At 38.3% G+C, this 277,387-nt stretch overlaps 5 protein-coding genes and 1 long non-coding RNA gene across 9 annotated transcripts; 5 read left to right on the forward strand and 1 right to left on the reverse strand.

Annotated features, from left to right (window-relative positions):
* The first annotated feature begins 214 nt into the window (after window positions 1-214).
* GAR1 (GAR1 ribonucleoprotein) lies at window positions 215-12,089 on the forward strand. Of its 3 annotated transcripts, none has more exons than XM_058193253.1 (8): window positions 215-284; window positions 1,523-1,618; window positions 2,425-2,605; window positions 2,687-2,841; window positions 5,180-5,239; window positions 6,772-6,892; window positions 8,762-8,878; window positions 10,202-12,089. In XM_058193253.1, exons 3-8 carry the CDS (start codon window positions 2,434-2,436, stop codon window positions 10,213-10,215), a joined length of 639 nt encoding a protein of 212 aa, XP_058049236.1. In that variant the 5' UTR covers window positions 215-284; window positions 1,523-1,618; window positions 2,425-2,433; the 3' UTR covers window positions 10,216-12,089. The 3 variants fall into 3 exon arrangements, with proteins under 3 accessions (XP_058049236.1, XP_058049237.1, XP_058049239.1); XM_058193254.1 differs by lacking the exon at window positions 215-284 and adding an exon at window positions 293-447; XM_058193256.1 differs by lacking the exon at window positions 215-284 and adding an exon at window positions 366-389.
* Window positions 12,090-12,222: 133 nt separating this feature from the next.
* RRH (retinal pigment epithelium-derived rhodopsin homolog) lies at window positions 12,223-28,854 on the forward strand. The gene is made up of 8 exons (XM_058193252.1): window positions 12,223-12,729; window positions 15,340-15,488; window positions 18,006-18,196; window positions 20,582-20,681; window positions 22,566-22,719; window positions 23,848-24,016; window positions 27,165-27,343; window positions 28,722-28,854. The coding sequence occupies exons 2-8, from the start codon at window positions 15,404-15,406 to the stop codon at window positions 28,819-28,821; spliced, it is 978 nt and encodes a 325-aa protein (XP_058049235.1). The 5' UTR covers window positions 12,223-12,729; window positions 15,340-15,403; the 3' UTR covers window positions 28,822-28,854.
* Window positions 28,855-30,062: 1,208 nt separating this feature from the next.
* Window positions 30,063-41,392, forward strand: LRIT3 (leucine rich repeat, Ig-like and transmembrane domains 3). Of its 2 annotated transcripts, XM_058193246.1 has the most exons (4): window positions 30,063-30,193; window positions 31,704-32,179; window positions 33,618-33,923; window positions 37,601-41,392. In XM_058193246.1, exons 1-4 carry the CDS (start codon window positions 30,078-30,080, stop codon window positions 38,653-38,655), a joined length of 1,953 nt encoding a protein of 650 aa, XP_058049229.1. In that variant the 5' UTR covers window positions 30,063-30,077; the 3' UTR covers window positions 38,656-41,392. The 2 variants fall into 2 exon arrangements, with proteins under 2 accessions (XP_058049229.1, XP_058049230.1); XM_058193247.1 differs by lacking the exon at window positions 33,618-33,923.
* Window positions 41,393-44,390: 2,998 nt separating this feature from the next.
* Window positions 44,391-100,091, forward strand: EGF (epidermal growth factor). Its single transcript, XM_058193647.1, has 20 exons — window positions 44,391-45,211; window positions 50,658-50,789; window positions 53,949-54,148; window positions 55,365-55,543; window positions 55,932-56,162; window positions 56,623-56,825; window positions 61,353-61,475; window positions 67,367-67,489; window positions 69,207-69,332; window positions 70,405-70,541; window positions 72,846-72,994; window positions 74,745-74,849; window positions 76,595-76,818; window positions 80,296-80,463; window positions 81,003-81,158; window positions 82,302-82,418; window positions 83,318-83,443; window positions 87,791-87,932; window positions 90,605-90,769; window positions 97,974-100,091. The coding sequence occupies exons 1-20, from the start codon at window positions 45,085-45,087 to the stop codon at window positions 98,104-98,106; spliced, it is 3,066 nt and encodes a 1,021-aa protein (XP_058049630.1). The 5' UTR covers window positions 44,391-45,084; the 3' UTR covers window positions 98,107-100,091.
* Window positions 100,092-113,829: 13,738 nt separating this feature from the next.
* ELOVL6 (ELOVL fatty acid elongase 6) lies at window positions 113,830-198,145 on the reverse strand. The gene is made up of 4 exons (XM_058192933.1): window positions 197,813-198,145; window positions 135,897-136,028; window positions 124,693-124,844; window positions 113,830-121,206 (listed from the first exon to the last, which is right to left on the reverse strand). Exons 1-4 carry the CDS (start codon window positions 197,899-197,901, stop codon window positions 120,782-120,784), a joined length of 798 nt encoding a protein of 265 aa, XP_058048916.1. The 5' UTR covers window positions 197,902-198,145; the 3' UTR covers window positions 113,830-120,781.
* A 13,324-nt stretch (window positions 198,146-211,469) lies between these two features.
* Window positions 211,470-220,066, forward strand: LOC131203060 (uncharacterized). The gene is made up of 5 exons (XR_009156293.1): window positions 211,470-211,701; window positions 212,827-212,871; window positions 218,124-218,332; window positions 219,362-219,452; window positions 219,893-220,066. It is a non-coding gene; the product is annotated as an uncharacterized LOC131203060 (long non-coding RNA).
* The last annotated feature ends 57,321 nt before the right edge of the window (window positions 220,067-277,387 follow it).

Below are 277,387 nucleotides of genomic sequence, written 5' to 3' on the forward strand. Positions count from 1 at the left end.
AGGTAGATTCAACTACCCATGAGAGATACTAGAGGGGTAGTAGTTGGGGCTGTGAGTTTCCTCGAGGACGAACCAAGCCTTAAAGCTGGCTGCAAATTGCACACTACACACTGAAAAAAAAATAATTGTTGTGAAGCGGAAACATGATCGCCGCTGGGCGGTGTCTTTTTACAGAAGGACTGGGATTGGTCAAGCGTTTGGCGCAGTTTGTTGAGATCATCAAAGTGGTGGCGTCGCCTTTGAGAATGAGTGGCGGCCACGTGGGGAAGGGGGACAAGTTTCGGGTAGGTGGGAGCCGTTGCGGGTTGAGAGGGAAGTTCTGTCCGGGAACGGGAGCTGCTTCTCGGTTGCGATCTCCCGAAACCCCCTTGGTGCCTTCGTAGATGAAAGTGTGTGTGTGTGTGTGTTTGACTGTGATATACACACGCGCACGCATAAGATTCCTGTGTATGTGTGTTTTTGTTGTTGTTGGGAATGTAACATCACTTTTGGGAGATGTAAATTATTGAATGGAAAGAGGATCGATCCTCTCTATAGCCAGAGTGGTACTTTTAAAAATATTGTGTTTTTGCGTTTTGACTTCCAGAGTAAGGGGCGTGCATAAGAGCACCAGCCTGCCTACCGTTCCTGTCCTAATGTTCCCTTTGATTGTATCCAATTTGTATGGTTATTTCATGCTTATATATACTGTTGTGTTTGACAAATAAAAAATTAAAAAATTTTTTAAAAAAAGAGTGGGGTTCTTCTTCACGAGTGACTTAGAGGCTTTTAGTCCCAAATTTGAGTTGAGCCCAGGGCTGCATATTTATTGAGCTTCATTGGCGTTTTGAAAAATGGTTAAGAAAGGTAGCACAAAACAGGGCTCCGAGTTTCAGGACATAGTTGTTCTATTTGGCATTATCTCAGCTGTTCGTTCCACACATTTTTTCCATTGGTTAGAGTATAAAATAACGTTGGAAGAATAACACAACTGACTTTGAAAGCAAGGTCTACCCAAAAGTTCACACCTCTTAGAGAATAGAATAGAATAGAATAGAATAGAATAGAATAGAATAGAATAGAATAGAATAGAATAGAATAACAGAGTTGGAAGGGACCTTAGAGGTCTTCTAGTCCAATCCCCTGCTTAGGCAGGAAACCCTACGTCACTTCAGACAAATGGTTATCCAATCTCTTTTTTAAAACTTCCAGTGTTGGAGCTCCCACAACTTTTGAAGTCAAGGCATTCCACTGATTAATTGTTCTCACTGTCAGGAAATTTCTCCTTAAGAAATTTCTCCTGGTTGGTTCTCTGATAAGTTGATATCTATTACTTCTTGTTTTCCTCTCAGGTGCTTTGGAGAATAGGTTGTCCCATTCTTCTTTGTGACAGCCTTAAAATATTGGAAGACTGTCATCATGTCACCTAGCTGTTCATCTCTTCATTAGATTAGACATGCCCAGTTCCTTGCAACCATTCATCATATGTTTCAGCTTCTAGCCTCCTAGTCATCTCTGTTGTACTTCTCTGCACTCTTTCCAGAGTCTCAACATCTTTTTTGTATCTTGGTGACCACACACTAGAAGAGACAAGCCTCACTGCAGTCATTTAAAATAGCATTTCAGCCCACCAAAAGAGGTGAGTGGACATTTTAAATATTAGTTCTTGCTGACTTATAAAAAGAAGAGGATTTAAAAAAATATATTGCCAACAGTATTATGGATAAAAATATTGCCAACAATATTGTATTTTGTGCTTTTTATTTGCATATTGAAACAATATTACAAAACCCCATTTGGTAACTTTTAGGTGTACAAGAGTATAATTCATAAGAAAGAAGATATTTTGAAAGAGTGTTTAGGCTTTGAGAGGTGGATCAGGTGTACTACTTTTTCTTGCAATAAATAATTCCCTCCAGATGTTGGAAACAAAATCAAAACATTTATTATGGTCATTGATCAGAAATAGAAGCAAGATATGATGTCTTACTTTTACATATTAAGATTATCTTTTAGTTTTAACATAACAATAAAGTTATATTGTACTGGTGAAATCTGGCAAAAGGAAAAGTTAAATTTGATTTTGACTACCAATAAAATTTTACTTTTAACCCTGTGAAGTTATCAGGCCTGACAAAACTGCTATTTCATACCAATATATTACATATGCTAATCCATTGAAAATACATTGGTGTCACCTGATGACTTTATCCTATTCTGTCCTAAAATGGTCAGCACATGGAGGATTTTATAGCGGCGTAAAATGCATAATTTCTATGATTGCCGTAAACCTGAAGTATTACTTATAGCTAAATTATTTCTTGCTTTGAAATGATTGTATTATCTACCAGCTGCCTAAGCAGTATTACGGAGTTGATAATACTGGTTAATACATATAACTGGAAGTTCAGTTGATCTTTTACGCTTCTTATGCGTATTGAACAGAAAGAAGACATGTCATTTCGAGGGAGAGGTGGAAATAATCGTGGTGGATTCAGCCGTGGTGGCGGTGGCGGTTTCAACAGAGGAGGAAGAGGTGGTGGAAGAGGTGGATTTGGACGTGGAGGAGGACGTGGTGGCTTTAATAGAGGCGGTTATGACCAAGGACCTCCAGAAAGTGTAGTTAGTAAGTATATTAAATATTAGAGAAAATGGAAGACATAAGAGAAATGAGCTAACTCGATTTCTTAATTATTCTTCTTTGCAGTTCTTGGACAGTTTATGCATCCTTGTGAAGATGATATTGTTTGTAAATGTGTCACTGAAGAAAACAAAGTACCTTATTTCAATGCACCAGTTTATTTAGAAAATAAACAACAGATTGGTAAAGTAGATGAAATATTTGGGCAACTTAGAGACTTTGTATCCTTTGATTGTGTACTTTTGAATGTATCTAAATTCAAAGTAAACAAAATAGTTAATTTGTTCATTTATATACAAGAAAAGATAAAGGTTCTAAAAGTTACATTCAGTTTCAGCTGTCTGTACTAGTATATTCTGTCTACTAAGAGAAGGTTAGCTATTTTACATTTGGACATTTTGGTTTCACCAAACTTCTAGGTTAGTAAAAAAAGTAAAATAAAGATAAAGTCTTCAGGTTGATCTCAATTCCTGAAGACTTTATGGGAATAGAAGACAAGAGAAAAGAAGAGAGAATAGAATAGAGAATAGAATATAGAATTGGAAGGGACCTTGGTGGTCTTCTTGCCCAACCTCCCTGCTTAGGCAGAAAACCCTACACCACTTCAGACAAATGGTTATCCAACATCTTCTTAAAAATTTCCAGTGTTGGAGCATTCACAACTTCTGGAGGCAAGTTGTTCCACTGATTAATTGTTCTGTCGAGAAATTTCTCCTTAGTTCTAAGTTGCTTCTCTCCTTAATTAGTTTCCACCCATTGTTTCTTGTTCTACCCTCAGGTGCTTTGGAGAATAGCTTGATTCCCTCTTCTTTGTGGCAGCCCTGAGATATTGGAACATTACTATCATGTCTCCCCTAGTCCTTCTTTTCATTAAGCTAAACATACCCAGTTCCTGTAATCATTCTTGATATGTTTTAGCCTCCAGTCCCTTAATCATCTTTATTGCTTTTCTCTGCACTCTTTATAGTGTCTTCACATCTTTTTGCGTTGTGGCGACCAATACTGGATACCAATACTGGATGCAGTATTTCAAGTGTGGCCTTACCAAGGCATTATAAAGTGATATTAACACTTCACATGATCTTGATTCTATCCCTCTGTTTATGCAGGGTAGAACTGTTGGCTTTTTTGGCAGCTGTTGCACACTGCTGGCTCATATTTAAATGGTTGTCCGCTACGACTCCAAGATCCCTCTCACAGTTACTAATATTAGCAAGGTACCACATATACTGTACCTGTACATTTTGTTTTTCTTGCCTAAATGTAGAACCTTACTTTTTGCACCATTGAATTTTATTTTGTTGGATAGCGCCCAGTGTTCAAGTCTGTCAAGATCTTTCTGTATCTTAAACCTATCTTCTGGAGTTTTGGCTATTCCTGCAAGCTTGGTATCACCTGCAAATTTGATGAATTCCCTATCTCTCCCCTCGTCCAAATCATTGATGAAGATGTTGAAGAGTACTGGGCCTAAAACAGAGCCTTGGGTACTCATATAGTTATTTATATTTCTAGATAACAATTAAATTAAAATTCTTAGTTGCCTTCTATCCAACCTGTGATTTGGACTGAATTACCTGATCCAGATCAGCCAAGGTGTTGGATGCGACCTTTGCATTAACAAAGGGAAAATATATTTAGTTTGCCACTTTGTATTTAATATTGACATAGCTTTTCAGTTGCTATGTAGTAACTATTTTGTTGGCTGTTTAGATTCTATATTTTTTTCTACTTATATCTTGCAAGTTTGATATATCAAACTGCAATGTTTTCTTAAGAATCGTAACTATTTAGCAGTGTAATTGAATCCTTTAGTCTTATGTTCAGTTTTATTACTAGTTTTGTGTGTATTTGTTTGTGTGTGAAAGAGAGAGAGATGGGAGCATGTTTTTTATTTTATTTTGGGACTGGTAAATCCTTTTTGAATCCATTTAATTCTCGGAAGTCTGTCCTGCATTTGGAATCTAATGCAAAAACTTAGCCTCATCTGGTCATTTTATATTATAAGAAATTACTTGCAGGCTAATGAACTTCTTGAAGAAAGTTAGGCTCTCTACCTTTGAGGATCTCCTTAGGTTTCTTTGAGGGACATGAGAAATGGAGGACTTCTCCCCTAAGCTTGTGCTCTTGTGCTTTCATTTTAATACAAAAATGTAAGGAGTGCCGTAATTCCAGCCTGTCTTATTGAACTCTAATGTCTATGATAGTTGAGAGATTTTAAAACGTGCATCTTCAATATATTTAGAAGGCATCAGGTTGGTTGTTAGTTTGCTGCTCCTGTATTTCATAATATTTATTTTAATGATCACTCCAAGGAGGTGACTTGTCATGAATGGGTTAATAGAATAGAATAGAATAGAATTTATTGGTCAAGTGTGATTGGACACACAAGGAATTTGTTTTGGTACATATGCTCTCAGTGTACATAAAAGAAAAAGAAAAAAAAGTCTTTTGTAGATTTCTACCTATTGGATCATCATAACAATTGAGGATTTACTTTTAAATTGATAAAAAGACGCGTGACGAATTTTGATAAGAGTTTTCCTTAAGACACTTTGAAAGTACTTTTCAGTTAAACTGTCAGAAAACATGAAAGCTTCATCTTTCAAAAAACTACAAAAGGTAAGTCCTGCTTATGTTCCCTTTATGTGAGATGTAATCTTGCTTCCCATTAAATATTCATAAATATCTGTCTAAATTCTAAATGTGTATGAAACTTACATCCTACTTGCTAGTGTTATCATATTGATATATTATTCTTGTGGTGTTCATTTGTCATTGTGTATTTTATTGTTCTGTCGTTTTATTTTTGTTTATACTCCATTCACTTTTGTTCATTTTTATTATTGTAAGACACCTAGAGTAGCCCCATAGTGAGATAGGAGGGAAATAAATTTAACAAATAATAAAAAATTGTAGTGGTTTGTTAACTGCTGGTTGACTGAATATCTGTCACTGAACTAGGCAACAGAGTAGAATGCAAGAGACTGTGAATTATGGTCCCATTTTAGGCACAAAGAAACTGGGCCAATCATTCTCTCAGCCCTAGGAAGGAGGCAATGGCAAACCACTTCCAAAACCTTGCCAAGAAAACTGCAGAGACTGGTCCAGGCAGGCGCTAGGAGTCAACACTGATTCAAAGGCACACCGAGAGACACACAGGGAAAAAGTAACTTACTACATTAATGGCTATTGTGACTACTAAACATTGGCATTCTCTCATGCTCAGTGGTGCATTTTGGTGCTTGCTCTGATTCACTTTGTCATTTTTGCATATCCCTGGGGCTAACTTCTGAGGGTTAGCTCTGCAGTACTTCCAATCAGTAATCTCATTTTAAAAATTTTCATTAGGGTAATAATAGCAGCCCCTTGTTTTGCAGTAATATTTTTAAAAGAAACAAAATCCTCTTCTAAAAGGGAGAGAAAAGTTACAAATTGTGCAAAAAGGTGGAATGTTGAAAATGTTTTTAGTGTCCCACTTGTCTCCCAGTGTTAGTTCCCCCCCCCAAAAAAAGCAAAACCAAAGGATTGCATCCTATTTATTGTACTGTATTGTATTATTTAATTTGTCTTTAATTAAGCGTACTTGAAGTGCAGTCCAGTGCTCTTGAAAGAAGTATGGGTTGATTTACTTGTGGATAATTTATTGCATTTATCTCAGTTGAAGTCCTGATTACAGGTAGTCCTTGACTTACAACAGTTCATTTAGTGACCGTTCAAAGTTACAACGGCACTGAAAAAAGTGGCTTAAGACCATTTTTCACACTTATGACCATTGCAGCATCCCCATGTCACATGATCAAAATTCGGATGCTTGGCAACTGGTTCATGTTTATGACAGTTGTAGCGTCCCAGGATCTTATGATCACCTTTTGGGACTTCTGACAAGCAAAGTGAATGAGGAAGCCAATTTCACTTAACGACCATGTTACTAACTTTAACAAATGCGGTGATTCACTTAACATCCGAGGCAAGAAAAGTTGTAAAATGGGGCAAACTCCCTTAACAAATGTTTCACTTAACAGCATACATTTTGGCCTCAATTGTGGTCGTAACTTGAGGACTTCCTGTATTTTTAATTGATTCAAGAAAACGGCAACATTTAAGCCAAAAGCAAAAGCTTGGCAAAGTCTAACGCTCGTCTCCTCCTTCAGTTTTATATCGATCCAGCAAAATTGCTTCCTCTGCAGAGGTTTTTGCCAAGGCCTCCTGGTGAGAAAGGAGCCGCAAGAGGTGGGCGAGGTGGAAGAGGAGGGCGAGGCGGGCGAGGCGGAGGTAGGTAGACTTCTTTCTTACAGTGGGAACAAGTATATGCAATAATGGAAAAATAGTTTTTAGAAGATTGCAAACAATGTAGTCCTGACAGCAGCTAGGGCTGCTCATTGGATTTGGGCAAAACTTCAAATATGAAGGAGAATGGAGTAATTTGGAAGGAGGCTGTAATTTATTCAGGGCTGAACAGAAGAGTCTGAATTTACTATATTTTTCTGTCTATAAGATATCCCCATGTACAGTATAGGATGCCCCATGTTTCATGTAGCGTACGTAAGCACGCTACAAGTCATCACTGTGCAGAAGCCATATTATTGGAGAGTAATACAAGAACAGGTAATGCATCACAGGAACAATAGAGATGAAAACTAGACGGGCAATGTGATACAGGAAACAACTACAATAGAGAGGAATGATAGAGCTGCATATAAGGTAGAGGCTCGTCTGGAAGAGCTGTAGGATGGGGAATGGCCACACCTTCTCCCCTCGGCCTCCTGTGTATAAGATGCCCCTCCATTTTCAAGTAAATATTTTAAAGAAAAAATAGTGTCTTATACACAGAAAAATACGGTACTGCATGCCGAATTTCATTCTCCATAAAATTAACCTCTACTTAGTTTTAGGATGCTGAAAATAGTGGTAATGCAGCAGCCATAGCAAAAAGGAATAACCCCCATGTATCGGTTGTGTAAAATGCCATAGTGGGAAGGGAAGTGCCGATTTCAGTTTCCTTCACATAAGATAGATCCCTGGTTAAGTTGTCTGTTAATCCCAGTTCATCATCCAAGTCACATTATTTGGATAGCTGGCGGGATAGTAAATGAAAAGGAGTGCCTTCCCTGCAGTGCTAAACTGGCCCATCCTACGAACAGCTTAGTTCTTTTATAAAGAAAAAAAGGCAGCTGCATGCTTTAAAAGACTGGTACTATCTCTGACAATGAACTCCATTATCTAGAAGCAAGAATCTTATTACAATTTCTTATGAATGGTTTCTGCATACTTGTTTAACGGATGAATTTATGGATCTGTTTGTTGTGTCTCGTCCAATCTCACCTCAGCCAGGGTCTTCTTATCTGCTTCCGAACACGGAGGAATGTTCTAGTATGCCTCCCGGCCCCTGGGCTGAAGAGGAAGAAATACCTCCAGCCCCCAGCTCTGGCTCCATGCCCAGGCAAACGGAGCAACTAGACCCCTCCCCCTCCTCCACAGCATGTGAGCCTGAGGGAGGTCTATTACCAATAGCTGCCGACTGGAGTGACCCTCGCGTCAGAAGACTTGATAGGCAGAGGCAACAGAAGGAAGGGAGGGGCAGGCCTGGATAAGTGCTGAGTCATGGAGCCACACCTCATGGCCTATATAAAGGATCTGCTTTCTGGCATTCTCTGAGTCAGGCAAAGTCTAAACATATCTTGCTGAAGTCACTTTCTGGTCTCCTGCCTGCCCTGAGGACTTTGCTAGGACTTTGGCAGAGCTGCAGAGGCACACCTGATTCGGATTTCCCTGACCCGGCCGTCAGCGGAGGAGTGGGACACGACACTGTTTCATTTAGGCTTCTGTTTTCTATGTGCTATTGTCACTCACTGGATCAGGGGTCAGCAACCCATGGCTCTGGAGCCGCATGTGGCTCTTTCATCCCTCTGCTGCGGCTCCCTGTTGCTGGTCGGCTACACAATTGATAGGGCTTTCGGTTAGGACAGGTAGAGGAAAAAAGATGCTGCCCTAGGAGGAGACTCTATGGTGGGGGACCGGACTTCCGGTTGGCTCTAGATTTGAACGGGGATCTTTGTGGCTCTTTGAGTGTTTAAGGTTGCCGACCCCTGCACAGCATACTGTAATTATCATTTGACCCCCTCTATTTTTATTTGTTTGTAGGAGGTAGAGGTTTTGGAGGTGGCCGAGGTTTTGGAGGTGGTCGAGGTTTTGGAGGTGGCAGAGGTGGTGGAGGCTTCAGAGGAGGACGAGGTAGAGGTGGTGGCCGAGGATTTAGGGGTAAGTGTATTCATAACCTAATAATATTTCATATTTAGAATAATTATCTATCTTGCTATTTGTTGTGGGCATATCCTGTATTATCTGTGCGATGTTTAGGCTTTTTTGCTTCTCAGATAATTAGCAACCTTCAGACTTTAGAAGAAAATGTAGTACTTTTTTTTATTTTTTTATTTTTTATTTATTTACATTTATATCCCGCCCTTTTCCGAAGACTCAGGGCGGCTTACAGTGTATAAGGCAATAGTCTCATTCTATTTGTATATTTACAAAGTCAACTTATTGCCCCCCCAACAATCTGGGTCCTCATTTTACCTACCTTATAAAGGATGGAAGGCTGAGTCAACCTTGGGCCAGGCTTGAACCTGCAGTAATTGCAGGCTACTGTGTTCTAATAACAGGCTCCTTACAGCCTGAGCTATCCACGGCCCAAATTGCAAAGTAATCGACCCTGATTGCAAAATAATCAGAGTTTACTTACCAATCATAGATGATTAGTTTCCTAAATTGGAAATGTGAACACCAATACCAATGGCAAAATATGAGATAAGACACACATTAGTTTTAGAGGAGGAAAACAAGAAAAAAAAATCTGCCTCTGCCTCCCGTTTGCTGCGGCCTGTTTGCCAGGGCCGGGGCCCGTTCACCGCAGCCCACTTGCTGCCGATCACCACAAACAGAGAGCTAGAACAGCTAATTGGCGCTGCACCAACCCCCCGGTCCCCCGCCGCTATATTCGCTGTATAAGATGCACAGACATTTCCATCCACTTATAGTCTGAAAAATAAGGTATGTACAGTTATATGAACAATCATAATGCTTACAGAACCTGCCTGGCTAATTGGGAATGAATATGTGTCTTAATACACTCCAATATACTACAAAACAATGTTATGATAAATGAAGGACATTAAGACAGTATAGAAATGGGGTTGTAGAAGATTTAAAAATCCAGAATCAGAAATTCCCAGCATTTTGACGCAGATCCAGTACTTCAACAAGACCCAGTGATGCTGGACTTGGCAATATTTCCCTTATCCAGTTTTTAACAGTGATGTGCAGTTAGGAAACTAATCATTTTATATACTGTTGTTTAGTAAGCTTCGTGTGGTGGGATAGGGGACATTCAGTGAGGGGACTATTGGCTGCCACTTTCGTGGAAAAAAAATGTCACTCTGGAAAGGTTACAGCTGAATTTTACTAAAGAAATATCAAAATTAATCCAAGCAATTCTGAGGTAAAGACAATGCCACATCCAAGGTTTATATTTTTTTAAGACTAAATATGGAAGATCTAATTTTTCTTGTTTTGTTTTCATATTAGGAAGAGGATACTGAGTGGAGCTGCTGGAAACAGGAAATTTATGGCTTCATTAGTGAAATGTAAAGAGAGAAGACTTCTTATGAACTTGAATGCTACAAAATGGAAACAATTTTAAGCATACAGTTAGCCCCTAAGGAGTAAAGTGTTACCATGCCAAAAGTTAATAGGTTTCTTTTAATATGCAACAATTTTAAGAAGAACTACAAATATCTGACTTGCAATCTATGTCATTATTTTGAGACATTAAGTGGAAGGTTATTAAACTTTTTTAAAGGGACTGTTTTTAATGTCAAGAATTCATCCCCTTATCAGTGAAATTAAATAACAGCTTTTTTATCAAATAAAAATATTTTGGATTTCTGGTAGTTGATTTTAAAATAATAATTTATTGATCCACTCTGAATGTATCAAAAAACCTTAATTAGTTCCAATAGAAAAGATATATTTAGCTCAGGGTTGAACTGTGGAGTCCTTGGTGCTCTTTGAGTTGCTTGTTTGCTTGCAGATTTTTCATTACCTAGCTCCGTAACATTATCAGGGCACTGTATGTTATGTAGTTAGTATTCTGGCCCAGCCTTAGCAAGTAATGATAAGCTGCTTACTCACGAATAAACACAAACTCCTTTTCAAACAGAACAGGAACAGTCTTTTATTCATGTGGATAAACAAAAAACCAACATGATTAGGTGTGCTTCTGGCCTAAAAATCCAAATTGCTTGCTGTATCCTAAAAACAAACAGTTGTCTGAGACGACCGACCACTCCCAAACCCCTACTATTTATTTCCCAGCCAGGGAGAGACTGGCTAGTGTCCACGTCTGCTTTTCCCTGAGAGCCGGCTTATTGTTTTCCTTTGCTCTCCTCTCCTCTCTGCGCATACATGCATCTGGGATGGGCCCCATCTGTTCCTCCCCCTCACTCAGGTCCGCTCCCGAAGATGGTTGCCTCTCCACCTGGGGGAGGATGGAAGGCCCCGGTTTTGTCTCTGCCTCTGATGCTGTTTCCTTATCAGAGCCTTCCAAAGGCGAAGCTGGCCCAGGCTCTCCCTCCACCTCATCTGACTCTGCACCTAGCTCTGCTGGCAGCCGACGGGCCACAGCACTTGAGTAATGCAATGTCTCAGGCAAACAATCAAACTCGGAGGGTACCAAGAATTCCAAATCTTAGTTTTTTAGTTTTTAGTTTATTGTTATTGTACCCCGTACAACAAAATTAAATGCCATCTTCAGTTGGGATTTCAACTAGGATTTGAAATATAATATTTTAGCATTTCTAGTTGCAGTGGCCAATAAAGTTTTACAGAATAATGCTCAAAGGTCTTAACTTCCATTTGTTTGATGCTGAATGTGAGATGAAGATGAATGTATCTTGTATTTAGCTCTCTGGTTCAAATGTCAAAATGTCAAAACATAAAAAAGTATCATCAGTATATGTGATGTCTGATTATCTACCTAGAAAAGTTTATATAACAGGCTTTTAAGACAAACAGAAAATCAATTCACAACTTGATTGGCTGAACAAATTCTTCAGAGACCCTTTTATGAACTGATTAAAACATGCCTCCAAGTTTTTTTATTAATTAAATTAATAAATTAAAGCAGCTGGGTTTCTGAAAGGCTTAGTCAATGCTATTCTTGTTTCAAGGTACGTAAGATACTTTTGAGAGACATTGCAAGTATTATCTGTAGTTTCCTGAAAAAAGAATTTTCCAGTCTACTTTTATTTTTCTATTCAAGATCTGCCATGCAAAATGTTCCTTGTTCTGTAACATCAGGAAATGTATAGTGTGCTATCTGTATATATGAGTGGATCTCTGTGCGCATAAGGTATCCCATGTGCATTTTATACTTACAGATCTTCTGAATTTTGAAAATAAATTATTTGTAAGAGTTCTGTATCATGAATGAATTCTGCTGAATGAAGCAACAGATGTCCTTTCTGTGAAAGGAGGAAAAATAATGCATATGCATTAATTGTCCCTAGTTTGATAGCTTTCAATTGTGCTACCCTATGAATAGTAATTATTGTAGGGATAGTCTTACAAATTGATTTATTGGAGTAGTAATTTAAAGAAAGTTGTACATATTTACTCAATAACTCCCACAATGTTCAGCAAGGGTTCATTAGGATCTAGCAGAATGCTTTGAAATATAGTCTTACCATCTTTTTCCCCCAGTAAAAATGTCAACAATTACCGTAATCTTTTTACAGTGCATTGGTCAGACTGCAGCTTGGACTTGCCCAAAGCCAAGACCTCTAAAAGCTGCTTAAAATATTTTCTCTTACAATTTCCATGTCTTGTTCATTGACACACAAACATGTTTTACGCTGGCCTCGCTACAAAAGAAGAAAAATATAGGCATATGAAACAGGACAAAAAGACAAATTGCCCTGGCATGGATTTTATAAGAAGAATGCTTCTGAACTGAGTTTCTATAATATTCTGTATGAGACAGAAGAGTAAAAGGGGTGAAGAAGAAAAAAAAGAGAGAGACTCAAACATAGGAAGCCGCAAAGAGGAAAACAGTGGTATGGTATAGGTTAAGTGTTGTTAGTTCCATCATTGGTTAGTAGAAGAATGCAAGCATTTTTTCCAAAAAGCAACTGGACTGTCTTGTGTTTTTTTTTTTCTTGGAAGACATTTTGTTTCTCATCCAAAAGGCTTGGATTAATAAGCAAAACGTTTTTAAAGAAAAAAAAAACCCAAGAAAGCTTTTTTGAAAAAGCATCACCTGGATGACAGAATCTCCATAGACAATGCAGGCACTTCCTCTACAACTTAATGTTCAACACAAGAAATGACAGGATAATAGTGTATTTGAATTTGGGGTATGCAGTTTTGGAAGAAATATCCATCTGGCTCAGTTCAAAGCCTGGAGAAAGGCACTGGAAACATGGAGGCTGATTGGAAAGATGGTTTAATGATGAAGCAGAACCACATGGGTTCTGGGCAGCTGACCACACAGAGTTGAGACTAAGGGGTTTTTATACCTTCTCTTGGGCTTTGAACTTGAGCTTCCTATTCCTGCGCGAGAATATGTATTCTGTTGGCTGTTGCCAGACTCCCATGGAGCCCAGGTGTCAGTTTGTCTAAGCTACGTTTGGTTGAAGTTTGGGCTGCTGTGAGATGATGCAATGAAGAGGCTTGTGTTCTGAAAGGGTGTTGGGCAATTCCTATTATGTCTTAATGGCTTTCCTCCTGTTTTGGATCTTGAGTGAGGTCTAATCCTGCCTTCGTTCAGACCTTTGAACGCTAAAGATCCTGCAATATGATGGGGATAACACAAAGACCAAAAGAAATGTTATTGGGTAGGAAGTATTTTATCTTATGATTTTTGATTCAACTCCCAGGAGTTCCTCAGCCAGTTTTGCTGGCTGAGGGACTCTGGGAGTTGAAGTCCAAAAGTCTTAAAGGGACCAAGTTTGGACACCCCTGTCATAGAGGAAAGTCCATCAAACCCTACAGGTTATGATGGAATGTTGGTTTAGTCATAGAGATAAGGAGTTATATACCATATTTTTCAGAGTATAAGATGAACCAGAGTGTAAGATGCATCTTAGTTTTTGGGGAGGAAAATAAGAAAAAGGCTGATTGGTGGGTGGATTGGTCTCCCAGAATACTCCCAATCAGCTGTTCCCAGAGGTGAATTTTAGCAACAGGTTCCTTGGTTGTGAGCTCTGTGCCTTGCTTTTTTTGTGTATGTGTGCTTTTTTTTTCTGCCTCTGAAATTTCTGGAACTCTGCTTCAGAAAAAAACCTTTTTCCCTGCCTCTGCAAGCCTCCGGAACAGCTTCAGAAAAAAAGCCTCTGAAGCTCTGTTTGGGGGCTTCTTTTCTGAAGCTTTGTTTCTGATGTTTTTTTCAGCCTCTAAAACTTCTGTTTGAGAAGCTGGGTGGGGCTACATTCGGAGTATAAGATGCACCCAGATTTTCACCCTCTTTTTTGGGGGGAAAAGGTGCGTCTTATACACTGAAAAATACAGTAGTTTTCATTTCCTGCTTGTTGGAAACAAAACAGATGGCTGTGTACTATGGCAAGGCTGCTCTTAACCCTTCCTTCCTTCCTTCCTTCCTTCCTTCCTTCCTTCCTTCCTTCCTTCCTTCCTTCCTTCCTTCCTTCCTTCCTTCCTTCCTTCCTTCCTTCTCCCTCCCTTCCTTTCTTTTTTCTGCTCCTCTCACAAATAAGGTGATTATGGATAGCTTGCAGATAGTAAAAAATAAATATAGGAACAACTACAATTTTAGATATATAAACATTTGAACGGACAGCATTGCACAAGGCCTTCATTCTTAAAGCAGCTTCAGAGAATGCTCTTCAATTATCTCTACAGCTTCTGAAAACTGCCTGAAAGCACAAATTGGTTTTTGTATTACTTCCAGAGACCTCTTGAGAGCGTATCATTTTCACACGACCTTGGCAACTTCCAAAAATCATGCGAAAAGGGTGTGCTTTTGAGAATAGCTGTTGGGTATTGGTGAATGCTGCTTTGTCACCTACATGTCATGTCACCCTTGAAATGCTTTTCATAGTTTCGCCATCACTGGCTTAGCATGTTGCATAAGTACAAAGTCAATAATAACATCTGCTATCAACTGGCTTGATTCATAATCCAAATGTCTGATTCACGATCCAAATTTATGTATGCCAGTTTACAGCAGATGTGTTAGAAATATTTCAAGGTAGACTTCCAGTTTGCAGTGTGCATCTGCAATCAGTTCCTTGCAAACAGACTAATAATAATAATAATAATAACAATAACAATAATAATAATGACAACAACAACAATACATTTTTGACAGAAACTGAGTTTATTTTGCTTCATGACTTGCTGAAAGAAAAGTGCTGAAAGAATTACGTTAATAAAACCCTGAAGACTGAAGTTCAAAATCTGGGTTCTCTGAAAATAGTAAATCTCTTGCCACAAGACACAAAAATCTTACTGAAAATAAAAGCAGCTCTATATTGTTCTTTGTTTGACCTAACAAGCTTTTTCCTTCCAAAGGAAGGAAAGGCTAGGAATGTAAGCCCCTTAATCAGAATCCTGTTAGGAGCCTTTGAAGCGAGCAGGACATTTGTAAGAAATTTTAGAAGATAACAATTCATCTTAAAAGGACTGCATAAGTTTCTTCTTTCTTTCAGAGTTTAGCTCTTGACGTTTCTTCCTAGTTTTCTTTGCTGTGCCACATTTTGGAATTACCCTATTATGACTGTGGAAAGTAGCAGTGAGCTTCCATCAGCCTTTTCCCAGAAGGAACACAACATTATCGCAGCATACTTGATTGCAGCAGGTATGGACAGTGAATGTATTTGATTAATAAAGTATTGAGGCACCTTAATAAAATCACTTCATTTTTTTTCAGCTTTAATTAAACTTAAGCAAAGAAATGTGAAGTGTTGAAAATGGATTGCTATTTTTTGGAATTGAAGGCAAAAGGTACTTCAGAATACCCAGGGATATGCAAATAGCCTCTATGTGCAGCTTTTTAAAGCAAGTATTTTTTTTTCATGATAGAATTGCTTTAAGGCAGCAGTCCTCAACCTTTTGGGCACTAGGAATTGGTTCTGCAGAGAACAGTTTTTCTGCAGACTGGAGGGGGTGAGGCATGGTTTCACGTATTGCCTGCACCCTGCGGATGGGTCTTTGCTTGTTTGCACAGCCTGGTTGCTGGCATGCCACGAACTGAGGGTTGGGGACAGGTGGGCTCCTTGGGGTTCGGCAGGATTCAGGTGTTCCTCTAGCCAAGGATCACCGGGGTTCAGCAAACCCCCAAATGCCACCCCTGGTTGGTCCCTCCTACCCCACTCCTCCTCTCCCAGGAGTCTTCACGCGGCCCATTCATCTTTCCAGGTAAGTGCAGGGGCCACATGGACAGTCTGGGAGGACAAAAAATGGGCCTCCTGCAGGCCCGGAAATGGGCCTGTTTCCAGCCTCCAGAGGGGCTCCGGAGCCTGAGGGAAGCAGTTTTTGCCCTCCCAGAGGCTCAAGGAAAGCCTCTGGCACCTGGGGACTTGGCCACGCCCACCATGGCTACACCCACCCAGCAACAGGGCAGCAAACCCATTGCTAAAGGATCTGAAGCCCACCCCTGGTTGGGGAACCCTGCTTTAAGGCATTCCAGACAAATTCTACTTTTGCTCCCTAATACAGTCTGAAGACCTGTTTTTGCTTTCAAATTAAAATTTCTTCACACTCTAATCTTTATAAGTCTTCTATAGTCACTTGGAATCTGGGCAGGGTAGTACTTCAGTGATGGAAAAACCTGTTTTGCATGCAAAAGAACTAAGCTTGTATTCATGGCAGCTCTGAACAAGGGGCTGGAATTCCCCTGCTTATGTTATTACCTGCAAGTAAGATAATATTCGACACTTTGTAAAGTAACTTCCTGACTTCTAATTTAAATCCATTTAGCTAGATGTTGGCATAGTTGAGTTCACTAGAACTTGCTTTGATGTAGACAAACCTAATATTCCACTAAATGAAATATATCAAGTAAGGTCAATATGTAAAAGAAGAAAATGCTGCATATGTTTGAGATTAATAAAATGTTGAGGATGGGAGCTTTTTCCCCTCAGAGAAACAAATTCAAAGAATAAATAGTAAGATTGTTGGCTTTCAGTCTTAGGTATCTAATTCCCTTCTTCCTGTCAAAATGCATCTTATTCATTAGCCACATTTGCAGAACTGATTGTTTTGTAGACTATCATATTTTAAGCTAATAAATTGTGCAAACCTAATTCTTGTAGTTAGTTTATGATGCACTTAGTGTGAACCCATAAAATTGGGATGACTAAATTAATGCTGTAAACACAACCTGTCTGATTTGTATTGTATTCTCCCATATTGTGGTTTTGTGGTGTGATGGTGGTAGAAATAAAATTCTACTCTGTTTTTTGAGATGATATCAATAAAATTTGTATTAAGCAACTAGTGAGTAGTAACATTGTATTTGTTAACAATAGCTTGCTTTTTTATTTTCATGATGGGATCACAGAATATAAAGGGGTATTATATTGTCTAGTCTAGTGGTTCTCAACTTGAGCATTTTTAAGATATGTGGATTTCAACTTCTAGAATTCCCCAGCAAATGTGTAATGGATTTCTGCCCATAAATTATGTTCAGTATTTTTTATTGATTTTTACCATCTAAAAGGGGCTGGTGATGAAATACCTAATTAACTCCGTACCTGCTTTACTTAAGCTCAAGCATGATGTAATATAAACTCTAATTGGATTGGTTCACATATCAATGTAATTGATATAACATCCATTACAATTAAAAATCATAATTGTTGGGTTCATGAAACATCGCCAAGTCAAAGCCAAATAAATTGCCCTATGGATGCATTATGAGTTTAGTATTGTGTGTGAATTTAGCCTGTTTTTAATTATTGGTAACTTTGAGACAGTTTTGACTCTAGGTGACTACCTGGATTAGTCCCTGCAGTTTTCTTGGCAAGGTTTTTCAGAAATGGTTTGTCATTGCTTTTTTCCTAAGGTTGAAATGAGGTCACTCAGCTGGCTTTATGCCTAAGAAAGGACTAAAACTCACAGTGTCATTCTGTAGAACTGCTTAGAGAGGGCTATGAAGCACTGTGAAGCAGTATATAAGTCTCAGCGCTATTGCTATTATGCCAACCTGGCACAAAACTAATATTTAATTAAGTTTTTTAAAAGGATGATGATGATATGATGATGATGATGATGATTTTAGTCTCTTTGTAAATACTGTAGTATGAAATTCAGATTGGGTCTACTAAGGCTAAAATTTCCAAAATTTACTCCCTGTTTTTTTATCTTTTGACAGGAGTCATAAGTCTTCTCAGTAATATTGTTGTTTTAAGCATCTTCATTAAATTTAAGGAACTTCGAACACCAAGCAATACTATTATTATTCACCTGGCTTTTACGGATATTGGAGTGAGTAGTATTGGCTATCCCATGTCTGCGGCTTCAGATCTGCATGGAAGCTGGAAATTTGGCTACCTGGGTTGCCAGGTACTTGAGTATTAAAACAAAGGATTATATTACACATATTGTATGTAGCCCTGTTCAAATCAGTGTTCAGAAACAAACAAAACAGACTGTGTTAAATGTTTCTACAAGTTCTTTTTAGCATGAAGAGTTGAATCACACATCTCTTTCCACTAGTGCATTTGTGGCAAAAACACATTTCTGTGAATTACTATTAAATATCTGTGTGCTTTGGTGCTAGAAAGAAATCATTACCAAAAGACAAGCAAATCCAAAGAAAAGATTAAATTGTTGAAAATGTATTTCTTGGTTCATAAAGTAAATAGACAAAATCTTTTCATAAAAAGAATTATTTAGGTGAACTTACAAATTATATTATTAATTAGAACTTATATTAATTTACTTGAGTGGTTGGTTTTTTTTTTTGAAAGAGAGATACATACAGAAGCAGATAGTATTTCATCTTCTGGGAAGAGAGAATTGTCTGTTAATATAACACAACAAGCACCTTGCATACCACCTGACTGTTGAGTTCTTGGCATCTTCTCTTAAAAGAACTGACTAATGGGAAATATCAAATCAAAAAAACAAAACTAGATGGAATAACTATCTAACTTGAATCACAATTGTCTCCTGCTTTAGAAGAATCAATTAATATACTGGATCCCAACAAATATGTGTCGACATTCCACTTTGATTAAAATTTAAAAAGTCTTGAACTAGGAATATAGAATTATTATTTTTTTTAAAATAGCATTGTTATTAGTTCTATTTCTACAATACTTTATCCCAGAGATATTGCTGGTTGGGAACTCTTGAAGTTACAGTCTCAACACATTCACCAAGTTTCAGGAAGTGATCTTATTTTTTCATATGTTATAAACTTGTTACTATTTCGCTTTCAAAAGTCTACCCAAACTTCTTTTCTAGTAGCTGAAAATGAGTGTGCAAAGTAGAATATAAAATGTATCACATTTGCCACTAGATGGCTGTGTTGAGTAGCACAATAAAAAGTCTTGTTTACTAGGGAGTTGATTGTGACAACCTCATGGAGAAACAGCATGATTTAAAGGCAGAATATATGATTTGTATTCCAATGGTCATGAATGCAAACCCAGTAGCTGCTGTTAAAAGGATGTGGGCTTAGATTATAGGAAAGGCCTCTTCTGAACTATTGTTGACAATAAGAACTGGGAAAGCTGAGGTCTACATGATCTCTTAGGCTACCCAATGAACAAGAAGTCCTGTCTCATTGTCTGGAGACTGCATGGATCTGGATAGAGAAACAGACTCATGATTCTATCCTGCCAAACAGTTGTGGACTTTTGCCTCCCCTCTCCCAATCTTTTGCCAATCTATCTTTAGTCTAAGATGGGATTGTAGTCTTTACTTCAAAACTGGTACACAATTTGTGCATCACCTTGGGCTTCCAGATCATGCTTGAAGAGTGGGTGGCAGCTTTGGCTAACAAGATCTTTGCCCAGTTACATCTGGTGCATCAATTCTGCTCATTTGTAGATTGTGAGGTCCTTCTAATGCTTGAACTATTGCAATGTGTTATTACAATCCTGCGAGTCCCTTGGACTGCAAGGTGATCAAACCGGTTAGTCCTAGAGGAGATCAACCCTGACTGCTCTTTAGAAAGCCAGATCCTGAAGATGAAACTCAAATACTTCGGTCACCTAAAGAGAAGGAAGGACTCACTGGAGAAGAGCCTAATGCTGGGAAAGATTGAGGGCAAAAGAAGAAGGGGACGACATAGAATGAGGTGGCTGGATGGAGTCACTGAAGCAGTAGGTGTGTGAGCTTAAATGGACTCCAGAGGGTGGTAGAGGACAGGAAGGCCTGGAGGAAGGTTGTCCATAGAGTTACGATGGATCGGACACGACTTTGCAACTAACAACAACAACAACAAATGTGTTGTACATAGACAACCCATGAAGACCATTTGGAAGCTACATCAGATCCTAAATCCAGCAACCACAGCAATTTTGGGCATGCTTTAGTATGCCAACATGACACCAGTTCTATAAAGATTACACTGGCTGCCAGTGAGCTCCTGTTTGCAATTCCAGATGCTGATTATTATCATCTATACTATAGAGTCCTTCATAGCATAGGGTCAGGTTGCCTGAGGGACTGCCTATCTCCCATGTTTTTTGTCTATCCAGTAAGATCAGACAAAGTTATGTATTTTGGGTCCAATTGATTAAGCAGTGCTATCTATCAGAATCCAGAAAGCGTGCCTTCTTTGTTGACTCTGTAAACTGCTTAGAGAGGGCTGTAAAGCACTGTAAAGCGCTAAGTGCTATTGCTATTGCTAATAATAAAAGAAAAGCCTAAGACCTTTGAAAGCAAACAATATTATTTTAAAACATTTTAAACCATGTATTCTTTCTTAAATTCTAGATTTATGCTGCCTTAAATATCTTCTTTGGAATGGCAAGCATTGGTTTGCTTACTGTTGTTGCCATAGATCGTTACTTGACCATCTGCAAGCCTCAAATAGGTATGATGCTCAGAATTCTGCAATAAAGGCATACCATTTTTCAGAATAGATTTTTTTTGTTTTGTTTGTGATTTGTTTTGTGGGAAATCCCACATTTTGTACTCTATGTTATTTGAATTTTGCATACAGAGTTGTTCAGTTTTTTCGTAAAGTATAAATCTCCTTCATATTGAGTTTGACTCTTGCTGAATTTCATATCAATTTTTTTGACAATACTATTGAAATGGTTTCCCAGTACTTTTTTCAGAATGTTTTTTTGTCTGCTTATGTTTACTTGCATTATCTGTTGCTTGTAGATAACAGAAGCATTTGTGGAAACAAAACCTGTTAAAAAACCTGCCCTTTTAAAAGTATACTTGGTTAATTTGGCTCTTGTATTTTGGAGGATTACATATCAAAACCTACCTCTGTTTTCAATTGAAAGATAATAAGGTTACTTTTTTAAATTTATATTTCCTATTTCTTAACCACCCACACTCTTAATTGTGTAAATGACTGAAGATAGAGCAAGAAGGTTAGAGTGTATATCAGATTGGAAGTGTCAGCAGATAAACAAGTATGGAATTGAGATCTCATCTCTAGTTTTATAGAGTAAGAACTGACTAGGGAATCTGGTTCTGTAAATACCAAAGTGCCTGAAAATATCTCAATACTGAATTGCCAAGATGCCTGAAGCACATGACCTAAATTCTTTTATCAATGGGAAGCTCTGATAATATGCTTCACACCATTAAGAAGCCAAGCACTGTAATCTTTGTGGCATTTTGAAAGATTAAAATGATGCATGAGGGCAGCCAGCTGATACGTTTGGAAGCAGGCTCACCTTTTCAGCAAGAAATAAAGGTTGAAGAAGACATGTCCTGCACAGGCAGAGATTAGCTGGGAATATATTTATCCGTTTAACTTTTCATAAATATAGGTTTTGTAAATGCTAAGCAAAGTGTAACCGTTGCAATCATATTGTGAGAGTGCCTATTATGAATGGGTCAAATCAGGGGTGGTATTCACTTACCTTAGTTACCAGTTCGCAAATGTGAGCGCACGCACATGCGCAGAGCATCAAAAACGGGACATGATGACGTCCGGGTGGGTGGATGGAACCTCCCATCGCTACCGGTTCATGCAAACCGGATAGAACCGACTAAATACCACCACTGAGTCAAATGCATCAAAAAAAATTGGGCATCTGTAGTTTATGAATGACTGGAATCAGACTGTAAAGCTTAAGGGGTCTGAGTTGTACGATTGTTTTGTTCTGATGTCCCCTTTTTAGTTTAGGCATATGATGAAGCAATTTTTGCTAGTTACATCCTAGTCTAGTCAATGTTTAGTTGGAAGACTATCCAGCAATTCTTTATTAAGTATAGCATAATGAAAATACATTAATTTTAATATTGAAGGCACAGTTATGGGTTAGGAAAGCTTTTGTTTATTTTGTTATCCCTAGACATGATGGGCTGCAACTACTCTAACATCAAGTTAACAAATGGATATGACTATTATTATTTTTTAATTTAAACTATCTGGAAGGCACCAAGTTGAAAAAAGATTCAGGTTATAGTTAAGGAAATGTTCTCAGCAACTTTCTCATTTTTTAAATTAATGTTTGTAAATGTGTGCATATGAACATATATATCGTATATCCTATCATATCATCTTTATGTACACAAAGAATATGTAATTTTCAATGAGGGAAGTTGGCTGCTTACTGTATATCCATTGTATGGATATGAACATGAATTTAATATTGATATGAATAATCATTACATTTGAGTTGTGGATTTATAAAATTTTGATTGTAACTTTTGTATTCTTTGGTTTCGAATAGAAAGGTACAAATGATAGGAAAGAATAAATAGTGGTGATGTTTTGGTTTGCCAACAGGTAACAGATTAACCACTCACAACTATATTGCCCTGATTTTTGCTGCCTGGACCAATGCAGTCTTTTGGGCCTCCATGCCCGTGATAGGATGGGCAAGCTATGCTCCAGATCCAACTGGAGCTACCTGTACCATAAACTGGAGAGAAAATGACACGTATGTTATTTTTATGGTAAAGTAGAACGTTCACGATGATAATTTTGCGCTATTAGAATCTCACCGATGCCTTAAAACTTTAAAAATTTGAACAAGCATCAAACAATTTGGAAGGGAACAACCGTCTTGTAAATCACTAAGAAAGAAAATTTTGTCTACCATGTTTAAATCTGATACATCCAGGACACCATTCAATCTGGCTCCATTTATTGTTTTCTGATGAATAATTAATGACATTGTTGTACTTATTTTAGTATTAACCTTTTCATTTATGTCTTGAAAAGAATATTTACATAGGCTGGAAACAAAGGCCAACATAATACGCCTAAGTCTTGTCAAGACTCAATGGAAAGGGTTAGGGTTAGGGTTAGAGTTAGGGTTGGATAAGCAGAAGCAATTAAAAAAACCATAGGGTTCTCTCAGAGGCTGCCACAAAGAAGAGGGAGTTAAGCTATTCTCCAAAGCACCTGAGGGCAGGACAAGAAGCAAAGGGCGGAAATTAATCAAGGAGAGAAACAACTTAGAACTAAGGAGAAATTTCCTGACAGAACAATTAATCAGTGGAACAACTTGCCTCCAGAAGTTGTGAATGCTCCAACACTGGAAGTTTTTAAGAAGAGATTGGACAACCATTTGTCTGTAGTGTTTCCTGCCAGAGCAGGGGGTTGGACTAGAAGACCTCTAAGGTCCCTTCCAACTCTGTTATTCTATTCTATTCTAACAGGTGTGAACTTTTGGGTAGACCTTGCTTTCAAAGACAGTTGTGTTAGACATGGATGTAGGCTTAGCAGGGGCAAATATAGCAGTGTCAAATGATATAAGATAGAGCTTGCATTGTGATCTCACAATGCATGCTTCATTAATTTGGAGTAATTGTGGCTAGGAACGGACACTTCTGAATCTTGCATATATTTACCTGGGAGCAAGCTGAAAAATAGAATTTCTATAGAATGAGTACTGGATTATTACCTAAACCACTCCAACAAATAGCTAGGTTTAGAATAATAACTATCAACCAATTCAGCTATTTAAGTTCCATGTAATTTTACAATACCCTCAAGTAATTGTGGTAATACTATCAATAAAGAAAGGTTTTTCAGTTATCTGTTTGATCTTTTTCACTTTCAGATCCTTTGTTTCTTACACTATGTCAGTAATTGCTGTTAATTTTGTCGTCCCCTTATCCATCATGTTTTACTGTTACTACAATATTTCTCAAACTTTAAAGCGATATGCCAGGAACACTTATATAGAAAGCATCGAAGTAGATTGGTCAGATCAAGTTGATGTTACAAAGGTAAGGTGACAATACGTGAGAATACCTTTTTCTTCTTTCAAAATTATCCTACGTATGATACCAAGAAAAATAAGCAGTACAGCTTAGATCAGTGATGGCTAACCTTTTTGCCATCGTGTGCCGGGGGGGCGGGCAGGGAGGGTCACACATGCACGTGGCCATACTCATAATTCTATGCTCCCTGCATGACCCCCCCCACTCCCCTTGCTCCTGGCACGCGATGGCCTGGTAGGCTCGTTTTTCTCTCTCACCAACGGGTGGAGAAGGACGAAAACGGCCTTTTCCACCCCCTGGAGGCCCTCCGGAGGCCAGAAACTGCCCATTTGCCAACTTCCAGTGGAACCTCTGGGGGTATGGGGAAGGCCGTTTTTGTCCTCCCCAGACTCCTAGAGAGGCTCTGGAGGCTGGGGACAGCAAAAACGGTCTTCCAGTCCCACTGGAATTTGGCAAACGGGCCGTTTCTGGCCTCCAGAGGGGTTGGGGAAGGTCGTTTTCACCCTCCCCAGACTCCTACAGAGACTCTGGAGGCTGGGGACAGCAAAAAATGGGCCTTTCCCACCACCCCTCGAGGCCCTCCAGAGGCAGGAAACAGCTTGTTTCCCTACTTCTGGTGACCTCAGCTCCGGCCAGCTGAGCTAGCGTGCCCACTGATATGGCTATGCATGCCACCTGTGGCATGTGTGCCATAGGTTCGCCAACACGGGCTTAGAATACTTCATGTTCTTTCTTTTTCTCTCTCTCCCTCTCTCCCTCCCTCTCTTTCTCTCCCTAACCCTCCCTCTCCCTCTCTGTCTCTCTTCCTCTTTCAAGGGAAATCAGACAAAAAAAAGTTAATACTGCTTTAGGTAAGAAATATAAACATTATCCATGGAGATCATTTGCTCTTGATTCTCATGCTTTTCTATCTCATACTGTACCTTCTTTGTATTATAAATTCTTCTCATTACCCTATTTTTCCTTTATTGCCTGTGATGTGGCTTACATGAGACGTACAACATTTATATGTAACACTGTTACGTTCACACCAAACATGTATGCGTATATGTATGTATTAAGGAGAGGAAACCAGGTTTTAGATAAGAAAGATAGCCTGAGTCTACTATACTTAGCATATCCAATAACTGAAAACTTTATGAACAGTATTTTAGGTCTATTATTTATTTGTTAAATTTATTTGCCACCTATCTCTCCATGGGGCTACTCTAGGCAGCTTACAACAATAAAATGGAAGAAATGAAAACGAGTGTAAACTGAACAGAAATAAAATAATAGAACAATTAAACAATGAAAAAGAATACAACATCAGTATGATAACAAAAAGATGGACAAGTAGAGAGCAAAGCAGGGGAGGTGGAATATGCCATCAGTGTGGCAGCTCCCACTAGTGTGGAATCACCCCATCTGGTCCCTAGCCCAACCAGAGAGCCAGGTCTTCAGGCTGTTGTGGAAGGACAGGAAGATGGGGCAGATGTTACTTTAGAGCAGGGGTGTCAAACTCAAGGCCCGCGGGCCAGGACTTGCCCTCAAGGTGCTTAGATTTGACCAGCAGGGCTGCCCTGGAAACAGCAAATGACCAGCCCATGGTTCTTCTGCCAGCGAAAATGCAGCTCGGGAGGGCTGCACATAGCCTCCCAGGCTCTGTTTTTGGCCATAATGATCTCTTGCAGCTCTCTGCCAGTGAAAACAGAACCCGGGGGGGCTGCATGCAGCCCCCTCTGTTTTTGCTGGCAGAGGGCTGCAGCAGACTGATGTGGCTGAAAACGGGGCTCAGGAGCCCGTTTTCATTGGCAGAGCACTTGGGACACCCCTGCTCCCCAAACACAACCCTGATGCATAAGATATTGCAAAGAGCGGATGCTGCTAAATAGATACTAAATATGCTCTGGTTCAGGTGAACCAGTAGTAAAAAAAAATCTACCAGTTCAGGTGAACTGGTAGTTAAAAAAAGCTACTAGTTCCTCTGAACCAGTATTTCCAACAATCAGCTGTGCCATGTGGTTTAGCTGTACGAGAAAGCAGGATTTCCTGATTTCTAGCAAAGCTAAATCGTGCACCACAGCTGATCCCTCCTCGCTGTTCTACTTACCTTCCCAAGCCTCCATTTGGTGTGCAGTGTGTATGTGCGGCCAGTAAATCGGTAGCAAACCGATTCGGACTTCACCACTGGGTGAAATTTCACTTCATGCAAGTGAAAAGAAAAAAATTCCAAAGATATTGAGGCAATACCAATTTGCAGAGCCACTTGTGCTTCAGTTTGTTGAGTTTTGGTTTACAATTTATTGCAAAACCAGCATATAATACAGCCACCCAGAGTTATTTTGGATAGTGAGAGGGGTGGCTAAATCAATCAGTCAGTCAATCAGTCATCAATCAATCAATCACAAAAGCCAGTGAAGGGGAACAGGCTTAAACAAATTGGCATTTAATTTAAAGTCTCAGATAAGAAACGTCAAGCAATACCATTTAAGCATAAAACATAGGCTTCAGAGCAGGGCATTTAGAAAGTTTTATGTATAGATTGCAAGGAATTAAAATTGTAGAATTTAATACTAAATTCTATACTTAAAAAGACATTTGCTTGGGCAGAGGAAAAACTGGAAAAAGGGATTGAAAGTTTATTTTTCCCACACTTGCATGAAGAAACAGTTCAGGGCCAGACAGAACATTTCTGAGCAGCTGTCCAGGTATGATACTTGGGAAGAAAAAAAGAATGGATTTGGCTACAGGATTGAGTAGCAATAAGACCAAAGCAGCTAGAGAGAATGAAAGAGAGGGAGGGAGAGAAAGAGGGAGGGAGGGAGGGAGAGAATCTTGTGGGCAATGATTTGTATGATTTTATAGCAGAACTAGCTCCTCCCTGTCCACCCGCATTGTTCCACTGAGAAATGATGGCTGCAATTTTTGTGTGTCCTAGGATAACATTGGAATTACTTAAGTCAAAGCTTGTGTAACCCGAGGTTGCCTGCAGATTGAGATATGAGCCATATGGCAATTTTCTACAACGTACATTCTTAATCAGCACAGATTATCTGGAAGATGTAGGGAAAAAAATGACTAGGCACAACACAGGTTTGAGGAAGAAACCAAATAGATGCTTAAGACAGACTTAACAAAAATATTAAGGAGTTGCAACATTTTTTTTTAACAGATGTCTGTTGTTATGATTTTGATGTTTTTGTTGGCTTGGTCTCCATATTCTATTGTGTGTTTATGGTCTGCATTTGGAAACCCAGAAAAAATTCCCCCCACGATGGCAATCATTGCCCCACTGTTTGCAAAGTCATCTACCTTCTATAATCCCTGCATTTATGTGATCGCAAACAAAAAGTAAGTGGCTCTATTGCAGGATGGGGTGGGCATGGATGGAGGAGGGAGACATCAGTTTTATGTAGTCCTGAAGAATGCAATATTTTTAAAGATAAGGAAGCCACTGTGGTTAGAAAGTTTGAACTGGAGTAGGACTTCTTTGTAACTATTTGGTATTAAAATGGAATTTTATCATTGCTACAATTTTATTGTGTATTGATTATAATTTTGCATTTATCTCACAACTTAAAATCCCATTTCCTACAGCACCATACACTATGTACACTGCAGGGGTCAAATGCTACTGGTTCAGACCGGTTCACCTGAACCTGTAGTAATAAAAGCTATCAGTTCGGGCGAACCAGTAGTAAAAAAATGCTACCAGTTCGGATGAACCAGTATTTCTGACAATCGGCTGTGCCGTGTGATTTAAATTTGCTAGTAAGTAGGAAATCCATCTTTCTAGAGAATCTAAATTGCACGGCACAGCTGTTCCCCCCCTCGCGCATGCGCATGCAGCAAACCGGTAGCAGACTTCGTACCATTTCACCACTGGTACACTGAGCTTGTGATTAATATAACATTTCATGCAAATCATTAAAATGTGTTAATAAAAAGCTTATCAGCAGATTAGTTAACTATGAAAATCACACATTTTAAGTGTTCTTTGTTGATGGTGAGGATTACACATTTATAAGAGAGTTCCAAGAATTGCCATTGTTGTTGTCCATCTGCCAAGCCAGTGGCCTACTTCTGCTCTCCTTTTTTTGCCCTGCCACTTTCACACAAACTATCTCTGGTAAAAAGCAAGGGAAGAAAGTACTGGCCCACTGCTCTAGAAGTTAGTATAGATTAGAGAAAGAAGCATGAGAATAAGCAGCAACAAAGGTACAGGTATCATATTTGTAGCACAGATCTTGACAATGATCCTATGGTAGTAAAGAATTAGAGATTAGTAAAGAAAATATTGGTTTGCGCGGAAATGGATAAATTGATACTAGAATTAAAAAATAAAAGAGAGACAGAATATAATGATATATGGAATAGATTTTACCAATGGTTGGAAATGAAAAGTGGGAGTTGGAACAGGAAATAACCAGGATTTGTAGAACCAAGAATGTGATGTAATATAGGTAAATATAAATGAGTATATTGGGTAGAATAATTATATATAATTAGTAATGTATGAAGAGGATATATGTTATTTGTTTCATATTTTAGTTGTATGGTGGAGATAACGCCAGGATGGTCACATTGTGTCCAATATTTTAACAAGAAAGGAATAAAAATTATTTTAAAAAAAGAATTAGAGATTAGGCAAAAGATTTCTTCTTATGTTACCTGGATCTTCTGCTGATCTTTTTTTACCACACACTTAAAACATTTTTCCCTCTTGTAGGTTTCGAAGGGCCATCCTTGCACTAATCCAATGTCAAGTACGACAGGAGGTAACAATCAACATCTTGCCAATGCATTTATCTCAAAGTTCAATTGCATAAAGATACAGCTTTAAAGCCTATCCAACTCATCATGTTTTTTGCCTTCAAAGAAAGTTAAAACTACTTCACATGTAACTATGTATTGATGTATAATAACTTTGTCCTCTACTGATTCTATTTGACTTTTGGTTACTATATGATACTAGAATGATGCATACCCCATGTCTTTTGTTTCATATGAAACACAAGCTTCCTGGGTATCCAATTCTCTGCTTTGCTGTATATGGATAATGGTTCTATGGATTATACTATAAATAAATATATATATATATTAAATCAATTCAACATTAAGGTGATAAGAATAGTTGAACAAATAATACGTGAGTATTTTCCCCCACAGTCATTATTCAATTTTGAAATTTAAATAAAACTGTAAACTGCTTCAGTAAGAAATCCATTAAAAAGTGTAATGAAATTTTCTCTTTCTATTGCTAAAAAAAATTCAATGATCCTAGGAGAAAAAAGCATTTATTATAACTTCTATTACTGATTTGGGTTTTTTGCAAAGTTACTATTGCTAAACATATTAACCTCTATTAAAAAAATGCTTCAATTGTTGGAGAGCTAAGCAAATATTTGCTTTAGAAATAAATAAACAGTTGAAGTTTCTGTCAATAATTTACTCAAATTTTGTTAAGTTGATCATTTGTACCATCGGCTATTTTTTAAAAAATTACTTTTCTGTGCATTATTACCAATATCTTTAAATTACAGATCTACAGTTGTTGTTTAAAAAGTAATAATGTAATTTTGAAACAACATATGGTAAATAATAAAGCATTTTGGAGATCCAAAGACTTCCACTTCAAGCCTCCACTTCCATTTCAAGATGGCCTCCTGGGCTGACACCTTTCCTGCATTATAGTGATCTTAGCATAGTGTAGTAGTTATTCAAACAACAGAACTGCATTTTTAGAGGAATAATTATACTCACTATGTCGGTGTTAATTTCAAATTACACTTGCACTTTTAAAAAAAATTAGTTTCTAGCTCCTTTTTAGTAGCAGTCTTGCTTTCAAGATGGATATAATTTTACTACTAATGCTTTCCTCCTTTGACACAATAAAGAACTAGTGATGTCAAATGAGCATTTGCAGAGTACCTTTGAAGGTTAAGTAATTGCAGCTCTCAGATAATCCAGGGTAATCAGCTCTGACTGAATGGAAGCTACATGTACAAGTTTGGCATCCAGGATGATTGTCTAGGAATACAAGATCTTCGATTTTGGATTTACCTTATTGTCTTGGAAAGAAACCATGCATCTGTTTGCTGCTGTTTGTGTCATTATTAGCATTTTGGAAGAAGTGGATAGTTTCTGCCCTTCTCAGTGCAGCTGCATTTATCACGGCATGAGTGATGGAACCAGAACAAGGTATTTTTTCCCCTTGACTTTTCAAGTTGGTGTTATACTTGTAAGATTCCTATCCATATCAAATAACAACAAAAAATGTTAATGAAACTTTAAGGAAAGATTTGTATTTTTGGAAGACTGTTTTAAAATCTGGTGTAATCATGGGTTATGTATCCCATCAAATTGGACGATAAGCAGAAACTAGTCGGCTAGAGGTACAAATACACATATGCATGCACACACACACCCCAGAGTGGGGGGGGATTGAAATTTTAACCAAATTTGGCATATTACTTACTCCTTACTTAGCATCTACTTATGGCAATGTACCCAGTTCATTAAAAGTGAGATTCCTTATCTTATCTAGTCTATACATTTAATGTTATAATGGAACTGTGTTACCTAGATGTAAAAAAACCACCCTTCCATTACACTATATGTAAAAATATTGTGTAAAAGGATACAGTTTTCTGTTCTATCTTATGAAAAATTGCTTTATTTTCTTTTGTAGAGAGAAGTAAGCACACTGGCTACCCAATGTGATCCAATCAAGGGGAAGGTTTCAATGCTATATCTGCATTATGTGGAAATTGAACCTTTTCTTGATTAAAGAAAAAATAGCAGGATAATAAACAAAATGATTCAAAGTGAATAGGGCAATAAGCTTATAAACCTTATTAATTCCTTCACTTGCCCAATATGAGAGATAATAAGCAAATTTCTCCATAGTACTGGTGTTATATGCTCATCTAATTTAAAATGAAAATAAGTTTTAACATATGCTACATTTTAAAGTAATATAATGAAGGAATCTCCTTTATAAAACAACAACAAAAGTATTTTACAAAAATGTTTTCTATTTGACAGAAGAGATCGTCTCAGATTAGGAGTGAGGAGATAATTCCTTTGATGACCTAGAGATAATCATATCTATCGATTTCATCTGTTTACAGGGTTGTAATGATAAAATGTGCAGGAGAGGGAAAGATATCTGAATGCCATCCTGAGTTCTTTGAAGGAATAATTAAATGTAATAATATCTGTGTGAAGGGGTATTTTAAGCCCACTTTAATTTGGGGATTGTCCTTTATTCTGTCACTTCTATGTTCAGGCTGTCATATCTTATTTCACTATGCTTAATCCTGAAGTGGTACAATTCTTACATGTGCATTTATTTTCTTAATAACTTAAGGCCCCAGTTATTAACCATACATTTCAGATAAATTATATACGGATGCATGAAAGGTGTTTGATGCGGGTGCTACTTTATTCCTGCTACTGAAAAGAAGCAATACTTTTAAAACTATTGTGTTACAGAACAAAATTCAGTAGACAAATCAATCGCTTTCCATGACTATATGTAACTTCTTTGAACATACTTTCCCACCGTTCCTCATTCTTTGAAAGATTTATCCAAAAGAGCCATAGTGGACACAGCTGGATTGATTTGTCAGTAAGACCTCAGTTTATTTTTTAAAATACATTGTGAAAACCTATATGACCTTAGCAGCTTCTCTTTGTTTTTTATTAGATCTGTGCTTTGTAATGATCCTGATATGTTTGAAATCCCTCTCAATATTCCTGTGGACTCTGTAAAACTCCGGGTAGAAAAGACAGTCATAAGAAAAGTTCCAGCAGATGCTTTTTATTACCTGGTGGACCTCAAATATCTATGGCTTACTTACAATTCTATCACCAACATTGATAGCAGAAGCTTTTATAACTTAAAGCAGCTACATGAATTGCGTCTGGATGGCAACTTGTTGTTGCGTTTCCCTTGGGAGTCACTGACTGAGATGCCCAATCTACGAACTCTGGATTTACACAATAACAAAATGACCAGTATTCCAGTCGAGGCTGGCAAATATCTGAGAAATCTCACTTATTTAGATATATCTAGTAACAAACTAACGACCTTGCCCTCAGACCTCATGGATATCTGGCTTCCTTTTTCTGAAACGAAAGTACCCAGAAATACAGATTCCCTGGTGCTCAGGGTCATATTAGGTAAGCATGAACAATTTGATTTCTTTCTTTGAATTGTGTCTTCTGAGAGAATCCAGAATTAGTCCATAGTATGAACTCAAATACTGTGATCAAACAGCTTCAGCTATTGTTCTCATACTGAAAAAATGTTCTGTTGATGGCCTGGATGTGCAATTGTTACAACTGAGTTTGGCATTTCATTGTTCTATAGACATTCAGTAACAAAATTAGTTAACCCATTTTGATCAGCACATTGGTTTGTTAAAAGCTTCAGCAAGTTAAGTGGAGTCTGCCATATTTCCCAGTGGTGCAGAATTTAACATGCTGAATTGGTATATTCAAGACTGGACTAGTCTTCTCAGTAGACATGTGCAATAGGATATGTTATCCTTAACAACGGGTAAGGAATTACTGCTTAATTCAGCTAGGGTAGGAGGAACATTTATTCCATCATAGACTGAATAAAATTTTTAATTTTTAAAATTAAAAATTAATTTGAAACACAGTAATTGACAACACCTCCTAATATAAAATTTCCATTTTCATGCCTGCTGTCAATACAGCAATGCATTATTCCATTTTCACAATTTTTGCTTGTAGTAGAGCACCTCTATAAGATTACTTTTGTAATTGTAGAAGCATGTTTTTCTACCCTGTTTCCTCCAAAATAAGACATCCCCTGATAATAAGCCCAGTTGGGCTTTTGAGTGCATGGCAATAAGGGTTCAAAAAAATATAAGACAGGGTCTTATTTTCAAGGAAACACTGTAGGTTTTTTTTTTAAAAAAAACAGCTGAATATCATAATTTTAATTTTTTTGCTTATCACTCGTGTGTGTGTGTGTGTGTGTGTGTGTGTGTGTGTGTGTGTGTGTATCTGTCTGTCTGTCTGTCTATCTATCTATCTATCTATCTATCTTCTATACTCACACACACACATTTTGGGAAAGACTTTCACAGGCATCATAAGTAACAAAAAAAAATATTTCAGAAAAGGGTACTGTTTATGTTGAAAAAATAATAAGCTAGAATGTTTTTTCTTAGCTCCTCAAAATGTTTCAACAATCACAATAGAAAAGGCTGGCTGCTTGCAATTTAAGTGACATAAATCTTGAATAAATATTCTGACATTAGCTTTATCAGAGCGAAATAGATGTAATGGGGATTTTGCAGTAACCTTCCCCTGGAGTGGGGTGGGAATGGAGAATTTACAGTATCCTTCCCCTATCATGCTCACCAAGTCACTCCCACTCCCACCAAGCCATGGCATGCCATGCCACGTCCACCAAGCTATGCCCACAGAACCGGTAGTAAAAAAATTTGAATCCCACCACTGGTACTACTTTGGTCCTATAGTTTGCCAAATCATTTACTTTAAGCTGGAAACTGAGAAGGGAAATCCAACTCTCTTATACTATGCTAATCTAAGTGTACGTTTGCTGACATTTTTCCCTGTTAAGGTCTGCAGGACAATCCATGGTATTGTGATTGTCGTATTTCCAAGCTGATTGAATTTTCCAAAACTGGGGATAGTGTTCTTATACTCCTGGACCCTTTTGTGGCTTGCAATGGACCTGAAAGCTTGTCTGGGATCTTGTTTCAAAGAGCAGAGTTGGAACAATGTTTGAAGCCATCAGTAATGACTTCAGCTACAAAGATTACATCACCTCTAGGAAGCAACGTGCTTTTACGCTGCGATGCAACTGGATATCCCACGCCACAACTCACCTGGCTTAGATCAAACAATAGACCCGTGAACTATACAGGTACAGTATGTTTAAAAATCCACCTGCTAAAGATGTGCTAAAGTGATTCTTTAGTGTTGAGAGGAGCAAGTTCAGTTTTCTGCTTATAAAGTGAAATGAAGAAAGACTGCTGCTTTAAATTTACTCATAGAAATAAAAATATATATTTAATCAATATACCGTACTGAGTTTTAGAAATCGAAAAACCCTCAGAAAACAGTTTATTTTCACTTGAGTCAAAAATATTTGAAAAGAAGTCTCTCTGATATTCTGATGAAAATCTAGAAGCCAAGTGGGAATGTATTTTCAAACCCACATAATTTTCTATATGAAATTTTGTCAAGGATATAATTTTAAAAAATTAGAATAGTAGCATTGAATGTCCTGCAGCACAAATAAAAATAGAAATGTATATAATTTATCAGAATGTACAGCCACCCATGAACCTGAGTTGCAGTATGGCCAATTTGCCAGACTTTCCATCATCATAACTTTGATTGAATTGGACCTTATAGGTTTGAATTGGTTTGTGAGATTGTGTTCAGCCTTGAGTTAAATAGGAGTTAGGTCTTATTTGCCTAGAAATTGGAAAGTGTAAATGTTCTCTATTGATCCTAACATTTTTCAGTCAATGCAAATTATATGGATTTAGTTTATTGATTATCCCATAAGCCATATAAAAGTGCAGAGTTCCAAGCACAAATTATTACTAAAATCTGATAAAAACAATTTAAAATGAGATTGGAATAAAATACAATAATTTAATATATAGATAAATAAAATAAAATAAAATTACATTTCAGTATCACCCCTATAATCTACCCCAATCAGTCCCACATATGCCGATCTTAACTGAACCATTTTGCTCAAGTATTGGAACTCTTCACTTTGATATGGCCTTTGGGCTAATCGATAAACTAAACCCAATAAACTAAACCCAGTCAATGCAGCAAGAATGAATTGAACGTTTGTGACAAGGATTTTGATCATTCCTAAAATCAGAGAGCTGGGAGAGAGCATAGAAATAATGTAGTCGAACTCCAGCTCAATGAAGAATCCACTGGAGTATCTCTGATAGACCTTTGAAGCAGTGGTGAAATCCAATTTTTTTTTACTACCGGTTTTGTGGGTGTGGCTTAGTGGGCGTGGTATGGCTTGGTGGGCATGACTTGGTGTGCTTGGCAGGGGAAGGATACTGCAAAATCTCCATTCCCACCCCACTCTGGGGCCAGCCAGAGGTGGAATTTGCCAGTTCTCTCCGAACTACTCAAACTATCCGCTGCCAGTTCTCCAAACTGCTCAAAATTTCCACTACCGGTTCTCCAGAACCTGTCAGAACCTGCTGGATTTCACCCCTGCTTTGAAGACTTCTAGTTGAAGTACTCATTGTATCGTGTGGCAGTCCTTGCTTCTTCTTAACAATAAGTTCCTAAAGATTGGATGTTATTCTCTTAGACGTCTTCTCATGGGCTCTATCAGGATTTTGATTTTTGATCTCTTCCTTTTTATATTTTCAAAATTCAATTATGTAGTACCATCTGCATCGCTGAATTGCAGCTCTATCAATTTGCTTCATAAAACTGATTTTTGGCAAGAAATGTTTTCTACTTCTAGAGAAATAAAAGAACACCCCCTTCTCTCTTTATATATATAGAGAGATTAAGATAGAGACATACAAAGATCTTATCAAGTACCATGGCATGGTGGGAAAATGAAATCTGTCATGGCGTAGATGGGTATGTCATTCAAACTCCCTGCCATGAAACATTTGTCTTCTTAAAAATATGCAAATATCTGTCTATATTTGTGGAAATTACATTCTCAAATGTATACATGTAGAGAAGATCCTATATAGGATCTTGTCCTGTACATGCTAAGGACAACTATTGAAGTTGCTTGTATTTTTTAAGAAATAATTTATAGGAATGCTGGACTGGATCCGAACTGATACACATCCCTAAATATATAGTGTTATTATCTTTTCTTCTAGCTTAATCTTACAATATAACATCACATTTCACAAAGAATTCTAAAATTGGTTTTCATGTTCAAAGAGAACTATAATAGCCTTATTTTGGCTTTATCTCCAACCAGTTCTTGGAAAGACAGAAAAAAGTAACTTCTCATTTTACTGTGGTCTTTTCCAAATGAAGTATGAACTTAATGCATGGCATGCTAGATATGAAAATGATGATTTGAATGAATGGGAGGGAAACCTATTTTTATGAGCAACCTAAAAGAAATAAATCAAACAAAAGAAAGAAAGAGAAGGCCCTATAATTCACTGCCCTCTAGTTGATTACTTGGGAGTTCTATACCAGGTGTCTCCAACCTTGGCAACTTTAAGACTTGTGGACTTCAACTCTCAGAATTCCTCAGCAGCATTCTGGGAGTTGAAGTCCACAAGTCTTAAAGTTGCCAAGGTTGGAGACACCTGTTCTATACAACCTTGGGCTTTGATTCTGAGGTGCACTGCCAGGTGCAGGACAGGGGATGCATCTGGATGCACTGATAGAGCTGTGCATTTTTGGTAAAAACTGGGAAAAAGTTTTGACTTGCTAACAGTGGGTACGAATGGAATAATTATTCACTATCCATCTCCATCAATTATATTTTATAAAGTATGATTTTATAAATTATCAAAACATCTGATAACCAGAAGATACATTTTTAATACAAGGATCTAACTTCAGTTTTAGTACCTAAACGAATTCCTGAATTTTTTATTTCCAAGTGGGTATCTTCTTTGCTCTGAATTCTAATAAAAAAAAAACAATATATCATTTGTTCCTTTCTGTTGTATGTTCTAGACTTCCTTTAGGCATAAAAGCCAATTAGGTGACCTTGGACTAATTATTGTCCCGATCCCTATCCACCTCACAGATTCTTCTTGTTGTGGGGAAAGCAGTTAAATAGGAGAAATAGATATGACTGCTGCCTTGAATTATATTTTTAAAAGGCGAGATTAGAAATAAATCTTGAAAACTCAGCAATATCAGAGAAGAAGCACTACTATCTTTGAGAGAAAATGAGAGGTGCTTTTTCTAAAACCTGCCAATTTAATTGTGCCAGATAAATGTAAGACTGTTTAAAATGGTATATTTAACAGATTGTGTGCCTAACTGTTGTCAAATTAAAAATAATGCTTCTCATTTGAAATCTTTGTCCCCTAGCCTCCTAATGCTGTAGCTCTGTAATGGCAAACCTATGGCATGTGTACCACAGGTGGCATGCAGAGCCATGTCTGTGGGCACGCAAGCATTGCCCTAGCTCAGCTCCAGCGTGCATGCGTGCGCTGGCCAGCTGATTTTCAGGCCCACCGGAAGTCGGGAAATGGGCTGTTTGTGGCCTCGGGATGGGTGGGTGGGGAAGGCCGTTTTCGCCCTCCCCAGGCTCCAAGAAAGCCTCTGGAGCCTGGGGAGAGAAAAAACTGGGCCTACTGGGCTGACCGGTAACCTTTTTGCCATCGCGTGCCAAAAGCATGGGGAGTGTGAGGGTGGTCACATGCGGGGGGCGGGGGGCATTAAATTATGGGTGTGGGCACGCACCCACACAACCCTCCTGCACTCCCCCCACTTTTGGCACAGGATGGCAAAAAGGTTAGCCATCACTCCTGTAGCTTCTTTGTATTCAGATCCATTCATTCATAAATAATATATATTTGACTGCCATTTATATTGTATTTCTTTCTTTCCCAGTTATTCAAGAAAGTCCAGGAGAAGGTGAAAGATGGTCCATTATTAGTCTGACAGGCATTTCCTACAAAGATGCAGGAGACTACAGATGCAAGGCCAAAAATTTCGCTGGAATGTCAGAAGCTTTTGTTACTCTAACTGTTATTGGTGTTGTTACCACAACGGAACCTTCCCCAAAGTATGGCAAGAAGACAGGAACAGAGCAAGCAAATAGTACCCAAGAAGATGTCAAACCAGAATTTTTCAATGTGACGCTTTTTTCTTCTACAATTGCGTCCACAACCACCACTCCATCTACCATTACGGCCACCACTGAAACATTCACAACTAAAAGCGAAACTGACACAAAACAACCCGAGCTCATGGCTGAATACAAAAAGAACGGGAACACAATTGTTAATGGAAGGAAAAAGCAATTGGATACATCACTCAGTGTGGAGTCAGCAGATGAACAAAATGTTACTCTGAAAAACCTAAGAGTAATTCCTGAAAGCAGTGAAAGAGTGACCTTAATGTGGAAAAATATTGACGTCTCTAATAGCTCTGCTTTGACTGTGCTGTATTCCAAGTATGGAGAAAAAGAGATGGTGTCCCTAAATCCAGATCCCACAAAAAACAAAGTGACAATAGATGGTTTGGAGCCTAGCACAAAGTATATGGCCTGTGTCTGCCCCAAAGAGATGCTTCCCACCAAAGACCAATGCATCATTTTCTCCACGGACGGAATTAATATGGAAGACAAATCTCCTATTTCCATTTTGCTAGTAGCTAGTGGAGTAGCCTGTGCAATAGTGATACCACTCATTTTTTTCTTACTGTATAAAGTTGTAAGGCTTCACAGGAAACCAAAACTGATCAAGGAAGAGGAACTTGCAAAAGAGACTTATATCAAATTTGAAACTCTTTCTTTTAGACCACATTCCATGGGGGCAAATGTGGAGATCTGGACTCACCGAAACACTGATGAGTCTGAAAGACAACTACTTTGTTCTAGGTCAAGTATGGATTCGCAGATGACCTTCAAAAGTGAAGGTTCTAGGTCAGAGTACTTCTGCTAACTCTGGGTTCTGTAGATTAGATAATCTACAGAACCCAAAGTCAGCAAAAGTGCTCTGACCTAAGACTTTCAATTTAGATACAAGCAAAAGAAGCTGAGACCCAGTACTGGATCAATGCCAATCACAAATAATGGATGACAAACACTGTAAATGATAGAAATTAAACTCTAATGGGGTGAGGAAGGGAAAATGCTTCTTCAAAAACATTTAATGACACTTGATTATTCCTGAAGCACTTATCAATGTATAGTTTCTCCTTGATTAATACTTTGTTGTTTAAAAAAAGATTTATGTAAAATACTTATTTTTCCTTCCATATTACTCTCCACGTTTCTTTCAATTATATGCTGCTGCAGTTCAGTGCAAAGTAATGATCAATATTTTATTTAATTAAACTCAAACTCCTGAGTTATGCATGCGTGGAAAGACACAATGGGGCACAACCCAGAATAAGCCATTTCAATTAGGTTGATGAATTAGTTTCATTTTGTATTTTGGTCAAGAGGTTGTATGATTAAAAATATGATATTAAATTTGGGAAATGCACATAAATATTTATAATGTCAAGGTGTAATGCAGTTAATCAGCACATATACATGTGCTGATTAACTGTACGTATATGCAGTATATGTATATGCAGCTAACCAAAGTAAGTCAGAAACTACATCTGGAATAAGTCACACCTAAATTCCACTCAGATCCCTTATTTGATAACTTGGACCTGCTTTGTAATTTCATATGATAGATATTTTCAGAAGGATCATATGAGGAATGCATTTCATCAACCCATGTTATGAGTTTAAGCTAATGATGAATATGCATAAGTAAGTAAGAGTTGCAACAAAAGACCTAAACTTGTTATATACTAAAATGGAATAGGGCAGGAGTGTCAAATTCACAGCCTATGGGCTGGATGTATCACACGCTGGCCATGCCGATGCTCAGTTTAGCGAAGGGGGAAAAAGTTGTGATACATCATGTGACGATGCTGTGATAATGCAAGTTTGACACCCCTGGTATAGGGTTTCTTGCCTAAGCAGGGAGTTGGACTAGACCTCCAAGGTCCCTTGCAACTCTGTAATTCTATTCTATTCTGAATTGTATAGGTAAGCTAGAGGAACATATTTTGGACTTATCCATTAAGATTAGAAGAAAATATTAAGAATGATTAAAGGAGAGTTTGAAAGATTAAAGCAAGTAGTTTTGGTTTTCAAAGAATCTAGGCCACAGTACAATGATTCTCCCCCAGTATTTGGCCTTAGTATCTTACTTGCTATTCAATGATCTATTGCTGTTGATTTTAATATTTTCCTTTTAGCCATTCAAAATAATAGTGGTTAATGCATCAGTTCTTGAGGAATGTGAATGAACTGATCCATCCTTTCTTAAATAATTGGTAACATTATCAGCCTTTATTATGGTTAAGAGGCTGAGGTGCCTCAGCAGTTAACTCAGTTGAACTTGTCATCTGGAAAACTGACAGTCCGATTCAAGACCTGAGTGCCGCATGTTGCAATGAGCTCTCGTTATTTGTCCCAGCTCCTGCACAGCTATCAGTTTGAAAGCATGCAAATGCAAGTAGATAAACAGGTACCACTTTGCTGTGAAGATAACAGTGTTCCATGTGCATTGACTTATGGTCATGCTGGCTATGTGACCATAGAAATGTCTCTGGACAACACTGGCTTCCTCAGCTTAAAATAATGGAGATAACTACTGCCTCCTAGAGTGGGAAAGACTGGATGGGAAACCTTTATGTTTACCTTATTATGATCAATGGCCAAATTTATACATGTTTACATTAGGAAGATTACAGATCTGGAATTTCAGAAAGTAATGAAAACTGAAATAACATAGGGTGAAAGAAGTAGAATACCAATGAAAAATTCAAACACATAAAACAGAGCTAAAATTACAGAAACACCATATTTTGGTTTCTCCTAAGAGTGCATTAAGTTGCTTGTCTTTTAATAAGAAAAATATTAAGTTAGCTTTCTGGAGCTCAGTAGAAGACTTAATACCTTTTATTTATGATGTACTCAGAGTATATCACCTTTGGAACAGTTTCTCCCATTGGATCTGGATGGCCCTGAGTAGTGGTGGGATTCAAATAATTTAACAAATAATTCTCTGCCCTAATGACCAGCTGGGTAAGTGTGGCTTGGTGGTCCTGTGACCTTGTGGATGTGGCCAACTCAATGCCGCTCACGTCGATGGGCACTTTGCCTTAGCTGTTACAATGTAATAAGGGTTAAACCAGAGAGGCAGTTTCTGTAAGCAGGCCAATAAAGATTAGGCTAGAAACAACACCAGAATGTTGCCTTCCTTAAAGGATTAGCCCTGTAAAGTGGAAAAAAACAAAATAAGATTTCTTCCAACTACCAGTTCTCCGAACTGCTTAGAAAGTTAACAACCGGTTCTCCCAAATAGGTGTGAACTGGCTGAATCCCACCACTGGCCCTGAATCTCTTGGCCTTGAGGAATGTGTTAAAAGCTTCATTCTTTTCCCTTACCCCACCCCAGGCACCAGGCAAGTATGGTGGATAAGCTTGTTTTTTGAGAGATGGTTTGTACAATTGGTGACCTCCAGCTGTTTGGTGTTTATGCTCTGTTTTGATGGTTGATGTGTAGGTATTTACTTACCATGTTGTTTTGGGGTTTTGATATATTGATGTACGCCACCTTCAAAAAGTTGGACAGCTATGTAAAGCATAGACAGAATATCAATAAATTTCAAAATCACCCCAATATTTCTAATTTTTGAAAACATGTTTTTATTTTAATATTTTGGTTCCCTTCCCAGTTGTGCAGTTTCTTATCTGTAGCCAGCAAGAGAAACAACAGCTGTAGATGTTTTTTGGACGCTGTAAAAATAAGAATGCCAACTTTGGGGTTATGGTTTTCATGTTGTAATTTGGTTCTCTGGGGTATGGCATGACTGTCTCAAGAGGTTTTGTTGGGTCAAACTATCTTGACATTTACTGTATTTATTCACTGCATATTATATCTTGATAGCATGGAGATCTATTTACTGTTTTATAGTCAACAATAGGTTTCTAATAAGCCAAACAGCCTATGATAATGTTTCGTCCATTGTATTTAAGGGCAGATGGCAAATTGATGGAGTACAAGGCAACTGATATGGTACATACAGCAGCTCATGTAGTGACTGTTCGAAGTTACAATGGCACTAAAAAAAGTGACAAGACATTTTTCACACTTACGACTGTTGAAGCATCCCCATGGTCATGTGATTTACATTGGATACTTGACAATTGACTCACCTTTATGATGGTTGACGTGTCCCAGAGTCATGTAATTCCCTTTTGCAACCTTCTGACAAGCAAAGTCAATTGGAAAAGCAGATTTACTCAACAACCATGTTACTGATTTAAGAACTGCAGTGATTCAATTAACAAATGTAAGAAAAGTTGTAAAATGAGGCAAAACTCAACAAATTTCTCACTTAGCAACATAAATTTTGGGTTCAGTTGTGGTCTACCTATACAGATGTGCCTCCGCTGTAGATGTTGTGACCAAGGCCCAAGTAGTGATTACTAAACACGATACAGTCCTCAACAAACTTATTTTATTAAAACAGCTGTGAATTAATTCATTCTCAGCTTAGTCCAAAACAAAATTCTTAATAAGCAGTCCGTTGGCCTTATCACCAACCTTTGATGTCTTTGGCAACCTGCCAAAGGCTTTTCTTGGCAAAAACCCCACAAAGTTCAAGAGACACTGATAAGAAGTATGGAAATCAACGTTGCTTTTCTACAAAGAACCCAATGGCTCGTTGCTGCTCTTTTAAGCCTTATGGAAGTGGTCAATCATATTCTGGTCTTACTCCCAAGTTATCCTTTTTTCTTCAGCTGCTCTTGCCTTCTGGCAGCTCTTTGCATGCGTGCACTAGGAACAGACTCCTCCTATTCTTCTGCCACTCTGCTGTCAACTTCTGGAGGCTCCGGAGTCCGCGCATCACTCTCAGATGGCCCTGGCCCCATCTCTGCCCCTGACCCAGAGCCCTCGTCTGGGCTTTCCTCTGACTCCAGGACTGGGCCATTGTCCTCCCCAGCCTCCTCACTCTTTGAATCCGTTGCCAGGTCTGCGGGCTGTTGGCGGACCACAACAGTAGGGACGGTGCCAGGGAAGGCTGTTCCTATTGTCCTCATCATGTAAGACAGGGCTGTCAAACTCCCGGCCAATGGGGCTGGATGCGTCACATGCTGGCCATGTCCACACCCAGTTTAGCAAAGGGGAAAAAAGTCCCAATACATTTTGTGACAATGCTGTGACGATGTGAGTTTGACACCCCGGCGTAAGAGAATCCACCTCATTCTACGTAATAATGGGGATAAATATAATTGCATAAAATAATAAGACAGTAGAAATCCATATTTACATAAATATACCTCTGAATAATTTTAGCAAGGCAAAAATATTCCATTACAGAGAATTTTGAGCATACATCTAGATTTGTATAAAAAGCTAAGAAGTTCCCAAGCACAGTTCAAATAAGGAAAGTGAGAAATTACCTTCTCAGATATAAGGCAATTAGATTCCCTTATCAACTTTATAGCAACGGATGGAACACATAAAGTAAATAAGACGTTGCTATGTAGAGATGCATCAACATGAAAACACATTTTTCATGCTCTTGTTTTTTGGATGGGAGAGAATGATGCAACCACTAATGAGTATTTCATGCTATTTTTTTTCCAACATGCAAGGGTATAAACTCTTGGTAATTTGGGCCAAAAAAGTCAACATTCCCAGGAATGGTTTCATATACAGCTGTGGTGTCTTCTTGATAATGCCAGGATGACCAGCTGCTGTGGCCTGCCATTCCAGCAGAAACGATAGTCAACTTGACATTTCCCAAGGATATGTGTGAAGTTTCCCACTTAAGCAGTTGATTGAGTCCCCAGTTTCACTAGGAATAAATCAAGCCAGTGATGATGTTAAAGTTATATGTAACCTATAAAGCTAAGCTCTCCTATTAGACAGAGGTCAATAGATTTCAGAGAGTGGTAGAAGAGAATTATTTTCATGTCACACAGACTCTCCTGGATTTAAATAAAATGGAGGCACCAAATATATTCAGCTTCTATTTGATCATTTTTTATTCCTGAAATGCGGTAGATGATATTCAGTACTTTGCTGGATTATTTGCAGATGTTAAGTGATTTTTGCTTCATTTTACAACCTTTTTTACCACAGTTGTTAAGTGAATCATTGTGGAAGTTAAGTTGGTTGTTGTGTGAATATGGCTCCCCCATTGATTTTGCATGTTAGAAGGTTGCAAAAAGTGATCATGTGACCCTTTGACCCTGCAATCATCATAAATATGAGTCAGTTGCCGAGCATCTGAATTTTGACCACATCACCATGGGGATGCTGCAATAGTCGTAAATGTGGAAAATGGTCATAAGTCACTTTTTTCAGTGCCTTTGTAACTTTGAATGGTCACTAAATGAACTGCTCTAAGTGGAGAACCACCTGTAATTTTTATATTTTCAATGGTTCCAACACTTTTTCTTTCTCAACTACTGGCTTCAATTAGAGGGGGATATAGAAGAATTAGAAGACAAATAACTATAAATGTAAATTTAAACAACACTGCAACATAAAGTAAAACATCTTACTTTAAATACTTTAAGTTTTTAAAATCTGATTAAAATCAAACCCTAACACACAGCCATCCTAATCAGGCATTTACCGCAAGAAGGGTCTCAGTCGGTTGCTGAGAGGGTGGATGGTTCCACTTCAGCAAGTTGTTGGCTTCATTTCTATTTGCAAACACAAGCTTCACTCAAGTGGCACTAAAAAGAAAAGAAAAGGCGGTTGGGGAACAAGCCGTATAAAGAGGAGAGTCATTTTACCATCAGGGTAAAACAGAGATTTGTTTCTGGAGGATTCTAACATTTCAGCTGAGCTGATAGAAAGGAATTATTTTGAAAGGTTCCTAGAAATTGACTTTTTTCATTTTACTTAACATCTTTAAAGACCTCGACAGATCGTTCATTTGTTGCTTTGTTTCAGCCCTGGAATTTGGACATGTTCTTTGGTTTTAAGCCGCATTAAATTTGTAGCAAGTGGGTCAGGCATTTCATACTTGGTTTCCAAAAGAAAAAAAAGACGAAGAAGAAAGAACTCCCCCACCATTACATAAAAAGGATGTGGAAGCACAGGCACTGAAGAGCTCACCCTGGAATTTCTTCTAAGTTCAGAGCTATTGATAAGGCTGCACCTCAGTTTTCAAATGAGGCGGGAATGAATAATCAAGCTGGAACAAGATTTCTTTGGTTATTACAGACAAGTGCGCCTTGAAGAATTGTTACACCTGCTATTTTTTTTGTGCCAGGGTATGACAAAAGTTAAAATAAGCTGTGTACTACTGCAGAGGTTTTTTTAAAGAAACTTTTAAAAATGATGTTTCTCTTTTCCACACTTTTGACTGTTGTTTTTAAAATGAGTATTATCGATCTGTCAATTCAGGAGATCAGAATCTGCCCCAGAGGATACCAAGTGGGGAAGGAAAATTCCTCTTGCTTTGGTGAGTGAAATTAGAATTTCAGACACCCTCAGAGACTTATTGCATTTTTATTAATATTTCTATTTCTTTTATTTAATTGTGTCTGTTTTGATTTGGTAAATGCACCACATGTGTTACAATAATCTAACTGATTGATAGCAGGTCTTTAGTCTTTTTCTCAAAGTCTTGTCAACAAAATAAAAGTGTCCATGAGAAACATTTTAATAAATGTAACTGTTGATCTGGAAAAATCAGGATTACTTCTTGAAGAAACTGGACCTATACTGAACTCTAATTCTTTCTTGTTTTCTGGTGGTAGTCTAGATTTTTGCACTCCAGATCTGATAAAATCTCAGATGCTAGAAACTAAGTATTTGGTACTGATAAGACTTGAAGTACCTGAATATTTTTATATTGTGATTGTTCAAAAATCCAAAGCTTAATCTACACTATAACACACTTCGTTTTTTGTTTATATTATTTTAGGAGTAGTTGGTTCTGTCAAACTATCTGACCTGAGAAATATAAACCAGTGAAATGACTCGATTCTTACATGGTTTAGTGTTTGGGAATTTCCTTGGGAAGATGGCATAGCTGTTAAACTAGCAACTTGCCTAGTAGCTATTCTACTTGATATAACTCTTATAACCCCTTCAGCCTGATTATTGGCCAGACTACTTAAGTATTATGCTTGAGGATTATAGACGCAATAGTCACACACCTCAATAAAACAAGAGGCTTCTATGCATCTAATGTGTATTAACTTCAATGTTATGCACATTAAATTGGAAATAAATCCCATGAACCCTGGGGGACTTGTTCCTTAGATTGCTTCAGCGGAAAGTGTCCTAAAATCAATACATTTTTATCAAATGAATTATTATTGGTAAAATGGTTTCACTATGTTTTATTTGTCACTGTTATTGGGTCTTTTTTTCAGAGCCAGTGTCCATCAGTCCATCAGGTTTTTCTGACTAAAGTTGGATTTCCATGACTATTTTGTTTATTATTCATTGAAATTCCTGAGCTTTAAGGCCCTGTCAGCACCAGTCATGGAAACAATTCATCATTTACTCCTATCCTACACACTGAATGCTACATAGTAGTGACATTAGATCAACGATTCAGATGTTATAGACCTGGCGTGCAATCAGATATAAAAGATAAACAAAAAAGTAAGATTAAAGAAAGAAAAAGTGTGTGTTGAGAAATTAAGAAATTTGGTTAAAAAATACAAATAGAAAAAAATTTGAAAATGTACCGTATATAAGGAAGCAACTCCCAATTTTCTTTGCAGCAGTTACAAACAATCCTATCTCATTCCTAATTTCACTTAATAATAATAATAATAATAATAATAATAATAATAATAATAATAATAACAACAACAACAACAACAACAACAACAACAACAACAACAACAACAATAATAATAATAATAATAATAATAATAATAATAATAATAATAATAATAATAATTTAATTTTTATACCGCCCTTCTCCCGAAGGACTCAGGGCGGTGAACAGGCAAATAAAATAATACAATATATTACAGTAAAACACATTTTAAAAAACTTATTCAAAATACCATACAAAATATAAAAAAAATAAACCCCAATAAAATCCATATTTAAAAACCCTATTTAAGCCAGTCCTGCTCGAAAGAATAGATATGTCTTCAGCTCGCGGCGAAAGGTCCGGAGGTCAGGAAGTTGACGAAGTCCTGGGGGAAGCTCGTTCCAGAGGGTAGGTGCGCCCACAGAGAAGGCTCTCCCCCGGGGGTCGCCAGCCTACACTGTTTGGCTGACGGCACCCTGAGAAGACCCTCTCTATGGGAGCGTACCAGCCGGTGGGAGGCATGTGGTGGCAGAAGGCGGTCCCGAAGATATCCCGGTCCTATGCCATGGAGCGCTTTAAAGGTGGTAACCAACACCTTGAAGTGCACTCGGAAAACCACAGGTAGCCAGTGCAGCCTGCGCAGGATCGGTGTTATATGGGAGCCACGAGTGGCTCCCTCTATCACCCGCGCGGCCGCGTGGACTAGGTTTTTTAGATTTTTAAATTTTTGAAATTTTAAATTTTTATATTGATTTTAATTGGTTTTGGTAATCAGGCTGGTTAGAATAAGTTTTTTATTTGTGTTTTAATCTGTATTTATATGTCCTTTTTATATGCCTGTTAACCGCCCTGAGTCCCTCGGGAGATAGGGCGGTATACAAATGTGATCAATAAATAAATAAATAAATATTCTGAACCAACTGTAGTCTCCGGGTGCACCTCAAGGGGAGCCCCATGTAGAGAGCATTGCAGTAATCCAGGCGAGAAGTGACGAGGGCGTGACTTGTACCATAATTAACTTCTTTTTGTGTGCAACTGTTTAAAATAGCAAATCCATTAATCACCAATTCATTTTTTCAATTTTCAGCAAAAAAATTCCTTAATAGATTTCCAATGTTTAATAACTTGTGTACTTTCTTTGTTATTGCTAAATGTCTGTGGAGATTCTCAGTCATCCAGGTCATGGTTGTCTCAAAGTTTCAGCTCTGAAGAAGCTTCTTGGATAAGAAGCGAAACATCTTCAAAGAAAAACCAGAAAGTCTAGTGGCCTCTTAAAAAAAAGCACCTTTGGGACTTCCTTTGTTATTATTGCCAAATATTTTATGGTATTATTTGTTGCTGAAAATGAGAAGTCAGTGCATTCGTTACATTTTAAAGTTATACAAATGACTGGAGACATTGGGTTATTGCTTAGGGTTAGTACTGTTATTATTTCTAGTTCTGCTTAGTTTCTGGAGTTTCACTCTCACATAGATTTATTGTAGATATTTTTTTTTGCTCACATAAATTATATTGATTATATAAATTGAGAGACCCTGATAACTACAGAAATCATTAAAGGCAAATTAAACAAACAAACAAACAAACAAAAACAAATGACAGGATGTGCCAACCTCTTTCCCCAAAAATCCTAGAAATTCTGATTTTTCAAAAGTATATTTCAAAGTTGCACCAAACTTTGCTCATGTTGAAGTTCTGTATTTATGAAAGAGGACTGTGGTTTGCTTTGCAGTCCCCTAGTGAGTCTCTCTGCCTTCATACCATGCATACTAATGTTTCACTTTCCGTAACTGGAACTTTGCTTTTATTCTTGGTAAATGTAGTTCCTTGTGTCTACGGATTTTGAATTTTACTGCCAGCTTTGCAAAGACGTGATTCATTATTTAGATTCATTCTCTCAGACTGTCTCTGCTGAGATGGCATAAAGAGGCTTTTGAGTACACAGAGCAGAGACCGGGGCTTTCATTCACTACTGCCTGTCAAGTTTTTTTGTAGATAGGCTTTTTGGGCAGCTGCAGCTGCTTCACTTCAAGAATAAAAGAGAAGCAGGTGATGACTGCAAATATACGTGTCCCAGGATAATGTTACAGGATCTACGGTAATCTAGGTTGGTCAGCGGAACCAGACGTTTTGTCTTCTGAGCTTTTGGGCTCATGCTGGAACCCATCTTCTTCAAGGAACTTCTCTCTAACACACACTGCTGGAGAGAAGTTCTGTTGTGTCTGCGGGCCCCGAGCTGGGCTTCCTGGCAGAGAGTGAGGGGGAAGAGCCGACAGGGCTTCCCTCTGCAGAAACTTCATCTCTGGCTCCGCTCCAGATTCCAGAGGCAGGCCAGGTGGAGGAGGAGGAGCTGACATGGCCTCTTTCCCCTGACCCCTCCTTCCCCCTGGCGACGCCCTAAGAGCCAGCTGAGGAGAATCAATCGTGGCTAGATGCAAGGCAGTGATACCGAGTGAAGCGTGCGCACCAAAAGGAAGGAAGGGGCTGGCCCAGGGAGTGCTGAGTCACGGAGCCACACCTCACAGGGTATAAAAGTGGGTGGAGCTGCCTTTGGGCTCCGTGACAGACAAAAGCTGACTTTTGGAAACTTCGGCTGCTTTATTGCGAGACTCAGGAATTGGCTTTTTGGACTTCTGTTTACTTTTGAACTCTGGGTTGCTCCAGCAACAGACCGCAGTAGCATTGCAGAGATAAGGAGAACTTGGCAGGCAATTGCAGGTTCGTTGCCAGAGCTGATATCTGTAGCAAGAATAAATTGCTGGCAAATATAGTCAGCTTGTGTGTCTTCTGGGGGGTGGTTAAGGGGGGCAGAACAAGTTCCCTGAAGATGGGCTCCAGCACGAGTCTGAAAAGTTTAAAGACAAAACCTCTGGTCCAGGTGACTTACCTAGATTGGATCCTGCACAAGCAGGTGATGTTGGGTTAACATTTCATGATTTGGCTACTAAGAAACATAGCTGCCCAACTCTGAAATAAGAAACAAATTTTCTAATAAGAAAAGATGAGAAAACCATCTTTTCTCATTAGCTGAAGTTTATGTTTCCAGGTGTGTCAGAAGAGATGACGGTGGAGTTTGGGTATTTTCATCTGCAGAATGATTTGGAACCACTTCCTTCTGGAAAATGATTAGATCTGATCTCTGCATTAGTTCAGAAAATCCCCTACTGTTAGATAGAATGAAGCTGTCGTGTTGGGGAATGGATTGGGATAGGTGGGGAAACAGGTCAAGTACCCATGCAGTAACCCTTCTGATCAGCCTGATCATACAATAGGCATCACCATGAAATGATATTTTTTAAAAAATAGATGCTTTATGAAGTATTGGAATAAATATCTCAAATGCATAGGCATTTACGTAAGCAATGTTCAAAATAAGTACTCTGCACTTTGGTTCACTGGAAACTATTAAATGATAGATGCAAAGCAATATAAATAGAACACCTGCTCCATTATAATTATGGTCAAACCCATCTTGTTGGATCAGGGCACTTGCATAAAAAGATGGATTTTGCTCTGGAAAAACATCTGAGCATTATTTAGACTTATACAGTCATCAGTGCTGTTTTAACTACTTATAGACCTGTTAAACTGATAGCCCATGGGCTGGATGCGTCATGGGCAGGCCACGCCCATCAGAGGTGGGTTTCAGCAGGTTCTGACCAGTTCTGGAGAACCGGTAGCGGAAATTCTGAGTAGTCCGGAGAACTGGTAGTAAAAATTCTGACTGGCCCCGCCCGCCCCCATCTATTCTCTGCCTCCCAAGTACCAACTGATCAGGAGGAAATGGGGATTTTGCAGTAACCTTCCCCTAGATTGGGGTGGGAATGGAGATTTTACAGTATCCTTACTCTGACACGCCCACCAAGCTACACCCACCAAGCCACACCCACAGAACTGGTAGTAAAATTTTTTGAAACCCCCTATTGACGCCCACCCCGGGTCCACAAAGGCAAAAAACATCACGATAGGTCACAATACATCACGTAACAGGGCAGAGTTTGACACCCGTGAACTAGAGGAATTGAAATGCATAGTCACTAATCAAGGCATGACATCATTAGCTGATACGTAGGAAAACATTTGTAAACTTCCTATTTCTGCTCTGATCATATACATTACTATTTTTCAGATATAGATGAATGTCTGGAAGGTAGGATTCAGATTTGTAGCCAAAATTGCCTCAATGTCCCTGGATCCTTTATCTGCTCCTGTATGCCAGGCTATTGTTTGGCAGATGACAAGAGGTCTTGTTATGCAAGCGGTAAGGTTAGTTTGTTGTTTTTGAATTTTGGTGAAAGGAAACACTGACCCCCTCCCTCCCCAGGTTTTCACCCTTCATCTGAAATATGAAGATGGTGATATTTTGTACATCTTTTGCACATCAGCCCCCAAACAATGGAAATACTTTCCCAGGGAAATCTGACTAATCTTATTTGGCTAGTTACAATGAATTCACTGTCTAAATATATTACTGATTCCCAGCTTTATTGTATGATTTCTGCCCCCCCGTCTGTTTTTGCTTTTTGTTCTTTGTATATTGTCCTTTTTTAAAAACATATTTAAACAGCATCTTCTGTGGAAGAGAGGGTGAAGATCGGTGGTGGGTTGCTATCAGTTTGCCCTGGATCGGGTGAACCGCTAGCAGCAGCGATGGGAGGCTCCACCCATCCACCTGGATGTTTCTGCGCATGCGCAGAAGTATTGCATGTGCACGCAAGCACGTGCGTGCACACAAGCGAACCAGTAGCAAACTAAATTGAAACCCACTACTGGTGAAGATACCTTTTCAAATGGAAATTAGACATCTCGACATGAATGTGTCTGTCCAGGATACATATTGGCACCCATGAATATGCAGAGCTGCTCCACTCTCAGCATTCTTTGACCGTGTGAAACTTTGCATATAAATGACTCAATTGTATCTTGCATTTAGCCAAAGACCATTTCAAATCTTGGATTCACTTTTACTTGTATAATATACCGTAACTTAGGATGATTTGCCTAGCAGATTTTAAAATTCATGGGTATGGAACAGTTAGTTGCAGAACCTTTGGTGTTAGCAAAAACTAGTTTGCTGTAGGTAGAAGAAATAAGAACCCACGCATATAGAAGCCTAAAAAGCTTTTTCTTCCCTGGGGTGGAGAAGCAAAGGAAGGGCATTTGCAACACACACACACACACACACACACACACCCAGCACTGTGTCTCACTGGGACTTCACTCTGTATAGCTGCAAAGGAGATTATTAAACATAGGCATGTGGGCATGCTTGTGTATCAGTGGTGGGTTGCCCCCAGTTTGGACCGATTCACAAGAATAGGTAGTAAAACCGGTGGGAGGCTTTGCCCACCGACTTGGACATCATCAGGAAGCTTCTGTGCATGCCGTTGCAAACTGGTATTAAAGATAAGTAGAACCCACTCCTGATGTGTGTGTGTGTGTGTGTGTGTGTGTCCATGTATATTTAGTAATTTCCTTCCTTCCTTCCTTCCTTCCTTCCTTCCTTCCTTCCTTCCTTCCTTCCTTCCTTCCTTCCTTCCTTCCTTAGTTTATTCAATCTCTATAACTCAACAAAATCACTCTGGGCAGCTTACAATTCTAAAACTATAAAAAAAATTGAAAACATCAAAAAATAAAAACTTTCACAAAAATAAATAAGTACAAACAGCAGCCATGATGCTTAATCAACTGATAGCAAAGCCAATAAATTAGGCCCTTAACACATTGCAAGATGCAGGCCCTGGTACACAGGCAAATTTTTAAAACCTTGTGAAAGGTCAACAGTTGGGTCCATTGAATTCTAAACTCCGAGGGGAGAATATTCCAGAAGCCAGGGGCTACAGCAGAAAAAGCCTATCTTCTAGTTCGACACTCTTTGGCTGACAGCATCTGTAGAATGCCCCATCTGTTGTATTGATTTGGACAGAAAGAAACTCTTGGAAAATGACAGTTCCTCTCCACTTTCCCATGATTAACACACTGTCAGATGATTTCAAGCTCCATATCTAAAAAAACCAACACAACTTCACATTGATTCATTTCATGCACATACTGGACCAATAATCCATTGAAATATAGTCCCTTGAGCATAATTAAAAACACCATAATTAGTGATTCCTGCCTTAGATAGCAGATGTGGGAGTGTATAAGTAGTCATCAATTTACAATCACATTGGGATTGGAACTTTTGTAACTAAGTGGTAAGGCTATTAAGTGAGTCACTCCTGATTTTATGATTTATTTATTTTTTTGATAGTTGTTAAGCAAATCTGCTTCCCCATTGATTTTGAGTTTCCAAAGCCTCCTTGGAAAGTTGCAAATGGCGATCACATGACCCAAAGATGCTGCAACTGTCGTGAATTCATGCTGGTTGCCAAGCACTCAAAATTGATCATGTGACTGCAAAGGTGCTTAGACAATCATAGACAATCATAAATGCGAAGACTAGTCATAAGATAGATAGATGATGATAGATAGACAGACAGACAGACAGACAGACAGACAGACAGACAGATCAACATTACCTTCCATGATACAGGACTGAACCCTTTACATCAAGGGGTCCAACCTTGGCAACTTTAATATTTGTTGACTTCAACTCCAGAATACCTCATGCTGATTGTGGGATTCTGGGATTTAAAGACTATGTTTTAAAGTTGCAAAGACTGGACACTTCTGCTTTACACATTACCCCTAGACAAAAGCCCCTGGCGCCTGAGAATTTAGACCCCCAAGAAATGTATGTAAAATTATAACAAAACTTTTAAATAAAGGTTTTTTTAAACAAAGTCATGAGTTATGGGTAATAAATATAAAATGCTTAGTTTTAATGATGTCCATTTTCTTCTGTAATACATATATTTGTATCTTTTTAATAGATTGTCATCCTGCCTTTTTAATATACAACTTAAGGTGGCAAACAATATTCCTCCATTCTCTTTCACCGCCCCCACCAAAGCTCTGTGAGGTGGGATGGGCTGAGAAAGAGTGACTACCCTTAAAGCCACCCAATTGGTTCTTCATGCCTAAGAAGGGACTAGAACTTACCCTCTCCTGGTTTCTGTCAATAGTTAAGTAATTAAGTAAAGTAACCCTAACCCTATCCCAAACTTTTGAATGGGATTGTTTCAGAGGTGGGTTTCAGCAGGTTCTGACCAGTTCTGGAGAACCGGTAGCAGAAGTTCTGAGTAGTTCGGAGAACTGGTAGTAAAAATTCTGACAAGCCACACCCACCAAGCCACACTCAGAGAACTGGTAGTAAAAAAACCACCACCGGATTGTTTGCTACATTGCATATTTTTGAAGGATACATTAGATATTGAACTTGAAGGAATATATAATGCAGAAAAATATAAAATAAAACCATTTGCTTTGGAGCCTGGCATTTTTTTTTTCACTTTTCACATTTTTTTCTCTTTAGATCCTGTACCATTCCTAGTTTTCAGCCAAGGAAATGCGATCTATAGAATAGATGTAGAAGGAACCAATCACCAAAGACTGGTAGCTGATGTTGGCTTATCAGCATTAATTGATTACCATTATGAAGCAAAATATCTTTATTGGGTGGACAAAGAAAAATGTCTTCTCCAGCGCGTACATTTGGATGGTTCAGATCAAGAGGTAATGAAATAATAATTTTCAAAATTCTTCCTGATTTTAAATAACAAGGGGCATTTTTATCAAAAGAGTATCTCTGTTTCTTCTTGAAAAGGAAGTGATACCACATGCTATAGTTTATCTTGGGGGCTGATGAAGTTAATGCTATTTAGATGGCAGACCTTTCTCATCATTTCTCCTTATTATATTTGAGGACAGACGAAGGAAACCAGTGTCTCGCTGTGGGCTGCTGCCCTTGTAAGGGGCCAAACTGGTTGTTTGGTCGGAACCGAAAATGTGAGCGTGCTTTGCTCGCATGCACACCTTCTATGCATGTGCGCAGCATCAAAAAACCGGCAATTATATAGGACTTTGATGATAAACCTATGGCACATGTGAGTGTTGCCCTAGTTCAACTCCAGCCTCCGGAGGGCCTCCAAGGGGTGGAGAAGGCAGTTTTCACCCTCCCCAGGCTCCTAGAAAGGCTCTGGAGCCTGGGGAGGGCAAAAAGTGGGCCTTCTGGGCCCACCAGAAGCCAGCAAATGGGCTGTTTCCAGCCTCTGGAGGGCCTCAGAATGGTGGTGGGGAAGGCTGTTTTCATGGATGGTGTCCCAAGACCCCAGTCAGATAAAGGAGAAAGAGAAATAGATCCATGGACAAATGTAGCTCATCTTTCCAAGTCTTGTGGTGGGCATGGACATTTCCAACAGTGGTCATTTCAATCATAGCAATGACAAAACTATACATTCTAGAGATGTTTAGTATCTGAATCAAGGTAGTTTTGTATTCACCTGATTCTGTGCTCTTGGGCTCTCCCAATAGATTCCCAATAGATATTCCCAATAGATATTGGCAGGAAATTTGGGCCAATGGGAGAGAAGGACTGAAGAAACATGAAACATGAAAAATGAAGTGTGCTCTTGAATTTTTCTTATCCTACCACCAAGGGCCTGTCTGCCCAAAGCATGAAAAGATTTATGAAAGTACAGAAAAAAACCTCAAGATTTGTGATTCAGGAGTAATAATTTATGTAGATTTAGACTGATTTTTCTTTTTTTTCTGAATTTAATAATAAATGCCTAAAGGCATTTCCTTAAATGCTAATTTAATTTAATTAATGATGATAGTATCCTTCATAATGAACATATAGTTGTAGTTCATGAATTCCAATGCCTTAATAGTAATTGAAAAAGGGTTGGTGGCATTTTAGTGTAACCATAAGACTGTGCTTATGTAATAGACCATCTGCTCCATAAAAAAGGATGTCACTGGATTTGCAATAGATTGGATAAATCGAGGCATTTATTTGGCTCACTTCCAAGGAGCTATTGAAGTAATCAGCTTGGATGGAAACAATTCTCGAATACTTATAAAGAACAATCACAATCCTACAAGTATAGCAGTTGACCCAAGTCAAAGGTATTTCCATGTTTAGTTACCACAGAAGCAAAAATCAAAGTTAAATGGTATGCAGTAACGGATTGGAGAGAATGTAACAGGGAAATTAACCAATATTTCCTATCTTTCCTTATATGTTCAATTTAGTAAGTAAATGCCCAGTTTAATCAAATGACAATTTGTTTTTCTTTCTGTTTCTGCATATACACATTTCTGCATATTGCAGGTGTTGTAAACAACTTGTATGTTGATAATAAGAAATGATGCGTATTTTTAATAATTAAGCACTGGATGAAAACAAAATAAAGAATTACTAGATAACAAATCAGAGAATAAAATAATCTATAATCTTTACAACTGCTTTGATAATTTCTGAAATAATGATAATGATAACCATTCTTATTGACAGGTTTTTATTTTGGTCTACTGAAGGCAGTTTTGATAGCATCTATCGAGCAGATCTGGTTGGAAATAAAATACGGAGAGTTCTAAGGAGCACAGAAAAAATCAAAACCATTTCCTTGGACTTTATCAATGTGAAGCTGTTCTGGATACAGCATGACACCATTAATGAAATTTCATATTTTGGAACCTGTGACTACAATGGGCATTTTATCAAGCTATACAGACAAATGGGACGGTATGTTTGTGGATATAAAATGGCATTTTAAAACAAAATTGCACCCATTAGCTATAGCTCCTCTATCTCTGGGTGCAGACGTCTACTGAGGTGCTGTTCAAATGGAAAAGTAATTGTTTGATTGCTTATGTGACACGTTTATTGTATGTCCTCCAAAGAGGGCCAAATTAAAGCATTATGTAAAATCAGAAGGAGAAAAAAAAAGTTCTTTGCCAAAAGTGCAATTTATCTGAAGTTAACTAAAGGATCCTATTTCTAAATAGGAGAAACTTAGCTTCATTTTTGCTATTTTGAATTAAATAGAAAAGGTTACTTGTAAAATCCCACTGATTCCAATTAAATATTATACAAATATTTCTAAGATGCTAAACTACTTTGCTATACTGATAATTTATTTTACTTATCTTGAGCATGAGCAACTTGATAAACTGATGCCACTACTTGTTTTATTTCACTACAGAAGTAAAGCTTATGACTTATTTATCTTTGGTGACCATATATACTATTCTGACACAAGGACCGGAACTATTCGGAGAGCCAATAAATACACCGGAAAGGATATTGTTGTACTTAACTTGAAACAACCATTTCCTCAACCTACTGAGATATTGGTGATGCACCCATTAAAACAGATTGGCAAAAGGATGGATTCTAAAGGACTTGGTAACTTTACTTATCCCAATACGAAAAACGTTTGCTCAACAATGCAGCCTAAAAAAGCTTCTTATAAAAAACATAATTATTACTTATTTTTTCAATTTCAAAACAATTGAAATTTCAAAATTTCAAAAAAAATTCAAAATTTCAAAACAAGAAGAATATACAGTGGTACCTCGGTACTTTGCCTCAAAACTTGTTGAATTTGGTTCTCAATGCATTTTGATGTGAAAATGTTGCCCCAGTACTTGGCCTTTGTTTAGTACTCAACATGCTGCCATAGGAAGAGGAGGATGGCTATGGGGAACAGACAGGAAGTCAGCTATGCTGGGAAGGTTGTTGAAATAGGAAAAAAGACAGACAGAAAGTTCTTCTCAGCCGAAACAAAGGGTTGCATGGTAATTCACATGGTTTGCTTGGAACTTTCCAGAACCTGTCATACCTCCAGAACAAATTAATGCTGACTACCAAGATATTAAACATTAGAAATAACATTAGTAAAACATTAGAAAGACATTTATATTGAATAGTAGGTTAATAAATATGAAAATAAAAAGAAATGGGGGGGGTGAAGTGCTAATGTATGTCCACTCAGGGAGTAATGCTGGAGGAGATGGCCCTGCTATCACACAAAGGACTCTCCTGCTGTGGTGAAATCAGTGATGGGATTCAAAAAACTTTTAGTGCCAGTTCTGTGGGCCTGGCTTGGTAGGCATGGCCTGGATTGGTGGGTGTGGCTTGGTGGCTGTGGCAGGGGAAGGTTACTGCAAAATCCTCATTTTCTCCCAATCAGCTGGGACTTAAGAGGCAGAGAATAGATGGGGTGGGGGTGAGGTGGTATTTACCGGTTCTCCAAACTGCTAAAAATTTCTGCTACCGGTTCTCCAGAACTGGTCAGAACCTGCTGAAACCCACCTCTGGGTGAAATGTTTGTAAGACGTGGGTCTCCAGGATGGGAAGGGGCACATTCCAGAGAAATAAGGGGCAATTTAGCCCAGATATCATGTGTGAGGAACAGAGGGTGAAACAGCCCCTTGCTAATAGTTCACAAAGTATATTGCAGATGCAGATAGCAAAGTGCTCAATGGATATAATGAAGAATTTCTCCATATCATTCTTGGTTTCGGGCTTCACATCAACTTGATAGGTTTATAAGCTGCGAAGCCATCATTTAAATCATCTGACCTTTATATTTATTTATTTATTTATTTATTTATTTATTTATTTATTCATATTTTTATATCGCCCTTCTCCGAAGACTCAGGGCGGTGTACAGCCAATAAAACAACACGAGTCCTAACAAATTAAAATACTATATCAAGGTTAAAAAACTGATTCAATAGCTGTATACTTAAAATATTAGCTAAAATTTATCAAAACTAAAACCTAGTAAAACCCTATTAAAACCCACTAAAACCCCCCATACTAAAATCAATCAGGCCAGCCCCGCTTGGTGAAAAAAGAAAGTCTTGAGCTCGCGTTTAAAGGTCCGGAGATCAGGGAGGAGATGGAGTCCCACCGGCAGCTCATTCCATAGAGCCGGGGCCCCCACAGAGAACGCTCTTCCCCTGGGGGCCGCCAGCTGACATTGACTAGCCGACGGCACCCTAAGAAGACCCTCCCTGTGGACGCGCACTGGACGTACCGGACAATGGGAGGTAACTTTATAGAGTTAAACCTGGGTATTAAGAATATACATTTTGCCCAGTATTGGCAATGGAGGGTTTTTACCACTGGCATTAGATGGCCTCCTTATTTTGGACCTTTTAAACTCAAATTGCTTACTTTACACCAACTGCAATTTCTGATGAATTTTCAAGGGTAGTAGAACCTATTTCAATAGATAACTTAACCTGGCATCCAATGCTATGGCATATAGAAGATCTATACATGGGAAAATCACAGGGTTTGTTTAGACCAGAGGTCTTTAAGCTTGGCAGCTTTAAAACTTTTGGACTTCAACCCCCAGAATTCTCCAGCCAGCATAGCTGGAGTTAGTCCACAAGTCTTAAAGCTGCCAAGTTTGAAGACCTCTGATTTAGACAAATGCAAAGACATTTAAGATATTGTGGGTAGCCTTGTTTAATCTTTACTTGTAAGTAACGAGTAGATTTTTATTTCTTTTTTAGAGTTATATCCCACATTTTCTCCAGGAGTTTAAAGGCAGAATCTACAGGGTTCCCTCAGCTTTTTTCAAAACACAGCTTGTCAGATGGGATGGGCTGAAAAATGCTCACTATGGGTAGATATAAAGAAGAGCCCTGGCATTGGGTGATGAGTTAATCTGTTCTGGAGGCTAATGCAAGCCATGATTTAAACTTAGAAGTCAAGTAACTGGCAGCTTAATCTTACTTCAGCTGGGGCTTGTTAATAAAAAGAAGTATTTCAATGTACATTTCCTATGTGTGGGCCAGGAGTAGACAACTGCTACTGAAATAATACAAAAGCAAGCAGTGAAGAGGCAGGGCGCCTGAATAAGTAATACTGTATGTACATTGCTCTGACTAAAAGCTGTATAAATGTTATTTCCCTGATATGTCCACATGCTTGCTTTGACATTTTCTCTTTATATGCTAATAGAAATTTAAGACTCAGGTTTATAAAATCTAAACCAGATTAGTTCTAGTATCTCAATTTGTCCCTCAAATTTTGTTTCTTTCACTTTCTTTCTCTTTCCTTCTTTCTTTCTCCTTCCTTCCTTCCTTCCTTCCTTCCTTCCTTCCTTCCTTCCTTCCTTCCTTCCTTCCCTCCCTCCCTCCCTCCCTCCATTCCTTCCCACTATCTCTCCAAAGGCAACTCTCTGCAGCTTTACAGACATTCAATTAAAAAAATAAAAAAGCTCATAAATCTAAAATTCAATTAAAATAAGAATTGAATAAAATAGTAACTAACCAGGATGGAGAGAGAGGGAGCAAATGCATACAGGAAGAAAGTGGGTGTTATCTATTCCATTAACTATGTCCAAAGGGCCACATCCGCAATTGGGATCCCCATTTCCATGTTAGTGCCCAGTTATTTCCCAATTGCCAATTTTCCCCTAACTGTAACTCAGGTGACCTATCTGTTTTCCAAATGCTTTTCTTGAATTCCACATATATTGTACAATGCATATAACGATGAAATGTAATCATTTTCTGTGAGTGTTTTTTTCCTTGATAATGCTTTAGCTTTTAAAGCATACTGTTTGTTGACTGCAATCCATTCATTCTCTTTCCAGCAAAAATGACTGAAAAAGAGAAATATGAAGGTCAGGTTGTCCTGGTCTCAAGCTTCTTTTGTTTTCTTCTTTTCTCTCCTTCTAAATGCCTCTTTATAAAGCAGCTTCATAAGGAGCTTAAGTTTCCCTGTCCAGATGAACTCTTTAGTCTTTGCATCTGCCTTATTCAGTTTATCCAACCAGACTAATTAACCGTCCAAATTAGATTTACGATGAGGCCTTACAGCAAGGGAAATTTCAGGATAAAATCATGTAAACTCTATGCTCTGTGGAGGCAAAACCATGATGTGCTAGAAATAAAAATGCACCATGAACATGCTCTTGACAAGGAAATTACAGTAGTTTTCACTTACAGCACAGAAGTAGTTTTAATGGTTAAATGTTTGCCTGATCCAGATTTGGCTTAATAGCTGCAAGCTTTAATGCAGGGTGCAATAAAATGGATTACCATTCATTTGCAGAATGAACAGCCCTGTGAGTACGCTGTGATCCTATCCTGATGACCGAAGGTTATTATAGCATAAAGTAGCATAGTCTGGAGTTCTTAGGGTTCTCTGAGCTTGACTGTTTGCTTTCAGACATTTCATAACCTGACTCGGTAACGTCAGCAGTATGAGTGAATGTTTGCAGACCCCTGGTCTAGGAGGCTCATAATTTCCCTATTGGAATTACGGTTGAGTCTCTCTACGTGTGTGAGATTAAGGAGTGTTTATCGAATTTTCAAGGACACAGTTCAACTCTGACTTATGTATACTCTTTTTTCCCTTGGAGTAGCATGACTGTTTATCCAAAAATAAGTGCACGCTACAAGCAATGTAATATGTAACAATATTGTCTCCTGTAATTACTCTGGATTGGGATAGCTTTTAATAGTTTCAGTCATTTGATATTTTTTTGATTATTTGGAATCAAGACAGAGTAATTGAAAACATACAAGTCTGTATTTGAAATCTCTTTGACACAAATCTGATTATTAACTAAGCCTTACCTTGTTTTGCCAATGGGCATGAATAATCAAAAACCAGAAACTAAAATACAGCCCAGTACTTTACTTAGAAAAGCATTTCCATTCTGAATTGCTGTCATTGAACTTTCCAGGATATTAGCATTATATGATGTCAATAACTAAACTGAATTTCCTTCAATCTATCCAAATAGATTGAAACCCCTTCAAATATTGAAGAATATTTCTGTAACATAGTTTCACAAAATATCTAAATTACATTATTGCTTTAATTATTGTTATAACAGCTTACTGCTATTAAGAACTCACAAACATATGTAACCTAATTGTTTATGTATTTTAAATTTATCAGATGTCAATGAATGTGCATTATGGAATCATGGCTGTACCTTGGGCTGCGTGAATATCCCTGGATCCTATTATTGCACATGTCCAAAAGGTTTTATTCTCTTGTCTGATAAGAAAACATGCTATGGTAGGTAGCATCCTACAATTTTTCCCCCAAAGTTTTCCAAATAATTTCTCTTATACTCCCCATGTGATATTTGACAATTAAGTTACTGATCCCAGGAAATAAGAAACTTCCCTTTTATCTGCATTACACTACAATACCATGTTCAACTTCAAGCATCATATTTTAAAACAGACTGACAAACGAGTGCATCAAGAGAAAAGCAATCAAGATAGAACAATTAACCTATGGAACAATTTGTCTCCAGAAGTTGTGAATTCTCCAACGCTGAAAGTTTTTTAAAGAAGAGATTGGACAATCATTTGTCTGAAATGGTATAGGGTTTCCTGCCTGAGCAGGGGGTTGGACTAGAAGACCTCCAAGGTCCCTCCCAACTCTGCTATTCTATTCTATTCTATTCTATTCTATTCTATTCTATTCTATTCTATTCTATTCTGAACAGCAAAGAAAGCTGGAATAAAAAGTTTAAGGGGAGACATAATAGCAGACCAATATCTGAAATGCTATCATGCAGAAGACACGAGCTATTTGCTATTGCTTTGGAGGAGGAACTAGAATGGAAATTGTGTAAAAGCAGATTTTCATAAAATACTGAGAGACATTTTGTAATGGTAAGAACTATTAATTTGTAGACAGACTGCATTGCAAAGGGAGACTGCATCTGATGGAATTCCTTAAACCAGGGATGAACAGTTGATAACAACACACCTTTTTTTGCAGTCTACAAACACTGGAAGTACAATTTCCTGGTAAGGTAAAGGTAAAGGTTCCCCTTGCACGTATGTGCTAGTCGTTTCTGACTCTAGGGGGCAGTGCTCATTTCTGTTTCAAAGCCGAAGAGCCAGCGCTGTCCAAAGAAGTCTCTGTGGTCATGTGGCCGGCATGACTAAATGCCAAAGGCACACGGAATGCTGTTTCGAACCACTGAACTGCTGACCTTTCGATTGACAAGCTCAGCATCTTAGGTACCGAGCCACCTTTTAGAATTTCCTGGTAAAAATCTCAAGCCAGCCCACAGTTAGTTTTAGCACAAGTAAAATTGCAAAAATGTTTATATATTACTCTGGCCAGCTTGTTTCATTCTGTAACATCATTACTTTTCTCCTTTGAAAAATTGGCCCATGCGACTTATGATTTAAGGAGAATAATCTTAGCGTCCTATAGCACTGCAAATGTTATGCTGTGCAGTTTCTCTATATGATTTTATACATTTTAATTCTATTAAAGCATATACTTTTCCATGGTTTCCTGTCAAAGATAGAAATTCTCTTTTTTCCCCAATTTATAGATGTCAAAATAATTATTTGGTACATCTAATTACCGTGTTTGAGAGAAATATGGTACTTCCCACCTCTAATTTTTAGGAATGAAGATGAAATTACAGTCTGTATAAATCAAACTTGGGTGGGATACTTTTGGCTGTCCATCCTAAGTGAATTACTGCTCTTATCTAGTAAGGCCAAAGCTGCAATATTCTAAAATTGCAAACCTGCAACAAAGGAGATAGATAATAGTAAACATAGATAAACAGTTCAAAATAGGTTTCTTATAGGTTCTCCTTTTTAACTAGATACTGTATTACAGTAAAGATATACCATATAGCTGCCAGTGGTGCTATTTTATTTCTTCAATTCCTAAAGCTTTACGTTAGTATGAATATTGAAGAGGAGTGACTGAAGGAGAGATTAAATTTGATTTTAATTGTAGCCTGTTTGACCACCTGTGAGAAAACAAAACAGATAAACCACTGTGACTTGCATCTTGAAGACTTATAAATCAATCCTTCAACAATCTGGTCCTTTCTTATAATCAGTATCTAAACCTCTCAGCATCTTAAATAAAATTAAGAGAATATAGTTGGTCTTAATACAAATTTGTAAGTGATCTTTCTGTTGAGTGTTTTATGAATGGAAATAAGACAATGAATAACACAAGAATGATTTTGCTTGCTCCAGTACTTGAATTTATTAGTTCTAAGACATTAATACTCTAAAACCAAGTCTGTGACTTAATCAGAATTATGTAGTATACCTTTAAGATGATTTTTATTATTTTCTGTTAAAATGAATGACTATATACCCTGGATCCTAGAAAACAGCTGTAGGGAACCTTAATTTGTTCCAGTTTTAGAGTCTATGCCTGCAGATGTATCCATATGGTGCCTTGAGTCCTGGCAAAAAGCAAATAAATGATGGTAAGGAGATGTTATCCGTTCAGTCATGTCTGACTCTTGGCGATTCTATCGGCAAGGTCTCTGCATAGCTTCCAATTTTGCACTACATCTTTGAGTTGTACTATATTCTGGCTAATGTCAGCTTTAATGGTGTCCTTTGTGACCTGCTTTTCTTTTACCACTACCTCACATAATCGCTTTCACCACTGAATCCCCCACATAACCTGACCAAAATAAGTTAGACACAGTTTTGTGATTTTGTCTTCCAGTGGCATATCTGGTATATCAGTTCTAGTACTTGCTTGTTACTTCACTGTAGGTGGGTATCTAAGGTTATTCTTTAAGCTGACTCATGCTAGGTAGAAATAGTTGATTTCATACCGACTATGTGGGATAAGAAATACAAAACAAATTTGGTAAACATTTTTGCTACTGAAGATTGGTCAAGATAAGATTGGGCAAACTTGTTTAGGATTATGGAATTTCTCCATTACAGCCTGATGATAAATTCTGCATCTCTAAAAATCAAGATTAAAAGACATGAAGTTGTGGTTGGCTTATTCACAAAAGGATGCTTATCCTCAAAAATATTGCCGCTGCATTGTAGTTTCTGTTTACTGTTCCCAGATATTTTCACCATACCCTAAATTGTGATTCTGTTGTTCCACAGGATTCTAATATAAGATTGTATCACTACTAAGATATGTTGTGAAATAGTTTGGTAGAGGATTATCTAGGGATATAGTGAGATGGACAAAAGCTGAGTTTTCTGAATCTTTTCATTATCAGTACAAATAATAGAGGGGCATTTCCCTTGGGCAAGCTGTTGGATGAACAAGGGCATTAATCTTTTTTTCATGTAGTACAGAGGCGTGGAATTTAAGCCTCCAGGCCTCATGACCTCCCCAGAGTGTATACAAAAATTACTGCCAAACTGTGATGTTTGATACAGCAGCAATGGAACATTATCCCTATTGATTATTCTTAATCAAAAATTAAATGGGAAGTTAACATGGTGAAAAGCAGAAGACCAGCTTTTAAGCACAGTGTTTCTAAGAATACTTTTTGACCATACACGATAGCAGCATGCATAGCATTTGAAAGGGTGGTGTTGTGGCCTGCTGCCGGCCAGCAGAGCTGGCAGCAGAGTTGGACAGTGAGGAGGTTGGGAAGGAACTTGGGCCAGTCCTGGGGGCTGAGGAAAGCTCAGACAAGGGCTCTACATTGGAGGCAGAGAGGAAACTAGACAGCAGCAAGACAGAGGAACTGCTGGAGCCTGTTCCCAGTGCGCGCATGCACAGAGCTGCCAGAAGACAAGAACAACTCAGAAAGCAGGGTTGAAAAGCCACACCTTGGAGGTGATTGGCCCCTCCCATATGAAACAAAAGTGGAGCGAACAGGGAGTGGGCTTTTGCAGGAAACAATTCGTTCATTCTGTGATTCTGAGAGACTCTGTGCCAAGTTTTGCCTTGTACTACATTTGGAAACAATTTATGAGGCAGCTTGCCAAGCAAGATAAGATGTGTTGATAAATATTCCTCTGAAAGACTTGCTGACTGTGAATGAAAGTAATTCACAATCGTGTAAACAAAAGAGGTTTTGCCAGGACCAAGACTCTACTTCCTGCTTTTTAAGTGAGCCTAGGTCAGAACAGGTGGTTTTGCACAATATGTTAGTGTGAACAAGACATCTCTTCAAAAAATTTAAAACAGCCCTGTCCTTTACAACAAGGGTCCCCAACCCCCTTGTTAGGACCTGGGCTGCACAAGTGAGAGAAGCTTTATCTGTGCATGTGCAGGATCTAGGTAGCATGCGAAACCACGAGACCCCATGTAAAAAAATTTTCCTACAGAACTGGTCCCTGGTGCTCAAAAGTTTGGGGATCGCTGCTTTACAAGGTTTGTTTATCACCTTTGAAAATTGTCCTCTCCAACTGCATTTGTTTCACTGAAAATCGGAGGGGGAGTCCAAAGAAGAAGCAACAACCAGAGGTACTAACTCTATTCTAAGGTTACACAATAGAATCTTGCAAGACTCTATTGTATTTCTCTCTTCCTTTCTTTTACTCTCTGGAAAACTACATTGTGTACCTTTGAAACTTTCTCATGCTCTCTCTTCTTTGTGGACTATGATAACAATAGCACTTAGACTTATATACTGCTTCACAGTGCTTTACAGCCTTCTCTAAGTGGTTTACAGAGTTAGCATATTGCCCCCAACAATTTGGGTCCTCATTTTACTGACCTCAGAAGTATGGAAGACTGAGTCAACTCTGAACTCGTCAGGATCGAAGGAATCGAACTCCTGGCAGTGTGAGCAAAATTAGCCTGCAATACTGCATTCTAACCACTGCGCCACCATTATGTCTTTTATAAGCTGACAGTTCAACTTGTCCCTCATGTCTCTAACATCATTCCCATATAACACGACACAGTCCCAGTGGAAATGTTGTTTCTGTACATATACACATAGACAAACAAGGAGACTACAGAAGTCCAGGATTCTGTTCAAAAGTATGTCTTTTTTTATAAAAAAGAAGACCATGGAAATCATCCTGGGAAAATAGAGGATAATGTGAGAAACAACACCTTAATTTGCTTCTGATAAATGTGTCTTTTGTAACCATATATATCAATTGTAGTGGTCTTTTGGTAGTAGTGTCTATAAAATAATCTCAAAATTCAAAATATGCCCCCTAACACTAAATTGGGGCTCCTGCCCCAAGACTTCTAATTCAAATAAGTTGGGTTCTCCTTTTTTTAAAAAATGAGGTGTTGATGTTTAAAGATACCATATTTTTCAGCATATAAGACACAATTTTCCCCTCCAAAAACATGGGTGGAAATGTCTGTGCATTTTATACTCTGAATATTGTGGTGGTGGTGAGGTGTTTGGTGTGGCGCTGATCAACTGTTCTAAGAACGAGCTGCAGCGGCAGCAAACATGCCACAGTGGTGGCGAAGGTGTGGTGGTGAAGGGGACGTGGCAAATGGGGCATGGTGAAAGGTGGTGGCAAAGGGGCTGTGGTGAATAGGCAGCACTGAATGAGTGGCGGCAAACGGGCCATGTCGAATGCGCTGTGGCAAATGGGCCGCACCAAATGGGCCGTGGCAGTGGCGAATGGGCGGCAACAAACAGGCCAGATGAATATCAGATAGATGCTGGGAGGCAGAGACAGATTTTTTCCCCTTGTTTTTCTCCCCAAAAGCTAGGTGCGCCCTTACAGTCCAAAAAATATGGGTACTTTAAAATTCTTCAAATTTTAAAAGAAAGTTACATCAGTGGTTAATGAACAAGGAAACAAATAAAAGGGAAGGGGAGAATACAATGAGAAGAAGCTTTCCCATGATGTTTTTACTCATGCTTTATTAGTTGTTCTTTTTTACATATTTATTCTGGAAAAATCAAATATTTACCTTTTGTCATTTTTTTTCTGTCACATATACACACCTTCTCTAGAGAAGCCTTTACCTAACTAGCTTGCTCTGAAATTGGAAACTAGCTTGCTTTAGAAATTGGAAATATATTCTCTTTTTAAAAAATACCTATCAAGTTAGTCTGGAAGCAATTCTTGGCCTATATGACATAAGTACTGGGAAGGAGTGGATGAAAATAATATCAGCTATATAACACATGGCAAGTAGTTTGTATTTAACTCTTGCTTGAATTCCTCCAATTTATTTCTATCAATTTTTAAATACATGTTCTTTATGCATCGTAGAACTGATTTCCTGTTCAAGCAATTATATCCACTGCAGTTATGATTGTGAACAGACACCCAAAGGGCCTATTTGCTTTTGTCCTGAAGGATCAGTTCTCCAAGCTGACGGAAAAACATGTTCAGGTAAACAAATATAATTATTTTTCAATGCTTATTCTGAAAACGTTGTTGTAGATGATAAATGCTAGATATTGAAACAGGATAATTTATAATTAACAGTGTTTAGCATTAGAATTATACTTCAGCTTTCTCTAGCCTGGTGTTGAACCAACCTGGCACTGGAAATATTTGACCAATTCCTATAATCCTGTATTAAACTGGATGTACTGGACAAGAGTTGTAGAAGCACAATAGACCTAGAAGAATCCAAGCCTCGCAAAACAATAGTATTTAAACCAGTGGTGAAATCCTATGAGGTTTGCCACCGGTTTGTTGCGTGCACATGCACAGTGGATGCCAAACGCACGCTGCGTGCGGAAAAAGGAGGCTTAAGAAGGTAAGTAGAACAGTGGGGGGGGACACAGCTGTGCCGCAAGATTTAGAAATCCTGCTTTCTAGCAAATATAAATCACGCGGCACAGCTGATCATTGGAAATACTGCTTTGGATGAACCGCTAGCATTTTTTCACTATCGATTCACCCGAACTGGTATCTTTTATTGCTACCAGTTCACCCGAATTGGTGGGAACCGAAAGCATTTCACCCCTGGTTTAAACCGTTTCCTTTATCTTATTTCAGTAAAAAAGCAGTTGGAATCTAGCTGCCTGGGGATGGGGGAATCAAAGGTATAATATCTTTATTAGGCCAAGTGACAATTAGGTCAATTAAAACTTTGCAAGCTTTAAAGAACTTTTGAATAAATAAGATGGTTAGAAGGTATAAAAAGAAGAAAGGAATGAAAAAGTTGGCTGATATTCATGCCATGTTTACTGTATGTCACAATTGGTTTTTAGGTAGAAAAATTGAGACCTTGAGATTTACAGGTAAAGCGTATGTGTTGCCAGTTTCTAGGTGGAGCATTCTAGGTGGAGGAAGCAAACATTTTTGAAAGCTACCCATTTTTTGAAATATAAATGCTACCATTGGATATTTTATCATATATTTATTATACAGTAATAAATTGTAATAAATTTTTATTTATTTGAAATATAAAATTGAGCTTTTAAAGTCCAAACTATTTAAATCCTTTGTGAGATATCCAGAGTTATGATTGGTGAGAAGTAGAAGAGATATCACGTATGTTGTTGTAATATTAACAAGAGATAATTTAAGCTTTCATATTAGGGAGCAAAAAGAAAGTTCCATGCTGAGTGAGAAATTTGGGAGTTGTGGTCAACTGAATTTAAAGGACACCAGGGTCCTTCAAATACTGATTTGTGGACATTTTCGCAGGGTAAATGTTTGAAATCCTTTAATACTGCCCTATTATCCATTATTGACCCATATCAATTACTGCCCAAGACAGACAATTTAGGAAGCCGAATTCATTTGGAAGATTCTTTTGTTAATGACATCCTGATGGAACACAGTGAGTTTAGTCTTGTTTTAATTTATATATTGCGCTTTTTATTTGGCTGTACACCGCCCTGAGTCCTTCGGGCGAAGGGCGGTATAAAAATCGAATAAAATAAATAAAAAAATAATAATATACCCATCTCCATTCATCCTGGGAATCCCTAAATTAATAACTACCAGCCATAGTTCAACTAGAGAGCATCTGTAAAAGATGTTTACTATAATACTTACTGAAGCTCAGCAGAATGAAACATGCTATTTCACGTCAATCTAAGTGCAGTGACTTTAGATGAATATCCATTTTTAAAAAGTGAATCTGTTTTAGGTTGTACATCGCCTGATAATGGTGGTTGTAGCCAAATTTGTACATCTTTGACTCCAACAACCTGGGATTGTGGTTGCTTTCCTGGCTTTGATCTCCAGGAGGACAAAAGACATTGTGCTGCTTTAAGTAAGTATTGTGATTTTTGGACTCATCCTCATATTCTTCTGAGACATGAAAATTCACCCATAAATTGCTTTTAAAAGACATGTGGTGATATCATATAGGATTTTCCCTCTTCGCTTAATTCACACAATTTTTGCAATTTTGGACACAATATATGAATCATCCTCGAAGATATAGTAAATGACATTGTGATGATCTTTCTGCCTCCAATTTAGGCCAATTTAGGCTGATGCAGGCATAACCCTTCTATTAGTAATAGGATACTGATTTATGGACATTTTCGCATGGGTTGTGAGAGGGATTGGATTGGACATGTGCTTTTTGCAGGTGCATCTCTCCATGTAATGCCAGACTGGTGTATCTGGTTGTTCTGAAGTAAACTGCTCCAGCACATGGTACATTTTGCTAAAATGTATAGCTAAATATAAGCTTAGATGGATCTTAAAGAGATCTAGGAAGTTTTTCTTTATTTGCTCTTCCATTAATACAAATGGGGGCTGATATTTCACCTTTTTAAAAAAACCATATCCTGTAGATATCCATGATAGGACAGAATTGAAAGCTTAGCTAAGCAAAATAGTCCAGCTTAATATGGGAAACATTGTTGAGTCACAAATTGGTGTTTAATAAAAGTCTGAAATTGATAGGGTATTGTCTTTTGGAGGGGGCTGGTTAAGGAGACATTTACACTTATATTTATGTTCTACTTAAATTTATTATGAAATTTTCTTTTAGCCAAGTACTACTGGCCTATCTTCAGAGCAAGGTATCTCTAATGCAGGTAATTCCTCTCCTGAGGAAAAAAATGGAAGTATGTAACAATATTCAACTACCTGTTTTGAAAGATATAAGCAGCTGTCACATTTAGCATATGTTAAATTTATTGGCAGGTTATCACCTTGGGTTTTTTTTAAATAATCATTTTGTAATTAATGTAATCTGTGATTAGTGCTATGTAAGGATTGTAAATGAGAAAAAAGAGAGAAAGCCCATGCTACAATTTGCTTCTTTCCATTTTTATCTGCAGAGTGTTGAAGTAGAAGACTTAACATGTTACTACATTTATTACAAACAGGACCAAAGCCATTTCTGTTGTTTGCGAACAGTCAAGATATCCGTAGCATTGCTTTTGATGGGACGGAATACTCAAGAGTCCTTGGCTGGCAGAGGGGAATAGTCTTAGGTCTGGACTGGGATCCGATGGAAAATAAGGTGAGGCTTTTTTCTTTTTTAGAAAGGGGGATTTCAAAATATTGCAAGAGCATCAATGCTCTTACTGCATTGTATTTTAACTGTTCAGTTCATAATGCTCCATGATATATAGAAAGAAGTACTTATTACTATATGCCTTGGGCCAAATGACTTGGGCTTCCTAAAACAATGAGCACTTATCAGCACTGATATGTTCACATGACATATTTGTTCACATAATTTAACAACTGGTTTGCCTGAGTACTGAAAATGTGAGCGTGCACAGCTAAATAGGATGGCGTAGTGCTGGGGCAGGAGGGCAGGCCTAACCGCAGGCCACAACTATCGGTTCACGCAAACCAGTAGGAACCGGCTGAATCCCACCCCTGTATATGTCATGCTTAAACTTGCCACATTTTAAACATACTAACTAAATGATTCTATTAGCAATAGCAATAGCATTTGCATTTACTGTATATACCGCTTCACAGTGCTTTACAGCCCTCTCTAAGTGGTTTACAGAGCCAGCATATTGCTCCCAACAATCTAGGTCCTCATTTTGCCAACCTCGGAAGGATGGAAAGCTGAGTCAACCTTGAGCTGATGAGGATCAAACTGCTGTTGGCAGAATTAGCCTGCAATACTGCATTCTAACCACTGCGCCACCATGATATTTACACATCGTTTCCATTCAGCACCTTGATTAAACACTGTATCAATAAGCTAGGGAGAAACACAATCTCAACTTTGTAAATAATGTAACTTTATTTATTTTTTTGCTCAAATAGATGTCATTAATGTGAAAAGTTGTGAGAGAAGAAATCCTATCCCCAACTAAAAAGTATAATACGGGTGGTAGTGAACTTACAGCCATTCAGTTACAAAATAACTGAAAAAGTGACTTATGACTGGTTCTCACATTTACAATCCTTGCAGCATCCCCACAGTCATGTGATCAAAAATCGGGTGCTTGGCAACCAGCATGTATTTCCAATTATTGCAGCATCCTGCAACAGCCTTCCCAGTCAGCATCTGATAAGCATAGCCAATGAGAGGAAGCTGGCTTAGCTAGCTAAACAACCACTTGATTCAGGGATGTCAAACTCAAGGCCTGTGGGCCATCCAGGACTGTTGTGACTTCGTCAGAGTGGGGGTGGGAAACGACAAGGACCATCCTGGAAAATGGAAGGGGCCAGCCCATGTTGCTTCAGCCTGGTCTACCCACATTGCTTCAGCCCAGTCTATCCGCGTTGCTTCAGCCCAGCCTATCCAATGTGGCTTGGGGCCCAGTCTCTCCAATGCAAAGCGGAAACATGCCAGCAGTTTATTTATTTATTTATTTATTTATTAATTAAACTTTTATACCGCCCTTCTCCCGAAGGACTCAGGGCGGTGTACAGCCAAGATAAAAAACAATAAATATACAAAGTTAAAAATCAAATTAAAATACCTATTCCATAATGGCCGAATTAAAACCGTCAAATTGACCAACCTAAAATACCCCATATAAAATTACAGAAGATTTAAAAATTTAAAATTTAGAAATTTAAAAAATCTAAAAAATCAGTCCAGTCTCGCTTGAATGAATAAATGAGTTTTTAATTCCCGACGAAAGGTCCGAAGGTCAGAGATTTGGCGCAAACCGGGTGGAAGGTCGTTCCAGAGAGTAGGTGCTCCAACAGAGAAGGCCCTTCCCCTGGGGGCCGCCAGCCGGCATTGCTTGGCGGACGGCACCCTGAGAAGACCCTCTCTGTGAGAGCGTACGGGTCGATGGGAGGCATAAGGTAACAGCAGGCGGTCCCGTAAGTACCCGGGCCCTAAGCCATGGAGCGCTTTAAAGGTGGTAACCAGAACCTTGAAGCGCACCCGAAAGACCACAGGTAGCCAGTGCAGACTGCGCAGGAGTGGTGTTACCCGGGAGCAACGTGGTGCTCCCTCAATCACCCGCGCAGCTGCGTTCTGCACTAGCTGAAGTCTCCGGGTGCACCTCAGGGGTAGCCCCATGTAGAGAATTTGGGGAGTGGCATCAAGTTGGCCATGCCCACCCACCCAGACACACTCACCCACCCGGCCATGCCCATCCAGCCCCCTGAGGTCCACCACAGCCCTGATGCAGCCCTCAATGAAATTGAGTTTGACACCCCTGACTTGATTTATTTAACAACACGCAATGATTTGTTTAACAATCGTAGCAAAAAAGATTGCAAGGCTGTAAAATTGAGCACAACTCACTTAACAACTCACTTGCTTAGCAACAGAAATTCTGCGGTTATAGGTTGAGGACAACCTATAATCATCTATAAACCTTCCGTTTTCTTCTTACAGATTTATTTTACCCATACAGACCTGAACTGTATAGAGAGATCTGATCTGGATGGCACCAGTCGTGAAAAAGTTGTATGTGACGCAAGTGAGAGATTAGAAAGACTAGCCTTGGATTGGATTAATCGCAAATTGTACTGGACTGACCCCGGGTATGCTTTTTACATAAATATTGTAGGACACCTACTGAAAGTGAAAAATATGGTGATAACTAATCAAGTGGCAAAAAAAAAAAAAGAGAGAGAGAGAGTAACTGAAATGTTTCTGAAATGGTAGCATGCATTTGTGTACTTAAGATTAGTCATAATAGAAAGACTTAGAGATTAAAAAAAAAGACTCAAAGAGACCCTTTGCTGAATAATATTCTAACCAGAAGCATTCATGTAACACAATTTCTTTATTGAACCGTGAATGTATCTCCCTCCGGAAAAACAGGAAACCAAGGAACATTGTAAGGAGAAAAAAAACACATTCCAGTCAATTGTATCCGAGATGTTATTTTTAATTCACTTCACATATCTCCCTTCCAGGAATTCCACATACGAAGGGAACCCTTTTGATTATATCAGCAAAGCCATTAAAAATACTGTCTTCTTAAGAAACAGGTTAGCAATTGCCGTATTTGCCTATAGTAACAATTGGTTTTGAAGAAATGGAAGTAGTGGCAGATTTTATTTTCTTGGCTTCAATATCACCGCAGATGGGGACTGTGGCCAAGAAATTAAAAGACCCTTGCTCCTAGGAAGGAAAGCTATGTCAAATCTAGACAGCATACTAAAAAGCAGAGACATCCAGTGATGGGATTCAAGTAATTTAACAACCGGTTCTCTGCCCTAATGATTTCTTCCAACAACCAGTTTGCTAAACTGCTCAGAAAGTTAACAACCGGTTCTCCTGAAGTGGTGCAAACTGGCTGAATCCCACCACTGGAGACATCACCCTGCCAACAAAAGTGCGTATAGTCAAGCTATGGTTTTCCCAGTTGCAATGTATGGTTGTGAAAGTTGGACCATCAGAAAGGCTGAGTTCCAAAGAACTGAGGCCTTTGAACTATGGTGCTGGAGAAAACTCCTGCGAGTCCCTTGGACTGCAAAGTGATCAAATGGTCAGTCCTAGAGGAAATCAACCCTGACTGCTCTTTAGAAGGCCAGATCCTGAAGATGAAACTCAAATACTTTGGCCAACTATTGAGAAGGAAGGATTCACTGGAGAAGAGCCTAATGCTGGGAATGACTGGGGGGAAAAGAAGAATGGGACAACAGAGAATGAGGTGGCTGGATGGAGTCACAGAAGCAGTCGGCTTAAATAGACTCCAGAGGATCGTAGAGGACAGGAAGGCCTGGAGGAACATTGTCCATGGGGTTGTGAGGGGTAAGACACAATTTTGCAACTAATAATAACAACAACAACAACAACAACAACTGGTTTTCAAACCCAGTTTGGTCTAAAGATTAAGGCACCAAGGTAGAAACCAGGATAGCCTGAGTTCTACCCCTGCCTTAGGCATAAAACTAGTGGGATGATTTTGGACCAGTCATTATCTTTCAGCCCTGAGAACAAAGCAATAGCAAACAATTTCTGAAAAATCTTGTCCAAGAAAACCACAGGGATTAGTTCAGGCAGTCACCAGGAATCAAAAATTGAAGACGTACACATAATAATAGATGCTTTTCATGAAGTTACTAATTTAATATATGGCTTCTGGTTGCTTCTACTCCTAGTCTTATTCAGTTCTTATTCAGTTTACAACTTCTGTTAACAGGAGAAGATGGAACTGAGGAGAAATGTTTAAAATGTTTAATTAATATCGTGGTATAAGAGAATCAATTGGAAGGAGGCAAATAAAGTGACAGACTAAAGTTATTGCAGTAAGAAACCCCATTCTGTATGTCTACTTTGTAGGAAATGTAGCATTGAAAGTAGTAATCTAAATGGAATGCAGAGAAAAATAATCATCCAGGAGAAGGTGTTCCATCCTCAAGGAATTGCTGTTCATCCGTTTACCAGGTAAAATATCAAGTCAAATTTGTTTTCAAACTGTTATTGGGTGATAAAGGCACCCAAGAATAAAGTCTGTGAAACCATTGCTTCTATTGCAACTATTTTATCTGTGCAGAGATTTTGCAGGTATAGTTATTGAAGGTGCAGATTGAGTGGTGGCGTGGCCTAGAGGTGGAGCTCTTGCTTCACAATCAGGAGGCTGTGAGTTTGATCCTAGGTAGAGGCAGTTATTTCTATCTCTGGGCACAATGAGAATAAAGCTGCTGAGAACTCTGCATTGGCGACAGGATGGGCATCTGGCCAGTAAACACTCAGCTCCATTCAGTTGCCCTGACTCAACCCCGATGCAAGAGATTACGGGTTCATTAAAAGACAAAAAAAAAGTTATTGAAGGTGCAGATCCAATGGCTTCTAATTCTTTAGCACCTCATGAGCTAGTGACCACAAAGCAAAAGTAGAATATAGATAAACAGTTATTTATTCTGTGTTCATAAATACAAAAACCAGGCTAGTTAGAGCAATAGTCTTCCCTATAATGATATATGAGTGAGTGTGAGTGATGGACACTAAGAATGATTGCTTGAGGAAGAATTGATACTTTTGTAGTGCGATACTGGTGTAAATTACTGCATATACCATGGACAGCCAGAGTAACTAACTGAGAGGTGTTAAATCGTACAAAACCAGACACATCACTAGAAGCTAAAATATAAGACTACCTCTGATCTACTTCGGCCATGTTATGCATGCAAATTCATTGGAAAAGTCAGCGATGCTAGAAATGATTAGTGGAACAAGAAGAAGGGGCGGGCAAAGAACATGCTGATTTGATAACATCAAATCTAGTACAAAATTCAATGGTAGAATTCAAATAATTTAACAACTGGTTCATCCAGGGTCATCAGGTTGGCTGTCATGGGAAGCGTGGCCCAATCTGACCCTGGGCAAACCGGTTGTTAAATTAGTCCCCCCCACCCCAACTATCAAAGTGGATCCTGTGCGAGGTGCTGCAATAGAGAAACAGGCAACAGAGCAGCCGGCATGAGGGAAGGAGGAGGAGCAGGAAGAAGAAAGAGGGAAAGCAGTCTTCTCCTTCCCTTATGCCGGCCGCTCTGTTGCCTGCAGCGCAGCATCCAGGATCTACTTTGAAAGCAGGGGGGAGAGATTTAATTTAACAACCGCTTCGCCCGGACTAGTGCAAATCGGCTGAATCCCAAAAAATTGAACATCCAACAACTGAAAGAAGTTGTTTTTGAAGGGTATTATGGAGAGCAGTAAGTATGCTAGTAGAGTCACCAAGAATTAGACACAACTAAATGGTTAAACACAACAATTTTTATGTTCTGTCTGTTCATCACTCTGCCTGCTCTTTGTTTACGAGATTGGTAACCGGAGGTCACTTTCTTCTGCCTTTCTTCTCAGACAGCCATGCACAGAGCACATGCTCTTTGACTCTTCTCCAGATAGTTAGCTAGATGTTTGACTTTCTCTTATCCCCATGAGGCATTTCCTCTAAATAAATTTCATTTTCTGTTCCAGTCATAAATCTGGTAATTGTCCAATGACTTTTGCCTCCTATATTTTAATCATGGTTGAGGGATCAAACATGGATTTTAAAACACAAAATTATTACCTCTGAATATTGTTTATATTTCACTCTGACAGATATAGATTTTTATGTGTTCTTTGTTGCGCAACGTGAAAGGATTTTTAAAAAATGCAATGACTTACTTTGTTTTTCTTCAATAAAGGGAATTGTTTTGGACAAACTTCGGGATCAATCCACATATTGGAAAATCTACTTTACAAGGCTCAGAGCGTGTCATTATAGCAAATTCAGACTTACTTTGGCCCAGTGGAATAACTATTGACTACGCTGAGGACAAGCTGTACTGGTGTGATGCCAAAATGTCTGTTATTGAAACTGCGAACTTGGATGGTTCTAACCGCCAAATACTTACACAGAATGATGTAGGTGAGGCTTTGGGATGCTAGCTTTCTATCCAATAATGCACATATCAAAATGTCAATGGAAGAATTACCTCAGTAGAGTGACCTCCATTTTTTTGTACCACTTATCCGTCAATTCTGTTCCAGACTAGGGGTCTCCAATCTTGGCAACTTTAAGACTTGTGGACTTCAACTCCCAGAGTTCCTCAGCCAGCAAAGCAAAGCTGGCTGAGGAATTCTGGGAGTTGAAGTCCACAAGACTTAAAGTTGCCAAGGTTGGAGATCCCTGTAAATCCAGACAATTGATTAGGGTCCCAGTGATAAAAGCAGCAAGTTCCTGCAAATATTAATGATAGTCAGCTGGTTGTTTGTTTGTTGGTCACCCATCCATACTGCATTATTTCTCTGGTTTGATTCCATCTGCCCCAAGATGAGGTTCAGGCAGCCCTGTGGAAAATGAAGAAGAAAAATAGGGGTTTTTTTAGAATGGGAACAGGAAAGTGTTAAAGGAATTATATCTAGACTCTATTTTGGAGAGCAAATAGCGATAGGACTCACCTGGTCCACATTCCAATGTATGTTTGCTTTGATAAATCATCAGGGCTAGTTAAGGGAGTGACCTTAACAAAGGGACTGGTATGTGTGTCTCCCCCCCCTTCCTCCCGATTTTTTGAACTTTTGTGCAAAGAAATGTGAATAAAAATTGAAAATTGAAGTACTGTGTGCCCACAAAGGGAAGAAAATAGAATACATACTCCCCCCACCCACTTTAGCCTGGCTATTAAAAGGTTAATATTACTGTAGTTGTTCTTATTGCAGCACTACTGCCATCTAGTGCCCATTCCTGTAATTTAAGGTACTGAAAAGATGCTTTTGTGGAGGAGACAGATTTTTTAAAATTTTTATTTATTTATTTATTTCGTCAAGCATGTATTTTATGACAGATACAAGTGTAAGCATGATTATAAATATATGTAAAGGATACGAATAAAAGAAAACATTCAGACAGGGACGGTAGGCACGCTGGTGCTCTTATGCACACCCCTTACAGACCTCTTAGGAATGGGGTGAGGTCTACAGTAGACAGTTTAAGGTTAAAGTTTTGGGGATTTGGGGAAGAAACCACAGAGTCAGGTAGTGCATTCCAGGCGCTGAGAACTCCGTTACTGAAGTCGTATTTTCTGCAGTCTAGTTTGGCTCAGTTTACCTTACATTTATATTTATTGTGTGCTCTTGCATTGTTTTGGTTGAAGCTGAAATATTCATTGGCTGGTAGGACATTGTAGCAGATGATTGAGATTCAGACTGAGTTGGTGGTAATATGCTTCCAACTACCAGTTGCAGGGGAAGAAGAGCAGAGGAGACTTGCGCAGTGGTGAAATCCAAATTTTTTTTTACTACTGGTTCTGTGGGCGTGGCAGGGCTTGGTGGGCATGGCAGGGGAAGGATACTGCAAAATCTCCATTCCCACCCCACTCCAGGGGAAGGATACTGCAAAATCCCCATTCCCTGCCCACTCCTGGGGGAAGGGTATTGCAAAATCTCAATTCCCACCTCACTCTGGGGCCAGCCAGGGATGGTATTTGCCAGTTCTCTGAACTGCTCAAAATTTCCACCACCTGTTCTCCAGAACCTGCTGGATTTCACCGCTGGACCTATGCCTCTACCTCTGCTTGTGAGTGTCATACATGCAAATCTATCTGACAACTAGCAAGAAGGTTTTGGCCTAATCCAGCATGGTTACTTTTTATGTTCTTAGATAAGGTATTATGTTTATATGAGAACAGAAGAAACATTTGTGTATGCATTCTAAGACGTCCAGTGATTTTTGTGCATTCTCTGGTTGTTGGTTGGTGCAAGGGCCAGGCTTTTAGGTGAAGATGGTCAGTCTGGCTTGGCTGCACAAAAAGAAGGACAAAAAAAAATGACGAGTGAGGATATGCCATATATGCAGATATGGCCAAGATTACCAATATTCTCTCTGTTTGGGGTGGGGAAGTGTTGAAGTTTTTCTGTCTATACTTTTTTGTGTGCTTCCTGTCATAAAATGGCAAGAAGTGTGACTGATTTTTAAAAATTGTGCCATTTTGCTCCAGGTGTGCAATTAAAAAAAAGATCACCAGTTGCAAAGAAATGAAGGTGGGAATATTTATGTCCCTAAAGCTACAGATTACAACCTATTGTGTTAATAGAGCAAAGATAAAGACAATGCTTATAATTGATGTTACTACAAGTAGTCCTTGCTTTGTGATCACAGTTGGGACCTGCAACTCAGTTGTTAAGCAAATGGACATTAACCAGGCGTATGATTTTAGTTCAGCTTTCTTTTGCCTTACAGAGTTGTGAAGATTATAAATGTGTAGATTGGTCACAAAGTTACTTTTTCATCACCCTGCAAATGTTCGTTGACTGAAAACTACCTGTGCTATAACTGCAATCTGGAGTTTGCACTCGTAGGCCTCAAAGTCATCAGAAGTCATAATGGAACTTTTTAGATACAGTTAAATAAATGACTGAAGACTGGCAATACAAAAATATTTTGGATTACAAATAGTAATTTGTAGTATTTAAAGTCAATTAAACATCGGTTAGAACCATTTCTCTAGTGGAACAAGCTACAAGTGAACTGACATCTCATTGCTTTAATGCTTGGACAGATTATTCCCATCTGATGTTCCTGATAGAAAGTCACTCGGTGATATAAAGTCTGCATATATTGTTTGAACTGCTTTTCTTGCTTTTATCCATCAATATTGTGGTAGCAGTGATGACATCTGGAGTCCAATGCCATATGGAAGGACACATGTTTTTCCTTCTGCATCTATTACAGATTGATGAATGTGCTTTAGGCAAGAGTCTGGCCTAGGAATTTATTTATTTATTTATTTATTTATTTTTTTCATATTTATATACCGCCCTATCTCCCTAGGGACTCAGGGCGGTTCACAGGCAATTAAAAATACATATAAATACAAACTAAAATGACAATTAAAAAACTTATTCTATAGCCAAATTATTAAAAAACAGTATAAATAATAAAAACCCATTTAAATCCAGTAAATTTAAAATCTAATCCAGTCCCGCGCAGATGAATAAGTGTGTTTTAAGCTCGCGACGAAAGAGTCTGCCTCACTCTGACCCTAATCTTTGATTTACAACAAGGAGGGGCAGTTCTAATACAGTGTAGGGTATATAACTAAAGCTGCAGTCCCAAAGTGGATGGGGCTAGGAGTCTTTTAAGGATTGTTCAGGGGTTTTAAGGGATTGAGGGATGCCTCCTCCCAAAACAAACAGATTTTAGTTTTATCTATTCTGGAGCAGGGTTGGGGAGGGGGGCAATCTTCAAATTGCAGAAGAGATTAGGGCACAATCCATGCAATCTCTGGAGCCCAGATCTTGATCTGCAATGTTCAGAACTGAAATATATCGGATGCATGTTAATTGGTATGTTTACTCAGTGCATGTATATAGTGGAACTGCCAATCTTTTATCTGCATTCTAGGCCATCCCTATGGCATAACAGTTTTTGAGAATCATGTTTGGCTATCTGACTGGACTAGGCCTTCCTTACTGAGAATAGACAAGAAAAATGGCCTCATGAAGGTACGCCTTGGAGGAAACATGCTGAGACCCTCTTCGCTGCTTGTACTTCACCCTTTAGCCAAACCAGGTATACTGTATGTCAAGTGTACTTCAGTCTTTTTCTGATTAGCTCTGTATCAGGACTTATTAGGGCAGAAGTCTTCAAACTTGGCAGCTTTAAAACTTGTGGACTTTAATTCCCAGAATTCTCCTAAAATTCTGGGAGTTGAAGTCCACAAGTCTTAAAGCTGCCAAGTTTGAAGACCTCTGTATTAGGGGTTCTAAAATGTTAGACGCTTGCTGGCAAACTACCATTTGGCAAGTGCTGCGAACAGTGATAATAAAACAGCATTGTAATACATTTTATAACATAGTAAAACCTGCTCAATAATCAATTTAAAAATAATCAATTTAAAAAGAAAAATATGCTATTGTCATTTTAATTACACCTATACGGAAGCAATGTGACTCTATTACTGGTCTATTTTGACAGTTACAATATGGTTCCTTTTTTGCTTTAATTTAGCAGTTGAATACATTAGAAGGATATTTCTCCACTAGTAAATAACAATTTTGAAATGACACAATGCAGTGGTGTAAATCACCTACTTATTTTTACTCTTTCAGGCCGTATCTCTACATACAAGGAAGATGCATTAGGAAAGAAAATGTTTGCCGGAGAAATATCATCCCAGCATCTTCTGATTAACAGCAAATATGGTGATAGCCGTGGGGATGACCGGGAGAAGCAACAGACACTGACTGCTGAAATTGTGGTGTCTAGTAAAGATTGCCTTTTCTTATTTCCTAAGGGCAGAAGGAGACATATGTTCTCAGTGTTTATGCCAATGGCTGTTGTGATCATGTGCAATTGGAGCATAAAAAAATCTGCCTTATGCTAACTTAGATCATTGGTCTGTCGACTCTGCAGTGGCAGCTTAAACTGTGCCAGCAACTAGCTTCACGAGAAATATTACTTATTTATTTATTTTGCAACATTTATAGCCCCTTCAATCCAAACGGTCCCTGATTATGGTACAAAATAAAGAAAAAAGTACAAAGTTCTAGCTAGCAATATTTAAATTAATCCAAGGGGTGAATGAGAGCCAGCTTGCTGTAGTGATTAAGGCAGAAGTGGGGAACGATGGCCCCTTTATAACTTACGGACTTCAACTCCCAGAATTCCTGAGCCAGAGGTTCACAGGTCATAAAAGGCCTATTGTTTCCAACCCTTGGATTATGGCATCAGGCTAGAAGCTGGGGGTCTGGGAATTCTAGTCCCACCTTAGGCACAAAGCCAGCTGATTGACTTTTGACCAGTCACTTCCTCTCAACCCCAGGAAGGACACTAACTAACTGAGTAAAAAAAGTGGAATGCCCACTGGATCAATAATATTTTGATCAGTTGCAAAATGCAAATAGGGAAGAAGGTACAGATATCTTGGAAAGAGAATATTCCATAAAATAGGGTCTGCTACTAAGAAGGTTTGTCATCCTCTCCATAACCCACGTGCCTTGTAAAGAGGGGGCAGATCAGGGGCGAAATCCAGCAGGTTCTGACAGGTTCTGGAGAACTGGTAGCAGAAATTTTGAGCAGTTTGGAAAACCAGTAGCAGAAATTTTGAGTAGTTTGAAGAACCGGCAAATACCACCTCTGGCTGGCCCAAGAATGGGGTGGGAATGGAGATTTTGCAATATCCTTCTCCTGCCAGGCCTACCAAGCCACATCCACCAAGCAGCATCACACCCACCAAGCCTACCACAGAACGGGTAGTAAAAAAAATTGGATTTCACCACTGGGGCAGATGGATAAAATTTAAAAGGTTAGCTCTAGTGAGTTTGTTCATAACAATTTACTACTGTGAACACATAAACTACAGACAATTGTGGAGTGATAAATTTTCTTATCCTTATTTTGTGCCACAGATCAGGACAACTGTACACTGTTGGGTTGTGACCTCAATTCTCAATGCATTGCACATCAAAATGGTGCCAAGTGTGAGTGCCAGACAGGGTTCATTATGGAAGATCAACTGTGCCATGGTAAGTTTACATGACAGATTACAGAGTAATATTAATATTGTATATTTTTGCATGGATTTCATCTTGGGTCGTCATTTTGAGATTAGGAATATACCCCTTGCACTAGGCCAGTGCCTTCAAAAAGCATACAAGCTATGATTAATAAGGAATACAGCAAGTATAAATTCAGGTTTGAAGTTAGAGCATTTTAAACTTTGTAATATGCCTTGACATTAGGATTAGCCTTCAGTTTAGAATAGATTATCCCGGACAGTCAGGATGGTCAGTGATCGCTAAACAAATTCATTCCTATATGAGTGAGGTTCATCTACAGCAGATTTGATTCGTTGTTTTTATATCCTGCCTTCTCAGCAGGAATTTAAGGCAACATACATTATTCTCCCCAGTTTTCTTTTATCCTCCCAACTCCTCTGTGAGAAAGAATTTAATTAATTCTTTCATATATGGCAGTGGTAGTCAACCTGGTCCCTACCGCCCACTAGTGGGCGTTCCAGCTTTCATGGTGGGTGGTAGGGGTTTTGTCCAATACTGAAGCATTTTCCTTTTTTTTTAATTTAATTGACTTTTTAAAAAATTATCATAGCATTATTTAAAAACATTTTCATTATGTTTTCATAAATTTCCCCGTGACAATTTAAATTTCTGAAAATATACTATTTGTATCCCCCGCGTATAAGTTTAGTTCATGTTAGGTAAGTGAAACTAAATGGCACTATAGTGCAACTGCAAACAAAAGAGCCTTGTCCCAGAATAGCTCGCGCATCTCCCCCCGAACCGATGGGCGGTTAGAAAATTTTACTACTAACAGAGATACAAAAGTGGGCGGTAGGTATAAAAAGGTTGACTACCCCTGATATATTGTCTCCCAGCTATAAATACTTTTTTTTTAAATCTTGTAGATGTTGATGAATGCCTTCTTAACAAAGAACAGTGCAATCAGAGCTGGTCCAGATGTATCAACACTGAAGGAAGCTACTTCTGTGAGTGCCTTTTGGGTTACGCTAAAGATGGTCTTCATTGTTCTGGTGAGTTATTAGGATAAAGGATGTACCTCTGGGCATTCTGAATAATTTTTCCATCCTACTTAGAGGGTTTTTTTATGACAAGTTTCTAGATGTTCTTATTTATCACATTGATTTAGCATATTTATATGCTGCCCATCTCACAGAAACGTGGGTCTGGGTAGCACACAATCAAACTATAAGACCATGGTTATAAAAATATTGTAAGATTAAAACATACATATTATTATGTATTTTTAGAAACCAAAAATCATATATCATAGATGCTATACACCAGGGGTAGTCAACCTTTTTATATCTACCGCCCACTTTTGTATCTCTGTTAGTAGTAAAATTTTCTAACTGCCCACCAGTTCCACAGTAATGCGCCGTGTCTGCGCATGCCTCTCACACATCATGGATTGGGTTGGGGGGGGGGCGCCGGCTACCAGCTCTGCTTGTCTGTTACAGCTGATGGTGTGTAGGGAGATGCGCGAGCTATTCTGGGACAAGGCTCTTTTGTTTGCGGTCGCACTATAGCGCCATTTAGTTTCACTTACGTAACGTGAACTAAACTTATGTGCGGGTGATACAAATAGTATACTTTCAGAAATTTAAATTGGGGAAATTTTATGAAAACGTAATGAAAATGTTTTTAAATAATGCTATGAATTTTTTTAAAAAGTCAATTAAATTAAAAAAAAGGAAAGTGCTTCAGTATCAGACAAAACCCCTACCGCCCACCATGAAAGCTGGAACGCGCACTAGTGGGCAATAGGGACCAGGTTGACTACCACTGCTATACACAATGGGAGATCATAGATTCTATACGCAATGTAAATACCTCATTAAATCAGAGGTGGGTTTCTGCAGGTTCTGACCAGTTCTGGAGAACTGGTAATGGAAATTTTGAGTAGTTCGGAGAACCGGTAGTAAAAATTCTGACTGGCCCCGCCCCTATCTATTCTCTGCCTCCAAATTCCCAGATGATTAGGAGGAAATGGGGATTTTGCAGTATCCTTCCCCTGGAGTGGGGAGGGAATGGAGATTTTATAGTATCCTTTCCCTGCCACACCCACCAAGCCATGCCACATCCACAAAATCGGTAGTAAAATTTTTTGAAACCCACCACTGCATTAAATCCCCATTTCCATGAGGCCCCAAGCTTGTTGATAAAACTCAGTATAAGGGACTTTTGAATAGATATCAAGAAGGAGCTATGTTCAGTTCGATAGGTAGGGGTGGGGAGAGGATGGTATTCCAAACAGAGGTAGTATTCACTTACGTTTGCTACCGATTCACAAATGTGAGCGCGCACATGCGCAGAGCGTCAAAAATGGGATGTGATGACATCCGGACTGCTGGGCAGAGCCTCCTGCAGCTACCACTACCGGTTCTCCCGAACCAGATAGAACTGGCTGAATACTATCACTGGTATTCACATCATTTATTTTCCTTCAGTTTAGGAAAGCACTTTCGCACTGTGAGTATGGGGGATAGTAGCAGAATAACTAATTTTCATTTTGATTTTAATATTGATATGATAGATGGGTGCCCAGGAGGGAGGGGATTCATTCCAGAGAAGTAACAGGCAACTCAGCCCAGATCTTATGTATGAGAGAAAGAGAGTGAAGACAGCCACTCCCTAAGAGTTCACAGAGTTTATTGCAGTTGCAGGTAGTAGAGTGTCCAGTCGGGCAAGATTTTGTCTACAGATGTAAACCATTAAAGAACAGTTTGAAAGAATTGACAGGTGTCATTCTTGGTTTGGTATCTGACAATGGTTAAATATGAAGACTCAATGAATTGCCTTAATGAGTTCATATAGTAATTTATATCCAAAGTAGCTGGAAAATGAAATGTAACCTGCAGGCCATGGACTGCATATGCTCCCCTACAGAATGTCAAATTATAGTAAAACAAACAAAAATATGTTTCATAGATATGACAGTAAAGAGATATTAAGCCTCTAATGGACCTGGTAGCCTTATTTTATGTTTTAAAATGGGGTCAAATTTCCAGATAGTTCCAGAGATACTACATCAAGGCAATCATCACAGCTGACCTGAGTTTGTAACACCCCCACCTACACACACAAAAAGCAGTTCTTGGCGCTGAAAAGACTATATATTCCCTTGTTAAAAGTTTTAAGTACTTGCTGACGCTAGATTTCCAAACTCTGTAAGGTTGCTGGCATTATTTATCCCTTCTTCCAGGCTTTCTGCATTCTAGGTGATGTTTAACATCATCAGTTCATCAATATGCAAAGCCTCTAGATGTCAGGAGATGTTTTCTTCTTCTGTTATTTGGCAGCGTTAATGGAATGAATGACCCAATAGAGATTTATTGGAAATCATTACCCTGCCTATAAATGAAAGTGCGTATTGAGTCAGTCATAATACTCATCAAATAATTTTATGTTCGTTAATAGTCATGAGATTCGAGTTGCTGACATTTCCAATCAGGGTTCATTGAAAACTATGTTCATAATCAGATTCCCTGATCCGCATAGCTAGAATGCAAAGGCTGACATTAAATCATAAGTTTACTGTCTAAGAGAACTGCTTGGAGATACGAAGGCAGCAATTTTTAGCAATTTGTCAGCTTATCCCAAACTGGGCCAATTCTGATGCAGGTACATGTTTTTGCAAATTGACAAGTAGACTTTACAAATGTACATTCCTTTCTCTGACATCTCCATTTAAATTCTCCCTTTCTTACTCTTGCTTACTGCATCAATATATCCCGATCTGTTGTTTTGCTGAAATAACCACTCAGGAGGAAAACTTTGGTTCATGGCTATTAGTTTGATAGTTACAAGCAGTGGTGGGATTCAGCCAGTTCGCACCTATTCGGGAGAACCGGTTGTTAACTTTCTAAGCAGTTTGGAGAACCGGTTGTTGGAAGAAATCTCCTTTTGTTTTTTTTCTACTTTACAGGGCTAATCCTGTAAGGAAGGCAGGAAGGAAACATTCTGGTACTGCTTACAGAAACTGCCTCTCTGGTTAACCCTTATTACATTGTAACAGCTAAGGGAAAGTGCCCATCGATGTGAGTGACGTAGAGTTGGCCATGACCACATGATCACATGACCACCGAGCCACGTCTACCCAGCTGGTCATTAGGGCAGAGAACCAGTTGTTAAATTATTTGAATCCCACTGCTGGTTACAAGTATCATATCTTTTGGGAGATCGGTTGATCTCCTTGCGCAGTTGGTTATCCATTATGAAATTTTATCCATCTGCTGGACTAAATGGAACAGGAGTCCAATTTAGCAGGACAGTACTTATGTCCTTATGTTTTCCTAATTAAAATGCTAGCTACACAGTGGAAGAAAAACATAGTATTATATATGAACTGGAATGTTCTGTCATAGTAAGGGGAGAAAAGGACCCTAATTTACATGTCATGCTTAGTAACAATCTTCTTTAACTCCTCCTCAACTGCTATGGACCAAGTTTCTCTGTCTCTCCTTCCCTCCTTCCCTCCCTCCCCTCCTGCTTTTCTTTGAGAATAGAATAGAATAGAATAGAATAGAATAGAATAGAATAGAATAGAATAGAATAGAATAGAATAGAATAGAATTTTTTATTGGCCAAGTGAGATTGGACACACAAGGAATTTGTCTTGGTGCATATGCTTTCAGTGTACATAAAAAGACAAGATACCTTCATCAAGAATCATAAGGTACAACACTTAATTATAGTCATAGGGTACAAATAAGCAATCAGGAAACAATATCAATATAAATTGTAAGGATACAAGCAACAAAGCTACAGTCATACAGTCATAAGTGGAAGGAGATGGGTGATGGGAACGATGAGAAGATTAATAGTAGTGCAGAGTTAGTCAATAGTTTGACAGTGTTGAGGGAATTATTTGTTTAGCAGAGTGATGGCGTTCGGGAAGAAATTGTTCATGTATCTAGTTGTTCTGGTGTGCAGTGCTCTGTAACGTCTTTTTGAGGGTAGGAGTTGAAACAGTTTATGTCCAGGATGTGAGGGATGTAATAGGTTTGTAATGAATAACCATTCCAAAAGCACTCTGTTTTTAAGTGAAGACTTGCATTTACCTTGCTAAATGCAGCATCTCAGACACTGCATCACATTGGTTCTCAAATAGCTATTATTAAGAAAGTGATATTCTGCAGTGACTTTAAGTAACATAAAGTCATAGAGAAATTCATATTTCGTATCCCAGTTCTGTTGCATTGAGACCAGCAAAGTAGACATTTTACTGTGTTTGCCTTTATTTCTTCCAGCATCTGTTATTTACTGTTTTAAAAGTGGGAAAACCTACTCACAAATCAAGTCATTCAAATTTGGCCCCAAGACTCAAACACACTAATCCCCCTTCTAAATTGTTTCAGAATCTGTCATCGCTCCTTCTATTGTAACCAGGGATGACTCTGCACTATCTGAAAAAGAAGGTCCTACGGACTGCTCACCATCATATTGTTTCCATGAGGGAGTTTGCATTTATTTTTCAGATCTGCAGACTTTTGCATGCAAGTAAGTACTGAACTCCAATGTATTTCTATGGTTATTAACAGGTATTCCAGTGAAATAACAGGTTGGTTAAATTGTGTTGCTAGAAAGGGTATGCGGTGGCTCAGGGGCGAGGACGTTGAGCTTGTCGATCGAAATCGGCAGCTCAGCGGTTCGAATCCCTAGTGCTGCTGTGTAATGGGATGAGCTCCCGTTACTTGTCCCAGCTTCTGCCAACCTAGCAGTTTCGAAAGCACGTAAAAAAGCAAGTAGAAAAAATAGGGACCACCTTGGTGGGAAGGTAACAGCGTTCCGTGTGCCTTTGGCGTTGAGTCATGCCGGCCACATGACCACGGAGACGTCTTCGGACAGCGCTGGCTCTTCAGCTTTGAAACGGAGATGAGCACCACCCCCTAGAGTCGGCAACGACTAGCATGTATGTGTGAGGGGAATCTTTACCTTTACCTTTAGACATGTGAAATACATGTATTTTATTTATATCCCATACATGCTTAAGGCATGCATAATCTCTTGTTTCACAATGATAATCTTGTAAGGTAATTTGGGATTAGAGAAAATGTCTGATCCTAACTTACCCAGTGAGCTCTGTCATCAAGAAAGCAGCTTAGTTTTCACTAACCTAGTTTTCAGCATTTGCCCAAGTCACTTACAAATCTAAAACATACGAGGATATAATGTTTGGGTGAGGCATAGAACTATTTATTTCCCTTTACCTCACAAGAGCCTTGTGTGTATCCCTTATACTTAGTTTTGTCAATATTGGTATTTTTACACTGAAAATGGGGCTTTGTAGGTCTGGTTAAAAAAATCAAGATGGCAGCCACAATTCTGTGATCTAAACTCTGTCTGGTTTTTATGCCTGTTACATAAACATAAAATCAAGGTGGAACTTCAGTTATACCATTGTGGCTGCTATCTTAGCTTTCTTGACATTATCCCCTTCAGATACTTCTGACTGAGCAGGAAGGTATGAGAGGGCTGCAGAACTCTCCTGCAATCTTCATGTACATATACTCATTCCATTTGAGAATATCCAAAGATGGACCTTTGTAAAAGACATTCCATATCTTGTTCTTAGGTGCCACATATCTATGACAACCTGAGTTTGATTTCAAACATTATTTTATACTTATTTTTCTTGTGTACAGTTTTACAAGTACATTAGGTGGCAGTGTTCCATCATTCATTAACACACAGGTTTCATTCCATTACCAAATTTGGAAAAAACATTTTTGTTCCCATTTTCAAGACATATCAAAAGGGTTTATAGCTTCCCTTAAAAATAAACATGCTTGTTATGCTAAGGTTGTAGCATAGCACATGGTTTCACACTATTATAGTTCAAAATGTATTATTATTTATTTAACAGTCTAGATCTCTTTTTGGCAGATCTCTGAGTGAGATGGGTCTGTAGAATTCAGTAAAAGTAAGAATTGCCTTTTTATTCATCATGGGATCTCTACACAGTGCAATTCAAAATAAAGTTGGGTTTAGTGAATGCCCTACAGAGGAGAAAGAAAAATATTACTTTCAATCATTTACTATTTGTCTTTTAGTTCCCAAGTAAGCTAAGATAACCCTGTAAAATGTAGACCTGTTGATCAGAGTCAAAATAAAGCAAACATTAAAGTGCTCATTCATTTAAATATTTTAAAAGTTATGTCCTTGCACTTGTCAGTTTGGTGCCTTCTTTATGACATGGGCCACAACTCCCATCATTCCCATTTTTACTAACTGGAAGGTGGAAATTGTAATCCAAATACAGTATGTCTGGGGATAGCAGATTAAGGAAAAAAGTAGTATATCCATCCTTAATCTGGGCATCTGCAAATATGCGGATCACAGTTCTCAGAATTCCTACAGTGGCTATTGTGAAAATTCTGCAATTGGAGTCCAAGTTAAGGAAAGTAATAGAAGATGTCTGCAGGGTCATGCTAGTGGCTCATTTAATCTATCATTCTATACTGTGTAATGGTTGGTCAGGTGCATAGAGAAAAGCTATAAAGTTGGAAACAAAGGTGATAGCATCCTCCATTGTTATTTTCCAAGCAGATGGCATTTTAAAGTATTGTTGCTTAGGATTTTGATGATAGCAACTGGCCTTTAAAACTAGCAGCCACGGTAGCTTGATCTTTTTTGAATTTGTCCCAGGCATTTTAAAACAAAACATGATGGCAGAAAAAAAATATCACAGTTTAATTTTCCAAGAAGTTTTCTCAGTCCTGAATGTTTACTTTTAACAAATGCCCCATTCTATTCTTGCAATGCTATGTATTTCCATCAAGTTTTGTTTGGCCTTCATAGCAAGTTCAGTAGCCTTCTAAACCAGTGATCACCAACCGGTGGTCCACTGGTGGTCCTTGAGAAAATTTTGATGGGCCGCAGAAAAATTATTTGCATTTTTTATATTGCACTAAATACTACTTATCTTTTTTTAAAAAGTCACATTAGTGGTCTGCGGGATTTAAAATTATGAATTTAGTGGTCCCTGAGGTCTGAAAGGTTGATGACCCCTGTTCTAAACAACTTGGTTGTCCTTTCTGCGTATTTTCACTGCTGCTTTTTCTCATGTGATGGGTAGAAATCACAATTTTCTAGAAAGACTACTTTGTTGAGTGAAATCAGCCATTTCTGATAATTGGCATTGCCTTCTTTGTTGGTTTGCCCATCAACAGCTGTGCGAAAGGCTACCTGGGAGACCGCTGCCAGTTTAGTGACTTGGAGTGGTGGGAACAGCAACGTGAGATGCAGATTAAGAAGCAAAACATCGCAACTGCTGCAGTCTTGGCTGCGCTGTTCTTGGTCCTGCTCCTTGGAGTGGCTGCCTTCTACTTCTATAGGTAGAATTTATTTCCTGTTTATGATAATCTATTGCTATGTTGTTTGTAATCTTTATAAATTCAACTTAAACCCAAGATTTTGATTTGTTTGCTCATTAATTTAATATTCGTGTACATTATTGGTTCTAATATACATTTACAGTAATAAGGATGAGGAGTGTATTTTAATTTGCAACTGGATATCCTACCATGCTTTCCCATTTCTAGCAATACACTTGAGGAATTTAAATGAGCAACTTTTGAAGGATGAATTTCAATGGTTATATAATGTTTGCAGACATGTGGCCCTAAAGTATTTTGGCTGAGACATATGTGAAGATAAATGATGAGAGCAGCATTACACTATCCAAAACAAACTCTGCGTCTTTGGCACATGTGTCATGATGTCATATGCATATATGAAAAGGGCAGAGCTTGTGCCACAATCTTACAATCCTGTTTCTGTTATTTTGATGAAAGTAGTAGATCCTACCCATTGGACATCTGAGACTCCAACCAATTAATTTTTAAATAATAGGATGTTTGTAGAGAATTATGAAAAACCAGTATGCTTATAGTGGCTGTTGGGTTAGCTTGGTGAGAGGAGACGGGAGATTGTGGTTTCCCCTTGAAACATAGTAATTAGGGGAAATTAAGAAAAAGTCCGAAACTGTTTAAAAAAAACCCATATCAAAAGTTGCTAAAACCTCCATATGAAAGACAGAAAAGAAAACTCAAGTGTAAGATGATTTCCTTGGAATTTCCACAAAGCTGATTGTGCAATAAATCTTTTGGTGACTACACTCCATCTAAAATGCCTTTTTATTTTATTCCCTAATTGTTGTAACTGTCTTAAAAGTGTAACAACAGGATGGATTTATTTTGACAATTAAATAGCATATAATGAGTGTGTATTATCTGCATTGGGATCAGTACAACTTCTAAAGAAGCAAATTATTTTCCCAATATTTCTAATTCATGTCAGAAAGTTGGCGAATATGTCATGCTTTTAAGAAACAAATATAGAAAAAGGATGAGCTAGAATGAAACTGAAATCAGGCCTTCACTTGGCTAGGTTTATATGTTAATGGTGTATATAAATCTTCTCTGCCTATATGCAGTTCTCAAAATATGAAATAAGCGTCTCTTCCTAGAAACAAGTAGAATTCCATCATGTCATTTACATATTTATTTATTAAATATTTATATCTATTATTAACATTATTTGACCCCATTAGTCAGGCTAACAATTTTATTTTTTTATTTTTTTATTTGTTTGTCAAACATGTACAAGGTAGCAAGTATAAATATGAACATAAACATGAACAAAGGAAGTAAATACAGATAAATGGGGACAGTAAGACAGGGACGGTAGACACGATGGTGCGCTTATGCATGCCCCCTTTATGGATCTCTTAGGAATGGGGTGGGGCCCAGTAGACAGTTTAAGGTTGAAGCTGTGAGGATTTGAGGATATAACAATGGAGTTGGGTACAGCATTCCAGGCGTTGGCCACTCTGTTGTTGAAGTTGTATTTTCTGCAGTTGAGTTTGGAGCAGTTTACCTTGACTTTGTATCGATTGTTTGCACATGTATTATTGAGGTTGAAGCTGAAGTAATCATTGACAGATAAGACACTGTAGCAGACAATTTGGTGTACTATGCTTAGATCAGACTGCAGGCGACGCAGTTCCAGATTGTCCAAGCCTAACATTTCAAGCCTGGTGGCGTAAAGGGTTCTATTGTGAGTGGAGGAATGGAGTACTCTTCTCGTGAAATATCTCTGGACCTTTTCCAGAAATATTTTCCTGACAATCTATAAGCAATGTTGTAAATAAAACAGTAAATTTTGGGACCCTTCCTGAAATAGATGGTAATAAGTCTCCCTTTGGACGTGAACAGGGAAAAATGCCTGCCATTGTCCTCTCTCTTCTCCAGTCTTCCTTCCAGCTGTTCAGCTGGCAATAATGGTGGGAAATGGGGTGAGGGGCTATCCAGCTGAGCAGAACTTAGTGGTCTTTCTTCCTGGGTTTCCTCGGTCTCTTAATCAATAAGCTGAGGGGAATACAAGGGAAAAATACTTCAGTTGAGAAAAGAATCATTTTTAAAAAAGAAAGGCAGAGTTCATTGCGAAGAAGGCAACGGCATCTTTTTCCTTAAGTCAATTTATATGAAGTAAGAATGCATTAAAGGTAGAGAATCACTGTGCACTTGTTCTTACCTGCTGAAAAAATAAGCTCTGAGGTCTGCAGATCTAATTTCTCACAAGGAATAGCATCAAAAGCTTTGGCTCAGGGCTCTTAATTGTTAATTAACAAGGCCAAATTTTAATCCCCTGCTTTACGTGCCCTGCTTATTCAGCAGTACAATCCCTAGCTACCTCTGTATTTAGTCTCTCTGCCTTCTTGGACTTGCACAGCGCATCTTTGTATGCTGGGAAAAATTAATTTCAATCAAACTGATATCTACCAAATTCCATGCTGAACGGAATAAAATACTTGGGGGTGGGATCAATTTTTTTTTTCCTTGAGAACTTGTGAATTTTTTTCCTAATTCTGTGTGTTCATGTGCCTTGTAGTTGGTGGCAGGCAAATAACAGTTGGCTGGCTTTTAATATATTGTTGCCTCTATATTAGAATAGAATAAACATGCTCAGGGTAAATTGAGCATTGATTGTGGTTTATTGGTACCATTTGTAGGTCTTGCTACAGGTGGTAGATGGTAAAGCTGGTAATCTTGTCTACGCCCTCTATTATTAAAAAGCATTATGTAAAAATCTCATTTGATCCACAGTTAGTGCAGAAAGTGAATCTCTATAGGCCCATCTGTTTGGTAAAATATGGAAGATTATGTTTTACAATCCATATTTTTTTAATGTTTATCCCACATGTTGCAAGATTTACTTATCTTTGCACTGGGCTCACTTAGTTCTTACAGTGAAACTATCAGTACATGGTGTGACAAGGGATTTATTTATCAGCTGGCTTGTTACAGAGTGTAACACTGATTATAGTTGAGAGGGTTTGAGTGCCCAAAATAATCCAGCTGGATTCTGCTCTCAAGGATTACTAGATTCTGGATCTCCCTGTTCTTTGTTCAGTACTTTATCCACTACAGAATGCTCACTGCCACAATAACATGGCTGGTTTGATTATGATGAATGATTGAGAAAGTTAGTGAAAAATATCAGATATAATTAATTGAAATGGATAATTATTTGATAATGTCAAAATCAGATCTTGGAAAAATGAATGGGGGAAAAAAAGGAAAAGTGAAAGAAATTGAATAATAATCAAAAGATTGCAGGGGGAAAAAGCATCAAAACATTTATGAAAATACATTGGAGAGATTAATCCTGCAACATTGTGAATAGAAAGAGGACGTAGAAGCTGCATGCAGCATAGTGAAAGAAAAAAATTAGAGAGTGCCACAGTAATCTATGGAGTTGCTTTAAAATTGAATTGAAAGAAGATGCCAATAAAAATGCATTATCATATCTAACTACAGTTGGGATAAAAGTAAGACTTGGTATTATGTATAGGAAGAAAAGTAGAGCGAGGGCTAATTTATATAGAGAGCTGAATAATATATAGAGATGTGTGTATAGAGAAAAAGACAGTTTTAATCAAAGACAGCAAGGAACGATCAAGATTAAAAGAGGCAGAGACAATGCAGACAACTTTTTAAGGAAATAAAAGTTGCTCTGATAATGGATGAAGGATAAAGAAGGAATCTCTAAAAGAGAAAATGTAATCAAAAATAAAATGAATGTTTGAAAGAAAGTATGTTGTGTGTTGATTTAGAGAAAGCACACAATAAGATGAATAGGTGTGAAGATTTCAGAGGGGTGAGTTCAAATAAGCCAAGAGTTTAGCAGGAAAGAGCTATTGAAGTTAAGATCCTCAAAATGCAGTATATAAAATGGTGTGTATAGACCTGGTGAAAACAATGATGGGTTTGGAAGGACAGAAATATGTGGAATGAATGGGGTTCGGAAAAACTACCTTAAACTATATTTCCTTATCTTGTTTCTTCAGTTTCTTTGGTTTATACTTCTCATGCTTTTTCTTCTGCTTGGTATAATGTTGCTTAGCCTTGAAAGGGAATAGCCCAGTGGTGAAATCCAATTTTTTTTACTACCGGTTCTATGGGCATGGCTTGGTGGATGTGGCAGGGGAAGGATACTGCAAAATCTCCATTCCCTTCCCACTCCTGGGGGACGGATATTGCAAATTTCCATTCCCACCCCTCTTTGGGGCCAGCCAGAGGTGGCATTTGCCGGTTCTCCAAACTACTCAAAATTTCCGCTACTGGTTCTCCAGAACCTGTCAGAACCTGCTGGATTTCACCCCTGGAATAGCCTAATGAATGTTATGTACAATATTACATATTTTTAGGCAAATGTTTTCTCAAAACTGTTTTACCACATAAAATCTGACATTCCTAACTATAATAGTCTTTTAGTTTTATGTTTTTTAATTGAGTTGTTTATATCGATTCTTTGTATGACAAACTGCATTCCCTGATTTTCTGATATACTTGCATGTTGATATACTTGCATGTTGACACATGCTGGATTTTACATGTTTATACTGAGGACTACTAAACCAACCTTGGCCGAGCTCTCATCTATCCCGAATCACCTCACCTCAGGTGCAAGATGGTCTGAGAACCATCATGTCTAGAACATGCTCAATGTATATATTGTTCGTTTGAAAGCAGTATTGTTTTAATTCACCTTCAGCTGGTGTCAGAATGCTACATTAAATGTTAATTGCTGTTTGTTGAGTCCTCAATTCGGCTGAATGGTCCATATGGATCATATATTTGAAATATAGAGCCATCCAAAATGATGAAATTGCATTAAAATTATCATCACCACCATTATAAAAATACCCTGAACATTTGAAATTTAGAAACTGATTAATTCCTATATTCCTATGTGTCCACTTCCTTAAAAAAATCCTATTATTATTTTTGTTTTGTCACCCAAATGTTTAGACTGTACTATTCTATTATTATTCCATCACTCTGTTGTTGTTGTTGTTGTTGTTGTTGTTGTTATTTATTATTCCTTGATCCATTTCTCTCTTTTACCAAATTGTTTTGGACAATGTAACTGTTTATCTTGAAAGCAAGTTTTCAATTACATGCTCGGCTGGTTTATATTACCACTATCAGTAGGCTAACTAGATCAAAATGGAATCACTGATCTAAATCCCCCTTTAACTGGAGTCCAGAAGCCAATATTTGAATTGGGATTGCTATTTCATTTTTACTCATACTCTGCTGTATTTTAAGACGTATTGATTGTGTTTTGGAAGCAGGTCAGTAAGAGGCCTTCGCTTCATCCATAAAACATGAAGTCATATTGCTGTTTAAGAAGCTTGCAGATCTAACAAAATACACTTGCAAAAATAAAAAAAATAACGTGGCCTGCAGGCATAAGGCTTATAAAATACAAACAATATCTTCATGTTGCTGTTATAGTCATTTACCAAAAAGTCTTACTAATGGAATCTACAGATAAACAAATAAAGAAAATGATGTTTTTTCTTCAGGGTGCTGGTCAGAGAGCCATACTGCAGCATGTATAATGCCATTCACTTTCTTGAAATACAGTATCCCTATTCTATACCTTGGGAAGGTTGTATTGGAGGGGTACTTCAGCAAAACCTGGGGTCTACTTACACCTGTATATAGATGGTGTCTTTGGTTCCATACTACCCAATTATGTACACTGTGTATGATATTTGGGACTATGGGATGCCCGCTTGGATAGTGAGTTCACTATCAGAAAAATGTTAACTTTTGAATGGTGAGATTATTCTTGAGTGTAATCAGTAGTTATATGTAAAAAGTAACACAATTAATACAATCTACTGTTAGCATCCTAAATGCTTTACTTATTATTTAAGCAATTTTATGACAATAATGTAAATGGGCTGCTCACATACAATACTTCTCATATCTGATTAGTAATAGATTAGCAATAGCAATAACAAAAGGGATTTTTCCAACTTAAATTAAGCTGAAATGATGAAAGCTTAGTAGAGGGAAGAGTGGACTTGAATGTGAAAGATTGTGAGCTTGGTTTAGTTTTGGAATTTAATAAACTTTGCTCAATAGCATTCTTGTCTTAAGATCTAAAGAGATTGTTTGTACTTGAGGGTCTAGTAAAAGTTAAAACGTATCTGGTTTGAAGTCTGTTCATTTTTATTGTGGAAGTCAATATTGATTATCCTGAAAAGTTGAAGCTTTGGGAAAGTGATTTACGTAAAGTTAATCAAACGGCTTTCATTGCAGAGAAAACTATTAAGTATCCAAAGAAGTTGGGACTCAATTGTGGGTGAAGCAATGTGCACATTTTTAGGCTAAGGATTGCACCTTTGAGTGACATGTTATAGGCTTGCATATCCATTACATGTATAAAGTGGGAGTGAACATAGCAAAAGTAATTTTTGAGTTTCCAATTTGAGTTTAAGTTTAAATACAGTTAATGTGAATAGTGTCATGCTTTTAAAACTTGAAAAAAACAGATTAGGAATATATTGGAGAGATGGGAAAATCTATGTGGTGGGTAGGAGTTGAAAATAACTTGATAGCATATGATCAATCAATCATTTAATATTTTTCAGCTTCTGGTCTATTAGTTAAAATTAAGTGCAACAATCAGGGACCACATACATTCCAAGGATGTAGCAAAGTACACCTGGACGAGCATTTTCAGATAGATTAATTGAAATGTAAACAGTTTCTGTTGGGTAAGAGCCCTTGATCATTCATCCTTTCTCTACCCTTTGGGAAATAAACAAGTTTTAATTTTGACATCTTTGTAAGCAAAATGGATGTTAAAATGTTTCTGAGAATTGTAGGCAAGGGAAGACTGAACTCAATCTCTCCATCTCTCAGGTTCCGTGTCAATCTCCTTATCCCTAGTTATGATCAATAGCATAGCCTCCTCCTCCTCCTTCAGCAGGTATGTTGCCGAGTCATTGATCTATAATTCCAATAATTGCCATCTAGAAGACGAGGCCACCTTATAATTTGAGGAATACTGCAATAATAGTTTCAGCCTCAACTGTTAAAGGTTAGTGTTACTCTGCAGGGTAGGGATGTATTGGAATTCACTAACAAAACAAATGGATGCTTGAACTACATTTTATAACCATAAAATGTATGTCCACAGAGAATTTTATTCCTTGATAATTTTTTTCTTTTTCAGAAGACAACGGATATTTTCCAAGAGAGAACCCTATGCAGAAGACAGAATAGCTGCTGACATGAGCTGCACTCCTACTAGTCCTAAAAATGAAGACATAAAGCTGCCAACTATTAAGCCCTCGGTAATTCTATAGTAACACAGAGTAATGCAAAACAAAGGAGAGATCAAAGGATATCGGGGATCCACTTGAGATTATCCATCAAATACTTCATTTATTAAATATATTAAATAACCACTGGCAGGGCTATCGTGTATTTTTCTACGGACCCAAATTTCTTCTTAGCTCATTGTTATGTGATCCTTCAAAGTTCACAGCTGCCTGAATGCATTGCAAGCAAGTGACAGTGTTATTGTTAGCTGTGCACAAACAGTTGGAGGGATGTTCTAAATTAAAGAATGCCAACATGATGACATGGCCGATTCACATTGCAGAGATGAAAATGAACTTTGTTTCTTAGAGACCATTGCTGGCTGGATCTTCTTTCCGTGTTGAGGGGCCTAGCAATGCTTAATCCCATCTCCCACCATTATTACCAGCTGAACAGTTGGAAGGAAAGTGAAGAATCCCAGTCCAAGATTTTGCAAGATACTTACGACATTTGGCCTGGAGGGGAAATGCTTTCGGATGTATTTGGGCAACTGAACAGTGAAAGAAAGAACGAGAAACTGGATCTCATGATCTCATTCATTGTACTTCACACAGACAACCATTTTATTTCATTGAAAATAATAAATGGAACAATACAGAATTAATCAGCTAACAGACTTGTGTTTCCTATTTGCATTTCCCCCCTGTTTACTACAAATTTAAGTGAAAAAAACTAGCATGTAAACTTCTAAACTAAAACAAGAAAGGTGCATTAAAACCACAGCTATCCTATTTCAGACCGCTCTAAATAAAGATGTCCTTAGGAGCAGTTGTTGCTACAATTAATCCCAGCATCTAATGTCATTTTCATTGAGTTTTAATGTTTATTAGATAAATAAATATTGGAACTGAGTTGATTAAATCAAATCTTATTTAATCTTCAGTAACATACTTTTCATTGTTTTTTTTCTCGTCTCGTGTAAGGATCAGCTTTGTGAAGTTATACGTAACAATCAGTAGAATCCAAATTTATTTATTTGGTTTATTTCTTGTCATTCTGTTTTGCTGAAGTAGCTAACGAAATGGAAGTAAAGTAAATATTAAAACTACAATCAAATAAATGCAAAATCATCTTAAAAATTAAAACCTGGTGAAAGAAATACATCTGTGGAGTTCTTGGGGGCTTTTTGAGTTTGGGTGTTTGCTTTAAGATATTTTATTACCCAAGTTGGTAACAGCATCACTGCAAATGAGGATGGGATTTGCTACCTGTTTATGTTTGCTAGTAGTAGTAGAGATGTGGTTTCCTGCTTGATGATTCCTTGATTAAAGTATTGTTTTATACATAATGGTTTGCCTGATATTGATCCTTGCTTATCTGATTGTGCACTGCTGGAGGGTATGTGTTCTTTTTGTTTCCTTCCTGGGTTCTTTTTGTGTCTCTTGCGTATGATGTATAGATGTGGTTTATCTCTGTGTGCCTCTTGGTGCCTGATTTGTCTGACTGCCAAACTTCCAAGAATTCCTAGCATTTTGGATCTGCATTCATTCATTCATTTTATCTGGCCATCAACTCACATGCCAACTGTAAGTCACAATCATTAAAATGAAAATAAAAAACTAGGTCAGAAAAAAGCAGCAAAATACATTGAACTCAAAATACAGGTAATCCTCAACTTACAACAGTTTATTTAGTGATGGTTCAAAGTTACAACGGTACTGAAAAAAAGTGACTTATAACCATTTCTCACACTTATGACTGTTGCGGCATCCCCATGGTCACATGATCAAAATTTGGCAACTGGCATGTATTTATGACAGTTGCAGTGTGGTGGGATCATGTGATCCCCTTTTGCAATCTCCTGACTAGCAAAGTCAATGGGGAAGCCAGATTAATTAATAATTGCGTTACTAACTTAACAACTGCAGTGATTCACTTAACAACTATAGCAAAAAAGGTCTTAAAATGGAGTAAAACTCGCTTAAAAACTATCTCGTTCAGCAATGGTAACTTTGGGTTCAATTGTGTTAGTTAAAACTACCTGTACAGTGTAAGTGTAAAACTACCAATGTAAAACTCTTTTCCAATCTATGGGAGAAGAACCAGTATCCCATGAAAAGCCAACAGGAGTAGGACGTCCTAATCTCAAGGGATATGTTTTTTTTCCTACAGGGAAGTTATTGTGACAGAGAAAATATCCTTCCTGCATCCCATAAGATGACACTGTTTAATTGAGGGGCAACAGAATATGCCCACCCTTTCTCTTCTAAGAAGTTCTCACTTCCACATCATATCAGTCCCTATTTTATCCACATTTTTTGGTTAACTTTCAGTATTCAATGTTTTAATATTTAAATGTTTTAAGACATGGGTGTCAAACTCGCGGTGTCGCATTGCCATCATGTGATGTATCGTGACTTTTACCCCCTTCACGGAGCTGGGGTGGGTGTGGCCTGCTGTTCTGACCTGGGCCTCCTGAGTCAGTAAAACATGTGTCGTCCCAAAAATCTGTTTTATTTTAACAGCTGTGAATTCTGTTTATTCACAGATGAGTCCCAAATAGTTGTAAAGAGCCCTTCAGGATAAGGCTGATCATCACCCACCTTCTTGACACGCTGCCAAAGACCTAATTGGCAAAGCCATATGGAGTCCAGAATCAAACAGAGCTTCAGACTTCAAACTGCACAAAATTAACAACTTTGCTTCCTGCAAAGGCCCATGTGCCTTTGTTCCTCTTTTAAGTCTTATGGGAGGGGCCAATCATTTCCAAGCCCTACTCCTGAGTCGTCCCTTTTGTTTTAACTGTTCTTGCCTTCTGGCAGCTCTGCGCATGTGTGCACTGGGAACAGGCTCCCCCTGTTCCTCTGCCTTGCTGAGGTCTGATTCTGGAAGCTCCGGAGGCAGTACATACCTCCCAGATGGCCCTTTCTCAGCCCTTGTCTGAGCCTTCCCTAGACTCCAGGACTGGCCCATGTTCCTCCCCAGCCTTGTCACTGTCCGACTGCTGCCAACTCCGCAGGCTGCTGGCGGACGACAACACCTGCATGTGACGCATATGGCCTGCAGGTTGCCAGTTTGACACCCCTGTTTTAAGACGAGATAAAAGACAAGAAGGGGGTCAAGTGACATCATGCATGTCATGATGTTATCACATATTATTGCCTGCTTTCAAACTTCTAGGAGCTGGGAGCAAGTAACAGGAGCTTACCACATTGCGCAGCATTCAGGTCTCAAACCCACGCTGTCAGCTTTCTAGCTGACAAGCTCAGCATCTGCAACCCACTGAGCCATCATGCACCCATGTGGTTCGTGGCACAATTATCATGGGTTTTATATTGGATTATTTCTTTGGTGCAATGTATTTACTGCCATTGTTTTTGTAGCTCTTTGGTTAGTTTGATGTATGTTTTTTAATCCTTTTATTAGAGAAGGTTTGATAAGCCAGAATGGCATGTAAGTCACAGTACGTAAATAAACCCAGTAATCAAAATTGTGTAATGTACATAAATTGTGTGATGACATGTTGTGCCGAATGTCATAAATGTCCTAATGGCTTCCACTGGATGTCTGTGAATGCTATTTTTCTCTGCATTATTAAACCTTTTAACTCATAATATTTATTCAGAACGTTTTAATGCCTCCATTTGAGGTAAAGCAATTTCTGTAAATGGATATAACTCAAACCACAATAGCATTACAGAAGAGTTATACATAAAAACAGTTTAAAATGACAGTTAAAATTGGACTGGTCACTATGATATACAAAGATGTGAAAGAGGCAAAATTCATGATTTTTATAGATATTAGAATAAAACAGGAATGATGAGAAATACACACTGTGAGAAATTTTGTTTGATTTTTATTACATGCCCATAAAGCAGTTGTTGAGAAGTTCTTGGTTGTGAATGTTAAGATAAGCAAATTGAAGGCCACTCCTTTCTTGTCTTAATAATTTGAGAATTTAAAAGGCGGTCAGGTGTTTCTTGATGTGTATTAGGTCAGGTTATATAGGGTTTGTGTGTATTGTAAATATTTTGAAATCCAGGAGATTAAAAGTGGTTTGACTGTTGTTAGTTGTTATCTTTTCTGCCTTCCCCACGTTGGCACATAGGCACAGAGGGTGATCTAACCGTCCTAGTTTCAGAATTATTTTCTAGGGCAGTGTTTTTGCAAATAGCAATTGTTGAGGCGTATCACAAGTCACAAGTATTAATGAATATTAAAAGTAATCTCCTTGCCCACTTTAAATCAAATAATACACCAATGGGAAAGGCAATTATTACCTCATAGGCAAGGCTTAATTTGATATACTTAAACTAAAAAGGAATAAGATGGCCTGCCAAAGGTGACATTTTATTTGAAGGTGCCTCCTATTGAAATGGATTGTAGTTCAAATCTGATTTAAGATGAAAGTCTGTAAATTAAGGAGAACAGGGAAAGTTGTCCAGTAGCATATGGTCAGCAAATTAAGCAGCTATGCTCATCACAGATGGAATTAAACTCTTACTGAATTTTGTAATATATTTTCAATTATTGTAAGGCTGAACTCTATATAATCACCACTGATCATCATGACCAGCTCACATTTTTAGTGATATGGGAAATAAATAAATATTTCTCCGGGCTTTCTTCTACTGAATGGAAACGATATTTAAACTCAGACTGGGAGAATGAAAATTTTGCCAATTTAGCTGAACTAAACAGAGATCTCAGGCCTATTAATATATAGGAAGGTTTAAAACTAATAATTACGTTCATTTTTGGCTTCCCAGATGTTTTGCTTACACTAATGGAGATATAAAAGAACAGCTTACCAAACTGGTGCTTTAGCATTTATAGATTAGTTTAGTATTTATAGCGAAACCTGTTTTAACAGATTAGGTAGGATGTGGTCATGTCCATTAACCATCCATTAAACAAAAAATTACATGTGCAGCAATTTATATTATTTGTGGAATGACATTATTATTCATTCCTTACATATTTGGATTCATACATCACACTGGGTGAATACTGCATATTGGTTATTCTGTAAACTTCTGTAAACTGTAGAGGTATTAACTACCGGTTGGTATGGCTGTAATAGCCTGCACTGAATATCTGTTCTATTCAAGCTGTTTTATGACTGCTATTTCAGAACTGCACGTTATTTACATTTCTTGCAAAATGATGAAAATTGCCACAGAAATTTGGTTTGTTGCATGACTAGTTGATTATATCAGTCTACTAAATGTGTTGAAACATTCAGAATGTTTTTCTCTTTAGAAAAATCTGAAGCAATACATCAGAACCGATGTATAAAAGTCAGGTCACTCTTTTTGTATGCTTTTCAGGGACAAAAAGCACGGCTGCTTTGCTGATCTATTTCTCGAGGTCGTACAAATTAAATGTAAATATTCTTACAAACCTTTTGTCCTGCTGCATCTCTCTTGGAGCATGCCTATCATTGAATAATTTCCATTTGGTTTTCCCACTTACAGCTGACAAAAATTGTATGTTCTTATTTCATTGTTTTTCATAATTTTGCTGTTTGAGATACCCAACCCCTTAATAACCCCATTTTAGCTTTACATTTACTGTTTGAGGTGAAACACTTCAGCTTAATTATGTGGCAAAAGCTTTTAAACTTAAATAGAATTTCCTTTTTATGGGAACAGAGGAAGGCACTAAACATTCCTAATCCAAAGAGTTTGACAAGAAAACTTTTTGCGTTGCTATCATTTAGAATAGAATAGAATTTTATTGGCCAAGTGTGATTGGATACTCAAGGAATTTGTCTTGGTGCATATGCTCTCAGTATATGTAAAAGAAAAGATACCTTCACATTCATGCTTCTGAGTGCCAGTTAAGATGTTATGTGGAAAGAAAGAGCTTTCTGCTAAAAATGTTAATAATTTTAACATAAGGGTTACATTTTTTAAAAAAGTCTTCAAAGAAATCAGAACTCTTTCCTCCTTTTCTGTGTTTTAATACCACCAGAGGGCACACACTCTTAAAATATGTCCATATGGATCTAAGGTTAGTTTTATACTAACAGTAGTCAAAGAAAATAAAGAGTTTAGTGATGCTGTAATTATTCTGGCATCTCATGGTGTTTATGGCATGATGTAGCAGGCTAACATCAAGGAGACAGGCACATAAATTCACAATTCTAGTCATCCCTATACTGCCAATGCTTTATTCTTCTTTATCATGCAAAAAAAGAGAACAAAGACAAATTGAAGACTGATACTTTAAATACTTAGGATTGCTAACTTTCCTTTCATTTATCAGATGAGTCTGTAGAATAAGGTTTGGCCATCTTATTCCTTTTGTAGATCACCTGTATTTTCGAAGTTATGGGGCAGGAGGAAATGAAAGATCAAAAAGGTCCATATATAACTTTAAGCAGTAGTGGGTTTCAAATCCCAGGGCTACCGGTTTGCTATTGGTAGCATGCGGGTGCGGGCAGGCTCATTTTGTGTGCACGTGGCGCTTCTGCGCACATGCAGGATATTTTTGATGATGTGGGTGGGCGGAGCCTCCTGCCACCGCCACTACTGGTTCGCCCGAACTGGAGCAAACCAGGAGCAACCTACCACTGACTTTAAGCCACAGTTTATGTTAAATGTGGTTGGTTGAACAAGTCATCACAGCTGGTTCATAATAAATTGTATCGTAAACCACTGTTTAAAATTGTAAGGCTTAAGTTTACAAATTGAACTAAAGCAAAACATATGTTAGGTTTTGGTTTAGTGCGTTATGTGAATCCAAAGATATAGTTCTTCCCATCTGTCAGCAGGTTGTTCCCCTAAAACTCCATTTTAGCTGTGAAAAGAAAGATCCATTCCTTCTAAGGTAGTTAGAATCCAAGCCATTAAGTTCAAGTTTTTCCCAGTCATTCTAAATTGACTATAAAATTATCAATAAAATTCCATTCATTGGCTTTCAAAAACCTTACTGGTTCACTTCCCTAACTCTTTCCATCATATTACCCTTTATATTTTGCAGTGAAACAGTTTTCTTTCCATCAAACTGGTAATTCCTCCATTTTATTTTCCAGTATATTCTATGCAACAGTTTCTGGCTTGCTTACTCTGGCTGCCTCATATAGTAGTTAAGTTCATCATTCCTTACGTATTTGGATCCATTCCTCACACTGGATGACTAATGCATATTGTTTATTCTGTAAACTGTAGAATATCGTCTCGCAACCCCTGGGGGTGCGAGACAATATTTCAGGGGGTGCAAAAACTTGGTTTTAGAAGTTTCAAAATTATAGTGTATATGTCTAATTATACGCATATAATTATTTATTTTTTAAAGGTGTGCAAGAATATATCAGAAGTGTTCTAGGGGTATAAAAAAAATGTTGGGAACCGCTGCTGTAGAGGTATTAACTACTGGTTAGTATGTTGCATTAGGCTGCATTGAATATCATAAGCTATTCTATGACTGCTATTTCAGAACTGCATATACTGTAAATGGGGCATAGTATCATCCTCTCAGTGTGACTGCATGGTTCCATGCCAAACTATAGATCACATTTTGTCCAGCTGTAAGCTGAGGGCATATATTAGTCCAGTATTTGATTTTTTAAAATATAAATGATGCAGGGCTTAATGGTTAGACGGCCTAGAGATTGATACTTGAACATAGATTTTTTTAACGTTTATATTTTATTGGAATCTACTATTCTGGTTGAAATATTAATAGATATTGCTAATGCATGTATGATATGCCATACTCTAAATAAATAAATAATTAATAAGGTATCTATCCACATAAAAAGCATGTGAAATTTTCTCCTACAACTTGGAAAGTTTACACAGTAGAACTTCAGGTCATGAACGCTTCTGACCACGACCAAATAGGGTTCCGACCAAAAAATTTACAATTTTTTTTCCACGGCCGATTTCCCCTTCCACGCCATTTTTTTTGTAAGCGGCAAATTTCCAAAATTAGGTTCGGGTCACAACCAAATCGGGTTGGGACCAAAGTTATGGAACAAATTATGGTCGTGACCAGAGGTTCTACTGTATTACGGATTTCTATTAATCTCTTACAGTGATGTTAATTTTAGAAACCTAACATAGTAGAAAGTAAGGAAGGTTTTTGGTGAAGATTATACCCAAACTTTGGAATTCTTGCCAAGAAGATCAAACTAGGTATATCCATATTGTTCTTCCAGCAGAATGTAAAGTATTTTTCTTCCTGCCAATATTTTGCATTTTAAATGCCTCTCTTGGAATGTGAGGCATCCACAGTTTACTTACATGAGGCATTAAACATCTTTTCAAGACATAGAGATGATTTTATTCGCCCCATCATGGTGTTTTGTGTAATTCCAATTTCTCCTTTAGCACATCCAGTAACCACAAGGCACTTCTTATTTAATTGATGGTTGTTGGTTTTTTTCCATTTCCTTTCCTATATTTAAGTTTGGAGTTAAATTATGTTTTAATTTGGTTTTTAGCCAATATGGTCTTTTAAATTGTAATTGTGTTTTTAATCTTTAATTTTGTTACTGTTATTTGCCTGGAGCACCAATTTGGGAAGGATATGAATTAAATAATTGAAATGCACCATGTCACGTTACTATGAATGACAAAATAAAGAGAGCAGGCATGTAATATGAAGTAGCTCTCTTGAAAATGAAAATATGGGCATGTAATTAAAATCTCTGAAGAGCAGAAAAGACTTTCCAACAATCCCCAGGATAGTTTAAAAATTCTTAGAGCCTAAAACAAAGGCTATTTTTCACCTCATCATTTCTCCCAAGATGTACTGCAGGGAAAAACATACTCATTGTACACTACAAAAATGACTTGTTTTCTAAGAATTTTCAGCAAACATACCTTATTCAAACTAGTTACTAAGTCTGCATTATTATTAATCTTCTCATTGTTCCCATCACCCATCTCCTTCAACTTATGACTGTATGACTGTAACCTTATTGCTGGTACCTTTAAGATTTATATTGACTGTTTCCTAATATGATTTATTTCTTATTTGTTCCCTATGACTTTAAGTGTTGTACTTTATGATTCTTAATGAATGTATCTTTTCTTTTATGTACACCGAGAGCATACACACCAAGGCAAATTCCTTGTGTGTCCAATCACACTTGGCCAATAAAAAATTCTATTCTATTCTCCATGAGTTAGTAATTTTTGTTTGTATACCATTCCCCTGGAAGTCAATTCAGAATATGATGCAGGGACTTATTTGCTAATTCAGTTTTCAAAACTTTTTTTTGTCAGGGATGATCCTTGGGATCACAAATGGAGAGAGCCCTTCTTGCCATTCTGAGGTGGGACACACATCAAAACCGTAATGTAAATCCTACAAAAAAGTCAATCAATCAATGGCTTGATCTTTCTCCAAAGAAAAACACAGGGAGAAGGCAGAGAGGGAGGAACCAAAAATCCTTCTCTGACTGCATTCAAGACACGATTCATCCCTTTTACCCTACTTTTACTGTTACTACCCCCAAAATATTAAGGCTAGTTATTGACTGGCGTAAGTTTACTAGGTTTCTTAAAGGAGCATATACAAATGATATGGTAAATTTTCTTTGTGATTCATATTTGATTATTATATATAGACCAGCGGTGTCAAACTCAATTTCATTGAGGACCTCATCAGGGTTTGACCTTGGGAGCCTGGTTGGGCGCGGCCATGTGTGCATGGCCATGGTGGGCATGGCCAGTTGGACGTCACTTGTGTTGGGGGCAACTGTGGTGGCCTGGGCAGGCCTGGGAAGATCCACTTTTGCTAGTAGTTTGTTTTACTAGCACCTGTGGCCACCCTGGCTCCATTTTCAGCTGTGATGACCTCCTGCAGCCCTCTGCCAGTGAAAAGGACCACTGCCTGCAGCCCTCCTGAGCTCCGTTTTCGCTGCCAGAGGCACCGCAGGCCGGTTCTTTGCTGTTCCAGGGCAGCCCTGCGGGCCAGATCTAATCAGCTCACAGACTGGATGCAGTTCATGGGCCTTGAGTTTGACCCCCATGATATAGACTAAAGATGAAAAATGATTTTATAAAGTCAAACTTTGGGTGATGAAGCCTCAGAAAATGAAGCTTAGATAGGAACAAGCATAGTTTGGTTAATAAATTAGTGGAGCTTAGCCCACAAGACCTTTGATTATGAAAGATCAAAAAAACGATAATCACTTGCTTTTGGGGAAATTATCCTTGCACAATCATAAATATGCACCAAGACAAATTTCTTGTGTGTCCAATCATACTTGACCAATTCTATTTTCTATTCTATTCTATTCTATTCTGTTCTGTTCTGTTCTGTTCTGTTCTGTTCTGTTCTGTTCTGTTCTGTTCTGTTCCTTTCCGTTCCGTTCCATTCTGTTCTGTTCTATTAATGGCTCCTGCACATGTAAAAATGTGTAAATCCATGTGGGAGAGACCCTAAATTAGGGGTCTCCAACCTTGGCAACTTTAAGACTTGTGGACTTCAACTCTCAGAGTTCCTCAGCCAGGGACTCTGGGAGTTGAAGTCCACAAGTCTTAAAGTTGCCAAGATTGGAGACCCCTGCCCTAAATAAATGCTTCGGTTAGTGGTTGAACAAATGATTGTTCAGTCAGTTAGCCAACAAGTCTTTAATAGTAAGTGGCTGATAGATAAATCTTCCTGCAATTTTTTTTCAACCAGTTTTCATTCAATATAATAAAAAAATAGTTTGCTTGAAAGATGTTTGCAATGGAAATAAAACTTAGGTGAAATTTACAGAAGTTGAATGTGAATGTTCTTGGTTTTTTTTTTTGGTAGAATCATCTCTTCATGGTTTTGGCTCCCTCCTCTTCCATTAGACTAGGGATCTTCAAACTTGGCAGCTTTAAGACTTGTGGACTTCAACTCCCAGAATTCTCCAGCCAACTATGCTATGCTGGCTGGAGAATTCTGGGAGTTGAAGTCCACAAGTCTTAAAGCTGCCAAGTTTGAAGACCTCTGCTTTAGACTCTTAGATTTAAAGAAAATCTAGAAAGCTGCAATTTATAGCTTGTATTTCTACTTTCTACTTTCTTTTTAATGGTGGAGAGCCGTTCCAGGTCATCTTTCTGTAGTGCTTTTTAATGTACTTTTCCTCCAGACTGAACAGTACAATGGAATAGTAAAACAGTTGCAATGGAAGCATTTTGAAGCTTGCATGCTGACCCCAGAATAAAAGCTGCAAAGCACTTGGGAAAGCTTTGCAACCATGAAAAGCCCATGGCAGAGAGCATTCAGAGACCATTTGAACATTGTACTTCAACTGCATTTTTTAAGTTACATTAAATGTTCTCTGTTACTTATAGTAGAAGGGCAAATGGAAAAGCACCATGTTTGGAAAAGACCAACTCATTGTTTTTAAAATTACTAAACTGTTCTGAATATTTCCATCTCTATAATTGAATTTTTTTTTGTTCTTTGGTTTTATTTCTATCTTAAGACTTCTAAGGGTGCCAGGGCACATATCACTGTCTGCTGTTATGAGTTTGCAAATAATCAGACATGATTTAGGGTGATAAATGCCTAATTAAATTTAGATTGTTAATATACTGATTTGTTTGATCTAAGACTCTTATGAGCTGCAGTGGCACAGTGGTTAGAGTGCAGTACTGCAGGCTAATTCGGCTGCAGTTTGGCAGATCGAATCTCACCAGGTTTAAGGTTGACTCAGCCTTCCATCCTTCCGAGGTTGATAAAATGAGGGCCCAGATTGTTGGGGGCAATATGCTGACTATGTAAACCACTTAGAGAGGGCTGTAAAGCACTGTGAAGCGGTATATAAGTCTAAGTGCTATTGCTATTAAAACTGGATGAAGAAAAAAAAATGTTCATACTAGGCCGCAAATTTAAGGGTTTTGGGTTTTTTTTGGCAATGCCAGTAAATCCTAAATTCTCAGTGGCGTGAGTTTCTCCAGTTTACTCTCCCAATGGACATGTGTGCAAAATCTATCAGGTTAGCAAGCTGATTGTGCAGAGGATGGGACTAAGAGGAGACATTAAGAGGGAGTCCTTTTGCTGCACCATGCAAGTAAGTTCCCATTTCACTCCATACCACACCAGCAAATTACTGAGCTGTTTTTGGAAATATGACTGACGATCTCCAAAAAAACAAAATGGGCAGCTTTGTGTTCTGAAATAAACTAAATGGCAGTGGAAGATGTCTGTCACAACATTTCTTTTAGTGGAGCAACTTGAAAACTAATGAAAATGTGGTTAATATCCCATCCTTGGTAGCTGCCCAACATTGCCTGAATGTATTAAGGAAAAGGAACTGGTAGTGGGTTTTTTTCATGCTGGTTAGCTATTGGATGGATGAAGGGAAAATAAAGCTAGGTGAATCTGCCAATTTCTGTCCTTAAATAATCATGTAATAAAGCTTCACAATAGGACCATTCATATGTCTTGTTACATAGCAAAATAGAGTTTAGCTATTGAGAGAATGAAAATTATGCCTGTGTACTTTTCTGACTACTCAGAGACTAGAGGAATGCACATTAATGAGGCTCTTGGGGAGATATATTCGTTTCTAGCTGTTTGATAATCCTAGTTGCCTGTTTTTGAATCCTTATTAAGGGGTGGCATCCAAAACAGCTTATAAGTTGAAGCTGGATCTAAATAGCACAGGGAAAAAAATGGAACAATCATTTCCTGGGATATGGAATTTAGTTATTTGCAGACTTTTGTATGCTATTCATTCTAGGTGGATTCTAAAAGCATAAATCTAATGGTCAGTAAAGCCACTACATCTGACTACTGCAATCTCCTAAATAGAATTTTCCACTCCAAAAGCCCCGTGGAAGAGTGTTTTCTTTACAGGGATGGGGGAAGGGGTCATCCTGATCTCTGAGAACAAATGTTTTGAAGTTGGGGGCTACTCTGGACTCTTGGTCCCCAATCTCCTGAAGTCTATCATCATTCATTTAGTCCATTTTTCTGGAATTCAGTCAGTTGTCCAGCAAGTTCATGGAGATCAGGGTGGTTTAGCCTGAATCTGGCCTGCGGGGCTGGCCAGATCCAATATCAAAGGACCGGCCTGAGATGCCTCTGCCAGCCAAAACCGGCCATGTGGAGGTCCTACATGGCTCCTGTGCGGCCTGTTTTCAGCCTCACCGGCCTCAAGCAGCACTATGTTGGCCAAAAATAGCAGTGACCATGGCCACACCCGCCCCTGGCCACACATCACCCCCCACCCTCCGAGGTCAAACACAACTCTGATGCGGCCCTCAATGAAATCAAGTTTGACACCTCTGATGTAGATGATAAACAATGGAGAAAAAGACAGTGTCCTGAGGCATCTCACCCAAATGCTCAATCTTTACTCCACAACTTAGAAAGCAGTGGAACCATTGTGACACTGTGGTCTCAATCCACCCCACTGGTAACACTCCCTGAAAGATACACCCACCAACTCCATGTTAGCATGTTTTCTTACCATAATATCAGGACAGATTTCATATAATTGTTTGTAAGGAATATCTTTTTGGAAGCAGAGAAATGGGAATTTTGCCTCTCATTTTTTATGCTTTTGTAGAATTCTTGTGGCTTAATTACAACTCTTAATTTTTTAAGAATGCGATCATTTATTTTTACTTCTTTCAAAGTTAACTTTTGAACTATGACTAAAACATGACATAGCTAAATTTGGTGTGGTAGATAATGGGATTTGACAGAAAATAATAATTGAGATAACATATTTGAATGTGTTCTCATGTAATGAAATATCTAATTAGAGCAAATGTTGATATACATTGTTGCTGCCTTTTTCGGAACAATGACTGTACTAAAGCTAGCATTATGATTTTGGATTTAATTTCAACGTTTTTCAAGAAGGCAATCAAATCTGAATGTTTTTCAAAGAATTGGGTTCCGTAATGTGGTAGCAGATGGTCATCTTGCTGGAAGTATTGCATGAAATTTGATAAGAATATAAGATTATTTAGAGAATTACTATGAGTGGTTCTACCATGGATATTGCAATATTGATATATTAATTTTGATATGATTATTGTTAACTATTTGTTATTTTTTGTAGACCTTTGATGCTCTATTTACATTGCTACAACAACACTTTGTTTTGTTTGTGTCATGAATCTTTGTAGTTGGGATGGCAAATAAAACAAATGCTTGGAACATCAGGTTTACTGTATTATTGTCTGTCAAGATCCTATTGCTTTCATTTTCAAACAATTCCATGATCATGATAGAAAACTACTTTCTTGGTATGATGTTAGGGATCTCCCTATATTCTACTGTAGTATATAGTCTAGGGCAAGGGTGCTGAACTCGATTTCATTGAGGGCCGCATTAGGGTTGTGTTTGACCTTGGGGTGGCCGGGGCGTGGCTGGCCAGGGAGGCGTGGCCAGTTTGACATCACTTATGTCAGGGGCGCCTGTGGGGGCCCGAGTGCTCTGCCAGCGAAAATGGGCTCACAAGCCATTTTTGACTGAGACAGCCTCCCGCAATCCTTTGCCAGTGAAAATGGAGTTCGGGAGCGCCACAGGCAGCCCTCACGAGCTCTGTTTTTGCTGGCAGAGGCACCACAAGCCAGTCCTTTGCTGTTTCCAGAGCGGCCCCGTGAGCCAGATCTAAGTACCCCGTGGGCCAGATTTGGCCCACGGGCCTTGAGTTTGACACCCCTGGTCTAGGGTCAATCAACATATCTTTCTGTTTTGTTATACTAACTTGTTCCTGGTTTTATTCACTGCTTTCTTCCAGACAGGTAGACTGTAACCCAAATGCACATCAAGCTTTCATAGCAGTGGACAAAGGCATAAAAAAAAGCAACTATTAGTTAGGAAGCTAGATTCAAGTAGACTCCGCAGAAAAAAAGAAAATACTTGGCACAGAGATGATTTCAAGTAATTACAAAATTGATCCTATTTTCAGTATGGAAATGGAGTGCTAACATGGCCTTTCATTGCACATGTGTGTGGGATTTTTTGCATCTAAAAGCAAAATGGAAATGAATAAGATACGATAGTGAAGTGGGGTGCTGTGTTTCTATAGACGACTTCAACTTTTAATGTGCTAGGTTATGGCTCATAACACTGATAAACAAAAACAGGGTCTATGCAGTAGTGGGATTCAAATAAATTAACAACCGGTTCTCTGCCATAATGACCGGCTGGGTGGGCGTGGCCATGGTGGGCGTGGCCAGGGAGTGTGACAGGCAGCACTCGGCCTCTTGCCCCCCCCAAGCAAAAATGGGCCGCAGGGGTGGGCACTGCCCCCCCATGGTCCATTTTGGGCCTAGTAAGCCTCCCTGTAGCTTCCTGGGAGCAAAAATGGGACACATGCAGACTTCTGGAAGGGGTGGGGAGCAGAGGGGTGGTGCCAGCCAGCAATTTAACAACTGGTTTGGCCGAAGTGGTACAAACCAGTTGAATCCCACCACTGGGTCTATGGTTAAAATGATGTCCAGGAAGAGTTTGATAACAATATGGTTGATTTTTGGAGATTGGGTTTACATGAAAGTATTTTTGTGTCTTCTACCATAAATAGAGTGCAAAACTAGCAATGCAGAAGCTAATTAAATTTGCTTAGTGTTAAACCATGATAGGTCTCACAATTCTACGTTAATTCTCAGGAAACAGTTTTATAATCATTTTTTGGGATGCTGATTAGAAATGGTTCATCAGGCTTTTTGAAGACAATAAAGTAGTATATTTTTCTTTCTCTCAGAATGTTTTACGTAAATTACAACCAGCTACGTACTAATACATTTTTTTAAAGACAAAACAAAATATATTGTGCATAATAAGACAGACAAATGTTATTTTAAACCAAAAAAATCACATTTTATTTAGAATATCGATATACCAAAATAAAATTAAAATTAAAAACTCTCCCTTTATGGAATGAAACATCCATATTTGAAAATGGCAAAATAAAGCTATTCCTAATCATTATAGATACTTTACAGACAACTTTAATCTGAACATACATCTGATTCAAGCTTTAAGACACTGAAGAGCGAAATAGCTCTGGAGAATGAAGACAGGTGAGAAGCCTGTAATCCCATGCTGGGAACCAGTAGGGCACTAGAAGAATGATATGGTGTAAAAACGGTCTCATTTTGGCTAGACAGTGAGACTCTAGAAGAAACAAAATGCTTGGCAAGTTACTTAAACTGCTGTTGACACACAGAGGTGAGTAATTCTCTTGAAAAAATGACAGTGAGGGCTCACCCAAGCTCGGGTGTTGGCATGCATTTTGCTGGTATCCTATTAAGCAGATGAGATGATCAAATCACACGACTTTCTTGAGCAAGGTCCCGGAAGCCATGGAAGTGATTGGCATCAGGGGAAGAGATGGCAACATCTCCCATTGCCCAAGAAAAAAACCTGCTAGCTGCTTTGGTTCAAAATAAAGAGTGTTTATGGTGCAATAACCGCAGTGGATGGAAAGGACTGGTAAGAATCCTTCTCCCTTTTGACAAAGCCGATATATACTTTAACTGAGATTATGTAACCCAGTTGCAGTTGCTGTAAAAGTAAAAAGTACTATACTTTTCACAGGGCAGTTCACTTCAGTTCATCTGCAGCTATAAAGCATTGGAAAAGTGGGACGGGCAGTTTATAAAATCCATTCCTGGTTTTGCACAATATGCTGAGCCCCAAATCTCCTTTGTTGGGCTATGGCTCATTATATAGCCTCAATCAGCCATTGTGGATGGTGGATTTGCATGTTGTGTGATCCCAGCCAATTGTGGTCTATTTTAAAAAAAAATAACCATGGTTAAGCAAATCATAGTGTGATTCCTCCACAGCTAGGGGAGGGGGAAAGGTTCTAGGCCAGGGCTGTCAAACTCACGGCCTGCGGGCCAGACGCCTCACGTGCAGGCCATGCCCAGGCCTGGTTTAGTGAAGGGGAAAAAAGTCCTATGACACCGCTGTGAAGCTGTGAGTTTCACACCACTGTTCTAGGCATTAGAGACCCCTGCTTGCTTATGAATGACTTATGGCTCTGTGAAAAAATAAGACCTCATCCCTGCCTACTATATCTTTTCTTTCCGAGGGGTACTAGTTACAACTATGATCCTCATCAGCATTTAATGATATCCTCCTCGATCATGACCTATCTACATATATAAAAATAGAAAACAGAGTGCCTATATTTATTGTGCAAGAAACAATTAAAAGGTGGATAGTAAAAATTCAGAGTATAGATTCATTTTTCATTTTTGTTTACTAACACACTCTTTTTACAGGCTTACTCAAAACTAGCAATGATTATTTCTGGGCCATTTTAACCAAACTGGGTTGGTTTTTTTCTTCAAAAGGGAAATCGTTGTTTTCATAAAAATAAAAACAATCATACTGAAAACTCGGATGAATGTTTTTCAAAATCTTTTCACGGGGAATAGAATAACAGCAGGAAGAAATTAAATTGTCAATGTTTAACAGATGCGGTAAATTAGTAATAAATTTCCAAATGAATGCTTCAGTAGGATTTAATCAGGAGTTGCTGAATTAGGGAAACCAAGGGTGGGGAAAATAATTTGTTCCTCAATGTCAAGGAATTCTGAATGATAACAATTTCTTACAACTGTATTCTCCTGTAGAGGAGGATTCTCTGAAGTGCCCTTTGGCATCCTTATGATGGATCTACAGTATGCTGTACATCTCAAAAATCCCAGCAAATATAATGTTTAGGAATTTCACCTGGTGAATATCTAAATATCAGATGAAATGCCCTTCAGGATAAGTGTCATGTGTTATAGAAAATTATTAAATTAATTACATTTATTATGGGAAATTGAGTTTTTAGTGGTCAAACACATGCTTTTCTCTTAAGACGGTTATATTAAATATTCTTCTTTGAAAGAAACTGGACCTAAGCAAGAAGAAAAGCTCCCGGACAGTTTACGATGAGGGAGAGAAACGGTCAAGATTTCCAATTGCTGGCAAACAGAGCAAGAAAACTGCTAATTGTGGCTTTGAAACACTTTTCCTCTCTATTTGGCTCGTCAACCCTCACCGCTGATCCGGATATTTTTTGGGATCATTAAGATGCAGACCTTAATGTTATTTCAACATAATGGCATTGTATGTACTGTGTTACATACCATTTAGTTTAAAAATCTATTTCATCACTTATTTTTCAGCTATAACTTCTATTTCTGAATAGATGCAAATAAGCTAAGCTTTCATTAAAAAAAAAAGGGGGGGGAGTAAAATTACTTTTTAAGATGGGTAAGTGGCTGGTATGCAAACTGACCATCGGGATAAATAATTGAGACAAATTTTAGCAGGCCTGAGAATGTGTGGACATGTATGGACAATTTATTGGGAAATAAACCACCCCTTGAACTAAGATGATCTTGGTTTTGCATAAACACAATATGACTGCATGGTTAGCCTTGCAAACTATTCACTTCTCCATTCTCCAGAAATACAAAATCTTAAGATCTATTTCTGCATGGGAGATTCTTCCCATGCAAGGCAATGCAGAGCAGTCATGTTCACACAGTCACTGATCCCCTTTTAGAGGTCTTCTTTTTATCTGCTCTACTCTCTATATATTTGTAAGTCTCCTATTTCTATATCAGCTCAGCCAAGACAGACAAATCCACTGATATTAGCATGCTTAAGCATGATTCAAATCTTTCTAGATTTAGGCCATATAAGGTGAGTGCTTACCCTGAGACCGAATGAATGAATTCACTTGCTCAACAAGAAAAGTTTACCATGACAATGCAAAACTTGCCTCAATATAATTTATGGTTTAAAATGGGATCATCAGCACTGGATTGGGTATATTCTAGATGAGCTAGCTGGCACATGTTTGGGTGATTTGCAGAATCTGTAGCTTCTTTAGGTCTAAAGAATAGATCATGCAAGTATATTTAACTTATTCACTATATTTTGGTGACCTAAATGGTTAAAGCGAGATTCTGTGGATGGGCAACTATTAAGAACATTACAAATGACTCAGCAAACATTATAATCTGTTTATGGAACTTCAGGAATCAAGGTTTCCAATTAGCTTTCCAATAAGGAAAAAATATTTTGCAGATTTTGCAATAATTTAACCCAGTTACTAAACAGTAACTTAGCTGAATTTATTCTTATAAGAATATCTAAGTGACAAATATTAGGCCATTACGCACTGCAGTATATTTGCAAAAATATGCAAAATGCTCATTTATAAATACAGAAAAAAAAAGGCGGGGGTACTAGCTAGCTATCGCCTCACACATTTTCAGAGCCAGTTATTTGAATGGGAGAGTTGGGATATAAATATTTTGGTTCTGGACAGAATACACCTATTCTGGACAAAAGACGCCTGTTTTTCTTCTGGTTCATTTTATAACAATTTTCATCTTATAACTACTATTATTATTATAATTATTACAATTATTACAGTGCAATATCCATTTTTCTCATTTTTCTTTCTAATAACAATAAACAAACTTCCCCTTTGAAAAATAAACCACAACTGCTTTAATGGAAGAGGAATAAGGCTGGAATGCTGTTCGAGTTCTGTGACATTGTGCATTTGAACAACTATCTCAGAACTGCCCTGTCAAAGCATTCTCACAAGTGATATATTGAAGAAAGAATTTAAATGGTTGCTTATCACTCTTATTAATACTAGAGTAAAACAGGAAAAAAACTTTTAAATCAATGATCTTCACTGATGTAGTCCATTCCTTTGGTTACGGGGAGCAAAAATAATAAAATTCTCAGCATCCCTTGTGAAATACCATCTTTTAAAAAGTAAATTTTCCATGAATGAGTAGTAGATCAGCTTATAATGAAAACGATTAAGAGAGACATGAAAGATGCATATGGTAAGGGCACAGCTGCAAACTACCAACTACTTCTTCCCACAACTTTTCCACACTTTAGTTTTGCTTCAAATATTAGTTGTGGGAGCAGAAAGCAAAGGAAGGCTTACTGTGGAATATAATTCTTGCCCTCCCAACTTCAAATAACATTGTCTACATTTTAATTTAATGCCCATGTACCCTATAAGCTCTATAATTTACTATTATATCTTTATGTTCTACTTAATATAATATTTTGTTATTCTTGTAGTGTGTAACAATGTCAGAACAGCAATAATTTAAATGACACAGCTACAAACTTTTTTTTCCAATTTTTCACAGTTATGATTAAGCCCTAGAGAACTTCTCAATCCCACATCCATTCCCACCCCCCAAATACACTTCACATACAGTCATAGCATGTAGCAGTTTTCCTGGACACCATGGAACATTGAAAGCCCTTTATGTCTAACAGGGTTATTACATTGAGTCCTGAATGACAGACAGCATAGTTGAAACTAAATCAAGGTGAAATTACTATGTACGGTATTACTATGTAGTCTGAGGTTAAAGTAAGAAAGTTGACAACATTTTCCATTAGAAAAAAAAAGTTATTCTGCCTGGCCCCATTTTTTTTGGGACAAGTCATGTAAGGATTATATATGTAGTTACATGTACGTTTGATTCCATACGTAAAACAGCAGCTTTTCATTGTTTCTCTAGTTCTTCTAATTGTTAAAAAGAATCAAACATAGAAATGAGAAAACATTATGCTAATACACTTGCAACATTAAATTTACATACTTGTTTCTCTGAAGTATTAGGAATGTTATATATTTTATTTGGCTTTGTAAGGACTGAAATCTTACAGGTAATACAATCTACTTTTTCTTTGCAGAAAATATGGCTCTTTTCAGCTATTTCTCTGAGGTTCAGAGTGGCATCTTTTTATCTGCAGCTGACTGAAGAACCAGATGTCTTTTTAAGCAATCAAGGATGCTACAGTATAGTTTTCCTATGGATTTTTTTTTTTTAAAAAGTGAGCATGAAGTTTGTCTATACATTAATTTGTTGCAGCACAACCATTCCATTCAGGATTTGCCCTCTTCAAAGCTTGCAGTATGATTGCATGGTCTGCCTTCTAGAGTAGTATCTCTAAGTGGCCACAGGAGGGCACTTTAAACATCTTTGCATTGCTTGTGAAGCAAATACAGAAGCACAGTGTTAGCTAAAGTCACATACAGTCTGTAAAATATTATTTAAAGTTGTAGATATCTATTCTTTGAAGTCCATAAAAATATAAAATACGTACCATACCACAGTATCTGTTTCCTGATCTCTCTAATACTAATATATCTCCAAAGCTAATTTTTGCTTGTCTTTGTACCTTTCATTCCAATTGCACTTAATGATGTATCTTCGGGCTCTATCATCTTAGGATAGCTTCTATTTTTTTCTCCCTATGATGGTCCCACCTCAGTTTTGGAGCCTTAGACTTGTTTGGTAGGAGCAGCAATTTGCATACAACAATGAAAACTGTACCTCTGTTTATGATCTATGGTAAAGAAATTACAAGTTCTCTTAACAATGACTTGTGGTCATGAGCTGTGAGCCATCGCTGGAATCAACAGGAAGAAAGAGAAGATATTGGAAGCAGGAAACGTTGTTCAAAAACCAGCCTTACTGCAACATTTGCATTCCCTTATTTTGAACAATTCTGGCTAATAGAAATAACTTTGGATAAAGTGATTCAGATGACATACACCAACTAAATGAAGAGCGAACAATTGTATCTCAAACAGTAGGATAGCATTACAGCACAGCAGCTGAAAAGATCTCTGCAAATTGATTTATTGTGAAGGGCCATTTTTCTATCTCTCTTTTCTCTCTCTCCTTCTCCTGCTCTCCATTATCAATAGTTCCAGCAAATGGAAATAATTGACTCAATATTACAACTATTCTCGGCCATGTTTTAGACTCAAAATACACTTGAATCAATGCTTTTTAATGCATTTCTCAAGAAAGCATTCAATCTTCAAGATTTTTTGAATTCTAAATCTTAAATTTAACTGACATACCAGAGCCTCTGACAGCATAATACAGAATATATATGAACACAGGCACCCATGCTGCTCTTGTGCACCCATAGTTACAATTTTTTTCATGTAGTGCTTCGGTGGATTTTAAATGGCTGCCCTAATAAGAGCTTTGATAGGAACCTTTAATTTTTTTTTATAATTTGGCTTCCTAGAGTACGACCTTTTCAAGAAGGAGCTTTTTCCCACTTTACAGAAATACTGGCATTGTATAGGAAGGATCCTTAATTGGAGAGCAAATACTTTGCCTGCAGAAATGCCCAAGGTTTAATCCTTGGATTCATGTGTGTGTGTGTGTGTGTGTGTGTGTGTGTATAAAACCAGGCTCGCAGGGCATTTCCCAAGGTTAGTGAAACTGCTGCTGGTCAGAATAGAGAAGTTGGAACTCAAAAGAACCATGCTCTGACAGCATAAGGCAGTTTTGTATATTTCATAGGATACAGAATACTTGTTTCCTCTTCTTAAATTTTGTTCAAGTTTTATATCTTTAAAAACAAAAGTTAGAAAGAATATAATAAATTTCATTTAAAATAAAGGTTATCTATGATCGGGGAAATCATATATTTTATTATTTTATTTTGTAAAATTCTGATCTTCTCCTTTTATTTTCTAAATGCAAGATTGCTTCTTTTAAGAGATGCAAAAAAGAAGATGTCTTATAGCAGCCTGCTAAGATGTAAGATCATTTCTTGAGTCCTTACCATAACATGATCATAAATTTATTGGTTTGAACAAACCTATTGGTCCACAGCTGCTGAGTTTTACTTGCACCACATATAAATGGTTTTTGTTGTGCCATTTTTGTTTTACTTTGTGTTTGTGGTTTGGTCGATGAGCTGAGCGGTGGTTTAGCAGTATTCCTAGCATTACTCAGCCTTCCTTGCTTTCCTTGTTTTGCCAATATATGCCTCAAAGAAGAAATGACAGAAGAGCACAAAGTAGCTGAGGTACATGAGGGAACACCAAACAACGTTGTAAACATGTGAGTGGCATTGGCCTTGTTGCATCCAGGCGAAGACCAGGTAGTTGATTATGCAGCCAACAAACATCTGTGTGATCTGTGACAAGGTGATAAACATGGCAAATTTGCGTGATACTCTGAAGCCCGCGGCCCGCAAGGCATAATATGTGTACATGACTGCATGTACTCCATAGTTCATGGTCATAAACCAGCCACCACCGGCCACCATGTCCTTGTAAGAGTACCAAGAATAAAGTAGTACTGTAATATGGTGATACCAATGAAGGAAGATGAGCTTCTGTTTCCTAAGAATAATAAATATTGTATCTCCTGCAGGGAGAGAAAAAAAAAGAGAATAGAATAAATATGCATATTGTACAACATGGTTTGGGGGGGGGGAGACACTAAAAAAACTCTTTAAAATACTCTGAAACATTACATCAGCTTAAAAATGTATGTGTTCTTTAATCACAGAAATAAGGATTTTCTACAGAAATATTTTGAATGCAATATCATCTTAAAATTGGCTTTAGAATCTTTAATTGTGACCATTCGTATTTGTTTGTATAATGACATCATAATAAAAAACTCTGCCAGGCCCTAACTTTGATTCAATTTTTATTTCTTAATAAGGAAAGGTATGCAAGAAATAATTGACAATCTCCATAAATTATTAAATATCAGTTCAATACATCTTTATGATAATTTTATACTTCTAGAATAAATAATAATTATCCTTGTAATTAGCATAATCAAAAGAACATACAGCAATGAAAAAAATACTTATGTTCTAAATTACAATATGCTTTCTGAGCATGTTAATGTGCTTCAAGCCGGATTAACCTTGTTTATTCTCTTCAGATCTTTAGAATGAAAAATAACTTTTTATAGAAAGCAAATACCCAAATCAGTAAGAGAAAAATAATTGTAGTTACAAAACATTAGTGTATCTCAAGGCAGTATTAATATGAACTGTAAGGAAACTTTAAATCTATGACACAGTTGATTCAGCTCTCTCTTTGGATTAAACATCTCATATTTCTAGATGAATTGTGAAGACAGTGCAAGGGGAAAAATATTCCACCCTAGAAAAATTGAAAGTTGCTAAGATCTACACAAATGTGCTTTTCCTATTGTAAGTTGTAACTCAGACCTGATTTTAGTGTGAAGGATATTTTAAAGGGGGTGATACTGAAAAATATAGTTCAGTGAATTGCAATGTTTTAGTCCTGAGTGTACAATACTGCTTCAGAGGATACATGCTGGAATTTTTAAACATTGTTGACTGTTTCATAAACAGTATATATACTACCTCTCTTTTCTCCCAAAACTCAATTCTACAATCTAAATTCAATATAATTAAAAAAAAATGTCATATTTTTCAGGCTCTCAAAAATGCAAATATATGCATGTTCAACAGATTCAAAAGTTCCAGAAAACTGGCTCAAGAGCTATCGTAGCATTTTTTAGAGAAAAACCAAGAGGTTTGTTTAACTCCTAGATATGGCTTTCAATATTTCATTGTATTTTGGTTTGTGGCAACAAGTAAAATAAAGCTGTAAGCCAAGTAGCAAAATCAAGATTTGTTTCCGGGGTCTGAGTAAATGTGATTTTCCCCCCTTCTCCTAGTTGGTGACTGGCAACTCTTACTTATTTTGCTAACGATTTTTTAAAAAATTTTTATGCTTTCCTCTTTATTTCAATTGTTTCTTTTAACTTTTAAAATTGCATTTTTACTACTGTATATTTCTCTGAGAGTTACCTTTGAGACACAGAACATATATACTTATATGCAGGCAAGTGCTTCAAAACTCAAATAAAGAATGATAGCAAAAGATGCTGTATTTTCATCAGTAATATTCCAATCTTAAAACGCTTTCAAGTGCAACTACTACAGAAGTTCACTAGCAAATATGGAATTTGGAACTGGAACTATTCTAATGAGTCTAAAGATAAACAAAGATTTTGGGGCAGATCAAAACAGAAATAAGCAAATATTTCTACAAATGGTTGATAAAGAGAATTGTGTAACGGTTTGCTGTAAGGAATGATAACCTCCATTCTGGCCTACAGCTTTTTGATATGTATTTGAAAAAAGAACACTTATAACTAGTGAATATGCTGTGAAGCAATTATTTTTATTTTAAATATCTCTTTCCACTACTATTTTGTTGTAGAATATGCGAAAATAAATTTATAAACAAAAATATCATACAGTTTATGATAAACTAACATTTGACTTGTTGGCTATCTTTGAAAAGTGTTCTCAAATATTAGTTCCAATTATTTTATTTATTTTTTATTTTATTTATTTATTTTGTCACAACATCATACAAAAAGATTATATAGTATATAAACATATATATGAGTAAATATTAGGAGGTATAAGCATATATATAGGAAGAAGAAAAGAAAAACAATAGGACAGGAACGGTAGGCACGTTTGTGCGCTTATGCACGCCCCTTATGGTCCTCTTAGGAATGGGGTGAGGTCAATAGTAGAAAGTTTTTGGTTAAAGCTTTTAGGATTATGGGAAGAGACCACAGAGTCAGGTAAAGTGTTCCAAGCACTGATGATTCTGTTACAGAAGTCATATTTTCTGCAATCTAGATTAAAGCGGTTGACATTAAGTTTAAATCTATTGGTTGCTCTTGTATTATTGCAATTAAAGCTGAAGTAGTCTTTAACAGGAAGGACATTACAATAGATGATTCTATGAGTTAAACTTAGGTCTTGTCGAAGGCAACGGAGTTCTATTTTATTCTATCCTGCTCTCAGTGGTTTCTAGACTGCTGGAATTAAAATCATGGATCAGACAAATTTAAGTACAAAGAAACAAAAGTTGAAAGAAACTAGCATTATCAAGTCAGTTTTCATTTTAAGATGAATTTAAAAATACTATAAAGAATTCTCTTTGTCATACATGAAAATGTGTGTTCTGTGCACTGATAAGTGAGCAATAATATTCATGTAGCAAAATATAAGAGTAACTTAATTATAATAATAAAAAAACTAAAAATACATTGCAGAAAAAGGGTGAAAACAATCCCATTCTTTATTCTTATGCTCTGTTAAACAGACAGGACTTTGTTATTCTACCAATGACAGGAACATGGAGCACTATAGATTTCAGGATGGGGAGTATTCTAAAGACATAAGGGGCTGCTTCTGTCTCTGCCTTAGAGAAATGGGATAGACCTTCTCTGAGACATGAGATGGCTGAAATTTCAAGGATATGTTGCACATCCATTTTTTTTGGTGCTGCCACAATTTTGAATGTTCACTGAACAAATGGACGTAAACTAAGGACTACCTGTACTGTGCTTGCAATGAGCTTAGTTATAGGATTGGGGAAGTGCTTGGAATTTTTTTTCTAGTCTATAAAATTTTAACCAATTAACAAATTGACCCTTCCACCTGGCACTTTCCATAGCATTAAGACATTATGAATTTGTGGCTGCGTTAATCATTCTCTGGGCTAGTGAAGAATTTATTGTATGGAGGAAGTGCTACTTTCTAGTGCAAAGGTAGAGCTGGAGTGTAGAGTAAAGAACAGAATTCAGAAATTTTATAATTCAAACCGAAACTGCATGGATTAAGAATTTCCTCAACTTTTTTGGTGTGCTATTCATTTTACAATTTAACTCAGGAGAAAAAGTGATTTTCAAACTTACAAATATGAAAGTCATAGGGATGCAGAGCAATGTTTTAAAACCACTTAAAACACCAAGGCAAATTCTTTCGCAGCTTTGCTTTTTTTCTTTCATTATGTCCCATAAAGTTTTTTTTTTATTTTTATTTTTAAATCCACTCACCTAATTCTGGTGCTTTACTTAGCACAAATGCATATGCCCAGAATTTGCTGACTGGTCCATTGTAAAAACTCTGGTCGCAAACTGATTGTTTCAGTCCTTTGGTCATCAATATATATACCATATAAGCACCCGTTCGAACAGCACCAAATATACTTTGTGACCATAAAGAGAAAAACAAACAATAGTCATTAACTGTAAGAAGCAATGGAGGCAAAATTTACAGACACTATTAGCGTGCAGAGTTGGTCATGTTTTTTCTTTTAAAAAATTTCACTATATGAAAGAATGAGGAACAAACAGAACACTTAAACATTACCTATATAAAAGTAACACCAACTGAATCACTAATTGAGGAAGCAAGCAAGAATAGAGGAAAATAACATGAACTGTTCTTCTCCCCCCCCCCAAATACAATTGTATAATACAAATACAAATATTTGTATTTGTATTATACAAATATTAGTTCTATGTTAGTTCTACGAGATAAACAATTCCCTCAATTTCTTTGTTGCTGGATATTTTGGATTCACAAATATAGCCTTTCCTGAGACTATTACTCTATATCCAGGCTAATTCAGATGACTTTTAGTTGGCAGCAAAGTGATAATGAAAACCTGTAGTGGCTGTCCTGATTTTTGCAGTCCAGATATGGTACCCTCTCTGAATCTCCAGGGACAATGATGAATTAAGGAAAATCCCCAACCAAAACATGGGGGAAGGGGGATCCAAAGTTGCTGAGGAAATTTAGAAACTTAGACCTAAATATATGTACCCATAAATCATCAACAATAGTTTTTTTAATCTGGTCAGGATTAGGTGCAAAATCAGTGTGCAAAGAATCAGGACCATTTGTAAGGTTGCAGCATAGAAGATTTATTCAAGTCTAAGAATCTGGTCAAGTAAAGTTCAACACTAAATTGGTGCCAGATAAGGGTCAAAGCAATTCAGAAGGGGTTGGACTTGGAGTGCTTGTGAGAATACAACAACTCTAAACTGATGATGCACTTAACTCTCCCGCCATAGGTCTGGCTACTCTTTTCTCACAAGTAAGGCCTCACCAACGTTATTATATTTATATAAGAATCAACACCCTGATTAAACAACCTTAGATAAAAGAAAGAATTCTTATCAATGGCAGACTAGTAATAATATTCCAAGCAATTTTACTGCATACATTGAGATGTGAAAGAGCAAAGGAAATGCAGTACATATACCATTTCTGTACAATTTCAATGCCCTTATGTCTCTTAATCTTATTATAGTAATCATAAAAAAGAATCAATGACTTTACACTCCCCTCTTTTTCTTTTTTAATAAGAACTATCCATCATCCAAGGCTATTTCAATGATAATCTGAGCCCTGCAGCAAGATTGGAAAAATCCAGACTATTCATTTCATCCAAGATTGCAGGGCATGGTGAATAATTTGCAGATAATTTACAATTTGGTAATCATTGATTAAATTTCAAAATTTCATAGTGTATATGTGGTTCTACATGAATTCTCTGGAGACTACATTGCATATATGTAAGCATATTTTAAATAGGTCAATAATTCAAATTTATATTGCTCATGGACCTACATAGAAACAATAATGTAACAATTACACTAAAATAGAAATAAAAAGTCACATTGGTAAAATAAAATCAGGTAAAGATAAAATTATTAATTTAAAATTAGTGTATAGGAATTAAAAGGGAAAAGACTCTTATAAAGCTACAATTAATTTTACAATGAATAATCTAAATGCTATAAATAGATAGGATAGGTAAGTATAAAAAGGACAAAAGTAATTATTATTTATGAAACAATACATGACTGTAAAGCTATGCTAAATTATAATAAGTCTAATACTTGCTGAACCCTTTCTAGTTTTAATGGGATTATAGTCCAACCAATGAAAACAAGGAAATAGCAAAATAAAACATATAATAGTATGTGTATATTTAAAAGCAGAAGAGAAAAAAGGGGTCAGGGGATAAGGAATCGGGGATAAAAAGAAAAATATATTGAATTATAGAAATCTACTTAAGTTTCAGCATTATTTCACTTGGAGGATGTGTTTATGATCAATTCTATCTCTGACACAGAACCAGGTTACATTATCTGACATGCAGACTACCTGGTCAGTTAGCAAGAAACTAAGGTAATTAGCTTCTGGATTCCATCAACAGACACATTGACCTAGAACCAGTCTACAAACACCTCAGAATCCAAATCAACCACACAGCCAACCAGAGACGGCACTGACCTTCAGCCACCTCATGCAATTCCCCCCACCCGTCCATACACACCAGTTCACCTCCAAAGGACTCTGACTTGAGGAAATATTCTTATCACAAGACCCATCACAAGACTCAAAGATGACTCATCGCAAGACCTGTCACAAGTCCCTTCACCCACATCTAAACCCATATAAACAGAATACTGATATCCCCTAAACTCCACTGAAGATGTTACCTAACCTGGTAATAAAACATTCGGAAACCAACCCACAAGCTCAGAGAACGAACTTTTACTGTCAGCTTCGGGACTCTTAATTGTTAGGTTACATATGGGTAGATATATGTAGTTCTAGGCTGCATTAACAGAGGGATAGTCCCTTCAAACTCTATATTTTCATTTGAATTGAATACAAATGTTTAAATGGATCATATCTCTTCCCTGTGGTAAAAACACATCTTTATATGGTCATACTTTTTGTGGGACAAAAAATGTTTGAGAAGATGATATAAACATATATTAGTAAAATTTCTATTCCATTAACAAAAGCTTAAAAGAGAAAATAAATTTATCTACAATATTTTTTTTATAAAACACTGCATTGTGGGTTTAAAAGCATCATCATGCGTATTGTCCCTATATCGAACTTGCTCTCCAGATACTCACTTGATATTTAGTTTACTCAGATGCTGTGTACCTATAGAAGACAGATCTGTCTGCACATAGAAATATAAGTAGTCCTGGTGACAATAGCATTTTTTATTATCAAAGATCAGACTAATTCTAGCACCATGCTCTCAAATATAACTCAGCCTCAGTTATACGTGCCATGATAATCTTCACCTTATAATGTAGAAGATGTGAAATATGAATTGTTTTATAATATAACTTGAAAATTTCACATCCTTCCAGTTTCTTATGAGGACAATTTAAAGTCCGGGCAGCTTACTTAAAATCTAAAGTAGCTGCTAACTGTTACCACATAGCACGTGATATGTGACCACATGAATATAGGGCATTTTAGCATGCTTATAAAGCTTTATAGACATTAAAACATGGAAACTGAAAGGACCTCATTTTTTAATTACCTGTCAATATAACTAATGAAGAAACAAAAAGACCAGAGCATGTCCTCTCCAGAAGCCTACACCCAGATAAGCAGGGATTAACACCAGGCAAACAATCAGGTAGAGCACAATGTCCTAATCAAAGAACTACCAGGGAGAAAACTACACATCCACCAATACTTGCAGAACAAGCTACTGTATTTAAACAGAGAGCAAATACCACTCTCACTAGTACTGATGATGTTACCCAGTTGAGTAACAAAATGTCTGCAAGCAAACTACCAAGGTCAGAAAATACCAAGAACTCCACAATAAGTGAAGAATTGCTACACTCTAAATACACCAATACACCAAATGCACCAATTATATGGTGCATTTAAGGTAAACCTGAAGCTCATATAATACTGGTTTCATATTTTAAAAAGGTAAAGGTTCCCCTCGCACATATGTGCTAGTCTTTCCCAACTCTAGGGGACAGTGCTTAACTCCGTTTCAAAGCCGAAGAGCCAGCGCTATCCGAAGACATCTCTGTGGTCATGCGGCCAGCATGACTAAATGCCAAAGGCGCACGGAACACTGTTACCTTCCCACCAAAGGTGGTCCCTATTTTTCTACTTGCATTTCTTACGTGCTTTTGAACTGCTAGTTTGGCAGAAGCTGGGACAAGTAACTGGAGCTCACCGCATTACGTGGCAGTAGGGATTCGAACCACTGAACTGCTGACCTTTTGATCAACAAGCTCAGCGTCTCAGCCACTGAGCCGGACCCTGTTTGTTTTTCAAGCTGAGCTATGTCCTGGATTTGATGAAAATGCTATTTTTAAAAAAGCAAACTAATAAGTTCCTATTTAAGTACCTATGTTCTCAATAATGACATCTATAATCTATGGAGTAAAATGCATTCCGGCTGTTGCTAACTGTCTATGAGTAGACAGGTAGCAACAGCATGAATGCATTTTAGTTATAAAGTAAATATACTTATTTATACAGTATTTGTCTTCACTGATCTAAATCTTAGTTTGGTTAAAAATTATAGGAAATATAATTCCTATATTATAGGAAATATAAGGCCAAGCGAGGGAGAGGAGGCACGTCTTGTCGAGTCTGTTTGGGATGAGTTTGACCCTGTGGCTCCCGAGGACGTGGACAGGTTGTTGGGGAGGCTTCACGCCACGACATGTTTACTGGACCCGTGCCCTTCCTGGATGGTACTGGCCACTCAGGAGGTGACACGAGGCTGGCTCCAGAGGATTATCGACGCTTCTCTGTTGGAAGGGGTTTTCCCTGCCGCCTTGAAAGAGGCGGTGGTGAGACCCCTCCTCAAGAAGCCCTCCCTGGACCCAGCTATTTTGGGTAATTATCGTCCAGTCTCCAACCTTCGCTTTGTGGCGAAGGTTGTAGAGAGTGCTGTGGCGCGACAGCTACCCCAATACCTGGATGAAGATGTCTATCTAGACCCGTTCCAGTCCGGTTTCCGACCCGGATACAGCACGGAGACAGCTTTGGTCGCATTGGTGGATGATCTCTGGAGGGCCAGGGACAGGGGGTACTCCTCTGCCCTGGTCCTATTAGACCTCTCAGCGGCTTTTGATACCATCGACCATGGTATCTTGCTGCGCCGGTTGGGGGGATTGGGAGTGGGAGGCACCGTGTACCGGTGGTTCTCCTCCTATCTCTCCGACCGGCCGCAGACGGTGTTGACAGGGGGGCAGAGGTCGACTGCGAGGTGCCTCATTTGTGGGGTACCGCAGGGGTCGATTCTCTCGCCCCTGCTGTTCAACATCTACATGAAGCCGTTGGGTGAAATCATCAGTGGCTTCGGGGTGAGATACCAGCAGTACGCTGATGACACTCAGCTGTACTTTTCCACCCCGGGCCACCCCAATGAAGTTGTTGAAGTGCTGTCCCGGTGTTTGGAAGCCGTACGGGTCTGGATGGGGAGAAACAGGCTCAAGCTTAATCCCTCCAAGACGGAGTGGCTGTGGATGCCGGCATCCCGATTCAGTCAGCTGCAGCCGCGGCTGACTGTTGGAGGCGAGTTACTGGCCCCAAAGGATAGGGTGCGCAACTTAGGTGTCCTCCTGGATGATCGGCTGTCATTTGAAGATCATTTGATGGCCGTCTCCAGGAGGGCCTTCCACCAGGTTCGCCTGGTTCGCCAGTTGCCCCCCTTTCTTGATCGAGATGCCTTGTGCACAGTCACTCATGCGCTCGTTACTTCTCGCTTGGATTACTGTAATGCTCTCTACATGGGGCTCCCCTTGAAGTGCACTCGGAGGCTTCAGCTAGTCCAGAATGCAGCTGCGCGGGTGATAGAGGGAGCTACGCGTAGCTCCCACGTAACACCGCTCCTGCGCAGACTGCACTGGCTACCTGTGGCCTTTCGAGTGCACTTTAAAGTGTTGGTTATGACCTTTAAAGCGCTCCATGGCTTAGGGCCTGGGTACTTACGGGACCGCCTGCTGTTACCACATGCCTCCCACCGACCCGTACGCTCTCACAGAGAGGGACTTCTCAGGGTGCCGTCCGCCAAACAATGTCGGCTGGCGGCCCCCAGGGGAAGGGCCTTCTCTGTGGGGGCTCCCACATTCTGGAACGAGCTTCCCCCGGGTTTACGCCAAATACCTGACCTTCGGACTTTCCGTCGCGAACTGAAGACACATCTTTTTATTCGCGCGGGGCTGGCTTGAATTGAATTTTATTAATTTTAAATTTTTATTAATTAATTTTAAATGGGGTTTTTTAGTCTAGTATATTTTAACCTATCAGGCTAATTTTAAAATAAGTTTTTTAATCTGCTTTTTAAATTGTATATTGTATTATCTGTTTTATTTTTGCCTGTACACCGCCCTGAGTCCTTCGGGAGAAGGGCGGTATAAAAATCAAATAAATAAATAAATAAATAAATAAAATAATAAATGTCACAATGAATAAACAAAAGGATAAAAAGACAGTAGTAAGAAAATTGAAAACAATTTAAAAAATCAACCATATTACTGTTTTAATAGTCAACTGGAAGACTATGAAATAGCTCATTTCTTTTCAAACTAAAGGTTCATAGTGAAAACAACCTCAAAAGAATCTGAAAACTTAGTGTGGATCTCTAAATGATTTGCTGCTAAAACAACAGTTGATTGAGAGCACCATGTGAGTGCAAACAACATCTCAATCAGGTCATTCATCTTTATCTATTCGGCTAAAAAACAAATTGTAACAAAAGATTGAAATAGCTACTACAATTACAAGGCAACGTTCCAAATAAAGAGCTTATTCTTAGGGTCAGCTGATGCCACCTCCAGAGAATTGGGCAAGGGTATCTTCAATAGGGATCAGACCAGTGTAACATCAGGGATTATGTCAGCATAATAGCGACTACATTAAAGTGCAGCTTCATTAGTATTTTGGCAGACTCACTAACTCTTGGACTAATCTGCTTTGTAGGAATAAAACTGGGCCAAGATACCATTGCATGTCACTTTAGACTCCAAGAGGAAGATATGAAAACAAACAAACAGATAAATAAAAGAATGCAAATAACATTTTTAATTAAAGGGCAGCAAGAAGTTCGAAATATCGCTACTGATGGCCAACGTTGGTGATTTTTAAAAAAATTTCAGGATTCCAGTGTCAAACTCGCGGCCCACAGGCTGGATGCATCACACGCTGGCCACGCCTGGTTTAGCAAAGGGGGAAAAAGTGATGAGTGAGTTTGGCACCCCTGGTCTACAGATAGTCCTCACTGACGGAACTGTTAGACCAACAGCTCTGTTGTTAAGCTATTTAGTTGTAAAATGGGAAATTATATGATTGCACCCAACTTACTATGGCAATTCCAGCTGTGGTCATTAGCTAATCACATATGCTTGTTAAGCATGATGACACATGACCATGACTTGTGGCTTCCTGAGGGCTTCCTCATTGATTTCTTCTAGTGAAAGGTGGTTGTGAAGGTTGCAAATGGTAATCATGTGACTGTAGAATGCTGCAACAGTCATAAATGTTTGCCAGTTGCCAAGTGACTGCGTGATCACTGAATCATGTGAACAGGGGGACACTGCAGCAGCTGCAACTTCAAGGACTGGTTATTCAGCAGTACCATAACCGAACCATCACTGAATGAGTGGTTAGTAAGCAAGGATCACTCGTACTTGTTTTCTGTGATCCTATCAGGAAAAAAGATATCACAAAAACCAAGTAGCAGTAACACAACTGGAGGACAATGCCAGTCACTGAATGACTGAGAGCTCTGATAAAGGATCCATTGAGGTATATGGGTATTCAAGGAAGGCAAATGTCTCCAAACATTTGGGCTAAAGAGTATGTTAATGGAATGCTCTCAAAATCTCTACTATTATATGCATGGTCAATCATATAATAATGAGAAGTTAAACTGTTTCCTGCCAACAGGAAACCCTTTAATTTCGCAGACACATCTATACTACCTCAAGTTCTTTTTCTGAGCAGATGGGTACATTAAAAAAAAAGCACTGTCTTCCCCACTCCCCCACTTTTATTTTTTTAAGAGTGCTTGTTGTGACCCAGAAGCACTATTAAGAAGACTTGAACTGGGGTGAAATGTACTTACTTTCTTTACTGGTTTGGAAGTGCATGCGCTCTGCGCGTGCATCACATGCGTGCACAGACACTCTGCACATGTGCAAAACCTTACTGGGCGGACCTTCGCACCGTGATTGCTACTGGTTCTCCAAACCACCTGCCACAATCAGGCGATTCGGTCCGAACCGGGAACATTTCACCCCTGACTTGAAGCTTTTCTTTATACCATGACAGTCTTATGCCTCGTTTTCTACTTAAAAACATTCCAGAGACATAAAATCAGATGGAATTTGTAGCCTTCTTGTGGATAAAAAGAAATGTTTGTAGCTATGTTGGGATCCTGTGAGTTTGCTTGCTTGCTTGCTTATTTATTCATTATATTACTTCAATCATTGCCTTATACATTGTAAGCCGCCCTGAGTCTTCGGAGAAGGGCGGGGTATAAATGTAAACCAAAAAAAAAAAAATCACTTTTACACTTCTTTCAATAACAAGTGAAGTGTAACTGAGGCTAGGTAACTCTTTCAGTATTTGTCAGGAACACTTGCTACAATTCAGTTGCAGATGTTCCCCATTACTCATTTCCATTACTGCTTCTGATTTAGGTCTTCCAACTACAATTGTCCTCCTGCCATTCTTCTAGGGCCATCTGGAGACCCAAGCCTGGAATCAGCTTAGACTTTTCAAATATATTGACTGAACGGTTCTCAGAGATTCCAGTCAGTATGGCTGAAGGAATGAAAAGCTTTTAAGATGGCAATTCCAGTAAATGTAGAGAGTACCAAACTGGCATAAAACTCTAAGCAGTATAATCTATAATAGATTGCAGTATTTTATCTTTTCTTTAACATTTCCAATCTCATTTGTAAACAACTCTTAGAAATTGATATAAATATTTATCTTCTTTTATTATAAAAGATGGAATGAACATTAGCTTATTTTTTTAAAAAAAATACTGCTTACTGGTACTTGTTTTGTTAAATTTTGTTAGATAAATTAGCATTTATAAATATTGTAAATATATTTATTTAGGGAAAATTAGACAAATTGCTAGTTACTACAGGTATCGTTTCAATTTATTTCCCCAAAAAAGGTCAAGTATAATTTCTTAGGAAAGTATTCAATACTGTAAATTAGTAAAATTTCATCGGAGTAAATTTAAAAATAAACACATGCACTTTTGAGGAAGAAGTGGATATTCTAAGTGTAGAAAAAAGTTCCTGCAATACTCTGACATGTTAATATTATTTTAGATTCTACACATGACACAAAACCTTATATAACCCAAGAAAATAAATGTATATATTATTTACAGAACGCTAAATAAATATATTAGCTACCCATTGGGATAAAATTATGTTACTAAAGAACATATAGGACTGTAGCAAAATGAGGCAGCTTCTCATTGTAGATGTTAATCTCCTTGTAATTAAAGGAGTTACTTAATAAACTTTAACACAGTTCAAAATACATGCATCAATATGGTATAAAATTTAAATAATTCCCAATGATTTTTTCAGAAAAGAATCTGTTATACTGTGGTCATAATGGTAATGGTAGTAAATCTTAAGTCCTGAAAGTATCTTGAGATATTTAGAAGATTTGAACTGCGATCTAAAAAGGAAAGAAGCCTATTTCTACAGGAAATTCTTCAGGTTATTAAAAAAAACAACCCAGAGGTATCCAAATGTTAGAAACAATAGAGCAGGGGTGTCAAACTTGATTTCATTGAGGGCCACATCAGGGTTGTGTTTGCCCTGAGGGGGCCCTGGCCAGGTGGACGTGGCCAAATTGACATCACTCCTGTTTGGAGCGCCTGTGGTGGTCCAAACACTCTGCCAGAGAGAATGGGCTCCTAAACTCTGTTTTCAGTTGCCACGGCCTCCTGCAACCCTCTGACAGTGAAAATAGAGCATGTGGCCCTCCCGAGCTCCGTTTTCATTGTCAGAGGGTTGCAGGAGGCCATGGCAGCCGAAAATGGAGCTCAAGAGCCCATTTTTGCTGGCAGAAGCACTCTGTTTCCAGAGTGGCCCCTTTGGCCAGATCTAAGTACCTCATGGGCTGAATCCGACCCCCAGACCTTGAGTTGACACCCCTGAAATAGTGTATCCATCACTGAAATCTGTTATCTATCTACCTATCATTATCCTAAATCAAAAGATGATTACAATTACATGTTACAATGATGATGGTGATTGTCTCTGTGTCGATCCTGAACAACATTTTTTAGAAGTGGTTTGCCTTGCCTTTTTCCTTAAGACTGGTGCACCAAAGTGACTCTCATACACATTACAACTGTTAGAAAACTTTTAGAGATGTAACAGAAACCTATGCTACATCCTACATTTCCATGAACATGACATAGCACGCTTGAGGTCATGAAAGCTTATGCCTTTTCATAAAATTTGTTAGGCTGGAAAAGTGCTACCAGACTCTTCTTATTTTCGACTACTAACAATCTCTCCTTCTACAGTGCATTCCTGTAGGATTAAGCAGTATTGCTTCCAGCGTGAGTTAATTTGAGTAGACAAGTACAAGATTGCAAGGTAGAATTGCAATAAAGCTGCTGGTAAACAGATTAAATCCACAATTTAAAGATGGTGAAAATAATATTGTACTTACTTCCTCAGATGTTCCTTAATCCTGAGCCAATCCTCATTTGCTTTAATGAAGCTTGAAAGGACATACATCTTTCAGGAGGACAGTTTATTTTTATTTATCTAAAAAATTTGTATAGCCACCCATTTTAAAGCTTAACTTTAGATGCACCCATTTTGAGCATAACTGTAGAGCAGGGCTGTCAAACTCCCGGCCTACGGGCCGGATGTGTCATGCTCTGGCCACGCCCACGCCCGGTTTAGCGAAGGGGAAAAAAGTCCCAATACGTCATATGATGCCACCATTACAACGTGAGTTTGACAGCCCTGCTGTAGTGCATAAAGGCACAAAGCAGTAAAATAAAACATCCATAAAACAAAGGAAACTTCCCCGGAGTGCCATACCCATTGTCCTGTGATGCCTCTAACATGCTATCCATAGGCTCCCATTTCAGTCCAGCCTAATACTGGGGGAAATAAATGGCCAGATAACTGGGAAAGGGATGCCTCACAGGGTATGGACCACTACAGAAAAGGCAGTTCACACCATGCAATTGTGATACATATATATTATAAAACACATTGACCGGGAATTCTCAGAGTTGAAATTTCTCCGTCTCCAAGCAGTTCCCTGCTTGGGGAAGGCAAATGTAAAATGTAAGAATTCTGATGTTTTTTAAAAATTAACTTTTAAAATATTTTCTTTATTTAAACCAATTAATAATTTAAATATGAATAGCTTCTTCCCAAAAGTAGCTTACCTGAAAACTGCGAGACTCAAAGACCACAAAACTAATGGTTTCCTTAGTTCAAATTTTGCTCTTTTGTTCATTAGATGCCGACCACCGAATATAAAGGCAGCATATAAAGCAGAAAACAGGAAAGATTTTTTCCTAAAAAAGAAAAATGAAATAAACCTCAATCACAAAATGCTATTTGATCAGCTATTAGTATGCAAATCTTACACCTATATTTGAAGGTATGTGAAACAGAAAAGTATTCATGTTATTGCTACTGACATATGAGTTTTCAAAACATAGAATATTGAATGCAAATTAAGCACTCTGTGTAATAAACTCAAAATATAATTATAAAGTGCAACCCAGTTCAAATTACTTTGTGAACTTGTAGCGGAAATTTTGAGTAGTTCAGAGAACCAGTAGTGGAAATTTTGAGTAGTTCGCAGAATCTGCAAATACCACCTCTGGCTGATCCCAGAGTGGGGTGGGAATGGAGATTTTGCAGTATTCGTCCCCTGAAGTGGGGTGGGAATAGAGATTTTGCAGTATCCTTCCCCTGCCATGCCCACCAAGCCATGCCCACCAAGCCACGCCACGCCACGCCCACCAAGCCATGCCGACAGAATCGGTAGTAAAAAAAATTGAATTTCACCACTGGTTCAGATACTTCTAAAAATATTATAATGGTTACTTCAAATACTGGATTAGTCTGTAACAGAGCAGCAGATACATAATAAGAGTTTCACTAGCATAATAAAAATGTGTCTCACACTGACCTTAAATTAGAACTGAAACATAAGCATAAGGCACTGCAGCTTCAGCAACAATTCAGAAATTTCCAGTGATATATTCCCAAACAATTTATTTAGTGCAGTTGGAAGACGGAAAGTTATCTAGCTGTCACCTTACAGAAAGGTAAACAGTTTCATAGTTGAAATCCTTCAACAGAACATTGAATCCAGAAGCAGATGTCTTGCTGAACTGCCAAACTGCATTTTAACTTTATGTCTTCCTTTCTCCATGGTTATTTTACACATCACTTATGAAGGACAAGTAAAAATAGTTTCCTTCACACTGAGCTTGGCTTCTGCTGCTGACTTCAGGGACATGTCTCTGTAGGGTTTTTGGCAATAACACAGAACTAGTTTCTCATTATCTTTTTCCTACCCTCTCCCCCATATAAGCTATGGTCCAGGAAAAGCTAATAGTCTCCCATCGAAATACTAATCAAATCCAGCTGTGTTTATCTTTCTCAGGTCTACATTGGTAGAATAGCATTCTCCTCTACCATGCTTATGAAGAAGCTAAACAGAAAAACAGACACACAAACACCTCAGAGGTTTTCTAATCCAACCTCCTATTCAAGCAGGAGACATTTTAAACAAATGGTTGTCCAATCTCTTCTTGATAACCTCCAATGATGGAACACCCACTTCTGAGGCAAGCCATTTCACTGATTAATTGTTCTAATTGTCAGGAAATTTCTCCTTATTTCTAGGTTGGTTCTCTCCTTGATTAGTTTTCCCCCATTGCTTCTTGTTCTGCCTTCAGGAGCTTTGGAGTTTAGATAGATGATAGATAGATAGATAGATAGATAGATAGATAGATAGATAGATAGATAGATAGATAGATAGATAGATAGATAGATAAGAATCTTAGACCCCTTGCAATTTGCATACCGAGCAAATAGATCAACAGATGATGCTGTTAATATGGCTCTGCACTACATCCTACAACATCTTGAGTCTCCAAAGACCTATGCAAGGGTCCTTTTTGTAGACTTTAGTTCAGCATTCAATACCATCATTCCAGACATTCTTCTAACTAAGCTAAACCAGCTACAGGTACCGGAACAGACTTGTAAGTGGATCACAAGCTTCCTAACAAACAGGAAGCAGCAGGTGAAGCTAAGCAAGATCACATCGAATACCTGTACAATTAGCATAGGGGCGCCCCAAGGCTGTGTGCTCTCCCCACTTCTCTTCTCTCTGTATACCAATGACTGCATCTCCAATGATCCATTTGTTAAGCTACTGAAGTTCGCAGATGACACAACAGTGATTGGTCTCATTCGAGACAATGACGAATCCGCATATAGACGAGAGGTCGAACGACTAGCCTTGTGGTGCAACCAAAACAATCTGGAACTGAACACACTCAAAACCGTAGAAATGGTGGTAGACTTTAGGAAAACCCTTCCATACTTCCACCTCTCACAATACTTGACAACACAGTATCAACAGTAGAAACCTTCAAATTTCTGGGTTCTATCATATCGCAAGATCTCAAATGGACAGCTAACATCAAAACATCATTAAAAAGGACAACAAAGAATGTTCTTTCTGCGCCAACTCAGTAAGCTCAAACTGCCCAAGGAGCTGCTGATCCAATTCTACAGAGGAATTATTGAGTCTGTCATTTGCACCTCTATAACTGTCTGGTTCGGTTCTGCAACCCAACAAAAAAACACAGACTTCAGAGGATAATTAGAACTGCAGAAAAAATAATTGCTACCAACTTGCCTTCCATTGAGGACCTGTATACTGCACGAATCAAGAAGAGGGCCGTGAAAATATTTGCAGATCCCTCGCATCCTGGACATAAACTGTTTCAACTCCTACCCTCAAAACGACGCTATAGAGCACTGCACACCAGAACAACTAGACACAAGAACAGTTTTTTCCCGAAGGCCATCACTCTGCTAAACAAATAATTCCCTCAACACTGTCAGACTATTTACTGAATCTGCACTACTATTAATCTTCTCATAGTTCCCATCACCAATCTCTTTCCACTTATGACTGTATGACTATAACTTGTTGCTGGCAATCCTTATGATTTATATTGATATATTGATCATCAATTGTGTTGTAAATGTTGTACCTTGATGAACGTATCTTTTCTTTTATGTACACTGAGAGCATATGCACCAAGACAAATTCCTTGTGTGTCCAATCACACTTGGCCAATAAAAATTCTATTCTATTCTATTCTATTCTATTCTAGATAGATAGATAGATAGATAGATAGATAGATAGATAGACAGACAGACAGACAGACAGACAGACAGACAGACAGACAGACAGACAAAGTAACCAATATTGACTGACTGACTTAGGGTTGAATCTGGTCACATTGCATCACAAAGCAGTTCAAATAAAAAAATATTGTTTCCCAACTCAGATAAATTCAGTTTCATCTTGGCACCTTTGCACTTATTTTTTACAATTCTATAATTTTAACTCCTTACTTTTTGCTAGCATTTTAATCAGTGCTATTGATTAATAGTTAATTAACTATTGATTAGTTAATTAAGTAGTTTTAACTAATTAGTACATTTTATTCTGAGTATGTCTCTTGCTTTTATAATGTAACTTCTGTAAGCTGCCTCAAGTCCAGTGATTTTAAGGGAGTCTTATAACTTTCATAAATATTCATAATGGTACAGCTTGGACCCAAATTCTTTGAAGTAGCTAAGTAGCTTTTTAAATAATTGTCCCAATTGTATATTTATATTAAACATTTCAGAATTATGAAGATAATTTGTCTCACAGTGTGTATATATGTAGACAGACATATATTTTAAGCACAGCTGAGCACCATGAGACTTAACTCCATTTAGAGAATGCCTGAATCTTGGATCTCATTCCATTTTTTCATTCCTATAAGCAAACTACAGTTAGGCAAAAATGACATCTAAATTCTCCATGACATTAACTCAAATTATCTTAAGTAGGTCAACAACTATATTTATACATGTCAGGTCATTTCACAATTTTTTAATTAGCTCCTTATTTCTGATTTTTAAAGGTCATAAATGCCAAATTATCTGCATATTCTCTTTATCTATGAGTCAGTAAAGTGGACATTTTCTTCACAAGTTAGGTCTATTGGAATTGAGCCTATAAATGGGCTGTAAAAGATTAAGGCATAAGCCTAATGTGCCTGACAAAGTATCACACAAAACATTTGCTTTTTATTTTAGGATGGCGTAGAAGTTCAACACTAAGAATGGACTGGGAAAAGATTGATCAAGATCGGTCTAAATGCCGTCTACTGAAAGCAAAGAGAAAATGTTGGGGTAGGTGGATGTATGGTAGCTGTTAGATTCGATAATGGAACAGACTGACACAGCTCTTTCAGTAACAACAGGTCTTTATTAGTAGACAAGTACAACCCAACGCTGGCAATGTCCTCTTTTATAGAGGGCTATCAGACAGCTTAACCAATGAGCTTTAAGTATTTTCCCGCCTTTTTGGAGGACCTGAGTGAAGCCTATAGCTCATTCCTTATATGGTACCTAACAGTAGTTGAATGCCTTTTACAGTTTTACGTATAGGAACAGTGCGATTTCTGACATGGATGGATAGCTTATTACTGCATTTATCAATATCCTAAATGACTACGTTTCAGTGATCAAAAAAGTTGTACAATGAACATGTTAAAATGCCTATCTTAATCTGAGAAATTAGGGATAATTCTTGAACCAATTGCAGACTGGAAAATATCTATGAAAATCAAACTAAACCTAAATGTAACACTGTTCAAGTACAATGGGCAGGACTATATAAACCAATATTAAGAATTTTCAAGATTCCTATTCCAGTTCAATCCTTTGGTTCTCTGACCTTCAAAGGAAGAAAATAAATATCATTTTGCAATGATTGCAGATGAAGGAAAATCCCTCATGTGGAAAACGTGTAATTCTAAACCAGAAGTTATTTTTAATGATAGTTTTCTTTTAAAGCTGCAATGAAAATAACAGTCACTAACAAAGCAAGACTAATAAACAGTAAGTCCATACTGTTAAACATATTGCATTGACTTTTACATACTATTTTCACTCACAGCTTGATAAAAACTCCTATTTTTGTTGCCTTAGCGGGTGTTGAGTGGAACATTAAGCCTTAAAGTTTGCCAATTTGAAAACTAGAATAAATTTGTGCTGGTACTCTATCTTTGCTTCCCAATTTTGGGTTCACATATTTTCTGTCACAGATCTGGCAAAAAGTAAGGACACGGAAACACAATAATAATATGCTTTAAAAAATTGATATTATTAAACAGGCTTGAGATGAAAGAAATGAAAAGAAAACAAAAATACAGCCAAGTCTTGATTTTTTATAAAAATATTGTCTTTGTTTAGAGTCAATTCTTTGTTGCTAGTACCTTTGGATTCTCCAATGTAGCCTCATCCTACGTGCAAAAATTCAAAGGATCACTAGATGTGAAACAAAGCCAACTCTTTGCTGTATCTGCTAGCTACATGGGAATCTGCATGTTGGATAGTCTTAGCCTTTCTCAATTTGATTTCAAGTGTTTGGTGTCTGTAGCAATACATCGAGGTAGTTCTCGCTTACTGACCATTCATTCAATAACTGTTCGAAGTTTTAATGGCTTGAAAAATGGAGATTTATGACAGTCCTTAACGTTGTGGCTGTTGCAACATTCCCATGGTCACGTGATTGCAATTTGGGCATTTGGCAATTAGTACCTATTTAGACCATTACAGAATCCTGTGGTTATATGATCACCATCTGAGACTGTCCCACCTAAGCCACAGTAATAAGCTTACTGACCATGGTGTCACAGTTAGAAACAGGATTTTTTGCTTACTAGGTTACCAGTCATGCAAGCTAATACTATAAATCCAGGTGCCCATTTCGTTATATAGTATTAATTTGTCACCAGATTACCATATGTTGAAGATTACTATGTGGAGCTATTCTTTGAATTACAACAGAGGAAAAATTATGCAAGGAGTTTTTCAACTTATTCTTATGGTTGCATAGCCTTAGCCCAGGATTCATTGAACTTAATGGAGATTTCTTATTAATAGATATTTGCAGATTGCATTAATCTGGCACTATTATGGTAGATATGAACCCTCGTGAACATCGAATCAGGACTTCTGTGTATGGTCGTTATATTCTTAAACATAATCCTAATGAAACTAATAAGATTAAAATTTAACTGAAACAAATACATTTCCTCACTCAGGTGTATTTGATTTCCTTAACTTGAGTTTTGAAATCAAGTATGTCCTATGAAAAGAGATTTAGAAACCGGAGATGTTTAGCCTTGAGAAAAAAAGACTAAGTAGGATAGGGTAACCCAATAATTTTCACAATAGCCGAAAAAAAATAGCATAAAGCAGAAAATCAAAACTCAGATTACAAGATGTAGAATAATAATTTTAAATTACAGGAAGACATATTTCAGTTGAAAATATTTCCTAACCATATGAGCAGTTTGAGGATAAAACAAGTAAGGGAGTTATGAGCTCCTTCCCACTGGAGATATTTTAATTTGGATCTCTGCACTGAGCAGAAATGAACTTCAACACCTAAGATCTGTGATTCTATTATTTAGGGAATTAAATCAAAGACACTGGCTTGGATCTTTTCTCAAATTAAATGGATTCAGCAGTTATATCTTCTGCTCTGCTATCCCTGCTTCCATGGAGGAAGAACCATTAAATATGCCCAACAGTGGTGGGATTCAAATTTTTTTTACTACTGGTTCGGTGGGCGTGGCTTTGTGGGCGTGGCATGGCTTTGTGGGTGTGGCAGGGGAAGGATACTGTAAAATCACCATTCCCACCGCACTCCTGAGGAAGGTTACTACAAAATCCCCATCTCCTCCCGATCAGCTGGGACTCTGGAGGCAGAGGATAGATTGAGGGGGGCCAGTCAGAGGTGGTATTTATCAGTTCTCCGAACTACTCAAAATTTCCCCCACAGGTTCTCCAGAACTGGTCAGAACCTGCTGAATACCACCTCTGATGCCCACCTCTGATGCAATTTGGGCATGATCACCTCTGATGCAATTTGGGCATTTGGCAATCAGTACCTATTTAGACCATTACAGAATCCTGTGGTTATATGATCACCATCTGAGACTGTCCCACCTAAGCCACAGTAATAAGCTTACTGACCATGGTGTCACAGTTAGAAACAGGATTTTTTGCTTACTAGGTTACCAGTCATGCAAGCTAATACTATAAATCCAGGTGCCCATTTCGTTATATAGTATTAATTTGTCACCAGATTACCATATGTTGAAGATTACTATGTGGAGCTATTCTTTGAATTACAACAGAGGAAAAATTATGCAAGGAGTTTTTCAACTTATTCTTATGGTTGCATAGCCTTAGCCCAGGATTCATTGAACTTAATGGAGATTTCTTATTAATAGATATTTGCAGATTGCATTAATCTGGCACTATTGCGGGTAGATATGAACCCTACGTGAACATCGAATCAGGACTTCTGTGCATGGTCGTTATATTCTTAAACATAATCCTAATGAAACTAATAAGATTAAAATTTAACTGAAACAAATACATTTCCTCACTCAGGTGTATTTGATTTCCTTAACTTGAGTTTTGAAATCAAGTATGTCCTATGAAAAGAGATTTAGAAACCGGAGATGTTTAGCCTTGAGAAAAAAAGACTAAGTAGGATAGGGTAACCCAATAATTTTCACAATAGCCGAAAAAAAATAGCATAAAGCAGAAAATCAAAACTCAGATTACAAGATGTAGAATAATAATTTTAAATTACAGGAAGACATATTTCAGTTGAAAATATTTCCTAACCATATGAGCAGTTTGAGGATAAAACAAGTAAGGGAGTTATGAGCTCCTTCCCACTGGAGATATTTTAATTTGGATCTCTGCACTGAGCAGAAATGAACTTCAACACCTAAGATCTGTGATTCTATTATTTAGGGAATTAAATCAAAGACACTGGCTTGGATCTTTTCTCAAATTAAATGGATTCAGCAGTTATATCTTCTGCTCTGCTATCCCTGCTTCCATGGAGGAAGAACCATTAAATATGCCCAACAGTGGTGGGATTCAATTTTTTTTTACTACTGGTTCGGTGGGCGTGGCTTTGTGGGCGTGGCATGGCTTTGTGGGTGTGGCAGGGGAAGGATACTGTAAAATCACCATTCCCACCGCACTCCTGAGGAAGGTTACTACAAAATCCCCATCTCCTCCCGATCAGCTGGGACTCTGGAGGCAGAGGATAGATTGAGGGGGGCCAGTCAGAGGTGGTATTTATCAGTTCTCCGAACTACTCAAAATTTCCCCCACAGGTTCTCCAGAACTGGTCAGAACCTGCTGAATACCACCTCTGATGCCCACCTCTGATGCAATTTGGGCATGATCACCTCTGATGCAATTTGGGCATTTGGCAATCAGTACCTATTTAGACCATTACAGAATCCTGTGGTTATATGATCACCATCTGAGACTGTCCCACCTAAGCCACAGTAATAAGCTTACTGACCATGGTGTCACAGTTAGAAACAGGATTTTTTGCTTACTAGGTTACCAGTCATGCAAGTTAATACTATAAATCCAGTTGCCCATTTCGTTATATAGTATTAATTTGTCACCAAATTACCATATGCTGAAGATTACTATGTGGAGCTATTCTTTGAATTACAACAGAGGAAAAATTATGCAAGGAGTTTTTCAACTTATTCTTATGGTTGCATAGCCTTAGCCCAGGATTCATTGAACTTAATGGAGATTTCTTATTAATAGATATTTGCAGATTGCATTAATCTGGCACTATTGCAGGTAGATATGAACCCTACGTGAACATCGAATCAGGACTTCTGTGTATGGTCGTTATATTCTTAAACATAATCCTAATGAAACTAATAAGATTAAAATTTAACTGAAACAAATACATTTCCTCACTCAGGTGTATTTGATTTCCCTAACTTGAGTTTCGAAATCAAGCATGTCCTATGAAAAGAGATTTAGAAACCGGAGATGTTTAGCCTTGAGAAAAAAAGACTAAGTAGGATAGGGTAACCCAATAATTTTCACAATAGCCGGAAAAAAAATAGCATAGAGCAGAAAATCAAAACTCAGAATACAAGATGTAGAATAATAATTTTAAACTACAGGAAGACATATTTCAGTTGAAAATATTTCTTAACCATATGAGCAGTTTGAGGATAAAACAAGTAAGGGAGTTATGAGCTCCTTCCCACTGGAGATATTTTAATTTGGATCTCTGCACTGAGCAGAAATGAACTTCAACACCTAAGCTCTGTGATTCTATTATTTAGGGAATTAAATCAAAGACACTGGCTTGGATCTTTTCTCAAATTAAATGGATTCAGCAGTTATATCCTCTGCTCTGCTATCCCTGCTTCTATGGAGGAAGAACCATTAAATATGCCCAACAGTGGTGGGATTCAATTTTTTTTACTACCGGTTCGGTGGGTGTGGCTTTGTGGGCGTGGCATGGCTTGGTGGGTGTGGCAGGGGAAGGATACTGTAAAATCACCATTCCCACCGCACTCCAGGGAAAGATTACTACAAAATCCCCATCTCCTCCCGATCAGCTGGGACTCGGGAGATAGAGGATAGATTGAGGGGTATTTACCTCTTGGGCATCAGAGGTGGTATTTACCAGTTCTCTGAACTACTCAAAATTTCCCCCACCGGTTCTCCAGAACTGGTCAGAACCTGCTGAATACCACCTCTGATGCCCAAGATTGCATTATCAATGCTCCTTGGGTGCATTTGTTCCTGGGGTTCCATAAAAAGAAAGTAGGATATCTGACAGACAGAGGGCAGACAGATAGTGTGATACTATTGCTCTTCAATAATGCATTCAAAATTAAAAAGGAAGAAAAGTTACTAGCCTTTAGGATGGAAATGGGTTACCTAATTATCATTAAACTATTATTTTTCAGGAAAAGAACAAAAAACAATGTACACTCTATCGGTTTCTACAAATAGCATTAGATTGGTAATGATTGATTTAGCAATTAAGGTACAGGCTAGAAACGAAGGCTGTGGATTTTAATTCCATCTTGAGACATAACCAACTGTGTGACCTTCGGCTAGTCATCCTCCCTCAGCTCAAGGAATCAGGCAAGGACTAACCATTTCTGAAATCTCACAAAGAAAACTGCAGGAACTTGTCCAGGCAATTGCCAACATAAATCAATCTACTTTTAAAAAGTTGCTTAATTTAAGAGACTTCTTTCATTAAAATATATACTAGGTTGCATCACAATGATGTAATTTTCTGACATTCAAAGCCATTGGCCCAATTTTTATGCCTATTGGCTGCCATAGACCCAGAAGGTTAACTAAACACCTACAGTACTCAGTAAGACTACCTTTTCCAAGTATGGAAGCATATTTACAAACCAAGTATTAAGTTGCATTCATATACCACTTTTTATCTTCAAAAAAATACCTCTTTGAAAATGTATATTCTACTTTGCCCTCCTCTACTTTTTAAAAACCATGTATATCATGGTTTGGAAGCAAGTTTTTAAAAACTAGAACGGGCAAAAAAACTTTTTTTTGAAACTTTGGAAGCATTTGTTGGACATACTGCACCTGTTAGCACAATGCTAGAAGGTCTATTCTATTATGCCAAACACACAACTTAAACCCAAAGTTTTCACACTACGTGTAAATTGCTTTTATGATCTTTAAAAGGACTTTAATCCTCTTCTTTCCAGAGTAATCTTGAAAAATAGGATTTTAAAACTTGAAGACCATTCAATTGGCAAGGATTAAAGCATAGGAAGGGGAAGACAACAATTTGCAAAGAGGAAGTGGCTGCATCAGGATTCTACTTACCTTTATTACCGGTTCACATCATGCACATGCTCTTCTGTACATATATAGAAGCTTCTGCACAAACTTTTGATGAAGTTTGGGTCAGTGTGTGGAGCATCCCACCGGTTTTACTACCAGTTCTATAGAACCGGTCCGAACCGGGGGCAACCCACCACTGGGCTGCATCTGTACTTCCCCTACATTCTGTGCCATAAATTAGTATTGGGATACTAGTACTTTAAAGTTTCAGCTTACATCTACATTGTACTATATAACTGTTAACTGTATTCTATCTTTGCTTCCCAATTTTGGGTTCACATATTTTCTGTCACAGATCTGGCAAAAAGTAAGGACATGGAAACACAATAATATGCTTTAAAAAATTGATATTATTAAACAAGCTTGAGATGAAAGAAATGAAAAGGAAACAAAAATACAGCCAAGTCTTGATTTTTTATAAAAATATTGTCCTTGTTTAGAGTTAATTCTTTGATGCTAGCACCTTTGGATTCTCCAATGTAGCCTCATCCTACGTGCAAAAATTCAAAGAATCACTAGAAGTGAAACAAAGCCAACTCTTTGCTGCATCTGCTAGCTACATGGGTGTTGTGGCTCCCGCCCCCGAACCTGGCCCTATGCCCAAAAGTGCCTTGGAGCCGGACCTGCTGCCAGAAAGTGACTTGGAGCCGGGCCTTCTGCCAGAAAGTGACTTGGACAGTGAAGGGGAAGGGCCATCAGGACTTACCTCGGAAGCACCGGCCTCCCTGGCTCAGCTCCAGGAGCCAGAAGCAGGCCAAGCGAAAGAGATAACGAGGCCTCCTTCTCCTGACTCTTCCCACCCCCAGGCCACGCCTGCAGACCCAGCTCACAGCAATCAGGCTTGGCTCAATCCCAGGTTTCGTAGGCAGGAGAGAAGAGAACAACAGAAGCAGGGGAGGGGCAGGCCTAGGAAGTGCTGAGTCATGGAGCCACACTCCACAGGATATAAAAGGCAGCAAGAGCTGGTGTGTCTCTTTGTATCAGGCAAATCCACGGATTGACTAGAGCTGAAGGTTTTGACTCACCAGCGTCTTGGCAGCCAACGAGGGCTCTTGGTAGACACTGGCTCTTTTGCTGCCAGAGCTGATAAGAGCCAGCTAATTAAGCCATCGTTCGGACGGAGGCAAGGTGGACATAACAATGGGAATCTGCATATTGGATAGTCTTAGCCTTTCTCAATTTGATTTTAAGGGTTTGGTGTCTGTAGCAATACATAGAGGTAATTCTCGCTTACTGACCATTCGTTCAATAACTGTTTGAAGTTTTAATGGCTTGAAAAATGGAGATTTATGACAGACTCTTCTGTGCATGCGCAGATCACTTTTGATGACGTTCGGGTCAGTGCGTGGAGCATCCCGCCGGTTTTACTACTGGTTCTATAGAACCAGTCCGAACTGGGGGCAACCCACCACTGGGCTGCATCTGTACTTCCCCTACATTCTTTGCCATATTACATTAGTATTGAGTATACTAGTACTTTAAAGTTTCAGCTTATACCCACACTGTACTATATAACTGTTAACTGTACTAGATAACATGCGTCATGCAGAATTTCATCAATTTTTCAAAAAAGGCAAGACAATATATTCATTGTACTTATGAATATTATTTACTTCATATTAGGACAGCATGTTAGCATGTATAGAACATTGGATTCTCAATAATTCCATGGTACACACTGGTTGTTGTTGTTTTTTTTTTTTTTTTGCTTCTGATTAAACTTCTTGCACAGTGCTCCTAAAATTATATGGAATTATTCCTTTGTTATTTTTATTTCTGCTTGTTTACAGGCATTGTTCTTTGTTTAGTGACATGTTCTTAGCTATCATAGAAGTTGCATTCATGATAGGAAAATCAGAAATAGATAATATAAGAAATAAAAATGTCAAGGATGTTTTTAGTTTCAACTTGAACTTGAGGCATACCCTTTCACTCTACTATTCCCATTTCTACTGAATTGCTTCTAGATGGGAGTTTCTTGTTTTCTTGCTTATTCTTAAATACTAGGCAGTACATTATTTTCTGGCTGTGGTTAACAGAAATACAGCTGTCATTTAATTACTTGCTAGCAAACAAAATATATTTGTGGGTGAGAAAAACAGTGACTTGGGCAATTGTTAACAGGAGGTAATTCTAATTCCTTTACTATGTTGGTGACTTATGAAATAGTGGTTACATTTAATTAATTTAAATGTTAATCCTGTGCAAACTGTAAAATTCTAACACAGTGTTAAGTTCTATTTTTGGTTGTTGAAGTTGACAAGAGCTACTAAATTATACCAAAGATTTTAGTAGATTACTAGGCGAACTATGTGTACAGAATAAAGAAAAATAAAGGAAAGAGGGATAGAGGATTTTTACAGTTCAGAATAAAATAATTTTTGGAAATGACTTGAAGAGATACCTCCTTAATTTACCAATCTATAAGAAAGAGAAGACAGTATAATAAATCAGGCTTGCAGGTGTCTATTATAGCATATTTCAATAAAAGTAGCTTTAACTTTCCTGTAGAGTTGATTTTCTGGTTTGATGTATCTTGTGGGGTTGACACTATACTAGAATTGCTTACAAGCATAGTTCTTAAATTCAATTATCATCAAATCTAAAAATAATTGTTGAGTTAATAATATAGGCATCTTATGCTCAGTAAGGCTGAGGGGAGGGAGCAAAGTAATCTTTTAAATTTTTCAGTAATTTTATATGATTAAATTAAACCCCAGAGGGAGAAATTTTGAATTAATAAAAGACAAATCATACACGATGAAAAAAATAAATAAAATTACTCTGGATGAGTAAGAAATGTATTCAGCATTTCTATTGCAGTATTATTAGTTAAGATTGTTATAACTAGCAAAACATAAGGCAATATGAGACAGTGTATAAGAACTTTAAAAACATTTTTAACATGTGCCTGAACTATGTTTAGTGAGAAGAGTACTCCAGAAATGACTTCCTCAAAAAAATGTTACCCTTCCTTTCAATGCCAAAATTCATCAAGAGGCATTTGACAATTCAATACATCTAGATGAAAGAATGTGTTCTATGATATATTCCGGCTCCAAGTTATTTAGACTATATAAATTAAATACCAAAACTTTAAATCTGCTATATGTGCATTCATTTGTATTCTGAATTTGAATATGTTCTTGCTTTACAGGTTCTGAAAAAGAACAGTGAGTTCAAAGAACAACCACACTGTATCACCATCCATCATAGTGAAAGATAGTGTATTAACCATGTCACAACTGATTCTGCTTATGACTAAATGCAGATATGTTTAGTTATATATGTACAACACACACAAACACACACACACACACACACACGATATGCCAGCTCATGCAATATATATGGAAAAATGAATAAAACGAGATTTTCAAGTGAGATGGTGGGCAAGGGCAATATCAGAAAGAGTCTCCTTCTATTGACAGAGTATTCCTGTTGTCAGCAGGGAACAAGCAACTTTCAACAATGTATTTAGTATATGCTGGCTCCTTTCCCACAATAACTATCAAAGTTGCAAAGAGAACACCTTAAGACACATCTATTTATCTGCGCAGGACTGGGTTAGGTTTTTAATCAAATGTAGTTTTAATGGGGTTTTTATTATTTTAATTGTAAATTTTAATTCGGCCTTATTTAATAAATTTTTTAATTAGTGTTTTATTTCTGTATTTATAGTTATGTATTGGTGTTTTTAATAGGCTGTAAACCGCCCTGAGTCCCTTGGGAGATAGGGCGGTATAAAAATATGATTAAATAAATAAATAAATAAACAAACACCTTAGTGGGAACAGAGACGTTACTTTGACAGAAGGATCTTTTGAACCACATATGCTGCTGAGTCTTGCTAAGTTCAAGAAGAATGAAAGAAAGAAGGAGGGATCCACAGATGATTGTCCAGTTTTTGCTTAAACATGTTCAACAAAGTTCATCATTTCTCTGGATAATGGATCGTACAATTAAGCTTTTCAAACTTTCAGTGGAATCTGCCATCCTGCATTCTTAGACTATGTTACTATATTGTTGCAGCAAAAATAAGGAAATAGAAGTCTTGGGTATGTTCATCAACTTGACCAAAAGGATGAATAATAATAACAACACGCTGGACATCACTATTGTGGAAAAGAAAGAAGTCCGGTTCATTGATATTACAATACCAGGTGATACGTGAATTGAAGAGAAACAGCTAGAAAAAACAACAACAAAATATTGTGATTTGCAAATTGAAGCTGAGTAATTATGGAGGAAGAAATCAATGGTTGTACCAATAGTAATAGGAGCTCCTGGAGCAATACCCAAAGGGCTGCCTAGATACATGGAAATTTTGAACTTATTAGATCTGAATATCCTGACTTTGCAAAAAACCATCCTACCTGAAATTGCCTACATACTCAGACGCTACCTTAACAGCTCTTAGGTCCTGGATTAGGACTTGAACTGTTAAGTTTTTACCAGCACCAGACTGTGAATTGAACTGAAGATTAAGAACAACAACAATAATTAAAATAAAACAACACAAAATATATAAAGTGAATCCTACTTCAACAAAATACATAACGCAAGTCTGGAAAATCTTGAGATCAAAACTAAGTGGAGGAAATATCATAAAGGCAATTAACACCATGGCAGAGTCTGTAATATGATATTCAGCTGGAATAATTGATTGGACTCAGCTAGAACTTGATAACTTGAATCAAAAGACAAGAAAGCTAATGACAGTGTACCATGCTTTGCACCCAAAAAGTGATATTGATTGATTGTACTTGCCAAGATCTCAGGGTGGCAGAGAATTCTTACAAGTAAAACAAACTGTGGAAGAAGGAAAACACGGCTTAAATGACTACATTAAAAAAGTAAAAGAGCCTCTGTTGAAACATGTGAACAAGGGAAATCTCTTGAAAACAATAAGATTGAAAACAGAATATAGAAAGGAAACAATTGAGCATCGAGTTTTTAACTGGAAAAAAAAGCCAATGCACAGTCAATATCTGAGGACATTGAAAGAAAGGCAAATACAAAACTAGCTGGTTGAGATTAGGGGTGCTAAAGAAAGAGACTGAAGGTTTCGTTTTGGCTGCTTAAGAGTAAGCCTTGCAGACTAATTCCAGGAAAGCAAAAATTCAACATGTCAGTAACAACAGCAAATGTCGCTTATGCAACAAGAAACACGAAACAGTGGCTTATCGTGGCTACAGCAAAATTTCACAGACTGATTATCTACAGTGTCATGATCGAGTTGCCAAAATTATACTTTGCTAGAAGTTTGGGTTTAAATGCAGTAAAAATCACAGGGAACACCATGTTGACAAAATTCTTGAAAATGATCAAGTCAAGATCCTATTGAACTTTCAGATCCAAATAGACAGATATCTGGTCTACAACATGCCTGACATCACTATTGTAGAAAAGAAAAAAGTCTAGTTCAGTGATATTGCAATACCAGGTGGTGCACGAATTGAAGAGAAACAGCTAGAAAAAATAAAATATTGTGATTTGCCCATTGAAGTTGAGCAATTATGGAGGAAGAAATCAATAAGAATTGATTGTACCAATACGAATAGGGGCCCTTGGAGCAATACCCAAAAGGCTACCTAGATACATGGAAATTTTGAACTTATTACTAAGTTTGCATTACTATTAATCTTATTGTTCCTATCACCCATCTCCTCCCACTTATGACTGTATGACTGTAACCTTGTTGCTGGTATCCTTAAGATTTATATTGACTGTTTCCTAATATGATTTGATTGCTTATTTGTTCCCTATGACTATCATTAAGTGTTGTACCTTATGATTCTTAATGAATGTATCTTTTCTTTTACGTACACTGAGAACGTATGCACCAAGACAAATTCCTTGTGTGTCCAAACAACACTTGGCCAATAAAGAATTTCTTTCTCTTTCTTTCTTTCTTTCTTTCTTTCTTTCTTTCTTTCTTTCTTTCTTTCTTTCTTTCTTTCTTTCTTTCTTTCTTTCTTTCTTTCTTTTTCTTTCTTTCGACCTGACCTGACCTGACCTGACCTGAATACCCTGACTTTGCAAAAAATCACCCTACTTGGAACTGCCTATATACTCAGACACTACCTTAACAGCTCTTAGGTCCCGGGTTAGGACTTGAACTGTTAATTTTTACCACCCCCAGACTGTGAATCGAATTGTAGATTAAATCTTAATTAAATAACAATAACAATAATAACAACAACAATAATAATAATATACTCAGATGTTACTTAACAGCTCTTAGGTCCTTGGTTAGGACCTGAACTGTTAAGTTTTTACCAGTCCCAGACTGTGAATCAAATTGAAGATTAAAACTTAAATAATAATAACAATAACAACAACAACAATAATACAATGTATTGCTGGATTTATTAAATGGACACAAGGTGAAATAGCAATTTGGATCAAAAAACAAGACAACTGATGACTATTCACTATGCATTATACCTCCATACTGATATTGATAGATTATATCTGCCTTGCAGAAATGGAGGCAGAGGTGTACTTCAGGTCAAATAAACTGCCGAACAAGAAAATCATACATTGGTTGATTATATAAAAGAAAGCCAAGAACAAGCAATGACGCATGTTAAAAATGGAACTTACTAAATATACAGGAAACAAAAAGTAAGCATCAAAATAACGTCATAAAAACACAAACAGAATGCTAGCAAGGAAAATATTAGTCAATATCTAAAAAGATCAAGGGTAAAGTGGATAAACATAAACCTACCAATAGTGTACATTGGGAACATTAAAAAAACAACAACCCAAAGATTGATTTTGGCTGTGCAAGTGCACACGATTGAACTAAAAAAATTAAGGCCATAACTGAACAATCTTCAAATCCAGATTGTGCAAAAAAGAAGATCATATATTTAGTTCATGCAAGAAGATCACAAAACTGATTATTAATGACATAGCACAGTCATCGAAATGATTCACTGGAACATCTGTAAAAATTATCAATTGTCAGTAATGAAAAAATAGATGGAACAAAGAGTGAAAAGTAGTAAGAAATGAACAGATTAAAATATTGTGGGATTACTGAATAGTCTTGGCTGATAGTCTTGCTATCATAGACTGTGCTAGACTATATTACTGATAGTCTTGGCTCATAATATACCATATATATAACTGTGGCTGAAAAGAAGAAAGTGGGGAATAATTGATGTTGCAATATCACAGAATAGTAGAACACAAAGAATTAGAGAAAATCACAAAGTATGAAGATCTGAAACTGGAAAATTATGATATAAATCAACCATGGTGGTTCCAGTGGTTATCAGCACACTGGGTGTCATACCCCAAAACATGAATAAAACTTTACAAAGCCTTAGTAAGACCACACTTGGAACACTGCATTCAGGTTTGGTCGCCACAATGTAAAAAAGATGTTGAGACTCTGGAAAGAGTGCAGAGAAGAGCAACAAGAATGATTAGGGGGATGAAGGCTAAAACATACAAAGAACAGTTACAGGAATTTAGAATGTCTAGTCTAATGAAAAGAAGGACTACGGCAGACATGATAGCAGTGTTCCGATATTTGAGGGGCTTCTACAAATATGAGGGGCATCAAACTATTTTCCAAAGCACCAAAAAGCAACATGAGAAACAATGGATGGAAAATAACTAAGAAGAGAAGCAACCTAGAAGTAAGGAGACATATCCTAATGTTGAGAGCAATTAATGGAACAGCTTGCCTTGAGAAATTGTGGGTGCTCCATCACTGGAGGCTTTCAAAAAGAGACTGGACAACAATTTATTTGAAGTTGTATAAGGTCTCCTACTTGAGCAGGGGCTTGAACTAGAACACCTCCAAAATCCCTTCCAACTCTATTATTATATGTTCCAAGGCTGGTCCCACTCAGTGCTGATAGCAACTATGTGGCTTAGTAACAGAAATTCTGGTCCCAGTTGAGGTCATCACTTAAGTACTATCTGTGTTGTCCCTATATTCTGTTCCACTAAACAAATATATGTCTTTATGTCTTAAATGAAGATGTACTGAATTGCAGTTCCTATTCCCTTCTTTTTCTCATTTTGTTTTATTGTTTTGCTTTTACTGTTGCGTTGATCTTTCTGGTGGTTCTACACAACCCAGAGTCTCATGATTGCAACAATCTACAAATATTATAAATAAATCCATAGATAAATAGATCGAGCAAAACAACCTGCTGAATAGTTATATTTTCCTTTCCATTCAGTCTGATAGATTAGTATTCTGAGAATTGCTATGTGTTCTGGAAATGAGATATCACTGCTTCTTCCAGTTGGACCAGTCTAAGCAGGATTGAAGAAAGCATGTAGAGGATAAAGAAACAGAAGAGGCTTACAAGATTTACAAGTTTGGAACAGAGAAGTTTAGACACTAAGGCAGGTCAGTGCTGAGTGAGTGAATTTTCTCTTCCCTTCCTAGTAGAGTTGAGAAAGATAATATTCTCAAAAAGTTAAAGACTCAAATTGAAAATAATAAGGCTAAAAAAACCTGAAGGTATTAAAAAATAAAGCATGTTCAACAAAGTTGCAACAAGTTTATACCCATATTTCAGAAATATGAAGAGCAGGTTTGATTACCTAAAATCTTTGCATGTGTCAAATTACAAACTATGCAGTTCCAATTAAGTTATGCTATGTTAATATTATGCAATGTTACAGTAGTACACGAGCAGTATGAAGAGGTCTCCAAAGTATTGTGTTCCTTCCTCTCTCAGGGGACATGAGTGTTTATTGTGTTCCATGAAAATCATACTGACACAGTTCTTATTACCTATACCAGCGTTGGCAAACCTTATTGGCACCAAGTGCTGAAACAGGAGCGCGCGCATGCATGCACACCACGAACCAGAAGAGCAGCTCCCTGGTGCGCACACGCGGGAGCACAGGAAACTGAAAGAGCAGTTCTACGGTGCACATGTGCACGCCGGGAAGCTGAGCTTCCAATTTCCATGATCTTCTGGTTTCTGGTGCGCATGCGCACGCGAAGGCCAGATACAAATACATAATTATATTTTAGACAGATAAATTACATATTAACATACCATTTTTTAATTAGAGGGGGAAGGGATACCTTCATGTCAGTTTTTGTGACTACCTGGACAAGGCCAACAACATCTACCTATCCCATGTCCTTGGGAAGAACTCAACAGGTGATAAAAATGCCAAATTCATTCCAAACATTTGGCTGATTATGTGAATAATAATAATCAGAATAATAATAATCAGAATAATAAGTGGACAAAAATACTAAATCCAGTTTAAACACTTGGATGACTGTGCAATCAACTATAATTTATTAAACTTATTTTCTGTCTGACCCTCAGTGATTCTGAAGAGTGGATAACTCTTAGAATGTTCCAATATCTCAGCTGATTATATTCTAGTTACACTTTATATGTGAGGATTTGAATCTAATATTCACCTTTTCTAAGCATTTCTAAAAGGCCACAATGAATCTTTTTTGAAGTCTTCCCTTTTTTATACCTCCATTTGTCTTCTGACTGTTTAAAATAGAACACAATAAAAAGTCAAGCTTTAACCATCTACTAACATTTCTGAAACAATTGTGAACAAGGAAGAATTCCTCCTAATTTATACTTTCTCTAATACAAGGTAAGCAGCTTTACTTGGCTTGGCTTAGCTCTATTTTCCTCAGACATTTTATTTCTATGACAAGTTAATAAACTATTCTTTCCAAGACAATATAGTAATATATTCATTTTCCCAGAAAATATGCATATCTTACCTCTCTTTTCAAAAAATAGTCATGCTATTAATTCATGAAGCATTTCTCCTCATGATTCATCAGCACCTTTCTCGTATGAAATAAGTGTCTTCATAAAGGCTGTTAGTGGCTTGAATGCTAGTATTTCATTTACAACTACTCTATTTTTTACTATCTTTTGAGAACTACCATTCTCAAGTCAAAGGGGCGGCTTCCAAAATCCTAAAGACTGGCATTACATCAAAATCAGGCAAGTAGCAGAGCAGATTGGCTGCATAGGAAAAGTCCTGCAATGGCCAGGATCACTCCACTGAGACCTTGCTGAATTGAGCACCTAGAACTAGAACTGAAATAGATGAACATTTTTCATCCTTGAATCTAAAGGGAACCCTTCAATATTAACTATAATCTTGCCAGTTTAGTTCAAGTTTGCTTACTTTAATTTATACCCTGAGATTAATTATATTTCTCAATGGGGCAATTTATTCCTTATGAAAGCTTTAAAAGGCTCTTTAGATTGGTATACATGCATGCATACACAATTATTTGCTATAAAAATGTATAAACTACTTCATCACCTGATTTTAGGCAGTCCACAAGCAATCAAATCTACATGGCTACCTATCTTACACAATTATATGTGGCTCACAGCAACAATAAGACAATAAGAAATATAAAGCATAAAACAACAATAATCTTCTGTTAATCTTCATGTATTAAATTACCTTCTTTGCAGGTAATTTAAAATGCAATAAATTATGACAGTTCTGTCTTGACTAGCTGGCTTAAATGGTCAGATTCTGTTTGAGAAGTATTTGGGAGCTATTTCATCTGATGAAACTCAGCTGAAAAACAGCTGGATCAGAAGTAACAATTATGGAGAGCTTGTAAGTGAATATCTAATATTGCTTATGTGAAGAAATCTTTTTTTTCTCCTAACTCCCCACTCACATTGTCAACATATTAGGCTCAGATTAATCTGAAAAATTTGGGACGGAAAGAAAGCAAACAATTGTAAGAGGTCTGGGAAACTGTTTGGTTTTAACTTAACATTTCTCATCACATTGTTCAGTCCCAATGGTTGTTGAAATTCAGTACCTACCCAAAGTCATCATCATAGTTTTATATAGGGGAAATAGGAAAATATATAAGAAAGGATCTGTTTTCTTTTTACGATCACAAAAAATGAGGATGTGACAAAAAGAATCACAAGCTTATTTTAGTCACTTTCAAAATTTGTCACCTACTACTTATAATTTGACTGCATTGTCCAGGATGTGCATTTAATTATAATTTAGAGACTAATTTACCCCTGGGAATGCTTGATGCATAGGTATTATAAAAATGTATGCCCATAACTTGAAGAGCATTTCTAACAGAGGTAGCAATTTCATCTAAATTAGGAAAATTAGAAATCCCATTGCTCACAGTAAAAATATCTTTGTATACCTGGCCACTCTTTAATAACTCATGGAGTTTCTACAGTCATTGAAAAAATATAAATCTTTTTTCTTTTTCCCTCCTTATACACAATTTTATTTTATTTTTACATTAAGCATGTAATTGACTGCCATTTAGTCCGCTATTTAAGCAAGTAAAGAATAAAGCACCCATGCAAAGAGAAGTATTCATTTCATTTATTAATTATCAGCTATAGCCAAAATAAGGCTATTAAGGATGCTAAAAGCAAGCTGAAGAATGAATCTAGGAATTAAATAATAGAGAAATTTAAAGTTTGTACTAAATATACTTAACACTAAATCCAAAAGTGGAAAAATCATTAAATAATTAACAGTTCTTTACTTTTCACTTTATACATAAAAGCCTCTGGTTAATGCTGGCAATAAGATACATACAAGCATATTATGTTGTTTAAAAAAAAGAAAAACAACGGTTATGCTTACACAAGAAGAATGATCATTACAAGTTTAAATAAGAATCAGCAAGTGATGAACAAGTGGGCAAAAAAAAAAAGTATATAACTTCACTTGTATAATAAATATTACTAGTCCAGAACATGAATCTTGACTGGATCTTTGGAAGCAACCTGGCACAAATTTGATTTAAAAATGCAATGTATATGTGCACCTGCTTCAGTGGTGAGTTGCTACCGGTTTGCCCCGGATCAAGCGAACTAGTAGCGGCAACGGCGGGAGGCTCTGCCCACCTGCCCGGACGCTTCTGCACAAGCGCAGAAGTGTTACATGCATGTGTGCAGAGCAAACCAGTAGTAACGAGTTTTGAAACCTGCCCCTGACCTGCTTCCACAGTGTGAAAATTTGAGAGGCAGGATGGGGAGAGAATTGATTACTTATTTATAAATAATGGCTTAATGTGCTGATATCCCAGCTACCAAACAAAAGTCCTTCCATACGTGGAGGAAAAATCAAAATGGTATCTATGGACTGAAAAGACTTCAATGTTAACACGGCAGCAAACAAGTGAGCAGTTCCCGACCAAAAATAAGAGATATAGCAGGGGCATTCATGAATGATTTTACCAGTGAGCTAGAAAGAAACAAAATAGATAACATATGATGCAACCTTATTTAAAAGGTAAATGAAATCTCACTGTTTCATGTGCAGAGGAAATACCAAACTATGATGCATCTAATACTGCAGGAAATACTGTAAACTGATATTTCTGGATAAGATCTTAAGAGGATTTTCATTTGGCCCTTACTTTTAAGACATCAACTGCTCTATCTTGTCCTTTCTCATCAGGTTCAGAAATATTCCTGGCAGTTGAGACAGTACAGCTGAGACTGAGCACAGCTGAAACAGGTACACTGCAATTATATATGCAGATGACCAAATTTTTGGTAATCTTCTCAGAATGAGCAGGGAAATGGGCAGAAAATTGTAGAAGAGGAGGTTCATTTAAAAAAAAAGTAGGAGGGGGAGAATTCTCTCTCCCACTTTTGTTGCAAAAAAACTTGCTATCCCTTTATGCAAGATCACCTTGAAAATGTCCCAATGGATTTTGATAAGGGCCATTACTGTTTGATACACTGGCTGGGTGGTTGTTCTGATATGGCTCACCTAATCAGCAAGGATAGTATCATTTTGGAGTATATGGATTGCCAGGATGAAGACAGAATGAAAGATATTCTAATAATGAAAATATTCCAATGACATTCTAATGATTTCATCTTTCATATTAAGAATAATAAGAGATGAAGTCATTATGCTATCTTTTTGTTTATATACCTCACCGGTGTGGGAATTGTCCAGTACCACCTGGACAGTTTAACAATGGAGACAGATCTAGAAGACTTGGAGTGCTTTCCAGATTGCCAAAGGCTCCAGTTAGATGATCTGCCACAATGCTTGGTACCTGGACCAATCAGCTTCGATGCAGAAAGCTCAGGGATGAACTCTCTTTCTGGACATGGGTGTATTAAGATATATGTCAGGATGACAGGTGCTTTGTTTTCAGGGATTAGGATTTTAAGTATACTGTATTTGGCCAACATTTCTGGCTTCATTGCAAAGCATTATATTCAATTATTTTCTAGCAACTAGGGTCATAAGCTATAGAGACAGCACATACATTGGCATCTTGTCTTCTAATACTTAGTACAGCTCATGACCAAGCCCTTTAATGTAGCTAATGTTATCTGTTGCTACATGGATTATGCAATTCAGCAAAGATTCACTGATTAATCTGCTATGGATCTGACTTAGAGCTAGGTAGCCAAGAATACTTATGATATATTTTACATAACAGTATGCATTATTTATTTATTTTGCATATGGCAATTGTGTGAAGCTAGTTCACTTCCTCGTAATACACCCTGGATAGCACAGCAATGTGAACTAAACAAACTAACAACTGCTGGCAGCCAGACTACTTTCCTGATTCTCAAAATACATGGCAACAAAAACAGTATGCAATAGATTTGGTTCCTTATTATTAGGAACATTATCTTTCCTATTAGTGATATTAGGAAAAGAATAAAACTAAATATGTGGCAAAAAGAAAACAGAGCAATGCATTGGCAAAATGGAAAATTAGGAAAATTTTAGGAAATAAATCTGTCTGATTTTTAGAAGCCCATCCAGTGTTCTCCTTCCAATTTAGTCAAGTTGTGAGAAAATATCAGTGATGGGAAGCAAAAGTGACAACTAGATTTATTACAGAAAGCTATTGTTCTGGTTTAGATAGAAATTCATTTAAGCCCTTTCCTGCATGATTGATATGTCAGTAATCCATCATGCCATAAAAGCAACTATATTTTTCTTCTTGGAGACAACACAAATACATAATTTAAAACTGATGCTACAGCATCTTGGATGCTTCATCAGCAGAACGTGTTCAACAACTAATTTATTTCTTAAACATTGTAGTCCTGAGATAATAACACTGTAATTCAAAAAAAACCTCATCAATATAAAATTGTGACTTAAAGCAATCCCATGTCTTTCTTTTGGGATAGAACATTCCTTTTTTAGAAAGAGTAATTTAACATGTTTTGATCTAAAAGAGTAAATAAAATATAGAATTGTTAATGTACCTGAAAATTTGGAAGAAGCAATTCCCAATCATATCACTATTGCTACAAAAACATGCAAGACCTGGAGTAATCACTCTTTCAGAATTTTTTCCCAGCTCTCTGTGTAAGCAAGTTGTTACAATATTCAAAGCAATTGAGGGAACCTACTGGGCCACACTGTGAGAAGCAAACTGTGTTCTTGTTGTTAACCAGATGGCAAACTTTAAACACTTTCACATCTTTGCATTGTATCCTGAAGATTATTGTGTAGCAGCTATGAAAAGATATATGATAAAAAAAAATATATCAGTGCTCTTTGAGCTTGGTTCTTTTCTTGCAGATGTTTCATTGCCCAAACAAGGTGATATTAATTAGTTTGAGTAATGAAACATCTGCAAGAAAACAACCAAGCTCAGGGAGCAGCAAGGACCCCTCATTTCAACCCGGAGCTACAAATATTCTCCTTTAAAAATATATTTATTTTATTAGACACCTTGGAAAATGGAAAACAATGAGGAGTAAAGTTTCAATTAAGATTGGTCAGGTCTGTGTCCTCGCACCTATCACAATAAGGAGAAAGAAGGTGAAATCAAGAATAACCTATAAAGATGACTGAATTATGCAGACATTTCAAGCAGGTACCAGCCACAAAGCTCTCTTATCATGCCTTTGAAAAAGTTTTTCTTTTTTCTTTTTGTATATGTTTTATTTGTAATTTGTTTTGTTTTGTCACAACAGTATATATAACCATAAGCATGAAACAACTATACAACATATAAGCGTATATATAATGAAAGGAAACAATAGAACAGGAACGGTAGGCACTTTTGTGCACTTATGCACGCTCCTTATAGTCCTCTTAGGAATGGGGTGAGGTCTATGGTAGACAGTTTTTGGTTAAAGCTTTTGGGAGTTTGAGAAGAGACCACAGAGTCAGGTACTGTGTTCCAAGCGTTAACAACTCTGTTACAAAAGTCATATTTTCTGCAATCAAGATTGAAAAGGTTAACATTAAGTTTGAATCTATTGTTTGTTCTTGTATTATTGTGATTGAAGCTGAAGTAGTCTTTAACAGGAAGGACATTGCAATAGATGATTCTGTGTGTTAAACACAGGTCTTGTCGGAGTCGGCGGAGTTCTAAATTTTCTAATCCCAGGATTTCAAGTCTGGAGGTATAAGGTATTTTGTTGTTTACAGAGGAGCAGAGAACTCTTCTTGTAAAATATTTCTGGACTCGTTCAATTGTATTAATGTCAGAGATGTGGTATGGGTTCCAGACAGGTGAGCTGTATTCAAGAATAGGTCTAGCAAATGTTTTGTATGCTCTGGTTAGTAGTGTAGAGTTTTTGAAAAAGAAGCTATGCAATATTAGGTTACAACTCTTAGAGCCTTTTTTGCTATGTAGTTGCAATGGGCTTTGGCACTTAGATCATTTGATATGAAAATTCCAAGGTCTTTAACAGGATGGGGGTCATCTGTAAGGTAATGTCCATTAAACTTGTATTTAGTGTTTGGGTTCTTTTTTCCAATATGTAAGATTGAGCATTTGCTGGTTGAGATTCGGAATTGCCAAGTTTTAGACCAATCGGATACAAAGTCAAGGTCTTTTTGAAGGATAGTAGTATTGTTGGTGGTGTTAAATAGTTTGACATCATCAGCAAAGAGGACACAATAACTTGAGATATGGTCACAGAGATCATTAATGTATAGTACGAAGAGCGTTGGTCCAAGAACGCTGCCTTGAGGAACGCCACTTTTGACAGGAAAAGGATTTGATAGAGCATTGCCAATTTTGACCACTTGTTGTCTGTTTGACAGGAAAGCAGTTATCCAATTGTGAAGAGGTCCTGAAATGCCGTAGGATTTTAGTTTTAAGAGAAGTTTATCATGTACTATTGAGCCAAAAGCTTTGCAAAAGTCTATGTAGATTGCATCTATTGCTTTGCCTTGATCAAGATTAGTAGTCCATATGTTTTTGCAGTGGAGAAGTTGTAATTTACATGATAATTTTTTTCTGAAACCAAATTGTTTATTAGAGAGTAGGTTGTTTGTTTCTAGGTGGAGGGTAATGGATTGGTTGATGATAGATTCCATTACTTTGTAGGTGACGCAGCATAGAGAGATTGGTCTGTAATTTTCAACTAGGCTGGGATCTCCTTTTTTGAAGATAGGGATGACTGTGGCTAGAGACCAAAGTTTGGGAAGGGAACCAGTTGTGAAAGCTTTATCAAAGATTATGCTTAGGGTTTTCCTTTAACAACCAATCTATTTTGTGGACAGTGTATTTACTGGGTCAATATATTTTTTACACAGTGCTAATAATAATAATAATACAATTAAATATACATAATCTTTGTCTTCCAACTTCTAACCTTAATATGCTCATTGTAATTATAATAGATTCTATATGCATTAATATATATATTATTTTCCCAATTTGTACTTGTTTTTCCCCCCATTTGTTAGGGTTCTTCTACCTGCACATCTTTGCTTTTAAACAATGCCATTCTCTCTTTATGATTCTTTATCACTTTCTCCATAAATATAATTAAACATTAATAACATTTTTTCATACAATGTATTTGTTAACCCCTTATGAATCACATTTAATATTTTAGATATTACTCAATGTTCCATGATAATACCAATATCTCAATTTTTATAAATAATAATAATAATAATAATATTTTAATTTGTATACCGCCCTTCTCCCGAAGGACTCAGGGCGGTGAACAGGCAGATAAAATATAAATACACACAATAATTAAAAACATCCCTTAAAAAACTAATTTAAATGCCCAAAATGTTAAAAAACGTACTCCCCCGTAAAATCACAAAATTTTAAAAACCCATCCAATAAAAATAAAAATCAGGCTAGTCCAGCCATACGAAATAAATAAGTTTTAAGTTCGTGGCGAAAGGTCCTAAGGTCAGGTAATTGTCGAAGTCCGAGGGGAAGTTCGTTCCACAGGGTCGGAGCTCCCACAGAGAAGGCCCTCCCCCTGGGGGCCGCCAGTCGACACTGTTTGGCTGGCGGCACCCTGAGGAGTCCCTCTCTGTGGGAACGTACCGGACGATGGGAGATAGGAGCCGGCAGTAGACGGTCCCGGAGATAGCCGGTCCTAAGCCATGGGCGCTTTAAAGGTGGTAACCAATACCTTGAAGCGCACCGGAAAACAACAGGTAGCCAGTGCAGTCTGCGCAGGATAGGTGTTATGCGGGAGCTCCGAGACGCTCCTCAATAACCCAGCAGCCGCGTTCTGAACTAGCTGAAGTCTCCGGTGCTCTTCAAGGGAGCCCCATGTAGAGAGCATTGCAGTAGTCCAGGCGAGAGGTAACGAGCATGAGTGACTGTGCATAAGGCATCCCGGTCCAGGAAGGGACGCAACTGGCGGATCAGGCGAACCTGATAAAATGCTCTCCTGGAGACGGTCGCCAAATGGTCTTCAAAGGACAACCGACCATCCAGGAGCACGCCCAAGTTGCGTACCTTCTCCATCGGGGCCAATGATTCACCCCCGACAGACAGCCGCATCTGCAGCTGACTGTACCGAGGTGCCGGCATCCACAGCCACTCCGTCTTGGAGGGATTAAGTTTGAGCCTGTTCCTCCCCATCCAGACCCATACGGCTTCCAGACACCGGGACAGCACTTCGACAGCTTCACTGGGGTGGCCCGGGGTGGAAAAGTACAGCTGGGTATCATCAGCGTACAGTTGGTATCTCACCCCAAAGCCACTGATGATCTCACCCAGCGGCTTCATATAGATGTTGAACAGGAGGGTGAGAGAATCGACCCTGCGGCACCCCACATGAGGCACCTGGAGTCGATCTCTGCCCCCCTGTCAACACCGTCTGCGTCCGATCAGAGAGGTAGGAGGAGAACCACCGATAAACGGTGCCTCCCACTCCCAACCCCTCCAACCGGCGCAGCAGGATACCATGGTCGATGGTATCAAAAGCCGCTGAGAGGTCTAATAGGACCAGGGCAGAGGAGTAACCCCTATCCCTGGCCCTCCAGAGATCATCCACCAGTGCGACCAAAGCTGTCTCTGTACTGTATCCGGGCCGGAAGCCGGACTGGAACGGGTCTAGATAGACAGCTTCATCCAGGTACTGGGGTAGCTGACATGCCACCACACTCTCTACAACCTTCACCGTAAAGCAAAGATTGGAGACTGGCCGGTAGTTCCCTAAAACAGCTGGGTCCAGGGAAGGCTTCTTGAGGAGGGGTCTCACCACCGCCTCTTTCAAGGCCACGGGAAAGACCCCCTCCCGCAAAGAAGCATTTGTAATCCCCTGGAGCCAGCCTCGTGTCACCTCCTGAGTAGCCAGTACTAACCAGGAGGGGCACGGATCCAGTAAACATGTGGTGGCGTTCAGCCTACCCAGCAACCTGTCCATGTCCTCGGGAGTCACAGGATCAAAGTCATCCCAAACCACCTCAACAAGACGGGCCTCAGAACCCTCGCCTGGATCTACCCAATTTTGATCCAATCCGTCCCGAAGCTGAACGATTTTGTCGTATAGATAACCGTTAAACTCCTCGGCACGCCCTTGTAGGGGGTCCTCCCGCCCCTCCTGTTGAAGGAGCGAGTGGGTCACCCGAAACAGGGCGGCCGGGCGGTTATCTGCCGACGCAATGAGGGAGGAAACGTAGGAACGCTTCGCAACCCTCATTGCCACTAGGTAGGTCCTACTATAGGACCTAACTAGTGTCCGGTCAGCCTCAGAGCGGCTGGATCTCCAGGCACTCTCTAGGCGTCTTCTCCGGCGCTTCATCTCCCTCAGCTCCTCGGAGAACCAAGGAGCTGGTTGAGACCGACGCCGGGTCAGAGGCCGCAAAGGCACGACACGGTCCAAAGCTCCAGCCGCGGCCCGTTCCCAGGCCGCAACTAACTCTTCAGTCGAGTCGTGGGCCAGGTGCTCGGGAAACGGCCCAAGCTCCGTCAGGAACCTCTCTGGGTCCATCAGGCGCCTGGGAGGGAACCAGCGCATTGGTTCCGTCTCCCTGCGGTGGTGGGTAGCGGTCAGAAAGTCTAGACGAAGGAGAAAATGATCTGACCATGACAAAGGTTCAACAACTAAATCATTTAAAACCAGATCATTAGACCACTGGCCAGAGATAAAAATCAGGTCTAGGGTAACTCCCCCGACGTGGGTAGGGCCGTCAATTAACTGAATCAGGTCCATGGCCGTCATGGAAGCCATGAACTCCTGAGCTGCCAAGGATGCTACGTCGGCTGATGGCAAATTGAAATCCCCCATGACCAACAGTCTGGGGGTTTCAACTGCCAACCCGGCCAGCAACTCCAACAGCTCAGGCAGGGCTGTAGTCACGCAGCAAGGAGCCAGGTACGTGATCAACAAGCCCACCTGAGTTCTACGACCCCACTTCACGAAGAGGGATTCACACCCAGCTATCTGAGGCACAGTGGTTTCCCTCGGCTCAAGACTCTCCTTAATGATAACTGCCACCCCTCCACCCCTACCCTGGGCCCTCGGCTGATGGAATGCTCGGAAGCCTGGTGGGCACATCTCCACTAGGGGGACCCCCCCTTCGGTGCCCAGCCAGGTCTCCGTAATGCCCATAACGTCCGCGGTCCCTTCCTGAATAAGATCTGAAATCAGGGGGGCTTTATTAACCGCGGACCTGGCATTACATAACATCAGCCGGAGGCCCAGGTCCCGATTACTCTGGCCACTCGGGTCACGGGAAATTTCTGGGGGGCCGGAGCACGCAATCGCTCGTAAACAGCGAGGGCGAGCCCCCGAGACCTGATGTGCCCCCCCCCTTCCGTCATATCTGCCTCTCCCACTTACCGTAGTAATAGCTCGACCCTGACAAACTGGAACGACACCCTTCGCCATAACCCCAGGACCTATTAAGTTACCGCCGCGAACACATGGTGGACCTAGCCCTCTCCCTGACGGGTTTTCCCCCCCACCCCCCTACCCCCCCATTAAAATTCCCATTAAAACTCCCCTTAAAAAAACGGTTAAAACAATTAATTAAAAATCCCCTAAGTCTCCTATTTTTGGCATGCCACCTCTCGGGGTTCCAAAACCCGTCCTCAAGATGGGCCCTCAATAGTGTAGGGGGCCAAACCCGCGAGAGAGGTGAATCTCGCAGGGCAAGAAGGTCAGCCGCTGTAAATGTCCGCATATTAAGAGTCCGGCAAAAGCCCATCCTGGACCAATCAAGATGATAATTGATAATTCCGGCAATTCCGGGTAAGCACAGTTGAGGGATAGTTCTTGGGCGGTAGATGAATAACACCGCCATAATTCAGTCAGTTTATTCAGTCAGTTATTTAAACACCAATAAAACCAATTATTGAAAGTAAAAATAAAATAAAAAATATAAAAATCCAATTATTGATAAAGTTTAATTAGTCACAAGATTATATAGAACAGAACAGAACAGAACAGAACAGAACAGAACAGAACAGAACAGAATAGAATAGAATAACAGAGTTGAAGTGACCTTAGAGGTCTTCTTGTCCAACCCCCTGCCCAGGCAGGAAACCGTACACCACTTCAGACAAATGGTTATCCAACATTTTCTTAAAAATTCTCAACATCTCTTTTACATTGTGGCGACCAAACTGAATGCAGTATTCCAAGTGTGGATTTACCAAGGCATTATGAAGTGGTATTAACATTGCATGTGATCTTGATTCTATCTTTCTGTTTATGCAGCCCAGAACTGTGTTGGCTTTTTTGGCAGCTGCTGCACACTGCTGGCTCATATCTAAATGGTTGTCTACTAGGACTCCAAGATCCCTCTCACAGTTACTACTATTGATATCACTAAGTCCCCTGAATTTATAGTCCTTGAAAGCAATAAATGTCAATATATATTTTTACACACTGTTAATAATAATACATTTAAATATACCTAGTCTTCCGCCTGATAGCCTTAGTATATTTGTAGTTATAATAAATTATATTACATATCCATATGTGTGCTACTTTCTACTTTTTTTATTAGTTTTTAATATAATCACCAAATTACAAAATATTTTGTCTCTATCCATCATCCCTTAGCCTTTTTAGTATTTCATCATTTATTGACTTTTTGGTGACTTTTTAATATTTCTCTCTTGGTATCCTATTTCTTTCTAGCATTTTTACCCAACTGAATGTTCCCTCTGTCTTACCCCTTGTCTGCTTCTACTGCATCATTTGGATATCCATCCATAACCCTTTCATTATTTTTGGAAAATCTTCCTTTTCCCCACTCTGTTCTATTGTAAACTCTAAGGAATTATCTATTTGATTCTTAGTACTTATTGTTACTGTCTCTTCAGTGTTTTTGTCTTCTTGTAAGTTATTTTGACTTGTCTCCTCCACCACTCCTTTGAATTTCTCATCTCTCTTCTCAATATTATCTATCTTTTCCCACCATTTGTTGAGGATGTTCTACACTCACATCTTTATCTTTGAACAATCCCATCATCTCCCTATGGTTCTTTGTCACATTTTCATAAATAGTTTTAAACATCGCTAACATTTCTTCATAGAACTTTAGTTATTCTATTGAGGGAGGAACCAAATATTTTAGTTAATAGTAGTGCCCTACAAGACACATTGGCCATAGCAATGTTCCGGAATAGATTAGGCAATACCAGGGATGAAATGCTACTGGTTCGCTCTGGTTCAGGTAGTTATAAAACCGGTAGTTATAAAAACTACCAGTTCAGATGAAATGGTAGTAAAAACAAAACTACCGGTTTGGGCAAACTGGTAGTTAGTTACTGATTCGGGTGAACCGGTAGTTTAAAAAAAGCTACCGGTTCTTCTGAACTGGTATTTCCGACGATCAGCTATGCAGTGGGGTTTAGTTTTGCTAGAAAGCAGCTAAATTGCGTGCCACAGCTGATCCCCCCCCTTCACTCTTCTACTTACCTTCCCAAGCCTCATTTTGGCGTATACTGTGCATGTGCACGCAGTGCGTGTTTGGCGTGTAGTGCACATGCGTGGCCAGTGAATTGGTAGCAAACTGGTTTGGATTTCACTACTGGGCAATACCACTGTAAAAATTATGATTTACTACAAAAATATCACTTCCATGGCCAAACCACAAAATGATCATTCAGGGCTCTCAGTTTGGCAGCCTTCAAATTCAGTAGCATACTAACGGAAACAAAAAACAAAATCTCCTTTCATGGTTCTTCCTCCTTTAAATCCTCCAAGTCTCCCGAGCAGCAGCACCACAATTTTTTCTGATATTTTTATATTTTGGGGCCTGCTGTAAAATGAAGCTTTTTTTGTGATCAACCTTTGGTTTCTCAGCGGGTTGTTAACTGGCCCCATTAAAGAGACAGTGCAGATGCCATTTCTGGCAAGAGACAGGGGAAAAAGAAGAGGATTGAGAGAGACAGAAACAGGAAGAATATAAACAGAGGAACAAGGAAGCTGGTGGGTGGGAGTGTGGGTGGAGAACCTGAAGAGCCTGGAAGGTCTGGAAGGTCCAGTGGATCTTTTGCTAGAGCTATCTCAACATAGCAATGTGACTGGATATTCCTCTAAAACTCTACAAAAATATAAATGCCTTTTTCTGAACATAGACCTGTGTAACATAGGTGTCAAACCAGGGGTGAAATCCAGCAGGTTCTGGAGAACCAGTAGTGGAAATTTTGAATAGTTCGGGGAACTGGCAAATACCATTTCTGGCTGGTCCCAGGAGTGGGGAGGGAATGGAGATTTTGCAATATCCTTCCCCTGGAATGGGGACAGAATGGGGATTTTGCAGTATCTTTCCCCTGGAGTGGGATGGGAATGGGGATTTTGCAGTATCCTTCCCCTGCCATGCCCACCAAGCCACACCCACAGAACCAGTAGTAAAATAATTTGGATTTCATCACTGTATCAAACTCATGGCCTGCAGACCAGATGCGTCAAGCGCTGGCCATGCCTATACCTGGTTTAGCGAAGGGGAAAAAAGTTGTGATCAGTCACGTGACGATGCCGTGATAATGGGAGCTTGACACCCCTCCTGTATAACAACCACAGTAAAGTATAGATACTTGTTTTCAATGGAACCTGCACCTGAAAATCTTCCAGATTATGTTCTAAGGGTTCTTTGTTTTTGTTTTGTGACTTCAAGTCAGCATTGATTCCTGGCAACTGTCTGGAATAGCCTTGTAGTTTAACTGGCAAGATTTTTGAGACATGGTTTGCCATTGTGTCCTTCCTAGTGCTGACAGAGAGTAACTGGTCCAAGGTCATACAGCTGGCTTTGTGCTTAAGATAAGACTAGAAGTCAGTCTTCCAATTTCTAGCCTGATGCCATAACCACTACATCAAATTGTCTCTCTCTCTGAGTTTTAGCAAGAGTGAATTGGTCCACTGATTTCTTATTCTTCAGAATAACACTGTTTTATTATGCACCATGAAAAACTCCACTTTTTAAATGTTGGTATAATATGAAGGGGACCATAGAAAGTGCTAAATGAATATAAAAACCTTTGTCGCAAATCAAGTAAGAATTAACTAAGAATTGTGCAAAGGTGGAGTTGGAGGTTGAATCACTTTTGTAGTTTGCAAATGTGTTGGAAAAATGCAGACTGTTGAATTGCAAAGAATCCTGAGCTAGCTGGATTTTGAGACTGCTGCTGATCCTGCCGCTATGCTTTCATTAGCATCCCAGTTAACCCCAGATCAGTTTGTTGATATGTGAATATGCAGATTATTCATATAGTTCCAGTGAACTTTCCTCCAAGAAAAAATAGTTCTGTAAGATTGCTTAGATCTTCCCATGCTTTTACAAAAATAAGTTCTTAGAAACAATAATATTGCAATTGCATCACTGTAATGTATATTGATGTATATTTAAAGACGATTGTACTATTTTCCCCCTCTCTAGGTCTAATAGCATATGTGCCTGCATGGGGTGGTAGTGGTGGAAGCTAATAAATGTATATGATTTGCCTTCTTCACATTCTACATCAAAAGGCAGTCACTTCTTTTCAGCTTTTAGAAAGTAACACTCTTTACAGAAAGGGTGGAGAAGAGATATGACTGTTTCAAGTTTTAATTTAGCTATAAACAAAGGAAAGTATTTTTATATGGCTGCTTGCTGCTCCAGGACAAATGATCAGCTTAGTGTTTTCCTGCATATTGTTTTGAGTCTGTTTGACATCCTCCTGAATTCACAGTGTTCTCTCCTTTAAAGATGTAGCCCAAGTCTTAACTTTAATCACATTTTTAAAAATAAAAGCATAGTATACTCTAAATCATACTGTAATTCTCTTATATTTCACATCCTGCTAATTAATACTGGAACCTAATGTTGCAAAGAAAACTAAAACTTAAGAAAACTAAGATCATGGCATCTGGCCCTCTCAATTCCTGACAAATAGATGGGAAAGAAATGGAGGTAGTAACAGATTTTATTTTCCTGGGCTCCAAGATCCCCGCAGATGGGGACTGCAGCCAAGAAATTAAAAGACCCTTGCTCCTGATGAGGAAAGCTATGACAAATCTAGACAACATTCTAAAAAGCAGAGAATCAGCCTGCCAACAAAAGTGCGTATAGCCAGGCTATGGTTTTCCCACTTGCAATGTAGGGCTGCGAACATTGATCATAAGAAAGGCTGAGCGCCAAGAATTGAGGCCTTTGAACTCTGGTGCTGGAGAAGACTCCTGCGAGTCCCTTGGACTGCAAGGCGAACAAACATGTCTAGTTTATGTCTAGTTTAACAAAAAGAAGGACTAGGGGAAACATGATAGCTGTGTTCCAATATCTCGGGGGCTGCCACAAAGAAGAGGGAGTCGGGCTGTTCTCCAAAGCACCTGAGGGTAGAACAAGAAGCAATGGGTGGAAACTGATCAAAGAAAGAAGCAACTTAGAACTAAGGAGAAATTTCCTGACAGTTAGAACAATTAATAAGTGGAACGACTTGCCTTCAGAAGTTGTGAATGCTCCAACACTGGAAATTTTTAAGAAAATGTTGGATAACCATCTGACTGAGATGGTGTAGGGTTTCCTGCCTGGGCAGGGGGTTGGACTAGAAGGCCTCCAAGGTCCCTTCCAACTCTGATGTTATGTTATGTTATGTTAAACAAGTCAGTCCTAGAGAAGATCAACCCTGACTGCTCTTTAGAAGGCCAGATCCTGAAGATAAAACTGAAATACTTTGGCCACCTAATGAGAAGGAAGGACACACTGGAGAAGAGCCTAATGCTGGAAAAGATTGAGGGCAAAAGAAGAAGGGGACGGCAGAGAATGAGGTGGCTGGATGGAGTCACTGAAGCAGTAGGCGTGAGCCTAAATGGACTCCACAGCAGGGGTCACCAACCTTTTGAACCCCGGGGACCACTAAATTCATAATTTTAAATCCCGTGGACTAGTAATATGGAGTATTTATTTATTTATTTATTTATTTATTTATTTATTTATTTATTTATTTATTTATTCACATTTATATACCGCCCTATCTCCCTAGGGACTCAGGGCGGTTCACAGGCAAATAAAAAAGATACATATAAATACAGACTAAAATATCCATTAAAAAACTTATTTGATATAGCCAAATAATTAAAAAGAACCATATATATAATAAAACCCATTAAAATCTAAATTTAAAATCTAGTCCAGTCCTGCGCAGATGAATAGATGTGTTTTAAGCTCGCGGCGGAAGGTTCGGAGGTCTGGAAGTTGATGAAGTCCTGTGGGGAGATCGTTCCAGAGGGTGGGAGCCCCCACAGAGAAGGCTCTTCCCCTGGGTGTCGCCAAACGGCACTGCCTGGCTGACGGCACCCTGAGGAGTCCCTCTCTGTGAGAGCGCACGGGTCGGTGAGAGGTATTCGGTAGCAGCAGGCGGTCCCGTAAGTACCGTAAGATAAATAGTATTTAGTGCAATATAAAAAATAAAAATAATTTTTCTGTGGACCACCAAAATTTTCTCGTGGACCACCAGTGGTCCACAGACCAGCAGTTGTTGACCACTGCTCCAGAGGCTGGTAGATGACAAGAAGGCCTGAAGGAACGTTGTCCATGGGGTCACGATGGGTCGGACACAACTTCACAACTAACAACAACAAATGGTGCAAAGCTAAATAAATCCTACAAAGTATATAATTATGCCTGCATCGTTCTAGAATGATCAAAGTGAAAATAAGAAATTCTGTTTCTCTACCCATCAAAACTTACTCTCCCACAGAAGAGAATCTTCATTAAAAAAAAAACAAATTCAGAATCTCATTGTGATGGTCTGAAAAATGACTCAAAAGACAAAAAATGATTTCAATGTTATCTCTAAAGCAGTTAGACTGAAACTTATATCCAGATGCACCTCTCTGTAAATGACTCAACCACTACATCAGAGATTAACACAGCTGTATATCTGGCACAGGGGAACTTAATTCAGAGTGGAAGCCTATATTTCTTTGCTCTCAAGTTGAAGATCTCCTGATTAAAGCAATGGAGTAAGACTGAATACATTTAGTCTGTGCCAGAGGCAAATCTTTCCATATTCTTTTTGTTGATTTTTGTTTTACTGCCTGGACTAGTTCTTGGCAAGATTGCAGAAGTGACTTCCTTTGCCTTCTTCCCACCTAGCTGGCTTTGTAACAAAGGAAGGTCTAAAACTGCCTGTTCCTAGTCTGATGCTTTAACATCCACACTAAACTGGCTCTCAGTAGGTTTGTTAGTGATCTTATAAATGGTGACATCAGACTTATTTTTCTGCAACACACAGTGATCTGTTTGGAAGTAGTTTTATAAAAATATGCTCAGGATTTATTTTTCCTTCCTTCCTTCCTTCCTTCCTTATGAAAGGTCATGATGTACACAGGAAGCTTCCCTCCTGAATTATATTAACAGAAATCCATGAGAGTATGATTGGTCCATCAATCATACTGCCATGGATGTGTGATCCATAGTTGTTCAAGGACTTAAAAGTGGATGTTGAAGTTCAAGGTATTAAATGTTACACTACAAAATTCAGAAACTGCAAGACTGCTTTACTAGGCAATAATGGCAGTAAAAAGCTGCTTGATGCTGAAGACTCAGGAAAAAAAATTTCCCCCTTTAAATTATCAGCACTCATAACTTTGAACATGTAAAGCCAAATTTGTTGTGAGCACCAGAGATAAAATTGCAGTTTTTAATTTGTGTATGCCAATGCAGAAGGTCTTTGGCTACAACCTCTCTATACTGAGCATCTAAATTTAGCAGATGATAATATGCATGCAGGTGCTTTGATAGCTTGGCTAAGATCCAGAACAAGAATCTATCACAAACCTTCCAGCTGTGTTTACACTATGCTTATATAGGTCACTTGCAGGTGTATTTACTTCTAACCCCTAGTTCTTCAGGAGAGTGTCAGTATGATGTTTAATTTATTGTATTGTATTGTATTGTATTGTGCCAAAATATGGATTAAATTCAGCAATATTGTGCTGTGTGAATGAAGTATAGATTCCTGAAATACTCTTGGATTCCGGAATAAAAAATATTGTTTAAATCTTGCTTGTGATGTTGTGATGCTTGTGAAATTAAATTTTCTGTTCTTGATTTTGTTTTGGGATTGCAAAAATAAATGGAGAATATAGCATACAGTAGCAAGAGGCTTCTTAGATCACAAGATATGTACTGATGCTCTGACTAATTTATTTATTTATTTATTGTTTCAATTTCTATACCGCCCTTCTCCCAAAGGACTCAGGGCGGTTTACAGCCAAAGTAAAGACAGTTAGTACAATTTTTAGGACCAGTTTAAAAGGAAAATTTAGAGTTGGTTGAAGAGCCTAAAACCAATAAAACCCCTTATTAAAACCCCACTAGGCCAATCCTGCACGGTGAAACAAAAATGTTTTCAGCTCGCGTCGAAAGGTCCAAAGATCAGGGAGTTGACAGATACCTGGTGGTAACTTGTTCCAGAGGGTTGGTGCCCACACAGAGAAGGCCCTCCCCCTGGGCACCGCCAGCCGACATTGACTGGCCGACAGCACCCAGAGGAGAACCTCCCTATGGGAGCGCACTGGTCGATGGGAGGTCACCGGTAGCAGCAGGCGGTCCCGTAAGTAACCTGGTCCCGTAAGTAACCGGGAGCGCTTTGAAGGTGGTAACTAACACCTTGAATTGCACCCAAAAGACCACTGGAAGCCAGTGCAGTCTGTGCAGGAGGTGTTATATGGGAGCAACGAGTAGCTCCCTCTATCACCCGCGTGGCCGCATGATGAGAAATTATAAGCTTGAATTAGTTTTTCCTTCATACAAGGGAGGAATCTATGTGCAATTTCACCTAGAAATCCATTTTTTAATATGCTGCACATGACATCTGTTGTTGTGCAGATCTAATCTATGTCAAATGCTGTTTCAAACATAAAAGCTTGAATTTAAAGCAAACTGACATGTTTTGTATACTTTTAGTTCACCATATCGCAGAAATCTAGGCATATTTGTTGATTTAGTCTCTAGTATTTTCTGGGGGCAAATCAGTCCTGGGTTTCAATTTTGGGCACTACCAGTTCGTTTGTGTACACTTCTGCGCATGTGCAGAAGCTTCTGCGCATGCACAGAGGTGTCCAGGTGGGTGGGCGGAGCTTCTGCCGCCCCCACTACCGGTTCGCCTGATCCAAGGCTAACCGGTAGCAACCCACCACTGGGGCAAATGGAACATACATTTTTCTAAATAATGTCACTTTACCTCTCAATAGTTTTAATTACAGTGGCCAAGAATGAAGGGTGCTGGGAACTGTAATTATTCAACTTCTGGAGCAAGGGTCTCCAACCTTGGCAATTTTAAGACTTGTGGACTTCAACTCTCTGAGTTCCTCAGCCAGCTTTGAATTCTGGGTGTTGAAGTCCACAAGTCTTAAAACTGCCAAGGTTGGAGACCCCTGTTCTGGAGGGTGACAGGTTTCTGGTTCCTTATGTGGGGAACAATAGACCAAGCAGCAGAAGACAGACCAAGCAGAATTACATGACAAATCATACCTATTCATTTTTGAACAAGACTGTATGTTTATTTAGTAGATAAGGTTGTTTGGAATGAACATATAAAAATATTTTTCTTACTCAAAACATGTGTCAAAAAGAGCAGTAGGTTTTATGCAGTAATACTTGCTAATGGAGTATTTGGTATATCTAGGGATGTTTGAAACTGGTACTGAGGAATATGCAGGATATTTTGTACACATCCTGACAATGAGTAAAAGGGGAATTGAAGAATCATGAGATTCTGTGTTTCGTGCAGTGTTAGAGCTAATTACATTCTAAAATTGTAGAAGTAGTATTTAATTTAGACTACAGCTTCTGGGAGGTACCTTAGCAGTTAAGTGGAATCAAATCATGCCTGGCTGAAGAGCAGTTGCAATAGTGACTCAGCAGATTAATGCAACCTGTTAAATTGACAAATCAATGCATGCGATCAGTATAGTACTCTATCATTTTGCTAAAGTACAAGATACATCAGCCATGTAATAAAATTTCCTTTTCAGAATGTATCCTATTTATTCCCTTCATATTTTCATACAGCTATGCTGCTGTTTTCTTGAAATTGAGCTATTTATATATTGGGCATTTTAGCTACAATTTTAAAAGTTATAGATGTAGATATAAAGATATAGATGCATGCTATTATGGGAATTCTTTGTTTTGCAAGGTAGGCATAAGGTTTCACAAGAAAATATGTACAGTAGAAGTTTCTTCAGACATTTTTACTCTGTAGGAGAAACAGGGAGGGATACATTGCACTGGCAAGTTTCATGTCTTTCAAATTATTAATTCCCTTTACATCTCCTATTTATGGAACCCTTTGAACCCTCCAGACTATGCCGAATTATTCCTCCAACTTTAAATGTTGGTCCTCCAACAAATACAGAAATGCAAATTAAAGGGAAAAGAAGCTGTCTGCATTTACTCTCACTTGCACAATTTTTCATTACCCACGAAAATAAGTATCTATTGATCTATGGAACAGAATTTTGTTTCTAGTTACTTCATCACAGAAAAGATTTCATACAGCTAGAAAACAAAGAAAAAGGCCAACAGAATAAATCTTTCTGGGGGGGAAATGAAAGACTGCAGATTTTTCACTCAGAGAAACTTGGCTATTTGTGTTTCAGAAATCTGTCAGTATTTTACTGCAGTTTAGGAATGTGAAAGCTGACATATAGCTCATGCAAATATTACTATTATCTGGATTATTCTCTAAAACCTAGAATGAGAAAAAAAAATGGAGGCTAAGTTTGCTTGCTTTAACACCTTATTCAAGGGGTGTCAAACTGTTGGCCTGTGGGCCGGATGCGTCACACGCAGGCCATGCCCACCCCAGATCCGTGAATGGAAAAAATGTCACAATACGTTTTGAGACAGCAATGTTCCACGGCAAGTTTGACACCCGTGCCCTATCAAAATAACCTCACCTTTTCTTCAGAACCTGCAAGTAAGGCTGGGGAAAGAACTCTTGAGATGATCCCTGTTAAAATAGTCCATGGTTTAGTACAGGGGTCACCAACCTTTTGGACCTCAAGGACCACTAAATTCATATTTTTAAATCCCACGGACCACTAATATGATCTGCCTTATGACTGGCTGGGTGGGCGTGGCTAGGTGGTCATGTGACTGGGTGGGCGTGGCCAATTCAATATCACTCACGCCGAGGGGCACCTCGCCGGCCTCTACTTGCCCCTCCCCTCCCAGTCCCTCCTCACCTGCCCACCCGGGCTCCTTAGGGCCCCAACAGGAAGCAGTTGTTGGAGCTAAACAGCCACCACAAGAGTTGACAAAATAGCTCAGTTCAAATTGGATCTGGCTGAGAAGGAGGCTCACTAGAAGCACCTCACTGAGGACTAGGAGCATAGGTTTTCCAAGCAGAGGGAAGACCTGCGGGAGTGCAAGGCTGGATACCAGCGCCTGGAGGCTCAGCGGGCTGAGATGGTCAGCCAGTTCCAGGCCATGATGCAATCCTACTGGAACGAGGCCCTCCGGCTCTTTGCCACCAGCGACACTTCCCTCCAGCCTTCTCCCAAAGCCCCGCACCAGGAGGCTGAAGCAGAGCCCAAATCAGAATTTCTGGCCCCCTCTGACCCACACAAAAAGACCCCAAAGGGGGAGACGCTGCAGCAACACAAATGTTCATTGCATGTATCTGGCCCAGGGGCTGTAGTTTGAGGACCTCTAATTTAGTGCAATATAAAAAATGTAAATAATTTTTCTGCGGACCACCAAAACTTTCTCATTGACCACCAGTGGTCCATGGACCACCAGTTGGTGACCGCTGCTTTAGCACAATTGTAAACTGGGCTAAGGGGGGGACACAGTGACTCAGTGGCTAATAACACTGAGCTTGTTGATCAGAAAGGTTGGCAGTTTGGCGGTTCGAATCCCTAGTGCACGTAACGAAGTGAACTCCTGTTACTTGTCCCAGCTTCTGCCAACCTAGCAGTTTGAAAGCACATAAAAAAGCAAGTAGAAAAATAGGGACCACTTTGGTGGGAAGGTAACAGCGTTCCATGCGCCTTCGGCGTTTAGTCATGCTGGCCACATGACCACGGAGACGTCTTTGGACAGCACTGGCTCTTCGGCTTAGGAATGGAGATGAGCACTGCCCCCTAGAGTATGGAATGACTAACACGTATGTTCGAGGGGAAACTTTACCTTTAAAATGGGCTATACCTGCAAAAGTTTATACAGAATAGAAATCCAGCAGCAGCAAATCAGAAAGTGGTTGTCCTGATTCTGATTTTTTTTAAAGCGGTTTTCTTAATAGTGGTGTTTTATCAGCCACTTGGCAGGAAACTTGTTTTCCTTGAGAAAATGCTTCAGGAAGTCTTGCTTGGAGCCAATTATTCTTACTACAGTGCCAGGTGATAATATTTTTATTGATTGATTTAATAAGATATAGCCTGACAATTTTATTGAGATATTGTAAACCTTGCCATCCCCTCCTACTCACAACACTGATGGTCTTTTATGTTTTTTTAGTTAATTAACAGCTCCATTGAGAGCCTGCTTAAGAGTGCTGTGAAAAAAGTGAGTGATCCTTGAAAGACTCTTCAAGGCTTCCTCAGACAGGAAATTACCTTACAGGTATTGGTCTGGCTGGTTCAATACTAATGATCCTTTCCAGGTTTCCAGGCTACAAAGCTTGAAATTATAAATTCAACAGATTTAAAGCATACCAAATTAGACAAAACTGTTATACTCAGAATGGCAGCAGCTCTTTCAGTATTTTATCTAAGGATTTTTTTCTCACATTTGCCTGGATTCCATAAGGCTTGAACTATGGACCATTTGGATAAAAAGCATGTCTTGGCACTGTGCTTTGCCACTTGCCCTGTGTCAGCACCAAATGCAAACATATGGCAATCCTCCCATTCTCTAAAATGAAAGCAAACAGAATTATGCAGAGTCATGGCATCATTTAAAGACTTTATACCAGTGGTAGGATTCAAATTTTTTTACTACTGGTTCTGTGGTCGTGGCTTGGTGGGCATGGCAGGGGAAGGATATTGTAAAATCTCCATTCCCTTCCCATTCCAGGGGAAGGTTACTGCAAAATCCCCATTTCGTCCCGATCAGCTGGGACTCGGGAGGCAGAGAATAGATGGTGGCAGGGAAAGTCAGAGGTGGTATTTACCAGTTCTCCGAACTACTCAAAATTTCCACTACCGGTTCTCCAGAACTGGTCAGAACCTGCTGAATACCACCTCTGCTTTATACGTGTGTGTGTGTGTGTGTGTGTGTGTGTGTGTGTGTGTGTGTGTGTGTGTGTGAGAGAGAGAGAGAGAGAGAGAGAGAGAGAGAGAATGAGTTACTGGGACAGCATTCTGATGCTGTTGAAAACATCCAAGCAGTCTTCTCCAACTAACCCTTTCCAGGTATATTAAAAGAATTAGCATCATCACTGAAAAGTATCATTTAAGAAAAGCTTAATCTTTGCGCAGTACACAAAGAATTTTTGCCTCAGTATATTCAACAATGCAGAGCCCAACTCCTCACAAGATTTTTTTCAACATTTGCTGAAACCTGCATTCCTGTGACCTAAGTTCATGATTCCATATGCAACACTGTGGGCCAACGGAGAACAGGCTGTGGACTATTGTCTGGGATATCTCTTCAGCTGGTTGAAGAATGCTACCATTCTGTCCACAGCCAAATAAACTATGGACCTTTACCTTCTCCTGTACTTCCAAGGGTTTCTAAATCCATTCTGTTTGTCAGAATCCTTCTTTGGCTTTGTGCCTAAAACAAAAGGTAAAAACCCTAGGAGAGAACTGATCCAAATAAACTCTTATTTTCCACATTTTAACCAGCCAGGTTGGAATTTCTGGAACTTGTAGCTCAAACACTTTTGGAAGGCAAGAGGTTGCAGAAAACAAAACATAAAAGACAACAAACAATTTTCCAATAACTCATTTCAGAAAATGCCAAGGATCTCAATCCTATGCATGGAAGCCCAGACAAAAATGATGTAACAAATATAAAGCCAATCAGGATAGACCTCAATAGCTGAACAGACCCCTTACATACATAACCAGTCTATCTGCATCTATTAGAAAAGAAATTGCTTTGCAAAGGCAGTTGTCTAGCCATAAGGGGCGTGCAAAAGCGCACAAACGTGCCTACCGTTCCTGTCCTATTGTTTTTCTTTTCTTCTTCCTATATATATATATATATGCTCATACCTCCTAACATTTACTCATATATATGTTTATATGCTATATAATCTTTTTGTATGATGTTGTGACAAAATAAATAAATAAATAGATGACTCTGTCATCGGCTCTGACTGAATTCATCCCATGCTACTATGACACTAGAGACAAAACAGATCCACAGGGAAGTGGGGCATTTATCCAGAAGTCTGGTCAGGGCTGTTTAGCTTGCTTAAGGAGGCTGAAGCTACTTGATCTAATCCCTGAATTAAAAAGGATGACAGCAAGATGATACAAATTTTGGAATAAAATACTTTGCATGGATAGCTTTTTTTCAGTAAAAGATAAATGATTCCTGCTTCCGCTCTGCCACTTTAATTCAAAATACTATTTTAAAGCATTTACTGATAATCTGTAATGCACCCTGGATAAGCACTTCTTAATAACATTTAAATTAATCCTCATAACTACAACATGTAGTAAGAAACGATTAGCCAAAACCAGGGGGAGGGGGTGGAGAACTGAAGGTTCATTTCAAGGACTCCTTCAGATTTGTATGTTAAAAAATGTATCACAAGGTCACAGACTTTGTATTATTTTTCTATGGGCCAACTACTACCTTAACTTTCATGTTCCTCTAATCATATTTAACCAACGTAATTGAAACCAGGCAGTGAAGGCTAGAACAAACCTCAAGCTACGGTTGACATCTAGTCATAGCAATGAATTATATTAACATATAGCACTAAATAGAAAATGAACCAAAAATTAGCATATGAGAGCAGACAAAGAAAGGAGAAAGCTGGGAAATGCAAGCTGTGTCCTTCTTGCTCCTAGATTCAGAAAGCGATATTCAAAAACATATTCAAAATATCTCTCTCGTATTCTCTTTTGCATCTGTATGTTTGCTCAGAAGTAGGAGTCACTTTGGTGAAGTGGTTTAAGGCAGCGTTTCTCAACCTTGGAAGCTGAAGCCCATACATCTGAAAGTTGCCAAGGTTGAAAAACCCTGATTTAAAGTACCAGGCTACAAACCAGGACACCCTAAGGGACAAAGCCAGCTGGGTGACTTGAAACAGTCACTTTCTTTTAGCCATGGGCAGAAGGCAATGGCAGGTCACTTCGAAAAATCTTGCCAAGAAAACTACAGGGTCTTGTCTAGGCAGCTGCCAGGAGTCAAGACTGACTCGATGGCAACAAAACAAAACACAAATGTTCAGAAATACATAATCATAAAATATCCCTGGCTTGCCTTTAGTAAAACAGCAGAAAATCTAAGGCTCTCTATGCTGAATTCAGGTCCTGAGTCATATGTTTCATTGGAGGAAATTGCATCATATTCGCAGACCAGAAGTCCCTTTGACAGATATTGCCTTATACATTTGACCAATATTTAAAAACATTATTTATTTTGGAGAAATTCTGATCACATTATTGTCGTCTTCTAAGTTCTGAACTTGGAATAAATACTTTGCAAATCACTTTTTATCATCCACATTTACTTCTATATATGAGAATTATTTCTTTCTAGAAGAAACATAAGTGTAGCTCCTAACTCCACAATTAATCTGGAAAAATAATAATATCAAAATATTTATAGGACTGTGGAAAAGATTTCACCTTGATGCGATGAGCTGTTCTGAGTATAAGGTAAAAAAAATAAAATAGCAAAGTGAAATAGCAAATCCCTTTTCAAATTGTCCTAATTTATTTTCTTGATGGGTTGTCATCTGATTATACAGCTAAAATAAAAAAAAACATACTCCTCCCATATAATACTAATCATTTATTTTGCTGCTTTTAAAATATCTTTCTGATAACTTGTTTTAACGTTCCTTTCTATGTACATATTTCTGATGTTTCTGCTAACAGCCCAGAATGGAAGAAAATAAAAGATTGCTTTATGCTACACAGGAAAAAAACGTACTTGAATATTTCATAAAACATCTATTTGGTTTCTATGTTATTTCCCACCTATGCATATACAATGAATTAAATTGTCTTCTTTTTAATATTTATACCTTCTATTAAAGTGATCCTGACAGTGGTATTATTCAGTTGTACTTACATTTTAAACAGAAATCATAAGGTTTAGAACGAAATGTTACAGGACTCTAATTATGTTCTACAATTTTCCTTAACGTTATCATGTACAATATTTGTATCCTAGATTAGGCTCAACTACTGAAATAAATATTTCAGGCACTTACAAGCAACTTCTTTTTGATGACACTATGAAATAACCTTTTCTGAAAAACATGCTCTTGGTTTATTTACTTAAAACACATGCATACATAAAGAGGTTTTGTTCTCAGTCCCTCTAATTTTGTCCAAAATATAAAACGAAAGTCTATTTTAGAACTGCCAGAAAAGACCACTCTGCAAGGAAGCAAAAAAAAAAAAAGATTGAGAAAAGTCATGCTGTGATGTATTGTGTGTGATTCTAAGAAGATTTTTCTTGAGATTTGATGGCACCTCTCTCTCTCAAACGCACTCACGCACACAAAAACACATTCTCTCTCTCACACACACACCAAAACCCCAAACAAAAAGCCAACTCTTCTAATGTTATGAACCTTATATTCTCTAAGAGTCAGCACAACCCTCCCAAATTCCTATTGGTGTGTTCCCTATCAGCAGACATCAGAAGGTGAACACTATTGGTTGAGAGCTCACAAGGACAGTGACTGTCTTTCAATGCTGCTAGCCCAGCAGGCTATGCAAATCAAAGCAAAGAGGAAATGGGGTGTTATGGCATGTTCAGTGGAGTGTTTTTTCTCTCTCTCCCTCTCTCTTTTAATTGCACTTTACCCAAACTGCAGCTGCAGGTTAGGAACAGCAGCTTTTAGAACTGTTTCACTCTGACAGCCAATATAGACTGTGTCAGTTTGAACTAAACTAGTTGTGTGTAGCTGAATGAAATACTGGATCAGAAGCAGGATTTTAAAACACTTTCTGGCAAACCATACAGCTCTTTTGCCATTGAATTAATGCTCCAGAAGAGTTCGCTGTTGTGAATGTTTAATTAAAGAATGTGGAAGAAAAAAAAAGTGATGGCTTTTTGTGCATTTGAAATACAGATTCAAAACAGTTATTTCTGATCCAGAAAAAGTACCTTTATTTAAAACGGAAAAACTTGGAACAATATCTTACTATAAATTTAAGTCTGTGAGCTAGTTACTCTCCTGTTATGCAATACTGAGCTTGCAACTTTCTCCTGCCAAAATAGTTACTACTTTTGTAATCTGAGATCTTCCTTTCAGTCTCTGCTGGTGTGAAAATCTTGTATTTTGCAGAGTAAGTAATGAAAGGATTAGGTTTCAATTTCCTTAGATGGTAGAAAACTTTTTGTATAGAATCACATTCCCTTGAGAGTAAACTTCCGGGAACTACACTTTTGGAATGGGGCTGCGCAGTGGTGAAATGCACTTACCTTCGCTACCAGTTTGGGAATGTGAGCGCACGCGCGCTTCTGCGCATGTGCAGAGGCTTCTGGGCATGCGCAGAGGTTCAAAAATGGGACGTAATGATGTCCTGGTGGGTGGGCGGAGCCTCCTACCACCCATGCTACCGGTTCGCACGAGCTGGATAGATCCAGCTGGATTTCACCACTGGGCTGAGGTAAATGCCATTGTGCCTCAAACATTTCCTCCCTTTTATGTCACTACTGGCATACTAGGAGTTGTGATGAGAGTAATGTTTTATCCCTTCATACAGAATTTTCCTTTTACATCCTTTTAAACAAATAAGTGGTATTACAAAATCATGTGAAATCCAGGTGGCCTCCAGAGGTTTTGACTACAATTCTTACTAACTTAAGACACCGTAACAATTAGGGGTGGAAACCCTGGGGTAGGGGTTTATTGGGTTTTGTACTGAGGGGTTATTTCAGTAAGCCATGCAGAGTCACTGTGATTTGGGCAGGAATATAAATTGTCTGAGTAAATGAATGAAAAAATCATAGGTAACAATCCCAACTCCTTCACTGAGAGATGGATGAAGGGAATGCACCTCTCTGATCTTTTAAACTTCACAGCAGCCTTCAGTGCTACCAATAATGGTTTACTTCTAGCCTGCTGGTGAGGATTGGTGCTCTGTTTTACAGTGATTTTACCTTTCTGAGCAGGCAGTTCCAGTCAATGGTTTTGTGGAAGAGAGACTCAGATTTATAATCTTTCCTAGTTTTCCAGAACCAGATCCTTTCCTGTCGTGATCTACTCTGTAAATTGGTATGGGAATAAGATTCTAATACCTCCGAAGGATCCAGAGTAGGAAATTTTTTATATTATTATTATTACTATTATTATTACTATTACTATTATTAGAATTTTTTTTATTGGCCAAGTGTGATTGGACACACAAGGAATTTGTCTTGGTGCATATGCTCTCAGTGTACATAAAAGAAAAGAAAAGATTATTACTATTACTATTACTATTATTATTATTATTATTCACTTTGTTTGAGCCAAAATACAAGCAGTTAGTAAAAGTGAAATATAGCATTGTGCCAAGAAATCTAAAGTTGGCAGATTTCACCAAATATCAGAACAGGAAACAACTAGAATATACCAAGACAGAAAAGGTGTTGCCAAACAATATATCTTTCCTGCTCAAGAGAAACAAATGATTAATGTGGGTATATTGCTAAACAATATACTTAATAATATTTCACCAACTACAGGAGATTCTCGATTTACAACCATTTGTTTAGTGACCATTTGAGGTTAAAATAGAACTGAAAAAAGTGACTTATGACTAGTATTCACACTTATGACCAGCATTCCTATGGTCATGCAATCAAAATTTGGATGTTGGAAACTGGTATGCATTTATGACAGGTACACTGTCCTGGAGTCATGTCATCACATCTGTAACCTTCTCAACTGGCTTCCAACAAGCAGTCAATGGGGGAAGACAGATTTGCTTAATGACTGCATGATTCACTTAACATTTGCAACAATTCAATTAATAACTGGGCAAAAAAGTTATGCAAAACTCTGCAACTGGCTTCCTTAGCAATGGAAATTTTGGGCTCAATTATGATTGTAAATTACTACTACCTCTAGTAATTTATATCTAATTCCAACATAAATCAGCCATGCATCATGAAGGTCTTTGGGGTATCTTATTTCTCCAACAGTAGGAAATACTATGTCTCAGATGAAGTTACATTTCCTCAAACCAGTATTTGTCTAAATTTCTGCAATTGTGCACTGTTAACTATTCAAAATATGCAGGGACAAATCTCTATCCCTCCCCCCTTTTAGAGCATGGGAGTTCATTTTTTTGTAGTAAATAAGATAATGATTATATTTGAATTTGTATATACTTATCCATTACCTACATTTTAAAGACCCTTTTAAACTAAATGTTAGATCAAATATTTAATTAAAATTAAATGTGCATCACTTGCATTGCTTTATGTATCCCATGCCATAATAATAACATCTAGTAGAACCACTTTGCTGGCCAGAAGGGTTTTAATAGAAATCTGGGTAAATCTTAGCTGAATGGGATCCCATTCTTATATATACTGTATATTGCTATATTTTCTATTTCACATTTTTCTTTTGGGTTCGCTTGGGTGAAATCACAATTCTATATAGCACATGTGACTGGAAGTCAGTAACTTCACTTGAGACCTTTTCATTACTGTCAGTTTTCTGAATTCTAGTTCTTATATTGCTACTTGAATGATCACTTGTACAGGTCAATGAAATCATTTTTGGTGCCTTGATGGATCTTTGCTGAGCACTATTGATCAAAGGTTACAGTCTGAGAAGCACTACTGTAGACTTTGAGGACAGAAATGAATTTAGCTAATTTTGCACTTTTAATCAATATGCAAACTCAAATAAAATTATCCCTCAAAATTCACTTTTTAAAAAATGTTGCAATTCACCAAATGAAAAATATGCACAAAAATGTTAATGCATGGTGCCCAAATGTGTTGCATTTCTGTAATGTAGATCAGTTTAAAAATGTGTCTTTGTACTAAAACATGTGAAAAATATATACTAGACATTCCTGCATACACTATTACATGCTAAGTGAACTTTAAACAAAATTTTGAACATGATAAAGCAATTATAGAAACTAAATTCCAGATTGAAAAAAATAAAAAAAAATCACAAAATACAAATTGACAAATTTTGAAATTTCAAAACTGTCCCATCAGAATATACATGTATAGCCAATCACAATGCAATTAGCCTATGATTTGTGAATTTTAGAACCCAAATAGTATCTTAGGTTCCTTAAGAGAACTTAACAAATTGTTTCTGAATGGAACGTGTACTGCTAAATTGCATAGTCATGATGTGCACCTCATAAAATGCACAGATTACACAAAAGAAATCTAGTTTAATACCCTGGACAAATTTGTCTCCAATCTTCTAAAACACACAGGGCATTTGCAATTGATACATGATAACATTTTAGATTAATCTAATAAGAAAGAATTCACTGAAAGTTAATGTTCGTAATGCTTATATACATATCTCAGTTCATGTCCACATGTTCTTTTAAAAAAGGGTTATTACATATGCATCAATTTGCATATAATTGAAAACAATGTCCTTTAAGGGTACTTATTTTTTGTTTAGATGTACATATAAATAGTGCAGATATTATAATAAAAAGATATGCAGCAGCTCCTAACGATTTTTGTAGGAGACAGAGAAAGAGAGAGAGAGAAGGGATTATTTAATCTGTCATTTGATTAACTGGAAGCACAGCTTTAATCAAAAATTCCGTAGTTGCTTCATCTTACTGATTTTCTACTGATAGTTGACAATTCATAAAACTTGACAGTATCACACAGATGTAATTATTACAAAAGTGACATAAATTTGCTATATCTTAAAATCTCTTCTGCATTTTAAAATTATAATCCTACCAATTTAGTTACAACACTTTTTAATGCAAATAGCTGGTTTTGCTTTGGGATGCAAACTACATTTCAAATGTATTTATGCACTAAATGTGTTTTGTCATCCCATCTCATAAGCAGGTAAAACAACAACAATATTCCGATAGTTGCTTAAATATAATCTGTTAAATGTAGAAGACTCCCATGTTGTTAAAATGTTTCATATCAAATACAGGTATAGAATTATTCTGTAGCAGACTAGAGTTAAATGTAGCATTCTTAAAAAGAATCTCAGCTAGCTAAACACTACTTGTTAGTTATACTGTAGATGAATAGGGAGTTCACAAGTCAATACATGTAAATAAGTTGCCCGGCTGAAAGACATTTTTGTTCTCCTCATTCAGCACAGAAATGAAGCTACACAGAAATTCAATTCCCCATCTCTCCTTTATCAGCTTCCAAAATCTATTACAAAAAAACAGCCCATTAGTTTTTGTGGGTTTGTTTGCAGTACTTGATTAGAATGTACTTCGTAATCACTACAGAATGTGTATCAATATACTGCATGTACCTCAAAATTGGCAGAATATGGTTTACAGAAGTCTTATTAGAGAACATAGTATAACATAAAAATGCTTGGGATAAACTTGACTTTGCCTTTTCCTTGTGTCAAAACTAATTAAATTATACCCAATGACTAGCATTGAAACTGTAATTACAAGGGAATGCAACATGCAGCACAACAAAGAATTTGACTGGTAACCTAGTCTATATAAAAAAAGTAAGATTTTCCCTGCCCAGTTGTGTCTGACTCTAGGGGTTGGCCCTCATCTCCATTTAGCTAAGGGAGCCAATATTGTCCGAAGATCATTTCCAAAGTCATGTGGCCAGAATACGTCAAGGGACATGGAACACTGCTAACTTCCTACCAAAGTGGTATCCACTTGGTTTTGCATGCTTTTGAACTGCTAGGTTGGCAGGAGCCGGCGCAAGAACAGGAGCTCATCCCGTCATCTGGTACATGTGTCCCAGACTGCCAACGTTCCATTTTGACAGCCCAGCATCTTAACTGTTAGGCCATCACACTCTTTCAACCAGGTCTATATGATACCCTATATTGCTAAGACATTATGTGACAGCTTTGTCTGACCAAAGCTCATGACAAAAGGGCCCATTTGATAATGATCAAGTATGTGAAAGATTGCAACATGGAACATAAGAGTAAACAGTGTAGATGAATGAAATAAATGAAAGAAAGGTTTAAGAAATGAAATAAATAAAACAGATATGTTGTATGTCAAGAAATGAAAGAAAAATAGGTACCGTATATACTCGAATATAAGCCGATCCGAGTATAAGCCGAGGTCCCCAATTTTACCCCAAAAAACTGGGGTAAACTGGGGACTCGAGTATAAGCCGAGGGTGGGAAATGAGGCAGCTACCGGTCGGGGAAACCCTCCCTCCCTCAGCCGAGAAGGCTGGCGGCTCCCCCGCCCCGCCCTCTCACTGCACCGGCAGGGCTTCCCCGCGCTAATGCAAAAGCCCGCCAAGTTTGCGCCATCCGGTATAATGTGAAAAAAAGAAGAAAAAAAAAACTCGAGTATAAGCCGTATATACTCGAGTATAAGCCGAGGGGACGTTTTTCAGCACAAAAAATGTGCTGAAAAACTCGGCTTATACTCGAGTATATACGGTATGTTGTATGTGTCAGGAAAAAGAAGGGTGTAATAGATATACTGATGGATGTTTGACTGTCAAGACTAAATGTTGCTCAAATGCTGTGCAATTGTTTTGAGGAAATAATTTTTTAAAGTATCATCAAGATGTAAATGTATAAAGGCTGGAAAGAAAAAAGTTTTGAAGCTTCCTTTTTTATTCTATGTTCTTATCAATACTGTATCTTTTCTCAGTTTACGCTTCTTATCTTGCAGTTTTGAGATGAGCACCTGGCAACTTGAATTTGTCTTTCGGAAACTGACAAGCCATCCCAGGAGAAAATGTTTAAAATAGCCTTGCAACTCTTTTCTTTCTTTCTTTCTTTCTTTCTTTCTTTCTTTCTTTCTTTCTTTCTTTCTTTCTTTCTTTCTTTCTTCCTTCCTTCTCCCCCTCCCTCCCTTCCCAAATCTACAGTCATTTACATTTATTGACTCTCAGATCTACTTAGTTCTGTATTGCTTACTATATACAGACTTATATTTGTATGGCATTTTATGTAATGAAAGTCAGGAGAATGATTTATTGAAAAAGAATCTAGAATAGAACAGAACAGAACAGAACAGAACAGAATAGAATTTTTTATTGGCCAAGTGTGATTGGACACACAAGGAATTTATCTTGGTGCATATGCTCTCAGTGTACATAAAAGAAAAGATACGTTCATCAAGAACCATAAGGTACAACACTTTTGAATGATTAGTATATTTTAGTTTGTGATTGTTGATACTATACCCTGTATTTGCTCTGGGAAGTCTGGGGGGGGGGGGAAAGAGGGAAGGGGAAGGGAAGAGGGTTAGGGTGGGAGGGATGGGGGGATGTATGGGGGAAAAATTTTTTTTGTAAAACTTTTCTAATAAAAAAAAAGAACCATAAGGTACAACACTTAATGATAGTCATAGGTACAAATAAGCAATCAGGAAACAATCAATATAAATATAAATCAGAAGGATACAAGCAACAGTTATAGTCATACAATCATAAGTGGAAGGAGATGGGTGATGGGAATGATGAGAAGATTAATAGTAGTGCAGACTTAGTAAATAGTTTGAAAGTGCTGATGGAATTATATGTTTAGCAGAGTGATGGCATTTGGGAAAAAACTGCTCTGGTGTCTAGTTGTTCTGGTGTGCAGTGCTCTATAGCATCATTTTGAGGGTAGGAGTAAAAACAGTTTATATCCAGGATGTGAGGGGTCCGTAAATATTTTCACAGCCTTTATACACAGCCTCATAGAAGTTGCTCTTATCCTTTTATACAGCTTAACAAAGCCACAACAAAAAACTAAACACATATAAGACTCTAGAATCAACTAGCTGAGGATCTTCTACAAAGAAGCAAACTTTTTTTATTGGAAAAACTGTAATTTAGTTACAAAATACAAGGTTTCATTGAACAAGCCCAGTTACAGTCCAAGTAGAACTATAAAAAATTAAATACCTTTTTTAAAAAAAAACCTAGAGATCCACTGCCGACTCACTACAGGTAAGATAGAAGTATATGGACCAATAATTTAATTCTATATGAGCAAACTTTTACATATTCAAGATAAGTACATCCAAAGGATTTGTAACCTTCTCCAGAATTTTCTGAAACAATATGTAGTTAAACATATTTAACTGTTGGCTCTGGGAAGTCTGGGTGGGGAGGGAGTGGGGGCTGTATACAGTCTGCTGACCCGCCTCTGGTGGCTCAGCAGACTAAGTCTGTCGGTTATTAACACAGCTGCTTGCAATTACTGCAAGTTCAAGTCCCACCAGGCCCAAGGTTGACTCAGCCTTCCATCCTTTATAAGGTAGGTAAAATGAGGACCCAGATTGTTGGGGGCAATAAAAGCTGACTTTGTATATAATATACAAATGGATGAAGACTATTGCTTAACACAGTGTAAGCCGCCCTGAATCTTCGGAGAGGGGCGGGATATAAATTCAAATAATAAAAAAAAACACATAAGGTGGCATTTCACTCCAGTTCATTCACAAAATACACAGTCTTACAAATGTGACACCAATATGTAGTTATCTAACATTAAAGCTAACACAGTTAATTCCCCTATGAAACTGAACAGCATGTGATGAACATTACTATGTGAGATATCCAGCAGGTAACATTGTGCAACAAATTAGCATACTCCAGGGATACTATAATTAGGGCTGTGAAATATATAATTATGACTGTGCAATGCACCACATTTTCATAGAGCATTCCGGAAACTTTTTAAAAATAAAAAAAAATAAAAAAAAATAAATCTCAGATAAATTTATTCTGATATTATAGCTGAAGAAATAGAGATAGGAGCTAAATAGTTCTTGGAAGTTAAAACTCAATAAATATTCACAATATAGTCTAGCTGAAAATGTAGAATGGTAAGTTATAGTACTAGAAAGATTAAAATTCATTTTGTAGTGATTGAAGATTGCTATTTCATCTTCATTCTGATATTTATATAGTGACACATTATTTTTGCAATACTACATACATTGCTCAGTAACTGTGATGGCATGAAATTCTCTAATTAGCTATAATTTGGGTTGTCACAATATATAATCTTTTAACTGAGTTCCCAAGATAATTGAACATAGTAAGCTTAGCCAGCAGTAATTCTGCTGTTGCTTGAAAAAACTAAAAAATGACAAAACTATAAATAAAAAATAATAATCTTATGTACAATTGTAATTCAGCAGCAGAAATTGAGATTTCTGATCTCAAGGAATCTGAAGTTCAAATCCACCCCACTCACAAAAGTTTGCTTAGCAAGTTTGGATCATGCACTAACATTCATCCTACATGACAGAGAGCAATTTTTCCAGAGATAACACTGGAACACGGAATAGTATCTTTTGGAAGTTCATTGCATTATGCAGGCTGGAAAATTAATGGCATTTTTGGGCGTTCCTTAAACACACACACACACACACACACACACACACACACACACCTTTAAAAAATATTTCTACTAGGATTTTCTGAAATGTAAAACCTGCACTATCAAGCTGTGCTTTTCAATACAGGGCTCAAATCTTTATGGTAGAACTTTTTATTTGCTATGTTAAATTGCTCAAATCTCTTAGAATATATATACAATGTGCTTTCTGTTTATCAAAGAAGGTTCACTACACCCAAATTCAGTAGCACCCACACCCACACCCAAATCCAGTAGCATACACACACAAAAAGTCTGTCTGGTTCCAACACAGTGAGTGAAATAATAGAGTAGGGTAGGGTAGGGTAGAGTAGAGTAGGAATAGCTATAGGAATGGAACAGAACAGAATTGAATTATTGGCCAAGTGTGATTGCACACACAAGAAGTTTGTCTCTGGTGCATAAGCTCTCAGTGTATATAATCATAAGATACCAATAGAACAAGGTAGTAGAAAAGATAAAAAGGATAATAGTAGTACAGCCCTAGAACATGGGTAAATATCCTTAAACATAATAAATACTGTGGTAATTAAGTGTTCAGCAGAATGATGGCACTAGGGAAAAAACTATCTTTGTGTCTGGTTGTTTTGGTATGCAATGTCTATAGCATCGTTTTGAGGGGAAGAGTTGAAACAGTTTGTGTCCAGGATAAAAGGGGTCTGTAAATATTTTCTCAGCCTTCCTGACCTGTGCAGTATACAGGTCCTCAATGAAGGCAAACTGGTAAGTGAAAGGCTTCTAAAATCCTATGTTACAGTACAGCCAAACCTTCACAGTAAACATTGACACTACCGTGAAAAAACACTATTGTAGAGACAATGGATAGTGGAATGGCATTCTTTTGTTCTTAATATCTGCATGCAATAATAGAAAGTGACATTTTTCCTTGCATGGATTTTCTGGGAAAGACATTATTATCCTCTTATATAAATTAAAGGCAAACAAGTAAATATCCAACTCAGAAGTACCTTTTATGCAATTCACATTCACAGAGGTTATCCCTGATCTCTAATCATATAATTATACCTATCATAATAACCATTCTCTCTATAAAGTTGTAGGTCTGGCATGTAGTTAAGTATTAAAGTTATTTGAGGATATTAATATGCCAAAATGTACATACAACTGCCTAATATCTAGAAAGATCCTTTGATTTATGAATTGAGTAACCAAGCTTATCTTGCATATATTTGAGATTACAAAAAAGTGATTTCAAAATTTTGTGTGGTTCTCAGGACAATTTGATCCTCCAGTATAATTACTTTTTGTAACTTCTTATAATTGTCCCACATTTTAAATCTGTCATTATTACTATATATATATTATTTGCAGAATCAATAGTGAGCATACATTTATTTCAATGTTTATGTAACGTTTATTTCTCTTCAGAAAAAAACACAACTAAATAGCATGTGAGAGAAAGGAAATACTTTTCTTCTTTTATTTGTGGGCAGCACTACTGAGAAAGTGATGGTTTTTTTCCGTTTCTTTGTGGGAGAAGAATGTAAAGAAGGGAGGAGCTCAACAGGCTGTTTAACTAGTTAATGTGATGTAAGAAGAAAAAAACTACCCGTAAGTCTTGTGACATTTTAGAAATTAATGTGTATTATGGCGCAAGGCTCTAGAGTTATCAAATTTTAATCAAGTGTTTTTTTTACTAAAAGATCTACCTTGACTTGTGTATGGTCACATCAAGAGACATAAAATCACTTTTTATCCAATATGCTATGCTTATTAGTTTTAAAGGTGGTTTGTTTTTTGTTCTTGGCATATTGTCCAAATCAAGTCATTAGGCTAAGGGCAGTTGTTAAATTGTGAGCAGAGGAAAAGGAAATGTGAAACTTAAGTGAGTTTGTATATCACGGTCAACTTATTTTAATCATAATGTTTTGAATGAAACACTACTGTCTGGATTATATAATGCACTATAATAAATCATGATTTATAAATTGCAGTTGCTGGATTCACACAATACACTAAGCCCAAACAAAACAAAATCTAATATGGCTTAATATTTGAATTGATCATATTGATCAGGCTATAGAAGATCTTATATAAGGAAAAAAATGGAAAAAAGGATTTTTTTCAAACACATTGGCATAATTATTACTTACATTTACTGTAATCATGCCACAATCTTGTCCTGACATCAGTTTCATCAATTTCCCATTTATCTTCATGAGATTGCTTCTGTTTTATCCCCAGACATCAGTGAGACTAGCCTAAACATTACAAAAAGTAATATTCTTCCCCCTTATTTCAGTACTTCTCAACAACAGCCTCAAGGTGTATAAAATCTTTGCCATTCCTTACATTGAAGTTAAGTGACCTGTACTGGCTGTGGAGAGAAATGTGTTTGGGATTTTAGGAGGTGTAAATCAGCCAACTGTCTTCTGATCACTAGCTAGCTTCCAGCCCAGCATTTGTCTTCTGGGTTACTTACTTACTTACTTAACTTTATTGTCATTGCACATGGTACAACGAAATTAAATGCTATCTTCAGTGTACATTATAACTATAAAAATAAAAACACAAACATACATCCTTTACATTCTATAGAATTGAAATTGAAAACCTGATATTGCACTATACCGTAGAATTCAACATGGTTATTGCCTTGGGATAGAAGCTGTTTTTCAGCCTATTTGTCCTTGTTTTTATTATGCTGAACCGTCTGCCAGATGGTAATAGTTCCAAAGAAGGGTGCCCAGGATGAGATGGATCTTTAAGAATGTTTTGAACTTTCTTTAAGGCAGCAGGAGCTATAAAGCTCTTCCAAAGAGGGGACAGAGCAACCAATGATCCTCTGGGCAATGACATTAGCAGTTGGTTTCTTGTGTTCCTTTCATAGCCATCTTTCCCCATATTGTTTTTGAAACCTGGCTTCCGACAAAGTAGAAGAAATAAATCTTCCTTACTTTGTTAGAGAAAAGGGCATATTTAGGCTTATTGGCTAGTTTCTTGTACAGTTTCAAGCATTTTCTTTTCCCCTCACAGCAGCTGATTGGTTTTAAATCATCTGGTTGGATGTTTACCCTGGTTTGGGGGGGGGGGGAGAAGGGGGGTTCTGAATCAGAGTTCTAGTCAGTACCTGGCCACTCATCTCAATTTTCTTGGCAAGATTGCAGAACTGTTTTGCCACTGACTTCTTCCTAGGCATGAAGAGAATGACTGTCCCCAGGTCACCCAGCTAGCTTTCTGCCTCAGGCAGGTCTAGACTTCAGTCTCCCAGTTTCTAGCCTGACGTCTTAACCACTGCACCAAACCACTCCTCAATCTTTCTACACAGCATTTGCCTTTGTTTCATATAATTTTAATGGGGGGGGAGCAAAATGGGATGTGGGTGGTGGGCCAGACTAAAGAAGATGAGCAGAATCCTGAAGTAGAACCCAGTCCAGTTCTTTTATCAGTCACTTTGCCTATGATTCCCCTTTCTCATTTGGTGAGGGGGAGGGGGAATCCACAGAATCCAAGACTTGAAACTGAAGTGGGTCCTTTTATTTCCATTGGGGGAACCAAAGGTTGCTCCTGCATTTCTTCTGAACTGGCCTTTGCCACTTTGGGAGCTGCATGATGTGCAGTGCAGTCACCATGAACAACAGACACACACACACCTCGAGTGCCAAAGCCACATTTGCTAAGGTCTACCTATTTAGCTAGCTGGAATGGGCATTAGTAAGCCAAGAAGAAGAAAAAAACTATCTCGCCTTTTCTTTTCTAGGGCACCTGGCAGCCTTCCCTTCAGCCCATTCCAAATTCACACTCTGGGCCAAGTTTTTCTGTCTGCTCAGAGTAGCTGAAGGCCAACCTGCCTCTGGCGAAGAGGGAGGGAGGGAAGCCGGCGCGTTGTGCAAGGCCGCTGTGCAAAACGGTTCCTTTGCCGACAGTGGTCCAAAGGACAACTCCGACCTCATGCCGAGGCTGCAAAGCGGGGAAGGCGGGGGAGAATTTCGCTAGACCCGTTGCGTGGAGGCCGAAGAGTCGGTGAAACCCCGCCAAAGCAGCAGCAGCAGCCCGAGCCTGCTTAAGGGAGGAAGTAACAGACCTGAAGACGCGCGTCAAGTGGCTGGAAACGAGGCTAAGTCTGCGCCCTGCCACTTCAGCAAAAGATGCCGGTAGCACACGGGGTGGGTGGTATTGGAGGATAAGCCACGCCGAAAGGAAAGATTAAAAACCCGGATACCCACGACTAAAAGACACGCATCTATCGGAGCTCTCCCTTCTTTCCCAATCCCGGCCGCTTCAGTTCTTAATGCAGTACATACAGTGAGGCTCAAAGCTCCCTCGAAAGGTCCTTTCATTTATTATCCCACCCCCACGTTTGCCGCCCTTTCTTCCAAACGCAGACCATGCACCGGCCGGCGAGTCGAGTCGAGTCAACTCTCCTCCCTCGTAGGAAACTCTACTCTGCACATGCGCCGAAAAAAAATTAACGTACAAGTTTCCGGGATAGAATAGCACCCGGGCTTGCCATAAAAGCCCCGTAAAAGACTCAGCCCAGGCTGCCGGCGCGCACCTCCTTCTCCTCCGCCTACCATTCATTCGCCACTCAAGGCGTGCGTTGGTTTGAGAAAGGCGCGCGCGCGCATATACAGGGAGCCTCGCGGGCCGGCCTGAGCGAGCCGCCGCCGGTTGGTAAAAGGGATGCGCTGAGAACAGGAGAAGCCCTGGAACGACCAAACCGCCTCCCCATCCCCCACGTTATCCCACTAAGCCTAAAAAAATAATAATAAGAAATCCTCCAGTGTATCTTTTCGGCCTTTCCGACAATATAGAAGGATTCTTCTCTCAACCGCTGTGCCTCGTTAGAGATTGCCCCAGCTTTAAAAATAAAAATACTTAAGTCAAGGTCATTCCAAGCCGCACAGGTTTCTGTCTTAAGTCAGGTGGCGGTGGGGAGAAGGAAGAATCGCCAATACGCCAAAAAGCACGATTTTAGCTCGCCACAGGATTCTGACGATGAAATAAATAAACTTTCCAAAGCAGCCTGGCAGGAGGGCGTGAAATATTAGGCTAACTAAGCCTTTACCTTTGCTATGGGTAACTTCAGGGGCGCACCGAAGATGGGCTACACTACTCTCTTTTAACTTCCCGGCCCCCTTGAGCTTCAGGCACTCTTCGGTTCCTCCCCATCCATCCATCCATCCATCCCTGAACCCTGTCCCCTCCCCCACAGCGCCTTTTCATATTCGCCCAACAAATCAATTTTTATGGGTTCTCCATATGCCCCCAGAAGTAGGTGGAGAGAAAACGTGCCCGCCAATGGGTTAGGGGGGGCGGAAATAGTTGGGAGGGGAAGGCAAGTGGATTACTAGTTGTACCAACAGGAGTTTTAAGACCAGGGCACCACCGAGGTACTCGTGGTGATAGTGGAGGAAGATCAAAGGCCCGAGCCAAAATAATAATAAAAATTAAAAAAAAGGCGGAAAGCAGCCTATCGAATCCATCACTTGAAAATATAGTATATTATATAATTTATTCTGCACCGGAGGAGGAGGAGGAGGGGACAATCCAGGAGGCTGGTTCCCCGGCAATGGTATGTTCCTTTTCAGTCCGAACACTAGAGCCAGCCAGGCAAAAACACGACCTTCCCACCCACCCCCACCGCTTCTCCACGCGCTCTGCAGACGCCCCCACCCCCAAACACACAAATCAGGCACCCCCTAAAAACCACGCATCCACATATACCCACGTACGCATCAGAGGCGCGCCGGGCACGGAGCTCACCCTTCGCTCCCGGTCACTTCACGGCTCTCGGGTTTTACTGACCTGACCTCCCCCCACCTTGCCGGTCTCCCTCCACCCCAGCCCCCCTCCGCGCCTCCTTCGCTCCCTTTAATCCATGCCACGGAGATCGCCAGACGCAGACAGGCACCACCTCGCCTCGGGAAGGCACGAGCTCCGTAGTGGCCAATCCGTCGCACGAGCCTCCCTCCCATCACTTACCAGTTTTCTTGCATCCATTGAATCGCTTCATTCTCGTTGAACTGCTTCTCGAATTCGTATTCCTGCAAAGTCAACACTGACATGTTCATTGGAGCGGTCTTTGAAGAGAACGCTTCGCTACGCCTAGCTGAAAGGACCGAGTCTGCGATAGACCCTGTTGTTGTTTTTTCGCCTCCCCTTTCGGAGCGTCTCCCGTCAGGTGTCTCCTCTTCTGGTGCCCTTCTCCCTTTCAGCTCTGTGCTTGTCGTAGCATTGCTTTTCTGCTCTTCCTATAGCCTCTCCTCTCTCGTGTCTGGAGATCTCCTCGTCTCTGCAATCTAGCCTGGGCGGCAAGGGATCCGCTGCGGTCTTAGTGCTCAACCCTTCGCCTTAGTCCTCCCAGAGCCATTCATTCGCTTGTTTTAAGCGAGAAATGAGTTTTTGGCCGCGCTCCAATCGTCATTTAGAAGGCGGAGCTTCCAGCGGTCCCAAGGAAAGCGTCAGTCTTTTGTAGGTAAAACGCCGGTAGGTAAGATGCCTCCGTTTGCCTAAGTTCTTCTTGAAGGGTTTGCTTGGTAGGATACTAAATCAGAAGAGTAATAAAGAAATGATCACGGGAAAAGAAACAAAAGCGAGTGAATGTTCTGGATAGTCATAGCGCAGCAGGATGCAAGCGACCTAATTGAATATAATTGAATATAATTTTGAATATAATATACCTAATTGAAAATAATTTTGTTTTTTGCTTCGAAAGCACCTTTTTAAAAACAACAACAATGGGATAATGATAAATAACGAAGCAAATCTGTTCAGGAAGTGAAGATGAAAAGAAAGTGGAAAGCTAACTAATCACTAAACTTTATCTGAGTACATGTTGTTTTGTCAGCCCTTGCTGATATAAAATGTTTTAAGAAAGGGATTGCCCTGCACACTTTAGTAAAGAATCGTGGAATTCAAATTGGAACACGCTGTTTTTGAGTAGTGAATAATTGATAAGGATACAGAGGCCAAGTTGCTTTAAATAAATTACCTGTATTTAGAAATTATAGCTTGATTATTTGTTACGCTAAGTCCTAATATGATTTATATGGTGTGTTGATTTAGCCTGGTGTTCCATTCCAGGACATTCACTCGCTTTTGGCTTGTACACACCAGCACACAGGATAAGATGATAGACCCAGTAAATGTCTGAACCAAATGGATATCACTTGGCTAAAAAAACTAGTAGTACTGGTATAACAATATCGATCTAGAGTGGTTAATGATCTGACAAAACCAATGTTTTGTAAAAGGAATGACTTCCCTTCTGTAATACTGATCATGCCTTGCCAATTTTCTTGCAGACTAGATTAGGGATGTCAAGTGAAATAGGTTTGTATAATACCTTGATTACTTGTTCCTACTTAAACCCTTTCTTAGAATCAGATACATAACATAATAGAGATCTTCTCTTGCCAAATAATCCCTACCATGTTCAGCCTCTTTAACTATAATCCAGGATTATTCCTTGATTTTGGGGTCTCTATACAATCACTACAACATCAGGAGGCATCATCAACTGGCACTCTTGTTCCTATTGGTCCTCAGTTTTGTTATCACAAAAGAACAGAGTGTCTCTCAGTAAATCTGTTAGACCTGCAATCTAATACTGGAGGTGGTTCTAAACTGGAACTGCAATAATCTCCTGACTGGACCATTGTAACAAGCTTTACATTAACTTAAATTGCATTCAAAACATAGCTAACTAAAGGGTAAAAGGTATCAGAGAGTCTCAACAGTCAACTCTTCATTTTAGCACCAGCTATGCTGAACAATGGCTATGTTTACCCAATATATTTAATATGACTGAATTAATCCATTGGAAGGACAGTTGTACAATTCACTGAATCATAAACTAACCAAATGGTCTATACTCCTGCAGCATGCCAAGGAAATAAAAAAAATATTAACTAAATTAATATTCAGTATGCCTAATATGTTGTGTGAAGGCAGGGATTGGATCTTCACCTGACATATTTAAACATGATGAGAGAACACAGCATATTTTAAAGCCAATTCAAGATGCTGATATTTAAGGTGCTCAGTGATTTGAAATCAGGGGACATAAGGTCACTCTTCATCAATAAGTCTCTACACACAGTAGAAGAATGCGGTGACCCATCTTGTTTCCAGCACATGCAGTATTGTAAAGTCTTCTGCTAATTCTTCCAGTTCCAGTGAATAACCAGTTTTTCCTGCTTCATCAGTCAGAGAGCCAAAGGGTCTAAATTTTATCTGACTCCACCCACCCATTTGAGAAGGTGTGTTTAGGCAAGGAACCTAGCCTCGATTATCATTGATATATTTCTGGAGCAAATGTCAATCAGAATTCTCAAAATATTTTCCCTCTGAATTCATTTTGTTAGCCGGCTGATATGGGAAAGGAGGATGGAGCAATATAATGTTCCTGCTGTATTCTCACAACACTTTAGCCTACTACTCTATGCTAAATATCCCTAGTAGAAAAAAAGTGCCAGAAAGTTAATTTATGCCATAAAACACCTCCTTGTGTACTTGGATATAAACTCAGATTTACCAGTATTTTATTTATTTTCCAAGTCCAGAACACCTTCCATTAGAAAAAAAAAATAATATTTAAAATTAGTATAATAATCTAAATAAAGAAAACTTTCAAGAAGTATATAAGGGGTATAAGAATAGAATCACAGAACAAGAAGGAATTTAAAACAACTGTGATATTATATAGCAACTGAGGCTGAGAAAATAGTAGTCTGAGTAGCTTTATCATTGGCCAGGAACAAATAATCTATTGTATAATCAGATGATTGCGCATAAGGGACTTACAGTACATAGAACAGATCAGAACCAAACAATTATTGTCTTGATCCTTGATTGCCTTGGTTAATTCCTGTAGGAAGAGCAGTTCTGTTTCTTTTTAAAATCTCCTGGCACTCTTTGATATCTTTGGCCATGACATCTTTTTGATTGTCTTGCCAGAAGGAAGGAAAGTATGTGAAAAATGACATTGTGCTCTGTCCCTCAAAGCGATGCATCCCAACTCAGCTTGCTCACTCCAGAAACATGGACAATTTTGAACACACGTGCCAGATCATCTATAGGAGGATTATAGATTACAAAAATTAAACTAAATGCAAGAATGAAAATGGCTAGGGATTGGCTTCCTTCCTCCAGGGTCTTTCTACAGTTAGCCTAACCATGGCACTAAATTGCTGCTAATTATAGCATGCATTTACCTTCTAAAAACAAATGACATATTTCTCTCAAACCAATTATTTCTCTCACATGCAGATCTATGCAAAAGTTATTATTTAACACACATTCCACTAAACATTACTACAAAGATATATATTTACTGAGAAGTTCAAATTACTTTGTGTTTAAGTGGTTCACTCCCAGCTTAGTGTAATAAAAGCCTCAGTTATTTTTTTAATTGGGTGATAGACCTAAATTTTAAAAGTGCTGTAATGGCTGTCATCTTTGAAAGCTTCCTGCCAGTTTAAAAAAAAGGAAAACATTATTTTTAGTTCAGCAAACAATTGTACAATTATAACTGTAACAATTAGATGGAAATAAACTAAGTGATATTTAGAATTTTCAAAACACTTTCAAAGCTACTTCTAGTACCTATCAGGTTTTTAGAAAAGGAACTCCTTTTTAAAATACCCCCTTTCATTTTGTATTTGCATTATAGTATTAAAAATATCACTTCAATATATCTGTCTCCTCAGCGTGCATCCCCATTATCTAGTTGCTGGAAAAAAACAGGTAACCATTTCTGGAGAACATAATTAGTTTTCTACTGGCTACCATTCTTTGTTGACATGGAGCTAATTTGTTTCACTATTTTTTTTCTGGACTATGGCTTTATATATAGGTTTCTCATGAAGACAGTTAGATGTTCTGGTATTCCCATTTTTTTTTTATTTGCATTTATATCCCACCCTTCTCTGAAGACTCAGGGCGGCTTACACTAGTACAATAGTCGTCATCCATTTGTATATTATATACAAAGTCAACTTATTGCCCCCAACAATCTGGGTCCTCATTTTACCTACCTTATAAAGGATGGAAGGCTGAGTCAACCTTGGGCCTAGTGGGGCTTGAATCTGCAGTAATTGCAAGCAGCTGCTGTTAATAACAGACTGTCTTACCAGTCTGAGCCACAGAGGCCCTGAATTTTATGCAGATTATTGCACAGGTTGACATGCTGGACACTTGGGCCCTTAAAAGGCAATGAAGCAATGTCTTTAAAATGGTTTGGATTTGTCAGGATGTTAGGATACATTATCAGCAATATCTTTTGTTCCTCAAGTTTTCTAAAACCATCTTAAACATCTGACATTTCCCTGTCCATGTAAGGCTCTAATCTGCATTGAATGATCCTAAGCATTATTTTACTAGCATGTGAAATTAAAGGTATTATCTTTCTTTGGTATTGGTAATATAAACTGACTTGTTCAAATCTGTTGCCATTGTGTCATTCTCCCAATCTGCTGACATAATTTTGTTAGAACCTTTACTGATTTTTTATTTATTGTTTATATTTATTTATTTATTTTCCAAGTCCAGAACACCTTCCATTAGAAAAAACAAAATATAATATTTAAAATTAGTATAATAATCTAAATAAAGAAAACTTTCAAGAAGTATATAAGGGGTATAAGAATAGAATCACAGAACAAGAAGGAATTTAAAACAACTGTGATATTATATAGCAACTGAGGCTGAGAAAATAGTAGTCTGAGTAGCTTTATCATTGGCCAGGAACAAATAATCTATTGTATAATCAGATGATTGCGCATAAGGGACTTACCGTACATAGAACAGATCAGAACCAAACAATTATTGTCTTGATCCTTGATTGCCTTGGTTAATTCCTGTAGGAAGAGCAGTTCTGTTTTTTTTAAAAATCTCCTGGCACTCTTTGATATCTTTGGCCATGACATCTTTTTGATTGTCTTGCCAGAAGGAAGGAAAGTATGTGAAAAATGACATTGTGCTCTGTCCCTCAAAGCGATGCATCCCAACTCAGCTTGCTCACTCCAGAAACATGGACAATTTTGAACACACGTGCCAGATCATCTATAGGAGGATTATAGATTACAAAAATTAAACTAAATGCAAGAATGAAAATGGCTAGGGATTGGCTTCCTTCCTCCAGGGTCTTTCTACAGTTAGCCTAACCATGGCACTAAATTGCTGCTAATTATAGCATGCATTTACCTTCTAAAACAAATGACATATTTCTCTCACATGCAGATCTATGCAAAAGTTATTATTTAACACACATTCCACTAAACATTACTACAAAGATATATATTTACTGAGAAGTTCAAATTACTTTGTGTTTAAGTGGTTCACTCCCAGCTTAGTGTAATAAAAGCCTCAGTTATTTTTTTAATTGGGTGATAGACCTAAATTTTAAAAGTGCTGTAATGGCTGTCATCTTTGAAAGCTTCCTGCCAGTTTAAAAAAAAGGAAAACATTATTTTTAGTTCAGCAAACAATTGTACAATTATAACTGTAACAATTAGATGGAAATAAACTAAGTGATATTTAGAATTTTCAAAACACTTTCAAAGCTACTTCTAGTACCTATCAGGTTTTTAGAAAAGGAACTCCTTTTTAAAATACCCCCTTTCATTTTGTATTTGCATTATAGTATTAAAAATATCACTTCAATATATCTGTCTCCTCAGCGGGCATCCCATTATCTAGTTGCTGGAAAAAACAGGTAACCATTTCTGGAGAACATAATTAGTTTTCTACTGGCTACCATTCTTTGTTGACATGGAGCTAATTTGTTTCACTATTTTTTTTCTGGACTATGGCTTTATATATAGGTTTCTCATGAAGACAGTTAGATGTTCTGGTATTCCCATTTTTTTTTTATTTGCATTTATATCCCACCCTTCTCTGAAGACTCAGGACGGCTTACACTAGTACAATAGTCGTCATCCATTTGTATATTATATACAAAGTCAACTTATTGCCCCCAACAATCTGGGTCCTCATTTTACCTACCTTATAAAGGATGGAAGGCTGAGTCAACCTTGGGCCTAGTGTGGCTTGAACCTGCAGTAATTGCAAGCAGCTGCTGTTAATAACAGACTGTCTTACCAGTCTGAGCCACAGAGGCCCTGAATTTTATGCAGATTATTGCACAGGTTGACATGCTGGACACTTGGGCCCTTAAAAGGCAATGGTTAAAATGGTTTGGATTTGTCAGGATGTTAGGATACATTATCAGCAATATCTTTTGTTCCTCAAGTTTTCTAAAACCATCTTAAACATCTGACATTTCCCTGTCCATGTAAGGCTCTAATCTGCATTGAATGATCCTAAGCATTATTTTACTAGCATGTGAAATTAAAGGTATTATCTTTCTTTGGTATTGGTAATATAAACTGACTTGTTCAAATCTGTTGCCATTGTGTCATTCTCCCAATCTGCTGACATAATTTTGTTAGAACCTTTACTGATTTTTCTGTTCCTTGCCATATTTCTGTGGATATTCTAGCAGTTCCTTTAGCTTTAATGTGATTATCAGAGAATTGATACATAATGGATATATAAAACCCATATTCTAGGGCAGTGGTTTTCAACCTTTATAGTACTGCAATCCCTTTAATACAATTCCCCACGATGTGGCGACCCCTTTAATACAATTCCCCATGATGTGGCGACCCCAACCGAAAATTATTTTCGTTTTGAATTGATCATGCCTGAAGCCATATTGGCTAGCGATCTGAACTTCTTGCGATTGCCTTGAGGACGGAGGCATTAAAGCGGAGACTCCTCCCCTATTAAGTTTATCGCGCCTGAAGCCAGATTAGGCTAGCGATTGGGAGTGATTGCAGCTGGCTTGAGAGGGAGACATCAGAGCAAAGATTTCTCTCTTTTTTAATTCATCGCGCCTGAAGCTGAATTCGGCTAGCGATTTGAAGAGCCTGCAGCTGGCTTGTGGAGTCAACCATTGAAGCGCGATTCTTCGACTCACAAGTATACTTCCCATATTTCCGATGGTCTTAGGCGGCCCCTGGCAAATTGTCATTCGACCCCCAACGGGGTCGCGACCCACAGGTTGAGAACCGCTGTTCTAGGGCATCTTAGATATTTTACCCTACAGAATTTCAGTCTTCTTTTTCTGTCTTAATTGGTTACTATCTGTCCATTAGCATTCTAACTTTCTGAGGTTGGAGTGCTTTCCCAAAGACAACCTCAGAAAGGTGTCTGTTTCCATCTTTGATGTCCCTAACCCTAACCCTAACCCTAACCCTAACCCTAACCCTAATCCTAACAAACAGGAAGCAGCAGGTGAAGCTAAGCAAGATCACATCAAAGTCAACTTTTATTGCCCCCAACAAACTGGGTCCTCATTTTACCTACCTTATAAAGGATGGAAGGCTGAGTCAACCTTGGGCCTAGTGTGGCTTGAACCTGCAGTAATTGCAAGCAGCTGCTGTTAATAACAGACTGTCTTACCAGTCTGAGCCACAGAGGCCCTGAATTTTATGCAGATTATTGCACAGGTTGACATGGAGCTAATTTGTTTCACTATTTTTTCTGGACTATGGCTTTATATTTATATACCGCCCTATCTCCCAAAGGACTCAGGGCGGCTTACACTAGTACAATAGTCGTCATCCATTTGTATATTATATACAAAGTCAACTTATTGCCCCCAACAATCTGAGTCCTCATTTTACCTACCTTATAAAGGATGGAAGGCTGAGTCAACCTTGGGCCTAGTGGGGCTTGAATCTGCAGTAATTGCAAGCAGCTGCTATTAATAACAGACTGTCTTACCAGTCTGAGCCACAGAGGCCCTGAATTTTATGCAGATTATTGCACAGGTTGACATGGAGCTAATTTGTTTCACTATTTTTTCTGGACTATGGCTTTATATTTATATACCGCCCTATCTCCCAAAGGACTCAGGACGGCTTACACTAGTACAATAGTCGTCATCCATTTGTATATTATATACAAAGTCAACTTATTGCCCCCAACAATCTGGGTCCTCATTTTACCTACCTTATAAAGGATGGAAGGCTGAGTCAACCTTGGGCCTAGTGGGGCTTGAATCTGCAGTAATTGCAAGCAGCTGCTGTTAATAACAGACTGTCTTACCAGTCTGAGCCACAGAGGCCCTGAATTTTATGCAGATTATTGCACAGGTTGACATGCTGGACACTTGGGCCCTTAAAAGGCAATGGTTAAAATGGTTTGGATTTGTCAGGATGTTAGGATACATTATCAGCAATATCTTTTGTTCCTCAAGTTTTCTAAAACCATCTTAAACATCTGACATTTCCCTGTCCATGTAAGGCTCTAATCTGCATTGAATGATCCTAAGCATTATTTTACTAGCATGTGAAATTAAAGGTATTATCTTTCTTTGGTATTGGTAATATAAACTGACTTGTTCAAATCTGTTGCCATTGTGTCATTCTCCCAATCTGCTGACATAATTTTGTTAGAACCTTTACTGATTTTTCTGTTCCTTGCCATATTTCTGTGGATATTCTAGCAGTTCCTTTAGCTTTAATGTGATTATCAGAGAATTGATACATAATGGATATATAAAACCCATATTCTAGGGCAGTGGTTTTCAACCTTTATAGTACTGCAATCCCTTTAATACAATTCCCCACGATATGGCGACCCCAACGGGTCGCGACCCACAGGTTGAGAACCGCTGTTCTAGGGCATCTTAGATATTTTACCCTACAGAATTTCAATCTTCTCTTTCTGTCTTAATTGGTTACTATCTGTCCATTAGCATTCTAACTTTCTGAGGTTGAGAACCGCTGTTCTAGGGCATCTTAGATATTTTACCCTACAGAATTTCAATCTTCTCTTTCTGTCTTAATTGGTTACTATCTGTCCATTAGCATTCTAACTTTCTGAGGTTGGAGTGCTTTCCCAAAGACAACCTCAGAAAAGTGCCTGTTTCCATCTTTGATGTCCCTAACCCTAACCCTAACCCTAACCCTAACCCTAACCCTAACCCTAACCCTAACCCTAACCCTAATCCTAACAAACAGGAAGCAGCAGGTGAAGCTAAGCAAGATCACATCAAATACCTGTACAATTATAACTGTAACAATTAGATGGAAATAAACTAAGTGATATTTAGAATTTTCAAAACACTTTCAAAGCTACTTCTAGTACCTATCAGGTTTTTAGAAAAGGAACTCCTTTTTAAAATACCCCCTTTCATTTTGTATTTGCATTATAGTATTAAAAATATCACTTCAATATATCTGTCTCCTCAGCGTGCATCCCCATTATCTAGTTGCTGGAAAAAAACAGGTAACCATTTCTGGAGAACATAATTAGTTTTCTACTGGCTACCATTCTTTGTTGACATGGAGCTAATTTGTTTCACTATTTTTTTTCTGGACTATGGCTTTATATATAGGTTTCTCATGAGGACCCAGATTGCTGGGGGCAATAAGTTGACTTTGTAAAAAAATATACAAATAGAATGAGACTATTGCCTTATACACTGTAAGCCGCCCTGAGTCTTCGGAGAAGGGCGGGGTATAAATGTAAACAAAAAAAAAAAAAAACCGTAGAAATGGTGGTAGACTTTAGGAAAAACCCTTCCATACTTCCACCTCTCACAATACTTGACAACACAGTATCAACAGTAGAAACCTTCAAATTTCTGGGTTCTATCATATCGCAAGATCTCAAATGGACAGCTAACATCAAAAACATCATTAAAAAAGGACAACAAAGAATGTTCTTTCTGCGCCAACTCAGTAAGCTCAAACTGCCCAAGGAGCTGCTGATCCAATTCTACAGAGGAATTATTGAGTCTGTCATTTGCACCTCTATAACTGTCTGGTTCGGTTCTGCAACCCAACAAGAAAAACACAGACTTCAGAGGATAATTAGAACTGCAGAAAAAATAATTGCTACCAACTTGCCTTCCATTGAGGACCTGTATACTGCACGAATCAAGAAGAGGGCCGTGAAAATATTTGCAGATCCCTCGCATCCTGGACATAAACTGTTTCAACTCCTACCCTCAAAACGACGCTATAGAGCACTGCACACCAGAACAACTAGACACAAGAACAGTTTTTTCCCGAAGGCCATCACTCTGCTAAACAAATAATTCCCTCAACACTGTCAGACTATTTACTGAATCTGCACTACTATTAATCGTTTCATAGTTCCCATCGCCAATCTCTTTCCACTTATGACTGTATGACTATAACTTGTTGCTGGCAATCCTTATGATTTATATTGATATATTGATCATCAATTGTGTTGTAAATGTTGTACCTTGATGAACGTATCTTTTCTTTTATGTACACTGAGAGCATACGCACCAAGACAAATTCCTTGTGTGTCCAATCACACTTGGCCAATAAAAAAAAAATTCTATTCTAAAAAATTCTATTCTAATTCTAAAATTCTACAGATATCGTTGTACTACTATGACTGTAGTATGACTTCTTTGTCTTTTTTAACAGATGTCTATGTCCTTAGATTATTATTATTCTCATCTTTTCTACTACCCCCACTTATTGGTATTATTATGATGATTATTATTCTGTTGTTTTTCATGTATACTAAGAACTTCTACACCAGAGACAAAATCCTTGTTTGTCTAATCACATTTGGCCAAATAAAGCTATCCTGTACCATCCCATCCCATCCCATCCCATCTCATCCTATCCCATCCCATCCCATCCCATCCTTTGTTAAGCTCCTTCATGAGAACATTGACTTTTTTGCCCTCTCCGCTCCCCTCCCCTTCACACTCTGTACTCTATACTCTGCAGTTCTGCTTTATTTCTATTTCCTAGCCCATATAGCCCAAGTGTATTTTCCTCACTATTTCCAACTTTTGCAGTTCAATCTCCAACTACATGCAGCATATTTTGCTTGCATGTTTATCTATTTCAACAATTTGTCTACTTTTTCTTATTTGGCATCAGCAATTGGGACATTAACTTGGATAAAAAGAATCATAAACACACACACATGCCTTCCAAGGCAAATGAAGAGAGAGAGGGAGGGAGGGAAGGAGAGAGAGAGAGAGAAGGAGGGAGAGAAAGAGAGAGATAGAGAGAGGGAGGGAGAGAAAGAGAGACAGAGAGGGAGGGAGGGAGAAAAAGAGAGAGAGAGAGAGAATGAGACATAACCTAAAACTGCATGAAAATGCCATGTATGCTAATATGCTACAAATGAAGCTAAAGAACCAGAAATACCTTGTGGCAGCAAGATAGGAGAAAGGAAGCTTAGATAAAAGCATTATGTTGAGTTGGTAAGAAAAAAAAAATCAGTTGGGTTGGAAAATGCAGAGCAATTTTGATGAAAATATATTTTGGAACCAGCAAAGTGAATGTATGGAAAATAAAAGTGATGAAATTACTTGGGATAAAACTGAAATGACAGAAGGCCAATGCCCCATTTTAGAGATTTGTATGGAAGTTATATATTGATGAGTCAAACTGAATTGAATGCTACCATATTAATGTCGGACCCTTATTCTGGAGAAGGTCTATCTATGTGGTTGCTAAGAGCTGACACTGCTGGATGGCATGTAATCAATCAATACTAGTGCTCAAGAAAAAAAATGGGAAAAAATGATGTAAGACTGTTGAACAATTGTAAAGTGCAATTGTAATTGGAGAAAGGTTAAAATAAGGATGCGGGTTTCATATGAAGTGGATGTGTGGGTTGTTTAATGCAGGGGTCTCCAACCTGGGCATCTTTAAGCCTGGCAGACTTCAACTCTGGCTGGGGAATTCTGGGAGTTGAAGTCTTCTGGGCTTAAAGTTGCCAAGTTGGAGATCCCTGGTTTAATGTATGGGTGAAGTCTGCATCTGTGGCTGAGGACTGGTGAAATGCCATTACTGTTCGTCTATACAAAGGGGAAATAAGCAAGAATGAATGCAAAAGCTTCAGGGGGATTAATCTGTTGAATATGTCTGGGAATGTTTGGCAGAATTCTGATTGAAAGCTATGAGAAAGGGACAATGAGTGAAATTTGGAAAGTGCAGTGTGGCATTATGCCAAGTAGGAGAGGTGGGCAGACTAATTAGGATACAGGTAGTCCTTGACTTACACCACAACTGAGCCCAAAATTTCTGTGGCTATGCAAAGTAGTTGTTAAGTGAGTTATGCTCCATTTTGTGACCTTTTTTGGCACAGTTGTTAAACGAATCACTGCAGTTGTTAAGCAAATCACGTCATTAAGCAAATGTGGCTTACCCTATTGACTTGGCTTGTCAGAAGATTACAAATGGGAAGATTATAAATGGTTATCACATGACCCCAGGACAATGCAACTGTCCTGTGAAAACTGGCGATAGGTCACTTTTTTCAGTGCTGTTGTAACTTCAGTCACTAAATGAATGGTTGTAAATCAAGGACTACCTGTCCTGCATATATGTAAATTGCTGTTAAATATGACAGAGACAGAATAAATAAAGATTCTTGGATTCAAGATTTTAAACAAATACAATGCAACAATTGGAAGACTGATGGAAAAATTCAATAAAATTTAATCCAAGGTATAATTTTAGATAAAATAGTAAAAGAAATGTTTTATTTAATCAATGAAGTGATCAATTTTAAATGTTGTGACAATTGCAAAACTGTTTATTTAGTGGTATTTTATTTTCCCTCCACTACGTCTTTTCTTATTTTTTTTCCTTTTCTGTAGTCATTCATTCTTAAAATGTTTGATAAGTAATGTATTAAAACTGTTATATGTTAAGTACAGATTGGGTTTATAGAAACCTTTTGATATAGCCTGAAACCTTTTTGACATATCCTAGAAAAACCAGGAATCTGATAGCATCTTTCAGACTAACAACTTTTATTAAATGCATATAGTTTTGTGAGTTACAGCTCCCTTCCTCATTCCTTTTGATGAAGTGAAGTCTGCTCACTTCGAAAAAGTTTCTACTGGTAATATCTAATTTGGAGCAGGATCAGGGCAACAATGCCCTCTTGGTTGTTTAACATTCATAGATAAATATGCAAAAAACATTAATTCTCTGTCTCAACTCATGCCCATGGGAAAGCAAGCTCCTACTTAAAATCAATGTACTTTAAGACCCAGAAGCATCCACACTTCTTGCACTCGCCCGAGGCAGATAGATTCCTAGAGGAATATCAAAAGGGACTGCACCACTAAGAGTCAGGAAACGGGGGAGGGGGGCGGGCTATTGTCTATTGAACAATCAGTCGAAAGAATATTCGATATGTAGAAACCTTGGTACTAAAAAGCGATTTAAAAAAATAAAAGAAAAGAAAATCTACCTCTGGCATCGATTCATTTAACCGAAAGCTGTGTCTTGAAATGAATGGATGCGTTTGAAAGTGTTTACTAATAGGGGTAGCTATCAAAGCTACCCCTATCGTAGCCCCTTTCGTATCGGTTCAAACGCTCCCTCTTCCTCCTTCGAACTGAGAATGAATGAAATGACGTCACACCCAGGAGAAAGCTTAGCAGCCGAAGGATCAAAGTGCGCAGTCGGATACGGGCGAAGGGCGGGGGCGAAGGGCGTGGCTTAAGTCACAAACTGCAGTTATTTCCTTTGCTAGTTGGAGCCAATTTTCAGGGGGTGGGTGGGTGGGTAAAGTTGTAATAGCGCCCACGTGCTTGTGCGGGGTTGTTTTTTTTTTGGTAAGGCGGTCTTCGCTGGGTTTAGCCGCCAGCAAATCACCTTGCTCGCCTGATTTTTTATTAGCCTCGGGAGTTTACCGTACAAAGCAGAATGCGATCGACTCTTAAAATTTATTAAGTTTGGTGCCCTCCAAGTCTTTTGGGAGCGCATTTATCTGAATTTTCGGCCGAAGGACAGGCCGAGAATGGCCAGAGTTGTGGTTTCAGTATATTTGGAAGACTCCAGGTAGGCGACAATGACCTTTAGTATCCTGGGCATAGCCAGTACCTAATGTTGCTCTTTAATAATAGTTAAAATTAACCGATGGTATCTTTCTGTTCTGAAATAAATTACTGTACACCTACGGCATGTGCATAGCAACGTTTTATTAAAGGAATAGCCACAATAAATGGGCAGTGCAGACCCATAAATTTGTTTACTACTATACCGTATTGTATAATTATCCATAAGGTGTTGGTAGATTGTATTTGTTAACATTACTAGCTTTTTGAAGCTAAGGTGGTGATCCAGAAACCAACCCAACAGGAAACTAGATTGCGGACAAGTGAGTAGATAGTCTGCATTCTAATCAGTGTATAGGCTGAGTTTAGGTCCTTTGATATTACTTGAGCTCCCTTTGAACAGTCAACAAACAGTGCCCAAAAATGAGTTCTTAACGGATCTATTGTAATGTCAAGCAGCTAAAATTAACAATGAATTGTTTTGCTTTTCTCTTTACTAAAAAAAAAACATTTCTTTCTTTAAAACTTTCTTTAAATTTCCGAATAAAGTGAGATAAATAAGGACCCAGATTGTTGACGGCAGTATGATGATATTTGTAAACTACTCAGAGAGTGTTGTAAAGCACTATGGAGCGGTATATAAATCTAAGTCTTATTGCTATCTTTTCTTTTCTTTGATGTACACTGAGACCATATGCACCAAGACAAATTCACACTTGGCCAATAAAAAAATTATATTCTAATCTGAAGTAGTGTGATCAAGCAGGATAAATAATTTAGCAATCCAATTATATGTACTATTTTGGTAGGTATGTGACAAACCTATTGTCATCTTAGTAAGGAGAGAAAATATTTTTTGTTCAGCATGGTTACTATTAAGTTACAGGTCAACAATGCTTTGAAAGTACAAGACATGATTAAACATTCTTACTGAAACTCAGCTGTGGCTATCAGTGCACAGATAAACAACAGAAAGTGTACATATAAAAGATTTTGCTTGATCTTGTCTGATGCTGGTTAATGTGTTCCTTGTGCATTATTTTATCTGAAACTATTATGGTACTCATAAAAGAACATTTCCATCATTCATAATCGCCTGAAGAAGGTATTTTTTTTCTTCAACGTACAGGTAGTCCTTGACTTATGACTGCAATTGAGCTGAACATTTTTGTTGGTAAGTGAAACAGTTATTAGGTGAGTTTTGCCCCAGTTTATGACTTTTTTGCCACAGTTAAATGAATTACTGCCGTTCAAAGTTAGGAACACGGTTGTTAAGTGCATCTGGATGCCCCATCGACTTTGCTTGCCAGAAGGTCGCAAAAGGGGATCACATGACCCTGGGATACTGTAACCGTCATAAACGTGTCAGTTGTCAAGCATCTGAATTTTGATGACATGACTATGCTGATACTGCAATTGTAAGTGTGAAAAAGGTCATAAGTAACTTTTTTCAGAGCTGTTGTAAATTGTTGTAAGTTGAGGACTACCTGTATACTAGCATTAAGTATAACAAGTGTATGTGGACTTACTATTTTCTTTTGTTTGGTGCATATTCGCTTATTTCTCTTCAATAGCAATAGCACTTAGACTTATATAACCTGTTCTGACCCAGCTCCCCAAACAGGACAAATCCTCTGGTTAACTCAAAAATTCCTTTATGAGGAGTGGGTGGCGGCCCCAGCAAAAAGTTTCTCTCTCACCGCAGACTAACAAGTCCGTCCAGTCCGAAAATGAATAGTGGTCTGCCACATCTATTCATCTCCACCCCCTGCCATTTATCTCCAGAGCTAAGGTGTGGCTTCGCTAGCAGCGGTGGCTCTTCCTTCCCAAGAATTGGCCCACGGATTTCCACTGCTCTCCTCTGCCTTCTGCGCGTCCACGCATCAGGCACTGGGCCCAGCTGTTCTTCCTCTTCCTCATCAGCCACCTACAGACTTGGGGACTGTTGACTCTCCATCTGAGGGCTGACGGATGGCCCAGGCTCCGCCTTGGTTTTTCTCTCTCTCTACCAGTTCCACTCCCTCTTCCCCCTCGGAGCTCTCAGGTTGCCTCAATGCTGACTCTGATTCCCACGCTGCCGCCTCCTCCTCCTCTGATTCGGCTGCTGGAGGAGCCAGCGGCCAACAGGCCACAACATAACTGCTTCATAATGCTTTACAGCCCTCTCTAGGCAGCTTACAGAGTCAACATATTGCCTTATATCTGGATCCTCATTGTACCAATCTTGGAAGGTTGAATCATCGTTGAGCTGGTCAGGATTGAACTCCTGGCAGTGGGCAGAGTTAGCCTGCAATACTGCATTCTAACTACTGCACCACCACAGCTCTAATTCAAAGATGAAAAATATAATGCAAACCTCATGCATGCAATTTTATGTTGTTTGGGGGGAGGGAAAATAATTAGATACAGAAATGAAATAATGTATGTTTTTAATTACTGATGTGTTTCTAAATAAGGATTTGTCTCAGAATGGAGTATAATTAATAATAATAATAATAATAATAATAATAATAATAATAATAATAATAATAATAATAATAATAATAATAATAATAATAATTTAATTTGTATACCGCCCTTCTCCCGGAGGACTCAGGGCGGTGAACAGGCAGATAAAATAAAGACAATACATTCAATAAAAACCATATTTTAAAAAACTTATTCCAATAGCCTAAATTTAAAATACAATACGAAATATAAAATAAACCCCAATAAAATCCATATTTAAAACCCTATTAAGCCAGTCCTACTCGAAAGAATAGATATGTTTTAAGCTCGCGAAAGGTCCGGAGGTCTGGAAGTTGTCGAAGTCCTGGGGAAGCTCATTCCAGAGGTAGGTGCCCCACAGAGAAGGCTCTCCCCTGGGGGTCGCCAGCCTGCACTGTCTGGCTGGCGGCACCCTGAGGAGGCCCTCTCTATGAGCGTGCCGGTCGGTGGGAGGCATGTGGTAACAGAAGGCGGTCCCGAAGATATCCGGTCCTATGCCATGGGCGCTTTAAAGGTGGTAACCAACACCTTGAAGTGCACTCGGAAAACCACAGGTAGCCAGTGCAGCCTGCGCAGGATCGGTGTTATATGGGAGCCACAGTGGCTCCCTCTATCACCCGGCTGCATTCTGAACTAACTGAAGTCTCGGGTGCACCTCAAGGGGAGCCCCATGTGAGGCGTTACAGTAGTCCAGGCGAAGTGGCGAGGGCATGGTGACCGTGCATAAGGCATCCCGGTCTAGAAAGGCGCAACTGGCGGACCAGGCGAACCTGGTAAAAGCTCTCCTGGAGACGGTCGCCAAATGATCTTCAAGGACAACCGTCCATCCAGGAGAACCCCAAATTGCGCACCCTCTCCATTGGGGCCAATGATTCGCCCCAACAGTCAGCCGCGGTTGCAGCTGACTGTACCGGGATGCCGCATCCACAGCCACTCAGTCTTGGAGGTTGAGCTTGAGCCTGTTTCTCCCCATCCAGACCCGTCGGCCTCCACACACGAGACAACACTTCAACAGCTTCATTGGGGTGGTCAGGGGTGGAAATGTACAGCTGGGTGTCATCCGTACAGTTGATAACTCACCCCAAAACCACTGATGACCTCGCCCAGCGGCTTCATGTAGATGTTGAACAGGAGGCGAGAGAACCGACCCTGTGGCACCCCACAAAGGAGGCGCCTCGAGGTCGACCTCTGCCCCCCTGCCAACACCGTCTGCGATCGGTCGGAGAGATAGGATGAGAACCACCAAAGTTCCACACCCAATCCTCCCAACCGTCGCAGCAGGATACCATGGTCGATGGCATCAAAAGCCGCTGAGAGATCAAGGAGAACCAGGGCAGAGGAATAACCTCTATCCCGGGCCCTCCAGAGGTCATCCACCAATGCGACCAAAGCTGTCTCCGTGCTGTACCCGGGTCGGAAACCGGACTGGAACGGGTCTAGATAGACAGATTCATCCAGGTACTGGGGTAACTGGTGAGCCACCACACTCTCAACAACCTTCGCCACAAAGCGAAGGTTGGAGACTGGACGATAGTTACTCAAAACAGCTGGGTCCAGGGAAGGCTTAAACAATTCAACATATATTAAAAAGGGAAGAAGGTAAGATAACTATGCAACATTGACAATGAGAACATTAGATACACTCTAGTTAGGTTTTTTTTTTAAAAAAAGATTGAAGTCTGGGTTCTTCTCCCTCTGTTCTAATTGGCTGGATTGAGTTAACAGGCAGAGGATGAATCAGATGAGTGTATATTTCTGCCTGCTTTGTAGATAACTTTATTGATGCTTTTATTTGATTGCAACAAATAAATCTTATTTGCTTTTGATTACAACAAGTAAATCTTGTAATCGATGAGTTTTGTATTCTTTAGTGAAGGTTAAGAAATGCAAAAAATTGTCTTTGTTTAGTAGCCACAATTGGGACTAGCAACTTCACTCACTATGTTGGTGAGCATAAATCAAATGATTGCACCAGACTTACAGTGTCACTTTCCATTCAGTTCTTAAGCGAGTCACCGCAGTTATTAAGTGAGGTATCACATGACTACAACCTGCAGTTTTATTTCCCATATTCTTCATTAACCCTCCTTTCTGAAGCTGGTTATGAAACACACAAAACAGGGATCATGTGACCATAGGAAACTGTCATAAATGTGTGCCATTTGTGGAGCACCCTAACAGCAATAATGGAGTGATGTCATGGTCACAAAGCTCTTGGTTTATTATATCATAATTTGGAATGGTCATTAAATGCAGTCAGTAAACGAAGAATACCTGGACCACATGGGTGCACTACAGGCAGTGTATCTTTCCATTTGAGCTTTCAAAACTGGCAAAATATTTTGGATTCTTGATTGCACTTGGCAGATATATTGCCAGTTTTAATGTGTAAGACTATTAAGAAGCCTCAAAGCAATAGTCAGAAAAGTGTGCAGTATTTTGTTACTCTTGTCCGTGGTCTATTCTGAAGACAAATAAGTTTATCAATACGGCATGAATTGCTTTTTTGCTGGGCCTAGTTATACAACTATGCAAAATACACTTTTCTGGAGGTACTACCTCTCTGCGGTTATATTTGCCTCCCCTATTAAATCTATTTTTATATAGTTATTTTATTAAACATTACAACTGAAAAGATAAAAAGTAATACAAATGAAAGGAAAAATAGAAAGGAAAACAGAAAATTAAAAAATAATATAGTAGAGAAAAAGAAAAATATATAAACAACTTCTTCAAAAAACACAAGTATAAACAATTTAGTAACTTTAAAAAATGCAACAAATGATCTTTTCCCCAAATCTCATTTCTTATCTATAATTGAATCCTTAAATCCTTATTCAGTCCTGATCACAAAAGTCCCCTAAGATTTACCGGAGAATGCACTGTATCTAATTTTAATTAACTACATGTTTCTTTCTTTTACTTTTAACTGATCTTTAATCTCATCAAATAATGTCCTAGAATTTGATTTCTTTTCATTTCTTTGTCCATTTTCGTAAAATCTTTCAAAATTTTAAGAAGCCTTTTTTGTAAATCCAATATAAGAAAACCATGCAGGTCACTCTTTTGATTTGTTACTTCACTTTAATTATTAAGACATCAGCAGCCAGTTTCATTTGTGTATCTGATGTAGCATATTTTTCCATATCATTCTTGTAGCCTGTCATTTTTAAATCCACTTTCAGATTAGTGTCAATTTTTTCTGGTAAAACCCATTCCTTTTCCCTACTTATTTTAAACACAAACTGCAGAGACTGTTAAAATTAATTTCTGGATCTATTATTCACAAGTATCAGTGGTGGGTTGCTCCCAGTTCGCTCCAGTTCTATAGAACTGGTAGTAAAACTGGCAGGAGGCTCCACCCACCTATCCACCACAACATCATCATAGGGGATCTGCGCATGTGCAAAAGCTTCTGCGCATGCGCACATGCTCCCGTTGCAAGCCAGTAGTAAAGTTAAGTAACCCACCCCTGACAAGTATCCTTCAGTACATTCAATATTAAAGTATTTTGCTCCATTCTTTACTAGTAAATCAAATTTAAGAATTCTTCGCCTTTAATTGTAATCTTTAGTTTCTTCTGGTTCCTCTTAGTGCCCAAACTTCAAAGTCCTATCATTTTTTTAAAAAGAATTCAAAAGAGAAAGGAAGAGAGAGTGTGTATGTGTGTGTGGTTTCTTACAGTTTTATTGCTTTAATTTATTATATAGTAAAGCTTATATATTGAATAAATAAATAACAACAGGACATTAGATTGGTTTTGTTGTCTCTAAGTGACTAATAGTCGATGTTCTAGCTATAAAATTAACTTTCTTGGTATAGAACTTATTATCTAGATAAAGGGGAAAATCCCTGGAACAGGGGGGAAGATTTTAATGCATTTCAAGCAAAATGGTACTGTATATAATACCCATTTTTTTTCTCCCTCTCTGATATAAGATTCACCTGGATGTCTGTTCCCAATATGAATGACTACGAAAAAGTGGATTACATAGAGAAATAATCTAATCTGGTTTAAGACTAAACCAGTTTGCTTCTAGGGGAGCTACAATTTTGTAAGACTTTAAGAGCTGAATAATTAGCATTCTGCATAAAATAAGTAGTAAAACCTGCTTATTCTCAAGATTACAATGTATGACACCAATATGGTAAGTAAAATTTCAAGGGCAGAATGGTTACAGAAGGGGTACATTCATATGAATATTTTCTTGTCTGAACAGGTTTGTAGAATCTAAAACTATTAGGAAATAAAACGATAGTGCCTCTGAAAGTTTTTTATACTGACAACTGAACCTAACACATATAAGAATACTCAAGTGGATTAAAGTTCTAACGCTCATTTTTGAATAACTGTTTGGGTAAAACTAAATTTTACTTGCATCACATACATGCAGTATTCTGAACAAGGCTATAAATACAAACATATATAACATAGAATAAATATTTATCTACCGTAGAGATTAGAAAAAAAATGCATTCCTTTGCAGGCATCAGTGTGGATTCATCAAGAATAACCTTATCCCCTTTTAGACAATGTGCCTAATTTATTTGACCATAGAAATGTAAATATATTGATTTTAGCAAAATATTTTTTTATTTGTTTATTTCGGGGTGTCATACTCTATTTCACTGAGGGCCATATTAGGGTTGTGCTTGACCTCAGGGGACTGGAGTGGCGTGGTCAACTCGACATCACTGGTGTTGGGGCACCTGTGGTGGCCTGAGCACTCTGCCAGCGAAAATGGGCTCCCGAGCTCCATTTCCAGCTGCCATGGCCTCGTGCAACCCTCTGCCAGCACATACGAAGCTCCGTTTTTGCTGGCAGAGGCACTGTGGGCCAGTCCTTCGCTGTTTCCAGGGCAGCCCCGCAGGCCAGATCTAAGCACCCCGTGGGCTGGATCCAGCCCCCAGGCCTTGAGTTTGACACCCCTGGTTTATTTATTCAATTTCGAAAGCTACCCCCATCTCAGTCTGAGAGACTTAAATTCAGAAAAGAAACAAATATTACAATTAAAAATACTAATAACATTTTAAAACAATAAAAACACTAAACTTCCTGATTAATATTTGACAATGTCTCATGATATTCTTATAAAGATGGCATAATGGGTGTTAACTATGCTGTCCTTAGCTGAACATTCACATCATTGCCTTTACAATGCCTTCCTGTTCTCCAGGAAGCTAAGGGGAAGTATTAAGTATTGAACTGACTGTATTCAGAAGACAGCAAGAGAAGTGACGAAGGATTCCAAAGGAAATACTTACAAGGTACAGTTGGCAGTACTGACAAAGTTCAACATGGAAAAGAGAAGGCTACAAAGCCAGTATAGTGGTATTTATGTAGCAGAAGGGTTTTTGTGTAGAAGATGGCACATAATTGTCTGCATTATTCCAGAAGAAAAAACAAGAATCCATGAATTTAAATTCCAAAGAAATAATTTTATTTCGACATCAGAAGAATGTCCTAATGGTAAGATCTGCTTTTAAAGATGGTGGCCATCTTTTGGATCATCTTACAGGAATTGTGTTAGTATTCCTGCACTAAGCAAAATATTTGACTAGAACAACCTTTTCCTTTAACGTTTCTAGAACCTATTTTAATTAGTTATAATTAAAGGGATCACAGTTCTTAAAAATAGAATAGCTGCTTTTAATTGACTTCTATTTGATTATTGAGAAATTAAAACTTCCTATTATGTCCTGTACAGATTAACAGAGTTGGAAGTGACCTTGTAGGTTATCTAGTCCAACCCCCTGTCCAAGCAGGAGACCCTACACAATTTATGACAAATGGCAGTTCAGTCTCTTCTCGAAAGCTTCCAGTGATAAAGCTCCCACAACTTCTGAAGGCAAGCTGTTCCATTGGTTGATTGTTCTCACTGTCAGAAAATTTCTCCTTATTTCTAGGTTGAATATCTCCTTGATCAGTTTCATCCATTATTTCTTGTCTGGCATTCGGGTGTTTTGGAAAATAGCTCGGTGCCTTCCTCTCTGTGGAAGCCCCTCAAATATTGGAACACTGCTATGATGTCTTTCCTAGTCCTTTTCTTCACTAGACTAGTCATGGCGAGTACTTGCAACTGTTCATCATATGTTTTAGCCTGCAGTCCCCTAATCATCTTGGTTGCTCTTCTCTGCACATTTTCTAGAGTGTCAACATCTTTTTTATAGTGTGGTGACCAAAACAGCATGCATATTCTAGGTGTAGTCTTACTAAGGCTTTATAGAGTGGTATTAGTACCCTTGATCTTGATTGTATCCCTCTGTTATTGCAATTTAGGATTGCATTGGCTTTTTTGGCTGTCGCCTCACACTATTGGCTCATATTTAATTGGAGCCCATTAAGACTCTAAGATCCTTCTCACAGTTACTACTATTAAGCCTGGTTTGACCCAGTCTATATATGTACTTTTGTTTTTTCTTGCCAAAGTGTAAGGCTTTACTTTTCTATACACTGAATTTCATTTTGTTAGATAGGGCCCAGTGTTCAAGTCTGTCAAGATCCATCTGGCTTTTGAGCCTGTCATCTAGGATGTTGGTTATTCCTGCCAGCTTAATTATCATCCACAAATTTGGTAAGTTCCTCTTCTATTCCCTCATCTAAATCATTTATGAAGATATTGAAGAGTACTGGGTCTAAGATGGAATTTTGTGGTACCCAACTGCTTACTTCCCTCCATGTAGACGTAGTACCATTAAGGGCTACTCATTGAGTACGGTTTGTTAGCCAGTTACAAATCCATCTGATGGTGATGCTATCTATCTCACTTTTTTCTAGCTTACCAAGAAATAGGTTGTGGTCTACTTTGTCAAATACCTTCATGAGAAGTATATTCCAAGGGAAGTAACTCGTAAAATGTGAACAGTTTGGTAGTTCCTTAACTTTTTTATATGGGGTTCTTAGAATTTACTTTTTTTTTTAATTTATTTTTGTCACAACAGTATACACAAACAATTGTCATAGATAAAACAACATATTTTGAAGAAAATATATATATATATGTAAATAATATGCATCAACTATATCAATTTGATATAATGAAGGGAACAATAGGACAGGAACGGTAGGCACTTTTGTGCTCTTATGCACGCCCCTTATATAAGCCCCTTACACTTATCCAGGTTTATTCTAAACATTAAATCTGCTTTTGCAGACTCAGTAAGGCTGTGTTGCAACTCATAACTAACCAAATATATAAATATATTAGCCCCTTGTTTTGCCATCTCTCCTTGACATTGCCATCATCTAATTCATAACCCATTAGTGAGATAGGCTTAAGTTAGTGTATTTATGAATTTATAGACTGTTTCAGTTAGATAACTTTAAACAGTGTACACAGAACAACAGTCAGTACCAGTGCATCAATAGCATAATATATGACTACAGCAACATTGTTAGTCTGCTGTGAGGCCAGGGTAAATGTGGGTGTGATGTGTAGACTAGGTGAGTGTGACAGGGTGTGGTGAATTAACAGTCTAGGAGACGAGGGTGATAAGATTTAGTGGGAAATTTAAAGAAGGGATCTTACACTACACATGTGCAGCATGTAGTATAAGATTCTCTCTTTAAATGCAAACACACAATATACACTAAAAGTTCCCCCATAGATTCCAGAAAAAGTTAATTGCTAATCTTTAGAATCTCTTAGTAAATGTGTTCTAGTTGGCTGGGTAACACATTGGTTATATGATACTGTATTGAAACAGTAAAAGGAAAATAAAAAATATGAGGATTAAAGCAGGGATGAAATGCTCCCGGTTCGGACTGGATTGCCTGATCCGGTAGCGATGACGGCAGGTGGTTCAGAGAACCGGTAGCAAAAATCCCTGCCCCCTCCCCATGCCCAGCTGAGCCATGCAATCATCAGAAGGTTTTTTTTACTTTTAAAAGCATTTTTTCTTTGGCCAAAAAAATGCTTTTAAAAGTTAAAAAAAAAAGGCAGAAGGCAAAAAAAAATGATTTTAAAAGAAAAGAAAAGCCTCAGACGATTAGGCAATTCAGCTGGGATTGTCAGAGGAGCCTTTTAAAAGCATTTTTTCTATAACCTCTTCGGCCAAAGAGATTGTAGAAAAAATGCTTTTAAAAGTAAAAAAAAAAGTTGGCCACGCCCACCCAGTCACATTACCACCACCAAGCCACGCCCACAGAACTGGTAGTAACAAATTTTACATTTCACCAGTGAATTAAACTATGTAGTAATTTAAAGAAAGTTATGAATGAGAAACTCTAAACTTTTCCTTAGTATGACAGAAAGTTTTTTTTATTATGGTCATAAGAGTAATAAATTATTTATCTAGATTATCCATCCATCCATCCATCTTTGGAAGTATTTGCTTTGTATTTGGTAATTCAAAATCACAGATTCATTCATTCTGTTGCACCATCTGCAAGCTAACTGAAAAAAACATGAAAATTTGATCAGGTGCTACATTTTGCATTTGGCAAAGCAAAAGCGTATAACACCTTTTTGTATAATACCCAGAATCCCAAACTATCATTCAACCACATTGTAATACTAATCATTAACTAATATTAGTTAATTAGTTAATTAGTTCATGGTTTTATGGTTAGATGTATCGTATGAACTATCAAAATGAAAAAAACCCAAGAAGAAGAACCCAAGAAGTCCAGTTGCCTTTCTCCAGGTGTGCTCTTTTCTCACAATACAAAAACTATAGCTTTATCTTACAGAGAATTTGATCATCATTAAGCTTGATTACAGCTTGATTTCATTAGGCTTAGATTTTTAACTAGGCCAATGTTTTATCTTAAAAAAAGCAAGCATCTATTGTTATTTCTTACCGAGGAATCCAGTTAAATGTCCTTGGAACTGCAGGATTCCCTGAATAGCAGCTTGAATATATCTCTTAATTGAAACTTTGAATCATCTGAGAATTGATGGAACATATGGAGTTCTTCCACAAAAATAATACATGCAGTTTCTGATTTTCACAAAGCTCTTTCTATGTAACAAAACTAGAATAATAAGGGATTCTATTGTGAAACTATTTTACTTTTTTTTAAAAAAAATGTTGGTATCTAATGAAAACCAGCAGTACTTTTATCTAAATCAGTACACTGAAAGTTTTTTGGGATCACCACATAAAACCAAGAGTTGGGAGTATAGGGCTTTTCAATATCATGTCACAAGTGATGCCCTATAGGTAGCTTTCCAAAATGAAATTTAAACTATGTGTATATGTGCACAAAGGCATGTGATGGTTGAAAATCAGGTGAGCTCATCAAATAACATGAAAGTGCGGATTACCTCTTTAAATGCCAAATTCTGTAAGATTTCAAGAAAGAGTATCAAAGCCTTGTGAAATTTGGTAATGTTGCAAACTTTTGGCCAGGTTAATTTATTTTGATGCATACACTATAGATCATCTGAAGTTTCCTAAAAGGCCACAGATTGAAAAACTTCAGTGTATTTATTTCTTAAAATTAAAAAGGGATATGTCCAACAAACAATTTACTCTGTTTCAGATCAATGGACTATTTTCAAGTAAATCTAAGTAAGTGCTGAACTTGTCCCTGAAAGTCTTTCACTAGTAAAATCAATAAGGTATACAATCATATAGAAATGAATGAATAGTTACTCCCATGGAATAACTATTTGATCTTAAATGTATAAAATAAATGGGAATAAATTGGAAATAATTTTCCAATTCATTTTTATGGAAATTGTTCTTTACTCTGTTCAAATAAAAAACAGTTTCCATAGAAATGAATTGGAAAATTAGGAAAAAAGTTAAAAAACAGAACATATGTTTCTCACCAGTATTTAATTGCTATTGGCTGCCAAGCCATACATGAATACATACAGACTTAGCTCATAATAAGCTTATCTGACCCAATAAACAACTAATAGCCTAGTCAATTCTGTGAGAGAATTATTTTGATCTATTGGTCTTCATTAACATATAATACTTGTGAAAAGTCTGTAATTACTATTGAATCACATATTTTAATGTTCCAATTGATAACAAACAATAGGCCAAATAATAATATATGACATTGATTTCATAAGGATATGAGTAACATCACTAGAATGTTATGCAAGCTTTCTTTTTGCACTTAGCCTGCCTTAGTTGTGGATTATCTACCTTATTATTCCCATGTGTTTCTGCTACTATTTCAAGTTTTTCTTTTTGTTAAAAATATATTAAAAGATGAAATAGCTTCATAGTTCCATTAGAATGATAGAACTAAGAACTTTCTATCTAGAACCTTTCGTGTCTTTAACCATTTCATAGATCAAATCTTCCACAAATGTAGTTTAGATCGATTCAAACAAAATAATCAGCATAAACATACAAGAAGCTCAATGTCGTTAAAATACACATTTTACATTTTAATAATTAACCATTCAATAAATGTGAAAGAATTTCAAAAATGCCAACAGGTCAATTGAAACATTCAATAAATTAGATGTAGCATATTTAATTTTGTGGTGTGCTGATCCAATTATAATGGGATATTTTTTCAGTTTGCACATTTTAATACTGGTCAGGGTGGATGAATAGCTTCATATAGAAGGGTAATGATAAATACCTTTCTGGAACAACTTGTGATACTGTCACATCTAAACAAAGTGGTGCTGATTTTTATATCTACTACATGTACACAGACATGGAAACATATACACTGTGAATTTAATAATAATAATTTGTAGCTCTTCCTGTATCCTTCATCCTGTCAACAAATCCCATCAGTTACTGGGATATTTTGATAGGATGTCCACTGGGTCACAGTCCAAAGAGACTGAATGACTAAAGAACATTCACCCTCCTTCCTCTGCTGTTCCATCAAAGTTTTTTAATCTATCATCCATTTGCACCACATATTCAAAGTATATGTGTTTCTGTTTGCCAATCTTTGCCTCAATGGAGCAATCAGTCTGTTGTCCATAGTTAATCAGTTCTTCTGGCAGTCCAGCCTAGTGGATTTCAGATCCATAATTCGGAGGCAGATTATCTTTTGTCATCTTTCTCAAGGCACAACTTTCGAAGCCATACATTGCCACCAGAAAAAAAAACTGCTGTACTGTTTTGAAGTTTGTTATCCTAGGAATTAGTCTTATTCTTCGTGATTCTGTTTGTCATTGTTTTCTTCCTTAGGATTAATCTGTTGCTTCTTGAGCACATGGCCCATTTTCATCTATTTTCTACTACCAACATTCTTCATTATCATCTTTTGATTCATTAAACATGCTGACTAAAGTTACTTGCATCTTCATAATATTTAACACTGATGTAGGCTTTCATAATTCATTTTTCTTAGCTTTTCTTTCGGTTAACACCACCACTGTGGTCTAAACTTGTCAGTGTTTCAACCTTAACTTTAATTCTAATTGTCACAAGTATTTTTATATCTTATCTCAATTCAAAAGTTTAATTTTTATTGAATGCCAGGAAAATAGAATCAGAGAAAAGAGAAGGCTACAAATAAAGGAGAAGAAATCCATTGATATAATATAGAGCAATACTATTTTAACTATAGAAGAAATTAAGGCTGTTTGAGAACAAAAATTACAAGATTGTCTAATACTATAAGAGAGGATATAGAACAACAGCCTTCACTGGATAAAACAGACAGAGATGGATTTGAAGGTGGATTTTTAAAAAAAAAATGCTGAATAACAAAAATGTTATGGAAAAGGATGGTGTGGATCTGAAAATGGATTTTAAAATGCCGGAATATAAGAGTGATATAGAAAATAATGCCAAAATGGCATCATTTACAAATGAAATCAGCTGATGTCTTATTAGTCAAAGGAGCCGTGCAAATAATAAATCAAGACAGGGACATGGAAAAAATTCCCTTCTTGAATGTTCAGAAGGAATATGTTAAAACTAATGAAGCTGTTCCTGAGAGGAGACAAAGAGAATATGATAATAGATCAATTTATGGGTCATCATTTGAAACAAGGATGAAACTTTAAAAAAGTAAATAGAAGGTTTACCAAGTGAATTTACCAGATTGTTGTTGTTAGTTGCGAAGTTGTGTCCGACCCATCGCGACTCCACGGACAGCGTTCCTCCAGGCATTCCTATCCTCTACCATCCTCTGGAGTCACTTTAAGCTCACGCCGATTGCTTCAGTGGCTCCATCCAGCCACCTCATTCTCTGTCATCCCGTTCTTCTTTTGCCCTCAATCTTTTCCAGCATTAGGCTCTTCTCCAGTGTGTCCTTCCTTCTCATTAGGTGGCCAAAGTATTTCAGTTTCATCTTCAGGATCTGGCCTTCTAAAGAGCAGTCAGGGTTGATCTCCTCCAGGACTGACTTGTTTGTTCGCCTTGCAGTCCAAGGGACTTGCAGGAGTCTTCTCCAGCACCAGAGTTCAAAGGCCTCAATTCTTTGGCGCTCAGCCTTTCTTATGGTCCAGCCTTCATAGCCATACATTGCAACTGAGAAAACCATAGCCTTGACTATTCGCACAGGGTAATGTCTCTGCTTTTTAGTACGCTGTCTAGATTTGTCATAGCTTTCCTCCCCAGGAGCTAACGTCTTTTAATTTCTTGGCTGCAGTCCCCATCTGCGGTGATCTTGGAGCCCAGATCTTGGAGCTTTCTCATGATGTGCTCTGAATTTAAGTTAAATAGGCAGGGTTATAGTATACAGCCTTGCCAGACTCCTTTCCTAATTTTGAACCAATCAGTGGTTCCGTGTCCAGTTCTCACTGTTGCTTCTTGACTCGCATACAGGTTTCTCAAGAGACAAATGAGATGGTTTGGTACACCAATCTCTTTAAGAACTTGCCACAATTTGTTGTGACCCACACAATCAAAGGCTTTAGCATAGTCAATGAAGCAGAAGTAGATATTTTTCTGGAACTCCCTAGCTTTCTCCATGATCCAGCATATGTTGGCAATTTGATCTCTAGTTCCTCTGCCTCTTCGAAATCCTGCCTGTACTTCTGTTATTTCTCAGTCCACATACTACTGGAGCCTAGCTTGTAGTATTTTAAGCATAACTTTACTACCATGTGAAATGAGTGCAATGATGCGATAGTTTGAACATTCTTTGGCATTGCCTTTCTTTGGAATTGGAATGTAAACTGACCTTTTCCAATCTTGTGGCACCTGCTGAGTTTTCCAAATTTGCTGACAAATTGAGTGTAGCACTTTTACTTCATTGTCTTTTAAGATTTTGAATAGCTCGGCTGGAATACTGTCTCCTCCACTAACTTTGTTTTTGCTCAGATTTCCCAAGGCCCATTTGACTTCACATTCTAGAATGTCTGGCTCAAGGTCAATGACCACCCCATCATGGTTATCAGGCATGTTAAGCTTGTTTTTGTATAGTTCTTCTGTGTAATTTCGCCACCTCTTCTTAATTTAACATAACATAACATAACATAACAATAGAGTTGGAAGGGACCTTGGAGGCCTTCTAATCCAACCCGCTGCCCAGGCAGGAAACCCTACACCATCTCAGTCAGATGGTTATCCAACATTTTCTTAAAAATTTCCAGTGTTGGAGCATTCACAACTTCTGCAGGCAAGTCGTTCCACTTATTAATTGTTCTAACTGTCAGGAAATTTCTCCTTAGTTCTAAGTTGCTTCTTTCTTTGATCAGTTTCCACCCATTGCTTCTTGTTCTACCCTCAGGTGCTTTGGAGAACAGCCCGACTCCCACTTCTTTGTGGCAACCCCTGAGATATTGGAACACTGCTATCATGTCTCCCCTAGTCCTTCTTTTTATTAAACTAGACATACCCAGTTCCTGCAACCGTTCTTCATATGTTTTAGCCTCCAGTCCCCTAATCATCTTTGTTGCTCTTCTCTGCACTCTTTCTAGAGTCTCAACATCTTTTTTACATCGTGGCGACCAAAACTGGATGCAATATTCCAAGTGTGGCCTTACCAAGGCATTATAAAGTGGCACTAACACTTCACGTGATCTTGATTCTATCCCTCTGTTTATGTAGCCCAGAACTGTGTTGGCTTTTTTAGCAGCTGCTGCACACTGCTGGCTCATATCTAAATGGTTATCCACTAGGACTCCAAGATCCCTCTCACAGGTACTACTATTGAGCAAGGTGCCACATATATGGTACCTGTGCATTTTGTTTTTTTGCCTAAATGTAGAACCTTACTTTTTTCACTGTTGAATTTCATTTTGTTAGATAGTGCCCAATGTTCAAGTCTGTCAAGATCTTTCTGTAACTTGAGCCTATCTTCTGGAGTGTTGGCTATTCCTGCCAGCTTGGTGTCATCTGCAAATTTGATGAGTTCCCATCTATCCTCGTCCAAGTCATTGATGAAGATGTTGAAGAGTACTGGGCCTAAAACAGAGCCTTGGGGTACTCCACTGCATACTTCCCTCCATGTGGATGTAGTTCTGTTGAGGACTACACGTTGAGTGCGGTTGGTCAGCCAGTTACGAATCCATCTGGTGGTGGTGCTGTCTAACCCACATTTTTCTACTTTATCTAGTAGTAGGTTATGGTCTACTTTATCAAATGCTTTACTGAAGTCCAAGTAAATTATATCGACAGCATTCCTCTGGTCTACTAATTTTGTCATTTTGTCAAAGAATGCGATAAGATTAGTCTGGCATGATCTGTTTTTGACAAACCCATGTTGGCTTTTGGTTATTACTTTGTTTGCTTCTAGGTGTTCACTGATTCGTTGCTTGATTATCTTTTCCAGAATCTTCCCCGGTATTGAGGTCAGGCTGATAGGTCTGTAGTTTCCTGGATCTGTTTTTTTTCCTTTTTTGAAGATGGGAACTACATCAGCTCTTTTCCAGTCCTCTGGCAGCTCCCCTGTGCTCCAGGATCTTTGAAAGATATAGTTCAGTGGTTCTGAAATCACGTCTGCCAGTTCCTTCAGAACCTTGGGGTGTAATCCATCCGGTCCTGGTGATTTGAACTCATCTAGGGTAGACAGGTGTTCACTTACCATTTTCTTCCCTATTTTAACTTGTGTTTCTAATCTGTTTTTTGTAGTGCTGTTTTTGATAGGTTGGATTGTTTTTTCCTTTTGTGTAAAGACAGATGCAAAATATGAGTTAAGTAGATCTGCTTTCTCCCTGTTGCTTGTCATCTTCTTGCCACTTTCTCCCAGCAATGGGCCAATTGTTTCCTTGACTTTTTTCTTGTTTTTAACATGTTGGAAGAAGCTTTTTTGGTTATTTTTTACTTTTGTCGCTAGCCTTTGTTCATTATGAGCCTTAGCTTTCCTCACTTTATCTTTACAGGCTCAGGCTATTTGCTGATATTCTGCCTTAGTTATTTGCCCCTCTTTCCACTTTTTATATTTGTCCTTTTTGTCTTTCAATTTGTCAGATAGTTCTTTATGCATCCATGCTGGTTTCTTTTGAGATCTATTATTTTTCTTCTTCATTGGTATTGTGTTAGACTGCGCTTTTATAATCTCACTTTTCAAAATTTCCCAAGCTTCTTGAGTTGTTCTGAGAGAATTTCTTCTGCCTCTGTTAGGTCCCTGCGACTTTGGTCCTTTATCCTGCCTATCTTTGCATGAAACGTTCCCTTCAATTTTCTTGAAGAGATCTCTGGTCCTCCCTATTCTATTGTTTTCTTCTATTTCTTTGCACTGTTCATTTAAGAATGCATTTTTATCTTTTCTAGCTATTTTCTGGAATTCTGCATTCAACTGGGTGTATCTTTCTCTTTCTCCCTTGCCTTTCGCTTTCCTTCTTTCCTGAGCTATTTGCAAAGCTTCCTCAGACAGCCATTTTGCTTTCTTGCCTTTCTTTTTCTTTGGGATGGTTTTAGTTGCTACCTCTTATACAATGTTGCGAATGTCCGTAGTTCTTCAGGCACTCTGTCTATTAGATCTAATTCCTTAAATCTATTTGTCACCTCTACTGTTTGTCACCTCTACTGTATATTCATCAGGGGTATGATTTAGTTCATACCTAAGTGGCCTGGGGCTTTTCCCTACTTTCTTCAATTTAAGCCTAAATTTTGCAAGGAGAAGCTCATGATCTGAGCCACAGTCAGCTCTTGTTTTTACTGACTGTATAGAGCTTCTCCATCTTTGGCTGCAGAGCACATAGTCAATCTGATTTCTGTGTTGACCGTCTGGTGATGTCCATGTGTAGAGTCATCTCTTGGGTTGTTGGAAAAGAGTGTGTGTTATGATCATCGTATTATCTTGACAGAATTCTATCAGCCTGTGCCCTGCTTCATTTTGTACTCCAAGGCCAAACTTGCCTGTTATTCCGGTTATCTTTTGGCTTCCTACTTTAGCATTCCAATCCCCCATGATGATAAGGACATCATTTTTTGATGTTAATTCTGTAAGGTGCTGTAGGGCTTCATAGAACCGGTCAATTTCATCCTCTTCAGCACCAGTAGTTGGGGCATAGACTTGGACTACTGTGATATTGAATGGTTTGCTGTGGATTCGAACTGAGATCATTCTGTCATTTTGGGGATTGTATCCCAGTATTGCTTTTCCTACTCTTTTATTGATTATGAAGACTACTCCATTTCTTCTGAGGGATTCTTGACCACAGTAGTATACCTGATGGTCATCTGAATTAAATTCACCAGATATGGATTAAATTATATACATTGTGGTTTCTGGTAGATATTAATGGGATTTCTTTTTGACCAGAACTGAATGAAAGGGTTTTTAAAGATTGGATGAGAAGTGGGAAATATTTCTTTTGCTTTATTTTTTAGAGAAAGTGATAAATTGTATTACAAAATAGATTTGTTTGATTGTATTCAGCAAAACACAAATTAAAGAATAATTACCAGAATTACTATTTTTGGTAGCCCTTAATAGAATGTCAGAATAGAACAGAACAGAACAGAATGTTGATGATTAGGACTGAATGATTTTTTTTACAATTTGATTATTGATAAGGAATGAGATGGTAATTTTTTTCCCCATTGAAATACCAGAGAAGGTGTTGTTACTAAAAAAAATTATGCTTGTTTGGAGAGAGAAAAGACTCCTCTTTTATGCGGTATTTCTTCTTTCCATTTCTCTGTACTCTCTTTTCTTTACTTTTTTCTGTTTTCCTTAGTTTATATTAGTCTTTTAACTTTGTCGTTGTAAGCTTTAATAAAATTACAATAAAAAAAGAAAAGAAAGGGAATTCAAAGATCATTAGGGAAACTCCAGATGTAGACTTGTCCCAAAGGTGCTTTTTCAAAAGACTTTCTTGGTTTTTTGTTTGAAACCATTTCACTTCTTATCCAAGAAATTTCTTCAATTCTAACTGAAGTTAGAATTGAAGAAGGTTCTTGGATGAGAAATAAAAGGTTTTCAAAGAAAAAATCAAGTAAAAAGTTTTCAAAGAAGTGAAATGTTTTCAAGGAAAAAACCAGGAGTGAAATGCTCCTGGTTCGGACTGCTTCCACTGAACCAGTAGCAATGGCGGCCGGTGGTTTGGAGAACCATTAGCTATGGTGCGAGGCTCCGCCCACCTGTCCGGTCGTTGTTACTTCCTTGTTTTAACCAGGAAGTAACCTGTTTTTTACCTCTGAGCATGCGCAGAAAGGTTTATATATGTGCAGAGGGTCCGCGCACACACGTGACACGCTTGCTTGCTTCCAAACCAGTTGGGAAGGTAAGTTGATTTCACCCCTGAATAAAACCAATAAAGTCTAGTTTGCTTTTGAAAAGCACTTTTGGGGCAACCATGATCTGGGCGATTGAGAATCTCCATAGACACACCTGGAAAAAAAGATAAACCCAGTTAGGCCTGCTGGGCTGAGGACATTCTGGAACTGTTGCTCAAACTTGGCAACCGTAAGATGTATTTATTTCAATTCCTAGAGTTTATTGGCTTGGGAATACTAGACATTGAAATCTGCACATTGTAAAAGTTGCCAAGATTCAGAAACACTATTTTAGAAATATTGTGACTCCACCTGTTTAGTTTTTCTGGCTATCTAAAGTGCTTTTGCCTCATTAAAAATGAGTTAGAAAAGAAATGCCTGGGGCTTGCAAGGGAAATGTATAAACAAAAGAAGGCTCCTTTGTTTATAATGACTGAGAATTCCATTGTAGTTCACAAAAAGATGTATTAGCTATAAATAGTAAAAATAGAATGTCTTGCCCACCATGGCTGTAGTCATCAATTTGGAAGGTTTTGAAAGGGGACTGGCCAAATTAATAGAGGTTTTGTGATTGCTCTACATTATTTCTAACATAAGGGAGCATGACCTAAATCATTTACTGGGGAGCAACAGTGGAGTAAGATAATTACCTCCCTCTTTCTGTTTATTTGGTATATCTACTGGGCCATTGAATGGCACGCAATGATAGATTTACCTATAGCCTTATCTTAAGATGATTATCCATTCATCCAGGACATGGGTATCTTCCTGTTTGAATATTAATTTGTATTCCTGTGAACAAATAAGTGATCTCAAGTGGATGAGAATGTAGAAGTAGGTGCCCATAACCAGATGAATAAACAGTTAATTTGCTCCTAATGTGAGAGGCCTGGTTGAGGAAAAGAGGACAAACACCTTCTCAAAGACTGCAGTCCCAATATTACACCTCTTTTGCCCCATGGTAATTATTTCACCATGTGATAAAGCTTAGTTTTTATTGAACACATAACACCTTTTGTTTTCCAGATAGACTTTTTAGCTACAAGATCTGCCTGTTTCTTAATTCTTCCTTTTTTTCCTTTGAATGATTTTAATTAGTCCTAGCGGCTTCTCTAAGTGATATGTATATGCACCAGAAGGGCAGGATATTAATTTTTCCTCAATAAGTATATTATCTAGCTGGGCATAGCAGAAATGCCTTGCCTGCAGTACGTATCCATGGAGTGGTAACATATTACAGTGCTATGTATCAGATAATTTTTTCAGCAAAGACTTTTTTTTCTCTGATCTTTGGGGTAAATTATACCAGATTGGTTCGTTCCTGTGTGGGCAATTGGTTTATAAACAATTATGCTGTTTTAAACCCCGTAGCACTCTGTGTTTCATGGTACCAAATGATTAACCATAGGTTAAAACTAGATCGTTATAATGAATAAAACCAGACCCATTTTATCATCTACAACTGTATGCAAAGAAACTGGATGGATAGTATCTCCAGGGAAAGGAAAAATTCCTCAACTATTCCTTGGGCAAGAAAATCATCATTTGCAGCAGTGACAATATTGCTGTAGTAACAGAGCCCACTGAAAGGAAATCCCTCATTCTTTCCTTTGGAACTTGACTGAAGTACAGATAGTGTTTGCGCATGACCACAATCAGTACGAACTTTTGTCACTAAGCAATGTTGTTGTTAAGTGAATAACACCTGATTTTACGACTTTTTTTGCTGTGGCCATTAAGTGACTCAGCTTCCCCCATTGACTTTGTTTGTTGGAAGCCCCAAGGAAAAGTCACAAATGGCAGTCACCTGTCCTCAGGACACTACAGCAGTCATAAATGTGAGGAATGGTGGTAAATTGCTTTTTTCAGGACTGTTGTACACTTATTAAACTAATGGTCATAAGTTGAGGATTGCCTATATGGCAAAGCAGACTAATATTTCACTAGAAGGAAGGAAGTTGAAAGGCTATTTTTATACCTTTCTTTGACCATGTCACAACCAAGTACTAGTACGTGCAAGAATACCACTTGGCATAGGAGAAATTATCTGGAATTTTCTTTTCTTGCTAAATAAAGCCTAAAATTTTTATCAAAATGAATGACGGTTGGTAGATGCAGAGACATTCCTCTGGCATTTGTTGTGGGAAAGATTGGAAGATAATTGATAAAATATATACTATAATTAGATTACTTCAATATGCTCTTTATTGAGGCTAACTCAGAGGATTGTATTAGGTAATAATATCTAAAAGCAGAATAACAATTTAGGTGTGGTTGATTTCCATGGACTCCAGTTTAAATCTGCTGAAGGCATCAATTTACGTTAATTCCAAAGGCATTCCTGGAATAGGCGGCTTATTTTACATAGCCTCCAAACCATCCTTTGTGCTGTTGACACAGATTACATTTAAGATAATAGTATAGAATTTTTTAAAAATTCACATCTTGGAAATAGACATTCAAGCAACCAGTTGTGCACTTTGTGGGATTCATATAGTAACAGCAAAAACTACTCAAAGGTAATTGTTGTTCCCTTATCTTAAATACTTAACTAGAAGCTAGTTATACTATACTTGGTTACTTGCTAATTTGTTTGCTTCTTTATGGATTATTTACGCAACGTATTCACTGACAGGCCTATAATCAGATCATTCTCACACTTTATTCTCATTCAGATCATTCTCGCTCCTTTAGAGAAATTAATGGGGAAAAATGAATTCTCCATTATCCTATAACTAATGGATATTTCTATTAGCTGGCTGAGGAACTCTGGGAGTTGAAGTCCACAAGTCTTAAAAGAACCAAGTTTGCAGACCCCTGGTCTATGAAATGCTAGAAAGATATGAACTGAATGAGAATTATTTTTTTCAAATGGAAATGGTGTACATATTTATTGCAATCTAACCTGATGGTTTCCATTAAAATAAAACACTTACAGGCATCCTTGGGGCTTTACATTTTCCTGACTTTTACATGAGGTTGCTTTAATTATTTATATTTTAAGTTGTTCTTTTGTTCCTTTTAAGCAGCAATTTTGGAGATTATTCACATTTTTTGCAGCTCTAAGAGATCTTACTTTCATACTGTCGTTTAAGTTTAATAAAGTTGAACATTACAGGTCTTCATCTGTGGGAGTGATAAATAGATGTACTTTAATGTCCTGGAGTGAATCTTGGATTTAACTAGACTTGCTCAGCGATGTAAGCTATGGTACAGGCAGCTTCCTGCAGTGGATGAAGCTTCCTGTACCGCTCAAGTTGCATATATATATACAAGAATCTAAGCGGTTCTTCCCATGTTATACAATTGTAGAATCACAAAGCTCAAAGTATTAAAAACAGGCTGGAGAAGAACCAATGGGGTTCTTTCCCATGGGGAAGACAAGAATTCACAATAGCTGCAAAAAACCAACCCTTTTGAGGCTAGCAAGTACATGAAAAAGAAGTTTCCCCCCAGAGCCAAAGTCTGTGAACAGTGCATGCCACTATGGAGGAAAAAATAAAAAGAATGTTATTAAAGGAAGATGGAATCAAGAAATTTGGTGGAAGACTTGTGACCTATTTTGTTCATCTTCTGTTGCCTGCCTTTCCCAGATCAAATTATGATCAAACTGGTCATGATATGTGTGCTTGAATGAATGAAGGAGAATTAATCATTGAAACTGCTTAAATAAGTCATAAGCATTTACTTCTTGTTCATGGTCTCATATCTTCTTTTGCATAAGAACCTATATTACTCAACATTGGTTCCTTACTGCAGCCATTCCTACAGCTTAACATTAGAAAGCAAGGATACTGAGGTAAGACCCCTAGTATTGTTTGACAGAAGGAGCTTTTCAAGCCATTGCACAATGAGAAAATCAAATTAAAACATCCACAACAGCTTGGTCTTCACTTCAACACATCCAATGAAAGAGACTCTCACCCTACTTCACTGGATAACTGGTTCCATTGTTGAACTATTATTGCTGCAATGTTTTTTTTCCTAATAGTCACCAGAATGGACTGAGTCCTTCGGGAGAAGGGCGGTATAGAAATTTAATAAAATAAAATAAAATAAATAAATAAGAATGTATTCCTGTAACTTCCTTATTTATTGTTCTGCGTTCTAGAATAATGGGACATGAATTTTGATTGTCTTTTGTGTGATATCTTCGAAGTTAGCCAACTAATTCACTTTCTTAAGATTAAATGTATTGAATTTATTCTACCTCTTCATAGTGCTTATCTATATTATCCAGTTGTCCTAGCCCCAGAATTATTTTTTGGGAGACAGTAATGGACAGACTTTGTACTCACCTTCAAATGAGCCAGTTAACCATGGTCTATAATTTCTTTCGAAGTTATCTTTATCAAGAATGTTCTAATGGGCCAATGGATGTAATACTTCATTTGTGAAAATGACTTTCCTGGTTTGTAACCTGAGGTAATATCTTCTAAATTACTATTTCGTTTTCCCCAAGCTGCCTACTTATCCTTGGACTTTTTTCTTGCTAATAAGGTTGATGATGCACCTCTTCATTTTTACTGCTGAGATAAAAAGGAATCATTCTCAAACAGAATGTGTCAAAAAATGGTATAACACACAGTATTTGCTTTCAGTTATGATTATTCTCCTTTTTAACAACAGTAACAATTACAATTGTACCAAAGAATTTATGGTAGTTTTCACTCACACAGAATACTATTTTCTTTACTTTCCTAAATTGAATTTTTAGGGTTTGTAGCTGTGCTAAGAAGTTTCTATATTTTTCAAATTTCTGAACTTCTATCAGGACTCTATAACCTTTCAAAGCCTAGAAACCAAATCCACTTTTCATTCTATCCTCAAAGTAACATAAATACAGATTGCAATGGTTGCAACAAATATCTAGGAAATAACAGCCTTTCTATAAACAATATGTTTTTTTATTAAATTTATACAGTCACCCGTCTGTATAAGGAAATCTGAGGAAATCGCTCAGCTCCGGGATGGTCTGGACCGAAATTGGGATGATCCAAGCGAGGGAGAGGAGACACGTCTTGTTGAGTCCATTTGGGATGAGTTTGACCCTGTGGCTCCCGAGGACGTGGACAGGTTGTTGGGGAGACTTCACGCCACTACATGTTTACTGGACCCGTGTCCTTCCTGGCTGGTACTGGCCACTCAGGAGGTGACACGAGGCTGGCTCCAGGAGATTATCAACGCTTCTTTGTTGGAAGGGGTTTTCCCTGCCGCCTTGAAAGAGGCGGTGGTGAGACCCCTCCTCAAGAAGCCCTCCCTGGACCCAGCTATTTTGGGTAATTATCGTCCAGTCTCCAACCTTCGCTTTGTTGCGAAGGTTGTAGAGAGTGCTGTGGCGCGACAGCTACCCCAATACCTGGATGAAGCCGTCTATCTAGACCCGTTCCAGTCCGGCTTCCGACCCGGGTACAGCACGGAGACAGCTTTGGTCGCATTGGTGGATGATCTCTGGAGGGCCAGGGACAGGGCTATTCCTCTGCCCTGGTCCTATTAGATCTCTCAGCGGCTTTTGATACCATCGACCATGGTATCCTGCTGCGCCGGTTGGGGGATTGGGAGTGGGAGGCACCGTATCGGTGGTTCTCCTCCTATCTCTCTGACCGGTCGCAGACGGTGTTGACAGGGGGCAGAGGTTGACCGCGAGGGACCTCACTTGTGGGGTGCCGAGGGGTCGATTCTCTCGCCCTTCTGTTCAACATCTATATGAAGCCGCTGGGTGAGATCATCAGTGGCTTTGGGGTGAGATACCAGCTGTACGCTGATGACACCCAGCTGTACTTCTCCACCCCAGGCCACCCCAATGAAGCTGTTGAAGTGCTGTCCCGTGTGTGGAAGCCGTACGGGTCTGGATGGGGAGAAACAGGCTCAAGCTTAATCCTCCAAGACGGAGTGGCTGTGGATGCCGGCACCCGATTCAGTCAGCTGCAGCCGCGCTGACTGTTGGAGGCGAGTTATTGGCCCCAAAGGATAGGGTGCGCAACTTAGGTGTCCTCCTGGATGAACGGCTGTCGCTTGAAGATCATTTGACGGCCGTCTCCAGGGGGCCTTCCACCAGGTTCGCCTGGTTCGCAGTTGCGCCTTCCTTGATCGGGATGCCTTGTGCACGGTCACTCATGCGCTCGCTACCTCTCGCTTGGATTATTGTAATGCTCTCTACATGGGGCTCCCTTGAAGTGCACTCGGAGGCTTCAGTTAGTCCAGAATGCAGCTGCGGGTGATAGAAGGAGCTCGCGTAGCTCCCATATAACACCGCTCCTGCGCAGACTGCACTGGCTACCTGTGGCCTTCGAGTGCACTTTAAGGTGTTGGTTACTACCTTTAAAGCGCCCATGGCTTAGGGCCTGGGTACTTACGGGACCGCCTGCTGTTACCACATGCCTCCCACCGACCAGACGCCTCACAGAGAGGGACTTCTCAGGGTGCCGTCCGCCAAGCAATGTCGGCTGGCGGCCCCAGGAAGGTCCTTCTGTGGGGGCTCCCACCCTCTGGAACGAACTTCCCCCGGGTTTACGCCAAATACCTGACCTTCGGACATTTCGTCGCGAACTGAAGACACATCTTTTTATTCGCGCGGGGCTGGCTTAAATTGATTTTAACAAATTTTTAAATTCTTAGAAATTAATTTTAAATGGGGTTTTTTAGCTTATTATATATTTTACTTCTCAGGCCAATTTTAAAATAAGTTTTTTAACTGCATTTTAAATTTGTATATTGTACCGTCTGTTTTATTCTTGCCTGTACACCGCCCTGAGTCCTTCGGGAGAAGGGCGGTATAGAAATCAAATAAATAAATAAAATAAATAAATCTCACCAATAGTGTTCATATAATATAGATTTATGTAGTTGTTGAGCCACTTTTTTTAAGTAGCAAAGTGCATGAGGAATTATAGCTCAAAGTAGGAGTTGGTTGTCTTTAGACCGTAGGCTTTAAAAATAATCTTACTTCGCAAACAGTTGTGTGAAATCTCACAAGCCTGCTATGTCTTGTTTATTTCTTGTAATCCCACGGGAAAGAATACCAGAAAATCATCCCAAAACTTCCCAAAAATTCTTAGATAAGCACTCATGAGATATGAGTTCATAAAATTCTGCTATTTTAACTTTTCAAAAAATATTAAAATCTTAATTTAATTTGGGGTAACAGTGGACATCACTTTAATGGGGAAAGGATGGATATCTTGCTTCGAGATATGTCTTCTTGCTAATTTTGATCCAAAGGAGGAGAATTTGAAAGCTGATGAATGGCATTGGGGGTTTGGAAGGATTGTAAAAATAATCTCATGCTAGAAGACTTCCAAAGTCCCTTCAGATTCTGTTATTCTATTCTATTCTATTCACTCTTGTATTGTAGCTATAAATATATATAAAATATACTGCTAGGATACATTCAATAGGATAAAGTACACTGCTCAAAAAAATAAAGGGAACACCAACACAACACAATGTACTGTATTTAATAAGAATATTTCATTCCTTCAGATCTAGGATGTCGTACAGTATACAGTAAAGAGAACACAGTAAAGAGAACACAAAAACTGTAAGACATCCTAGATCTGAAGGTATGAAATGTTCTTATTAAATACAGTACATTGTGTTGTGTAGATGTTCCCTTTATTTTTTTGAGCAGTGTACTTTATCCTATTGAATGTATCCTATTTTAGTCTTATTTTGTATCATCTGTTCCCTCTCTTAACCTGTTTTATTAGTCTCACAAATATGTGTTTTCTTTTTTTTCTTAATTTGGTGTTTGATATATAAATGATTTAAACTGATTGAACACTCGATACCAATTTTTAAAATCTGCGTATGATACATAGCAATTCTCTTCCAGCAAGTTAAAAGTGATATTCCTGTATAAAGGTGGAAATGTTTTTTTAAGCTGTTGAATTAACCTATTTCAATCTTATTAAAAAAATGATACAGCTGAAAGTATTTTTTTTGTATATTGGGTATTTCGGAAAATATTTAATAGGGCTTTCTTGCAACTGTCTTGCTATTGGAAAAAAAACAACACAGGAGTTTCTGAGGTCAGCTTATTATGCAAGGCCACCTAGTGGAAAAAGAAAGAATTATTTTTACCATAGGACAGCTGTTTCAAAGGATTGCTTCATTTCAACTCCACTTTCTCAACTCCACTTTTAAAGCGGCTTCATGCATCAATACTCTCTCTCTCTCTCTATCCCTCCCTCCCTCCCTCCCTCTCTCTCTCTGTCTCTCTCTCATCCACAAAAGTGAAGCAAAGCCATCATTTGTTTGTTTTTTAGAAGTCTGGCATTTCCAGTACAAGCAGATCTCAGAAATGTTATAAAGTTACGCATCACTCTTTTTCCCTAGCAAATCAAGTGCAATTTCTCCAGTACTTTGGCAAAACAAAATATATCTCTATTAAGAAGGCTTTATTGACTGGTGTGCTCAGCATTTTTATTTTTGCTTTTGCTTTGACATTCTTGCAGATATCCTTGGAAAGCTGGAGAAAAGTCAAGAATTGGGGAATAGGAGGAATCTGAATAAAGAACCGGAACATTTTATATAGGTGACTGATACAAAAACATAAGCAATTAATTTTAATTAACCTTGTAGTACAAACATAGGCTTTTATCTTTTTCTTTTCAAACATCATTAGCCAAATAAGCTGCAGCTTTATTACACAAAGGGATATGGTGGCTCAGTGGCTAAGACGCTGAGCTTGTCGATCAAAAGGTCGGCAGTTCAGCAGTTTGAATCCCTAGTGCCGTGTAACGGGGTGAGCTCCCGTTACTTGTCCCAGCTTCTGACAACCTACCACGTTGTAGATAGGTTGTAAAAAATGCAAGTAGAAAAATAGGGACCACCTTTGGTGGGAAGGTAACAGTGTTCCATGCGCCTTTGCCATTTAGTCATGCCTGTCATATGACCACAGAGACGTCTTTGGACAGCACTGGCTCTTCAGCTTTGAAATGGAGGTGAGCACTGCCCCCTAGAGTCAGGAACACATATGTGCGAGGGGAACCTTTACCTTACCTTTATTACACAAAACATAGTATTTATTGCAGACATCATTCTCCCCCCAAATGACTAATATACTAAAGATTTCACATATTTTATCGTCTCCAATTTATTTAGAAGAGGGGGGTTATTTTGCATAAAACAGGAATAACTACGCAATCAGTTCTTTAAGGTGGAAAATATGAAGAATTTTCGCATTTCTTGGACAAGTTAAATAGTGGTTCTTACATTAAAGCTTTTGAATGTATTAATTCTGTGTCTATTCAGTATTATTTTTAAAATCTTATCAAAAATATCACTTCTCAAAATTTGCTGTATTATAAATATGCTACAGCTAGTTCTCGACTCAAAACCATTTGCTTGACAGTGGTTTGGCACGTATAACCAGTGGTGGGATTCAGCCAGTTCGCACCACTTCGGGAGAACCAGTTGTTAACTTTCTGAGCAGTCTGGCAAACTGGTTGTTGGAAGAAATCATTTGGGTAGAGAACCGGTTGTTAAATTACTTGAATCCCACCACTGCGTATAACACTTTTGCTATAACCACATTCTCCTTTGATAAGTCTCAGTTTAGATGATTTATTGCAATTTGGCTGCAGTTCTACCGGAAATGCATTGCACTGGTATATGCATTTTGCATTGCACTGAAGTAGAAATGCGGGAGCTCTGCAAATCTTTGCAAAAGGCCATTTTCCCATGAGCAGAAAATTTTTGTCTTTTGGCTTCTGGGCAGATTTTATTACCTGCAAAGGTTAAACAACACCAGCTCAGTATTGTTTCCCTGGTTTTTCAATACAATTTGATTAAGTCGAGAGAAGTAATAGCTTATTGGTGGTTTTGCAACACTCTTCTTGCAAATGCTAAGATGTTCTAAATAGCAACCAGATTCTTTATGTGGATTTGTATGTATTTCAATTTCACAATAGTGAGGCTAGCAATAAGCAGATCTGAAACTGTATCCCAAAGTTTGTGGAGTTACAGGAAAGATCAGAGTGTTGTACTGAACTGGAAGGTAAATGGAACAAATTGTGAGGCAGACCAAATCCACAAAGCATACACTTCTCACCGTGGAAGTAGTAAACAAATAGGAGCAAATGATTATCAGCACAGCTATAAATGAAAAATCAATTTTTCGTTTGGCAGAAACACAGAACTGTCTAAATATTTGACTGAAGCTTGGAGAAACTGGATCTGAAGCCAAGACACAAAAAAGGCAGGAAAGAAGCACTGATATGATCCACAATGATTCTTAAGTCCTTAAAGTTTTTATTTAAGGTTTGCGCCTGTAATATACAAAAGACTTGCATTAGAAGCCAGCAATTGCAATATACTATGGCTTGCATTAGGAATCAGCAATTGTCAAAATGTGAAGTCTTCTCGCCTGGAAGAAAATGAACCAGAAACAGAATGCTTCCCCTTTCCCTCTGACAATTTAGATTGTGCCTAAAGAGACGGCAAACAAAAGCATAGAACACTGTCCAAGAATACCCCGTACAGGACTCAGGGCTGATAGGTATTCTACCTTGTTTTCTTTTGCTTCCCTTAGGCTAACAAAACATCTATTTTGAACATCATGATATCTGCAATGCATTTCTTAAGCATTTCTGCTGGTTGTATAATTGGTTTGTATATGGTTCAGCAGGAAGAATAGAAGTCTTCTGATCTGAGGAAATTTAGTAATTTTTCCATTGTAATTGTACATTTCCTGATAGGCATTAAATATTCCAGCAAAGCATCTATCACTGAAATATTTCAAGTGATATTCCTCACAATCTAGATCCTGATACCATCCAAACATTGAGTTAGAACTTCCACCACATCTTTCATTGGGCCCAGGATGAAGATGTATATAACTCATCCAAACTGATGTATGACCTCTTCCAATGGCTTCATGTAGATATTAAATAAGGTAGGGTCCATAAGAGAGTGCCTGTAGGCCCAACCTCTTTCCTTTTAACCGCATATTAGGAATAGTGTCTTCTAAAACACTGCCAAATCACAAACCTATAGATGATCAAGAAAGTGAATGTGCTCAGGATTCTGAGAGTTAGTGGAGGACAAGGATGGTAATGGCAGGACATGATTCAAGTCTTACCCCAAGTCATCCGTAGTAGAACCCAACACAGTTTATATTCCTTTGCTCAGGTCTGAAGCCAAGTTGCCATGGATCTAGACCTAGAATATTTTCCAGATGCCTCTGTTGTTGCAGTGTGTATGTGTGTTAGTGTTATGGGGGGAAAAACAGCAACATTCCATTTGTACAATTTATTACACGAAAAGTTGCCATGATCCACATTTTTAAAAAAAAATTAGTTTTGGTGTGTCCAAACAAAAGTATTAAGTAAAAAGATAAAGCATTTACTTGTATCTGAATTGCATTACAAATGTTTTTAACAGCTATAGGACAAATATCACTCTGTATTCACACAGATCACAATTCTTCTATTTATAGCTTCACACTTTACTTTTCCAGAACATATCATTCTCTTTAACACTTTGAATCCAGGTCTTGCAAAATACCAAATACAATTGTTTTCGGGAAGAACTTTTGAGTCTTTCATATATCTAAAAATTTATGTTAGCTCAGACAGTATGACGAGCAAAGAATCAGAGAAGAATTAGAATAGAATAGAATAGAATAGAATAGAATAGAATAGAATAGAATAGGATAGGATAGGATAGGATTGGATTGGATTGGATTGGATTGGATTGGATTGGATTGGATTGGATTGGATTGGACTGGACTGGATTGGATTGGATTGGATTGGATTCTTTATTGGCCAAGTGTGATTGGACACACAAGGAATTTGTCTTTGGTGCATATGCTCTCAGTGTACATAAAAAGACAAGATACATTCGTCAAGAATCATAAGAATTTTATAAGAGGTTAAAAATATTCCTCATCCTAAAAGGAACATAAAACTTTTCAGATTTGTTGAAATATATTTTAAAATACTAATTACTTTTATTTATTTAAGCAGATTTGAAATGAAAATAAGTTCTTTACTTTCTGATCTGTGTGTATTGTATGTTGTCATTCTCAGATCTAAAGGTAAGATAGTAATGACATGTTTGTTGGACAAATCGTGTGACAAAATTGTACCATTTTTTGTTATTCAGATTAATACGGCTTTTCATTTTAAGACAGGATATTCTTTTTACAATTTAATTTATGAAAGGTATTACTGCAAGGTATGTCTGTAGTTGTTTAAACTACTGTTTGAAATAGGATTAGTAGCTTCATGCAGGTTGCTTTAGTTTATAGCCATTAATTATTTAATTAGTTCAATTTAAACTACAGGTGCAGCGGAAGTATGTTATTAGATATTGGGAACAAATAAGAAATCTTAACTATTACTATTGTCTTGGATTTTTATTAAGTTAATTGTGCCAAAATACCATTAGAATCCATGGAATTGTTGGTAATGATTAACATTTAATGTTAGTTTCACTTTAAGTATTTAATTTAATCTGGATCTAGCCCATCTAGTACAATATTTCAGATAGATATAACATTTATGACTGACTACACCTAGAAACAAATGGCAAAACTAAAGAAACTTTTGCCCTAATCCAATATAGTTCATAAAATTTAGTACTCGTGGTTTGCTTCAATACTGTTTTTCAGGTTTGAGACATTAAAATAATTGATTGGTAATAATTAACCTAAAGCACGTACTGTACAATCTAATTTATTCTTCCAGCTGTATGCCTATTCATTTTTCTGTACTACATAATTACCCACAGTCGAGACATCCTAATAAACAGCTTTTTATTCCAGTGAGCATTTTTTCCTGACAGATAACGTCTAAACAATTTAATTGACTTGCAGCCCCTGATGAAAAATAAAGACAAAACCCCCCAAACCCATCCAATTGTGTCTGTGGATACAAAATCAGAAATGAATTTATAACTGCCAAAAGGGAGAAAATGAAAGAAAAGGAACAAGTGAAAGATCCATTCAGTTAAAAGTGATCTGTGATTTTCTTTCGGATTTGACAAATGAATGGCAGAGATCTGTAAACATTTATGTTGACTACACCTAGAAACAAATGGCAAAACTAAAGAAACTTTTGCCCTAATCCAATATAGTTCATAAAATTTAGTACTGTGGTTTGCTTCAATACTGTTTTCAGGTTTGAGACATTAAAATAATTGATTGGTAATAATTAACCTAAAGCACGTACTGTACAATCTAATTTATTCTTCCAGCTGTATGCCTATTCATTTTCTGTACTACATAATTACCCATATGGAAAGCTTGGCTGAGCTATCAATAAGGTTTATGGCATTCCTAATTCTGAAAATTTATGCCTCTAGAAATTGTGACATATGATTTTTCATGTCATTCAACTTTTACAGAGCTTGACAAATAAAACATATTCATACCGGTAATTCCCTCAGAAAGTTAATACGATTATTTCCCTGGACGCTTCCCCAGACGCCTCTCTGGATATTAGTTCAGAGGAAGACGTGCCAGTCCTGGGCACACCAGAAGGGGAGGCAGCTGATGGCTGTGAGTCCAAGCGAGGTGGAGCGGTCAATGGCAGAATGACCAGATGGCTGAGAGCGATTTGGCTGAGGCACAGCAGCAGCAGGACAGCCGTGAGGCTTCAGTGGAGAACGCACACAGCTGCAGCTTGTCATCGATGAGGAAGAGGAACTGCCTTCCTGACCTGATCCAAGAACATGTAAGGCGAAGAAAAGACAGAAGCAGCGAAGGTCAGTTTGGCTACTTGTGAGGCAGTAGCCTCGTCCCTCTTGATGGGCTGCATTGGAAACTGGCTATTTAGCACAACATTAGAATAGAATAGAATAGAATAGAATAGAATAGAATAGAATAGAATAGAATAGAACAGTTTTATTGGCCAAATGTAATTGGAAGCACAAGGAATTTATCTTGGTGCATATGCTCTCAGTGTACATAAAAGAAAAGATATGTTCATCAAGAATTTTAAGGTACAACACTTAATGATAAGCATAGGGTACAAATAAGCAATCAGGAAACAATATCAATATAAATCATAGGGATACAAGCAACAAAGTTACAGTCATACAGTCATAAGTGGAAGGAAGGAAGTGATGGGAATGATGAGAAAATTAATAGTGCAGATTTAGTAAATAGTTTGACAGTGTTGAGGGAATTATTTGTTTAGCAGGGTGATGGCGTTCAGAAAAAAACTGTTCTTGTGTCTAGTTGTTCTGGTGTACAGGGCTCTATAGTGTCGTTTTGAGGGTAGGAGTTGAAACAGTTTATGGATGATGGAGATGACGCTAGGAACAACGTGTTTCCTGGTCATTGTGATTCCTGCCCTGCTTCAGACGCCTCTCTGGATATTAGTTCAGAGGAAGGCGTGCCAGTCCTGGGCACACCAGAAGGGGAGGCAGCTGATGGCTGTGAGTCCAAGCGAGGTGGAGCGGTCAATGGCAGAATGACCAGATGGCTGAGAGCGATTTGGCTGAGGCACAGCAGCAGCAGGACAGCCGTGAGGCTTCAGTGGAGAACGCACACAGCTGCAGCTTGTCATCGATGAGGAAGAGGAACTGCCTTCCTGACCTGATCCAAGAACATGTAAGGTGAAGAAAAGACAGAAGCAGCGAAGGTCAGTTTGGCTACTTGTGAGGCAGTAGCCTCGTCCCTCTTGATGGGCTGCATTGGAAACTGGCTATTTAGCACAACATTAGAATAGAATAGAATAGAATAGAATAGAATAGAATAGAATAGAATAGAACAGAACAGTTTTATTGGCCAAATGTAATTGGAAGCACAAGGAATTTGTCTTGGTGCATATGCTCTCAGTGTACATAAAAGAAAAGATATGTTCATCAAGAATTTTAAGGTACAACACTTAATGATAAGCATAGGGTACAAATAAGCAATCAGGAAACAATATCAATATAAATCATAGGGATACAAGCAACAAAGTTACAGTCATACAGTCATAAGTGGAAGGAAGGAAGTGATGGGAATGATGAGAAAATTAATAGTGCAGATTTAGTAAATAGTTTGACAGTGTTGAGGGAATTATTTGTTTAGCAGGGTGATGGCGTTCAGAAAAAAACTGTTCTTGTGTCTAGTTGTTCTGGTGTACAGGGCTCTATAGTGTCGTTTTGAGGGTAGGAGTTGAAACAGTTTATGGATGATGGAGATGACGCTAGGAACAATGTGTTTCCTGGTCATTGTGATTCCTGCCCTGCTTCGTAGTGACACCGTGCCTTGACTTCAGATCATGCCTCAGAACTTTGGACTCTTCTTGCCTTTTCAACCCTCTTGTTTTTTGTGGATTTAATTTTTATGGTGGACTTGTTAGGAACTTTCATGTGCCTTGTGGATTCATTGGGCCATTGCTCTGTGATTAATATTGGTTTGTTTTTGTCTGGATTTGGTTGGGACAGTTGTGGCTTTTTGCTGGGGAATATTAAGAAAATCACTAAACCACCAGTGTGTGTGTGTGTGTGTGTGTGTGTGTGAGAGAGAGAGGGAGAGAGGGAGAGAGGGAGAGAGGGAGAGAGAGTCAGCGGGACAGCATAGTTAATAAAGAAAGAATATAAAGTTCAGCTGTAGCTTATTAAGTCAAAGCAATACAATGGTCTAAATCCTCCAAAGATAGTAATAACTCTGTTACTAACTTAACAACTGCAGTAATTCACTTAACAATTGTGACAAGAAAATCATAAAGGAAGGCATTTACTTAACAACTGTCTCACTTAACAACATTAAAATTAAGGTTCAATGGTGGTCATAAATTGAGGATTACCTATACATGGGAAGATGCAGATTTGGACTTCTGACCATTTCTTGTGATACAAAAACAAGGGTGTTGGGTCAAGAATGAAGAACTATGCCAGGGGTGTCAAACACGCGTTGTCATGTGATATATTGTGACTTTTTCCCCTTCTCAAAAACAGTGGTTGGCATGGCCAGCATATGACGCATCCAGCCATGAGTTTGACACCCCTGGACTATGCTCATTACTGCTCTCTTGAAATAATAGTGGCATATCTCTGAGATTTTATATGACGCAAGGCCATTCATTTTTCAGGCATAATCATAATATGAACAGTACACCTGGTAAAATTAATATTCTAAGTATAATTAACTTTGAGACCTGCTGAATTGCAGAATTTTCCACCTAAGGAGTTTTTTTTTACTTTATATAGAATAGAATAGAATAGAATAGAATAGAATAGAATAGAATAGAATTTTTTATTGGCCAATAAAATAATATTATATAAAATATAATAATATATCTCTTTCTGGATAAGAATTGTTCCAAAGCTTAGTGGTGATGAAGTTTATTTTTGTCTAATGACAGCATTAAGGTATGTGACAATTCCATGGACATAATCCAAAAGAGAGTATGTGGGAAAAAAATGTCTCCAGTGATTGCGTTGGCTATAATTTAATGTACAAAACTGGAGGTGAAAAGAAGATTGTTCCAAGGGGAGAATACCCATCTCTAAGACTTGTTCCAGCTGACAACTTTCTCTCTGGCTGCCTACAGAATTATTGCTGCCTGCCAAAAAATAGTATTCAAAAGTATAAAAAAAGAATGTCATTCACCATGTAAAAGAAATCTGCTTTTGCAGTACCCAAGAATTTGTCAGAAAGTATTGTGATGCTGTCATTTCCTAGGACTATAAAGGAAAAGGGAAACACTTTGTTGTCATTTGATGTCTGTCACCTGCACACTCTCTGCATATCTTTGTTCTAGTATGGCAGTTTGGATATGGCACTCACCCACCTTGAACTATATCAGATAGTAGATTTATCCTTCAATATGTATCTATGGAGATTTTCAAACATCCAGGTCATGGTTTTCCCAAAGTTGCTTTAAAAAAAAAAAAAAAAAAGTCAACTGGACTTTCTTGGTTTTTTCTCTAAGAAAACATTTCACTTTCTCATCCAAGAAGCTTCTCCAGTTCTTACTTAAATTAATTTCTAACTTCTTCGATGAGAAGTGAAATGTTTTCAAAGAAACAAACCAAGAAAATCCAGTTGCCTTTTGGGGGGAAAAAACACCTTTGGGACCTTCAATGTGTGCAGCAATTATCATAAGCTGTATGGATATGAACCTACCATAAAGTCATGTGCAGCCACTGTTGTGGACAGAAAATATTTATTTATTTATTTTTTATCCAACAGTGAAACATTTCTTAGATGCTTACTAATGGATGATTCTTGAGTCACAGGACAAATCTTTGCACTTTCTAATTAAAGACCAATGCCACTGAAAACAATTGACAATGACTACAGAGTAGTTAACCTTTATGCTTCAAACCAAAGTCTAAGTAAATGGTATCAGCATCTGATTTATAGCATGTTTCCCTTTTGATCAAGGGCAGATAGTATGTGGCCTAGAACCATATGTGATCATTGGAATCTTTCTGTGTGAACTTAGCAAAAGTGAGTGTCAAACAGGAGTGTCAAACTCAATTTCATTAAGGGCCACATCAAGGTTGTGTTTGACCTTGAGGGAGCAGGGGGGTGTGTGGCCAGGATGGGTGTGGCTAGCTTGACATCATTCGGGGAGCCCTGTGCTGGCCCGAGCACTCTGCCAGTGAAAATGGTTTCCCAAGCTCCGTGTTCGGCTGGAACGGCTTCCTACAACCCTTTGCCAGCAAAAACGGAGCTTGGGAGGGCCGCACGCGGTCCTCCAGACCTCTGTTTTTGCTGGCAGAGGTACTTCATTGTTTCCAGGGTAGCCAGATGCAGCCTGAGGGCCTTCAGTTTGACACCCCTGACTTATGGGTTTATCAAAATATGTCCATCTAACTATCGTGTTTTCAAAGTGCTTCATAGCAGCTGATCTGATTTGATTGGCCGTGTTTTCAACCCCTAGAAAAAATAATTTTTGATAGCCATGTAAATTTTTCAATAAATGTTATTAAACTTTACAAATACAAAGAAAAAAACTAATACAAACCTAAAAATAATATAAAAAGTAAAAAAAGCGAAAAGATAGAAAAGAAAAGGAAGATATATTAAATTTAAATGTTTCCCATACTTCATGTACCATTTAATCTCATCTGAACTGGAAGAACAATTCTGTCCATCATAGAGATCTCATCCCTTTGATAAGTCGTCTTTTTTCTGCCAATAATGGGTTGGGCATGTTGAATGCAAAAGCAGTAAAGTGAACAGTGAAGAAAGCAATCGGATATAAATATTGAAGCATGCAATAAGACTACTTCTAAAAGTCAAATTGAATCTGAACAAAGATATTTTACTAGGTGTTGAGGCAAATCATCTACTTTGTTTTTTCTGGGTAATATTCAGCATGAGGATAGTTTCTAGAAAAGTAGACTGGGCATCTGGTCTTTGTATTTGCAGTATATCAGGGCAAGCAATAACTGCAGGCTGTACTCAGTTGGTAACATTCCAGTTTTTACAAATACTTTAAGAATTGTTCCTACATTCTTTATCAGTTCAGGCACATCACATTTCTGGATTGCTAAATATTTTTAAATAATAGGTTATTGGCTTCGTCTCTTCTTTGTGACCTTGAGGCAATACACTGCCTAATTCCAGTGATGCTAACATGAGCGTTTGAAATAGCACATTGGCTGACATTATAAAATGCCAGAACTTGAGATCTGGTACAGTTGTTTGACATTTCTGAAAACATCATCATATATATGTTCTCATTTCCAAATGTTATCAGCTTCAAATCAAATCAAACTAAAATTGTAATTATGTTCATAGACCTAACAGCATATCCAGAATTTTAAAAAGTACATTTTAAATGGATTTTAAAGGAAAAAAAATAGCACTTAAATATGTCAATAACTGTTATTGGCCAACATAACAAAATTTTACTATTTTTTAAAAAAGGTTGTCCTCGACTTACAATAGTTCATTTTAGTGATTGTTAGAAGTGAGTGTTAGAACAGCACTGGAAAAAGTGAGTTATCATTGTTTTTCTCACAATTATTACAGCATCCCCATGGTCATGTGATCGAAATTCAGACACTTGACAACCAGTCATATTTATGATGAGTGCAGTGTCCCTGAGTCATGTGATCGATCACCTTTTGCGACGGACTGACAAGCAAAGCCAGTGGAGAAGCCAGATTCACTTAACATAGCTCCTGCATTTTAATCTCTTACACTGAGGCAGTCTATACCAGATAGTAGAGTGCCCATTGAGAAAGCCAAGATGGAGGCCTGCAGGCACTTTCCCACAGTTTCTATACAAGTAGCTCTCACTTACCAATGGTAACTGGGACTGGGAACTCCATTGCTAAGCAGCATGGTTGTAAGGTATGATGTCACATGACTGCACCAATTTACGATTTGCCCTTGTTAGTTGAATTCTATGCAGTCACAGAACTCTGTGGTCATGTGATCGCCATTTGCAATCTCCTGCCACCTTCCTCATTGACTTTGAAGTTCACAAATGGTAAGCACATGACTGCCAGGTTGCTGCAGCAGCCACAATAATGAAGTTGTATCCTTCATTCAGTACTGTTGCAACTTGAACAATCACTCAACCAGTGGATGTTAAGTGAGGACTACTTTTATTTTGTAAGGCTGAACTCACATCTCCAGAAGATGTGCTTAGATTTTTATAAAGACAGCAGATTTAGGGCAGTTAGCAGACACTGGATAAATGCTCATAGCGGTCCTGATTTTACAGTCACTTATGAGGGTACAGAAGCCAAATGAAATGAAGAAAATTTGTATTATAAATAAGAGTTGTGTTTTCTAAGCTCTTCAGTAGATCCTATTCACTTCCAATGGGATCAGTAATTTTAGTATCTACTGTATATGTTCAGCATGTGTGAGTTGGGCAGTTATATACATCTTTTAAATAAATAAACAGTCCTCTTTTTGTAGAAAATAGCACCCTGGCTTATAGAGGAGCTTTGGGAGATGAAGGAACACATGAAGCATCTACTGTACCATAGCAGGAAGACAAAAGATACAGCTGACTGGGCACAGATAAGAGCCTTTAGAAGGACTTATTTTATAGCAGTAAGAGCAGTAAAGCATGCTTACTTCTTTGCCCTTATTATATCTGTAGGTACTAGCCAGTGGCCCCATTTTGGGTGAACAAGGTCCTCCTGGGTAAAGGAAGGTCAGGAAAAATTTTGCAGAGTCATTGTGAAGACTATTCTAGGCATCTATCTGTTCAGTGGTGGGATTCAAATAATTTAACAACTGGTTCTTTGCCCTAATGACCAGGTGGGTGGGCGTGGCCATGGTGGGTGTGGCCAGGGGGTGTGACAGGCAGCACTTGGCCTCCTGCACCCGCCTGGGAGCAAGAATGGGCCAGGGGTGCTGCCCCCCCCTCTGTTTTAGGCCTCGTAGGCCTCCCTGTATTTACCTGGAAGCCAAAACTCAGAGGGGCCAGCCAGCAATTTAGCAACCGATTTTCCCAAACCGACTGAATCCCATCACTGCATCTGTTAAACGAAGTTGCTCAATTTTGTTCCAGGGTTGACTCTGACTGGTAGATACAATGGAAATGAATTAAGTATATTCTAGCTTGATTTATCTAGGAGTTAAAGTTAATCTAACATGAGTAAGTAGTCCTTGCTACTGTGAGCTCTACCACCCCTTTTGGCTCCTGCCTCCAACTGGTACTGGCCTGACATACTAGAGCTGGGACAACGTCTAGTGGTCTCACACTTCTGTATTGAACTTCCTCTGGAGATCTAGGACAATGTGAGGTCCCTGATGGCTTTTTTGAAAGGTCTTCAAAATTGAGCTGTTTGGAGGAACATTCCAGTTTTTTTTAACCTACTGCGTCTTCTTTTACTTGTTACTTACATTATTATTTTTCCAGTTTTATTTTTTCTTCCTCTTGTTTAATTTAAATCTTATCATGGTTGACTTAATTTTTTCTTCTTATATTCTGTATGCTGCTGAGAATCCTGACAGTCCTGAGATTGCACGCAAATAAATTCAGCAAATAAATATGTATGCAAAAAGCAGCTGCATGTTATCATGAGATATTTTTTTAATATATAATGGAATCAAATATTCAGTATTGTGAAAGAAAAAAAGGAATGAAGAGGTGAGAAAATGTAAATGATTTATGCAGTTATTAAGTCAACCAGATCTTTGGATAAAATGATGATGTTATTTATGTTATATCAAAAAGAAAGCCAAGAAAACCATTTTGCTATTCTTCAGATTAATTCCATGTTACATTTGTGGCTTGGCCCCCTGGCGGTCACGTTTATACACCCTGAAGAACATTACCATCATTTGCCACTAAACATAATTATACTGTTATGGATGGAAATAAATTTGTAATGAAGGGTAATAAATTGGGAATGCAAAGGCCAAAGGGAGAACAAGAAAAATTAGTATAAATATCCCAGTGTGCATTTTTCCCAAAGTTTTTTATTTTTTTAAATGGAAGGGGAAATACCGTTAGATTGTGCAAAAAAGAAAGAGCATATTTCTTTCCAGCTAAGCGATCAGCCTTTCAAAGAATCATGGATGTAACTCAATTGGCAAGCAGGAAAAACAGAAAACTAAAAGCTCACCAGAGATACAGCAGAAATGCATCGCTTTCTGTTTCTTTGCCAATTTCTATTTTTTAGAAAAGTCCTTTTTTAAAAAAAAAGAAATCTTTTACAAATCCATTGAATCTTTTTGGTGGATTTAAAAAAATGCAATTTTTGCAAAAAAAAAAAAAAAGTAACAAATGTTAAGATGTCCTAAGAATCTAAAATAACTCCATCAAGTGAATACCAATGAAATCCTTCAAGGATCTTTCATTGCGCCTTGGTAAAGGAATGTCTCTCTCATTTTAAACTGGACTCCTTGCCGGGGTGAAATTCAGCCGGTTCTATCCAGCTCGGGCGAATCTGTAGCTGCAGCTGCAGGAGGCTCCGCCCACCTGTGCGGACGTCATGACATTGCTTTTTTGCGATGATTTTAAGCCTCTGCGCATGTGCACACACATTTGTGAACCGGTAGGGAAGATAAGTGAATTTCACCCCTGACTCCTTGTAACCCATATTACCTTGCAGCTTCTCGGATCTCTTCTTTTTCTGTTTTGCTTTGTTAGCCTCTTGATATTTCAGGATTTTTTTAAAAAAATTTTTTTAAATTCTGTTAGCAGTGCTTTTGAGTTTATCCTCATGCTGGAAGTCGTACTTATTGATTCTTCTGTTAATGGCCTTTTCTCACTTTGAAGCTTCTCTGGCTGAAAAGAGCCTGATTGGAAGATTTCCTCACAAAAGTTTCTCTTGCAACTTCGGGAAAGAGTCGAAAGCAAAAAACAAACAAACTGCAGGCCGTGAGAGAGGAATGATCCTGTAGTGAAAGATGGGATGTTCACACACACAGCTGGGCCACCTCATCATAAATTAAGAGCGAACCCTGACCCACACAGGGAAATGTCCCTGACTTCTTTGGATAATTTTTTAAAGCAAATACTCTTTCATCCAACTGAATGAGAAGTCGTAGCAGAAAAAAAATGCAGGGTTTTTTTTTCCCCTGTCAGAGAGCAGTGAATCTTGAGTGATTCCCTCATTTATTCTGAAATAGGTTTTTCATTCCCATGAACTACTTTATAAGTAATATTTTCTTTCAGAAGAAATGAAGAACGTGACATGTAGGTAGAGGGAGAATGGATTTTTTTTTAACTTTCAAAGAAGAGTTGATGCTATCAAAGGTTTCTTAATGGAAATGGCATATCCTTCACTCATGAAAAGTGATCACATTTGCTTTCTTTGTAGAAGTGGAAGGAGTGAAAGTTTCAGGGGAATTGTCGTGTCCCACTCCTCCTCTGACGGCCGGGTCTGGGAAGTCTGTATCAAGCGTGGCCACGAAGCCTCTGCAGCTTTGCCAAATTCCTGTCAGAGTTCTCAGGGCAGGCAGGAATCCAAGGTGTGACTTCAGCAACCAGATGAGACTTTGCCTGACTCAAGGAATGCCAAAAAGCAGATCCTTTATATAGGCCATGGGGTGTGGCTTCATGACTCAACACTTATCCAGGCCTGCCCCCCCCTTCCTTTTGCTGACGTCGCCTCTCCATTCTCCGGAAGCGGGGATCTGTCCACTGTGTCTTTTCGTCCTCCTGCTCAGCTGCCGGCAATTCTAGCTCGTGGCTGGCTTCGTGCTCACACGCTGTAGGGAGGTTTGTTTTCTCAGTCTGTCTGGGCATGGTGCCAGGGCTGAGGGCTGGAGGCATGCCAGGCCATTCTTCTTCACTATCAGTCTCTGGCTCAGATAGCAGGAGATGGGAGGGGCCCGGCTGAGGAGAGGAGGGTGGGCGAGGCACAACAGGAATGAACCAAGCAGAATCCGTAAATAACTGCTGTGCAGACAGAATACCGGTCCCAAACTGAAGAATAGAGTGACATCTGGACAGCCATTTCTTAAGCCATAGTTTTTTTTATTATTATTTGTCAATCACATATAAGATAACAGGCAAAAGTATAAACATAATATGGATAAGTGGAAAGAGTAAGTAAAAAAAAAGGACAGGGATGGTAGGCACCCGGGTGTACTTATGCACACCTGCAGTTTCAATAACAAGGTTGTCATGGTCCCACGGTTTTTTCAGGAACAAAATTACTGCACCCTGTCAGCTCCTGCATGAGGCGTGAATATTTATTTGAGCTTGTCTTTTCTGTTTTTATTTATTCATTTGTTTATATCCCCGCCCATCTATTATTTTTTACCAATAAGTGAAGGCGGCGAACATATCCAACACATCATCTTCCTATTTTCCCAATAACAACAATTCTGTGAGATGAGTGTGGCAGGGAGAGAGTGACGGGCCCAAGGTCACCTGGCTAGTTTTCATGGCTAAGAGGGAGCTAGACCTCACAATCTCCTGGTCTCTAGCCTGGTGCCTTAACCACTAGACCAGACTGATTCCATTGATACAAGTGGTCGAGATAAATAGACAATGTCATTTTAATATGAAAATACAATGTTTTCCTCTTTTTCCGTAATCCTACACATTCAGCCCAATCAAAACACAAGATGGAGCTTGTTAACAGGAGAAAGAAAATGATGGCTGTTGCTTGGAGAGGGACAGGAATGGCAGTTACCGGCAACCATCCCATAGCTCCTTCTTCCACTTTCCTAGCTAGACTTGATTACTATTTTTCTGAGCAAAATTAATCAATAAAGAAGTTATTTATAAGCAGATATACCAGGCTGGGATGGCAGATACACGAAGTAGCAAACGCATTTTAGCCTCGTGCTGAGATTCCCAGTGATGCTACCCATGGACACCAACATACATATCAGCAATTCAATTTTATGCCCAACAGACTCGATGTCTTACTCTATTTTTAATTTTTTTTTTAAAAAAAAGGTTTTTAATTTTAATCAAAATTAAAGAGGAAGCCGGTAAGAAAAAACATCAGCCTCCAGAATTCTCTTTGGTTTCTAGAATTCTACTGGATTCCTCAGTGGCTCATAAACATTCTTGGAATATCAAAAGGATGCTTAGTTCTGTCCCAGTTCCTTGTTTGAAAATGTAAGAATAAAAGTTGATAATATGCTGGGGTGTTGTCAGAGAGCAAAATTCCCAGTTTTTTCACATCTGATAGTGTTTTGTCACATCTGCCACACCTGCTTATTACTCCCTATAGCAATTAAGAATGGGATAGAAATTCACCTTTAACATTCCACTAAACCAGGGCTGTCAATCTTGCTTCGTCACGGCATCGTCACATGATGTATCACAACTTTTTCCCCTTTGCTAAACTGGATGTGGGTGTGGCCAGTGCGTGACGTATCTGGCCCAGAGGCCAGAAGTTTGACACCCCTGCACTAAACCAAACAGATGTTAGACAAGACCAAATCTTTAAAAAGTCATGTTTCTTTTTAAAAAACACACCAACTGAAGCAGATATATAAGGATTTCGTTCGTTCATTTTATAGCCACAGGATAAAGCCAAAGTTGGAAGAAAGTTTTTTTTTTTTTTTTTTTAATTTGAATTTATATCCCGCCCTTCTCTGAAGACTCAGGGCGGCTTACATTGTGTAAGGCAATAGTCTCATCCTATTTGTATATTTATATACAAAGTCAACTTATTGCCCCCCCAACAATCTGGGTCCTCATTTTACCTACCTTATAAAGGATGGAAGGCTGAGTCAACCTTGGGCCTGGTGGGGATTGAACCTGCAGTAATTGTAACTGCAGGCAGCTGTGTGTTAATAACAGGCTACATTAGCCTGGTGAGCCACTTCCCAGTATAAAAAGTATATTAGTAGTTCTAATTCATCTACTTCCTATTTGGTAATCATGATCAATATTTTGTGAATCTGTCAGATGTGTGGGTTAGATAAAAAGCTGGAACGTTTGATTTAGGCTCAATTCTGAAATTTTGGATGCAGCCCAATTTGACTCAAAATGAGTCACAAGTTGTATGATTTGGCCAAATAAATGAGATTGGGGAAAAAAGAAACTTTATGCTTTTTTAAAAATTCACATAGAAATTTTGAAAGGTACACTAAATACTTTGAGCATTTGGATATATAATGGTAGCATTTGAAGACCAATTAAAACAGGTAGATGTAAATTATGTTCAGTTTTAATTTTAATCTAATTTGAAATAAATGATAGCTGCATCATCATGCATTGATTGGAGCACGGGTAATTGTCAACTTAAAACCATTTGTTTAGTGACCAAAGTTACAACGGCACTGAAAAAAGTGACTTATGACCATTTTTCACACTTACACAATTGCAGCATTCCCATGGTCACATTATGAAAATTTGGACACTTGGCAACTGATTCATACTTACGATAGAACCATGTGATCCCTTTTTGTGACCTTCTGGCAAGCCAAGTCAATGGGTCACTTAACAACCATGTTACTAACTTGCGACTGCAGTGATTCACTTAACAACTGTAGCATGGAAGGTGGTTAAACTCAATTTTGGGCTCACTTGTGGTCATAAGTCAAGGACTACTTACATTCACCACTAAATTAGAACTCTCAGCCGAATTGAATTACACACAGTTCCTTCCAACCTTTATAAAGAAATGGATGATAAAAATAGTAGTTTTCCTATAGCAGAGGTGTCAAACTCACATCATCGTGGTGTTACGAGATGTATTGGGACTTTTTCCCCCTTTGCTAAACTGTTTGTGGGCATGTCCAGCGCCCACACATCCGGCCCATGGGCTGGGAGTTTGACAGCCCTGTCCTATAGTGTCTATTTTTATGAAGTGCAATTTTGGGCTCAATTGTGATCATAACTTACATTCACCACCAAATCAGAACTTTCAGTCACCGAATTACACACCTTTCCTTCCCACCTTTGCAAAGAAGTGGATGATAAAAATGATAGATTTCCTATAGTGTCTATTTTTATGATGTGTAAAGTCATCAAATTTTGCACAAAGTCTTTGTTCCAATCATGTGAAAGAGACCCCAGGATCTGACACAACTTCCTTTTGTTCAAGATGCTGCTGAACTCTATGCATTGTAGACAGCCAGCACCTTGTCCAGTCTTTTTCCCAACGATGGCTTTACAATGTATTGCTCACTATGTACACATGCCCCAAGACACATCCTTCATCTTAGCCCATTGTTCAAACCACATAGGGTTATCTGATCTGTTGTTAAGTATTACTGTTTTCTCTATTGTCTCGATCTAAGCCATGCTGTATTCTGGCACTTTGATCACAACCATGATGATATGATCAAGGGCTGTGGTCTGCCCAACTCCTATTGGCTGCTTGACATTGCAGTTCACATGTCTTTCTGGTACTTGCTAGATTGACTTGGTTTCTGCTATTGGGATCAGGATTACATTGTTGATCATATTATTATCATTTTATTGTTACAAGATCAGCAGCAGAGAAATTGTTATTACCAATACTACAATATCTGCTTGTATAGGACGATTGCCAGATCTCTGTTTCTCAAGTTCCCATTGGCCAACCTGCTCCACCACATTAAAGAGAAGATTTATTGATTTTCCCATCCAGCAGGTGGAAGCAGCAAGCTTAATAGGAGGGGAAATGCAGCTGTCACTCAATGCACATTACCTTGCTTTGCACTAAGTTGTTAGGACAGGATTGCCTGCTTGAAAAGGACAGATATATTCTATCTAGACAATTCAAAAGGTTACAAGGATCCGTGAAGAGCTTTATAGTAGTAAAGCACTTTAAATTGGTCTAAAGAGACTACAATATTGATGTTATTATGCTATATAGATGCTGACCAACTGTAAATCGTCTTTCGTAAAAATAAGAACACTTTATTAAATACTAAAAGATAATACAAAATGAAATGAGGGAAAAGAATAGAAAAAAAGAAATATAAAGTGCAGAAAGGAAAAAGAATGTTTAAAGAAATTATTCCTAATTTTCCTTGCAATAAATATAGGCAAATTAATAGCTCTCCAATCCCTACGAAAGTACATGCCTGCATTTCTTTCCATATTTCCCCTTATCCATTCACAAATCCAAAAATCATTTTCATTTCTGTCCAAATGTCAACAAAAAATCCATAAAGATTTTCCAGAATTTTATAAAAGTATTCCATATTTTATGGAAACAATTTTAAATTCTTTTGCTTCTAACAATGTTAATCTTTAATCCATCAAGTTGCTGTTATAGAATTAATCTCCATGCAGACTTTTCTTTCTCCCATCTCAATTTTTCCCCCAAGTTTTTAGAAGGTTTCTTTTGTAAATTCAAAAACAAGTCCTTGCCCAGATCCTTTTTCAGCGCTTGATTTCTCATTTGTCTTTCCAATCTGATTGTCATCTCTGTTTTATAATCCTCCATTTAGTTATTTTTCAACACTTCTCCATCAGCTAGGGTTTGTATTTCCTCTTCATCCTGTCTGTCCACAGTCTTGCATATATTTATTATATCTGTCATATTATTTATAATCTTCAATAAATACATTTACAGATGCAGAGATTATTGCTGTCAGATTTGTTATACATTTGTCTGCCAGTTCTTCAAAAATTCTCTGACGTTTCTGAAGTATCATACTTTTATTTATCATTTTGCAGACGTCACTTTCCTTTTTCCTGCCTAAATATTCACAAAGTCTCACTTATTTTATTATTTCATTTTCTTTTCATTTTCAATCTATTGTCTCTTCCCTAAACAATTTGTTTTACCACAGAAAACAATATTTCTGTGGGAATATAAACTGAGCAGTGTGGCCTAGTGGTGAAGATGGTCTACTCCCACTCGGAAAGTTGAGAGTTCAATCCTAGGTATTTCTCTCCTAGGGCACAAAGAAAAAAAAAATCTGCTGCAAACTCCATGTGGTGCGAGGAAGGGCATCCAGCCCGTAAGCAGTCAGCTCCATCCAGTCACCCTGATTTCACCTTGAGTTAAGTGGGTTGTAATGCTAGGAAGATGAAGACTCAATTTTTCAAAAAAAGAAAATAAAAAAGAAAATAAAAACTTTAACAAAATATTATTCAAAATCCTGGCAAGTTCAAGAAACAAGAACCATTTAGTTTTCTGGAGAAAATCTTAATTACTAGTAGGGCAATATAACAGAATCTTGGAAGCTTATCAATAACATTATCCCACACAATTAAGATTGTATTACTTTGAGTCGCCTTCTCACACTTTCTCCTTCCTCTGATTGGATGAGTAGAAACCACTAGAGATATATTACACACCCTCATTATGAATAGATTCATCGTTTTCTTGGGAGTCATAAACTTCCAAGCCACTTCCAATTTTTGGCTAAAGAAGCCAAATTGATGTTACCAAAAACCATAAGCCTGAGAAACTTCCTTGACATCTTATTACGGAGGCTGACAAGTAGCAGCATCCTAAATCATAAGGACCCAACTTCATAAATAGAATCTCATATCTGGTCACTTGCAGAGCATTGTCCCTGGAAGCCACCAGAGGTTCTCTTAGATGACAATGGCCACATGTCCATTCTGTCTCAGGGTTAATAGTTAATGCCATATCTGCAACCCAATATTTGCAGATATATTGGACATATTTATAGACATATTTCCCTATCCTCCACTCATGCCCAGTAATGCTTTGACAGCTGTCTTCTGATTCAGTCATGGGTTAGGAAAGCCTTATTAAAGATTGAGCTTGCATTCAGTAGCAGTGCTTTCTGCTGCTTTGACCACAACAAAAGGCCTTTCTGGAGCTAATCTACTTCCAACCAATAATACTTTCATCAACCATCTTTGTAATGCCAACATCAATTAACAAACAATAGTTGGCCAATAACAATAGTTGAGCAATAGCCACCTGAACTTACACCATATTCCTATTACTTTTTCTCTATTCCCATGTTCTTTTAGTATTCAATCACAATCACATATAATTGTCATATACTGTATCTTTGGCTTTTGTCTGTAAAATCAGAGGAATAGAGCTTAAGTTTTGTAGTCTCCATTTGCTTCCATGAACTGAAGGCATTGCCATCTAAATATATTCCTTGTATTCACATTACTCACAGAAACAAAGAGGTTTTTGGCTGGATTTACATAAACAATGAGTTATTTTATTGGAATTCTGGGGGTGGAGAATTACTGCAGTCTAATTAGCTAGTTGAACCCATCCAGGTGGATATAAATAATTCAAGATCACGGACATCTGGATCTAAATATTATTTCAAGATGTAGTATCCATATTTAACTCTTGGACACTTTCCAAGGTTGGAAACCAAAAGACCATGTGTTCTACTCCTGTTTTAGGCACAAAGTTAGGTGGGTGATTTGGGCAAGTCATACTCTTTCAGCCTCCTAAACCAGAGGTCGACAATCTTAAACCCTCAAAGAGTCACAAAGGTCCTAACCGGAAGCCCCCCCCCAATTCAATTCTGGAGTCAACCAGCAATCTGGTTCCCCCATCATAAAATCTCCTCCTAATGTCCTTTTTCCTCTACCTGTTCTAACGAAAAGCCCTATCAATTGTGGAGCCGACCAGAAAACCCGTCCCTTGCCATAGAGTCTCCTCCTGGCACACCATGCTTCCCTCCCAACCGGAAGCTTCTCTCAAAATTGTGGTGCTGATCAGCGACAGGGAGCTGCAGCAGAGGGATGAAAGAGCCACATGCAGCTCCAGAGCCGTGGGTTGCTGACCCCTTTCCTAAACCCAGAAGTTTAAATAATTTAGTTAATGTTATAAGCAGAACTTTCCATAGCTTGGAGTAGTTATTGAAAAAATAATCCCAAAAAAGGTAGAGCTAGATGATAAATAGATAGACAGACAGACAGACACGATGGATGGATAGATAGATGGATGACAGATAGATAGATAGATAGATAGATAGATAGATAGATAGATAGATAGATAGATAAAATTGTGCACCATACCTTTTCCTGTTGTAGATACAAATGTTATATTTCTATCTGTCTGTAAATAGTTTTCCACTGCAGTGTAAACAGATTTGATAGCTCAGATCTGACAAGTGTTGCAAAGATTGTAATTATGTAAATGCCATGAAGTGATGAAGAAAGTCAATAAATGTTCCGGGAAAGAAATGTTTAATTATAGTACACACAATATTAACATCAGAGAGAGATGCACCATTAAATGTCACATTCAGAAGAAGGTGGGGGTATACACGATGAGGAAAGAAGAAAAAAGGAAAGGAAAGGAAACCACTGTGTTTGAGCTATAGATCTTCTGAACTTAATTATATGCATTGCTAGCCTTTGAATTTATAGGGAGAAGTAGCTCATTCACAGGTTTTCTCATTTCTGATTCACACATGGTTCATAAAATATTCATAAAAATGGAATCCTGGGAATGAATGAAAAATAGATCTACTTGAGGTAAATAGTTCAAATTATATCTGGGTAGATTATGTTATCTGCAATTTATAATGGTATATCCTAAGTCATAACGTGACTTGTTTGGTTTAGGCCTATTACATTGTGCTGCTGTGATGTTTAAATCAAACCAAATGGCTTAATTTGTAATTTATTCAATACATCATGGTTAACAGTACAATTTAATTTTTTAGTCGGTTGAGGGGTTCCTTGGGGGGGCGGTGTCTTCAAGTCAGTTTCTGACTCTAGAGCAGGGGTCTCCAACTTTGGCAACTTTAAGACTTGTGGACTTCAACAGCCAGAATTCTGGGAATTGAAGTCCACAAGTCTTAAAGTTGCCAAAGTTGTAGACCCCTGCTTTAGATGACTACCTGGAAATGTCCCTGCAGTTTTCTTGTAAAGATTTCAGAAGTGGTTGGACTTCGCTTTCCTCCTAGGGTTGAGAAAGACTTGCCCAAGATCACCCATTGGTTTTGTGCTTAAGGTGGGACTAGAACTCAGCCTGTTCCAGTTTCTATCCTAGCCACTACACCAAACTAGCTCTTTAAATGTGCTATATTTAATGAGATGTGAACCTAACTTAATTTAATGAATATCATCTCCTTATTAAAGTTTGCCCATCCAAGATGTTGGGCAATATAATGCCTGGCATTACCTAATTAAAACAAAATCAAAATATTTTAAAATAGTGGTGTACAGTAAAGTTCAGTGACTTAATTCAGTGGACCACTGGATAATCAACAGGACAATTATAATCAAAAAGCATTTTATTTCCAAATTTCACACTCTTTTTATTACAATTTAATATTGTGACTATAATATTCTACTTTCAAGATCAATTGAACATGACGGGCAGTTGCCAATAGTTAGTCATTCCAAAATTGATGTACGCAAGCAAGTGAGATTTCATGAGATGGAAGAAATGTATGTGGTGGTATCACAGTGAAACTCATGTCTATTGGGTTTAACAGAATAACAGAGTTGGAAGGGACCTTGTAGGTCATCTAGTCCAACCCCCCCCCCGCCCAAGGAACAGATCTTACATCTTTTCTGACAGATAGCAGTCCAATTTCTTCTTGAAAGCTTCCAGTGATGAAGCTCCTACAACTTCTAAAGGCAAGCTGTTCCATTGGTTGATGGTTCTCATTATCAAAAAAATTATCCTTATTTCTAGGTTGAATCTCTCCTTGATCAGTTTCTACCCATTATTCCTTGTCTGGCCTTCAGATCACCCCCTCCTCTCCGTGACAGCCCCTCAAGTTACCACCAGGTATCCGTCAACTCACTGATCTTCAGACTTTTCGACTCGAGCTGAAAACATTTTTGTTTCACCGTGCAGGACTGGCCTAGTGGGGTTTTAATAAGGGGTTTTATTGATTTTAAGTTCTTCAACCAACTCTAAATTTTCCTTTTAAACTGGTCCTAAAAATTGTACTAACTGTCTTTACTTTGGCTGTAAACCGCCCTGAGTCCTTTGGGAGAAGGGCGGTATAGAAATTGAAACAATAAATAAATAAATAAATAATAAATAAATAAATATTGGAATACTGTCTCCTCTGGTCTTTCTCTTCACTAGACTAGCCATGCCCAGTTCCTTTAACCGTTCTTTATAGTTTCCAGTCCCCTAATCATCTTTGTTGGTCTTCTCTGCACTCTTTCTAGAATCTCAACCTCTTTGTTATAGTGTGGTGACCAAAACTGGTCCTTGTGTGTGATGCTACAAAGTAAGTACAGGACAGAATTTGCATCATGACCATTTTTCTCATTCCCCCTGCCCTTGGCACCTATGGCTGCAATACCAGTAAAAGAACTCATTGAACGGATGGCTTTAAAATTGAACATTCCGTCCGTGGCATGTTCACTTTTGATCAATAACTATCCTATGCAGTTTTTATCCACTTTCTTGGTAGTTCCTAATCTCATTTTTTAAGAACTGGTAAAAAAACTACATCAATTTTTTTTTGACAGGGTGCGCCTTAACTACGACTATCCTTAAAAGACTTAGCACTTTCCATCAGAGCTGTTCTGTGACTAATATCTGAACCACTTGAGATGCAGAAATTGCTAGGGCATCATTATGTTCAATTTTTAATATTTTCTGCTGTTCATAACAACCTGTACTTTTGAAAGAAAAGTGCTTTTCTGAATCTGGAAAGAGGAAGAAATCTATTGATTTCAGCGACTATTCTAGTTTCAGGTAGCCTACCTCATTCTTTTTTACATGCAACTTTTCTGACTTTCAAACTTTGCGGAATTTCAAGCTGAAAGAGGGGGTGTAAACTTGAAGTTAGGATGTGGTACATATCGAATTAATTTTAAACAAGTGTTGCTCTCAGACTAGGAGAAAGCAACTGTTTTGAATGGATGAGATTTTCAGCTGGAGTTGCCATAAAATATGAGCTCTCTTCCAGTATTCTTAACAAACCTATGAATGCTAGCTCCTATAAAGCAGAAGAAGTAAGCAACCATTTGCAGCTAAATTGGGGTGGGGTGGGGCAAGGAATTAGACCTCTGTGGACAGGCATGCATAATAAGCCACACGGATATTAAAGAGACCATTTGTGTTTCATGGTGTGAGAGGCAAATGATGCAATTATGTACTTGTGTCATAACATCATGACACAACGGTTTTCATTTGCCTACCAGTCTGCTTCTATGAATCTCAAGGCCTTCGGGGGAATGTATCACTAAAATGGGACTGAAATGTTCATCCTATTTTGTATAAATTGGGAGCAGAGCTGGTATTTAGCAAGTTCTGACCAGTTCTGGAGAACTGGTAGCAGAAATTTTGAGTAGTTCAGAGAACCGATAAATACCACCTCTGACTAGCCCTGCCCGCATTTATTCTCTGCCTCCTGAGTCCCAGCTGATTGGGAGGAAATGGGGATTTTGCAGTAACCTTCCTCTGGAGTGGAGTAGGAATGGAGATTTTACGGTATCCTTCCCCTGCCAAGACCACCAAGCCATGCCATGCCACATCCACCAAGCCATGCCCACAGAACCGATAGTAAAAAATTTTGAATCCCACCACTGATTAGGAGGGATGATGATGATTTATACCAAATAGATGGAATTACCAGTAGGAGTAAGCTTCTGGTGAGTGAAGAATTAAAGATCTTTGGACAGGAGGCTATCGGCCATCTCTGCATGTTTTTCTTGTATTGATATGACCAAATTATCAAGAGTATCCAAATTTGCATCCCCTTGTTGCCAGTATATCTGATATGTATTCGTTAGTTAGTGTAAATGCCATTACAAAGCCTTGTGGGAGGCCATTGTTTAATCATCTTATTTATGTTGTCCTCACAAAAAAGGTGCCATGCTTTGAACTACCTTGTTAGCAATGGACAATCCTGAATAGGATTTGTACCTCATATGGTGTCTGCTGGAACTCTCTGTATAAATGGGGTGTAGTATTCTCGCCTCAGTGAGGTCCCATGTCAAACTGTAGATCACATTGTGGCTGGCTGTAAGCTAAGGACATATACTACCAGTCCAGCCTCTGATTTTTTAAAATGTAAACAATGCTGCATTTCAGTGGTTAGATGGCCTAGACATTGGTATTTGAGCATAGAACTTTTTAACATTTATATTTTTTGGGTTCTACTAATCTAGTTCAGAGGTGGGTTTCAGCAGGTTCTGACCAGTTCTAGAGAACCAGTAGCGGAAATTTTGAGTAGTTCGGAGAACCGGTAAAAATTCTGACTGGCCCTACCCTCATCTATTCTCTTGCTCCCGAGTCCCAACTGATCGGGAGGAAATGGGGATTTTGTAGAGTAGGATGGGATGGAGATTTTACAGTATCCTTCCTCTGCCACACCCACCAAGCCACACCCACAGAACCAGTAGTAAAAAATTTTCAAACCCACAACTGATCTAGTTGAAATGTTAATATACATTGTTAGTCCATGTATGATATGCCATACACTAAATAAATAAATAAACAAACACAATAGACATGTTAAGCCTATCACTATCATTGAAATGACAAATTCCATCAGAATACCTCAAATACCCAAAATCAGAGATCAGGCTAACTTCTTGTTGGTTTTCAAGAAGATGTTAAAAAATAGAACCATCCTGGAAATAATTTGACTGAGTTTATGTACAACGTTATATTTTTCTTGTTTAAAAAAAAAATCCTTTACTTTTTCACTATTGTTCCTTGCTTCTGAACAATAGTTTGGCAGATTTTTGTAAGATTTAAAAAATCTGAAAGACCTATTTAACCAAAAATGACAGCATTGGAATAGAAATAGCTATCTACTGATGGACATCTATGTATCAAACTTATCAGCCCATGCTAGCTCTTTGTGCAGCCCAGAACCTGTCTGTAGGAAGTTTGAAGAAATGTTTTCTTATCCATCTCTTCCATAAAGGAACTTAAAACAATTTCAAGATTACTTTTCTGTTATCTTATCAGATGATATATTAAAGCAGAAATGTTATTTGAAAATTGGAGAGAGCAATAAAACTCAACCTCTTTATCAGCATTTATATCTTTTAATGTACTCCAGAACAGATGAAGACTGTAAGAACAGTCTATTTATCTGTAACCTTTTTCGCAACACTAAGTACAACTTTACATTAGCTATAAGCCCATTCAGATCAATCAGCTCATGTCCTGATGAAAGCTATGACTGTATTATCATTTTTAAATGTCACCATGGGAATTATATGCAATCAGTTGCCTTCAGAAAAGGCAAAAAAATGTTAATTTCAGGATTTGGCATAGAAAAGCTTTTTTCTATATACCAAACACTGATACACATGAGAACTGGGAAACTTTTGTTGTTGTTAGTTGCAAAGTCGTGTCCGACCCATGGACAATGTTCCTCCAGCCTTCCTATCCTCTATCATCCTCTGGAGTCCATTTAAGCTCACGCCTACTGCTTCAGTGACTCCATCCAGCCATCTCATTCTCTGTCGTCCCGTTCTTCTTTTGCCCTCAATCTTTCTCAGCATTAGGCTCTTCTCCAGTGAGTCCTTACTTCTCATTAGGTGGCCAAAGTATTTCAGTTTCATCTTCAGGATCTGGCCTTCTAAAGAGCAGTCAGAGTTGATCTCCTCTAGGACTGACTTGTTTGTTATCCTTGCAGTCCAAAGGACTCGCAGGAATCTTTTCCAGCACCAGAGTTCAAAGGCCTCAATTCTTTGGCCCTCAGCCTTTCTTATGGTCCAGTTTTCATAGCCATACATTGCAAGGTGGAAAACCATCGCCTTGACTGTACGCACTTTTGTTGGCAGGGTGATGTCTCTGCTTTTTAGAATGCTGTCTAGATTTGTCATAGCTTTCCTCCCCAGGAGCAAGCGTCTTTTAATTTCTTGGCTGCAGTCCCCATCTGCGATGATCTTGGAGCCCAGGAAAATAAAATCTGTCACTACCTCCATTTCTTCCCATCTGTCTGCCAGGAATTGAGAGGGCCGGATGCCATGATCTTAGTTTTCTTAATGTTGAGTTTCAAGCCAACTTTTGCACTCTTCTCCTTTACCTACATCAAGAGACTTTTTAGTTCCTCTTCACTTTCTGCCATTAGAGTGGTATCATCTGCATATCTGAGGTTGTTGATATTTCTCCTGGCAATCTTAATTCCAACTTTTGATTCATCCAGCCCCACCGTTCTCATGATGTGCTCTGCATATAAGTTAAATAGGCAGGGTGATAGCATACATCTTGTCGGACTCCTTTCCCAATTTTGAACTAATCAGTGGTTCTGTGTCCAGTTCTCACTGTGGCTTCTTGACCCGCATACAGGTTTCTCAAGAGACAAATAAGATGGTCCGGTATTCCCATCTCTTTAAGAACTTGCCACAATTTGTTGTGATCCACACAATCAAAGGCTTTGGCATAATCAATGATGGGAATGGGAAAATCTATGTCTAGATTTTTGCACAAAATGAATTAAAGTTGAAACATCCTAAATTAACAGCAAAACATTTATATTCTAAGTTGCCAGTGTGGTGTAAAAGGATGGCTAATGAATAATATTTATCTATTATTTAGAAATATATTTAATAAATATTTTTTTATCGGAGAGTCACAAAGCAAGGAAAGCCAACCTGCTTCTTGGTCTTGTAGTAAGTTCAGAGGCATCCAGAAAAGCGGGTGGGGAGAAGAGGTGCCCAAAAGTCAAGACAGCTATGACTGTGCAATTAAAAACTTTTATGACAGTTGCAGTGTCCATGGATTCTGGGATTTATGACAGGGAAAGCGTCAGTGTTCCGTGTAACGCATCCAAAGAAATCAGAACTCCAAGGTAGGAATGTTCCTCAGAAAACATGTTTATTGGGCATATCGTATTGGCACAGCCAGTGAAAACCAACTCTAAAAGTTTCCTGCGGTTACCATGTAGTTAAAAGAGCAAAGGTTTCTCTCCCCAGGTGTCACAGGTCACCTTGTCCAATCAAAGCAGTTGGCAAGGTCCCTCAACCACTTCTGCCTCTTCCTAATGCCACCTGTTGGGACGTCCTTGATTCCCACAGGAGAGCTACTTATTTGGTCTATGAGATGGTCTAGCTCAGGGATCTCCAACCTTGGCAACTTTAAGACTTGTGGACTTCAGCTCCCAGAATTGAAGTCCACAAGTCTTAAAGTTGCCAAGGTTGGAGACCCCTGGTCTAGCTACTTGCCCCTCATCCTCCCCCCATAGTGTGTGGCAACTATGAAGCAGCACAAGATGGCTTCAGCCAGGTTCAATTCAGAATTGACCCAAAGTCAATTGGGAAACCAGATTCACTTAACGACCATATTACTAATTTGACAGCTGCAATAATTCACTTAACAACCTGGCAAGAAAGGTTGCAAAATGAGGCAAAGCTCACTTAACAAATGTCTCACATATTTGGGCTCAATTGTGGTTGTAAATTGAGGACTATCTGTCAAATTTGGGGACAGTTAACCATATGGGCCTCTGGTGGCTCAGACTGGTAAGACAGTCTGTTATTAACAGCAGCTGCTTGCAATTACTGCAGGTTCAAGCCCCACCAGGCCCAAGGTTGACTCAGCCTTCCATCCTTTATAAGGTAGGTAAAATGAGGACCCAGATTGTTGGGGGCAATAAGTTGACTTTGTATATAAATGTACAAATAGAATGAAGACTATTGCTAACATAGTGTAAGCCGCCCTGAGTCTTCGGAGAAGGGCGGGATATAAATGCAAATAAAATAAAAATATATGTGGCAGGAAACTTAACAGAATTGTTGGCACACCTGAAGTGTGAAGCTGTACTTAAACCATATTAGTTTTTTTTTAAAAAAAGAGAAGTTGATTCTGCAGTTTTGAATGTTTTAAGTCCTTGACTTATAATCAGTCATTTAGTAACTGTATGAAATTATATACTTCTGACCAGATTTTAAATTTCGAGAGCTGCTCCCCTACATTCCTATAGTCACATGACTGCATTTTGGTCAGTCGATAATCAGACTGTATTTATGACCATTTGCAATATCCTGCAGTCATGTAACTGTAATTTGCAACATTTTTGCCAGAAACCACTGTTTCCCTCAATTTTTCTGGAAAAAAAAAATTCTGGACAATAGAGTACTTTAACAATTGCAGCATTCATTTTACAACCAGCATGTTTATTTCATGCCTGCTGCAAAAAATGGTGTAAAATTGGATTAGTCATGTGGGTGCCTCGAATTATGACCATCTTGATATATGATGAAAATTCCAGGTTCCCTTAGGGTGATAAGCCAAGGTTCACCTGTCAGATGTGGCAGCAGTCCGCAACCTTTATGACAGCAAGTCGAGCTGCACATGTGTGCGTGCACTGGCCCACCACTTGCGCAAGTCAAGCTGCATTCATGCACTTGTGTGCTAGCCAGTCATTCGTGCAGCCCATTTCTTAAAAGGTATTTTTGTCTTTCATTGGTTAAAACAAATCTGGATATTTGCTCAGAATTGCACTGATATTGTAAAGACTTGTTTTACCAAGTGGAAATACCTTCGGTCTGTCACTATAATAGGCATTGTCCACAAAGTTTAGCGTCATTGAGCACCTGGCTGGGCCCATTGGTTTGCAAAGGCTTCTAGACCACTTATTCTTCCTTTGCTGCTGTTACCTATACATCTTCTCTCTTTATTTTTGCAGAGAATAATGAGGAAGGACAAAAGAGAAGAGATGAGGAGATGCTCTAAATATATAGTGGTAGTATTTCATCCCTCACATGAAAAGCCAAGACATAGTTTCCTTATGGGGAACTGTGGTATTTCTTCAGCAGCTAAATTTGCCTAGATCCAGCATAATTTTTAACTCGTATTTTTCTTTTCCAGCCACACCTCCTTTCCTGCCAACCCAAGTTCCTCTCACCTTTCCATAAGAGATTGTGCATGTCTGTGTGCATCTTTTCTACTTTACATCCAGCTATTCTCCCATCATATATCATCTCCAGGCATAACCTACCTGGAGGTCTGGGTTACCACATAATAGAATGGCAGGCAATATTGACTTGTGCTGTTCAATCCCACAGAGAGAAAGATAGGTAAGTGTAAAATGGTACTCTTTTAGTCGGTGCTCTTCTTAAAACCTGGACTTTATGACTATCATGCAGAATATTGACTGGTAAACGTGTGTAGGTTCATATTTGTCCATATTTGGACAATCTTTATGATGTAGCAAGAGTTACTGCTCCCAGGGAGCCAATTTTGTGAGCTTTCCCGCTATGCAAGAGCCGTCTGGGACCCCTCACCCAGATTTCACAGCAAGATGGTACACAAATGCTTGCCACTATATTGACTTTTCACTTAATTTTATACCCAACCATGGCAAAGATGCAATTCCACGGAGAAAGACAATTGCAGAAGTTTACAATTGTAATGCATGATTAAGGCCGGGTTGCTGGTAAACATTTTGGAACCATCTGATTAAAAGAGTCAAGGAGCTGATTACACTGAATACTCCGATTTATTCTTCCCGAGACTTCATTACAGCTGAATCAAAGGTAGTCCTGGGGAGTGATATTTATATCTACAATTGGAGCTGTGTCAAAAGGCATGAAGCTACCATTCACCATAGTTATCTTATCTGTTGCCACATTTCATTTGCTAATGTCCTGAAACTTTGAGATAACAGAGACCTTCCTTGAACATTGCACATACTTTTCATCTGATTAAATAGATACTAAAGTAACAATGCAAAGGGTGTGGATTCATTGCCTTGGGGGAAAAAAGATTTTCTTGGTGCCCTTCAAGAGATCATGAACATTGTAAATACTTACTATTGGGTGCAGAACTAGAACTAGAACTAGAACAATAGTTTTGGGTGCATACTATTGGGTGCAGAATTAATATCAGCAGCATATGTAGGCAGGCCCAGTGGAAAGTGCAACGGTATTGGCTCCAATAATTAAATATGACTACCAAGAATTTATCTCTTTGCCAAAAAAAAAAAAAAAAAGGTGAACCTTCAATTTACTTTGCAGGCTTGGATCAGGTTTGAGACCTAACACTGGATTTCCTGTGGATTAACAATGTTGATCCAAATTCTCAGCTGATAGAAAACATACCTCGTCATTAGCTTCAAAACAAGCCTGGTGTCAGCTGTGGCAAAACTCATCCTTCCATTTTTGTCACTGGGCTAGTCTTCAGGAACAATATATGTTGACACGGTGATATCTACAATAGTGTGAGCATTGGAAAACTGAATAACAATGCAGGAAATTGCCCAAAAAAAGAGCTATTCGCAAAATGCAAGCTAGTGTTAAATACAGTTATTGAATATTGAATAATCACTCATCTTAAATATACTGGTTTGTTTATCAAATGTACATAGACAGTCATCTCATAAACACTGGGGGGGGCATACAACACTGAATTAAAAACAATAAATATATAAAACAATAATGATTAAAAATATGAAAAAGCAGAAGACCCAAGAGAGGATGAATAACTTTTTTGTTATCTGCAATAAGGGAACCATGTGAAAATGTCACCATTTTTGACCTACTGATGACATAGCCAAGTCATGAAAAACTTCTGGAACATTAACAGGGATGCAGTCAGTGATGGGCTGCTGCCAGTTCAGACCGGTTTGGGCAAACCAGTAGTTGTGACCTGCAGGTGGGCCTGCCCACTCACCCCGGCGCTATGCTGTCCTATTTAGCCGTGTTTTTAAAGTCACGTGCATATGTGTAAGCCACGTGTCTGAACAAAGTGCATGCGCGGAAGGCAACAGCCATGCGCGGAAGGCTGCACGCATGCACGAAAGGCGCTTGCTCACATTTTCGGTGCTAGGCGAACCGGTTGTTAATTCATGTGCTGACCATCTCTGTATGGAGCCAACCCTACTTCTGGGGGAGAAGGCTCAATAAATCAGGAGCCATGGCACAGGACTACTTCTGTGCCCTGCCACATTAATTCCCTAACAGAAGGGACCAGCAGGGTACCTTCTCTACCGGATCTGATGGGATGGGTAGATATCATTGAGAAGAGGTTGTCCTTCACATACCCTGGAACCAAGTCATGGAGGGCTTTAAATGTTTAAGCCAGCACTTGAAATTGTACCTGGAAGCTAAGTGGCAACCAATGCAGCTCACAGAGTACAGGTGGTAATGTCCTGCTTTAGATATATATATAACTGCCTGTACTGCTGCATCCTGTGCCAGCTGAGGGTTCCAGATACTCTTCAAGGGAAGCCCCATTTAGAGTTCAATTAAAGTAATTCAATAAGGATGTTACCAGGGCATGAATGACAGTGAGCAGGTGACCCAAAGTTGTGCAAAGGTTCTCCTAACCCTGACTGCCCCCAGCTCTTCAAGCAGGAGTCATGACTCCAGGAGGACCCACACCAAAAGCATGGCTTTCATTTAGCTGACACCCCCAAAACATCTCTTCAATACAGAGGATAGTAGCTCCATGGCTCCCATTCCTTTTGAACTTAGTTTCTTGATTCCTGGTGATCTCCTATTTATTATATCATGATAACCCCAAAACAATGAAAAAGGTGTCATGACATCATGACACAAGCTATGCTTTTTCAAATATGCAATGTAATAGCATGTGCAAGTGCATAAGCCATGGAGCTTGCATTCGCTATCTCTATCTGCCATGGATGCCTATGAGTGAGATCTCCCATCTTTTATTGTCATAAGGATTGGATGGTAAAAGTTCATCGAGTAGTTTGTCATAAGCATATACATCAAATTAGGGAGGTGCAAACTCAATAAATCTTCATTTACTTAAATTTCACTGGGAAAAAAAATGATACATTGAAGTGACAGAAAGCCATTATTTGAGGGGAACTGGGTGTTGATTGAGAAAAAGATTACATTTTTTGCTTGTTCCATGTGATAAATTGTCAAGTAGAGAGGATTATCTCTTTGGTAGTATGACTTAACGGTAACCTGTATTGGAGCATCTTCCTGGATGCCCTCCAGATACCTGCAATGTCATCTTCGGTCATCCAACATTGCTGTCCAATACACAAAGTCCCCAGGTTGGGAAAGGATTATGTTGGAGTTTCCTGTGTTTTGCTGTGAAGTTATTTGCTTACCTGATTCATTGCCTTTTCCTGGAGATGATATAACTTGTTACTTGGGGAATTAAAAAGGGTTGGGATAGAAATGAAAATAAGTATGATGAAAAGACAACCCAAAAGGAAATGCAGTACATACAATACCTGCATCACTGAAACCATTTCATTTAACTCTTGATTTGCCTTTCAGCCACTTTATTTCCCCATGTCAAAATGTCAATGCTGAATTGTACCTGTTACAACAGATAAAAAATATTGGTGGGTGTGTGAAAGCTGGTGGATTAATGAGCATATGATTAGGATAAAGCTGTATTAAAAGATTAAAAGTAAACGTTCCCCTGCACATGCGTGCTAGTTATTTCTGGCTCTAGGGGGCGGTGCTCTTCTCTGTTTCTAAGCCGAAGAGCCAGCGCTGTTCGAAGACGTCTCCATGGTCATGTGGCCGGCATGACTAAACGCCGAAGGCGCACTGAGCCCTGTTACCTTCCCACCAAAGTGGTCCCTATTTTTTTACTTGCATTTTTTACATGCTTTTAACTGCTAGGTTGGCAGAAGCTGGGACAAGTAAGAAGAGGTCACTCCATTACATGGCGCTAGGGATTCGAACCGCCAAACTGCCGATCTTCTGATTAACAAGCTCAGCGTCTTAGCCTCTGAGCCACTGTGTCCCTATTAAAAGATTAGAGGAGCCTAAATTTATTAAAATTCACAGAGCAAACTTCAGAAACCTAGCTCATGGGGTTACAAGACAACATTCAGAATAAAAGAAATTCTTCTTAGGGGTAGAGAAAGGCATTGTTCCAAGTATTGTGTATTTTAACACACTACAAGATTTTTAAATATTAGAGTAAGTGCTTCAAGTTCAAGTAAGAAAATAAAATTAATGAAGAAGAACTTTTCCCTTTTCTTTTAATTCATAGTTAAAGTCTGCCACGAAACCTTCTGTGGAATGCAAGAAGATACTCGTAATGTTGTCAAGATTCAGTAGATCCACCAGAAATAGACATAATTGTTCCTTACGAATACTTTTTTCCATCTGTATAAAGCCCATTAGTTTTCTATAATTGTTGTGGTCTGCCAGCAGCCTGCAGAGCTGGCAGCGGAATCGGACCGTGAGGAGGCTGGGGAGGACAATGAGTCAGTCCTGGAGTCAGGGGAAGGCCCAGATGAGGGCTCTGTCTCAGAGCTAGAGATGGGGCCAGAGCCATCTGGGAGCGATGCATGGACTCTGGAGCATCCAGAGGCGGACAGCAGAGAGGCAGAGGAACAGGAGGAGCTGTTCCTAGTGCACGCATGCAAAGAGCTGCCAGAAGGCAAGAGCAGCTAAAGCAAAAAGGACGACTCGGGAGTAAGGCCAGGAGATGATTGTCCCATAAGGTGTAAAAGAGCAGCAACAGCTCTTGGGTTCTTTGTAGGAAAGCAACATTGTTACAATTGTTTCTTGTGGCGTCTCCTGTTTCTGAACTTCATAGGGTTCTTGCCAAGAAAAGCCTTTGGCAGGGTGCCAAAGAAGACAAAGGTTTGAGATAAGGCCGAAGGACTTTTTCAGAAGGACTTTGTTTTGGAACTAATTTGGACTAAGCTGAGAATGAAGTAATTCATAAAATATGTTTGTTTAGGACTGATTGTTTTCTGGTAATAACGACTTGGGCCTAGGTCACAACAACAATGTCCTACTAGAAATAATAGCAGGAATAAAAAAAACAAGAGCTCTTATTTCATTAACAGAGTATCACATAATGTGAATAACAATTCAGAGAGAAGGTTGCATGATTGAAAGAATGAATAGATTATGGGGAGGGGAGTGGGGAAGGGAAAGGGGATACAGGCAGGCAGGCAGGAAGTTTTCTAATGCTCCCTACCAGTATCCCACAAAGATACTCAACGGGGAAGCCAGCAGGAAGTTGGAAATCATTCCAACTCTTATTGCTTTTTTGCTGGCCAATATCTCTGAGACAATGACACATGTCTAGTAAACATCTAACCACATTTATTTATATATTGGATCACTACAATTTTGAAGGAATCTTCAGAGACTAATGCCTGCTTGTTTTACATGTTGGATCAACATACTGTTTTTTATAGCTAAATTATACACTAATTGCTCCTATGCAATCTGTTACTGAATAGCTGGATCTGCCATAGTATTGTATAAATGTCTCCAAAACATCTGGTTGACCATCACTGGAAGAAAAATGGATTAATTTTCCAATGAAGCTGAATCATCGCACTGTTAATTCAGTGAAACATAACATGTTTATGTTCTTCAAGCATAACATGACTTGGTAAAATATATTGTGAAGATCAAGTTACAGCATAAATCAATTTGGAGAGTGGCTTTCATTTTGTGCATTTAGTTTAAAATCTTTCTATTTCCATAATGACATTGGTTACAAGTGAGAATGATGGCAAACAAAGCCTTTTAAGTAATCCTGTGTTCTCTGTACGTCAGCAATGTTTACACTCTAAGCAGTTCTACGAATTAATTATCGTTTGACAGCATTAGCAGTCAAGATGAAGAAGGCAGGATTTTTTTTTCTTCTGTAGGAAATGCGGAGCCAGAAGAATATTTACTATAATAATAGTTTTGTTTCTTAATTTTTTTCAGGGCGATCAATCTACGTTTCCTTTCCATCTTTACAGGTGCTTAGATGTTTTCCTGCATCATTGAGAAAAATGAAATAGCCAATTAGTTAGGGCACTTGCTATGTGTGCCTGGAAGTGAGAGATCTGAAATTCCTTACAGTTTGCATGTTTTGGAGCATATTTATTTATTTATTGGAATTTGTCAAACAAAAACGAGAACAAGAATAAGAGAATAAAAATAGGACGATAGGCACTTTAGTGCACTTATGCACGCCCCCTCTACTGACCACTTAAGTATGAAGTAAGGTCCACAAAAGTCAATTTGTGACTGAAACTGTGAAAATTTGTAGCTGAAACAACTGAATCGGGTAGGACATTCCAGATTTTGACAACTCTTATTACAGAAATCATATTTTTACAGTCAAATTTAGAACGATTTACATAGAGTTTAACACGGTTGTTCGTGGGTGTACTATTGCGATTAAAACAGAAAAAGTCATTTGCAGGTAAAATATTATACGTATAAATTACGTATAATTTTGTATGCATTACCTAGGCCTGATCACAAGTTCTAAGTTATCCAAACCAAGAATTTTGAGCCTAGTAGCATAAGGAATTGTACAGAAGAGTGCAAGACTTTTCTCGTGAAATACTTCTGAACCTGCTTGATTGTATTGATGTCATATATATGGTGGGGATTCCAAACAGTTGAAGAATACTCTAAATAATATAAGCAAGGTCAACATTTCTAATGGTTAAAATCTATTTATGCCAAAAAAACAAGCACATACACAGACAGGTCTGGTTCATATAGAATGCAAAACCATAATAAAGTTCATTTGATTTTATTTAATATATTATACTAGCCCAACCAATTGTGGTTTATTCA

The sequence above is a fragment of the Ahaetulla prasina genome, chromosome 8 (assembly GCF_028640845.1).
Source record: "Ahaetulla prasina isolate Xishuangbanna chromosome 8, ASM2864084v1, whole genome shotgun sequence".
In the NCBI taxonomy this organism is placed as follows: domain Eukaryota; kingdom Metazoa; phylum Chordata; class Lepidosauria; order Squamata; family Colubridae; genus Ahaetulla; species Ahaetulla prasina.

Excerpts from the sequence above, each read along its gene's own strand:
- LRIT3 (XM_058193246.1), top strand. The coding sequence starts at position 30,078 with ATGCATCTGTTTGCTGCTGTTTGTGTCATTATTAGCATTTTGGAAGAA. Across the intron at positions 32,180-33,617 it reads GGTGCTCAGGGTCATATTAG|GTCTGCAGGACAATCCATGG; the intron begins GTAAGCATGAAC and ends TTCCCTGTTAAG. Across the intron at positions 33,924-37,600 it reads TAGACCCGTGAACTATACAG|TTATTCAAGAAAGTCCAGGA; the intron begins GTACAGTATGTT and ends TTTCTTTCCCAG.
- RRH (XM_058193252.1), top strand. The coding sequence starts at position 15,404 with ATGACTGTGGAAAGTAGCAGTGAGCTTCCATCAGCCTTTTCCCAGAAG. Across the intron at positions 15,489-18,005 it reads AGCATACTTGATTGCAGCAG|GAGTCATAAGTCTTCTCAGT; the intron begins GTATGGACAGTG and ends ATCTTTTGACAG. Across the intron at positions 20,682-22,565 it reads CATCTGCAAGCCTCAAATAG|GTAACAGATTAACCACTCAC; the intron begins GTATGATGCTCA and ends GTTTGCCAACAG.
- ELOVL6 (XM_058192933.1), bottom strand. The coding sequence starts at position 197,901 with ATGAACATGTCAGTGTTGACTTTGCAGGAATACGAATTCGAGAAGCAG. Across the intron at positions 124,845-135,896 it reads TTGAGTCTCGCAGTTTTCAG|TATATTTGGTGCTGTTCGAA; the intron begins GTAAGCTACTTT and ends ATGGTCACAAAG. Across the intron at positions 121,207-124,692 it reads AAGTAAAGCACCAGAATTAG|GAGATACAATATTTATTATT; the intron begins GTGAGTGGATTT and ends CTCTCCCTGCAG.
- GAR1 (XM_058193253.1), top strand. The coding sequence starts at position 2,434 with ATGTCATTTCGAGGGAGAGGTGGAAATAATCGTGGTGGATTCAGCCGT. Across the intron at positions 2,842-5,179 it reads TTGGGCAACTTAGAGACTTT|TACTTTTCAGTTAAACTGTC; the intron begins GTATCCTTTGAT and ends ACACTTTGAAAG. Across the intron at positions 5,240-6,771 it reads CTTTCAAAAAACTACAAAAG|TTTTATATCGATCCAGCAAA; the intron begins GTAAGTCCTGCT and ends CTCCTCCTTCAG.
- EGF (XM_058193647.1), top strand. The coding sequence starts at position 45,085 with ATGATGTTTCTCTTTTCCACACTTTTGACTGTTGTTTTTAAAATGAGT. Across the intron at positions 45,212-50,657 it reads GGAAAATTCCTCTTGCTTTG|ATATAGATGAATGTCTGGAA; the intron begins GTGAGTGAAATT and ends ACTATTTTTCAG. Across the intron at positions 72,995-74,744 it reads TTGTACTGGACTGACCCCGG|GAAATGTAGCATTGAAAGTA; the intron begins GTATGCTTTTTA and ends TCTACTTTGTAG.